The 288,358-nt window shown below is 38.2% G+C and overlaps 2 protein-coding genes and 1 pseudogene across 7 annotated transcripts; 2 read left to right on the top strand and 1 right to left on the bottom strand.

The window, feature by feature from the left end:
• Positions 1-18,210: 18,210 nt before the first annotated feature.
• LOC143379983 (nucleophosmin-like) lies at positions 18,211-60,207 on the bottom strand (annotated as a pseudogene).
• A 15,051-nt stretch (positions 60,208-75,258) lies between these two features.
• Aak1 (AP2 associated kinase 1) lies at positions 75,259-249,569 on the top strand. 3 transcript variants are annotated; one of them, XM_076832529.2, is made up of 22 exons: positions 75,259-75,399; positions 75,714-76,097; positions 153,677-153,795; positions 167,036-167,144; positions 168,662-168,804; positions 181,828-181,949; positions 183,201-183,282; positions 183,792-183,924; positions 187,100-187,203; positions 188,387-188,466; positions 192,095-192,249; positions 193,393-193,718; positions 197,492-197,785; positions 202,269-202,498; positions 204,345-204,502; positions 206,159-206,263; positions 214,302-214,397; positions 228,243-228,344; positions 229,209-229,310; positions 230,663-230,773; positions 232,459-232,569; positions 242,573-249,569. In XM_076832529.2, exons 2-22 carry the CDS (start codon positions 75,935-75,937, stop codon positions 243,700-243,702), a joined length of 3,975 nt encoding a protein of 1,324 aa, XP_076688644.2. In that variant the 5' UTR covers positions 75,259-75,399; positions 75,714-75,934; the 3' UTR covers positions 243,703-249,569. The 3 variants fall into 3 exon arrangements, with proteins under 3 accessions (XP_076688644.2, XP_076688642.2, XP_076688643.1); XM_076832527.2 differs by lacking the exons at positions 228,243-228,344; positions 229,209-229,310; positions 230,663-230,773; positions 232,459-232,569; XM_076832528.2 differs by lacking the exons at positions 214,302-214,397; positions 228,243-228,344; positions 229,209-229,310; positions 230,663-230,773; positions 232,459-232,569.
• Positions 249,570-252,497: 2,928 nt separating this feature from the next.
• Nfu1 (NFU1 iron-sulfur cluster scaffold) lies at positions 252,498-286,884 on the top strand. 4 transcript variants are annotated; one of them, XM_076832669.2, is made up of 8 exons: positions 252,498-252,754; positions 257,114-257,214; positions 261,162-261,297; positions 265,342-265,408; positions 268,598-268,712; positions 272,633-272,693; positions 278,028-278,202; positions 281,624-281,711. In XM_076832669.2, the coding sequence occupies exons 1-8, from the start codon at positions 252,690-252,692 to the stop codon at positions 281,642-281,644; spliced, it is 741 nt and encodes a 246-aa protein (XP_076688784.1). In that variant the 5' UTR covers positions 252,498-252,689; the 3' UTR covers positions 281,645-281,711. The 4 variants fall into 4 exon arrangements, with proteins under 4 accessions (XP_076688784.1, XP_076688783.1, XP_076688786.1 ...); XM_076832668.2 differs by lacking the exon at positions 281,624-281,711 and adding an exon at positions 285,089-286,884 and having other exon boundaries at positions 252,500-252,754; XM_076832670.2 differs by lacking the exon at positions 281,624-281,711 and adding an exon at positions 285,089-286,884 and having other exon boundaries at positions 252,706-252,791.
• The last annotated feature ends 1,474 nt before the right edge of the window (positions 286,885-288,358 follow it).

Raw genomic sequence — 288,358 nt, 5'->3', positions numbered from 1 at the left:
AAATACTTCTTGGAGCAATAGATATCCAGGACACTTCCCATATGAAAATGGGATTTTAAACCAGACTTTTGAATCTTCCTTTCCAATACTCATTGAAATGGCATAAAGCATGTAATGAGAGGGAATTTTTACTGAGGGGCAAGTCTCTCTTCTGACACTCGGCAATTTCAGGATAAGAGCCAGGGTACATCCAGTCTGACCACTGGCCGGGAAGGAGCTGAGGCTTGAGGCCAGATAACCCTTGGCCCCCTGGGACAGTGACTTTGCAAAGCATCAAAAAGAAAGTTTGCACAGGTGACATTCCTTGCCAGCTGGCCCTCTCCACAATCCTTTCAGGCTGCTGGAAGGTAACCAGCCCTGCAGCCTAAGATATGAGAGGAAGATTCCAGCAGCATCCAAAGAGTTAGGCAGGGATCCAAAAAAAATTAGCTCATTCTGTTAGGGGACAAAAGCAAAGCTTTTTAAACTTTCAAGGATGAGTAAGCATCAATAATATATAGAACCATAAAAATATTTTTAGAACTTAGAAAATGTAACACCTAATAGGTAGGAGTGACTTTTTGTTTTGTTTTATAGCATAAAGCAGAAATAAATTTTATTTTTTTAATTTTTTATTTTTTTAAAGAGTGAGAGATTGGGAGAGAGAGAGAGAATTTTAATATTTATTTTTTAGTATTTGGCAGACACAACATCTTTGTTGTTATGTGGTGCTGAGGATCGAACCCGGGCCACACGCATGCCAGGCGAGCGTGCTACCGCTTGAGCCACATCCCCAGCCCCCAGAAATAAATTTTAAACAGCCTCTGTTATGTCTTGCATAAATAAAACTGACCAAAAATATAGAACCAATCTGAATATTATTTATTATATAGAATTAATGGTTATAGACTAGATTCCATTATTTTTACTCAATCACCTACTAAATATTTATAAAAACTGACAAAAATTAAATTCTAAAATTTAGAATGTGGTGGAGTGGTGGTGGAGCACTTTGCCCAACATGTGCAAGATCCTGGGTTTGATACTCAGCAAGGTCAAAGAAACCCCAAAATTCTAAAGTAAGAATACAGTTTGAACCCCAACACTGTCATTTTTTAAGCTGGTAACTCTAAGAAAGTCATTTATCTTTTTCTGTATGTACTTATCTTTAGAATAGGGATGATGACTGTGCATTCCTAATAGGGACTAAATTATGAGGATAAAATGACTTAATATATGTTAAACTTTTGGAAGAGTACTTGGTCTATTCTAAACCATATGTTATAGTTGGCTATTTTTCTGATCACAGTTAAATAAAATCAAAATTTGGTAGTAAAACTTTATATATATATATATATATATATATATATATATATATATATATATATATATATTTGTCAATGGACCTTTATTTTACTTATTTATATGCAAGGAATGCTGAGGATTGAACCCAGGGCCTTGCACATGCTAGGCAAGCGCTCTACCACTGAGTTACAACCCAGCCCTTGGTAATAAAACTTTTAACCAACCATGGCCAACCACTATCAATAGTATTTTCTACTACCTAATTATGGAGATGCCATGTTTGAGAGCTCTAAAGGAAACTAGGCCATCTTTCAAGATTTTGACACCATCCTTTAAGATTCATTATCTACTAGAATTATTGATATCAAAGAAAAATCTAGGGACTCGGGGTGTAGCTTTCATGTAGAAAACTTGCCTAGCATATGTGAATTCCTAGGTTGAATCCTCAGTACAGAGAAAAAGAAGAGAAAAATCTGATATTAAACTGATCCTTCTTCCTTTGTAGATTATCTACAAAAGAATTTTAAGATTTCTTCTTTCCCCTTGAAGAATGTGTTTAGGAGAGGGGCCTCCTGTCCTAGTCCTGGTTGGCACTCTGTCTTAGGTCGGTTCATGCTGAAGAGTTGAATCTTTCCCAAACTCAGAACCTTTCTTCTCTCATAGGATTGATTGTTTTCTGGGTTGGGAGTGTGGTTCAGTAGCAGAGCACATTTGTCTAGCATGTACAAGGCCCTGGGTTAAAACTCCAGCACCAAGGTGGTTGGGGGTGGGGGTGACACAGAGAAAAATATTTTCTATCTTCCATAATCTCTATTGGGTGCTATGGGACTTTATCCTCTGTTGCTTAACATTTCTTTACTTGGTTGTTTTTGCTTTGTTTTGCTTTGAACTTTAGCTATGAGTTTGAGAGAATCGTTTGGCTTGATCTTGTGAGCTCATTAATTCCATTTTCAGTTGCCCATTTTATTTAGTCCATCTACTAAATTTTTTAAATGTAGTTTTTATTCTATCAAACATACATATATGTAAGATATATTTATATCTTTTTAAATGGAGCTTTAATTTTGTTAAACATATGCATTTGTAAGATATGTCTTTCTTTTTTCTTTTTGGTGGTGCTGGGGATCAAACCCAGGAACTCATACAAGATAAGCAAATGCTCTTCTACTGAACCACATCCTCAGCCATAATTGACATATACATTTTTTAAAAAATATTTATTTTTTAGTTGTAGTTGGACTCAATATCTTTATTTATTTTTATGTGGTGCTGAGGATCAAACCCAGGGCCTCACACGTGCTAGGCGACGCTCTGTTGCTGAGCCACAGCCCCAGCCTACCTAACTGACATATATTTTTAAGAGCTGAAAGTCTTGTTGAAAGAAACAGCAGTTGTTTTCCTTCCTAGATACCTGAGGACCACCATCATGAACACACAGTAACTATTCACACCAAGACATTCACGACCAATCAACTACTTCAGGGGAAACAACCAGTCATCGATGTCCTTCATCCTGGGAAGGTGACAGCATCTAAGACAGAAATTCAGGACACCCACCTGTAATCCCCAGGGACTCAAGAGGCTGAGGCAGGAAGATCGAAAGTTCCAAGTCAGTCTCAGCAACTTAGCAAGGTTCTAAGCAACTTAGTGAGATCCTGTCTCAAACACTGGTACCAGGGTGGGGGGGTGGGGAGAAAAAGAAAAGAAAGGAATTCTAGAAAAACTAGCCCAAATGTACAAGACCATTCCAGATGTCATCTTTGTATATTGATAAGAATTCATTTTAGTAGTAACAAGGTAACTGGCTTGGGAATGATTTAAGATGCCTTGGATTAATTAAAGAAAAATGAATCCAAATGTGAACTTACAGGACATGGGCTGAGGAGAAGAAAAAGACCTCAAGGAAACATTGAAAAGAATACAAGAATATAAGGAGGAAAGCCAAGGGGACTTCAAAGGCCAATGTCAGTGCTGGCAAAAAGCAGGAGTAAAGATTCTGCAATGACCTTGTCTGTGATGATTGTGTAAATTTTCATGAGAGGCTTGATAAACTGCAAATACTTGAAAGAGGGAAAGAAAGAAAAAGAGAGAGAGAGGAAGAAAGAAAGAAAGAAAAAGAAAGAAAGAAAGAGAGAAAGAAAGAAAAAGAAAGAAAGAAAGAGAGAAAGAAAGAAAGAGAGAAAGAAAGAGAAAGAAAGAAAGAAAGAAAGAAAGAAAGAAAGAAAGAAAGAAAGAAAGAAAGAGAGCAGGCTTCCCTCTCCTCTCTGCACTGTCTTTCTACTTGGTGCTGCTTTAGGCACCAACTCATCTGGGGACCATAAAGTGCACTGATCTCTGAGTTTATCTATTAGGGCACCCCTATCACATTAGGCTTGCATTAGGCTGGATGAAATGTTTACACAAACTTCATAAAAGAGAGTCTCATGAAAAAAAATCTCCATTTTCAATCTGCTAAATTAAGCATGAAGAAAAGATCCCCCACCCCGCCCCTCAGTAGTAGTGGCAGCTCTAACTTCTGTAACCAGATCCACCTTCTGTGACCCCTCCTTACCTCACACCCACTCGTGAGCCAGATCATTTCCTTGATGGGGAGATAGCGCTTCAGCTTGCTTCACTTCCAGCCTGGGCTCCTAAGCCACACAAGTCACAGATGGTGACCAATGGACTACCCACCTACAGTTAGCACACCTGTTGATGTGGATCCTCTCTCAGCAGCGTGATAGTCTTCAAGAACCTCCATTGCCCAGTTATCTCACTGCCAGATGCTAGATCTCAGAACTCCATGTTTGCCGAAAGGACAGATATAGTGAGCAACACCTCCAGTCTCATTCCCAATGTTAATCCACAAATAACAGAGATGACTGCAGCTGCTAAATCATTGTTCATCAATATATTTGTGTATGTATATTCTACAGTAAATACATCTCTCTTATCTATTTTGTGGGGAATGGGAGTGCTAGGATTGAACCCAAGGCTTGGTGCATGCTAGGCAACGGCTCTATCACTCAGTTACACTCAGGAATATATATCTAAGGAAATATATCTAAGGATAAGCAGCAGCACTTGCTATTTTCAGTTTTTCCTGCCTTTAAAGAGCAATACCTAATACCTCCATCTCCCAAAAAACTGAAAACCTTTTTTGGATATCATGAACAGTACAGATCAACAAAAAGGGAAAACTTTTGTGACCACAGGGAGGCTAATCACTTGCATTTTTCTGTAGTTTAGCATAGTTTGATAATCAAATAACAACAAATTTGTAGCTACCCTCAGGGAAATGCCCACCCCATTTCTCACTCTACTCAGAAGATTGACAGCAGCCAGAAGGGCATTTCCCCCATTGTTATTTGTTCCTTCTTCTTTTTCTTTTCTTTTTCTTTTTCTTTTTCTTTTTTTTTTTTTTTTTTTCGGGCTGCTGGGATTGGACACAGGGCCTCCCACATGCTAGGCTTGCTCTGCCACTGAATTACATGCCCAGTCCCACATTGCTGTTTTAAAAACACTTTCTCTTCTACCTTGTGCTTTTCCTGCTGCCGTACTGCAGCTTACACACAGCCTCATCAAATCAAACCATCACTATGAAAATGAGCTCTGATCATAGGAACAAACATAGTCTCATTTGTTTTCACAAATACTCCAAGTAGATGTGGATTACCCTGAAGAGACTGCAGTTAAATTAGCTACCATAGAACACAGCAGTCACAAATATTCCAGGATGAAAATTATCATGATAATATTCTAAATATTTGTTTTTATTTTATTTTATTTTTTTGGAACCAGGGATTGAACTCAGGGGCACTTAACCACTGAGCCACATCCCCAGCCCTATTTTGTATTTTTTACTTAGAGACAGGGTCTCACTGAGTTGCTTAGTGCTTTGCTATTGCTGAGTCTGGTTTTGAAACTATGATCCTCCTGCCTCAGTCTCCGAAGCTGCTGGGATTTCAGGCGTGCACCACGGTGCCCAGCTTAAATTTTATTTTTGTAGAGCTGAGGTTATGACCACTACTAGGTTCAAGCAAGTCTGGGTAGGTCTGGCACATTGGTGGGAAATGTCCTTCAGAGGTCTGAGGAGACGAGGCAAGATGGGAAGAAGCCAGCCATGTTAAGCTTAACTAAATAACAAAGACCCAGTAATTGCAGGTGACCCTGTGAGGGAAGAAGAGATGTCTCTGAAGAAGGGTCTGAGAGCCCAGGAATAGAACTCAGCCTTTGGGAAATAAGTCTCAAATATAGGGTGGGATTGACCCAAACTGTATATTACTTCCTTCTGCATCCTGTTGGCCCAGGGAGACCTATTGATGGCTATAACTAAGTCATGAATTTTAATATAAAAAATGACACAGTGGCTGTTGATTCTTCTGAATGTCTCAAAACCAGTATCCCATATACATAAACTCATATACCTATATCCCATAATATAAACCCATGTACCTAAGAGGCAGGTTTGGGGAACCTTGATTGAAACACAGTTTTGCCTTACCTAACCACACCTCCCTATCGTCACTACAGTATAGAGAAAACAAATAGATGACTTTGGCAGAGCCTCCTGCCCTTCTTACATTGAGGTAGGTCTTGATGGGCATTGTCAAGCAATCCCTAAGCAGCAGAGATTACTGCAACTGCCAGTTCAGTTTACCTCACTCCACTAGATTCAGCCTGTAAGAAGACACAAGCTCAGATAGATTTCAAGAGTTTGTTAGAGTGAGATAGAAATTTGGGGATAAAGGGAGAAATACTGAGTCTCAAAGTAAGTTCCCATGAACCAGTGAAATGCAGAAAGCACCCATGAAACAAACTGTAATTCCTAAGCACCCCATGCCCTTGACCCATTCACTTATAACATTCGGGCTATTCACAAGCACAAGGAAAACTGGTGTAAAATTGTATAGCTCCACCTGTCGTCCAGCCCCTGCAACTGTCTCTCTATAAATATTAACATCCCACACCTACTGTTGTCTGTCATGATGGGCAAAAAGAGCAACTTATGCAGTCAAGAGGAAGAAATAAAGAATGTCTATGCGCTTCTGCCCTAGTCAATGCTTTATCCACTCAGATCACTCCATACAATTTCACTCTGTAGGCTCTTAGTCAAGAAAACGACAATCCTTAGTGCTAGGCACTGCAATAGACATAATCAATTCCCAGTGAACAATTCTAGATTAATTAATTCACAGCAAACAATTCTAGATTAATTCTAAGCACTGCAAACACACTTAATCATGACAGGCTCATGACAGACACTCCCTCTGCATGCTAAGCTCAAGTGTCAGATCAAGAGTCTCAAGCCTTAGGCTTTAAGTCCAGCAGATGCACACTCACTCAGACCCAGGTGATCAGATCAGGAACCAAGGCAGGCTTCTCCTGGGGTGGAGCTGATGGCTGGTCAAGGAGAGGGTTGGGTCGTAGGGAGAATTCGTGGCTCTCACCAGGGTCAAGATGTGGCTATAGAGTTTGAGAGCAGTGAGGAAAATGCAGAGGATCAGCAAATGACGAGAAGTGTTGGGATGTCAGTCCAGGTCCTCATCAGGCTCTCAGCATGAGGGCATCAGTATTGGCTGGCTGAAAGTCTGTTCATTTGCTCTATATTATTTATATCAAATTTTGGAGATTTTGACCCTCTCCCCGCCTTCAATCCTCATCAGCTGCCACTGGATCTCCCGGTGACATCATTTACCCTGGCCTGGGGTTAAAACATCTGGTCTGGTGGTTCCTACCCTGATTTTCTCGCCTTTCCCTCTTATCAGGGGAGGACAGCCAGAGACTTCAATCTGAGCTTATTAGGGTGGGGAGAAGTGACTTGTTTGTGACAGTATGGCCTGAGAGCCATACTGGAGGGCTTCTTTGGGTATACCTGGTGAGACTGCAGGTTTCAAACTGGAGTTTAAATGTGGAGTTGCTTAGGCTCAGGCCCAAGGCCCTCCTCACACTCCCTCTGTAGATAGCCCACATTCTACCTTGAATGTGTATCAACTTTCCTAAATAAACCTCTATCTATGTCTGTAACTGGCACATGCTGGAATTCTTTTCCATCGTATCTGCCAAGAACCCCATTGGTCTGAGACAAGTTCTCCCTTCTCTCTTGGAACTTGACTAGATCCTTCTTAGGAGACAGGTCTTCTCCTACAACAATGGCATGAGCTTCATGTTCACTCCAAGTCCCATGGGCCACATGCAGCCCGATGGATGCCAGGTGGGTACTGGAATCTGTTACAGCCAAGGAACACAAAACCTAGGAAGCGCCTAGTCTTAAAAGGGTACTGCTAGCAAATTTGTTTATCCCCCCAGGTCTTATTAGCCTGGAATGTAAACAAATTTTCCCAGGAAAGGAAGAGTAAGGTCTAGCTTTAATACCTCAGAATATCTTTAGGGAGGGACATCTCCATATCTCTCTGTAGGAAGTCGCTCTTTTTATCTTCCCAAGGCTGTCTGTTATGCAAGCATCTTTGAACAAAACTCTCAATGCCTTTTGTTCAGAAAATGTCAAGAAAAACAAAATTCATGGAGAATTATCTCAACAATTATGGCATCTTATTATAAACTTCTGAAAATGCCAACTTTGATTCACAGCCCAGTAATAAAGATTAGCTTTCTTAAAGACTAACTTTAATATCATGAAAATGTCACTGTAGATCACTACGTCATGTGTAATACAAAAATCCATGAGTAACGTACAAAAATAATGAATTTCAGTTGACATCTTTCTGAGAGTGTTAACTCTGTACCGAGATGTCTTGAGAAGGACATTGTTGACATTTTGGGTTGGATGATTGTCGTAAGAGACTGCCCTGGTATTGTAGAGTGCCTAGCAGCATCCCTGGCCATCCACTAGATGCCAGTACCACTACCCACATGTGATAAAATATCTCCAGACATCACCAACAGTGTCCTGGGGGATGAGATCACTTCCCAGTGAGAACCACTGCTCTATACTATGCTATTCTTATGTGATTATACTTAAAAGTAAGTTCTCAAATATTAAAAACTCAGGGGAAAATCAATGAAAGTTGTGCAAGACCTTGAGAGAGAAGAAAGATCTAATTCAATGGAGGGTGGTGCTATGTGCAAAATTAGAAGTCTCAATATTTTAAATATAAAAATGTTTCCAAATTGATCTATAAACTCAACACAATCAAAATCATTTCATCAGGGCTGGGGATATAGCTCTCCGTTAGTAGGGCACTTGCCTAGCATGCGCAAGGCTCTGAGTTTAATCCCCAGCACCACAAAGAAAGAAAAAGAAAGAAAGAAAGAATTTCATCAGAAGTTGTGGTATGCATGTGGAAACTGACAAACTAATCCTAAAATTTCGACTAAATTGCAAAGGGCCCCAATTGGCCAAGTCTATCTTAAAGAAAAAGATCAAAGCTAGAGACATAAAATTATCAAGACTTAATACTATGGGATTTAAGTCAGTATGCTGTTCACACAAAAATTGACAAACAAGCGGAACAGAAGTTAGAAGGAGAAACAGACCCTCACCTATAAGGTCAACTGATTTATGGCACAGGTGACAATATAGAGGGGGAAAGAATGGACTTATCCATAAATGGTGCTAGATCTATTGGATATCATATGAAAAAAATGATGAATCTTGATATCTACCTAAGTGAGAATCATTTACAGGCATAGTGGAGATTTAAACATGAAAGAAAAAGTTTTTAGAAGAAGACATCAAGACAAAACAAAAAGCTTCCCTTTGTCTCTGAAGGTTTGTTGGAATGAACTGAAAATAGGTTAAATAGGAGGAAAATGTTTTCAATTTATTAATGTGAACAAGAAAAAATCACAGTGTAGGAGTCTTACACAAAACATGAGTCTCAAAGAAAAGGTCAAATAGAGGAAGCTTAAATATGTTTTTCTTAGGAGAGGTGAAGAGAAGGAGCAGACAAATTTTGAGAGACAGTCATTATGGTTTGGATCTGGAATGTCCCCCCAAATCCCATGTGTTAGGCAACGTAGCAGAGGGGAAAAGATTGAATTTTGAGAACACTGACCTCACCAGTGGATTAATCCATTTGATGGGTTAATAATTGAAATTGACTACTTGATGGTAACTGTAGGCAGATGGGTGGGTCTAAAGGAAGTAGGTCACTGGGTGTGTGGCCATGGGGACTATATCTGGCCCTTTCTAGTCTCTGTCCACCCCCTCTCTCCTTTCTCTTTCTCTCCTCTATCTCCTTTCTGACTGCCGTGAGCGGAGCAGCTTTCCTGCTCTTCTGCCATGACGCTTCTGCCTTAAAGTTGGCCAACCACAGACTGAACCTCTGAAACCATGAGCCAAAATAAACTTTCCCTCCTCTAAGTTGTTCTTGTGGTATTGTGGTGACAACAATGCAAATCTGATTAACCATGGTAGCATATTATTTTTTAGGGCAATTTAACTGGTCTAGAGAAGTATACAATGGCCTGGGACAAAGTATTGTAAATGATTCTCTTTGGAATATCTTGTGGAACTGAATAAAGACAATGGTGTATGACAAAAGCCTGTCTGGACATCAGTTGAGGTCTTTCTTCTTGCCATATCAATTTGGTTAATGACAATTTAGGGAAGGTACCAGAGTTAATTGTTTTCCTCCTTGACAAGTCCCACCTTTAAGCAGACAAGGAAGTGTTTGATTCCTTCAGAATCTGCTGCTTTCTAAGTGACTTTAATATAAAATTAGTAACAATCAGGGTGCCTTCTTTTGGGGTTAAAATCCCTACATTCCTTCAAAGACATAGGTGTGATCTTTGTGATCTTGTTACAGGTAAAAATTGCTTAAATGGGACGCGAACACTGCTAACCATAAAGGAAAAAAATATGCAAATGTAATTATATTAAACTTAAGAGTTCTGTTATCAAAAGACATGAGGAAAATTTGAAAAGTGAGACTTAAGGTGGAATGATTTATTTATAATATGTGTATTTAAAAGGGCTAATAACAAGCATGTTTAAAGAATCCTGTAAATTAAAAAAAAAACACTGTTGGGCTAAGGATATAGCTCAGTGGTGCAGCACTTTCCTTGCATGTGTGAGCCCTGTGTTCCATCCTCAGCATCACCAAAAAACAAGAACAAGCAAGCACACACACACACACACACACACACACACACACAAAAATCCCCAAAATTGTAGAGCAAAAACATGATGAGAAACAGGATATTTACACGTTGTTTCATTATATATTCATTGACTACAAAAAGAAAACAATAGTGCTTCACAGAACCTTAACCAAGTGATCAAAGTTAGTCTTACCACTGATAAGACAGATCCCCATCATCTTGCTCTGATTTTTTGTACTGAGGATACATCGCTCCTTGCAAAGATGCATAATATGAATTTAATTTTGAGGATTTTCTTGAGGCAAATTGAGGGTATGTTACCAATACCTGGCCAGTTCTCTTCTGAAGTATTAAGTCCATAAAAGACAAAGATAGCAAAACTGTCTCAGGCTAGTGCAGATCAAAGACTGTAAATAAGACACATAATCCTGGATTGAAACCTGGTCCAGAAAAAGACATTAGTGAGACAAGTGATGACATTTTAATAAGATCTACTGTGGAGTGCCAATGACAATCTCTTTTGATTTTTTTCAACCTTTTCTTTTCTTTTCTTTTCTTTTTGAGGAGGATACTGTTGATTGAACCTGGGGGGCACTCATGCGTTCCCGTATTCTCTCTCTCTCTCTCTCTCTCTCTCTCTCTCTGTGTGTGTGTGTGTGTGTGTATGTATGTATGTATGTATATATATATATATATATATATATATATATATATATATATATCCTTCCTTATTTTATGACAAGCCCTCACTAAGTTGCTTAAGGCCTCACTAAGTTTGCTGAAGCTGATCTCAAACTCGGAATCCTCCCGTCTCAGCCTCCTGAGTTGCTAGGATTATAGGTGTGTGACACTGCATCTGTCTGATAATGTCTTGATTTTGAAATTAGATAACAATTAAGTAAGATATCAAGATGGATGAAGAAAATATAGGATTATTTTGAATTCTTTTTGCCAATGTTTGAGATTACTTCAAAATGAAAAACTGAAGGAAAAATGAAATCTTCATGAAGTGCCTGTGCAAGTATTTTTGCAGGAAACTGGCAAAAGACTGCTATAGGCACTTTATGAAACTCCTTTTATATACCGTTAACCAAATGGCACATGACAAAATGCCCAGCTTTATTAGTCATCAGGGAAATGCCAATTAAAGACCTTGTGAAAAACCACCACTCACACCAGAATGTCTAAAATGAAAAAGACTAGTTACATCAAATGTCAATGTGGCTCTACTCACACACTGCTGGTGGGAGTACAAACTGATACCACCAACTGGGAAACAGTTTGGTAGCATCAATGTGAGATGAACAAATGTATATTCTATGACTCAGCAATGTATGTAAAGTTCCTCAAAAGATTTTTTGTGGTACTGGGGATTGAACACAGGTGCACTCTACCACTGAGCTACATCCCCAGCCTTTTTTTTTTCTTTTTTCTGTTTTTAAATTTTGAGACAGGTTCTTGCTAAATTGCCAAGACTGGCCTCAAACTTGGCATCTTCCTGCCTCATCTTCCTGAGTTGCTGGGATTACAAGCATGTATTCAAGTAATATTTTCAAAAACTTTGTAGCAGTGTTATTTGTCATAGTCAATAATTATAAACAATTTAAATGTCCATTAAACTAGCTACTCAGGAGATTAAGACAGCAGGATCACTTGAGGCCAGGGGTTGAGACAAGTAAAAAATAAATTCATAGCTGTATTATTTGCTAATAGCCAATAATTGGAAATAATTTGTATGTCCATCAGTAACGAAATGAGTTAATAAGTTCTGGTATAGTCACATAACAGAGAGCTTTACAGCAAAAGAAATATCAAATTATAAATTCACACAACATGGATATTTTTTCCAAACCAAACCTTGGGTAGTGGATGCCAGGCATAAAACAGTACCTATTATATAATTCTACTTGTGGAAAATTCAAAAGCAGGTAAAATTCATCTGTGTTTTTAAAGTCAAGATAATGGTTACCTTGGGAGCAAATGGAGAGTTTCTGGGGCACTGGAAACATTCTATTACTTGATCTAGGCCCTGATTACATGGGTGTGGTACTTCGTGGAAATTCGTTGAGCTGTGTGCACTTTCCTCTATGTTATGTGATGGTTCCTTAAAGAGTGCACATGAAACAACCTGTCTCTTGATAGAAATCAGTGCATTTCTCTAGTGTATAACACACACTGATAGCACAAACTAACAAATAGATCCAGCTCTTAGGCTGAAGGATGTTTTGATTGTCTCTGAAGGAAAAATTATTTTTAAAACAAATAATTGGTCTTACTGAACCGTTCTGATAACTTTCTCAGCTGCAGCCTAACTGCATAGTAAAAAAAAAATGTCACAAAAATAAATAAATCACGATACCGTGACTGCATACACTTTAGAGAACATTGTGCATTTCCAAGATGTGGAAGAAAATTCTATAACTAAAATGTTCAGTAAATTGAGCTGGTTCTTAAAATGTTGTTTTTTTCTTTAAAATAGTCGATTACTTGCCAGGCATGCTTGTTATCCATGATTCAGGAGGCTGAGACAGGAGGATCACAAGTTCAAGGCCAGCCTCAGCAACTTAGGCCCTACACAACTTAGCAAGACTTTTTCAAAATAAAAAAACAGGGCTGGGGGATGTGGCTCAGTGATAGGGTACCCTTAAGTTCAATCCCTACTGCATTAAAAAAGAAAGAAAGAAAGAAAGAAAGAAAGAAAGAAAGATTATAGACCTTTGAGAAGCATAAATTATAGAATAGTATCTGACAACATTATTAAAGAGTAAAATGATATAACTTTAATGTAATTGGTAAACACCCCTGTATTCAATCCAGTACCTGGCCCCCAATTCCTCTGTCTTCATAATAAAATTTAAAACATAAGGCCGTGAGTAATGAATACTTGTATTTAGCTTGTGGTAGTGCACATTATCCTTAAGAATATGTCCAGTATTCCTGCCTCACCCACTGTCTGCTGGCCTCTGGGCCTTGAGCTTTCTTAGGTCAAGGAAATTGACTTTGGAGGTGAAACAGAAAACGAAGAAGAAACACTCTACCTGTAATGGGTGGTGGCGTATACATTTATTAAATCTCACTGACTGTACACTTAAAATTCGTGACTCTGAATGTATATAAATTATGCCCCAGTTTTTTTGTTTTGTTTTGTTTTGTTTTGTTTTGAAAGCTTTTTGTTGCCTAGACCTGGAGTTATCAAAGGGACTCCCTCCCCATTACATCCTCAATAAGTCCTGGTGGCATTTTCCAGAAGGGTGTCCGAAGGGAGCAGGATCCCTGAGGCTCCACGTGTTTCTCCTGGGTTTATAAATCTGCAGACTGAAGGAGTCGGATACCTAAGAAAAGGAGGGAGTTTGATTTAGCTGGATGAGCACCGGTAACTGAGGTTCTATTTAACGAAACCGTGCGGCGGGATGATGGGTATTTTTCAAATTGCGTAACAAAAGCCGGCAAGGACTCAACTCTAGCAACCCCGGAGTCCCAGCCTGGAGTGTTTCCGCGCCCCCGCAACCCACCCCCGGTAACCCCCGCCCTCCCCTCCCAAGTTCACGTTCAGACCTGTGATGTGCTTCCAGTACATGGGCGAGGTTGCCATCTAGTGGTGAACGAGGTTACCACAGGGATGAAAGCTGCATGCAAGAAAGAATTTAAGAACCCAGGTCGCTTGGCCGAAAGTAACTCTCCAACTGTGGATTGCCGCGGGTGGGTTAGTTACCCACTGAAGGGCTTGAAAGACTCTTTTGAAAAGATGCTTTGAAACTGGAGAGAACTGAGGGAATTCCCTCAAAGTCAACTTCCTCATGCATTTGTGCAAATTAGAAAAGTCTTTCATGTGGGTGGAGGAAGCCCCAGGGTGAACAGCTTGGTTAATGGAAAACAGATTGTATTTCAGCTTCCCTCCCCTGCCTCTGTCAGAAAAACGTGTCCAGTGGACAACTTGCACAACCATGGGCTGCTGCATCAGTATCTTCTGCAGGCACCTCAATTGCCTGCAGCAAACATTGTTATTACCCTGGTGTGAGTCCATAGATGGTCCCAGGAACAAGCAGAGACAGTGGTGACTGGCACGAGAGTCTCCAGTACCTGGCAGCATCCACCTCCTGCTGTGCCTTAGAAAACACCCACTCTCCTCTCCCAAATTCACTCTGAATGTTCAGGAAGCTCATCTTTTATGAGGTCTTCTTCCTTGCTCTGCTTCTTTTTCACTTTGAGAGCACCTCTCTTACACTTTATCACATGTTATTATAATTTCTACACTGATTTAATTAGCTTTGTAAGCAAAAATAACCAACATGGTTTTGGCACCGTTAGGAAAACACAAAGAACTGGGACAGAAGCAGACCTCAAATGGATCAGCAAGCTTTCCTTTATTCGGCCGCAGAGTCAATCAGTCAGGCACTGAAGGGCTCATTTTCTGAGTCCGGAAATGGCCATCAGTTGCAGAGAGACTCTTTTGAGTTTTATAGTTGACAGTGAGGGTGGTTTAATTATTGGAGACTGAAGGTTTGGATAGTCAGGAAAGGAGTTGTAAAAAAGCCGGGAACTCATTGTCACTGGGAAAAGCTCAGAACTCAGTGTTCATTGCTTATCTTCCTTCCTCTGGGACCCATTGTTACCCCAGAGCTTCACTATTTGCTTTTCTCCTCCCAGGACTCATAGGCAGTGGGAAAGGGTGAAAGTCCAGGGCCCAGCGGTTTAGTATCTGCCTCCTCCCTTCAGGACCCCTGGTGGCTGGAAGGGGTCAATGTTTGCTTTGGTGGAGATGCTGGGGATGAACCCTGGAGGCCCATTGTTACTGGGAGAGGACATACTGGGAGAGGATGAATGATTGCCTTCCTCCTCCATCTTCCCTGGATCAGAGGGATTTGGGGGGTTGTCATTTTCCATATCCTTCAAGCTTCCCCTCCCCCAACTCAGTTTTTGGTTTGTTGAATTTCTGTGCTGCTTGTTTTCTGTTTCAACAATATTTGCTTTTCTCTTCATTCTTTCCATCATACTTTCTTTGGTTTTACTCCGTTCTTTGTCTTCTAATATCTTTAGCTGAACTGTGATACATTTTAAGTAATTTTTTTCTGTACCAAAGATTGACACAAGGGCACTTTACCACTGAGTTACATCCCCAGATTTCATCCATCTATCTATCTATCTATCTATCTATCTATCTATCTATCTATCTATCTGTCTATCTGTCTATTTCTGTGCCAGAGATTAAACCCAGAGGATTTTAACCACTGAACCACATCCCCAGCCCTTTTTATTTTTAATTTTGGGTCAGGGTCTTGCTAAGTAGCTTAGGGCCTCACTAAGTCACTAAGGCTAGCTTTGAACTTGTGATCCTCCTGCCTCAGCCTGTGGAGTTGCTGGGATTATAGTTGAGCACTACTGTATCCAGCATTAGGCCACTTCTGTGTGCTTTTTTTTTTTTTTTTTCTTTTTTCTTTCTTTTTTTAGTGCTGGGGATTGAAACTAGGGTCTCACACATGCTAAGCATGTGCTCTATGACTCAGTTAAGCCATTTTTTAGTGCAGCAAAATACATATGTAACATAAAATTCAATATTTGAACAATTTTGTTTTTTGTTTTTGTGGTCCTGGGGATTGAACCCTGGGCTTAGTACATGCTATGCCAGTTGCTCTGCCTTGGAGCTACATCCCCAGGTCTATTTTAACCATTTAAAATGTACAATTCAGGACTGGGGATGTGGCTCAAGCAGTAGCGTGCTCGCTTGGCAGGCACGCGGCGCTGGGTTCGTTCCCCAGCACCACATACAAGTAAAGATGTTGTGTCCACTGAAAACTAAAAAATAAATATTAAAAATTAAAAAAATAAAATAAAATAAAATGTACAATTCAGTGATGTTAAATCCACAATGTTGTGTGTGATTATCACTGCTATTTCCCCAAATTTTCCTCACCTCAAACAGAAACTCTATATTCATTAAGCAGTAAATTTTCATTCCTCTTTCCACACTCTGCTACTCTAATCTACTTTCTATTTCTAAAGATTTGCATATTTCATATAAGTAGAATCATATAATATTTATCTTTTTGTGTTTGGCATATATTTCACTTAGCACATTTAAAGGTTCATCCATGTTGTAATGTATTAAAATTTCATTCCTTTTTATGGCTGACTAATATTCCATTGCATGTATATACCACATTTTTTTTTTCTTTTGGGCTATTGTGAATAATGCTCCCACAAACAATGGCATCTAATAATGTATTTGAATCTCTGTATTTAATTTTTGGGGGTACATACCTATAATTTCCTTTTTTTTTTTTTTTGAAACAAGCTCTTTATAAGTTACTGAGATTAGCTATGAACTTGAGATCCTCCTGCCTCAGCCTCCCAAGTTGCTGGGATTGCCGGTCACTGCACTGAGCCTATAAGTACTTCTTTACATCACTGCTATTTCCAGTAGATCATGGGCCCTTGAAACTTATCTTATCCATTTTTGTGTTCACAGGCATAACAGACCAAATACTTAGTAGGACTATGAATTTGGTGAATAAATAAGTGCCGCAGTCTGGCTGGGCACAAAAATCAGAGCCACTCAAACAGGAACCAATTTTATTTTTGAAACTCCCGTCAATGCCCTGTAAGCTCCTGGGAAATCTGCCGACCCACACACGTGGCGGTCTCCCAGACACCAACAGGAAATCCCTCCTCCGGAACTCCTACCGCACTTCCCCAACCAATGGGAACTCTCCAGGAGTCCCTTAGCAGGCCGAGGTGGACAGCAGGGTCTAATATCCATATGAATGCAGATCTTAACATAATCATATCATCTCAATGGCTTGCTGGTGTCACCTTTCAACCAAAAATGCCATGCATCATACTACTTGGCTATGGCTCTTAGCAAATAAGAAATGACACTATTTTACGTTTGTGAATCACTTTGCAGTTTATAAATCATTGATTGTGTACAAGGTCCTCAAGATCTTGAGTTGATCTTCAAGATGACCTGTGAAGTACTTGGGAATGTCTGTATTTCCATTTTATGGAGGAGGCAGGCAAAGGAAAAGAAACCCATGTCAAAGCTGGGACTCGGCTTCAAATCTTTCACTTTCTAGTTCAATTCTATTTTTTTTTTCCTGTCTTGCTATTTTTCCTGTTATTTCTGACAAATCATTGGTGAAAATAGCCATTCTTCCTGAAAATTGACTACAGGAATAACTAAAGGTTTTTCTGTGAAATAGCTGGAGGAGGTTGAGTGGGTGGCTTGATTTGTCATCGTTGCTTAGTTTAAAAAAAAAAAAAATTTGTTTTTGAGATGGAGTTTTGCTATTGCCCAGGATGACCTTGAACTCCTAGGCTTGAGCAATCCTTCTGCCTCAGCCTTCTGTGGAGCCAGGATTATAGATGAGCTCCATGGTGGCACCTTGCCCAGACTGATCTTTTAACAGATCTGATCACATTACTGTTCTGTGTGAAACCTGCCATGATGTTGCAGTACTCCCAGGGTACTGATATTGCAGTACTCCCAAAATCCTTAACAGGTATTCCCACCCGAGTCCAGCTCTTGAGTTCTAAGCTCCAACCTGTATTGGGACTAGGCAATTAATTTCCATGAGCAGGGTAGCTGGGACTAGGTAAGAAATAGTTATTTCCACTTGGCTGCAGTGGTGGGAATGGACACAGCTGCAGGGCTGCAGAGGCGTGGGGAGTGCCAGCCATTTCTAAGGTGGGCAGTCAGTACTTGGTTTGGTACTATGAGAAAAGATGGCCCAGGTGTAGCCAGACCTTTTCGCTTTCTTAGAGAAGCAGGGTTCTGGATAGTTTGCATGCAGTCTGTATTTTTAATGTTGGTGATAATTTCAAATTTAAAAATGAGTTGGACTAACAATGGTGTGAATCAGAGAACATAGAATAGTCTAGATGCTACCCACAGAAGACAGGGACCTCAGCTCCCTCCACCGCATGTTTTTCCTGGCTCCTCCCAGGTTCTGCTGAACTCTGGTCATACCAGTCTAGTGCAGTGGGCTCCACAGACATCACTGGGGAGCTGGAGGCAAAAATGAAAAAGAAAAGAAAAAAGATGTCTAGGCCCCACCTCTCGGAATGTTTTATATCTCTCCCTGGGTGATTTTCATGCGCAGCCAGAGAGTGTAAAATTGCCAACTGGACTTCTTGCCTCCAGCTTTGCCCTCCTCTGGTCAGCTTTCCACACTGCAGTATTAGAAATCTTTTAAAACCATAAATCTGATCGAGTCACTGCCCTGCTCAGAACCCTCCCGTGGCTGCTTCCTAACATCAGGACCCCTGGCTTTGCATACTTCAAAGGTCCTTCATGCTCTGGCCGCTGCTGAGCCCTCCTCCAGCTTCTGGCTAAGTGTTTCCCAAGCAAAGCTGGAATATGGACTGTGTGCTACGGTTTGGATGTGAGGTGTCCCCAGAAGCTCACGTGTGAGACAATGCAAGGAGGTTCAGAGGAGAAGTGATTGGGTTGTGAGAGTCTTAATCCAATCAGCAAATTGATCCCCCTGTTAGGGATTAGCTGAGTGGTAACTGCAGTGGCGGGGTGTGGCTGGAGGAGGTGGGAATTAGGGTGTGGCTTTGGGGTATATATTTGTATCTGGCAAGTGGAGCCTCTCTTTCTGCTTCCTGATCACCGTGAGCTTCTTCCCTCTGCCACCCTCTCTTGCCTCACCTGGAGTCCCGAGGAATGGAGCTGGCCTTCTATGGACTAAGTCCTCTGAAACCATGAGCCCCCAAATAGACTTTTCCTCCTCTATAGTGTTCTGGTTAGATCCTTTAGTCACTGCGGCTAAAAAGCTGACTAAAACAGACTGGGCACTTGCCTAGCATGCGTGAGGCCCAGGATTCTGTGCCTAGTACTGCAAAAAGAAAAAAGAACGCAGAGCTGATAGTATCTAACTGTCGAAATTGAATATAACTTGGTTCCTGGCTGAATCTCCGGAAGAGAAGAAAAGTTGGGAGGGCACACATCCGTGGATGCGGATGACATTTGTATTATGATTTCTCCCCCATTAGCAGTCTTCCTTGAGAACTGACCATCTAGGGGGCCTTTGCAGATGGGGATGGGGATGGTCCTTGCTTGCGAGGTTCTCCTAGGGTCACACAGCATGCACTTGACATTTGAGGAATGTGATTGATGGGTTCTGTCTTCCCACAGAGGAGTCCCATGGAGAGAGAGGACTCTGGAAGCCAAATAGCTGAGGGACTTTCCAAACCAAACATCTGCTATGAGATGCAGAACATGCTGAGTTATGCCTCACCCAACTACAGACACAAGGCCCTGTGCTTCTCTTGAGAGCATCTCTCTAGCCAGATTTTCCACCATTAAAACTAGTACTTTTAATTTCAGCTTTCTTGCCTAGAAGGCCACAGTTAAAACATCCTATTCAGAAGGGATCACAAAGGTGGCTTGAGCTGAGTTTCTTAGATTGCCTGCCACCTGGTAGGAATCCAAGCCTCAAGGGCAAGCACCGTAGGGATCCAGGCTGATTCAGAGTTTGGGCATTGCTTAGGATAAGCAAACAGAATAAGGGACCAGTCTGGGGCATCAGGAAGACTGAGGAACCTGATGTTGAGAGAAGGGTCACAGAGAACGAGATATTCCACAGAAGAGACGCTATGGACCCAGAAGGTACTCACAGGCACTCAGCCTATGGCTCGATTTTCTCCAGGACTCAGGGTGATTATCAAATCTCTTTTCTTTGTCCCTCCCCTAATCTCTTAGGACTCTACAGAAAAAGTATTGCCGTAGATAGTTTATAGTTCTTAATCCCTCAATTCTGCAACACCATTAGTAGTTACAAATGTTGGACCGAAGGCTGGACTCGCTCGCAGTGAGGCACAGTCAAACTCCATGCAGTGACCTTTCAGTCCATGACAGATCATATGTATGGGGGTTGGTCCCATAGGATTATAACAGGTCTAAAAAGTTCCCTTCACCCAGTGACATGGTAGCCACTGTTTAATATCTTAGTGCAACACATTTTTGTGATGATGCTAGTGTAAAGAATCCTATATACATACTGTACTATACCTTTTAATCCTTAATTCTTATTTTCTTTATTTAGTTCTATGGGGGATCAAGTTCAGGACCTAATGCATGCTAGACAAATGCTTTACCATTGAGCTACATGTACCTCCAGCCCCTTTCATTTTTTAGAGTATGTGCTTTTGTGTGTGTGTGTGTGTGTACATTAAATAAAAGATTACCATAAAATAAAAAGCTGTGCTATGCCAGCAGCAGCCCCACACATATCATTTAACCACATCTCTTGATGGCATCATTTCCTCTTGTGCTTGATTTAAATCTCATGTTGTCTGACTTCCCATGGCCCCCAAGCATACAAAATCCACTGCTAATGATGCCAGTGACAGCCCATGTTGAGAATTGACCTGGAAACATAATTGAAAGTAGAAAATGTGATAGTTGTTGTTCACCAGTCAAGTGTGTCCCATGCCACCCAGGCTATGATCTTGAACAAGAACAAGGTGCTGGAAGCTGTTAAAGGATCTGCTTCATTGAGGCAATGAGACTGACAGAAATTCTAGAAGACCCTGTATTGGATGTGGAGAAACGTTAAGTGACCTGGATTGAAGAACAGGTTCAGAAGTGTGTCACTTTCAGGGCCATGATGATCGTGCTCAAAGCAAAAATGTTTGTGATGTTGGAATAAACGGCAGGACCTGCCTGGGATGTTGAATTTCCTGCTAGTTCTGGCCCTGGGTGGTTTAAACAATCCAAGAATCATTATTCATTGCAACCTGGGAAAGTGAGTGGTGGGTCTGAGGGCTGATGTGAGGGCAGGCAAAGAATTTTTGGAAACTCTAGATAAGCTGGTAGTGGGGAAAAATGACTGGCCGGAGCAAATCTTCAGTTGGGACTGAAACCTGCAGGTTCTGGAAATGATGCCTGAAAGGACTTTCACTCAAACAAGGCCAAATTAGCCCCAGGTTTCAAGGCTTTTAAGGACAGGATGAAAGTCTTCCTTGGAGGCCGCGTTGCAGGCTTCAAATTGAAACCCTCTGTGATCTGGCGCAGCAAGAACCCCAGGCCTTCAAGCACATGCTGCCAGTTTCCAACAGGGTAAAAAAAGGTCGTGGAAGGCCCAGTTCCCCTTCCAAGATGCCTTCCCGACTTGCTATGCCTGTGGAAGAGAGAAGCCCTGGAGAAAATCTGTGCGACTAATAAGATTGCTATTTTTGAAAAATAAAAAGTGCATGTTTTATCTTGGGTGCTGGATGTTCTCTCTTTCTCTCTTGAGTCATTAACTGTCGGGGACACTGTGCTGGGTGGCAGCCCTCTGGGGAATGAACTGAGGGAGGTATCCAGCCAGTGGGTATGGGGAACTGACCACAGGTTGCAGTTTGGAAGCAGGTTCTTCTCCTTGTCCAGTCTTCACATCGGACTGGCCAACAGCTTGACTCCAGCCCTAGGACAGACCTTGAGTCAAAGCCACCCTGTAAGTGACTCCTGGATTCCTGAGGCACAGAGACTGTGAGACAATAATTGTTTCTTGCTTTAAGTTACTGAATTTCAGAATAACCCATTACACAGTTGTTGATAACTAATACAGCCATAGATTCCCACTGTTCAAACCCAAAGGTCTAAGCAACTTTTCAGTAATCAACATTTCTCAGTTGTTTTCTGCCTCTGACCAATTTCTAGAATCCCAATTTTTAATTTTGTCTAGTTTAATGCTTGTATTTTGCTAAGAAGCTTCATCAACCTCTCTACCCATTCATAGCCAGAAATCCCGGTTCTGTTTGCAGTTCTCTGGATCAAACCCAAGACCCAGGGCCTTGCACATGCTAGGCAAGTATTCTACCACTGAGTTACATCCCCAGCACTTTTTATTTTATTTTGAGACAAGATCTTGCTAAGTTTCCCAGGCTGGCCTTGAACTTGCAACCCTCCTGCCTCAGTCACCCAAGTAACTGGGGATAACAGGCCTGCGGTGGCCTGAGTTTTAATCCAGGCATAAACGCAATTCAGAACATGCCCATCTCCTTTCATTCATGTAAGTTTTTTCTAAGAAGACTGGTTTTGTGGGATTTTTTTTTTTTATGGCATTGCTGGGTTTGTTTTTTGTTTTTTTTTAATTTTTATTAATTGATTTTGAAATCCTGGGGATTGAACCCAGGGCCTTATGCGTGCTAGGCAAGCTCACTACCACTGAGCTACATCCCCAGGCCCAAGGCTGTGTTTTTGATTACACTGCCTAGGCTTCCAAGATGATACAGTCACTTCCTTTCTGGTCCCTGCCTTCTGCTCCCCAGATGGCAACCTGAACTTCCCCCGGCGTTTGTCAGGGAAGTTGTTTTATACATAGCTCTGCTTGTATAAAGCCTCTGCCCCGGCAACCTGAAAGTACAAGAAGTCACCTTAACTACTTGGTGAAATTCGTACCATCATATCGGGGCCCCTAAAAAGGAAACAACTTGTAATGTGTAAACTCTGAGGAAACACACTGAGTGGCTTGCACAGCAGGCCTTGGGATAGGTGGACTAAGGCTACATGACTTCAGGGCCCTTGAAGAAAAACAGTTTCCAGATAGAGACGTGGAGTTAAAGAGGAAACAGTGGCAACAGAAAGACGCAGCAGACGGTGATTCCAGAAAAGGACAGGACATCAAGAGTTCCCGGCTGAACTCGGAGTCGGGTGCCTGGACTCCCAGAACAACACCGGCCAGAGCCTCATAAACTGAGGCCTTTGTGGTTCTTATTTATGATGCAGGGATAAGGATCAAACTGCCTGCTTGTGTCCATGAGCCAGGACTTGACAATTAAAGGGTGGATACCAGGAAGGGCTTTGGGAATGTGGGATGAAAGGCACCGGCTGAGAACAAAGGGGCTGATGGGAATTTCCCAAGTACCAACCTCAGTTGAGGACAGACAGGGCAATGAGGGCAAGGAAGCCAGCTGTTCTGAATGGACGGATGCTCTGGCCAAGTGCGGTGGCACATGCCTGGAATCTCAGTTGCTTGGGAGGCTGAGGCAACTTAGGAGACCCTGCCTCAAAATTTAAAACACGAGAAGGGGCAGGGGGCTTAGTGAAAGAAGGGGTCCCTAGATTCAGTCCCCAGTACCACCGCCAAAATAAAAGATGGCTGTTCTTAAATGAGCACATTCGCACATTCATATACAGTGGGTTGAATTTGAGATTGTTTATTTTGTAGCCACCACAGCCAAACACCTAAATAATGGACCCCACCCCCATTCCTCTCTATCTCATGATGCTGCTTCCTTGTCTCCCAGCACTTGTCTTATTTGTTTAGTTGTTGTTTATGTGTTTTTGTCCAGGCCAGAGTGGAATCTCAGGGGAGCACGGGTTTCATAATTTTCTTACCCACACGAAGCTTGGTTTGTAGGAGGCATGTGGTAAGTAGTTAAATGAAGGACTCAAGGGAAAGAATAAAAAATTTTAAGAAATCTCTAACTCAGGCCTCTTTTTTAACATCAACTGGACAATTCCAGGTAAGTGTCTCACATGTACTTGACTCTGTGTAACCAAAATGCAACCCTTTGTTCCTGCCCTCACCTCAAGCCAAAGACCAAGCCTAGAATTGGGAGCCATTTTTCACCTTGATCGCTCACCTGGATTCTGTAGCAGTCTTGAACCTCTGTGGTATTCTCTCAGGTCCGCCGTTCTCCAGAGCACCTTCTGAAAACACAAGTTTGATCATGTCACACCAATGGTGCCACTCCATTGTCCTTAGAAAAAGACAAAAGGTCTTAGCACAGAAAGGAGGGCCTCTCCTGGTGACTTTTACCCATCTCTCCAGCTCCTCTGCACGTCTCATCTGTGGTCACTCTGAGCTGCTTGCTATTCCTCAGCCTCAGGCCTTCTTCTCATCTTTCTTTTTGGATGAAACCCTTCTTTCCTGGTCCAGCTCATCAGTGAAGACCTTTTTGATCAGTGTTGTGTTTCCCAAGTCTTTTAACTTTGACAGAAACCCAATACAAACTAGCTTGTTAGAAGGGGATGGGTACAGGGACACTGCTACATCCATGTTCATAGCAGCACAATTCACAATAGCAAGACTGTGGAACCAACCTAGATGCCCTTCAATAGACGAATGGATAAAAAAAATGTGGCATTTATACACAATGGAGTATTACTCTGAATTAAAAAATGACAAAATCATAGAATTTGCAGGGAAATGGATGGCATTAGAGCAGATTATGCTAAGTGAAACTAGCCAATCCCTTAAAAACAAATGCCAAATGTCTTCTTTGATATAAGGAGAGTAACTAAGAACAGAGTAGGGACGAAGAGCATGAGAAGAAGATTAACATTAAACAGGGATGAGAGGTGGGAGGGAAAGGGAGAGAGAAGGGAAATTGCATGGAAATGGAAGGAGACCCTCAGAGGTATACAAAATTACATACAAGAGGAAGTGAGGGGAAAGAGAAAAAAATATATAAGGGGGAGAAATGAATTACAGTAGAGGGGGTAGAGAGAGAAGAGGGGGGAGGGGGGATAATAGAGGATAGGAAAGGCAGCAGAATACAACAGACACTAGTATGGCAATATGTAAATCAATGGATGTGTAACTGATGTGATTCTGCAATCTGTATACGGGGTAAAAATGGGAGTTCATCTCCCACTTGAATCAAAGTGTGAAATATGATATATCAAGAACTATGTAATGTTTTGAACAACCTACAATAAAAATTAATAAAAAAATAAAATAAAATAAAGAACTGCTAAAAAAAAAAAAAAAAAAGAAGAAGAAGGGTATGGGTAACCTTGCATAAGTAAGGACTAAATGGGGTCAATCTCAGGAATGGGATGGATCCAGACTCTCAAATGATGTGATCAATGCCCTCTCTACACACACACACACACACACACACACACACACACACCAGCTTCTTGTTATGAGGTATTCTCATTCTCTCTTTTCAGGGAAAACTGTGGCCACAGGGAGCTCCAGGCTTACATATAGTTTGGTTGCCCCAAAGGATTATGAGTCTTTTCCCTCCACCCTCAGATTATAAAAATTATGGGAAAAACTACTATTTTGACCTGACTGGAGATGTGTACCTATCATGTGACCCGTGATTGGATGGATAGAGTTGGTTGGCCAGGACTTGGGCCCTCTTTCTTGTCCTAGAAAAAGAGAATGGGTTCTTCACTTGTCAGAGAGCAATTCTTGAATAAAACAGGGGATGCCGTCTTCAGGAAAAGAGGGTAGACCACAGAAGTCTATGACAACCGTCTTCATACACCTCCACCCCATTTCTGTTCACACAGGCATAGGAGGGAACGAAACAGATTTTTGGAGACAGATAGATATAGATTTAGTTTTCCTGGAAAAAAATCAGATAGTAACCACATGACCTTGGGGAAATTTGAAACCTCTCTGTGCCTCTGCTTTCTCATTTGTACAATCCTTTAGGATTATTGTGAGAAGTAAAATCCCAGACAGAGTATCAGACGCACAGTAGGTGCTATTATTAACAGCACTTTAAACACTCAATCAACTTTGCCATCTCTCCACTTGAGGCAGGACCTCGCTTTGGGCACAAGTAAACTTGGTGATGGGGACTGGGCATGTAGCTCAGTGGTACGTTGCTTGCCTAGCATGCGTGAGGCCCTGGGTTTTATCCCTAGCACTGAAAAAATAAAAATAAGTGAACTTCTATAATAGCAGGCTGAAAGTATATCATAGATTGATTTCTGTCCACTAAAACAGAATGATACGCGACATGAGGGTACAGATAAGGCAGGTTTTGAGGATGAGGGAGGTGCTCACTTCTGTTGTCCTCAATCTTGACTTTCTAGCAATTGTCCATTGTATTAGATCGTCCTCTTTTTTAGCTGTCAAAAGTCTCTTCACACCTGTTACTTGATTTCACTGCATCACCCTGGAGGGAGGACTTTGTGTTAGGCTTCATAAACAATTAACTAGGGATCCCTAACCAGGGATCCAGAGGCAAGGTTAACACAAAATGGGCAGCAGGGGGCGCTGTAGACAAGCCCGGGAATTTCCAAGAAAAGAACCCAGCTGTGGTTCTGAACCAAGAGGGAGGGCAGGTCCAGCTTCCTGCCTGTTGGCTCTGGCCCCAGGTGCCTAGCTATTGATTGGCCTCAACCTGAAGCATGGCTACCTTGCAGGGCACCTCACCACAAATTAGGCTTCCATGCAAGCGCTCCCCCATGCACAGAAGCAGGTGAAGAAGTTGAGTGGGATCCTAGCCTGTCTCTCAGCTCTGCCAGGACCCAGGAAATAAAGTGCTGATAGCAGTTAAAACCTGTGTGCGTAGGGGTGGCGATGGGTGTAGCAGTGGGCCCCCATGGCCAGCAGACTGGCTGAACTGGATCCCTCGTCGTCAATTCTGTTCATGAATTATTCAAGCCTGCTCATCATATCCTGATGCTGGCACTGGGGAAAGCTGGAGTGTTATCTGAGGCCTCAGTCGCTTTTCCTCCCTGAAGCCCCTGTTGTTTCTTGTTAGGCCTCCCTCTGCTTTGGTTGTCAGGAATATATGCTTGTGTCCTAAGGACTCTATGCCGAAATCCTGTTGCAGGTACCCAGGGTCCTCATAGAATCCTCCATGCCTTCTGGAAACAGTACACTCCCCTCCTTTGGGAAGGTCCACTCTCCATTCCATGAGATTCTGGTAGGGCTGCCAAGCAAAACGCTCACATTTCCACACTGATGGCAGCCCAGGGCCTAACCCACCACCCTAGGCAGGGAAGAGCCAGGGCCTGTGGGAGGGCAGACCTCAAAGGCGCAGAGCTTCTGAAATTGAAGGATGGGAACGTGTTCAGAATCCAGGCTCAGCAGTCTTCCAAAGGCAGAAGAGATGCCACCCACCAATCACTGCTGTCATTGGGAACTCATTTGGGTCAGAGATGCAGACTGAGGACTGTTGCTGCCCCATTATCAGGTGAAAAGTGCAAAGTAAAATTCCTTCTGAATTAGAATTTCCCTTGCTTCTACTCAAGACAGGTAGGTGGTCAGGGCTTTGGGTTCCTTCATTAGGTGGAATCTATGCGGTGGAGCAGAAAGCAAAAGCTTCGGAAACCCTACCTTCCTTCCTGCCTGCCTGTCTTTCTGTGAAAAGCTAAACTCCCCACAGTCCTAGACTCCTGGGAGGAGATGGGAGAAAGGTAATGACTTTACAGAAGCAGCAGAAGCAGAGCAGAGGTGGAGAAGCAACTCCAAAAGGGGACGGACATCTGGGGTCCGCCAACAGCAGGGAGCTGGGGCCCACGTAACCATGTGGGTGTCGATGTCGTTGGAGCTAGCACAGAACAGATTGCTGGAACAGAATGTTAAATTTTCAGGAATTTTGCAAACTGGTTGACTACTTTGGGCTTCTCGAAAGCTGCTCTGGTGGGAATGTTTACACCATGGAAATTGGCACATGCTACTAGTTAGGGTTCCTTCCCCTGCCCCCAAAGCCAGTATATCACAGAACATGAGTGGACAGGTCACCCAATCTTATCGTTCAGATAATGGCAGCTGCCCTGGGAAGAATGAGTAACAGGGATGGGAGACAAGACCAGAAATTGTGTTGTGCTAAAAGTATTCCCTACTAGAAAGCCAAGAGGAAGTTCTTCATGGAAAGACATGAACATGGAGATAAAGAACCCCCCACCTCCTCCCCTACTTCTGTTTTCTTTCTTTCTTACCTCATAATCATGCTCATACTAGAGATTTTAGAAAAGAATAGAAGGCAGCAGTTGGATGGTTGCAAGGAAGGCTTGGGAATCAGACAGACTGGTTCCCACCCACCCTGCCTCTCAGGCTGTGTGACAGTGAGAAAAACTGCCCTGTGTGTTTGGATCAGGAGTCAGGCCACTCTGATCATCAGCTCCCGTTAAGGTTCTTGATTGACCCCAAAGAGTCCTACCCTTGTCTTCTCAGAGCCCCTTCAATGAACAGTGACAGCGGCCCACAAGCCTGGTCCACAGAACGTGGGAAGGATTTAGGCGGTATCCTGCCAACTCAGAGGATCACAAATCCAGCAGTCCGGGAAGCTGTTGTCTTGTCTTCCAGGCATATCTGCAAACAGAATGCCAGCTCCTGTCCCTATCATCGGTCCCTTAGGTCTTCTGAGAAAATGGATAGATCCATGGCTTTTCTGAGTTTTAGTTTTCTTATCCATTGAATAGAAGACAACACTGAATCATTACCTTTCATGGATACATATTAAAATGCCCAGAACTATTGAAAATTTGTCACTGAAAGTTCTTGGAGTTTCCCAGTTGGTTCCAAATAGGATCATGACTGATGGAACTTCTACCCTTAGACTGAAAAAAACAACAACAACAAAAAACTGCCATTATTAATCTTTTATTTGTTACAAAAACCCAAAGGAAAAGTCCTTGTCCCAGGTCCTAATGGTGCTGTTATACAGCTCTTTTCCTATTCAGCCGTTTGCTCAGGATGAATAACCTGGTAATTCTCTATTGCTTTTTTCCACAGAATGTCAAGGACCAAGAGTACACTCTCCCCATTAATGTGTATGAGGGCAGGTGCCAGCTTGAATATCTCTTGGTTTACTTGAGTCTCACTTGATTGTTTTGTTGGAGTGTGGTGTGTGTGCGTAGGGTGTGTGTGGGCTGTTTAGTGTAAGACTCTAGGAGCGTAGCATAGCCACACTTGGTGTGTGAGATGCCCCAGGGAAAGAAGATACCAAGAAGATAAAGAGAAAAATCGGGCTGAGGTTGTAGCTCAGTGGTGAGCGCTTGCCTACCATGTGTGAGGCCCTGGGTTTGATTCTCAGCACCATATATAAGTAAATAAACAAAAATAAAAGTCCTCAACAACTAAAAAAAAATTGAAAAGAATAAAGAGAAAAAAATGAAAATATACTACACACACATACACAACTTCCTATGTATACGATCAAAGCCATTCCTTTTTCTTAATTTTCTGTCTTACTGTAGGGTTTATCCCCCACTCTATCTCATTTCTATATGTCTCTTTTCGCTCTTTGTGACCTCATTAACTCAACCTCATTAACACTTCCAAAACCAGAAGTCATTTCCTGGCACCATCCCCCGCACCCCTCAAGTCCTATTTCTCTTTCTGAATTTCCCAATCTGTTCTCAAGTTCTACTTCAGGTCAGTTGCCCAAGCCAAAAATAAAAAATTAAAAAAAAAAAAAATCTCAGGATCATTCCTTATTTTTAAAATCAGCTCTATTGAGATTTAATGTACATACGAAAAATGTGCTCATTTTAAGTGTGCAGTTTCATTTTGACAAATGCGTATAGTTACATGACTATATACCACTGCAATCAAGATAAAGAGCATTTCTTCCATTCTAAAGTTTCCTCATGCACTTTTGTGATCAAGTTCTTGCCTCTACTCACAACTTAGAAATCACTGATCTACTTTCTATCCCTATAATTTTGCCTTTTCCAGAATGTCATATAAATAGAATCAGATGATAGGAAGTCTTTTAGGTCTGACGTCTTTTCTTAGCTTATTGCTTTTGAGATTTATCTTTGTCATGGCACATATCAGTAGTTCATTAATTTTTGCATATATATATTTTTTGGCGGGGGCAGGGTAATGGGGATTGAACTCAAGGGCACCCAACCACTGAGTCATATCCCCAGCCCTATTTTGTATTTTATTAGAGACAGGGTCTCACTGAGTTGCTTGGCACCTCACTAAATTGCTGAGGCTGGTTTTGAACTCACAATCCTCCTGCTTCAGCCTCCCAAGCAGCTGGGATTACAGGCATGCACCACTGCGCCTGGCTCATTCATTTTTATTGCTGAGAAATATTGCATTATATGGACACATCATAATTGTTTATCCATTCAACAGTTGATGAACACGTTGACAGGTCATTTTTAGTTTGTGACTACTGTGAATTAAATACTGTGAATATCCACATGCAGGTCTTTATATGGATATATTTTCACTTCTCTTGGGAGTAGAATTTAATTTCATTTCTAGGAGGAGAATTACTATGTTGCAGAGCCGGGTTCATTTACTGTGTTCCAAAGGGGCCCTTTCATTTTCATATCCACCGGCAACGTATTGTTACTGGAGTCACATGCCTGGGTCCAGAACAGTCGTTAAGGAGACTGGACCTGGAGGAATTTAAACACAGGCAAGGCTTTATCAGGGCTTCTGCTCAAGCAAGAAGGGAGACCCAGCTCCAGTAGAGAGTGCATCAGGCGGCTCTTCAAACAAAGTAAGGGGCCAGTTTTTATTCATGTGTAGGGGTTGAAGGGACATATTTGAGTCTAGAAATTGTCTTTGGTTTGGGGCACATTTTTAAAAGGTTCTTTTCCCCCTTGTGCAAACACTTGGGCCTTGAAGGATGGTCAGCTTGGAGCCCAGGAACTGTACTTATCTCCTCTTGGTGCTACCTCTTGTATAGACAATCTTCCTGTTGAAGAGAATGAGTCACTGAAAATCAAGAGAAGGTAAGATAACAAGCTGAGGGCCCTGGGGCTTCGCCTTCAGCCCTCTGTGGTGATTCCCCAGAAGTTTTATTCTCTTATCTAGTTTGTCCTTGGAGACATTCTGGTGAAGGCATACTGGATTTAATGATGCACCTGGGTTTTGAAGGCAGTAGGACTGTTTGAGAGTGAGGGGTAGGGGAGAACACATACCATCCTTTTAATGGTCAACAGGCTGTGGGTTGTTAAGGTCCTGAGATTGCATTAGTCCTTCTTCAGGGCAGGGTGTGGGCGTGCTGACTGTCCCAATAAGAGAATTCCAGCTGCTCCATATCATCACCAACACTTTGTATTGTTCATTTTAAAAATGTGAGCCTTTCTGGTGGATGTGTTGTGTTATAGTTTAGATGTGAGATGTTTCCCAAAAAACTCATGTGTGAGACCATGCAAGAAAGTTTAGAGGTGAAATGATTGGGTTATGAGAGCCTTAACCTAATCAGTGCATTGATCCACTTGAATGGTTTAACTGGATGGTAACTGTGGAGAGGTAGGGTGTGGCTGGAGGAGGTGGGTCACTGGGGGCCATGCTTTGGGGGTTGATATTTTATCACTGGTAAGTGGAGGAGTCTCTTCCTCCTCCTCCTCCTCCTCCTCTCCTTCCCCTTCTTCTTCTTCCTCCTCCTCCTCTTCTCCCCCACGTCCCCCTCCTTCTTCTCCTCTTCCTCCCCCTTCTCTCTTTCTCTGTGCTTCCTTGGGCAGCTTTCCTCCTCCACTCCTTTCCTCCATGATGTTCTGCCTCATCTCGGGCCTAGAGCAACGAAGTCATCCATCTATGAGCTGATAATACTGAAAATGTAATCCCAGTGACTTTTCCAAATAAACATTTCCTTCTCTAATTGTTCTTGTCAGGACTTTTGGTCACACCAGCAAAAAAGCTAAGACATGTCTTATTACCTAATTGCCTTTTAAATTTGTATTTCCCAGGTGACTAATGTGGCACATATTTTCCTGTGCTTACCTTAGCTATGGAGATCTTAACTAAATTGTTCACCCCATTTCTTGCCCATTTAAAATTGGATGGTTTCTCTTTGCATTATTGATTTGTAGGAGTTCTTTATACATTCTGCACATGAGTACCTTATCAGATGCATATTTTATCTATGGAAATAACCTGAAATACAGAGTCAGGCACAAGGAGTTTTACATAAATATTTACAACAATGAAACTGAAGACAAGTTACAGTCTAATAAAGGGAATAAAGACTGGGCTAGGGTTGTGGCTCAGTGGTAGTGCGTTTGCCTAGCATTCGTGGGGCTCTAGGTTTGATTCTCAGCACCACATACAAATAAATTAAATGAAGGTCCATTAACAACTAAAAAATATTTAAAAAAAAAATACATAAAGACATGAAAACCTGCTCTTGATAGAAAATAAAAATACCTAAAATATTAACAAAGCATTTAAAAGGCCTCAAAGGATATGCCAAATTATAAGAGTGATACCATCTAAGTGGTGAGATTATGGCTGGTGTTTACATTATCTACATTTCCAAGATTTATACAGGAAGTGTATTTTAGTTTAGAAGCAGGTGAGGAGTGGTGGTGGAGGTCATTAAGAAATAAATGGATGTAAAGTAGAGTTTGGTTCTTCCCTTACAAGCTCACCTGGACTGTGGCATGATTTCTAATGCCACTAATAACAGAGTGAGCTGGTTAATTACATAACAGACCACCCCAAAGCTCTGAGCTATAATTCCAGCTCTGGCCTTGAACTCCAGGCAGGTTTTTTGAAATGGGATTCAGAACTGTGAAGTACATTGCAAGCTTGCCATGTAGCTTTCTGGAGAACTGCTTCCCAGGTATGTACTCTAAAATATGCAAAAGTTCTTGATCCCACGGTCAATGACTTGGGAAGATCATCTTAAGAAGTCAGGCATGCTGTTAGTACCCAGAAGAGAGACACTTTGTCTTTCTGCTGGTAGAAAACAATGAGAACAAAGAAAACAAACTCAGAAGCCTGTTGGGGAAGCAGTGTGGGCAGTTATGGAGAAAGGCATCAGTTTGGAAGAGAGAAAGGAATTTAAGAAATGAAAGATGCCCCTATAGAGACTACTTGCATAAGAAAGCAATTTTCTAAAGCAAAGTTTAGGGTTAGTGATTCAGCTCATATCAGAGGTGTTTTTGAACCTGATCATCTACTTTACCCAAGGGAGGCACATTATATATATATTTGCTGATGAGGACCTATGAAACCAAGAAATAATATTCAAATTATTATTAAATATCTAGGTTTTTTTTTTTTTCAAGTTTGGCTGTCGGTCAAAATCTAACCAAGATTTGTTCTTTGAAACTTGATATGATGGAAAGCAGAAGGCCAAGAATAACCAACACAATCTTGAAGAAGAACAAAGAGGGAGAACTTTCTCTACTGATATATTTAGATGTATTATAGATAATGTTGGCACATGGTAGATAAACTGACCCATGGAATAAAACAGAAATTCCAGAGATACATGTGTATAAAGATATTTTATTTATCATGAAGGAGGCCGTAAAATATGTTCTTTTCAATAAATGGTTCTGGAACAATTGGATAACTAGGGGGAGGGACAAACTTGACCCCTTCCTCACACCATACATAAAAATTCATTTTAGGTGTATCATAGACTTAAATGTGGAAAACAAAACAATAAAGCTTCTAGAAGACAACATCAGAGAAGAGCTTCATGTCCTCAAGTTAGGGAAAGACTGCTTAATAAGTATTGATCATAAAAGAAAAGATCAATGCATTTGAGTGCATTGAAACTTAAAACTTCCTTAAAGATAAGGAAAGACTTCTTAAATATGACACAAAACACTAATTATAAAAAAATTGACTGACCTAAATTTTTAATTTGGCATTTAAACTTAACATTAAATTTAAAAGTTTTATCATTGAAAAATACAGACTATGGAGATGATATTTGCAGTATCGACAGCCTACAGAGAGCTCTAAGGAATACGTAGGTAAATACTACAAACCAGGGCTGGAGATGTGGCTCAAGCGGTAGCGCGCTCGCCTGGCATGCGTGCGGCCTGGGCTCGATCCTCAGCACCACATACAAACAAAGATGTTGTGTCCGCCAAAAACTAAAAAATAAATATTAAAAATTCTGTCTGTCTCTCTCTCTCACCTCTCTCTTTAAAAAAAAAAAAAAATACTACAAACCAATAAGAAAAGATAGTTAACCGAAAAGAAAATGGGCAAAAGATTAGAACTGATCTTTCTGGGGAAAAAAGGATATCCTATGGGCAGTAAGTGTATGAGTAGGGGCCAGGGTTGTGGCTCAGTGGTAGAGTGCTTGCCTCGCATGTGTGAGGCACTGGGTTTGATCCCTGGCACCACCTAAAAATAAACAAATAAAATAAAGGTATTGTGTCCATCTATAACTGAGAAAATACATATTAAAAAAATAAGTGTATGAATAATATTTCATACTTAAGATCAGGATACTAATAATAGAAAAATAACTATAAAAACCAAAGCCAGATACCATTAGATATCCAACAGAGTAACCAAAATGAAAAGACCAATGCTGCCAAGTGCCGGTAAGGATGTGGACAACAGATATTCTTACATGCTAGTGGAGGAGTGTGGATTGAAACAACACTCCTGAAATTTTTTTTTTTTTTTTTTTTTGAGGCAGGGTCTTACAAAATTGCTTAGGTGTTTGTTTGCTAAGTAGCTGAGGCTGACATTGAACTTGCAATCTTCCTGCCTCACTCTCCAGAGTTGCTGGGTTTACAGGTATTTTCCACCATGTCCAGCTGGAAAATCTGTATAGTATTTTTATAGTTGAAGTTACAGATAGTTTATGATCCAACATATTGTTCATAGGACATACACCCAACAGAAATGTGTGCACATGTTTTCTAAAAGACATAAACAACAAGAATGTTAATAGATAGAATCTCAGGGGCTGTGGCTGTGGCTGTGGCTCAGCAGTAGCACAGTTGCCTGGCACGTATGAGGCACTGGGTTCAATTCTCAGCACTGCATATAGATAAATGAAATAAATGTCTATCAACAACTAAAGGAAAATTTTAAAAAACAGTAGCTCTATCTGGAGTTATCTCAATCTTGAAACTGGACTAAAGTATAAACAGAAGAATGAATAAACAGAGAGTGTTATATTCATAAAATAAAATACTATTCAGCAAAGTAAAATAATAACAACAGCTATACATGATAACTTGGGTGAATTTTAACGTACTGTTGAGTGGAAGAGGCAAGATCCTTAAGCATAAATATTGTCTAATTCCATTTACAAAATTTAAATATAAGCAAAAAAACTCATAGTGTTTAGGCTTCCATGATTAAGAGGTGTTATGGTTTAGATATGAGGTTTCCCCCCAAAGCACCTGTGTTACTGCAGGAGGTGAAAGGATTAGATTATGAGGGCTATAACCTAGTTAGTCCACCCTAGTTTGAATGGACTAACTGGGGTTTAACTGTAGGCAGGCAGGGCATGGCTGGAGGAAGAAGTCGCTGGGGGTGTGCCTTGGAAGGGTTCATTTTCCCTGTAGTTCCTTCCCCTCTCTCTGTCTCTCTGGACTTCCCTGTTCCCATTAGCCAAGTGTTGCTTCTCTGTGAAGCCCTTCCACCATGATGCTCTGCCTCACCTTGGGCCAGAGCAGCAGAGGCTGCCAACCATGGACTGAACCTCTGAAACTGTGTCCCAAAATAAACTTTTCCTTCACTAAGTTTTTCTTGTCATGTCTTTTGGTCACAGAGATGAAAAGCTAACACAAGAGGCAGAACTGTAAAGAAAATCAAGGAAATAATAATCACACACGTTAAAGTAATAATTGCTTTTGGAAAGAACAGGAGTAGTAATTGAAAGAATCACTTTTGAGATTTCTGAATTGGTAATTTTGTAATTCTTTTTTTTTTTTTTTCCTAGTACCAGGGATTGAAGCCAGCCACACCCCAGCACTTTTTTATTTTGAGACAGGGGTCTTGCAAAATTGCTTAGGGCCTTGCTAATTTGCTGAAGCTGGCTTTGATTTTGCAAAACTCCTGTCTCAGCCTTCTGTGCTGCTGAGGTTATAGGCATGCTCCACTGCACCCAAAGTAATTTTGTATTTCTTGACTTAGATGTTACTTTGTATAATGCCAAGAAGCTATTTTGTACTTTTACTATTTTTGTGTTAGATTAGCCCAAGAAGATTAGATAAGCCAATAACCAGAGAAGTATCTGAAATGGTAGCCAAAAATCTTGTCCCAAAAGGGAAAAGTTTTGTGACTCTGTGGTTAGGTATCATCAAATTTTCAAAAAGAACAATTATTTCTTCCTTTATGCAACTGTTCCTGTGTTAGTATAACCCTTAGACTAGAACTAAATGATGAAAGCAAAAGAAATTTAAAATATGTGCTAAGCTCATATATAAAAAGACACCAGCATTTTTAATAAAATAGAAAATCAAACCTAGAAAGGTTTCATTAATGGAATAATATTATGACCAAGTCAGATTTATCTCAGGAACAAAAGAATGTTTTCACACCACAATATCTAGAATGCAATCCACTAGGCAAGCAAAATGAAGAAGAATGATATGAACAACAAATTGGTAGTTGCCACAAAAACATTTTATATGTGGTCTATCCAAACAATGGAATATTATCGAGTCATAAAAAAGGAATGATGTAGCTGGGTGTGGTGACACAGTTCATTATTGGGACTTTTATCATTATGCCACTATGTGAAATAGATCAAAAGAGAAAAATAATGTGATCATCTTAGTAGATGCTAAAATGTGTTTTAGTGAAACCAAAGCATCCATTCCTGACTTATCACACAAATCAAAGTCAAAACAAATTCAGAAAGTCTTTGTATTTTAAGAAAAGCAAGATTATCTTTTCTGCCATTATAAAAAACCTAGAACATACTTTAATTTCTATTAAAGTTAGGAAGAAGATATACTTTAATGATGTCCTGGAAATCCTAACCAGTACAATTAAGTAAGAAAATAATTTAATAGGTAAAATTATCTTTCAAGGTAAAGAAGATTTATTAATTACACATTATTGCAAAGAAAAACTAGAAACCTAAAGAGAATACACCAAGAAAAAAGTGTCAGGAAGCTGGAGGAAATAGCAAAAATAGATATGATATTTTGTAGGTCTTCTCAGAAATTGAGTATATTTCTTCTCTCTCTCTCTCATCTACTACTACTACTACTACTAATAATAATAATAATTTTTTTTAGGTGAGGGCTCACCATGTTGCCAAGGTGAGCTTTATACTCATGATCCTCCTGCCTCAGCCTCTTGAGTAGCTGGGATTACAGGTGTGTGTTGTGATGCCCTGCTGGAGTCAATTTCTTTATACTTTAAATCTGCATTCAACCATGTGACTTTCTTTAGAACACTGGGGCATTAGCAAACATGTCACAAGCAGAAGCTTGAAAAGTGTGTGCACATTGTGACTTGCCTTCTTTCACCATTTCTAAGACCTTTGAGACCCCTACCTTAAGAATGAGCCTAGGTGAGCTTGCCGCCTCGTGAGAAAGCTGTGGCCAGGTCATCCCTGTTGTCCCAGCTGACACAGAACCAAATGCCAGAGATATGAGTGAGCTTGTCCTCATCTGCTGGGGCCAGCTGAAGTATTGTTTTTCCACTGAAGGAAACTGAGTCAGTCCAGAAGCATTGCCAGTTGACCCACAGACTAGAGAATGAACACAATGCCACTATGTGAAATAGATCAAAAGAGAAAAATAATGTGATCATCTTAGTAAATGTAAGAATGTAAAAACAGGTTAAAACAATAGGGGTAGTTTGTTACAAAACAAAAGTAGGCAGAAATTATAAGAGAATTTAGTAAAATGGTTAGTTACTTTTTATACAATTAGTACACAAAATTGACAGTTACAAAATATAATGAAAGTAAAGGTCTTACTTAAATAGCAATACTACCACCAATTTATCTGAAAATAAACTTAACCAGAAAGAGGCAGGGAAGTATACAATATAAAGTCTCTTAATGAGTATTAATTCTTGCCAAATTTAATCTATAAACTCAATGTGATCCCAATAAAATCACTTACAAATTTTCTTTTAACATTTTATAAGGTAATTTTGGATTCATCTGTAGAAACAAACAAGACAGATAGCCAAGAAGAAAATATGAACAGAAAGATACTGGAGAACGGGAGACAGATTACTTATCTAAATGCATTTTTGAAGTTAAAAGAATTTAAAGTAACTTTTTTAGCTTGGTGCAGTGGTACGCAGGTGTAGTCCCAGCTCTGGAGGCTGAGATGGGGAATCACTTGAGTCCAGGAGTTTGAGACCAGCTTGGGTAACAAGTGAGACTCTGTCTCTCAAAAAAGAGAAAAAATTAGATAAATCAATGAAATAAAATAGAGAATTCAGGAGACTTAAATACACAAGAGGAGTTAGTAGATTATAATGGTGACATTTACAATTCACATAAAGAAAAATGGATGATTCAAAAATAGTGGCAAGACAATAGCCAGACTATTTTGGGAAAAAAATCTAGCTGTATCACTTTATTATTTTCATCAAGGTAAATACCAGAAGGAATGTGATATAAAATGTTAAAGTGAATCTATAAAAGTACTAGCAATAAGAAAGTCAAACACAGCTGGGCTTGGTTTCACACGCTTGTAATTGCAGTGGCTCCGGAGGCTAAGGCAGGAGGATCAGCCAGCCTCAACAATTTACTGAGGCCTTAAGCAACTCAGCCAGACCCTGTCTCTAAATAAAAATACAAAAAAAAAAAAAAAAAAAAAATGTCTGAGAATGTGGCTTAGTGGTTGAGTGCCCCTGAGTTCAATCCCTGGTGTGTGTGTGTATATATATGTCAAAAGGCCACATCTTATATGATTCCATTAATATGAAATGTCCTGGGAATCCACAAAATTTAAAAATACATTGATGATTTCCAGAGACAGCAGAAGACAGGGAAATGAGGAATGATTACTTAAAGGGGATGCGATTTCTTTTCAGGGTGATGAAAAGGCTAAGAAATTAGTGATAGTTACATAACTGTAAATATACTAAAAATCACTGAAATATATATTTCACAAGGGTAATTTTTATGACATGAATTCTATTTCAAAAACACTCTTTATTTATTTTTTTTAAAAAAAAGGAAAGTCAGAAGCTAGAGAATCCAAAGGAGGCTTGGACCTGAATTGTGAGGATGGGTCTAGAAGGGTTTTTCTTCTGGAAGTAGATGTTTTATAGGAGAGAAAGGGCATGAGGAGGTAAGCACTCTTGGCCTTAATTATACAGTCACTCTGTCTCTCCCCAGGATTTATGGACTGTTATTTTCTGGACAATAATTTTAAACTTAATGAATGGGTTTTGAGTTAAAAAAATACTGGAATGTAATCACAGTCACTTGGGAGGCTGAGGCAGGATGACTGCAAGTTTGAGGTCAGCTTTGACAACTTAGTAAGACCCTGTCTCAAAAAAATGTATAAAAAAAGGACTGGAGATGTATTCAGTGGTAGAATGTCCCTGGGTTCAATCCCCAATACTGCCAAAAGAAAAAAAGAAAAAAATATACTAGAAGAAAAAAAAAGGATGAATTAATTTATAATCTAGAGGAAGGGGATCTGAGGGAGGAAAAAGGGGTGGAAAGGGGAGGTCCTAGGGAATTAAATTGACCAGATTATGTTATGTGCATGTATAAATATGTCACAATGAATCCCACATTGTGCATAATTATAATGCACCAATGAAGTTAATTAAGGGCTGGGGTCGTAGCTCAGTGGTAGGGCGCTTGCCTAGCATGTGTGAAGCACAGGGTTCAATTCTCAGCACTACATATAAATAAATAAATATCCATTGACAACTGAAAAAAAATTGTTTAAAAAGTTAATTAAAAAGACATTGCTAAGCATGATCTCAAACCCAGAAGCAATAAAAAATCTTTGATTAATTTGCATGATTGTTAGCAGTTTTTAGTATTAAAAATAGTACATACATATGATAATAGTATTATAGTTATGTTTTCTTTTTAAAAATGTTATTAGAAATACACACTAAAATACTTGTAGATGATATATCTGGGAATCTGATTCAGATAATTTGTGGTGGGGTGGAAATGGAGTTTGCTAATGGGTATATGGGATACTCTTCTCTCTATTTTTTATATATTTTATTATATATTTAAATATATTTTATATGTTTGATTTTCCCATAATAAAAAGTGAAAAATAAATAGCAAGAAGAAAAGTCTATGTACAAAGTAAAAAGATAAATAAATTGGGAACAAACATATAACAGTACAGTAAAGATGGTAATCAAGGGTGTAATTCCAGGGCTGGGATGTAGCTCAGTGGTGGAGCACTTACCTAGCATGCACAAAGCCCTGGGTTTGATTCCAAAATTGTTAAAAAAAAAAAAAAAAAAAAAGGTGGTGGTGGGAGTGCTAATTTTTCAATTTATTAAAATGTTCATACAAATCACTAAGAAAAAGACAACCTAAAAGGAAATGGTGGGTGAATATATCTATAGTTGGAATAATAAAAAAGAAATGAAGTAGCCAATAAACTTGGAAAAGGTGACCAGCCTTATTCACACATGCATAGGAAAGCCAATTATGAGATGCCATTTCTCACAGAGTATTGGGAAACATGAAGAGGTTCCATAGCAGTGTGGGTGGGGGTGGGAATACAGTTGGACCTATATACTGTGTAGGAGTGCAGGTTGGTGCCACCATGAAAGGACAATGTCAGAATATCTGTCAACATATTAAAATACATATCAATAGCTGAGCATGGTGGTGCAAGCCTGTAATCCTGGAGGATCTGAGTTCAAAGCCAGCCTCAGCAAAAAGCGAAGCGCTAAGCAACTCAATGAGACCCTGTCTCTAAATAAAATACAAAATAGGGCTGGGATGTGGCTCAGTGGTCTAGTGCCCCTGGTACCCCCCCCCCAGAATACCCCCCCCAGTGCTATATATTTAACAGAATATTATTCTGCCTTACAAGGAAGAATTTTCTAACATATGCTGCAATGTGGATAACCCTCGTGGACACTATGCTAAATAAAACAAGCAAATCAGAAAAAGGCAAACACTGATTCCACTTATACGAGGCATTTGAGTAGTCAAAATCATAGAAATAGAAAGGAGGACGGTGGTTGCTAGGGAGGGGGACAGAGATAGAATAAACAGTTAATGTCTCATGGGTAAAGAATTCCATTTGGGAGGGTGAACAGAATGCGGGAGATGACTGGTGGTGCTGACTACACAACAATATGCACTTAATACTACCGAACTGGGCACTAAAAACAGTTCATTGGACTGGGCATGGTGGTACATTACTGCATGCCTGTAATCCCAGCTGCCCAGGAGGCTGAGGCAAGAGGCCTCAGCAACTTAGTGAGACCCTGTCTCAAATAAAAAATAAAAAGGACTGGGGATGTAGCTCAGTGGTAGAACTCCTGGGTTCAATTCCCAGTATGGGGGCGGGAAAAAGCTTAAATGGTCAATTGTATGTACGGTTTATCACAATAAAATTAAATTAAAAAAAAAAAAAAAATATATATATATATATATATATATATATATGTATAACCCTTGACCCAACAACTCCATTACCGAGCATTTACTTTAAGTTAGATAAGAAAAAAAAAAATATGCCATGTATGTTCATTCCAATTGTCTGAAACAAAAAACTTCAAGCAATTAAAATGCCCAATGATAGTGGGTTAGTTGGGCATGGTGGCACATGCCTATAATCCCAGCAGTTTGGGAGGCTGTGGCAGAAGGATCACAGTTTAAAGCCAGCCTCAGCAATTTAGCAAGGGCCTAAGCAACTTAGCAAGATCCTGTCTCAAAATAAAAAATAAGAAGTGGGGTGGGGATGTGGCTCAGTAGCTAAGCACCCCTAGTTTCAGTCCCTATTACAAAAAAAAAAAAAAAAGATCGTGAATTAGTTAAATAAATTACGGGAAAACCATACAACATACACTCTGTAGATATTTTGAAAACGGGATTGAGCTGAGACATATTACTATGTAATTGAGGCAACAAACTGCCACAGAGTGTTTATTGCACAACCCACGTATATAATTTTAAAAAGCACGTGTTGCGTGATAGATTATTACTATTTTATGCAATCATTACATACTTCTCTGGGGTCATCCATAAGTTGTCACTAGTGGGAAGAGAAGTAGAGATGGTGGTGATCATAGTGGGATTTCATTTTATATAGTTTTGTAGTGCGTGGACATTTTGTTTTCTTCATTTGAATGTATTCGTCCTTAATTTTTTAAAGTTTAACAGAAATGTGACATTTTGTACTCAGAGGCTGTGAGCCTTGGCAGATGGCTCACAAGATGTATTTCCGTTTGGATGTTACATCTTACCACCCTTTGGATAGGTCAAATTTCACAATAATAACATTACACATTATTTTGCCTAGAACTTTCTATCCCTTTCTTCCCTTGGCTTCTCTCCTTCCACTCCCTGCAGGAGCTCACTTCCCTGTCTAAACTCGGCTCCTGTGGCTGTTAAACACTGCATTGTGACGTCTTGGAAACAGCTGCCTTCCTTCTGGGGTTACTAAATTCGTGAAGGTCACTGTCCTCGACCTTTTTGTACTGCTCCTTGTACCAGGTAAGCGTTCAGCGTGCAGGGACAGCTCAATGCATATTTGAAAAATAAAATTTTCTTGGCTATGGTGGATTCTCTTGCTTTGAAAGACTCAAAGCTTCAGTTTGGGGTCCTTCATTCCCAGTATCTTGAACTCCATTTCTTCTTGCTCAGAGCCCCTCGGTTCTGGGGAAAGTAGCTAACAGCAAATCTTACTAGGTGGGTGTCCCCTAATTTTTCACATATGTTTTCCGTTAGTTCTCTAGTTCTCTTTAGTTTCTTGGAGTGGGCAAACTAGAGAAAAGAGCCCCAGACCCTAGAATCAGGAGACTGACTAGGCCCAGCTTTGCCACCAACTTACTGAGTGACTGCAGCCCCAGGGTCGCCCTTGAAGATATGAAAATAAACTCTAGACCCCACCTCCCCATCCTGCTGCTGGTGCTGACCCTTGGCAACACCACCACACCCTCCTCTCTACTCATCTTCACCTCCTCAGTGGCTCTCTGCTATAGTTTGGATCTGAAATATCCCCCGAAAATCCCTGGCTTTTCCCCAGGAGGCACAAAGTCTCCCCGGGATAATTTCTTCTTTACTTAGTTGTTTCCATCTGATCAAGAGGATGTAGGAGTTGTTTCATCTCCATACTCATGATCTGCTCTTCTATGTTGTTTATTTATTTTTATTTAATTTTTTTTTTTTAAGGATCCCAGGTTCCAAGCCAGCCTGAGACCTGGGACATGGCAGGGCAGATGCCTTTTTTTTTTTTTATATATACCTTTATTTTATTTATTTATTTTTATGTGGTGCTAAGGATGGAACCCAGTGCCTCACACATGCTAGGCGAGTGCTCTACCACTGAGCCACAAACCCAGCCCTCTGTGGTTTTTTTCTTTTTTTTTTTTTTTTAATTTTGATTGGTTATATATGACAACGGGAATGCATTACAATTCATATTATACATATAGAGCACAATTTTTCATATCTCTGGTTGTACACTCTGTGTTGTTTATGACAACACTTTCCACCACTTTTCTTTTCCTCCCTCATCTCCAAAAATAGCAAATAACATTGATTGCCCAGATTTTCCACCTGAGTTTGTTTTTTATTTTTGAGAGAAATCAGCACGGGTGCTGAGTGCTGCCTCAGCAGCAAATAAATGCTGGTATTTAACCCCAGGACAGAGTCAAAGGTTCTACTTTCCTGCACCGCAGCTGCAAATCTGTCTTTATTCTCAGCATGGGAAGAACAGATGTAGTTTGTGGTGTGAGAACTATACATGGGAATAGCTTGGATGTGCCTGGATTTTTGCATTGAATATGCTACTGAAATTGAAGGCGAACTTAGATTTATCTTATAACAAAGTCGGGCTTACCCAGAATGATTGTGGCTGCTGCAACAAAGATACCAAAGATGGCATAATTTATAAATGATAGAAATTTATTTATCGAGGCACTTGCAAATTCAATGTCTGGTGGGCAAGCTCTCTGATTCATAGGGTACTTCCCTGCCATGTTCTCAAACAGGCACCCTGGGTCTCTTTTATAAGGGCACTAATCCCGTTCACCCCAATCACTTTAGGACCTAATCACTTCCTAAAGGCCCCACCTCTTAATACTACACTGGGGCAAGGTTTCAATATATGAGTGCTGTGGGCTGGGGGAATACAGACATTCAGATCATGGTAATTAGTGAACAAGAGTTTCCATGATAATTGGATGTCTTTTAGGTAATACGTGTGTAACCCAGTTTCTCCAGGTCGTATTAGTTAGGGGATTCAAATAGGATTATAGGATGAGCAGTAACTTCTGGAAGGGCCGGCTCCCTTAGGAGGTTGGTGCTCAGTTTAATGCTCCTCTATTGCAATCATGAGATTCTTAAGTTTAAAACAGTGAACTCACGTTTCCATTTTACACTGGGCTCTGCAAAATTTTAAAAAATTGTTTCTTTTGTTTATTTTTATTTGTTCTTTTTAGTTGTACATGACAGTAGAGTATAATTTGACAAATCTTATTCTAATTAGGATCTCATTTTTGCGGCTGTACATGATGAAGAGATTCACTGTGCTGTGTTCATATATGTAACATAGGAAAGTCATGACAGATTAATTCCACTGTCTTTCCTATGTCCATCCTCCCTCTCTTCCCTTTATTCCCCTTTGTCCTATCTACTGAATTTCTATTCTTTCCTTCCCCTCCTTGTTGTGTGTTGGCATCCACATATCAGAGAGAACATTCAACCTTTATTTTGGGGGGATTGGCTTATTTCACTTAGCATAATAGTCTCCAGGTCCATCCATTTTTCTGGCAAATGTCACAAGTCATTCTTTTTTATGGCTGAATAATACTCCATTGTGTATATGTACCATATTTTCTGTATCCATTCATCTGTTGAAGGGCACCTAGGTTGGTTCCATAGCTTAGCTATTGTGAATTGAACCGTCATAAACATTGATGTGGCTGCATCACTATAGTATGCCGATTTTAAATCCTTTGGGTATATACTGAAGAGTGGGATAACTGGGTCAAATGATAGTTCTATTCCAAGTTTTCTGAGGACTCTCCATACTGCTTTCCAGAGTGATTGCACCAATTGCAGTCCTACCAGCAATGTAGGAGTGAATCCTTTTTCCCCACATCCTGGCCAACATTTATTGTTATATGTACTCTTGATTGTTGCCATTCTGACTGGAGTGAGATGAAATCTCAGTGTAGTTCAAGGCCAACATCATTCTAAATGGAGAAAAAATGAAAGCATTCCCTCCAAAAACTGGAACGAGGCAGGGAGGCCCTCTTTCACCACTTCTATTCCACACATGACTTGAGACTAGATTTAATTGCCAGAGCAATCAAACAGATGAAAGAACTTATAGGGATATAAATAGGAAAAGAAGAGCTAGCTATCCCTATTTGCCCATGACATGATCCTGTACTTAAAAGGGCCCTGCAAATTTTGTTTCCCATTTCTACTGCCCTTGTTAATCCAGTCCCATTGTGTCCTGGAGCCTTCTCTCCGAGCCCCAGGGGGAGGTTTCCCAGAAGTGGATGAACCACTCAGTCACCTTTCTTTGTACTTGCTTCATTTCCTTTCTTGCCCCAACTCCAACGCTGAGATCAGGATGTGAACACTGAGATCAGGAATGTCTGGCAGCTGAGGGAGGGTGCTGTGCTCCCTGGAGCCCTCCCCCCCCACCAGGGCAGATGCCATGCTGCCTGTTGTTATGGAAGTATTTTCTTGTTCTCTGTGATACATTCTATCTCCTACCTCCAGGCCTCTCTGCCTGTACCCTAGGGGTCTCATGATGCTTGGCATAAAAGCTGTCTCAAACATCTGCATGTGGCCCTCTCTCCTCTCTGGGACCCTGGACAGTAAACCTGCCCTCTTGGTCTCCCCCTCCTCTGCTACACTTTCTCCAGAGCTTCTGTTCTCCACTCTAGACACCTTCTCCTCCACAGAGCATAGTGTTTGTTTCCCTCTGAACCCTTTACTGCCCTGGCAAATAAGAATTACATTAGCCAACTCTGTTTTCCAGATCTTTATCCCCCGAGTATACTAATTGAGGCAACAAAGGTGGGGATTTCTCTAGGCAAAATAAGTTGGGAAACTGCATTAAAGCAAATGAAAGAATACAAAAAGAAAAAGAAAGGGAGACAGACCTCATCGGATCAGTGATGCTTTATTAAGCAGCAGAGAGGCACATTTTCAAGGGGAAAATGGCAATGGGCTACAAGGGGGTCTGAGTTTTGCAGGATTTAGCAGGGCCACATCCTGGGAGAAGTTGGTCAGTTACTCCTGGAGGGCCTACTTTCAGTGGACAGGGGAATTTTGGCAGATAAGAGAGACTGTGCAAAACCAGACAAAGACACATCAAAGAAAGAAAACCTCAGACCAATATCTCTAATCAACATAGATACAAAAATTCTCAATAAAATTCTGGTAAATCGATTACAAAAACATATCAAAAAGATTGTGCACCATGATCAAGCAGGATTCATCTCAGGGATGCAAGGTTGGTTCAACATATGGAAATCAATAAATGTAATCCATCACACCTCATAGGCTTAAAGATAAGAACCATATGATCATCTCAATGGACACAGAAAAAGCATTTGACAAAATACAGAACCCCTTTATGTTCAAAACACTTGAAAAACTAGGGATAACAGGAACATATCTCAACATCATAAAGGCTATCTATGCTAAGCCTCAGGCCAACATCATTCTAAATGGAGAAATAATGAAGGCACTACCTCTAAAAACTGGAACAAGACAGGGATGCTCTCTTTCACCATTTCTATTCAACATAGTTCTTGAAACACTGGCCAAAGCAATTAGACAAATGAAAGAAATCAAAGGGATATGTATAGGAAAAGAAGAACTTAAATTAGCTCTATTTGTTGACGATATGATTCTATACCTAGAAGACCCCCCCCCCAAAAAAAAAAAGAAAAAAAAAAACAACTCCACCAGAAAACTAGAACTAGTAAATGAATTCAGCAAAGTAGCAGGATATAAAATCAACACCCATCAATCAAAGGCATTTCTGTATATCAGTGACAAATCCTCTGAGAAGGAAATAAGGAAAACTACCCCATTCACAATATCTAAAAAAAAAAAAAAAAAAAGATACTTGGGAATCAACGAAAGAGGTGAAAGATCTATACAATGAAAACTACAGAACCTTAAAGAGAGAAATCAAAGAAGACCTTAGAAGATGGAAAGATCTACCTTGCTCTTGGATAGGCAGAATTAATATTATCAAAATGACCATACTCCTAAAAGCACTATACAAATTTAATGCAATTCCGATGAAAATCCCAGTGGAATTCCTCATAGAAATAGAAAAAGCAATCATGACATTCATCTGGAAAAATAAGAGACCCAGAATAGCTAAAGCAATCCTTAGCAGGAAGAATGAAGCAGGTAGCATTGCTATACCAGACCTTAAACTATACTACAGAGCAATAGTAACAAAAACAGCATGATATTGGCACCAAAACAGGCTGGTAGACCAATGGTATAGAAATCACAAAATTACAATTATCTTGTATTAGACAAAGGAGCCAAAAACATGCACTGGAGAAAAGATAGCAAGATTCAACAAATGGTGCTGGGAAAACTGGAAATCCATATGCAAAAAAATGAAATTAAATCCTATCTCTCACCATGCACAAAACTTAATTCAAAATGGATCAAGGACCTAGGAATTAAACCAGAGACTCTGTATCTAATAGAAGAAAAAAGTAAGCCCTAATCTTCGTCATGTGGGATTAGGACCCAACTTCCTTAATAAGACTCCTACAGCACAAGAATTAAAACCAAGAATCAATAAATGGGATGAAATCAAACTAAAATGTTTCTTGTCAGCAAAAGAAACAATCTGTGAGGTGAACAGAGAGCCTACATCCTGAGAGCAAATTTTTATCCCTCACACATCCGATAGAGCACTAATCTCTAGGGTATATAAAGAACTCAAAAAGCTAAACACCGAAAAAACAAATAACCCAATCAACAAATAGACCAAGGACCTGAATAGACACTTCTCAGAAAAGGATATACAATCAATCAACAAATATATGAAAAAATGCTCATCCACTCTAGCAATCAGAGAAATGCAAATCAAAACTACTCTAAGATATCATCTCACTCTAGTCAGAATGGCAGCTATTATGAAGACAAACAACAATAAGTGTTGGCGAAGTTGGGGTCGGGGAGGTACACTCATACATTGCTGGTGGGCCTGCAAATTGGTGCAGCCAATATGGAAAGCAGTATGGATACTCCTTGGAAATCTGGGAAGGGAACCACCATTTGACCCAGCTATTCCTCTCCTCGGACTATACCCAAAGGACTTAAAAACAGCATACTACAGGGACACAGCCACATCAAAGTTTATAGCAGCACAATTCACAATAGCTAAACTATGGAGCCAATTTAGATGCCCTTCAGTGGATGAATGGATTTAAAAAATATGGCATAAGATTATACTAAGTGAAGCTAGCCAATCCCTAAAAAACAAATGCCTAATGTCTTCTTTGATATAAGGAGAGCAACTAAAAACAGAGCAGGGAGGAAGAGCGTGAGAAAAAGATTAACATTAAACAGGGACGAGAGGTGGGAGGGAAAGGGAGAGAGAAGGGAAATTGCATGGAAGTGGAAGGTGACCCTAATTGTTATACAAAATTACATATAAGAGGTTGTGAGGGGAAAGGGAAAAAAAATCAAGGGAGAGAAATGAATTACAGTAGATGGGGTAGAGAGAGAAGATGGGAGGGGAGGGGAGGGGGGATAGTAGAGGATAGGAAAGATAGCAGAATACAACAGTCACTAGTATGGCAGTATGTAAAAACGTGGATGTGTAACTGATGCGATTCTGCAATCTGTATACGGGGTAAAAATGGGAGTTCATAACCCACTTGAATCAAATGTATGAAATATGATATGTCAAGAGCTTTGTAATGTTTTGAACAACCAATAAAAATAAATAAATAAATACCTAAAAACTAAAAAAAAAAAAAAATGTGGCATATATACACAATGGAATTTTACTCAGCATTAAAAAAGAACAAAATCATGGCATTTGCAGGTAAATGGATGGCGTTGGAGAAGATAATGCTAAGTTAGCCAATCCCCCCCAAAACAAATGCCAAATGTTTTCTCTGATATAAGGAGGCTGACTCATAATGGGGTAGGGAGGGGGGAGCATGGGAGGAATAGATTAATTCTAGATAGGGAAGAGGGGTGGGAGGGGAAGGGAGGGGGCAGGGGATTAGCAAGGATGGTGGAATTTGATGGACATCATTATATAAAGTACATGTATGAAGACTTGAATTGGGTGTCAACATACTTTATATACAAAGAGAGATATGAAAAATTATGGTATATATGTGTATTAAGAATTGTAATGCATTCCACTGCTGTTGTATATTTTAAAAAAATAAAATCAATAAAAGATTAAGAGAGAGAGAGAGAGAGAGAGAGAGAGAAAGAGAGAGAAAGAGAGATTGTGAAAGGTCAGATTCCTGAGCTCCCTTTTCCCAGAAGGGTTTCCTAAGTCTCCATTTCCTTTACTTATTGTGATATGCTCTTGGAGATTTAACTAATTATTACTAGGTGGTTGAAAGTATGGGAGGAGCTATTTAACTTAACGTAACCCAGTGTTTCCTAAGTTAAACTGGGCATTCCATACTCTCACCATCCCTGTGCCCCCATCTGACACACATACTAGTGCACACAGGTGTACGTGTGCATCAACATTATTCAGATGGCATTCTTGGGTGATGCTCTCTTAGAATATAACAAAGAAAGTTGATTAAACAAATTCTGAACATAGTTGAATATTTCTTTGAGGATTTTTAGGGTGATAGTAGTTCTCTTTTGACCTCTGAACAAATGGAAACTAATCATAGTCTGAATCATGTTTAAAATATTGTAAAGACATTAATGGAGCGTCATATAGAACTGGGCATATAGTAAATCCTCTAGACTGATTGAATTACCGAATTTATAGAAACTCTTGGGGCCTCAGTTTTGTATACTTAGAGAGATTAGATTAGGTGATCTCTGATCTCACTTAATGAATATCTATCGTCTTTTTTTTTGCCAGGCACTGAGACAGGAGGAGTGGGCCCCTCCCCCAACAATTCGATATTCAGTAGGAAACAGGCAATTAACAAATAAGTCTGATATTATGTGATATTGTTACAAGAGGTACATACTAAGTATTATGGAAGTAAAGAGAAGGGTTGGGTCTTAAAAACTGGGTAAGAGTTCATTGGGATAAGAAGATACAGAGAAAAGTCCATAGAATCCTAAAGCACTGAAATTTTCAGACCCTCCTAGGACTAAGTTCTTTGACTGTACAATGTTGTGGCAACTGGCATAATGCAAATTTATACTTCACAACTCAGAGTTCCATATGTTAGATCTCCTTTACTGTGGTTTCTATGTGAGGCAATATTCTGAAAATTAAGAAAATTAAGAGTTACTTGATAGTAGTAATGAATCCCACTTCCCTTCAAGACAGATGCCAGGAAGTCCAGCCAGTGGCTGAGCAGTTCTTGTCCTGCCTGTGGTTCCTAGGCTGCTCATTTCTGTCCTTTGAGTACAAGGTCTGGTCAGCTCAGGAGGGTCTCTCCAGATCCTATTGTCTCAGGCGCGCGTGTTTGTGTGTGCATGTGTGTGCGTATGTGCGTGTGTGTTTGCGTGTGCGTGTGTGTGTGTGTGTGTGTGTGTGTGTGTGTGAGATACAGGGGATTGAACCCAGATCATTGCACACAGTAAGCACATGCTTTACCAGTGAGTTCGCCCCTCCCCTACCCTATTCTCTCAGACCATTTTGAATTGGGTTGTACAGCTCCCCAGGTCTTATCGCAGCTTCTAGGGTTCTGTGGCAAGTTCTAATAATGTAGCCTACTGGAGTGTGTGGTGGGTGGGGGGAGAGAAACATAGTGACAGATTACTAAGATTCTCCTACTTCAACTTGGAATCTATGTTTTTGAATCCAGTTGCTTTCCTTCCCTGTCTCCAGGGCAAACTCCATGTTTATCCCGTGGTGGCGCATCTGTTTCACAGTGCAAAGACTGTATCAGGAAGATGAAGGTACAGGGTGGTTCTCCTGGGCAAAGTGTAAACTTTGTACTTCTATTACTCATGAAAAGAATATTAAAAGACAAGAAAAGCTGCTGCCACAGCCTCCATCCCCAGAACTCATATGTCTACTCATAGGTCTACCTCCATTGTTATTTATTGGTTCAGAATGTTTCTTTCCAATGCGATCTCAGGATAAATTCTGATTATTGCTTTGTTTTATACATGGTACTAAAGCACTAAAATATGGTACTTAATACTAAACTCAAACATGATGAATAATAACCAACTGGTGATACCCTAATATATGTACAATTTGAGGTCAAAGCCTCATGTTCTCCAAAAGAAGTGACTCATTAGGTAGCTTTGGCAAGAATTATTTTAAAATAAACTCTTCTGCATGAACTGTCACCTAAAAAAGAATAGGGGTTTAAAGATATGGACCAAAAATAGGCTGATTTTAGATTCTTGAGAAATTTTTTTGAAAAGTAAGGGACAGTTACTCAGGATTGAGAGGGTACCCTGAGGTAAGGGTGCAGGAACAAGACAAGCAGAGCAAAGCCACTAAATAGATGGGAGAGAAAAATCGAGGACACATTTTGAAATTTGCTTGGATTTTTATCTCAGCTGATCATGCTAAAAGTTAATTTCTTTTTTAAAAATCTTTATTTATTTATTTTTATGTGGTGCTGAGGATTGAACCCAGTGCCTCACCCATGGGAGGCAAGCACTCTACCACTGAACCCCAACCCCAGCCCCTAAAATTTAATTTCTTAATTTTTATTTGGTTAAAAGTGTCCAACATCCAAGTAACACTATGTACAGTCCACACAATGGAGTACTATATAGATATAAAAAAGAATGAGAGGGGCTGGTGTTGTAGCTCAGTGGTGGAGTGCTTGCCTAGCATGTGTGAAGCACTGGGTTCTCAGCACCGTGTATAAATAAAATACAATAAAGGTCCATTAACAATTAAAATATATATATATAAAAATGAGAAATGTATGGAGTGATTCTTAGACTATATGATTAATGAAAACAAAGCCAGATAGGAAAAAAAATACAGAGTCTAGCGATTGCTACTATTTTATCTAAGAAGGAAACATTAAATGAAAATGCTTGCTACTAATGTTTTTAAAATGAAAGAATAAGTTACTTTCTTTCTTTTTCTCTTTTCCCCCTGCAGTACTGGGGTTAAACCCAGGGGGCTTGATGCATGCTAGGCAAAGCACTCTGCCACTAAACTACATCTCCAATGCCACAAATCTTTGGTTTTGTTTGTTTGTTTTGTTTTAATGTTTTGTAGCTATAGATGGACAGAATGCCTTTATTTTATTTATTTATTTTTTTATGTGGTGCTAAGGATAGAGCCCAGTGCTTCAATATGCCAGACAAGTGCTCTGCCACTGAGCTACAGCCCCAGCCCCAAATCTTTTTTTTTAATATTTATTTTTTAATTGTAGTTGAACACAATACCTTTATTTCACTTATTTATTTTTATGTGGTGCTGAGGATCAAACCCAGGGTCTCGCATGTGGGAGGTGAGCGCTCTACCGCTGAGCCAAATCTCAGCCCCAAATCTTTGTTTTTTAAGTCACATTTTATGGTCAGATGTGGTGATGCACACCTGTAACCCCTTCTGCTTGGAGACCGAGGCAGGAGGACTACAAATTTGAGGCCAGTATGGGCAACTTAGTGATATCTTGTCTCAAAATAAAAATATAAAAAGGAATGGGGTGTTGTTCAGTAGCAGACTTGGGGGAGATCTTTAAGATTATCCACCCTACTCTCTCTTCTAATGCTTGAACCACCTCTCAGCTGTCCCTTAACTTTGTTGCCATGTTCTGCAAGATTACTTTCAGCCCATTCCATTTTTGATAGCATTGCCTGTAAGCAATCTCTTTCTTACACTGAGTAGAAATCTGTTTCCCTGGATCTTTTTCTCCCCATAGATTAGAGCCCTAACTATACCTTCCTACAACAACAGCCCCTCAAATATTTGAAAACAAGCATTCACCTGTCCTTCTCACCCTCATCCCAGCTGAAACAGCCCAGCACCTGTCCAATTTTCCAGCACTTGTGCCTGGTTCCCAGTCATCTGGCTGCTCTGCTCCAATCTCAGAACAGTTTCACTTTAAGTTACTGTTCTGCAGTCAAAAGATCTGGGTGGGGCCTGACAGTTGCAGAGAACAGCAGGGCTACCACTTCCCTTGTATCAGTTACCGCATTTCTGGTTATGCGGGCAGGATGGTGGGTGGGAGCTTATGCATACATACTTGCAAGAGCCAATGTTAAATTTTCAAGAATTTCCTGCCTGGGCTGGTAGTGTAGATTAGAGTTAGAGTGCTTGCTTTTCATGTGTAAGGCTGTAGGTTGGAGCTCCAGTGCCAACAAAACAAAACAAAAACTTTGGAGCCAGTTATTAAATGCAGCCTTAATTGAAAGTTAAGTTTCAAAAACATACAATTAGATATATTAAAAATGAAGGTAATAAATACTTAAAGCTCATCCTTTTCTAATTTACTGCATTTTATTATCTCTTGAAGTTATCCACACCTATCGTGTCTGTGGGGTGAAAAGACCACATGTTATGCTATTGCACAGCTCTTCCAAACTCTGCATTCAGTGGCATGGAGTTGATAGCTTGAAACTGGCTGTGATGGGAGTATTTACACTACAGAAATTAACAAGTGCTATAAATCAAGCCCCAACTCCCACCCCAGAGCCAGTTATTGAACTCTCACCCCCATGCCACAGCATACAGCCTAATTTTTTTTTTTTTTTTTTTTTTTACAACCACATTGTACATCTGGCACAAATAGTCTAAGACTCTTAGGTACTGCTTAAACTTCATACCAGCCTAAACAGTAATCTTTTCTTACTTGTGTATTTAGCTCCTTAAACCTCATATTAATCATTTTTAAATTTTATCTTTTTAAATTCAACTCACTGATTTTCATTCTGTTTTCCAGGTGTTCCTCACACCTCCAGCTTGAGGTTACCTATAAATTTGATGAGCACACCTGTGTATTTGTTCTTACAGCATTTACAAGGGGCAGATGAAAGACAACACCCTGTGATTCACTATTATATATCGCTTGCAGTTTGTCATCAACTCATTAGACAGCACCTGTGCACTGGTTACTAATTCATCCAGGGTGCCAGAATTTAGTTCCTATTTCTCCATCTTGTCCAAGAGAGTATCAAGAAAAGTTTTGGTAAAAAAAATATTTAAACCGATGACAAAATTATCTAGATATATGTCCATTCCCTGAGCTCCTGGGCTGGTTGTCATGTCAAAAAGAAGAGAGGGCTGGGTTATGGCTCAGGGGTAGAGTGCTCACCTAGCACTTGTGAGGCACTGGGTTTGATCCTCAGCACCACATAAATAAATAAATAAAATAAAGGCATTGTGTCCACCTACAACTAAAATATGTTTTAAAAAGAAAGAAAAGAAAAAGAGGGAAAAAATTATCCCTGGCTGGTTCTTAGTGAACTCACCTGGATCTTACTCATTACTTCACCTTGTGCCTGAAACTAATCCCTAAGTCACCATTCTACAATGTTGCCCCTGAGGTTATAGATAATTATCTACAAAATTTCAGACTTTGCACTCCTTCTTTTTCTGAAAATCCAAGTATTTCATGCCACCAGCCTTCTGGTATCCCTTCTATTCTCAATGATGTCCCAAACATCAATGGTGATTGTTTGGTGACCCCCAAACAACGTTTCCCAGGACTGTAAGACATTATTCCTCAAAGCTAGGGGCTTGATCTCACTTGAAACAGCTCTGGATTCTCACATTCTATTACTGCATTTTGGGTTTCTTTTATTTCTTTCTTTCCCTTTTTCTTTTCAAACAAATTTCATTCCCTTTCTCTATTTCTCTTCAACCTACTCATTTTACATGGAGGAGAAATGTTTTTGTCCTGAAAGTCAGAAGCCAAAGAGAATTGAAGAGCTGTTTTCTCTATGTCCACCATCTTTAGTGGCCCCCAACTGCAGCTAATCTCCTTTATTTGATGTTATTCCTCACACTAGAATGGAACACCAAATGACACCCACAACACAATTGTGCAGCCTCAGAATTACTTGAACTTATTCAGTGCTTTAGCTTTCTGATACAACTACGTCCCAGGGAGATTCTGCACAAGTATTGGCAACTTGATGGTGGGACAGATATTTAATAAGAAATTCCTGATTTCCCAAGAGCTGTGAGGCCACATACCTGTTTGAATTTGTGACAAGTTCTTTACCTCCTGAAGTGTAGCATGGTATAGAATAGTCTTTAAAATTTCAATCAATTTAAAGAAATTTTAATTAATTTTGAGAAATTTTCATCTGAAACTTTTGACAAAACTGTACAATACTTCAGAGATCACACAATCACAACCAAGGAGATCCACAAAAAAATTGAAGGACTCAATATATTTAGGAGGTTTTCTCTTTTACTTAGCTGACCTTTAACACGACAACTTCTCCTTATATGGCATTCGTTTACCTGGAACTCTGTAAGTTGCCTTTATGCACAGTTTCAGAAAAATGCTAACGATGCTTATCAGTTTCAACCCCAAGGCCCTGAGTGAGGAAATATGAAAACTACATTTTGCACTTTGTTCTGCCATAAGCAGCTGTGAAGTTTTGGACAAATCCCCTTGCTTCTTTTGTTCACATTCAAATATTTTTCCTTCCAAGTTCAAGAGAATAGAGCAGTATAATACCCAGCTATCCTGTCTACAGGTTCTTGGCTGTATCCATCTACTGTCTGTAGTAGGTGCGTGAATGTGCAGGTCTGGTTGGAGGCATGGGGAAGAAGGGGGTGTTGGTAAGGCAAAGAGGAGAAGGAGGGTCTTGGTAAGGAAAGGCAGAGAGGAACAAGAGGGTAGCCCATACCATTCCTCCTAGGTTTCTCATGGGAGGTAGTTTTAAAACAAAGCAAAGTCAACCTATGAAAACAAGATAATAATAAAGGAGAAAGTAAAGGTTGTTAGCCAAATCCATCTCATAATCATTCTTCCTGTCCCTACAAAGCTATCTGAGCTGAGATCTTATTAGTAGACCTCCATTTCCAGTAAACATCACTCAGAACAAAAACGGGAAGCTCCCACATGTAGCCACTGGAAAGAGTCCCAGATGCAGGAAGAGGGCTGAATGACACCATGCAGAAAACCATGCAGAGGGAAGGTTTGCAGATCAGAACAGCTCACCTAAGAATTTTTCTCACTTGGAGTTAGTATCTAGTATTTAGCAGGCCCTTGTTTCTTAGAAAATATATTTCTTGATAAATGCATGCATGTTTAACCCAAAAGTAGAAGCGTATATATCTCTTGGACATTGTTCAAATGCTAAGGAAAATGTTATTTATGGCCTTCTCTGTGTGTAAATGTTTAATCAAAACACAAGAAAATGTATAGACAAATATTATTGTCCCTGTGTATGTGTAAAACCTTTGCTTTAAAAAATAACTTTGTTGTTTTAGTAAAAAAAAATGATATGATTATTGCAAATTATCAAAACAAATCAGAAAAGGACAAAGAAGATCATAATGATAACCTGAAGTTTCCTGACCCAGAAATAAATACTGACAGAATTTTGGTAAGAACTCTGGACACTTTCTTATATGTGTATGCTTAATTTTACACAAGTGCCTTGTTCTTTATTTGCTGTATTGTATTTCTCCTTCTTCCTCAATAATGCCATTAATCACTTCAAATGTTACCAAGTATATAGTGTGCCTTTTAAGGACTCTGTAATTTTTCATTTTATTTTGTTGTTCCATATACTAAGTTAATCCCATATGGATGGAAATATAGGTTGTTGAGAAAGAAATTTTAAGCTTCGAAAGAAATGTTATGTAAAGAATATCAAGTTATGTAAAGTAACTGATTTGCACAAGCATCTGGTTTAGTTGTTCAGATGAGAAAGCTTGAAATAGTGTATGCAAAGAGAGAGGTTTTATACATGTGTAAGATGTATCTTCATGATTATACCAAGCCATTAAATAAAATTAACTGTTTTAAAAATCAAGAATGAATCACAAAGTAAAACTCAATAGATTTGACAATAGAAAAGTATAAAATGTGATGTAGAAATTTAAAAACAATAAACAACTTATAAAATAGCTGTAGCTGATGTGACAAAGGTTTAACATATGAATATATAAAGAGATCATAGAAACAGAAAAGGATAGTAACTCACAATTTAAAAATAGCCAACTGATGGTTTATAAATAATTCAAATGGTTAAAAAATATAATATAGCTTAACATCATTATTAACTAAAAAATGAAATTCAAAAATAGCTTTTTGAATAGTATGGAAGATTTTTTTAAATTTATTTTTTAGTTGTAGTTGGACACAATATCTTTATTTTAATTTTTTATGTGGTGCTGAGGATTGAACCTAGGGCCTCACATGTGCTAGGTGAGTGCTCTACCACTGAGCCACAGTCCCAGCCCCAGTATGGAAGATTTTAATGTTGAGCTAATACATATCAAATACTAATCCATATTTAAATTACCTCAGTACTTAGTAAAAACTAAGTACCTAATGAATATTACATCTTATTTTTATTCAGTGATGGTAACATATTTCTGTTGAAAGTATAAATTTGTAATGCCTTAACATAATCTAAGAGTCTAAAAATATTTATATATTTTTCTTTTCTTCCTTTCTTCCTTCCTTCCTTCCTTTCTTTCTTTTCTTTTCGTTCTTTCTTTCTTTTTTTTTTTTTGAGATAGGGTCTCTCTATTCTGCCCAGGGTGGACTCAAACTCCTGAGCTCAAGTGATCTTCCTGCCTCAGCCTCCTGAGTATCTGAGGCTATGGGCACATGCCACAGTGCCAGGCAAAATATTTCTCATTTGACCTAGTAATTCTGTTTCCAGAACTCTATAATTCTATCCCAAAATAATAATTTCAAAAGCGGACAAAGCCTTTATACCTAAAGAAGAAAATCACCACATTATTTATAACAAAATTTATTTATAACAAAAATTGTAAATGGCCTAAATGTTATTGGCTAAAAAGATGTCATGCTTTTTCTTCGCTCAAGGCCCATGGCAGATATTCCTAGAAGAAAAGGCAGGTTAACAAGAGAAAAGTAGGGGTTGGAGTTGTGGCTCAGTGGTAGAGCACTTGCCTAGCACATGCAAGACACAGGGTTCCTTCTCAGCACTACATAAAAGTAAATAAATAAAATAAAGGTATCGTATCCAGCTACAACTAAAAAAAATTTAAAAAAAAAACACAAAAAACCAAGAAAACTATTTATTAAATCAAAGTTTTACATGACATAGAGTCTTCAGAAATGAAGACCTAAAGACCTAGGGAGAATTGTATTTTTATGCTTTGGTTCAATGAAGAATGGACAGTTATGTAGAGACTTGATTGGACAAAAGGGTATGATCTAATGGTAATAGACTGGGAAGGAACATGCAAGGCCAGTCTGCCAGTATTTTTCTTAACCTCTCTATGTCATGCTCCTTCCTTGACGCGTAGGACGTGACACCTGTCACATGGATGTCCTCAAGGGAGAAGGGGGAAAAAATCACAGTGACATTTCTAGGTTTATGGCTTTCTTTGGAAGGAGAAGAAGTCTAGTTTCTAACTGCTTTGGAGAAGAAGAATTCTAGTTTCTATGACATCCTTTGGGCGAATACCGGGGGAAGGAGAGAGGAGGACACAAAATTAGTGAAAATTTCTTGCTTCTAAGGCCTTTCTACTCTCCTTTTAAGTACTTGGCTTGCCAGCTGGGTATGGTGTCCTGCCAGTAGTCAAAGCTACTCTGGGGACTGAGTTGGGAGGATTTCTTGAGCCCAGGAGTTTGAGCCTAGCCTGGGTAATAAAGCAAGACTCTGCCTCAAAAAACAGCAATCAACAAAACAAAACTTAGCATGTCAATGTGCCATATTTTGAGGCATCATGCTCTGAGCCCTGACAATGTTCAACAGTAAAGGATTGATTAAGCAAATTTTGGTGTAATCATAAGATAGAATACTCTGGAGGCATTTAAATTTTTATTTATGAAGAATTTTTAATAATATAGTTTAAAACATAAGATAAATACTGGAAATACAGCTCAGTGGTAGGCCACTTGCCTAGCATGCACAAGGTACCAGCACTGGGGGATGGATATATATTTTTTTTCTTAAAAAATTATATATATATTTATATTATATATTATATTAATATATATATATTAATATAATTAATATTTATGTTATATTAATATATATATTCTTCATTTTCCACAAATTGTTAAACTGCTTCTGTTAAGTTTAATTTTTTTATTCATTCAAATATTTATTGAGCACCACCATCTATCCCTAGTAGTAAGGAAGCTAAGAGGTGATTAAAACATTGTTAAAGTCAAAAGTAATGGAAGGCAGTATGTAAGGTTCACTGTGTTACAGCAGTCCAAATAAAGTGCCTTAGGAAATCAGGGGGGATTGTTCCCAGCCTGGAATGGGGTATGGTTGGCAAATTAGGATTAAATTAAACAGATTAAATTAGATTAAAACAGCCTGTTGATGGTACTCAGTATGGATAGTACTTGTCTCTCCTTTTCCTTTCTCCCCATCTTTGGGCTTTACTTACCAGTAGCATCCAGGGTTACTTGTTTACCTTTTTGCTTTAATGTATTCTACAGAACTGGATCTTTTTGGTATTTTAGGATTCTTAACCTTTTGGCCTTGGTATTGATGATTTTAATTTTTTTCCATCCTGGTTTGATTTTTGTGCTTTTTTTTTTACCTGGAGTAGCTTGTATAAATTTATTTAAGGGAGATTTTTCTTCAGTTTTTTCATCAGAATACCCATCCTCCTCTTCCTCCTTCTTTTCATCATCTTCAGCAGCAGCAAGCTTTCCTTTCTTCCATGGATACTAGCTACCACTTCCAGGGAAAATGGTTCTGCAGATATACTTAAGTTTTAGATCCTCCTCCTCTTCATCTTCTGATTCTGCATTTTCCTCCACAGCTAAGTGCTGACCAATAGCATGCACAGGCTAAGAATTACACTTCAACCTTAAGACCATGTCATGTCAGAGCCCCTAAGGGAAACCAGTTGGCTATACAGATGTTTTAAAGGTTGCCAGTATTACTTTGGTTGGACTGCCTTCATAATTCATGGCCTCTCTTTCAACAATGTATAATTCATTTTTTTGTGTGTGTAAACCAAACTGACCATTCTTAATGATAACTGGTACTCATTTTTATTGCTATCCACCTTAAGGTGATAATATTTGTCAGTCTTTTGCTCACATCTGAAAAAATATTTTGGGAGCCTCAGAGGGTTCATGTCTAGTCCATTGAATCTTCCATAGGGTAGTGACATGTACTTAGGTGAGAGAAAAGATGGATGGACATAAGGACTTCTACCCCAGAGAACAGATGCCCGGGACAGAATCATGCCAGGGCAAGTTTAATTTTTAATTTACTTTGGAGAAATTCTTTTATTCACTTGTTTCTGAGCCCACTACTTTAGACAATGCATCTTAACATTAATACATTCTATTACTTACATTTGTCACATTTCAAAACAACTTTGAGGCAGCAAATATCATTATTATTTAGTAATTAACTTTTCAAAACTTTTTATTACAGTTAAAATATATATAACATAAAAGTTACCATTTTAACCCTGTTTAAGTGTCTAGTTCAGTAGCATTGAGTTCATTCACAGTGTGAATCACCACCATCTCCCTAGGACTTTTTCATCTTCCCCAACTTCTGTTAAACCATAACTCTGTATTCCCCCTACCCCTCAGGCTCTGGTACCCACCATTCTACTTCCTGCTCTGTGTTAGATTTTGTTCAGTTTAACATTTTAAATTAATTTTTATTTAGTTGGTTCCTTGTCTGGTTTGAAAGAACCAAAATAAAAAAAGCTAAAATTTTTAAAAATGAAGGTGACATTCATGCACAATAAAATGCGGAGCAATCCATTTAAAATATAGAAATTTTCATTTATCTTTATATGACTATATGTATGATAGAGCATTGTCAGCACTACTGTATAGTCATGAGACTCATGTACCTCTTTATTTTGAAGTCACATTATATGCCTAAGTGAAATGGAGAATACAAAACTAAACGTAGTGAGCTGATTACATAAAAAATACTAGCTGGACATGGTGGCACACGCCTGTAATCTCAGAAACTTAGGAGCCTGAGGCTGGAGGATCACAAGTTTAAGATGAGACTCAGCAGTTTGGTAAGACCTTCAACAACTTAGAGCCTCAGCAACTTAGATCCTGCATCTCAAAAAAAAAAAAAAAAAAAAAAATTAGGGCTGGAGTTGTGGCTCAGCGGTACAGTGCTTGCCTAGCAAATGTGAGGCCCTGGGTTTGATCCTCAGCACCACATAAAAATAATAAAATAAATATATTGTGTCCAACTACAACTAAAAAATATTTTTAAAAAATTAAAAGGACTAGGAGTAGCTCAGTTGTAAAGTGTCCCTGGATTCAATCCTTGGTGCCAAAAACAAAACAACAACAAAAAGGTTTGTGTAGAATTAGACTGTCAAGGAGAAAACAGAAAGTAAAAATGCCTTCCTAGATGTAGAATGGTGCAATTTTTGAAATGAGATTTTAAAAAATAATGCTATCACATGTTGGAGAACAGATGATAATGATGATGATTTTGATTTTGAGTCAGAGGTTTGCTCTGTTGTCCAGGCTGACTTTGAACTCTTGGGCTCAATTGATCTTCTTGCCTCAGCTTCTCAAGTAACTGGGAGCAACAGACTACTTTTTGTTGTAAGGGAAATGTAGAGAATAGGTATCAAAATGGGTTAACAAATCACAGAGAAAGGGCTGATAGTATCTTATCTTTCAATATTTCTAGAAAATCTTCCATTATAAAACCTTTTCCACAGCCTAACCAATTTGAATCTTGAAAGCACATTTTTTCTTTCCTGTAAACAAACACAGAAATCACTGAGTACTTCTGCAGAAAGACTGACCTATAAAATGACCACTGTATTTCTATATATTAGGTACATGTTCCTTTGTTAGTTTGCTCAGGAAAAAAAGCAAATGTTCATAGTTTGCTTTTATCAATTCATAATTCTCCACTTAGTCACAGTATGTTCCCATTGATTACACACAGGATAAAAATAGAAACTCCTGAGATGGTACCTTTGCCAGTAGCTCAGAGGACTTTCTGAATAAGAAAGTTTTATATGGGGGAGGGGGTGGATGTAAGAATTTAGTTTGAAATGTTTAGATGGCAGGAAACAACAGCAGAATCCACTTCTCAGGAGAGTGAAATTATTTGAAATTAAGCTTAAGTCCTAAAAATTCTGAATACCTGCTATCAGCCCCTTGCAAATGAGCCACATTTCCCAGGGCCTGGCAGCTAGAATGCTGGCAGAGTTGGGGACCTGACAGATGCTGGCAAACACCTCTTCCCTGTGCAGCTATTTTATGTCCTCCCAGTAGCCCACTCAAGTGCTGATAATGGCTTGGATCAAGTCAACAAAGGCATCTTGGACACCTCCTTTGTGCCAGGCACAGTGTACACTAAGGTCACACAGAAGTGGCAGAGGGATAAGAAACACAGTAGGAAGCCAACTAGGAGTATGCATTCCCCTAAATCCTTCATCCTAAAGCCCCACTGGCTATACCAGGGGACTGTGCAGGGAAAGGAACAAGGTGGGACAGATTCAGTGCAGTCTCATGTCTCACCCAATGTCTCAGAGAGGCAGAATCCCAGAGGGACTCTTCAAGCCTAGAGTCCTGTTTGGCACTAGGCCTAGAGACCAAATAAGGAAGGTAGTGCAGAAGTCAGTTCCTATTGAGGAAGGCAGTAGGTCAGTAATATACATATATATTCTTTGAAAAAAAAGTTGTTATGCATATCAACTGACTATATAGAAAGAAAAAAATACATCGAGTCCCATATACCCATATCAGTTTCATCAAATCTTAATAAACTGTTTGATTTTGAAAAAGGAATAAAGTGATATCACTGAGACCATATACTATTCTCTTCCCAAACCTGTTTGTTTCCTTCCTTCTCTTCCTGTGATTAACCGTAATTCTTTTTTCTTTCTTTCTTTTCTTTTTTTTTTTTTGGGGGGGGGTACTAGGGATTGAACCCAGGGGCATTTTACCACTGAGTTACATCCCCATTCCTTTTATTTTTTATTTTGAGATAGGGGCTCACTAAAGTTGCTGAGAGCCTTTAGAAATTGCTTAGGTTGGCCTTGAACTTGCAATCCTCCTGCCTCAGACTTCGGAGATGCTGGGATCACAAGTGTGCATCGCCATACTCAGAGAATAACTGTAACTTTGAATGTGGTGTTTATTATTATTCACAAGTATGTTATTATGCTATTGTTACACATGTAAGTATCTACAAAAATAGTTTGGTTTTTCTGTTTATGAGATGTATATGTCAATGTCATAAAAACTTACACTGTATATTTCTTTCTTTCTTTCTTTTTTCCCACTCACTAGGTCTGGTTTTGTTTTGTTTTCCCTGAAGCAACAGACATTTGTTTTCTCACAATTCTGGAGGCTAGATGTCCAAGATTAAGATGTCAGCAGAGCAAGTTTCTTCTGGGCTCTCTCTGCCTGGATTGCAGGTGGCCCCATTTTTTTTCCTCCTCACATGGTCATTCATTCCTGTGTGTGTTAGCAGTATGTTCAATATTTAATAATTACGGATCCAGGTAACTATAGTTCATGAATATTCAGATAGTTTATCTTCAATTTATAAACAATAGGTTTCTTCTAATTGTTTCTGTTTGTTTGCTATTAAAGCAATGCTTTAAAAAATTTTCCCCACATATATCATAATACAAATGCACAGAGTCTCTAGGATGTATGCATCTAACAATTGCATCACTGAGTTACAGGGTTTGTGCCCCTTTAACAGAAAATATCCAACTTAAAGCAGTTATGATTTACACTTTTGGCCACAAGGAATTGGGAGTTCTAGATGCTTCATATCTTTGTCAGCACTTAATACTTTTGGACACTTTAGCTGTGATAGAATGCCTTGTGTGGTTCAGTGTTGCATTTTGCTGATGATGAATAAAATCAATCATATTTTTTGGGTACTTAGACAATCTATGTATTTGTTTATTCCTATGAAACATTTTATCTTTTTTCTTTTTTTTTGTACTTTTCTACTGTGCATTTTCTTATTGCTTTGTAGGAGTTCTTTACATATTCTAGATGGTAAACTTTCCTGTTACTTGAGTTACAAGTATTTTAGTTGAGATAGTAGCTTGGCTTTTGACTTACTTTATGGTGTGTTTTTTTTTGTTTTTTTTGTTTTTTTTTTTTTTTGATGCTGGGAATTGAGCCCAGGGTTTCATGTGTGCTAGGCAGGTGCTCTACCACTGCACTATACCTTTAGCCCAATCATGTCTTTCTATGAACAAAAATTATTAATTTTAATATAATCACAAGTTCATCAGATTTTTTTTAAGCTTTGTGCTTTTCTGTGTCTCATTTAAAGAATCTTTCCTCATCCAAAAGTCATTAACACTATGTACTCTATGTATTCGTTTTTTTCTAAAATATTTGCCTTTCACATTTAGGTTCATTCTGCATTGATTTTTATAATTGGCATAAGGCATAAGGTCCACCTTCATTTTTTTTTTCCATTTAGATAGCCAAATGTCCCAGTACCATTTACTCTTTTCACCATAGACCTATCACACATCAAATTTCCAATTATCCATAGTTTCTCTTTTCTGTTTGGGGTCTATCTATCTACCCCAGGTTAAAACCACATTACTCTTGATAACTATAACTTTATTGTTAGGATGACAATGTCTCAGGTTTACTATGGTCTAGTTACCATCCATCTTAGCATATAACTCCTTAGTGATTTTTATAGTTACCTATTATCATTAACAATTGCATTACAATATTCTTTCACTTTGTCCTTTAGCTTCTACTCTGGCCTTAGTGTGGGAGACACAGTGTAGCAAAAAGTTCTCACAGTGACCTGTAGATAAGTCTAGAATATAAAAAGCAGTAACCTGAATCGTTTCCCCTAACCTTTTCCAGAGGTAAGGCAGCTATTAATTCCTTTTCAAGGAAAGCACACCAGATGCTTTCTGATAAAACAAGGCAAGGGTTGTCGGTTTTTTAATGATCTTGATTGGTGGTGGAAAAGTTATTAGATTTCGCTGCTTTGATAGCTATTTAGCATTCAAGATAGTAAGGCCAGGCCCACCAGCCAACAAGGTCAGTGGGGAACATGGGAAAGCCTAGGTTAGATTATAAGCACTATGTGTAGGAAATAAAGGGTGAACAGTCCTGCAATAGGGTATACAGAAAGCAGACTGAATATTTGTTGTTATAAAACACCTATTATAAAGTGAAAATATATAATTATTTATTCATGATATTATTTGGTTATACTTTTATATTGTATAATAAACTCTTTGACAAAAATGACCACAAAGGAAAAAAAAGAAAATATGTATTCAATTAAAAAATAAATATCAAGGCAGATGCATGCCTGAATCACAGCTGTACTCGGGAGGCTGAGACAGGAGGATCTCAAATTTGAGACCAGTCCTGGCAACTTAGTGAGACCCCTGTCTCAAAATAAGAAGGGGGAGGGTTGGGGATATAGATGCATCTCTGTGGTAGAGCATCCCTGGATTCAATCCTCAGCACTGCAAATAAATAAATACTTACTTTTAATTTCTTAAGAAAATTTATAATAAATATGAAACTGTGTCCAAATATACCATTCCACAGGACATGTGGTAAAATCACTGGTCATGTAAAAAGCAGAAGACCAGCCTGCTGCACAAGCACAAGTATCTCATTTAATAGGTAGAGGTTATATACAGTGTAAGAAGAGGGCCCCTGGAGACATTCACCATGAGCAGAAGGTGAGTTTTAATTGAGATGTGAGTTTTAATTGAGATCAAATTACTGCTTTAAATTAATTTTTCTCATTCAAATTAAATGTTTAGTATTTTATATTTCCTGTTAGAAGCAAAAAATAAAATATATTCTAGCTGCTAGGTCAATTAGCTTTTAGCAGTTTATATATTTCTCTTTTATCAAATACACAAGGGAAGTTTGAACACGATATCTAAAAAAATTAATGGGGCTGTTTCTAATTTTCACATGATTCTTATTTAACTATTCTGGAAAACCAAATAATAATACTGGATGCATGCCTCATATATTTAACAAAAGCCTCCAATGCCTTTTATCATACTCCTCAATAAATGACTTACTTGTAACTTTGGTGACACGGTGCATTATTTTGAAATAAGTAATAAACAGTAGCATATCTTTTCATCTTGTTTTATAACATAAATGGAAAAGCCAATTACATTAAAGCTATATTGTTTTAATCTTGCTTTTACTAATGTTAGCAGATGCTCTCTATAATTTATGCTTCTCAATTGTTTAACCCCCGCCCCCTTTTAAAAATATGGTATTAGGGATTGAACCTAGGAATACTCTACCGCTGACCTACAGCCAGCCCCAGCCCTTTTTAATTTTTTTAATTTGAGACACAGTCTCCCAAGTTTGGCTTCAAACTTGCAATCCTCCTACCTTAGCTTCCCAAGCAGCTGGGATTATAGGTATGTCCTTGATGCCTGGCTCTATAATTTTCTTGAAACAAGTATGAACACGTTTACATTGAATATGAAATCTAACTTTTTTTCAAAAAGTAAGTCTGATTTTCTGGTTGGTTTGACAAAAAGAACTGACTTTACCAACTTTTATAACTAGATTATATGACAGACATTTTCATAAATTAAACAAGTAAAATCAGCATCTCTGCAGCTTTGACAAATACATATAAATCATATTATAACAATACCATTTGACCAAGAAATATTGTGTTAGCAAAGGTGCTTTGAAGCTAATATTATTTCTATTTTCTTAATCCCTTCTGAGAATATTGGATTAAAAGAGGTGTCTAGAGATTGTAAAGGGAAATAATAGCAGTCATTTGCTAAATCTTGGTAATACCTTTTGGATATATTTCCCAGAAACTAAGGAATTGAATGGCTCTAGTGACTGGGTAATAAATTTCTGCAAGCAGTGGTTTTCTTTTCCTTTTGATAGGACTGTAAAAACATCAATCAAGTGAAACTTGATGTATTATTAAAAATAATTCTTGAGACTAGAACCTTTGAATTTATTTTCGCTTATATCTTAAGGGTACAAAGAAATAAGTAATTTTGTTAAAGAAAACTTCTTTAAATTCCATCCCCCTACCTATTAAACAACTTACATCTATAAAAAAATTTAAAAAGATGCACAGAATTGATGGAATGAACTAAATTCTTAAAGCCTCATACATCTCATGAAGAAATGCATTTCCAAAATATTTTTGCTTTTCGTCTTTTTTTCAAACTTGTATTACATCATGTTTTTCTAATAAGCTGTATAAAACTAATAATTATCATGATGAGTCATTCTAAAAGAAAAAATTTTAAGAGACTTCTACTCACAGAAAATGAAAATCTAAATTTACATGTATATTCATATTTTATTACAGAGAATTATGATATAATTAATGATAGAATTTGAGTATAAATTTATATTTCCTTAGAATAAAATCTTGGAGGAAGTAAAATTACATGTTCCAGAAGAAAAAGGAACAATGTCGAATGTCGAGCTGTTGAAGAAAAATTAAAATATTTTTAGTGGATGATGCTGAATATCTATATTGCATCAAATATGTGGTATTTAGTTTCCACTGCATGATAATAATAAATAATAACATTTAATAATAAATGATAATATTCATAAGATGCAGGAATTGATTAAATTAATGCACTAAGTTACAAATTTTGAAATTACTTAGACTTCTGATAAATATTTTTATATGTCATCTTTAAATGTATGAGAGAATACAGGGATTACAAAATTAATTTAGTGAAGCCAGCAAAAAACTTTTGAAGATCACTGTAATAATTCACAAGTAATGTGTGGTATTTCACGGTTGCTTTCAGCAGAGGCCCAGCTGAAAGACTAGATCTCTACTATTGTCTAATTTTTGCCCTCTTGTTATAGAAGTCCACTAGCAAAAAAAAAAAAAAAAACTATTTAAAATATTTGCAGAGAGACAGTAGATGCTGAAGTTTGTGATGAACTGGGTTTAAAGCTGCATTCAGCAGTTGAATAGTTATAATAATGCATGGTATTTTAAGACTCCATGGAGCCATGGCTGAGGATAGGTACCTGGCCTTCCAAAATGAGTGGAGAGAGAATCACTGGAAGAAACTTCAACTTGGGCAAGAGGGCAAGACATGGTATTCAATTAGTAGTCAATTTCCAAGGATGATTTGGAAAATGGTGGGCATGAAGGGTCCAGGTGAAATTGCTGGGCCATCCTAAGAAGTGTGTAAGGCCTGGGACTTGGGCATTAGGGTAAATAGTACATTCAGAAAAAAGAAAGGTGCAGGAGGTCATTTGATAAGGCTTGTCTACAGGCCTCCACCCACTAGTGAAGTGTAAGAATGAGGTGACCAGGTTCCAGTTTTCTTTGTTAGGCTAGTTAATGTTTGTTGTCATTTGCAGTACTGGGGATTGAACCCAGAGGTACTTTACTATTGAGTTATATACCTAAATTCCCCACCCTTTAAAAAAAAAATTCTGAGACAAGGTCTCATAAAGTTGCCAAGGATGGCCTGGAACTTACAAACCTCCTGTCCTCAGCCTCCAAAGTTTCTGGGATTGCAGGTGTGCACCACTGCACTTGGCTGTCATGGAATAATTATCAACAGTCCCCCTTTTCACTCCTAAAATGTCTCAATTGGACTGTAAATTACATGTAATCTACATACTGTAAAAGTTTATTCTCAGTTTTTGTACTTACTAAGTTGTACCTCAGTAGTGAACAGTTCAAGGACTGGCACTAGTCTGCACACCAATATTTTGAAAAAGCACAGCTTTAAGAGTCAGAATAAGATTTTAGCAGGACATCTTTACTCTGGTTTAACAATCATTTGCTCAGGCAAACAGTCTTAAAATACTGAGGCCAGAGTCCTGGATTTGGTTCCTGTGTGAATTGGGTGTAGCTTCTTAGTGTTCCCTAGACACATGCAACCTTATGGTCAAAATGTGTTCTGTGACCACAGGGGCATCCAACTAAGAGGTACAGACTAATGGGGAAAAGATTTCAAGAGTACATGCCTCACTAAGGATGGGACAAGAACATTTATACTGTTCTCCCTGACCATTTCAGTAACTCCAATTTGTATTTTATGTCAATTATAACCAGTATATCTTAGATCAAATTTTTATGTACCCAATCTAGTCAATACAGAAAATTTTCAATATGAAAAGGCTGAATCCCAACTTAAGGCAACTGACGGGATGTCCCTTAGCTTCTCCCAACAACCCACTTAAACTCCTTAAGTGACTCAGAAAAAGGTTAAGACTCATAATAACGATGCTCACTAAGGATGAGTAATAGTGACAGGAAAAAATATGACTGCTTCTTAAATTTCAGAAAGCTATCCTTTTAAATAAGTTTTACTGAAGGCAACTTCTGAAAAAAAGTATCAAATTTATGAATGCAATAAAAATTAAAGAAAAGTTAGGGGGCTGGGGTGTAGGTCAATGGTAGAGAACTTTCCTAGTATGCACAAAGTTCTGGGTTTGATCCCCAGCACTACAAAAACCAACCAACCAACAAGGAAAAAACAAGTGGACATTGAAACAGAGTTAATTGAAGAAACCAATTGGGATGAAAAGGGGGAGATGGCCATAAGGTAAGTAGAACAGGGAAACTAAGGTAAGAAGAACAAGGTAAGGAACTAGGTAAGGAACATCTGTAAGGAAACACAACATATAATTTAAAATTTTATTAAAAGCAGTGAAAAGCTCAATGGTTCAGAGAGCAGACTTTCAAGGCTTTCTCAGAAAGTTGAGAAGGGGTTGTTGGTGGTATAGCTTAAGGTAGTGTGCTTAGCATGTGCGAAGCCTTGGGTTCAGGACACAGTTTTGACTTAAAAGAGGTGCTTAATAAATCAACTGATGAACAACAGGAAAGTGCTCAATCTCACTCAATTAACCCATTTGGTCTCATTGTCCCAGATGTAAAACACCTGTAAGGACTAAATTGAGCAACAAATATACCACCTATGGTAACTTAGAAGTAATATTTGAATATTTATTGTGTTCATAGAATTGAAAACTTGGAACTTAATGGGTTAAACCAAAGTAAGCACAAGCTTTACCTAACAAAATGGAATGAATTTCTTTTCTTTTCTTTTTTTTTTTTTTTAATTTTATTGATTTGAATTTCTTTTTAAGTCACATAGATTCAGTGTTGGTCAGGGTATGGGAATGCTTAGCATTTAATGCCTTCTTTTAAGATGGAAGACTCTTTGAGGGCAAGGAGCTATCTATTTTGTTAATTTAATACGCTTCTTAGTGTCTAATACATGGTAGGTGTGTAATAAATATTTGCTATTTAAATCAGTGAGTAGAGAACAAGTCAGTATAACTTTTCTAGAGGGTACTTTGGCCCTCTTGCTATAAAAATATTCGTACCTTTTGAACTAGTTATTCCATTTATAAAAACATAGATTTTTAAAAAAATCACCAAGGCACACCAAAGGATATTCATTCTAATCACATGTAAAACAGCAAAATTTTAGAATAAATAAAATATTGGGCATTTAAGGACTGAGTACTAAGCAGCCATTAATGTTTTTTAGAGAATATACAATAATATGGGAAACGGTTAGTTGAAAAATATAGTAGGATATTCCAAATGCACAATTTAATCTAATATTGTTTACATATGAAAAAATGCCAAAAGGAAATTGATCAGCATGTCAACTGCAACTGCAGTTGTCTCTGGTGGATTACAGCTGATTTTCTCCTTTATATTCTTTTGATGAAGATAAAATTTGTTTAATGATTTTTTTGCTTATATTTTAATTTTTCTTACATTTTTTATTGGTGCTTTGTAGTTATTTTATAGTTAGTTTTATTGGTGCCTTATATAATGGTGGGGTTTGTTTTTACATATTTAAAATTCCTTTTCTAATCAGAAAATAAAAACCAAAACCAAGTTATGATCTTTTTAAAGATGGAAATGGTTGTTACAAGTTTCCTTCAGCCAAATAGTGGTTCTCAAACTTAAATGTCTATTAAAATTACTTGGATAGTTTGTGGAAAGATATTGTTGCCTCTATTCTCACTCTTATTTAGTTTTGGTTGAGTTCAATAATTTGCATCTTTAACAAGTTACTGGGCTAAAAGATAGCAACAGAAAATGGCTACAAGGTGTAGTGAAAATGATGTGGGTTTTGAGGTTAGTTTAGTTCTGATTCTGGCTCTGCCCTTGAAGGCTGTGTGGAGCAAAATTTGACACACTTCAACCTTGCTCAGACTGTTTACACATTGATAAAATAAAAGTAACACACATCTCATGGTGTATTGCTAAAGTTAAATGATATGGTTAAATATCCAACACAGTGCCTGACTTAGTTAAGGTCCTTAAATCTTTGATTTCCTCTAAAGATGGTAGTACATCTTTTCCACAAATGAGTTTATGGTCACGTGTTTAGCCACACTACAGATCAAATCATTTCCTCTAAACCTAACAAGACATACACATCCATCTTCTATGAATAAAATCTTCATTGTTTATCTATAAAAACTGGGGATAGGGGCTGGGGCTGCAGCTCAGTGGCAGAGTGCTTGCCTAGCATGTGTGAGGCACTGGGTTCGATCTTCAGCACTATATAAAAACAAAACAAAGAAGACATGCTGTTCATCTACAACTACCATTTTTTTTTTTTTAAAGACAAAACCAAACCAAACCAAAACAAAACAAAAAATAAACTGGGGATAGCTGGGCACCATAGTGCCCGTCTGTAATCCCAGTGATTTGGAAGGTTGAGGTAGGAGGATTACAAGTTCAAGGCTTGTCTCAGCAATTTAGCCAGACTCTAAGCAACTTAGTGAGACCTTGTCTTAAAATAAAAAATAAAAAGGGCTGGGATGTGGCTCAGTGATACAGAGACTCTTTTCAATAACCAACCCTCCCCTTTCAAAAAAAAAAAAAAAAACAAAAACAAAAACAAAAAAACAAAGTTGGGGATAACGGACCTGGCCTGGTGGCACACGCCTATAATCCCAGCTACTTGAGAGGCAGAGGCAGGATCACAAATTTGGGGCCAGCCTCGGCAACTTGGCAAGACCCTTTTTCAAAATAAATAAAAACAATTGGGGATGTAGCATAGTGTTGTAAGCACCCCTGGGTTCAATCCCTAGTACTGAAAAATAAAACAAAAGTGGGGATAACAGTATAAGAGTATCAAAGTAGATTTTTTATATACTTTTATTTTATTTATTAATTTTCTTGTGGTACTGATTGAACCTAGTGTTTCACATGTGCATAGCAAGTGCTCTATCACTGAGCCACAATCACAGCCTCAAAGTAGATTCTTAAGTAGTATAACAGTACTTCAATACTGCTTTACTATGGGTAGATAACAGTACCCACTTTGCTAGGATACAGCCATGAGGATTAAACAAGATAATATGTCAAGTGCTTTAGTGAAAGCAGTCACTGAGGTATGGAAGATACATAGTAAATGTCAGTTTCCTTTTCTATTCCCTTTAATTGGTAATTTAACTACAATATTTCCTAGACCTATTTCAAAAGCTCACCTGATGTAGAGCACTTCAAATGAGTTTTTCTACCTGAGATTGCTCTTTTGTGTCACAGACAATTTGAAATCAATTAGTTTATATCAGTATTGGGAAGAGCACATTTAAACAATTGTAATAATAGACGTTCAAGGGCGTAACTATAGAAGACTGTTTGGGCGTAACTATAGAAGACTGTTCCCTAACTTTGAGATACCTGATTGAGGTGATTACATGAAAAGTTGAATAAGAATGCAAAGCAGAGTCGGACAAATTATACAGAAAGAAGTGTTGTAGAAGTCTTGAGATTATGGTGGCTGATGTGTGATTAGTTTATATTCAGGAAATAGACAATTACTCAAGAGTTGTAAGAGAACTCTAGTTTTAGGGCTGAGAAAATAGATGGTGAGGTCTAAGTGATCACAGATATGGAGTGACAGAGGTTTCCTGTCTTCTGGTTCTATGCTACTTGTAGATAGGTTTTTAACTATATTAATGTCTTTTAATCAGTTTTTATGTTTGCTCTTTCTAGGTAGAGAATTCAGTGTAGAGCTGAGCTCATGAAACCAAAACATGCGGGTTTGAATCCTGGCTTTTTCAGTTGCTATCAAGGTGACTTTGAGCAAGTTCATATCTCTGCGGTTCAGTTCCCTGTCTCTAAATTGAGTTTGAAAATAATACCCTATTTCATAGGTTTGTTGTGAGGATTAAATAACCTAATATATATGAAGCAAGGAAATCTGTGGATTTGTCATTTTAATTGTTACTAGAATTTGGAAAGAATGAAAGGCAAGGAATCTAGTGTTTTTGCTTTTTTAAAACCACCTACCTCACTCAGATTCTGATGAAAGCATCCAAAGCTACCTTAATCCTATTGGAAGTTTTTGTAGCTCTGAAGTGAGATTTGAGATCTATATAAACCTGACCTTGGTCTGATACTAGGAAAGTTGAGGAAAGTAAAAAATTGACATAGCAACAGGACCTAACAGATTTTCTTTTAAGTTAGTTAAGACTAATAGATGAAAAAAGATGGGGGTCAACAAGCTTTCCCATCTATTTTAAGATTTGTTGCAAACTTACTTTGACAAAAATTTAGCCTTTTAAGGAAGGTGCAGAGAACATGCCTCCGTGGGCTTGCTCTGAGGGAATGTTTTAGCAGGTGCTGCATTTCACCCTGGAGGTGGCTGCATGAATTTGTGAACTGAGGTGGCAACACTGACTCTCTCCGGAAGAGAAGATGTTATCTCTACTCTGGGAGTTTAATTACAGTGGCACTACCTGAAACCAGAAGCCGCAGCAGCAGCGGCGGCCGCCACCACTAGCCCAGCCCAGCCCAGCCCAGCTCAATATTCAGATCAAGGAAAGCAAGAACCATTCCCCCCCCCCCCCCCCCGCTTGTGGGGCACCCTTCTCTATTCTCCTCAAATACCAGCTGAAGAAATTCTGGGACGAATAACAAGCCCAGAGGGCTGTCGCAGCATTAGAGTGAACAGGTGGAGGTGAGAAATAACCTATATTCACAGATCAGAAAAATTATGGATTTTTTTTGGGGGGGGGGCGCGGAGGGGGGCAGGGATTCGGTATCATCAGGAAATCTAGGGACAGAAGGGCACCAAGCGCCTTTCAAATCTTCTGCGTTCGAACGAGGCAAATCACACAGTCCACCCCCGCCTTCGGCAACCAGGCGATTTCAGGGCAAAATGAGCAACAGTGGAAGAAATTTTGAAGGTCTGGCTAGGGATGGGGTTAGTGAGGATCAGGTAAACCCATAGCCTCAGCAAAGGTGGAAGATTTGAGGGTCACTGGGGGCTGATAAGCCCCGCAAACTTTGAGGTCGAAGCCACGGGCGCTCTTCCCCAGGATGTGCCCTGAACCCAGCCTTGAGCAGTCGGTCGTTTGGAATCTCGCCTGCAGATTTCCGGAGGAGGAGCTGACCAGGCAGGCGTTCTTTCAGCGCCTACCTCGGAGCTGACTGCTGAGCCGGCTCTATCACCTGGGAGCAATAGTACCTTTCGAACTCGGGGCGAGGTGCGGGGGGGCGAGCACCGGCTTTCTCTTAGGGCTGGAGTTCCGATGTGGCATGAACCCACTGCTAGCACCGTGTTCCCATCGCCCTCTCTCCACCACCTTCAGCTCAGGTGACGTCTGGAAGCCCCGCAGGGCCAGCTTGGGGCTAAGCGGTTAAGCCGCGTCCTTCAGGTGTCAGCCTCCATCTGTTTGGAAACCACAACCCCCAGAGTCCCTTTTGCCAAGAGGCCAGGCCGCAAGTAAGATGGCTCCAGAAGAGTGGAACATGCAGTCGCGGGGAAACCTAGCCCCAGGCCGTTTCTTTACCGGATGTGTTTAAATAACCGAATCCCTACTTCTGCACCACCCCACTAACCATCTTCGAGGCCGCGGAGGCCACGGTCGGCGCCACGCCCGCTCCTCCCAGGCGCATCCTGGGAGTTGTAGTCCAGCTGCCGGGCTGCGCTGAGCTATCTTTCCCAGGGTGCCCTGCGGCAGGGAGATAGCAACGTTCTTTTTCAAGACTCTTTTTGCACTGAGACCCCCTTCTCCGGTTCTCTTCTCGTCATCGACTCCTTCTTGTCTGTCGCGACCGAGGGGCGGCCGTAGACGCGGGCCGGCCGGGCCGCGCCGCCACGAGAGGCACTTCCGGCGGCGGTTCACTTCCTGGTTGGGTGGATGGAGCCGGGCGGGAGCGCGCGCGGGGGAGGGGCGGCGGGTCAGTCTCAGCCAGGCGCTCCGGGAATCAGCTGGCGGGCGGGCAGGCGCCGAACGCGGCCGGGGCTCTGGCTGCAGCGCCGCCTCCTCTCAGCGTCGCAGGCCGGCACGGCGGCCGTGACAATGTTGCGGGGCTGGTAGCTGGGCGCCGGCCGCCGAACCATCTCAAGTGGGTGCCGCGGGGATGCTGCCTCTCGGGGCGGCTGCCTCTCAGGGCGGCGGGGGGTTCGGGGAGGAGGGGGAGGCAGTGCCGGGCAGGGTCGGCGCTGCCCAGGGCGGCCCGAAATCCCTTCTTTCTCGGAGCCCCGGGCCACAGGGATCTGGGGTTCTGGGACTGGGGATGCGTTTTCAGCTCTAGGGTTTTTCTCGCTAGGAAAATGCATGAAGCCTAGATGATGGCTTTTGCTACCCCTAGGACTCAGCAGTTGAATTTTTAAGTGTGTTACTGATTCATCTTTTCTCTCTCTTCCTCTGTCATCACAGGTTTAAACTTACGCGAATCGCTCTCTGGAGGAGGAGGAGGAGACCCGCCGCGCGATTGACACGCATATTCCTATAGGCATCCTCCTCCAGCCCCCACCCCCACGGCCGGATTCGGGTGGCTCCTCTCGGAGCTGAAATCCGAGAAGAAATCCTTAGATCTCTTAAAAAAAAATAAATCTAGAAACCATCGGTATTTTGCTTTCCTGCTTCCTATTTGCAAGATGAAGAAGTTTTTCGACTCCCGGCGAGAGCAGGGCGGCTCTGGCCTGGGCTCTGGCTCTAGTGGAGGAGGGGGCAGCACCTCGGGCCTGGGCAGTGGCTACATCGGGAGGGTCTTTGGCATCGGTCGACAGCAGGTCACAGTGGACGAGGTGTTGGCCGAAGGTAAGGTGGAACTCAGTGCTCCGTAAATTAAAAATCTCGTGCTGATGTGGCAAGACTCTGGTTTCTAGTTGTTGAATGTATGAATGGGTTTTGACCAGTTGACTCTCCCCTTCCCCCTTCACTTTCCCTGTGAGTCATTGTCCTTGAGAGATTTAAAACTGAGATTGGAAAGTGACAGAGCTTAAAGGGGTAGGGGTTGCCGAAATTGTTTACCTCACTGGCTTTTTATTTAAGAAAAAAAGCGTTGAAAAACCACCATGGTTCTCTTACCAAATTATGCAGATCATATGTGCAAAAGTGTAAAGCTTCATATTTAATGTGGGGTGGTGGGCTTGTGATCTTCTGAAACTTGAAATATTGATGTCAATGCTGAAGGGTGGAGGTGGAGGGAATCTATAAGAAGAGAGAGGGGTTTCTTCAACCCAACTTTCCCACTTCCGTAAGCAGATATTTGAAAGGAAGACAGTATTTTGGGGGAATAGAAATGTATTTTTCCAAGGGCCAAGGCTCTTGGTGAATTTTACTAGGTTTGTTTCCTGACCCAATCAGATCCCTAGGATATAACTAAGGTAACAAATTTTGTGAAATGAATGTGACTATTTTGAATTCAGTCTTGGAGGCCCCTGTTCCTCCTGTTTTTATTAAGAAAAACTTGTGAGTGGCCCTGATTTTGTTTTCCCTCTATTGACCAGGATGTTTTTTTGGATCTGCGGAAATGCCTTGTGTGTGTGTTCATTTGTATATCTATATCTATGTATATGTGTGAATATATATCTTTATCTCCCAGGCTTTCGGGAAATCTTTGCCTGTCTCTTTTGATAACCTTAACCTCGACCTTCATAATTATGCCAGACTCATAGTTTTCACAGCTCATTGCCTGCTTAGTGTGCTTTTATTTTTAATAAAAGCAGCAATTTCCCTTGGCATGAAGGAATTCAAACTAATTGGACGGGGCCAACCTGCTGTAGGTTATGTTATAGACTGTGAGGTGTTGGGGAAGGGGGAGGTCTCTATTACTGCAACATGGTGGTAGGGAACAGCTTATTAGCTAGGGAAGAGAGAAAGCTAAGAGGTCTCTTTAAAAAGGAGCCTTTTACAAGCTAAGGGTAAAACAGGGATCCCTACCTGGACCTAGGAAATGCCTGTCATGATATCACATAGGCTGGTGGGTAGGTTGGGAAGAGGGAGAATCTGTGTTTGTCTTGCAGCTTGTATAACCACTGGATTCAACAGGGCCCAGTTTCTGGGGATAGGTTTGAAACCAGCACTTGAAAAACACTGTTTAAAAAAAAAAGGTACCTGACACCTAATGTCCTTGTGAAATTATTGCTCTTTTTTATTCTCAGTATTGCTTTAGCTGAACTTAATTTGGGGCCTGAGTCACTGTCCCTCTGGATCCTTCCTTGTGGGCTTTGGTGCAGGATGGGAGATGCTTCTGTGCCCGCTGCCAGATCTGTACCCTTGAGTCTGATATGTCTATTTCATCCCTGTGCCAAAGCCCTTGACTGCAGAGGGGTGAAGAAATAGAGAAGTGTGTGTGAGGGAGAGATCAGGAGGAATGAGAGAGTTCGTTCCTCCCTGCTAACCTTATAGCCCAGGAACATATTGTTTAGCTTAGATGTTGTCTCATGGATGGTGTTGCCCTAAGTGATGCCCATTCTTCAAGTCTGAGAAGAGGGATGGGGAAGAAAAAAAAGGCAGAATTGGTGTTCGTTATCTAGGCTGCCGTCCTCTGCCCTGGAATTCATCCCTGAGAATGGTGCATCATACCTTATGTTGTTTTTAAGCAGAACTTAAGGCTTGCAGCTCTGCATTCATTTGTTTGTTTATTCATTCAACAAACAATTATAGAATGCCCATAATGTGCCTGGCATCATGCTAGGCTCTGGAGACATGATATTAAACCAGATATAAGAGTTTACAAACTGCTGTAAGAGATGGAAAATAGCCAGATATAATAGAGTGATTAGTGCTATCATGGAGGTATGCTTAGGGTGCAGTGACTGCCAATTTGTTTTTTTGGGGAACCCAATTTTTAGGAAGCCAAGAACTGTTGCCTGGAGAAAGTGACCAACGAATGAGTAGGCATTAACCAATGTGGTGGCAGTATGGGCAAAGACTCAGTAGCAGAGAGTGTCATGTAAAATTGGGTCTGGCAGTGTTGTTCTTAGTGTTCTTTGACTGTAATTGAGTTTGAATTTGTGGCTTTAGAAATATGTAGATATGTGGGAGTTAGTATACAAAGTGTTTATGTAGTGCCTACCAAGACCAAAGGCACTTCTGAGTTCTGAATGGGATGAGAGATGTCTAACATGTGAAATCTGCCTTTATGGAGCTGCCAGTGAATTTGGGAAGGTAAGATATACACTCATCTGTACAGTAGTATGGTTTTTAGCACTGTCTGTAGAGTCGGACAGGTCTAGGTTCAAGTTCTGGATCAGTTCTTTACCAGCTGTGGAACTTGGACAAAACATTCTAAACCTGTCTTGAATCTGTTTCCCTATGGCAGTGTTCTTAAAGCTTGGAGTCCTTATCAGGAATAGTGTCATCACCTGGGAGCTTGTTAGAATTACAGATTTGTAGGCCTCACTCCAGAGACTGTGGGTGTGGGGCTTTAATAAGTTCTTAGGGAGATTTTTGGGAACCACTGCTCTGTGAATGGTCTTGAGGATTAAATAAGGATGTATGTATATATACATATAGTATTTAATATTTTTCAGGTGGTCAATAAATGATAGCCACTGTTTGCCGTCAATATATATATTTAGTTAAAGGGAATGTATGTCAGTGTGAGGGCTGTTTTGGCTGTTGCAATCCAAAGCTTTTTCCCCATTGTGGGTGGGCTGATCCAGATGTTCTTTGCAGAGGTCTCATTAGCTCATTAAAGAATCAACAAATAAATGTTGGGTAGTCACAGTCCTTCCTTGGTCCCTCTTCTCTGAGTCTGTAGGTACTCACCTATTTACCAGTCCCAGCCAGAGTTGTTTAAGGACAATGAGAGTTGTATACTATATGCCCAGGGCAGTGATCAGGCAGTTTAGGGAGTTTGGTGTGGGGAAGGCTTCAAAGAGATTTGATTAGCACCACATCCCATTGAGTATTTCTTTTTCCCTAATGTGGGTATTGGTCTGTGCTTCATAATGAGGAATTGAAAGAACCCTCAGAAACAGATGCTAGGTAAGACAGGAGAATTCTGGGTTGCTAGGGTTGCTATGTCTCGGTCAGTTGCATTAACCTTGCTCTTCTGATTCACTAAGTATTCCAGAGGGCACACGGCTGTGGGTAGGGGGAAGTGAAGGCTTTAAGTCTTGAGTTAGCTATGGGTATCTCCAGGAAGGGTGCTGGGGTGGATATTTTCTAACTTTCTTAGTGAAGATGCTATTATGAGATGCTAAGACATGTCTGAGTTAATGGGCATGTGATATCAAGGGAAGATTTGGTTTAAGCTTCCAGAATGGCTTAATGGGAGAATTAGAGCAGTGCTTAAAGAAGGACTAAGAATCGGTGCTTTTGTCGTATTTCCTTAGCTGTATGAGTCCTTATTTCTAAGCTTTAACAACAAGGAAGTGTTGAATGCCTGCTGTGTCCGATACAACATCCCTGAGCTGTATCAGTTCTGAATAAGGTGGACAGCTGGCTTCTTAGAAGGGGTTTTCTGCCTAGACCAAAAGAAACTAGGTCCAGTGCTAATGATAACTAAGATGCCCTATCAGAGAACTAGTAATTTCTCCTATCTATAGAATAATGTAGTGGGGCTTAAAAATGTGTGAAACACCAAGAAAAAAAAAATTCACATATGGCATATAATTCAAACACATTGGTAGTATTGATATGAGGCATGTATATACTCATCTTGTAAACATTTATTTGTGCTTCTTTGTGGCAGGCACTGTGTTAGATTTCAGAGACAATAAATAGGTTGGATGGGGCATGGACGAGTAGACCAATAAGTAGCAAATAACCCTGAGATAAGCATCCAATACTTAGCATGGGCCTTGGCATGTGGTAGATATTAAGAGATGTTAAGATGATAAAGAGAAGGGGTCTGGGGATGAGGGCCCCTAGATGATGGAAGTTTTGAACAAGAATGGAAATTACCCAGCAGATGTTCCAGCTCTGGGTTACCCAAGGACTTCTAGCCAGAGGCAGTGCATATGCAGAGGTGTAGAGTGGTGAAACAAAATCAGCTTTGGGAATACTGACTTAGTTTAATGTTAACATTTGGTGTAAGTTTCCCTCCATAATCAAGGAAAGGACATAAAGTGGTAGAATGAAATTCCTTTAATATTTGCTCTCGAAGGTACATTTGAATGTGTTTGCTGCTTACTTTCTTCAGTGGCCCTGGGCCTTTTGAAGAACTATCAAATCTCTACAAATATGTGCTGTTCCTCTACTGTGCCTCAGTCCTGTGCTAATTGTGGGGAAAGGGAGCAGCTTTCTGGGGAAGAGGTGTTCTAGAAGTGTCCTAAGAGGCAAGAAGCTTGAAGCAGAAGCAGGCAGGTGTGGGGAGATGGTGTAGGTAGGGAGTGATAAAATGACCACTGTTATGAAAAGGACTGAGCAGGTGACTGAGGATGTTTGACTAGACAGAAGGTCTGTTGGCGAGACAAGAAAGAAATTAGTTTGTGGAGAACCTTGAGAGCCAGGCAGAGATTAGTTATAAGCACCTGAGGCCTTCTCTTGACGCAAGTATCAGTTTGATTCCTCCCACTTCAGATGTCTTTGCCTGCTGGGAAGTCTGGTTTTTTAGAGGCAACTGCAGATTTTCAGGGGGTGGTTTGAGAATGGTGTCTTCTTCCTGGCTTCGTGTATGATGACGTTTATAGCTTTGCTAAATATAGCCAAATCCAAAATTCAGAAATGAAGTCCAGAATAAGCATTTGCCATGGTCAAAGCCTTTTTGTTGGTCATTCTAACGAAGTCAAGCTCATTTAATGAGAGATAATGAAGAGAAAACACATGGGTTTTGAGTGGGACAGTGTGGGGGAACGCATATAGTTGTACGTCATTAGATAAAATGGCATGAAGAGTACTTGATAAAGGCTTAATAAATATTAACAAAATATCTCCTCAAATACTACTGCATTCGAGCCATCATTTTAACTTGCAATATTTGAAAGTTAACCTTTCAGAAAGGGGGCTAATACCACCATCCACTTTCATCTTGCACTCTTGGAGGGATGCCTTCAGAACCTACTTAAGAGGTAACTGTGACATCCGTGTCTGACAGAGACAAAGAAATAGAAATAGAAATGGTATTATATATTGAAGTAGCATCTAGGCTGTGAGGTAGCAAAGACTCACCTGCAGTCTATGTTTTTGGACCCATATTTTGGTGTATTGGAAGAGCAGTGCATTATGAACTGGGAGATCAAGGTTTGTCATTTTATTCACTGCATTATCCAGTAAATATTGCCGAAAAGCACTGACTCTGTGCTGGCATCATGCGGAGATGAATAAGACAGTTCTACTTTGAGGAACTCACAATCATGGAGTTCCTCAAAGTAGATATGTGAGATATGTAAGAAAAGAGTTGTAAATGCTACAATGGAGGATGTAAAAGGCCCAGGGCAACCAACCAAGGGGAGCAGTTAATTTTTTGGGGTGCATGTAGTCAGGGAAAGGTAAACAAAGGTGGCATTGAGGACATCTTCAAATGTGAAAACATTCTAGGCAGAGAGGACAACATGGCCAAAGACACAAAAGCAGGAAGGTGCACTGTTTGCTGGCAGCTGTATGCCTTGAGATAGAGGTAATAATCTATTAGCAACCCAGGGCTGTGATGTTCAATAAAGTAGCCACAAGCTACATTGGTTATTTAAAGTTCAATAATCTAAAATTAAATAAAATAACAATTTAATTCTTCAGACACACTGGCCATGTTTTAGTTACTTAATGGCCACATGTAGTAGTGCTTACAATTTTAGCCAGGACAGATAAGACTATTTTGTCATCAAAAAAGTTCTGTTGGGCCATTTGGGTTTAGGGCAGATGTCTAAATTTCTAGAGTAGCACTGTTAAAAAGCTTACTATCCTTTCATATATGTAGCTTGTTTATAAGTTATATTTATGTCCTACTATCTTTAGCCAATATCTGAAGGCACACTGTATCCTTAGGATGAAGTTCATCATGAATGATAGTGGATGCAAATCCATATTTTAAGTGATCTTATTAACAAGGTTTTGGTGAACTTGTTACGTCTTTTTAGACAGTAATTGTTTTTACATTGTAATGATGAATATACCAGAAAGAGAAATGACAACTTTGCCATTCTCTTGTTCATTTATACTTGTATTATCTTTAATCCAAGATTTCGTTACAGGAATCTTTTTAAGCCTCTTGTTTGTTTTATGAGGGTTAATTCATTTAAAACAATGTTACTAGAAAATCCACTTAACCAAGCCCATGTGAACTTCAATATCTGACAGTGAGCTAAAAGGCTGTCAGAATCAACCTCTGATATGAGATACTATAGACTCAAAGGGAGTACTTGTGTTGGGCCATATGTTACATGTTTTTTTTTTTTTTTTTTTTTTTTTTTTTTTTAAGAGAGAGGGGAGGGGAGCGAGAGAGAGAGAATTTTTTTTTTAACATTTATTTTTTAATTTTCGGCGGACACAACATTTTTGTTTGTATGTGGTGCTGAGGATCGAACCTGGGCCGCACACATGCTAGGTGAGCGCGCTACCGCTTGAGCCACATCCCCAGCCCCATATGTTACATATTAAAGATAAAATCTTATTTTTCCCAATTTTTTTGTTGTGGTAAAATATATTTAAGAAAATCTACCATTATAACCACTTTCAAGTGCATAGTTTAGGGATAGTAAATACATTCACAGTGGTCAACCATCATCATCATACATCTTCATAGCTATTTTCATCTTGTAAAATGGAAATTCTGTACCCATTAAACAATAACTCCCTTTACCCACTTCCTCTGTTCTCTGGCAACCACTGTCCACTTTCTGATTCTTTGATTTTAACTACTTTATTTTATTTTTATTTCTATTTATTACACCATATGTTAGTGGAATCATAAATGTATTTTTGTGACTGGCTTATTTCACTTAGCATAATGTCCAATTTTAAATGTCCACTAACATGCACAAGGGTTCCTGTTTGTCTATGTTATAGCACATCTAAGAATTTTTGTCCTTTTTTTTTTTTTTTTTTTTTTATATTGGGGATTGAACTCAAGGGCACTCGGCCACTGAGCCCGAGCCCCAGCCCCAGTCCTATTTTGTATTTTATTTAGAGACAGGGTCTCACTGAGTTGCTTAGTGCCTCTCAGTTGCTGAGGCTGGCTTTAAACTTGCAATCCTCCTGCCTCAGCCTCTCAAGCCACTGGGATTACAGGTGTGCACCACTGTGCCCGGCATTTTTTCCTTTTTAAGCTTCAATAATCCATTGTGTGTGTGTGTGTGTGTGTGTGTGTACACACACACCCCCTACATTTTGCTTATCCATTCATTTGTTGATAGACACGGTTGCTTGCACCTTTGTGAATGATGCTGTGAACATTGGTATGCAAATATTTCTTCAAGACTCTATATTCAATATTTTTTGAAGTAGACTTGCTGGAACATTAATTTTTTGAGGAACTGCCATATAGTTTTACACAGTTTTATCAATTTTAAATGTCCACCGCCATGCACAAGGGTTCCAGGTACTCCCCGTTCTCACCAACACTTGTTATTTTCTGTTTGTGATAGTAGCAGTCCTAAAGGGTCTGAGGTAGTATCTAATTGTAGTTTTGGTTTGTATTTTTGTAATGACTTGTGATGTTGAACATCTTTTTACATGTTTACTAGCCATTTGTATATCTTCTTTGGAATAATGGTTTATGTCCTTTATCTGTTTTTTAATCAGGTTTATTTTTTGTTGAGTTTTAGGAATTCTGCATATTAGTCCCTTTTCAGATATATGCTTGGCAAATATCTTCTTTCATTCTGAGGGTTGTCTTTTTACTCTGAAAATCTTTTTCATAAGATGAAGATAAAAATAAATAGAACCTTTACATTTACTTTCTGTACTACAGTGGTTTGTTTTGGATACCTTGTTTGGAGAGCACTCAACTAGAGCAGTGGTTTGTTGTTCCTCAAAACAAGACAAAACAAAACAAACAACTGAAAGTGCTTCTTCTCGCTTTAGTAGAGAAGACTAGAATATATGCAAATAGACTGAGCAAGGTTTAAAGCAAGATTCTTAGAAGGAGGGCACAGAAAATACCCAAACAAATCATGTTCACAAATCTTTTATAATATTTCAGTCCTTATTGGTTTCCTTCCACTCAACCCCTCCAGAATTTAGAGATTATACCATACACCCAGCATTATAATAGACCTTATTATGTGGAGTTCACTTGTTTTGTGCATGTTGGTCATATCATTCAACGTGGAAGGCAGGAGCCAAGTCTTACTTCCATTACTCCTCTCTTTGCCATAGCATCTCAGACATAATTGAGAACATACATAATATTCAGTAAGCCTTGCTGGCTCTTTTTTTTTTTTTTTTTTTAATATTTATTTTCTAGTTTTTGCCGGACACAACATCTTTGTTTGTATGTGGTGCTGAGGATCGAACCCGGGCTGCACGCATGCCAGGCAAGCGCGCTACCGCTTGAGCCACATTCCCAGCCCCCCTTGCTGGCTCTTATACATAATAACATTATACCTACATCCTCTTATTTTATGATCACAACATCACTGAAGAGATAAGAAGGATAGTTATTATTGTACACGTGAGGAAGCAGTGGCTGAGAGAGGTTAAAAGACTTCCCCAAAGCCATATTGAGAACAGTAAGTGGAAGAACTTGAACCCAGGGCCCCTAGCTGCAAGAGCAGATTCTTCCTAAAAACCTTTCCTTGTACAAACATCTTTTCTCATGACACTTTTTTTGGTGGGGAGTACTGGGGCTTGAACCCAGGGCCTTATGTGTTTTAGGCAAGGACTCTACCACTGAACTACACCCTTGACCTCTCTCATAACACTCTTGTCCTTTAATAACGCTTTTCACCTAGGTGTGGCACACACCTGTAATCCCAGCTACACAGGAAGTTGAGGCTGGAGGGAGGCTGACACTGGAGGATCTCAAGTTTAAGGCCATCCTGAACAACTTGGTGAGACCTTGTTTGAAAATATATTCCACTGCCTAATTATTACAGATTTTATTCCATTTTTTTCTTAAAAGGTTGGTTGTGATCATTATGTGAAGTTTTTTTTTTTTTTATTTTTTTTTTTTAAAGAAAACTTGGACTAGAACCACCATTTGACCCAGCTATCCCACTCCTCGGTTTATACCCAAAGGACTTAAAAACAGCATACTACAGGGACATAGCCACATCAATGTTTATAGCAGCACAATTCACAATAGCTATCCAATTTAGATGCCCTTCAATAGATGAATAGATAAAAAATGTGGCATATATACACAATGAAATATTACTCAGCATTAAGAGAGAATAAAAACATGGCATTTGCAGATAAATGGATAGAATTGGAGAATATAATGCTAAGTGAAGTAAGCCAATCCCCAAAAACCAAATGCTGAATGTCTTCTCTGATATAAAGATGTTGATCATAATGGGGATGGGGGGAGCATGGGAGGAATAGACAAACTTTAGATAGGGCAAAGGGGATGGAGGGGACTGAGGGAGGATGGGGTTAGGAAAGATGGTAGAACGAGGCAGACATCATTACCCTAAGTACATGTATAAAGACACGAGTGGCATGCCACTATTTGTGTTCAACCAAAGACATGAAAAATTGTTCTATTTGTGTAATATGAATTGAATTGCATTCTGCTGTAATATATAATTAGAATAAATAAAATAAAAAAAATTAAAAAAGAATTATGTGGTATTACTTAAAAATTATTTATTGCTAAACTGTCTTTAGTGCAAGATTAAGATGCACAGAATACTTGTGAATATACATTGAAATTGAGTAGTCCAAATCAATGTACATCATTTTTTTGTGACAGTCTAGCAAACATTTTTTAGTTAGAAGAAAAAGTTAACACATTAGTTGTTATCGATTTGTGCATTATAGTTGAAATATTATACTTGAGAAAAGTATGGGCTTAAGAAATTTAATCTTCTGTGTCTAAAGATTCTGCACTGCTATCATTGGTTTCCTTATATGACACGAGGTCTTTAGCACTACTCATATAAGTTGTGTTGACCATTAGTAAGGCAGTGCTTTAAACTATGCAGGTCATTTTTAAAAAATGTATTGACTTTGAGCATGGGTTGAGAATTCTATGCCTGCATCCTTCTCAACTGAATCTCCCTATGAGCCTTTAAAGGCATGAAATGCTTCCAGGCCATTTTCTAGGTTGTATGTAGATTGCCCCACTTCTCAATGTGTCCTCACTAGGAGGAAAGGGCAAGACAACTTTCTGGGGCCTCTTTTCTAAGGATATTAATCTCTTTTAGGAAGCCTTTTTCCTCAAGACCTAATTACCTCCCAGAGGCTTCACTTTCTAATATCATCACCCCGTGGTGATTAGAATTCAACATATGAATTCTGGGGGAATACACACATTTCAAACCATAGTGTTCTTGGGCTGGGGCTGGGGCTCAGTTGTAGAGCCTGGCATGTGTGAGGCACTGGGTTCGATACTCAGCAACACATAAATAAATGAACAAAATAAAGGTCCATCAGTGTCTAATAAAGAAATAAATAAACCTTAAAAGAAAACAAAAAACAACAACATAGTATTCTGATGTAGGAATATGGGGCCGGAGATGTATGTAGAGTCCTTGCCTAGCATGCACAGGGCCCTAGCTTCAATCTCCAATTCCACAGAACAACAACAAAAACAACTGATGTATGAATATGGGGAGAATTTTTTAAAGTTAAAAATCCACGTTTAGTCAGTGGTAGAGTATTATTACAACTGTCCTCAACCAGGGAAAACTAAGACCTGCCATGCTACCTATTTTGGTTTACTGGTTTATTTCTATGAATCGGTATTTTATGCAGAAAATCATAAGAGGATTATTAGTTATGATGGATTAAGAAAGATTTTTTATTTATCGATTCTGCAAATATGAATTTAAAAAGAAAGTCAGTTGCCTCGAGTCACACAGCCTATTAGGTCCTTCTGAGTCACCTCAACTCTCTTTTCTCCCTACATTGGTCAACACGTTGTGTTGTTACACCTGGCACTATTGACATTTTGGACTGATTAATTCTTTGTTGTAGGGGGGTGTCATGTGCACTATAGAATGTTTATAGTATTGTTCACCTCTATTCACTAGATGATAAGTTATACACACCTACCCTGTTATGATGATGAAAAAATGTCTTCGGATATTGCTCAATGTCACCTGAGGGGCAAAATCTCCTATTTTTAGGAACATATATGTTCAGATGTTTAGTCTTCTTTTAGTGAAGTTGAAGTAAGTACTGCAATATTTTTGGGCTTTTTTGAGGAATAAAATTGCCTACATGAACAAATCAGATGCTCTGTATTTATGTCCAAACCAAAAGAGCCTTTCATCCTATGTAAATTTGAATCATTCAGGAGTAATGAATATTAATGGGTAAGATAATACTGACTACAGTATTTTGTGTTCCTCTTTTTGTTATTAGTGTATTATCTGTATTATGATTACTTAATCTATTTTGAATACTTTGTAAACAATCTCAGTTTTTCTGTTACATTACAGATAATTGTTACAAAAGGAGAGTCCTTTGGAGTAAAATTTCCATCTTGGTAGAAGGCAAGTTCCAGAAATTGAAACAAAGTTGAAAAGTAAAAACTTAGTTTCATTTAATATCTCTCTGGTTGAATCAGCTTAAGCTGATCACTTTTCTTCTCCAGCTCTGAGTTAACCTTGGCAGACAGTGGATGGCAGAGCCAATTACAGCTTTGTTATTTATGATTTCTGAAAAGCTTAGAAATTTTTGGACCAAAGAATTGATGGCATCCTATATTATTATAATAGAAGGCTAAGCATAGCCTCAATGCCAAATTATCATTTGAAATTGTAATGATCTTAAATAACAATGCCTTTCATCTGGGACTTGAATCCTGGAGAAAGCAGTCTAAAGCCATATAATTTGTTTGGTGCTTGTCTTGAAGGACATTTACAGCTATTGTACTGGGACCTTTAGGGTGAAGGATAGATTATTTTCCTTTTGGTATTGAGCATGAATTTGAGAAAAAAATAGCAACTTATTATGGAGACAGGAAGAAGGAATGGGACTCAGGTATTGTTGGTTGGGCCCTCCCTGGAGGACTGGGTCCTGAGCAGCATCTACAGAGGTGTTAGGACTCCTGTTTATACCTTGACTCATCATTTTCCCAAGTCAGTGAATCTGCTCAGTTCAGGAAATACTGTTTCTTCTGGATTTGTTAGACTTGTTTAGGTTTCCCTGGGAAGTAGCCTGATCCTGTTCCTCAGGCCTCTGTCTTCTTCTCTTTTAGAATTCTGGAAATTGTGTGTGTGTGTGTATACATGTGTGTTTGGTGTGTATATACATGTGTGTTTGTGTGTATGTAGAGCGGGCTTTGCAGGAGCTTGCATTGGAAGAAATAAATTCCATTGGGCCTTTTGACTGAAGAAATCCTGGTTTGACCAGAAAATGTAACATAGTAATGATCTGGGAAAAACTTGATATCTAGTACACTTTCCTCTCCTCCACCTGAACTAGAAGAATTGCTGACATTCTCCTTAGAAGACTTTCAAGGTTAGCTCTGTATGTAGTGGTTTAAAAGCATGGGCCATGGGGGTAGGCAGCCCTTGACTTGAATCCTGGACCTGTCCCTGTGATGTTGGGCAACTTAGTAAGATCTACTCTTCTTACTTATAAAATGCAAAAACATGGGTTGTAGTAAGAATTAGATGAAATGATATATGCAAAAAACTTAGCATAGTGTTAGAGATATAGATGGTTAGTAATCTGTGAATGGTAATTCTTCATATTCGTGTGTGTGAATTTTGTTTTTGTTGAGAAGTATTTGTTTTGCTCTGTGTATAGCCTAGTGGAGCTGGAGTTAGGAAGAAGCTGTGTATATGATAGGAAATTTGATGATATATTATATGGCCTGTGTCCTCCTCATCTCTATTGAATGGTGTTTGTTTTTTTCCAGTGCTTTACTCATGTTGTTCTCAGTGCCTGGGGCTATCCTCACCTTCCCCAACCACCTATCTTACATGCTTACAGTATTCACCACAACTGCTTTTGGATCCAGTTTTTCTTGCCAACAGAGTTGATTATTTTAAGCCCATAATCTCAAAGTTTTTTTTTTTTTTTTTTTTTGATATTTATCTATTTCATTTGCATCTACTTTCTAGTGTTAGATAATCCATTCTTTGGGTGCAGAGTGTAGACCTTAGATGTTTTGTATCCAATTCAGGATTCTTAAAATGGGTACTATAGAGAATAAATTAGCTGAATAAGTATTACAATAAATCAATACTAGTTCAAATTCACTGGGCCAGCAGAAGAGATCAGATAGATTCTAGATATATAGACCTCCCTCATCCCTATTTCAATAATATAACAGTTCTATTTTTGAGAAAGTCACATAGCTTATTATAGTGACAAGAACTATTGAATCTAGAGTTTTAGTAAAGTCAAGAAATAACAAATTCATGAAGCTGGGGTTGTGGCTCAGTAGAAGAGTGCTTGCCTAGTATGTGTGAGGCACTGGGTTCGATTCTTAGCACCACATATAAACAAATAAATGATAAAGGTTCATCAGTAACTAATAATTTTTTTTTAAAAAGAAATAACAAATTCAAAGTAAAGTAGAACATCTTCTAGAAAGTCATATAAATCTCTTTATTGATTGAATTAAATTCTGGGATCTAGTACTATCTCAAGAGTAAAGGTATAAGAGATAAGTATCAATGAACTCTAGAACTATTTAAATGCTATACTGTAAAGATAGAGAGTACATCAAGTATCAAAAACTCAAGCTGGGTGCAGTGGCACTCACCTATAATCCCAGCAGCTCGGGAGGCTGAGGCAGTAGGATTTTGAGTTTGAGGCCAGCCTCAGCAATTTAGCAAGACCCTAAGCAACTCAGTGAGACCCTGTCTCTAAATAAAATACAAAAAGAGCTGGGAGTGTTGATCAGTGGTTAAGTGCCTCTGGGTTTCATCTCTGGAACCAAAACAAAGCCAATAACAACAACAAAAACCCATATATTGCTAAAATTTATCTTTAAGCCAGCTAACTGTACATTTACTTTCTAGTTTATAATGGGTCTTGGCCTGCAGCAATTTAGGACAGTGATTCTCAGTCCATGTTTGAGGTATGAGATGAGTCAAACAGGAAGGGAATAGTAATTCGAAAATGTATACATCGGTCCCAGGTTCAGCAGGGAAAGGAGGAAACATCAAAGAGGATGGGGATTGATATTGTCCTTTCTTTAAAGGCACATCATAGATTCAAGGGGTTGGATTGTAGAGAGGGCATAACAATTTCATATTTATCAAAGAGCAACTCAAGAAATGAGAGACATGGTGGCTAAAATTGATTACTGTAGGTAGCAGTTAGAACATAGGGAGGCATTTGTTTCTCCCTATTCTTAATAGTCTCAGAGAGGAGTGGAAAAAGGGATCAGCAACAAATCCTGCTGGTGGTTTATCCTGTGAGCTTTGTGACTTTGTTGAAAGGTCAGCTCTAGATGGTTGTCTGACCAGAGATGAGAATTCACTTGAAAAAGGTTTAATTTTTGGTAATATAGACTGTTTTAGAAAATAAAGTTTTTCCTTCTTTTAAAATCATAGTTCAGAAAAAATACTACAAAATGGTTATTTAAATGGCTCTCTACTCAATTATAGGTCTCACTCTAGCAATTATAGGGTGATTTTTTAAGATGATGGGACAGAGCGGTGTCCAAGTCTGTGCTGAAGTCCTTCTTCTGGGTTAGCTCACATAATATAGACCAATGACTGTATGAGGTCTGGGAAGCAGATTGTCTGGTCTCATTCTCAGTGCCTGGCAGGTGTCTTCTCCTTTTTGAGCTTTCTTTCCTTATATAAATAAGGAGACCACTGGATGATCCAAGTATTTCTTGTAACTCAGACTCACTCTTAAGTTCTACAGTTTCTGTTCAGATTGTTTAGGAGGGAAAGTGGGTGGGGTTGATTAGATTGAAGTGTTAGGCCTGTGTAGCTGGGACTAAGACAACATTCCTGAGATGGATTGTTATCCTTGACCTGGCTAAATTTTATGTATGAGTCATACTGGCAGGGGTCATTATTAGTGGAGGTAAAAGGTTCCATTATTTTCCACTCACCTTTCCATATTTTCCCCTTAAACTTAGAAAAATTGTTAATCATTGAATGTTGGAGCTGAGAGAAAGCTAGGATGCATTTGGGCTTTTGGCTTATGAGGCTGGGTAGATAATAGTATCAATAAAAAGAAGAAAAACAGTGTTTGAGGGAGAGAATGACTTGGTTGAGACTTTTTTTTTGGGTGTAGGGTAGGACCACCAGGGATTAAACTCAGAGACAACCACTGAGCCATATCCCCAGCCCTATTTTGTATTTTATTTAGAGACAGGGTCTTACTGAGTTGCTTAACATCTAGGTTTTGCTGAGGGTGGCTTTGAACTTGTGATCCTCCTGTCTTAGCCTCTCGAACCACTAGCATGACAGGCATGTGTCACTGTGCCCAGCCTTAGTTGGGACTTTTTTGCATGAAATGCCAATAAAATTCCAAGTATGAGTATAATTCAGGACTGGCTTGTATTTTAGAGAAAAACTTGGACAGACATTGTTATACTGTTTACTGTTTTGTATAGAACTTTTTCTGAAGTATGTAATTTATTTCCTGTCTTCTAGAACATATGTCACACAGGATGCATCCTGATCTGAACCTGTCTAGTGACTACCATGCCCTATACCCCGGGAAAATTGCATTCCTTGTTCACCAGATTCCTTGTGTGTGACAAGACCTAGATACTAGTAAAGTTAGTTTCCAATGCTAACATTTTATGGTTCTTTCATTTCTCAAATGCATGGGTTGCAATCCTTTTTGAATTTCATGATTATGCTTTCTAAATTTTTCTTATGAGTCTGTCAACTCTCAACTTCTAACCTCTCTCCATATCCTTCCTGAATTAGTGTCTCTCTTTTAACTTGCTGCCTTTGATTTGCTGTGGACTTGAACACTAGATGACTAAGCTTGTTAAATGTGTGTAATACACTCCTTGGTTTATACCAAAAGGACTTAAAATCAGCATACTATAGTGACACAGCCACATCAATGTTTATAGCAGCTCAATTCACAATAGCTAGACTATAAAACCACCTAGGTGTCCCTCAGTAGATGAATGGATAAAGAAAATGTGGTATATATACTCAATGGAATATTACTCAGCTTTAAAGAAGAGTGAAATTATGGCATTTGCCATAAATGTTTGGAGTTGGAGAATATCATGCTAAGCGAAATAAGTCAATCCCACAAAACCAAAGGCTGAATATTTTCTCTAATATATGGATGCTAACTCATAATAAGGTGGAGGGCACTAGGGAGAGATAGTGTTACCTTAGATTTGGTAGAGGGAAGTATGGGAGGGCAGGGAAGGGGATGTGGGGATAGGAAAGATAGTAGAATGAAACAGACATTGTTACTGTATGTATATATGTGACTACATGACCAATTTGATTCTGCAACATGTACACTTAGAAAAATGAGAAATTATGTCCTGTCTATGTATGTTATACCAAGTGCATAAATGCATTCTACTCTCATATATAACTAATTAAAACAAAAAAATTTTAAAAACCACACACAAAAAATAAAGACTAAATAAATTATTCAATAAGTTCCCATCTTATGATGGTTTTCACTAGGAAACAAAAAAAAAAAAAAAAAAAAGAAAAAGAAATGTGGGTAATAAGAAAGAAACATCTTGAGAGTCTGAGAGCATGAGGATCCTGTTTGTTGTTAAAGTACACAGGCTGAAGTGTATGGGCTTTGTATCTCTTGTTGGCACACAAACCAGATTTTTATGTCTCATGTTCTAAGAAGGTTGAATTCAAGAGATAATGGGCTATCATTTGATATTTATTACTAATAAAATATATTTATAAGCATTTGTCTGAAAAGCTCATTATCAGTGCTTGGGGACTTCTATCTACTTTCATTTCCCTCTGCTCATTATCCCTTGCCTTTCAGCCCACCCTCCTCAGTCTCTTCCCCATACATGGGATATGTGGCAGTGCTGTAGGCACTGTGAAAATATTGTTCCAGTTATTCAGTTTCGATTTGTTGAAACAACAGAGTGGCTTCCAGGGTTATAATTTACTGTTCAGTGTTGGGTATGTTTATATATCTAGAGGGGTCCAGCTGGAGAGTCTTGAATAGTGCTTGGTGTTTGAAACTGTGAGGTGAATACTAGTTCTATACATAATCTTTGGTTGATGTAGAAGAAAGCAATCAAGAAGTCTTAATATTTTCTTATTTTTGGAATACAAATTAATCCAAAGTAATATTAGAATGATTAAAAGATTAAATGATTAAAAGCCAGACAAAAAATAATATGACTCATAATCCCTCAAATTAGCAACGTTAACATATTGGTATGTACCTTTGAAGACTTGTACATTTTCATAAAAATAAGAATGTGCCCTATATCTTTGGTAATCTGCTCTGTCATTTAGCAGTGTATCCTGACTCTCTGGATTAAAGGTTTGCATCCTCAGTTTGGCTGGTTGTTGGAGGTGTTGCAATTTACTTACCCAACCTTCTTTTACTAGATGTTCAGATTATTGTATAGCTATTACAAATTGAGAATTCTATTGCTTTTTTGAAATAAATTTCTGAATGTGAAATGGCTGGGTCAAAATAGATGTATATTTTAGCTTTTGTATAAACTAACTTCCTGAAAAATTAAAAGTATATATACTTCTATCTTGTTTATGAGGCAGGGCATGTTCTCTCCTTTTCTTTCTCCCTATTTCTTCTTCCCTCACAGTCACTTACGTTTCTTTGCTAAAGTTTTGCTTATGTTTATTTGTTCATATTCCTGTTAGAGCATTCATCTCTTAATGATTTATAGGAGTTCTTTTCATATTTAAGATATTAACCCTTTGTTGTATGCATTGCAATTTATTTAAATTTTTGTGCAATCAAATATGTCAGTCTTTTCTTATCTTTGTCAGCAGTCACAGTTGAAAGGCCTGAGGAGAAAGGCAGGGCCTAGGTCACAGAGCTGTGAATCTGGAGTTTATCTTCCAGCAATCTGGGAACCATTCAGTTTTTCAGAGGGAGTGGCATGGTCAGAGACAATTTAGGTAGGTTTGTGGAAGGTGACCTGAGGTAGCCAAGGCTAGAGGCAGAGCATATAGAAGGCTGTTGCCATGGTCCTGGTAATGGTGAGGGCCTGAGAGGCAGAGTGGTAGTAGGAACAGAGAGGACTGTACATGAGGAATATTTCAGAGGTTTAAGCACAGGACTTTGTGCTTGACTATTGGAGGGAAGGAAAGCTGCAGAATTAGAGCAATTTCAGGTTTCTAGTTTGAGTGCCTAGCTAAATGACATAGAAGTGACCCTGACTGAGCTGTGTCATGTAGGAAGAGAAGGAAGGTGAAAAGAGGCTTAATAAGGGAAAGTGATGAGTTCATTGTTGGCCATGATCAGTACATAGTGTTTGGTTATTCATTGTTATGTAACAAACAACGCTAGAACCTGATAGCCTAAGCCAACTCCAGTTTATTGTTTCTCAGGATTCTCTGGTTTGACTGAAGGTTCAGCTAGACTTGACTTAGGACTTTTGCTCATCTTATTTGAGGTCTGTCAACATTGTGTTTACTCTGGCCTCTCCTCTCTACTATTATCTGAGTTCTGAGCCTGGACCAAAATGTTTCTAACACCCATGCTTCACCCTTAACAGAAACATATGTCAGGGAAATACAGGAAACACTGGGTTTATTCACAGTTCGCTGTGCACATCCTAGGAGATGCATCACTGTGAGAGTTGGGTGAAGGGTATGCCTTTTTAAAATTTTATTTTATTAAATAGGGCTAAAAACTTTGGGGAGCTTGAATAAATTATTTTTAGGAAAGAATACCTGGGGAAGTTGAATGTCATGGAATTGATTTGTTTGAAGCTGTCCATACAAGGATCATTTGAAAATCACTTGTCAAGAGTCAGAAGACGAATGAGCTGAGTATGGAGTTGATGTTGAGCAGCAACATGTAAAGGATAGCTTAGTAAGAAAATCCCCAAATGAGACAGAGGAGCAGTATCTAGAGAGGTGGGAGGAGAAGGAGGAGATTGTAGTGTCTCACAGCCATGGAACCCTGTAGTTAAAAAGCTGGAGTAAAGACGAGGGCCAGGTATCCCAAATAGGCTAAGTAGGATAAAATCTAGGAAATGTTCTCTGGATTGGGCAATGGTATGGCCTTGGCCTCCACAAAAGCAGTTTTAGAAAAATGATAGAAATAGGATAAGAAATACTGAGGTTGATGAGTGGGAGCACTAAGTTTAGACTTTTTCTTAAAGAAGTTTGAATAAGGAAAGAAAGGGAAGTATCATGGTAGCTGAGATTGAGAGATGCGTGAGCATATCAGTGGGTGATGGGAAGGCATCTGGAAAGGGGAAAGAGGAGAAGGAAAGGAAATTGGTGAGTCAAACAAGAATGAGGGCAGTTCCTGATGGAGCAGGGCTGCAGAGGAGACAGGAAGACATGGAGTCTTCTTCATCTTTAAAATTACAATTTTAATTTTTTTAATATATTTAGGCCAAAAACATCCCTCTTGATCTCAACTTGCCTCCTTCTCTACTCAGGACAAAAGCCTTTTACTTCACCAGGTGTAACAGAAAATCCTGTTTGCTTTACATTCACAATACATCTCCCAATACAAACACCATGCTGCTGTCTTCCTGGGCTTTGGATTATGGTCCTTGTCTCTTCATTTCTGCTGGAGCCTCCTAGGTCTACTCTCAACACAGTAGCCAGAGCTCTCCTTTAAAATGCAGATCATTTTGGGCTGGAGATGTAGCTCAGTTGGCAGAGCTGCTTGCTTAGCATAACCCAAGCTCTGGATTATGTTATCTCCAGTATCACAAAAACAAACTCAAATAAAAAAACAAAACCATAAAATATAGGTCATCAAGTTACTACTCTGCTCAGAACCAGTGACTCCCTATCTCACTCAAAATAAAGCTACAGATTCTGATGTGGCTTGGAGGTGCTGTGCTTGGCCCATGGTTACCTCTCTGTGCTCTTTATTATTTTCCACTTTGGTTATTGTATTCTATGCACACAGGATTCCTGGAGGTTCCTTAAGACAAGCCAGGTTTTTGTCTCCCCCTCAGGACTTTTGTATTTGCTCTTCTCTCTGCCTGGGGAATGTGGTTTCTCTGGTTAGCCCCAATACTTGTTCTCCCTTACCTGTTTCATTTATAGGCACCTTCTCAGGGAGTCCTTTCTTGCCCATTCTGTTAGACACTGTAGCCCCTGCCTTCCTCTAATGCTCTGTATCCTTCTTCCCTGCTTCTGCTATACCATATAATTTATTTTTTTGTTTGTTATTTTCCCTCTTTGGAATGAAAATTTCGTGAGCTTGCCTGTTTTGTTTATAGGCCTAGAACCATGTCTGTCATAGTGTTGGCATGTAGTAAATATTTGGGGATTAAATGGACAAATGAGTGAATGGGATCAAGGCTGAATCCTGGAAAAGAAAAGGAAATTTTACCCTCTGAAACAGGAAGAGATAAATTAATCCTGATAGATGTAGATTATAATGGGAAGGCTGGTGGAGGATTGGGGGAGATGCTCTCAGTTTTGTGAAATAAGGGCACCAAGGTTGGGTGCTGGGGGGATGGTGAATGTGGAGCTGATGAGACTCCTGAGGGCTTGGGTTAGTCATTGAGGGGAATGAAGAGAAGGAACTATCCAAGATCAAGGAAGGGATCCAGGCAAGGATAAAAGCCATGAATTGATGAACATAGTTCTACAAGGCTGTATGATTTTTCTCTGGTAGAACTCAGGAACCTGGTGTTAGGAGCACAGGAAGGTTTGGTGATTGACCCAGGTTGTTGGGTAGGTGAAACCAGGGATGCAGAGTAGCAAGAACAGCACAGAGCTGTTCATGTCTGGATAGTCAACCCTCTGGCAAGAGTGGGGAGACAAGAATATCCAAGGAGCAGGTTGATTGGGAGAAAATGATAAGAGTCAGAGCATGGAAGACTGGATATGTCTGAAGAACAAATCAGGTCAAAATGAAGTCAGAAGACTGGAAGACCTGAGGGTATGTATGTCAGAAGGTGAAAACTGGTAAGTAAGGTTTATGTTGACAAGGTTTAACATGTGGCCATGAATATCAGTGGTGGAGAGGACCAAAGATCATTTTAGTGAAGGAATTTAGAGGCTACAGCATAGGAATGAGTCCTCCTGTGGATCTGGAACCACCCAGGGTGGTGGTAGGAGTTGTGGTGGAGAAGAAGCCAGGGTGCTAGAGGCTTCAGTGACTGTTGGGGAGTGAGTAGAAGGGTGGAGGCACACAGGCAGGATGGAAGCCAGAGTAGCGGATGGCAGGAGCTCAAAGTAGCAGCAATTGTTACATGAGGGTGGAGGAGTATTGGTTTGGAATCAGCTCAGGAGAGCAAAGAAAATTCTGACCTCCTGCCCTGAGGTTGAGATGTAGGAAAATATGACGTCAGAGGGCCAGTGGTGCAAGCAGTGTTGGCTGTGCAGGGAGCAGTCCAGAGCAATTCTGAAGGTTTATCTTTTGCCCAGATTATAGAGCAGTGTTGTTTTTATTGTTATTGATGTATTATTTATGACATTTATTTGATAGCTTTTGTTTCTTATTAAAATGACATTTTCTTTTATTATGTTAATCATGTTTATTTACCTTTATATATATGTGTGTGTGTATATATATATGTATATATTGTGTGTGTGTATACACACACTATAAATACACACACAATTTTTTTTTTTCTCTTTTGGGTATGGGATTTGAGAAGATTTTTACATGGTCGCTGTAGAGGTATCCTTAGTACTTGATTTTGAATTTGCTTTTTGGGTTTTATTGCTGGAAGTTTCTGCTCATCTTTAACTTCTAAGCTGTCCCAGTTAGGTTGGGGACTTAACCCCTACTTACTTTCATTTTCCTCTGCTCACTGTCTCTTGGTAGCTTTTTGGTTCTGGTTTGTCACACTGAGCTAATATCAACTCCTTTGGAAGCCTTTACCCAGGTGTGACAGAGTGATGAAGAATCACTTGCCTGAATTTTTGCTCTGAATTTTCTAGATAAAGAAGATTTGACTATGTCAGTCAAAAAAGCCCAGTCCTTGAATTAGAAATGGTATCCTTCCAGTTGTTCATGAACAAATTGTTAGCACAGAATTCTTCATTAAATGCTGCCTCCTGCATGTCCCTTGTGTCCACACTCCTTGTGTAGCTGTCACTTGGTATCTGTGGGGTAGTGGTTCCAGGATGCCCACAATACATAGATGCTCAAGTCCCTGATATAAAATGGCATAATACCGGGGCTGGGTTTGTGGCTCTGTGGTAGAACACTGGCCTAGCATGTGCAAGGTGCTGGATTCAGTCCTCAGCACCACATAAAAATAAATAAATAAAATAAAGGTATTGTCCAACTACAACTAAAAAATAAAAATTTATTAAAAAATAAATAAAATGGCATAGTATTTGCATGTAACTTCCAAGTACTTTAAATCATCTCTAGACTGTAATACTAATACAGATGCAGGTTTTGTTTTGTTTGGAGTATTTTCTATCTGTGGTGGTAGAATCTGAGGATGTGGAATTCTTGGATAAGGGAGGGCCACCTGTATTTGAGAACTCTTTGTATTACCCTGCACAGGTAGAGGGGTACTCTGGAGATCTCTGTTGATTTCTTTTATGTGTGATTAGTTGTTCCTGATGTTTGTACTCTCATACACTCAAAAGTACTTGGCACATACCTCTTTAGTATTTATTGTATCTTCTTGTAACAATTTATTTATCTCTTTGTCTACTAAGCTGTACCCCACCAATTCTGATCCAACTTGGACTTCTTTTGGGTATGGTTAAATTCTGACTCATTTTTTTAATATGTTCTAAGAAAATAGATACTTAGGAAGTAGGTATTGAATCAGTGTATTAAACTTCAGACAGCCCAACTCATGCATATTGCAAAGGAGAAAACTATGTCCAAGGCCACACTGCTAGGTCATATGGGATTGGAATCCATTTCTCTTCTCAAGTCTTTTGAGTCTTTCTAAAAGATTAATGTCAAAAACAACTAGTCCTGAACTTATTGTGTCCCCCAGAATTAGAAATAGTTGAATTCTTTGAAAATTTAGTTATGTCTTTTTGATTTCACCTGTTACCCTGTTTAGGGTGCGGTGATGGTTTAGACTTTTGTTTTCTTTAACTGTTGGGGAATGAGGACCTAGGTACAGGGAGGATGTGTTCTACTTGTAAAACTGGTAAGTTTGCTTTTTCCTTACTCTGTACCTTAAAGGCATCCTCCTCTCTTGTGAGGGCTAATGGAGCATGGTGCCCTGCTCTGGGAACAGAATGAAGGGTTCTGGATAATCTGTGGCCACCAGGCAGAGTAAGCAGAAAGCAGAATGTGCAGGGCACTTGTGGGTAGTTTGGGGGAGCTTGGGATCAGAAGAAAAACATTATAACCAGGTGCCAGAAGTTCACACAGATAGGTCATTTGTGATTGTTAGGGTTGGCTGGGAACAGTGAGTCACATTGGCAGGTTGACAGGGGATTGAAAAAGAACAAATTCTTAGTAATCGCTGGGAGAGCTCTTTTTTTCATTGAAAACAGTGGATCTCAATAGGGGGCTATTTTACCCAGAGAGGACGTTGGCAATATCTGGAGACATTTATGATTGTCACAACTGGGGGAGGAGTGCTAATGGCATGAAATGGGATTGAGTCCAGAGATGCTGCTGAGCATCCTGTGATGCGCAGGTCAGCCCTCACAATAGGCAGTTATTTGGCTCAAAGCCAGCAGCACCCAGCTGGAGAAAGCCTGTTTTAGACCTTGAGTCTCCTGCAAAGTACCTTGGTGATTAGTTAAGTCATTGAAGAAATTGTTTTATATGTATACTTTACTTTGAATTCTATGGGAAAAGACAAAATTGGGTTTATTTCACCTTTTTCTTTTTAAAAAATGGAAGTAAAATACACATAACCAACCATTTTAAACTGAACAGGAACTGGGTGAGGTGTTGCATGCCTATAATTTTAGCGACTTAGAAGGCTGAGGAAGGAGGATGGCAAGTTTGAAGCCAGCCTTGGCAACTTAGTGAGACCCTCAGGAACTTAGCCAGACCCTATATCAAAATAAAAAGAAAAAAGGGCTGGAGATGTAGCTCAGTGGTAGAGCGCTTCTGGGTTCAATCCCTTGTACCAAAACCAAAACAAAGCAGAACTAATGACAACCACAACAAAAAAGTGAATAGTAGCTGGACACAGCAGCTATTCAGGAGAAAATCCTAACATTTTCTTCCTTTCTGTTTTTTTCTTCTTTCTTTTCTTCCTTCCTCACTCCCCCCCCTCTCTTTTCTTTTCTTTTTAAGTTTTCATACTTCATGTTTATTGGGAAGCAATTAAGATGTTATATAAACAATGTAACAAAGAATAATTTGTCTTTCAGATCATATATTTTTATTTAAAAATCTCTGCATGTTCTTATCTTCTGAAAGTAGATCTTGACTTTACTTATTAGTACATCCTAGTGGAGAAACTCTAAAGGATCTAGATTCAAGTTTAGCAGCAGCTGGAGAGAAAAGAAAAGAATTATATTCTCTATGTCAGAATTCCTAGTTGACTAAGCCCAAATCGGTAAAACAAAGTTGAGAACTTCGATCAATTTTTGTATGAATGAAAAATACATATGCATGGTTATTGTTCAAAATTACAACTAAATATAATTTGCCCATAGTTGTACACTGAATTAATTAGTTATCATTATGGGTATCAGAGCTTCTGGTTTTTCCATTTATCATTCATTTATTTAACAACCAGGTGCCAAGGTATTTTTTAAAATTTTTTATTGATTTTAATTCTAGATTGGGAAGAGGGGTGAGAGGGAAAAGGAGGGGCAGAGGATTAGCAAGGATGGTGGAATGTGATGGACATCATCATACAAAGTACATGTATGAAGACTTGAATTGGGTGTCAACATACTTTATATACAAACAGATATGAAAAATTGTGGTATGTATGTGTATTAAGAATTGTAATGTAAAAAAAAAACAAAGTACATGTATAAAGGCATGAATTGGTGTGAACATACTTTATATAGAGAAATACGAAAATTTGTGCTCTCTATGTGTAATAATAATTGTAATGCATTCTCTTCTTTTCTTTCCCTCCCTTCCTCCCTCCTTTGACTGACTGCCTGCCTGCCTGCCTCCCTTCCTTCCTTCCTTCCCTCCCTCCCTCCCTCCTTCCCAGGGACTTGCTAGCAGCATGCTGTACACTCAACTGCATCTCCAACCCTTTTTATTTTTTTAAAATTTGGGACAGTGTCTTGCTAAGTTGCCTATGCTGGCCTCAAACTTGTGATCCTTCTGCCTCAGCTTTCTGATCAATTGGGATTATAGGTGTATGCCACATGCCTATTTTTTCAAAGATAATATATTCCTTTGTGTCCTTTAAAAATTTTGTTTTTATTTTGGTTAAAATGTGTATATGTGTGTTATAACATGAAACTTGCCATTTTAGTATTTTACCTTTGATATAAACTGGTAAATCAACTTTGTTGATTTTGAGCCTCTACTAATGAGGGCACTGTTGAAAGCACTGTGAAAATTATAAGGAGCAAAACAGGTATGGGTCCTGCTGTCCTGGGGCTTATAGTCTAGTGGAGAAAGCAGGCATTTTTGAAATCCCACTAATTTGTTTGAGTCCTGGAAGTAAATTTAGCTGAAAGCATAGAAGATGTAGTCTGTGTAGTAGGGGTTGACTCTTACAATTTCTTGTTTTTCATTTTCTTTGTTTTGAGTGTAGTTCCCTTCATATAAGTTCATAGTTTAGGGAAAAAATGAAAAGAAAGACAAGACCTAGAAATGAGGAGGAGGAAGGACTAGTGTAATGGCATTTGTCCCTGTCCTAGTCATAGTCCACTGGGGAAATCTCTGATTCATGTTTTTCTAGAAACTCCTTAGGTTGATTGTTTTGTTTTGTTTTGTTTTTTGTTTTTGTTACTAAGGATTTAACCCAGTGACACTTTACCACTGAGCTACATCCCCAGTGGCCCCCGCCCCGCTCTCTCCCTTTTTTGAGACAGGGTCTCAGTACATTGCTTAGGGCCTCGCTCATTTGCTGAGGTTGGCCTCGAACTTGTGATCCTCCATCCTCAGCCTCCTGAGTCACTGGGATTACTGGCATGTGCCACCATGCCCACCCCCAGGTAGATTCTTAAAGCATCCATTGTGATCTCTTTTTATCTTTTTGAACCATATGGATGGGACAGTGGTATTTCCTTCCAGTTTATTTAAAAGGCAAATCAACATACCCTACTTCCCTTCCCTTATCTCCTGTAAGGCTCCTAGCCCACAAGAAAAAAGATGGTGGGTGCCCAGCAACTCTGAAGTGCTCTGGCCCTGGAAGCTTCTCTGTGAAGTTCCTGAGGTGTGGGCTAGGCTGAGGTTGTACCCCACAGAGAAATGACAGTACCAATGAGCATGAAATTTCCTTGGGGGAGTGTAGGTGAAGATTTCCTGGAAGGGAGAAGGTTTGTGATGGTGCCTGTGAGGAAGGAGTGCAGCTGTGTTTTGATTTTCCTTGTGGTTGGGGCCATTCTAGTTTCCTAGGGCCGCAGTAACAAATGACCACAAACTGGGTTGCTTACGACAACAGAAATTTCTCCATAGTTCTGGAAGCTGGAGGCCTGAAAGTATTGACAGGGCTGGGTTACCTCGGAAGGCTCTAGGGAATTGTGTCTCTTCCACATTCTGGTTACTTCAGGAGTTCCTTGGCTTGTGGCTGTATCCCACGGATTTCTGCCTCGGCCTTTGCTTTCATGTGCCTTCTCCTTTTTTCTTTGCCTCTCCTCTTAGTGTCTATTTTCAGGATACTTGTCCTTGGGTTTAGGGCCTGCAGGGTAATATAGGATGATCTCATCTTGATATCCTTAATTATGTTTGCAAAGACCCTTTCTCCTAATAAGGTCACATTTACATGTTTCCGAGATTAGGACATGGACATGTCTTTTTGGGGTCCACCACTCAACCTTCTATAGTGGTGAAGGAGACAAGGTGCTGTAGAGAGTGACATGACTGAATCCCTCATCTGGGCCCCCTACACTGTTGCTAGTACCTTCCAGGAATCTCTTAGCTTGAAATGTTCCTCACACCTACTAATCCTGTCCCCATGTCATTCCACTGTGTCTGCCTTCTATGAACCCTTCTTCTTCCTTCTCTCCATCCATGCCATAAGTTTCAGTCTATGTTCTTTCCAATACTTTGCTTTTCTTTGGTATTTTTCTCTCCCCATTATGGATAGCACTTGAAACAGAAGTATGTATTTTAGTGATTTTCATGCTTATTCAATCAACTCTTGTTCCTTATCTTCTAAGCTGATTCAGCTGATGATATAGCTTAAAAGAAAAACTGTTTCCTCTACTCAGCATTTCTGATTCCAAATGTGTGGGGTTCTTTCCACACCAAAAACCAATTCTTCAGCTCTCTAGATACAACTGGGTTCCTACAGTTAAGTCTAATTCTGACACTATCTGTAGTTAGCTACAGAGCCCACAGGTTAATGGCTCAGTCCCCAAGAGTGCACCCACATCAGATGCCGTTTGCAAATACTGGACTTCTGGCCAACTTAACTGTAAATCAGGGTTTTCTATGACCCCTCTGGAGTGGCTTGTAGTGCTCAGGAAAACATCTTATTTTCATTTTCTGGTTTATTATAAAGGTTGCAAATGAATAGCTAAATGAAGAAGTATGTGGGGCAAGGTAGGATGAAGGGCTTGGTGCTTCCTTGCCTCCATGTGCATACTACCCTCTCAGCACCTTCGTGTATTAAACAACCTGGTAGCCCTCAGAGCTCAGCCTTTAGGGCTTAGAACTCAGAACTTTAGGGTTTTAATGGAGGTTTTATTGCATAGGCACGATTGGTTAGTGATTAGTTCAATTCCAACCCCTCCTTTCTTGGAAATTGAGGGTAGGGATAAGCATTTCAACCCTCTAATCATACCATTGATGCTCCCACCCTGAAGCTATTTGGAGATCCCTGCCACCAGCCATTTCATTAACTCACAAAAAGGACACTCTGGATATTTGAAGAGTTTTAAAAACTCTTTGTGCCTGGAACCAGTGAGTAACACAGATACTATGACAAATATGCTCCTATCTCTTCAATCACTCAGGAAATTACAAAGCATTTGAGAAGTTCTGTGTCAGGAACTGAGGACAGAAACCAAATGTGTATTTTTTTATTATGTCACAGTGCTGTAGCCTTCCTAACTCTTAGGTCCTTCATCATCACTCACATCATTTGGTCTATAATTTTAGGAAGTATTGGAATTGCACAAAACATGTACCTTCAAATGCTCTGTATCGTCTGCCTTGACAAGAGTACCTATCTTAGAGTAGGGCAGTGGGCTGGGGATAGGGGTGACAGGCTACTTTTGCCGCTGGGTTTTCCAGTTCTCTCACAAATCTAAAAGCTCAAGCCATCATAAATGGTTAAATTACTTTGTCAAAATGCTGATCTCCTCTAAAGGACAGTATTACTTCTGAAGGTCTAGAAGCCTGATGAACATGTTCCCAAATATCACTTTAACATTGATCGAAACATTGCCAATATGGAAAGTTAACATGGTGGTAGAGTGGCGAACACAGAGCCTTTGAAGTCCTTGACTGGCTTGGAGATCATCATTGAGTTCCTTTTTATAAATTAGATCTTATTTTCCACCTTGGTGTAAATGTGCTAGCTCTTCATGTTTCCAAGGAAAAATTAGCTACTTAGACAACATTGAGACTGGGTAAAAACTGTACAGCACATAATTCAGGGTTGAATGGTGAAAGGTCCAGGGCCATTAAAGGAAACCATAGAAAGGACCTTTATCAAAAATACCAAATAAAATGAAAACACCCTTCTCTAGATAATGATTCAAAAATACATTTGTGGTCTTTCTGGTGAAGCTCCCAGAATTAGCTAGCTGTGCCATCTTCATAAGAATAAGAGCTAACTTTTCATGTTTAATTGCTAAGGGCATTTACCAGAATCATCTCATTGATTCTGGCAGCCATATGAGATGGATATTATTATTACCTCATTTTACTTTGAAGAGGTTAAGCAACTTGCCTAAGGCCACAGAGTTATCTTCCAGTAGGTGGAAGGACTGTTGACCCTAAAAGTCCAAGTCTTTTTTTTTTTAAATATTATTTATTTTTCAATGGATCTTTATTTTATTTATTTATATGCAGTGCTGAGAATCGAACCCAGTGCCTCACACATGCTAGGCAAGCGCTCTACCACTGAGCCACAACCCCAGCCCAGTCAAGCCTTTTAAAAAAAATTGTGGTAAAAAAAATTCATGATGCAGAATTTCCCATTTTGACCAGTTTAAATTATGTAGTTCTATAGAATTTAATAGATTCACATTCTTGTGCAGCCACCATCACCATTGATCTTCAGAACTTTTTCATTTTCTATAAATGAAACTCTGTATTCATTAAGCAGTAATTCTCCACATTCCTTTCCTCCGAACCTCTGGCAACCACCCTCCTACTTTTTGTCTTTATGAGTTTGACTGCTCATGTGAGTGGGATCATATAGTATTTCCTTTTTCGCTTAGCATATAGTCTTCAAGGTTCATTCACATTGTACCTGTGTCAAAATGTTCATCCTTTTTAATGCTGAATAATATTCTGTTGTATATACAACATTTTGCTTATCTAGTCATCTCTTAATGGTTGCTCAGTTTGCTTTTACCTTTGGCTCTTGTGGATAATACTGCTGTGAAAATGGACGGACAAATAATCTGTTGAAGTCCTGCTTTCACTTCTTTGGAGTATATAACCAGAAGTGCAATTGCTGGATTGTATGGTAATTCTATGTTCAATATTTTGAGGGATTGCTATACCATTTCCATAGCATCTGCATCATTTTATATTCATATCAACTGCGCACTAGAGTTCCACTTACTCCACATTCTTACCAATATTTGTTATATTCTTCTTATAATAGCTATCTTTTGTGTGTAAAGTGTTATCTTAATTGTTGTTTAGATTTGCATTTCTTTAATGATGAGTGATGTTGAACATTTTTTCCTATAATATCTTTTCTTTGGAGAAATATCTTTTCAAGTCCTTTTGCCATTTTTCAAATAAGGTTCTTGGTTTTTTTTTTTTTTTTTTTTTTTTTTTTTTGGTTGTTATTGAGTTCTAGAAGTTCTTTTTATGTTCTGGATATAAATACTTTGTCAGATGTATGATTTACAAAATTTTCTCAATCAGTGGATTGATTGCCTTTTCACTCTTCTGAACGTGTCCTTTGATGCCCAAAAGTTTCAAATTTTGCTGTGGTTTGCATTTATCAATTTTTCTGTGCCTTTGATATCAAATCCAAAAAATCATTCCAAAGTCAATGCTATGAAGCTTTCTTATATGTTTTTTCCTGAGGGTTTTATAGTTCTAGCTTTTATGGGATTATAGGCATGTGCTACCATTCCTGGCCAAACTTAATTCCCACCTAATTTTTGTCTTCTGGTATTCTTTGAGTTCTTGAGCAATTTAAGTTAACTTTACTAATGTGTGTGTGTGTGTGTGTGTGTGTGTGTGTGTGTGTTTAAATTTACCATTTAAAAATTTTTTTTGTAGTTGTGTATGGACAGCATACCTTTATTTTATTTGTATGTGGTGCTGAGGATTGAACCCAGTGCCTCACACATGCTAGGCAAGAGCTCTGCCACTGAGCTACAGCCCCAGCCCACTAATGTGGTTTTATAGTCCTCCATTTGCTATTCTTTTTTTCCATTACTATTTAAATCAGCATTTTAAGTTTTAATTTCTTTCCAACTGAGAAACCCCTTTTTAAATAACTGTTTACTTAAATATTATAGTTATATTGACTTCTTGAATCATATTCTGCACATTATTTTGTGGAGTTTTGTAATCATCACCATAATCTCTTGGGAGATGAATTACAGAGATAATTGTGAATCTCTGACTTCTTCACATTCAAGTCAAGGAACAAGGGGGAGTTTTATATTAACTGAGTTTGCATTGAGGCTGCCCTATCCCTCTCTTGTAACTCTGTTGGTGCGGCCTGCGTTCACTGCCAAAACACATTACTTCTCCATGGAAAACCTGCTGGGCTTTTTTTGGTCCTGTGCCATCTTGGGTATATGTAGTAGAAATTCCTCAAAATTCTAGGAAGGTGGGATAGCATCCTTTCTGATTTCCAGCTCAAATGCAGATTTTTAAAAAATTTTTATGTTCCTTTAATTTATTTTAAAAAGAACTGTGGGTAGGAGGCACCTGTCTTTGCTGTGGTTGCCCAAATGTCGTCTAAGATAGTTTTCTTAATTAACTGCCTGGTGAGATTATCATCCTTTTCCTCATTCCTACTGTAAAGCACACAACCTCTCACAGCAAGCTGAGTGGTTGTGGTTTATCTCTAATATGTCCATGCCCTTGAGGGTTCTAACCACTGGCCTGATTAATTGGGCTGGAGGCCATAGAATTTCTCCCATATTACTTGATTCAGAGAGTAAATCAATAATAATAATAATAATAATAATAATAATAACAACAATAACAACAACAGCAATGACAATAATTACAAATGTATTGGTTTAGTTTAAGTGTATCTGGAAGGCTTTGAAGATATATTCCCATCTTTTGATGGCCATATCTAATAGATTTTGTATCTTGATACTAGCTGTAGTCATTATCTGCATTTGATAAATTATTTTATTCATAAGTGCCATTTTGGGGGCTTGTGAGAGTGAGAGCTATCAGATAATCATAGGAAAGAAAGAAAAGGATAAAAGGTGTCATCAATAATCAGAGTGGAACCCTTCCTCCCCTGCCCCATACAGCCTTCCATCTTTCTGATGAATTTCCTGATATCTATCTGCTCCAGGCTGTTTGTTAGTCCTTGGATATGCCAGGTGTGCTTCTGCCTGCTCTGTTTTTGGGACAGTCTTCCTCCAAATAACCCAATGGTATGCTTCCTCTCCTCCTCCTCCAGGATTTTGTTCAGATGTTACCTTCCCAGGGAGTCCTTTTCTAACCATTGATTTAAAATGATTAATCCTCTGCGCCCACATACATATTCCCTATTGCCCTTCTTGTTTTATTTTTCTATATAGCACTTATCATAATCTAACCTATATTTAAATTTATGTGTATACTTTATGGGCTGTCTTCCCAGCTTGCTGCAAGCTCCACCAGGGCAGGGACTTTTGTCAGTTTTTTTTACTGCCATATCCCTAGCACCTAGAAAAGCACTTGGCATGTAGTAGTTACTCAGTAAGCATTTGTTTAATGTTCAGTGATCAGGGGTTTCTGGTGTCATTGAGTAACATCAGGAACACAAATAATGTATGTCTATTCTAGGTCACTGAGTCTTAAAGTATTTTAAGTGACCTGTATAATTTTAGGATTCATGCATTAATTCGATAATTTTCCACTATGTATCCTCAGTGAGCCAGGTACTGAGGTACTAGGCTGTAAGTCCTTCCAGAGCATAGTTATCTTTGTGTCTTCATAACTAACAAAGTTCTGTCTTAAGAAGACAAAAGTGGATAATATACATTCCTATTTTCATATAGAGCATAGTAAAATAGTGAAGACATGAATCCATAAGAATTTTGTGATTGGGTGCTATAAAAGGATTATATAGAAGGGTAAAACCATTTGCTTTAGGAAGGTGTACGTCAGGAAATAATTTTTTAAAAATATGGCATTTGAGGGCTGGGAATATAACTCAGTTGGTAGAGTGCTTGCCTCGCATGCATAAGGCCATGGGTTCAATCTCCAGCACCACCAAAAAAAGTGTGTGTGTGTGTATAAATATAAATATATATATGTGTGTGTGTGTGTGTGTGTGTGTGTGTGTGAATATATGTATACGTTATATATATATATATATATATATATATATATATATATATATATATCCTTTGAGCTAAAGCTTAAAAAGATTTTTTTTTTTTTTTTTTTGAGTGGACAAGCAGCAGAGAATGCAATAGGCATAGGAACAACACAAGACACACTAGCTGGAAGTGCAATGAGTTGTCTTGTGAGGCTGGAGTCCTGAGTTCATGGGATGGGGATGAGGGGTGGGCTGGAACATGTCTGTGTTCACAAAGAATTCAGTACAGTGGATGTGGGGGAAAGGTATGAAAGGAGGAGGGGTGTATTTGTGGTGCTAGACAGTTCTGTATCTTTTTTTTTTTTTTTTTTCATTCTGGGGATTGAACTCTGAGCTCCAACCCCAGTCCAGTTCTGTATCTTGATTGTGGTACTGGTTGCAGGAATCTATACACACATACTTTTGCATGGACCTCTACCTACACATATATACTATAAAACTAGTGATTGTGCCAGTGCTAGTTCTCTAGTTTGGTACTGTACTGTAGCTGTATTAGAGGTTACAGTTGAGGCAAACTGGAGGTACGTGTGCTCTCTCTACTGCTTTTACAAATTCCTCGTAAATCAATAGTGAATTAAAAATAGTAAGTTAGGGGGAGAAAAGCACAAAAAGGAAAACTTCATGAAGGAGAAGCTGGAGCAGAGAGAATGGTTAGTTTTCACTTACTTAAAATATCTCATTATTGGGCTGGGGTTGTAGCTCAGTGGTAGAGCGCTTGCCTTGCATGCGTGAGGCCCTGGGTTCGGTCCCCAGCACCACATAAAAATAAACAAATAGAGATATTGTATTTAAAAAATAAAATAAATATATACTGTGAAATATTATATTCTGATAAGCATACTTGGGAAGTTACAAAACATGGTGTCTACCTTTGAGGAATTTGTTATAGAGGAGATAGACATTTTAATATTGATCATTCTATGTGCTATTTTTTTTAAACTAGTAAAATAGGTACAAAGCAGTCCAAGAGCAAGGAAAACAGGGGGACTACCTGGTGGGGTTGGGGAGACTTCTTAAGGACACCATAACAGAGCTGACTCTTAGGGAAGAGTGGGTGTTTGTATGCTATACAAACTGGGTTCTATAAAAGTCCAGGTAAAAGATAAAGCTTGAAATTAGTGGCAGTGGGAATTAAGAGTAGGGAATGGATTCAAGACCATTTTGGGTTAGGATTATTATAAATTGTTGAAGTACTATGTGTTTAGACTGAATGACTAAGCTTTTGAACTTGACTGAATGTGTGGTGGCTCTATTAGCTAAAATTTAGAAAAAATGGAGAGAAAGGTTTAGCCAGAATATGTTCAGCTTGAGGTATCTGAAGGAGCCCATGTGGAGAGTTTGGTAAGCAGTTAAGAGTGTGGAGTTGGAGCTTAGGAGAAGCAGAGCTTAGCTGACATATTGACTTAAGCTGCCTTCACCTTGGAGCCTCCTCACTTCTGTAGTCATCCATAGTATGTTTTTTAAGTCTTTTTTCTCAACATGGAGTGAAATCCTACTCCTGGTTCAGTTCCCATGCCCTCATTGTCTGTTTCCCAGTATGGATGGTGGTCCAAACCTTGCTAGTGTGTGAATTTTGTCCACTATTACTGTTATGGGACAAGAAGAGGAGAGGGTGAGTCAGCAACCTGCATTTGAGGTGAGGAACCCTGGAGAAGGGGAGGAGCATTTGGAGAGAAGGACTGCAAAAGCAATGAGGCTAGAAGAAGCTCCCTTGTGCAGCCACAGCAGAGCTGACACACCAGAATGAGCCAAGACTAAGAGAAGAAATAGGCCACGCTCTTAACTGTAGAGGTTCGTGACAACTCAAAAGATTCACTCTGAGGGCACCCAGCGCTCCATCTCATATGTAGTGCTGACAGTGGTTGGTGCCTTGCCAGACTATTAATTTTTAATATTTGATTCTTTGCTGAGGTCACTGGGCATTTAAATGCAGCAAAGGCAGCTTTTGTTTTGATGAAGTTGGTCAAAATAATACTGGAGAGTCAAGTTACTGTAACCTTGAGCTCTGGTTGTTCTGAAGGGATGAGATCAGACTCTCTTAACTTTCCCCGTTTCAGAAGTATCGTTGCCTTTGCAGGGTGTGTTATTTGGAACTAGAAATGAATATTCTTCCTGTTGGATTCTGTGCCCTTTATTATTGGAAAATTCCATGTTTTCTGGCTCCAAATAGAAAACAGTCTTATTGAATGAGGTTCCTGATTCTGTCCATGATTTGTCTAATGTTGTCTATTGTCTGAAAACCTATAGACACTCCTGAAAGGTCAGAGAATTCATACATAGCATATACTAAATCAGGTGCTTTTGACCCTGTGTGGAGTCCCCAAAGGAATTGATGATAGTGATGATTTTGGTTTGGGTTCTCCCTAATTCTTTGATTTCCTCATTTTTAAATTTTTATACCTAAATGTTCTCTCTTTTCTAATCATTTTTTTAATCCTTCTATTTTCTACACAAAGCTAGATAGCTGAAGATGGACAGTGTGTTTGTGTTGCGAGAATCTAATGGACTTTTGTCTCTTTCTTCTCTATTTTGCTTGCTAGCTCACTATTTACATATATTTTAAATTTATTTTTGTTTTGTTTTGGTGCTTGGAATTGAACCCAGAGCCTTGTGCATGGTAAGCATGGCTCTACTGAGTTACACACCCCAGCCTATCTACCTATAAATATACTTCTGCAAATTATAAAGATTTCATATTGTCATAAGCTGTTTAAGGAAAGCTTTTTGTTCTACCCACTTTGGCCTTATTTGAAAAATTTTACAATAATCATTATTAGTTTTACAATCAGAAAAACTACAAATGTTTCCACTGGAAAAACAAATATTTAAAAATCAAGAAAACTTTCATACATGTAAAATGCCTCTTTATAGATTTGTAAGCTTTTTTTGATATCCATAACTGGTGATTGATTGATTGATTGATTTTGTAACAGGTGTTCTTAACCACTAAGCCACATTTCCAGCCCATTTTTATATTTTATTAAGAGACAGGGTCTCACTGAGTTTCTGAGGCCCTCACTAATTGCTGAGGCTGGCTTTGAACTTACTTTGAGCCTGACTCAGGCTCTCAAGCTGCTGGATAACAGGCGTGCACCATCTTGCAGGGTTGGTGACTTATTTTAATGGATTTCTTGATATTCACCCATCCATACATCATTCATCTTTACTTTTCTGAATGAACTTGATTTTGCCATGGATGGTCTATTATGGTTTTTATATAGTGCTAGATTCAGTTTGCTGAATTTTATTGAGTATTTTACTGAGTATCTCTGCATCTTTATTTATTAATTTTAATAATCTGCAGTTTTCTTTTTTCCTTTATTTAATGCTGGGGTTTTGGTATTAAGATTGTTTTTATTTGCTTGCTAAAATACATGAGAAAGCCCTTCATGTTTTTCTGTTTTTTAAAAATTTTAAATAATAAATATCACTTTGTTTTGGAGCTTAGTTTGTACAAGGCACTGTGTTTAGAAGTCAGCTCTGCACAGCTGCAGCATCTTGGCTTATACTTTTCCTCGACACAGCCCACCTCAAGGAGGAAGGCCAGCCTTGGGACCCTGAGTCTCCTTGGACAGAAAGGTCTCGAGGTTGGTCTTCAACTCATCTTGTCTTTTTTTTTTTTTTTAATTTCTCTTTTTATTTTGAAATAATTTCAGAACAGTTAAAAAATATTATTTAAAAATTGAATATTATAAATATATAGGGTTTTATATGCCAAGTAAAATTTTTTGAAAAAGAAATACAAAAAATTTCCATATACTCTTTACCCCAATTTACAATGTCTAATTATTTTGCTACATTTGCTTGATCACTGATATATAGTCACATTTTTTCAAAACCATTTGAAAATAAGTTATATAGTATTCATTTATTCCTGAATACTTCTGTGTGTGTTTCCTAAAAACACATTAATAAAAGAGTACAGTTATTAAAATAAGGAAAATACCTTTGATATAAAATTGTTTTCTAGTCTAATTATTTTAAATTTACCACTTGTCTCATTAATGCCCTTTATATCAAAAGAAAAACATTTTCTCCCAGTACAGGATCTAATCCAGGATCAAACATTGTATTTAGTTGTCATGTCTCTTAAATCTCCTTTAATCTGGTACAGCTCCTAATCTTGCTTTGTCTTTCGTGACCTTGACATTTTTATAGAGTACAGACCCATTTTTTTTTTTTTTAAATATATACATGTCCCTGAATTTGAGTGAGTCTTTGGCTGGAATACCATTTTATGAAGAGGCACAAGATGTCTTTTTGTCCCATTCCTTATGACTAACTGTAATCACTTGGTTAAGTGGCTTCTGCCCAGCTTCTCCACAATAAAGTTACTATTTTTTACTTTGTAATAAATGACTGTTTTTTTGGGTGATATTTGAGACTGTATAAATATTGTGTTCCTCAACAAGCTTTCACTCACTAATGTTAGCATTTGTCATGTCTTTTGAAGGCCATAAACTAGGATCCTCAAAGTAAATATACACTATACCCCTTGGAGCTTAAAATGAAGTCAAGAGAAAGTGAGCCATTCTGTCTACTAGATTTTATACATATATACATATATGGGGCTGGGGATGTGGTTCAAGCGGTAGTGTGCTCACCTGGTATGCACGGGGCGCTGGGTTTGATCCTCAGCACCACATAAAAATAAAAAAATAAACATCTGTCCACCGAAAACTAAAAAATAAATATTAAAAAAATTCTCTCTCTCAAAAGAAAAAAAAAAGAGTGTGTCACATTAGATTGGATAGAGAGAAAGGATGGGAGAGGAGGGGAGGATTAGGGAGGATAGGAAGGGCAGCAGAATAGAATAGACAATATGATTGAAGTATGTACATTCCATGTATGTATTATATATCAAAATGCATTCTACTGTCATGTATGACTAAAAATAAATAAATAAAAAATTTTAAAAATTCTCTCAAAAAAATAATGTGTGTGTGTGTGTGTGTGTGTGTGTGTGTGTATTTTTGTTTGGTAACCCAATCACTGCCTATGTGATTTGGGTTTTGTTTTTGCATATGTTAATTTAACTTTAGCCACAATTTTGACTCTTAATGATTGGTTGTAAACTATAATATTTAGGCTCCTGATTTGGTCACCCAGAGCCCAAGATGGATTTAACCAGTTTATCTGGGTCACAAGAACCCATTGGGTTCTGCTCTGTTCTGTCTCTGCCTCTTTTATGTCTTTGCCTCTTAGATGCTGTCATAGGAGTCAGGAGTAAGCTGTCTCTGTGTTGAATCACTTGCGAGCATGCATTGCTTCTGGCCATCAGGCCCATCTCACCAGACAGCTTTCTACTGAGCCTAGTTGCGTATCTTGTGCTGTGCCAAGGCTGCTGCTGTGTGAGTCACAGAAGCTAGCTTTTAATATGTTGAGAATCCACAGCTATGGAATAGGGAATAATATGAAGAAATCTAAAAAATACCAAATGGTATATAATTAGTTGCCAGTTTTTATAATTAGATGCTATAGAAGTTAAAGAAGGGAGAGATGAGTGAAGAATAATCAAGGAAAATTTTGAAAGTAAATGAGGCTTGAATGATAGGTTGGTAGGGATGTCATGAGAATTCAGGTGACTGTGCAGGTTCCATATGAGGAGAGGAGTCTGTTTTTCTAGTATGAGGCTCAGGAAATGAGGTTGAATGGTAGAACTACCATTTGGACCACTTCTATCATCAGGAAAATAGGTAAGCCATGTGCTGGCTGTCTCTGTACTAATTTTTAGGTATTCATAGCAGATATGTCTCTGCTTCTAGTCCCTGGTCACAGGGTCTTCCAGCTTTGTAGTTGAACTAGAGGTTGGATGGCTTATTGAAACAAAGGAAGTTGATCTCTTTAGGTCAATACTGGTAAAGGGAAGCTGTTTGCTTTCACCCACTCTTCTACCTCCTTATTTAACAGGTTACCCAGACCGTCTTTAGAGCACAGTTTCTCAGTATTTTTCAGTTGCTAGCCTAATGAGGGTTTTTTGGGAAAAACTGGTGACTTCAGTTCAGGAGACATTAGTGAGGTGAGGTGCTGTCGTAAGTAAACATGGTAATGCCCCCACATCTTCAGTTGTCATACTGCTGTTAGTGGATATGCTGAAATGTGGCTTTTCCACTGTGGTTGCACTGTTGTTAAGTATAAAGTACTGAACTCGGAATAATTTATTTTGAAATATATTCATATAAATAAACACATGAACAAATTCAAGGATATGTCTCACCCTGAAAGTTTGAATAAAGTTTCTTGATTGCCAGAAAATGGTTCGGCGGTACAGCTCTTATGCTTAGGAATTACACACAGCCTGCAGGTTCCTCCTGCTTGAATAAGAGCCCTTCCTGGAGCTCCCTGAGTGTCCATAGGTATGGACATATGTGTGATGAGGTGGGGACAGTCGAATGGCTGGGCTAACATGTAGTTTTGAACTTAGAAATGTACCTTTCCCTCCTCTTCTTCCAAAGAAAAATCTCTCACAAGAGTGCATTTTAACCTGTACCTTAGGAGAGACCTGGGCTCTTTCTCAGTCTTTTATTCTTTTTTTTTTTTTTTTTTGTAAATGAGTTCTTATACTTTGGGTTTACTACTAAATAAAAGCAATACGTTTAAATGAAGGAAGACACCATCCTAATAGTAGTGAAAAATGACAATAGCTACTGAGGTAAAAGACATGTAGGAGCCAGCAGAGGAGTTAAAAGCCTTATAGTCTGGACCTACTTAATGGGTGAGGGAAGTAAATTACGCACTCTAGTAACTTTCTGAGAGTAACTCAGAATTAATATTTGTAATGATTTCTCCAGTTAGCAATAAAGGGTAGAATATTAAGATGTAAATAATAGGTTTATCTTGAAAAGTACTGTAACTAGTTTACATTAATTGTAAATATTTAGAAACACAGAAGGAAAAAGTATAAAAACCAGCCCATATCCTGTCACCTAAAGATTTAACTTCTTTTACCATATTAGACGTTAGCCCTCCAGCCTTTTTTATGTATGCATATACATATGTAACATTTACATATCACATAAAATACATATTATATGTTATATTTATTTTATGTTTTTATTAGTGCATTATAATTATACATTTTAATTGTATAATGTATAATTGGGACATATGAACATAACGTAATTTGCTCCAGTTTTTTTCCTCAGTTCTTCCCCTTTTTCTCCCCTCTCTTTTCCCTGTTCCCTTTTCTACTTTTCTGGTCTTCCTTCTATTTATTTAAATATATATATATATATATATATATATATATATATATATATATATATATTTATTTATTTATTTTCATTGGTATATATAATACCTAGTTATACTAAATTTTGTGTTTGAGAACTTGAAGCCTGCTTTTTAAAAAAAATTTGTTTTTTAGTTGTAGTTGGACACAATACCTTTATTTTATTTATTTAATTTTATGTGGTGCTGAGTATCAAACCCAGGGCCTTGTTCATACTAGGCAAGCACTGTACTGCTAAGCTACAACCCCAGCCCCAAGCCTGGTTTTTCATTATAAAAATTTTGTTTTGGAAAAATTTTGTGATAAAAATGCATAATAAAAAATACCCTCTTAACCATTTTAAAGTATATCATACTAACTATTTTCACATTGTGAGGCTTGCTTTTTTAACTCAGTAATATATTGCGAACATTTTCCTAAATCATTGAGTACAGATTAGATGTTCATTTTTAGTCAATTTCCTGTTGTTAGATATTTAGGTTCCCAAATTTGATTATTAACACTACATAAAGCATCTTTAAATGTACATACTTCTACTTTCACCAGGATAGAGACCCAGAAGAATTGTTGGATCCATGGACATATGTTGTCAAATTGCACTTTTGCCACCGTATTTAGGTGCCCATTTCTTTGCATTCCAGGCAGTTTTCATTGTTATAACTCTTTTAATTTAGTGTTTATGTAATTTATTGTTTAATGAAAACATACAGAGTAAGAAAAACTAAAGCCAGTGATAAAATACACTTTAGGGAATTTTTATAGAGTATTCTGTATTCCCTGTGGTAGAAGAGGTGGGTTTTCCCCAGTACAGTGTTTTTTCTTTTTTTCTTTTTTTTATTAGTTGTTCAAGACAATACAATGATCTTGACATATCATACATTTGATTCAAATAGGGTATTAATTCTCATTTTTCCACGTGTACAGATTGCAGGATCACATTGGTTATACATCCATGTGTATACATACAGCAATCCTAGTGTCAGTTGTATTCTGCTGTCTTCCCTATACCCCCCTCCCCTCCCCTCCCCTTCCCTCCCATCACTATTCTCTACCCATTCTAGGTGACACTTATCTCTCTCTCTCTCTCTTTTTTTCTTCCCTTCCCCCTCACACCATCGTATATGTATTTTGTGAACCCATGAGGGTCTCCTTCCGTCTTCCGTGCAGTTCCCCTTCTCCTTCCCTTTCCCGCCCTCCTCTCTTCCTTGTTTCGTGGTAATCTTCTTTTCATGCTCTTCCTTCCTACTCTGTTTTGAGTCACCTCCCTTATATCAAAGAAGACATTTGGCATTTGTTTTTTAGGGATTGGCTAACTTCGCTTGGCATAATTTGCTCTAGTGCCGTCTATTTCCCTGCAAATGCCATGATTTTGTTATTTTTTAATGCTGAGTAATATTCCATTGTGTATAAATGCCACATTTTTAAAAATCCATTCATCTGTTGAAGGGCATCTGGTTTGGTTCCACAGTCTAGCTATTGTGAATTGTGCTGCTATGAACATTGATGTAGCTGTGTCCCTGTAGTATGCTCTTTTTAGGTCTTTTGGGTATAGTCCGAGAAGGGGAATAGCTGAGTCAAATGGTGGTTCCATTCCCAGCTTTCCAAGGAATCTCCATACTGCCCTCCAATTTGGCTGCACCAGTTTGCACTCCCACCAGCAATGTACAAGTATACCTTTTTCCCCACATCCTCGCCAGCACTTGTTATTGTTTGACTGCATAATGGCTGCCTTTCTTGCTGGAGTGAGATGGTATCTTAGAGTGGTTTTAATTTGCATTTCTCTGATAGCTAAAGATGGTGAGCATTTTTTTGTGTACTAGTTCTTTGATTGTATATCCTCCTCTGTGAAGTGTCTGTTTAGGTCGTTGGCCCATTTGTTGATTGGGTTATTTGTTTTTTTGTTGTTTAACTTTTTGAGTTCTTTGTATACTCTTGAGATTAGCCCTCTATCTGAAGGGTGAGGGGTAAAAATTTGTTCCCAGAATGTAGGCTCCCTATTTACCTCACTTATTATTTCTCTTGCTGAGAAAAAACTTTTTAGTTTAAATATGTCCCATTTGTTGATTCTTGATTTTAACTCTTGGGCTGTAGGTGTCCTATTAAGGAATTTGGAGCCCAATCCCACGAGATGGAGATTAGGGCCAACTTTTTCTTCTATTAGATGCAGAGTCTCTGGTTTGATTCCTAGCTCCTTGATCCATTTTGAGTTAACTTTTGTGCATGGTGAGAGAAAGGGATTCAGTTTCATTTTGTTGCATATGGATTTCCAATTTTCCCAGCACCATTGGTTGAAGATGCTATCCTTTCTCCATTGCATGCTTTTAGCACCTTTGTCTAATATAAGGTAGTTGTAAGTGTGTGTGTGTGTGTGTGTGTGTGTGTGTGTGTGTGTGGTGCTAGGGATCAAACCCAGAGCCTTGCACATGCCAGGCAAGTACTTTACCACTGAGCTACATTCCCAACCCCTTCCAGAATAGTATTTTTAAAATTTGAAATTTAAATGCCTTTTTAGAAAAGACATGTATCCTCTAACATGCCTTAATCTCCACAACTCCCGGTTGTTTTATATCTCATATATTCAGATTTAAATATTTTATTTTGCCTACATGATTCTGATGGACATTAGAGTTTGTAACTCCTAACTTACAGTGTATCTGGAGTTTGTTTTGCTATTTGGGTGATACAAGGAATTGACACGAAGTTTTCTCCTAAATGATTATTTAATAGTCTTGACAGTTTTTGTTAGATAATTCCTACATATTTTAACTTCATACGTGTTCTTGAGATCTTTGCATTTTTCTCTGTTCTTATAACAGTAACATTTTTCATTTTGTATTTAAACAATATATTTAAAAATTTTAATGTCTGATGGGTCCAGCTTTCCCTGTATACCCTTATTCTCCCCCTACCCTGGCCCATCTTGACTATTTCTATATTCTAGTGCATCTTTGTTTTTCTTAGATGACATTTATAAAAATTTCATCCCATTGAAATTTTAGCAGCTCATTATTTTTCTTTTTCATTTATTTCAAAATACTTTCTAATCACACACCAGCTTTTTTTTTTTCCCCTCCATAAAGGCAGGTCTTACTGTGTTACCCAGGATGGTCTTGAACTCCTGGCTCAAATGATCCTTCTGTTTCAGTCTTCTAAGTATTTAGGACTACAGCTACGTACCACCAGGCCTGGCTCTAATTGCTCTTTTTATTTTATTCTTGACACTGGTTATTTAGAAGTATTTTATTTAGTTTTCAAATATTTGAGCATTTCCCCTGAGTTTTTTCTATTATTCATTTCTAATTTCATTCCATTAAGATCATTATATTTATATAATATGCTCTGTAGGAGTTAAATCTTTTAAAATTCATTGAGGATTGTTTTATGGCCTAGAATGTGGTATATCTTGATCTTCTGTGGGCATTTGAAAAGAATGTATATTTTTCGGGGCTGGGATTGTGGCTCAGTGGTAGAGTGCTTGCCTAGCACGGGCGGGACCCGGGTTCAATCATCAGCACCACATAAAAATAAAGGCATTGTGTTGTGTCCATCTACACCTAAAAAATAAATTTTAAAAAAAGAATATATATTTTTCTTTTAAGTGGAGTGTCTGCAAATGTCAGTTGTATCAAGTTGGTTTATAATATTTGTTGAGGTCTTCTATTATTGATTTTCTGTTTATTCTATCAGTATTAGAGACAGGCATTGAAATCTCCAACAACTATTGGAGATTTGCCTACTTCTTCTTTTAGTTCTTTTGGTTTTGCTTTGTTTATTTGGAAGCTTTGTTACTATGTTCATAGGATTATTATGTCCTCTTGATGCAGTGACTCCTTTATTATTATAAAATGACCTTAATAGTCTTTGCAGCATATAGTTGGTCTTTGTTTTTCTTTCAGTCAGATAATCTCCACATTGGAGTTGGGATGTTTAATATGTACTCATTTTTTCTCTCTGGTTGTTTTTTTGCAACATTACATTTCTGAGATTCATCCATGTTGGTTGTGTCAGAGCGAAGGCAGTTTAATTCTTTCTTATTGCTGAGTAGTATCCCATTGTATAGATACTCCAAAATTTTTTATCCATTCATTCTTTGAAGGGCATTGAATTTTTCCCATTTTGGCTATTAATATTCTTTTGCAGGTATTTGTGTGGGCTTTATTTTCATTTCTTTAGGAGTGAAATTGCTGGCTCAAATGTTAAGAGTGTGTTTAGCTTTGGAAAAATAGTTTCTTATAAAATCGTACCATTTTATATTCCTGCCGTTGGTGTGTGAAAAGTTTTTGTTGTTCTGTATTCTTGACAAACTGTTGAACTGTTAGCCTTTTTAATTTTAGAAAGGTATAGATTTTTGTGTGTTGATTTTATAGCTACCTTTCTTCACTCTTGTTAGTTATTTTTAGCAGATTGTCTTGGGTTTTCTAAGCAGACAGTTATATCATTTGTAAGTAATAAAAATATGGCCTGAACATTTTCAGTATTTTTCTTATTTTAAATGTTTTCTGACTGAATTTCATTAACTTAAACTTCTCAAATAGGTTTAATATATTTGGAAAAAAAATTAACCAAAATAATTAAAATAAAAAAATGTTGGGGCTGGGGTTGTGGCTCAGTGGAAGTATGCTTGCCTAGCATGCATGAGGTACTGGGTTCGATCCTCAGCACCACATAAAAATAAATAAATAAAATAAAGGTATTGTGACCATCTACAACTAAAAAACGTTTTTCAAAAATGTTGACCTTCTTTGAAAGGGTCAACTGAAAAACAAAACAAACAAAAGGCACAAAACAAAACCATTTTCAGTGATGTACTGTGAATGATATTACTATTAGTAAGTGGCTAAATGTTCATTATGAATCAAATGGTGCTAGAGTTTATTTATTCACAGTTTTCATTGTATACACCACTTCATGAATCCAGTGATTCAACTATCAAGACAGGATACATAGAATAGGATGTCCATGATTAAATGTAAACTTCTTTAGAAGTTTTTTTTTTTTAATTCTTTTTAGATATACATAGTAGTAGAGTGTATTTTGACATATTATACAAACATGGAATGGTCATGTATTCATGAATGAACATAGGAAAGTTATGTCTGATTTATTCTACTGTCTTTCCCATTCCCATCCTCCCTCCCTTCCCTTCATTCCCCTTTGTTTAATCCATTGAACTTTTATTCTTTACTTCTACCCTTATTGTATGTTAGCATCCACATAAATATAAACTTCTGAGGCTAAGAAAATTCCTCCTAGTCTGTCTCCACAAAGTGCCTACAGTCCTTAAAAACACTTTAATACACGTCTTTATTGTAAAAATTCTATGATGGATTCTTTTAAAAGGCATATGTTCAGTTTTTGTAAATAGTTAATCTGTGCTTGTCACAGCCTTTGTCAACATTTCTGATTTTTGTTAGCCTGGGATGTATGCATGATCAGTGCCTGGAGCATGGTTTTCCACCCCTGACACTACTGATATGTCAGGCTAGAAAATTCTTTGTTGTGGAGGGCTGTCCTGTACATTATAGGATGTTAGCATCCTTGGCCTGTACTCCCTTGATGCTCCTTGTCTCCCCAGTTGTGACAACCAGAAACGTCTTCAGATATTGCAGATGTCTTTCAGGGGCAAAACTGGAGAAGCAGTGATATGCTAGATCTTGAGGTGGGGTTTAGGCACTGCCTAGTAAGACCACTGGCAAGTCAGGAGACTAGTTCGTCAGCTGAGTGCAATACTGTTGTAGACTATTTTTTGAAAATTGTATTCTAGATAGGAGAAACTGGGATTTTGGAGTGATAGTCTTTCTTTTGTTGCAGTTTGTGGATTTCTTAGGTCTCTTAGTTCCTCTCCCTTTCTTCCCTGTCTTCTTTCATTGACTACTCTGTGGAGCAGAAGAACCAGGAGAGGGTAACTGGCAGTTATTAATAAAAATGTTAGGAAAATTGTCAGCAGGTCCCTTGGTGACATTTTTGCCCCAACTTTCCAATTTGAGTTTCATTAGATGGTCTGTGGTCTTTGTGGTTTAAAATATAAAATCAACTGTGACTCCCTTGGGTCCAAAATGAAGTGATTTATAAGTCATTATAGAGACTTCCTTCTGAAACATAGTCTTATTTCTCCTGCCTTGGGTCATCTGGTTGTAGGAATAATACTTACATACCTTGGGGACCACAGTAAATCTCTAAGGTGAAATCAAAGTGGTGTTGTGAATGACCAGCAGATCTTCCTGGTTTTGACTGATTTCCACTTGTTTCAGTTGGTAATGTAGGGTACTAACAGGCCTTCTTCTTCTTCTTTTTTTTTTTTTTTTTTTCTGCTTTTGAATTGAGGCCTTTATCCATTTTAGGCCTTAAATCTGTGTATTTTCCAAGTTACTCAAATTAATAATGTTAACTCCTTAAATATATATGTTATAGCTATAGTTTAAGTACATGTGCCTTAAAATCTAGACATACAAAATGGTTTTGCCTTTTAAAGTCTTACCAATCCTTCGGAAGCCATCTGAAATCTGTTCCCCCAAAATTGCTTTCCCTACCAATTTCCACTGATATTCATCTTTTCATAGCGGCATTAAATGTAGAATTGTAGTTTTCTCTTTGTTTATGTCCTAGCTCTCTAAAACATGATGTTTGAGGGAGGTGGGAGTAGAGATTGGAGGGAACACCATATTTTTAAGCTACCTTAAATTCCTTTATGTTTTATCTCATTTCATCTGTCAACTTCCAAATCATCAGGATAGATATCATGATTTCCGTCTTACAACTGTGAAAATGGAACTTTAGAGAAGTTGGGACTTTTCCAGTTAGTAAGTGGTTAAGCCAAGGATAGGACCCATTAGGTAGTGGGATTCCTAACTAGAGAAATTATGCAAACCTAAAAACGGTTCTTGAGTTGCCCCAGAATCTGCGATGTGCAGAATCTTAGAGTTGCCAGTTGAGTATTGAGACATCTAAGCCAGCTATATTAAGTAGGCTGTGTACAAGGTTAGTGGGGATGGTGTGTGCTGAATCACTCCTGCCCTGGCACTGTCCTCCAAAAAGGACGGGCGCTGCAGAGTGGCTGTCTGGGGGTTGGGGAGCAGGCTGATCATATACTTGCAATGTGTGCTGTCTCCTGTTCTCAAACGCTGTTGTTGCCCAAAGTCCCTAGTGTCCTCTGCTTTAATCCTTAGCAGCTCTGCTGCTGCTGATAGAGCTGTGTGATAATACCAGCTAAAACTGGGTGTTTCCGGAGCAGGTCCCAGTCCACCTCTTTACCTCTGTGACACGTGCTGAAGTGACCAGGAAATTAATGTGCCTTCTCCAGCATGGAGACTGCAGAGAATGATGTGGTGTACTTGGCTGGTGTGAGAGGAGGGAGCCATGTTTGTAGCTCAGGTCATCAAAAAGGAGGTGAAGCTCCCAGTTTGTCCTCATGTCTGCTTCCTATTGTCCCTTGTTCACACATTGAACAGAGCCACACAGAATTCTTTTGACCTGTTCACTGGCCTTGCAGAGCTAGCTTCTGTAGGTTATTTTAGAAGAACCAGTTGGACCGTGTTTTCTTTTTATCATTTTGCTTGGCTAAAGAGATTTTTATCTCTTTATGGAAATTTCCTTGAAAAAAAAACTAACTGCTGCGACTTCCCTGTGCTTGAACTATTTAGTCCAAGTTCTCTTTTCTGTACCTGAATGCTTATGGCAAGTCTGCCTCAGGATCACTCTTTACTTCTGGGGCACTTACCTCAACCTCTCAAAACTCCTTTCTAGTGTTGCATTGATTCTGTTCACAGATCTGGGGTCTCCTTTCCTGCTGATTAAAAAAATATATATATGGTTGTAGTTGGACATAATACCTTTATTTTATGTATTTGTTTTTATGTGGTGCTGAGGATCGAACCCAGTGCCTCATACATGCTAGGCAAGTGCTCTACTGCTGAGCCACAACCCCAGCCCCTTTTCCTAGGTCTTGTCAGTGTTTGACCACTACCCAGTTTCAGAGTCCAAAATTGTATTCTTTGTCCATTATACACTCTGCTGCTCATCTGGACTTCCTTGGTTTATTTCATGACTTTGACCCGACTCCACTGGTGTTAATGTATTGTCTGGTCTGAGGAATATTTAACTTCTGTCCAATCACACAAATCTCTGCTCTGAATCTGTTCACAAAGGATTTAGTGAACACCCTGCTTTCTCATTTGTACTGTGCCCTTTAACCTCAGCTGATACTAATAATGGTTTTGTGATCAGGCTATGAAAGAAGACTGACTTCTAGCAAAGCTTATGACTGTATTGTTTATATGTCTCTCTGAACCGAGTCCACTTTTTCTACAGGTATTATTTTGTGTGTGTTCAGCGCTAGAGATTGAACCCAGGTCCTCGCATGTCTGGGGAAGTGTCGTACCACTGAACTACACCCCTAGCCTTCTACCTTTCCTAAAAGGCATCTAAAACACAGCAGAAGGTTTTTTTTTTGTTTGTTTGTTTGGTTTTTTAAGTCAGAGGCTGCCTTTTTGATTCCTTTATTCGTTCTATTGGAGGATCCAAATTGAGCTCTTATAAAACATTCTCCCACATAATATACGGAGATAGTCTTAACCATAGTAAAAACCTTGATCCTCAGATCAAATGTGTCATTTGATAAAAATAAATAAAGCAGGTGTACTCAATAAGCTCAGCCCATTAAATACAAACATCATAAAAATCTGCATTATAAAAAGTATGTGGCTGTGGTAGATCATATAAAACAAATGTATGAACTAAGGAGTAACAAAGTCATACAGTTATCTCAGCCCCAAGGGTGGTTTTAGATATGCACAGATGTCACAGGCACTCAGGGTGAGGCCTGCTTTGACCAGTCAATGACTAGGATTTCTGGATGTTTGTACCACCTGAAGCCATCAATTGTTGGTTTCTTTTTTGTTTATTTTTGTTTTACAGTATAACATATAGAATACCGTTAGTTAAGAAGAAAATGGGTTTAGTCTTTCTTCTTAAAATAAGGTATAGGGAACCAGATGCCCAGGACAACTGCTGGAAATGGAATATATCATGTATCAGTAATTCTGTAACCAGAGTTTTTCTGGAGGTGCAGGTGATGTCAGAGACCCATCTGATGGTTGTTACGTTGGAATAAGGGGTGGTGGGAGATGGGGATACCCATTTGATGAGTGTTTCTGTGTTTGGACATGGGCAAGGTGCTTTATATTTCTCACATACTCTTCATCACACCTTGTGAAGTAGGTTAGTGGTTGCTCATGTTATAAGGGAGCCCAGGTCACATTACTACTGATTATTTGAGCCAGTATTTGAATCCTTTTCTAACACCAAGGCTTCACTCCTTAGAAATGAGGCAGATTTGGTTTCAGAAATGAAGGCTGCTGATTTTAGCAGAAAGAAGATATGGAAGAAGGACTCAGCCCCACTGTTCTGTTACATAAAGTTGACTGTGTTTGGAAGCCTGGTGCATTGACTTTCACTGCCAGCTACCTATTAGGATCACCTGTGGAGTCCCTTTCCCCGCCCCCCAAACCAAACCTACCACTCTAAGGATTCTGAATCCCAGTGGGTTCTAGATGGGGGACTAAAACACCTACCTTTTCTAAAACTTGCAGGGTGATTTTGATATGCTGTTAGAGTAAAAAACTGTGTACATGTAAAGAACAATGGAATGAATATGAGTTCTAGAGTGGCCCTAGAGATAAGATTTCCAAACATTTTGTGATATAAGAGAGAAAACTGAGGGCCAGAGAGCTCAGGAGCCAGGTGCTCCTTCATTTCAGTACTTACTCAGGATTGGCTATTTATTATTTTAGGTGATTCAGAAAATACAAAGAAAAAAATACTTTCTAACTGCCTTTGAAGAGTTTTTAGCCTAAGGTCACATAGTTGGTTACAGCCACAATTGGTACCTAGGTTTCCCAACTTCTTTTGTGTTTTTAAGCCTTTTGAATATTATCATTGCCAGGCCCTCTTTGAGATCCCCCAAGCTGTGTAAGCGGTTCCTGTTAACACTGCGGTAAGTCTCCTCCAAAGCCCATGGCCTCCCGGAGCCAGAACTCTCCTGCCTGCCTTTCTGCCTCATTACCAGCCTGGTATTCAACCACCCACTTTGCCTTAGGTTCACAAGCTCACAGCTTTGCAGTTGACTGCTTTGTTCTCAGTTCATTTTTAAGCATCTCACCTGGAAAAGGCCTAAAAAGCTGCACAATGATTATTTTAGAAATACAGTGCTTGGACAGAACCTGCCCCACTGCTGATCACCCTGGGCTCTTTGCTATGCTTTCTAATGAGTTCAGAATCCTCTAGTCCATCCCACAGTGTTTTTGCAGACTGCACTGCATATTTTTCTGAGTTTTCTCCAGACTCCTCAGGGCAGTGATGTACAAGGGTAGGAGTACATTTTGCCAATCAGGCAGACTATGGTGCTAGTAGGGAAGTGTTGTTTTTTTCCCAGCAGCTCAGCACTATGCTAGGCCCTTTTTCATATATATATATGAAATATATATTCATATATTTCATATATATATATATGAAAATTTATATTTATATGTATGAAATTTTTCGTATATATATATATATATATATATATATATATATATATATGAAAATGGGCCTAGCGTGTGTGTGTGTGGTGTGTGTATAAAATTTATATATATATATATATATATATATATATACACACACACACACACACACACACACACATATATAAATAAAACTTTTTCCTATAGTGCTTCTTAATAGCCTTGGCAGAGAGTTTCCACATCTGCAAAATATGGATAATAACTGAGTGACTTTTTCAAGATTACATAAACAAGTAAGTTTCTTGGCTAGATTAAACCTTGGAACCTTCTGACCTAAAAGTCTTCCTCTTTTCTTTGTACCACATGCCACATCATATATAAAGCTCCTCCAAGCATACTTTTTTGATAAGCGACTCTTAAATTTGGTTTCTCTTACTTTCAGTGGGTTTTAGAGCCTAACATCCAATTGGCCTTACTAATTCAGGTCTTCTGAAGAAGGTATCATTGGGTATTGCTGTCTAAGAATTTGAGTGAGCGCAGGCACAAGCCCCTAGGCCAGCCCACTGAAACCAGGGGCTAACACAGCCACTGTCCCAGGCCAGCATAAGAACTTGGGAAACTCAGGGTGAACAAAGTATAAATGTTAAGCCCAGTTCCTTGGAGGGTAAAGAGTAGCATAGAGACATGGATCTCTAGTTCAGTATTGCCATTGTGTAATATGCCAGCTGATGATCACGAATCTCTCTCTTTAATAGAATAGTCTCTTCTTTTAATCCTAAATTATTGCTTCAATTTTATGTGAACTTTTGGGTAACATTTATGGGGGGGGGCTCAGTTTTTGAATCTACAGAATGATAATTCCAGTTTATTATAATAAGGAAATGAGATCATATATGAGTTCGCCTTTTGTAAGCTGCAGACTGTCCATATAAAACCTAGGGATGATGCCCAGGATTCTGTAAAAACTAAAAGATTGGTAAGAATGGTGGTTTTGGTGTTGGGTGATTTTTAGAGTATGATTAGCTCCAGGAAAAATAATTAGCTCCAGCATGGGGAACCTGCACTGGAAGTGGAGTGGAAAACATTAGAGTTCTCTGAGGCAAATGAGGTCTCCGAGTATCTGAGGTTGGAGGTCACTGAGAGTAGTAGCTTCCATGTTTGTGTGGCACCTGTGTTCAGTCCTAGCTCAGTGATGAGTGGCTGAGAGTCTCACATGATACTTAAATGATATGGTATCCCTTAGAAGTCCAATTATGTGATGTAACAATTACACATGAAGCATGTAATGGACCACTGCACCAGGGGATTGGCTTGAGTCTCTTACAGGTTGGGATACTAAGGTCCCAAAAGAAGTTACCAGTACAAGTCTGGACTACTCAAAACTGAAGGTAAAAACAACCTTCCAACTTTTATTTCTCCTATACTCTCTCACCTGGTTTCTTTCCTTTTATCAAAACATGGTATTACCGTGTTCCCAAGAGCGAATTATAATTAAAGTAACCACAGTGTAAGGCTCATCAACCCAGAGTCTTGGAATGAAGTGTGGGGAAGCTGGTTAGAGAAAAGTTATTATGTAATGACCTAATTATGAGGCCTGCCATCTGCTTAGGAGTCACGCCTGCCTGGTTAGGATCCCCTGATTGTGCTTTTCCAGGAGGAGGCTAGATCATTAAGGGAGCAGGTGTGTGTGTGTGTGTGTGTGTGTGTGTTTGTATATGTGTGTTAGGTAAACTGCACTAGAAACATGGTGCTTTTCTTGAAGATTGGTGGGTTGAGGGCAGGGAGGAAAATGAACCAGCTTTTGAGGGCTCCAGAGCAAATGTTCCCCATTAGCATGGACAACAGTAGTGGAAGGTTAATTATTTTGTAGAAGACACTCTGGTGTTGGGAAGGTGTGGTCAGGTGAAGATGGCTGTCAGAAAAAGATTTAGATTCCACATCTGCCTAGAGAACCAACTGAGACATTCTTCTACTCAAGAGAAAGAGAAAAAAATATTTAAAACGTGGTTGTTTTCAGTGGCTTGGGAGGCTGAGGCAGGAGTGTTGCAAGTTCAAGGCCAGCCTCAGCAACTTTGGAAGGTCTAAGCAGTTTAGTAAGACATTATCTTAAAATTAAAAAAAAAAAAAAAGGGATGGGAATGTAGTATAGCTCAGTGGTAAAGCTCCTCTGGGTTCAATCCTCAGCATTCCTTCCCACCCCACCCCTGCCTCCAAAAAGTGGATGTTTTGTACTACATATCTTGGGGGTAGAAAGGAACTAAATTAACTTGGAATTGAAATACAAACCTCTGTGCTCAGAGCACGTGTTGAATTACCTCAGGGCCAAGAATCAGATGAGAAACCTTCCTATGTGCGGACAGTGGCAGGTGAAGGGAGTGTCTGACCGCTTCTGGGTCTTGCACCCAGGCTGAAGGGGTCTTTGGACTATCAGCCAGATGCCTGAGACCCAAGAGGATACTGCCAGTACTGCTTGGACAATGAACGCAGGAAGTGGCTTTAAGGAAATTCTCCAACTTTCTGAATACTTGTTAAGAGACCCTTTAAAGTGTCTGGGAATATAGTTCAGTGGTAGAGGGCTGCCTTGCATGCATGAGGACCTGGGTTCGACTTCTAGTTTCCCCTCACCCCTCAAAAAAAGACCCTTGAACAGAAAATCTCTTTGCCATTAGATTTTGAAAATGTGCCCATGTCAGAGAAATCAAAGAGTGATTGGAGCGGGAGAGAATGCCCACCCCCATCTCCTTCCCTGAGGAAGGAGTGCTTTGCCAGTTCCTTCCCCTACTGTTCAGCTATCAGAGAACTGCTTGTAATTATTTCCTTCTATTGCTTACTCCTACATTTTAAATGTATGGTCATGAAGAGAAGAAAGGGTGGTGCTAGCCATGAAAGTAGTGTTGTATTTTGAAGAACTGATTATTGAATTCCTGTATGGAATTTAGAAACACATATGTTGCATGTTTCGTATCCCTGAAGAATTACCAAAGTATGGCAACTACCCAGCTCCAAAGGTCAGAGAGTTTCCTCTCTTTAATCCAGTCTCACAACATTTATTTTACCAATAAGGAAACAGAAAAGTGTAGTGCCTTGCTTATGGTCATAGCTTGTCATTTGTGGAATTTGGGCCAGGACTGGGTCTCCCAACTCCAGGACCCTTGTCCTTTCTTTTGCCCCCTGCTATCTCTCATGTGAAGATTTGTTTGAAATGTTGCCAGGAGTGCTGGGCAGCTGCAGTCACACAGGACTGTGGTGGGTGTGTGACCACATGGTCTGATGGAACCCTGGAGGGTGATGTGGGACTCTCTTTGGGGTCTCAGCTTCCAGCAGCAGTATCCTCCTTGCCCCAGGGAAGTTTCAAGATATTAGCATTCTTTTCTGTACATTTGCAAAAACTCTGGAACAGAAAATTGTATTTCCACAGCTGAGTCTGCCTCTCTTCCCTTTGACCCCCAGTTCTTGTGGTGTGAGACAACCTTAGGCTGACCTCCCTCTTTGTCCTGACTCCTGACTTTCAGACTAGCTTGAGCAGACATCTGGCAAAGAGGAATCTTTTCTGTACAATCTTGAATGGCCTTTTAAAATGTGGATATAATACTTTCCCCCAGTACCAAGTCTTTTTAGGAGAATAGGCGTTGGTAGTCATTAGCTTCCTCCCTAGACAAAGAGCCATCATGGCCAGACTTCCTCAGCACTTCTCTTACCCCAGACTATTGATGGAGTTTGTTTAATTTAGTCACACATACACTGTCCATCTGTTCATCCCTTCCTTCCTTTTGCTTTTTCTCTCTCTGAGGTTTTTAATATGAAGAAATATTCTATTTTAAGGATTCTCAGTATACTGTAGTTTTTACTTTTTGTTTGAGAGACCTAAAATATATGCTAACTCTGGCGAGCAGTTTCCCAAACTGACAGGTGATGTGTGTGTCTGGGAGGCTTTATAAAAAAAAATTGGGTCCCAAGACCCCACTCAGCCCACTGAATCAGACCCTTTATCAGCATTTAGCTGTTTACTTTATCAGCAATGTAATATGTACTTTGTATGTTGGACATTAATAAGTGGCTTATGAATTTATCTTGAAACTATTGAGAGGACGAAAGATTAATCAGCTTTTTAATTGCTGTGACCAGAAAACCTGACAAGAAAAATTAGAAGAGGAAAAGTTTATTTGGCTCATAGTTTCAAAGGTCCATAGATGGCCAACTTTATACCTCTGGGCCTGAGGTGAAGCAGAACACCATAGTGGAAGGGTGTGGAGAAGGAAAGCAGCTTGGGAACATGGCAATCAGAAAGCAGAGAGAGAGAGCCCGCCTGCCCAGTGCACGAGCAAGCAAGGCAGAGTGCAAGTGCACAGGAACACCAGTTCTGCTCACTAGGGCCAAAATATAAACACCAAAGGCACATCCCCAGTGCCTTCTTCCTTCAGCCACACCCTTCCTGCTTACAGTTACTGCCCAGTTAATCCATATCAGTGGATTAATCCACTGATTTAAGTTGAGGCTCTCAACCCAATCATTTCACCTCTGAAAATTTGTGCATTTTCTAACACATGAATTTTTGGGTATCCCTCACACCCAAACCATAATAATTGTGATTTTTTTTTGCAATAATATAGGGATGAAAAATGAAAATTATTTTCTAACTATGTTAAAAAACATAAAAACATGTTGATAATGCACTGGCCCACCTTCAGAGTACCAAATGAGATCTGCTAAATTGCAGAGAAATGTTTTAATTCAGAGATTTAAAAAATAAATAAATAAATACATAAAATGTACAGTTTTGGTAAATGGGTTGAAAATTAATAAGAATAAAACACTTTATTTGTGTTAAAATAGGTTATTTTTACTTGCTTTTAAGCTCAGCATCTTTTAAAAACTTGATTATTAAAAACACAGCATTTGGCTGTCGTTACGTAAGAGGTAACCATGTATTTTTCATATTTTCTAAATATAGGGGGAAAAACACATTCTCTGCCTGAAAAATGTAATGTGTGACTGCCTAAAGCCTTCAGAGTCCATCTAATTCAGTCTCATATTTTATAGATGGGGACTGAGATTCCATGAGGAGAACTGAGTGGCATTAGCCAAGACTCTTGGTGGACACATGGCCGCTAACTACCTAATTAGCTGAAATAAGAAGGGAAATGTGAAAAAGATAAGAGGGGAGTATCTCCCATGAAGTCGAGGCTGAGAGTACTGCTGGCCCTTAGGACACGTCTGACATTATGAAGAAAGAGGCTATCAGGAATTGTCACTTTCTCTGGCACTTCTATGTTTTGTGTGCTCCTGCTTGGGTCTTCTGTTTTGCTGAAGATGTACTTTCTCTGTTCACCAGCTCATGAGGTCACAGATTTACACCACATTTAACTTTCCTGGGAGAAAAATCTGTGTGTCCCAGCTTTGGTCAGATGGTATTATTTTGGTCTCTGATGGTATTATTTAGTACAAACATGACTGATTAGTAAGAGGGCATGTCCAGAGAAAGGTGAATCGCTGAGTTAAGCAGTCCCCTTCAAAGGTTTCTGTTCTAAGAGTACACCAAGAAATTGTAGTATTCTGTAGTATTATTTTTTTTGGTGGTGCTAGGGATTAGGACCCAAGGCCTTGGGCATGTAAGGCAAGCACTCTACCAACTGAGCTATACCCCCAGCTCAAAATTGTAGTATTCTATGAGAGAAGTGAGGAGGGTCTGAAACAAGGTAGAGGTAGTGAATATGGCCAAAGTAAGTGAACTTGAAAGAGATGAAGAAAAATCATCAAGATTAATTACACATTGGGAAAGGGAGATTTTGAAAATAGAATATAGGGGTGATGGTAGTCAGATTCACAGTCATAAGAAACACAGGAGATGAAGCAGGGGAGGTCTTTTTTTTTTTTTTTTTTTTTTTTTTTTAAAGAGAGAGTGAGAGAGGGAAAGAGAGAGAGAGAATTTTAATATTTATTTTTTAGTTATTGGCGGACACAACATCCCCGTTTGCATGTGGTGCTGAGAATCGAACCCAGGCCGCACGCATGCCAGGTGCGCGCGTCACCGCTTGAGCCACATCCCCAGCCCCGCAGGGGAGGTCTTATGAAGAGATATCTGTGGCTAGGTTTGGGGTCCCTGTGAAAATTACAAATAGAGCCAGGTATGAATAGAGCACATGCCTGTAATCCTACTGACTCAGGAGTTTGAGACAGGAGGATCACAAGTTCAAGGCCAGCGTCTGCAACTTAGTGAGACCTGTGTCACGAAAAATAAAAATAAGGGGCTGGGATTGTAGCTCAGTGGTAGAGCACTTGCCTAGCATGTGTGAGGCACTGGGTTCAATCCTCAGCATCACATAAAAATAAAATAAAGGTAATCTGTCCATCTACAACTAAAAAAAAAATTTTTTTTAAATAAAAAGAACTGAAGATGCAGCTCAGTGGTATGCCCTCAGTACCAAAAACAAACCAAAAAACAAACAAACAAACAAAAAAACAAGTGGAAATGTCCATCAGGCCCATTGAGACCTAGGGGCAACAGTGCTCAGGTCATTATGGGTCTGGACCTCTGGAGAGAGTTGTCAGTGTTTTGAATATAGTGAAGGGATGCTTAAGTGCTTAAGGGTTGAGATCACCCAGGACCCACAGAGCAGTTACAGAGGGAACAAAGATGACTGGTGACACACTGGCCTTTAAGGAACAGAAGAAATGAGGAGCTCTGAAGGAGATGAAGAAGTGGACAGAGCTGTAGGAGAAAATCTGAGCATGTACTGCCCTTTGGAGTCCAGAGGAAAGAGTGTTTGAAGAATGTCACCAGTGAAAAGTGTTACACAGCTGCCATGTGAGAGGCACCTGGAAAGTGTTTCCTGGATTGAGCTACAAAGAGATATTATACTTGGGAGAGGGCAGAAGCCCCATTTTAAAAAGTTCCTTAATGATGGGGGGTAGAACATGGAAAAGGAAAGGGAGAAAGAAAATAGGCATTTAAAATGCATGGTCATGAAGAGAAAAGGGTGGTACTGGCCAGTTGGATCAAGAAAGGGTCAACAAGATTTTCTTTCTTTATTTCTAAGATCAGAGAGACTTGTAGCATGTTTAAATACTGGTGGAATAGAGGAGCAATTGAAAATCCAAGGTGGGGGGCAATTACTAGAGTGAAGTCCTGAAATAGGGAGTAATAGTCTCTAGAGACAGGGAAAGGGAAGGAAGCAAGGACAGATTCAGGGAACTCAGAAGAGGGAGGAGTTTGACATTTGAGGGATGATGAGTGCATTCAGACTTTTTTAGGACTTGACAACTCTTGCTAGTTTGGGGTAGTAGTAGGAGAGGTGTGAAAACCCCTTTCATGTTGGGACTTTGTAACATTATACTTTTGACCTTGAAAATAATTTTATTTACAAAATGGGTGGCTGTGCTGTGTAGATCAGTGGGGTGGGGAGAAGGTGATGTACTTAGGTACAGGATCTGTTTGCATTTGAACTCTAATCTGAGCCAATTGGCGATGTCCTCAGTGTTGGACTCTCAGGTTTCCTTAGGATTGAATCATTAATTGCAGGCTTCCACTATAGTCAGCATCTCTTAATACTCAGCATCAGAGAAAAGCCTCAAGGCATCTTTCTGTTCAACATTTCACAGGAAATACTTTCCACACCCCCCACCACACGTTCTTACTAATGTAACCCTATTGGGATATGTTCATGATATGATTTTGTCTAATGCTACCGTTTTCCACTTCATTGAAAACCCTTGACTTTGAGCAATTAATTACTGCTTGAAAGCTGAGAGGTTACTTGCCTGTGTTCCCTTTTACTGCCCTGAGGGAGGAGGGTATGGAACATAGTAAGTTCTACATCCTTGTCCTCTCCAACTGTAGCCTTCCCTGCCAACTCAGATCAGGCTGTCAGGAGCCTCAGTTTTTTAAGATGCCTTAGTGAAAGTGAAAGTGAAAGGAATACAGATGGTGAATTTAAGAACCTCATCCTCAATCCCTCCCTGACTTACAATGCTGGCCCTCATTGGAATGTGCTGCCTCTTGGTCCAGATCCCTCCTACCTCCTGTGGAAGCAACCATGGTGGTGATAAGGAGCAGTCTTGACAGTACCTGGGCTCCTTTTTGGCACATTATAGACTGCACTCTGCCCCCTGTTGTTAGAGTAAACACAAAGGTCAAGAGAAGAAGGGTCAGGGCTAGGAAGGAAGAAATGTAACTCAAGCTTTGTTGGTGAAATCCCTTCCACAATCTGGTCTGGGAAATGATCTCCACTGTGCTGGAAAGTAAGGATGATGTGCTAAAGGCCATTGTACCAGTAGGTTCTTGGCAGTCTCTTGTATTGTCATTCCTCTCCCCACCCTGGGGGTTGGGGGCTTAACCTAATAGGAACACAATAGGAGGAGTGTTAGAACACCTCTTCTCCCTCAGTGGGGGAGTGAATTGTGCAAGGAGACCTTAGATCTCAGGACTGCACATTGGCCCACTCTATAACTACATGGGGCTAGGCAAGCACTCTACCAACTGAGCTATATCCCCAGCCCCTGTAGCTCATTTTCTTTACTGATAAAATGGAACTTGAATCTCTAGTGGAAGTTTGGTAACATGATGAGAAAATCACAGTAGAATGTGCTGGAGGATTGAAGCATGTTTTATGGGTGGGCTTTAGGAAATGAGCCTGGTGGGCACAGGCCAAGAGCATTCGGCACACACCCAGGTTTTGGGCAAAAGGCTGGAATTCTGCTTGTAGAACCTGTGGTTGGTCCCCTTTGACAAGATGGGTATAATAATACCAGCCTCACAGGGCTGTCATGAGGATACAATTAGATAATACATGTGAAAGTGCTTGGCACAGAGCTGAATCTCCACACTGCTATTTTTGGATGTGTCCTAAACAGATGTGCTGTAAAGTAGCTGAACGATGTAGAGGTCTGATGGGGAATAGGCCATGCAGCATTATGTTGTATGTTTCTTCCCCCTGATATTTGGATTATATTTTTGTTATTACCAGAGCAATTTTTCAGACTGCTGTCTAGGGTAGTGATGTTTTGTGGTCTGTGATTTTTTTTTTTTTTTTGTAAAAATGAGGCTGTAGAGGCCTTTTTTTTCCTTTTCTTTTTCAGGTATGTGCAACTATGTAACCAGGTGGGCCTAGGCCCTGATAAACTTCCCCTAAGTATGGCTAATTGAGCTAATTATTATAGTTCACTTTCATTCACTTGCTTTTTGAATGTTTATGTGTATATCATATGTTTATATCTCCATTAAAGCTCGAGTATAGTTGTTAATATATAAATATTTTAGAATGGTATTCTGTTAAAAGATTAGTGCTCTCCTTAGAGTTGGTGACGGAGTGCCATTCAATGTATGTCTTCTGAATGGAAAGGATTTTTTTCTCTTTTAATCCAAGAAAGTCACTGGGCAGAGAAGTTGGGCTAGTCAGGGTAAGGAGGGCTTTGTGGGAGTTGTGGTCTGGCAGAACCCGGGAGAGTGCAATTTAAAATAAACACAGGGTCAGTAACAGGACTGTGCCTAGCCATATTGGAACCTTAGACAAAAGAAAAAAAAATCGATACCAATACTGTCTTTATTTGAAAATTTGAAATTTGTTTATCATGGATTTCTTTTTGCCCTAATTTGGATTTGAGAAAATATTGCAGTATTGTTTATCTTGACTGCTGTGCGTTTTGGCGATTCTCTGAGGGAACTTGAGGTTCATTTAGGCAAGTGCCTCACTCCCCTTACCCTAATCCTGGCCTTACTTAGTTTTACACAAAAGGCAAAGGAAGTTTCCCCTAGGTAGGTGCCAGTGTGCTCCTGGTCCTTTTTTGAGGTTTATAACATTCTTCCTCAGGATTGGAAGATAGGGTTTTCTTTAAAAATAACACCCATTTTTTCTTCCAGTTAAAAAAAAATCATACCATCATTATAGGAAATTTTAAAAATAGAGAAAAGGATAAGGAAGAAAATAAATACCCATAATCCCATTATCTACATACAGGTAAATCAGTCTTAGAATTTTTTTTGTGTGTGTGTTTTAGTCATGACATTTTACTGTATTCTTTCTTTCTTTCTTTCTTTCTTTCTTTCTTTCTTTCTTTCTTTCTTTCTTTTTCTTTCTTTCTTGTTGTAGTTGGATGCAATTTCTTTATTTATTTTTATGTGGTACTGAGGATCGAACCCAGTGCCTCACACGTCCCTGGTGAGCGCTCTACCAATGAACTGCAGCCCCAGTCCTACTGTATTTTCTTCTATTCTTTTTGCTATACTTTTTTTGGGGGAGGGGCAGTGGAGGTTGATGGGGACAGTACCGGGGATTGAACTCAGGGCTCTCGACCACTGAACCACATCCCCAGCCTCGATTTTGCTGGGGCTGGCTTTGAACTTGAGATCTTCCTACCTCAGCCTCCCTAGCTGCTGAGATTACAGGTGGGCACTACTACACCTGGCTATACATTTGTATTTTGACATAGCTGTGTTTTTAATAAACTTAGAGGATTGCATTTTGTTTTTATTTAATGTATTTTGAACATGTTAATATATTTAAGATATTAAATATTTCACTGGTGTACAATGTACTTTTGTATAGACAAATTTTAATTTTTTAACCAAATTTCTTCTGATTAGACACATAAGTGGTTTTCATTTTTCATGTTGTGTGTGTTGAATATTTTGTACATATTTTATGAATATTTCAGATTATTTCCTTTCGGCAGATCTCTACACATGGAATTTTGGGGTCTTGCTCACTGCTTCCTAGGCACCGGCCAGCTGACTTTCCTAACAGAAGGCCTGACTGCCTAACTCAGACTGCTCACTGGTGATATATTCCTTTTCTCTCCTCAACTTGATTTGACTTGTAACCTTAACAATGGTACCAGATACTCTAGTATAATTGTATTCTCTTTCTTCCAGGTCCAATGGGATCTTCTGATCTTAGATCTTATTCTCTTCCTTGTTTGGCATAGACTTTTTCAAACCCTGTGGCATCTTGGTTTCTCTTGGTGCCTGTCCTGGTTCCTGATTCCTAATTAAGCTTCAGATATTTTTTTTGTTGTCTTCTGGCTGTTCTGTACTGACCTTGTGGCCTCCTTCTTCAACCCTTTGTTGAGGCCCTCTATGCTCCCTGGCAGGCCCATCTCCCTCTCTAACCCCCATTCTATCTCTATTTTATCTAGTTGATGAGTGTCTGCTCATTTGGTTTCTTGGTTGTTAATGCTATGTTTCTGCTTCAGTGAAGCTTGACTTTGTTAAGTTTTGTTTGGAGCCTGAGTCAAGTCTGATCTCAGCTGTGCCCACGAGGGGTTGGGAGTGGAACATCCCTGCAGCTTTTGTATCACTCGAGCTCCCACTGAGAACCAGAAACCCACTCCACAGTACTGTTTTTCTTTCTGCTCCCAGCCCCCACTTCCTTTGGAAATGTTCACCAAGTTTCTCTTTCCCCCCTGAGGAGTGGCTTGACCTCTCAGTGCTTCTGTGGAGCAGGGTGGAGGAACCACGTGGAGGCTGATGCCTGGGCAGACTTTCCTACTGTGCAGACAGCGGATTCACCACAGGGCCCAAACTAGGGTGAGCCATTTGCCTCAAGTGCAGAATTTAAGGAAACCCCTTAAATCAGTAGTGTCAGGAGAAAGAATATTTTTGTGTTTAAAAAATAAAAATTAATGCAAAAAGATCTGATTAACAAAATATGAGAATTTAAAATAATGACAGGATCACTAACAGTGCTGTGCCCAGCCATTCTGCAGCTCAAAATTAATGGAAAAATCAGTAACGTTGAATTTATCTTTGTGTTCAAGATAAGGATCTCACTCCCCTCATATTATTCCTGGCCCTGGTTTTACACCAAAGGCAGAAATTTTCCTGTGACATAATTTAGTTCATCAAATTGGGACTGGTGTGCCTCTAGTTCTTCTTGGAGTCTTATCCTCTTGACAGGCCTCCATGACTGAGCTTGCATTTCATCTGATATCCTTCCATTGGAAGGCTAAATACTCTTCTCTATAATTGCTTTCTGATAATCCTAGGTAAAAGTCATCTTCCCAACATCCCCAGATGAGTGCTCTGAGTGGTGACTTCTTTTTTTCCCCCAATATACTTATTTTTAACTGAGACGTAATTGGCCGTAATTATGGGATACAGTGTAACATTTCAGTATATGTATGCAATGATGATCACCAGATCAGAGCAATTGGGATATCTGCCACTTGAACATTTGCTATTTCTTTGTGTTGACAACATTCAAAATTGTCTCTAATCATATTTTGAAATATGAGTGGTGGGGATCTCCCTAACCCTGATCCACGAAAGAAAGAAAGAAAGACCAATGCAACTATGTACCCCTTGTGACTGTCCTTTTCCAAATAGATTTTTGACCATTTTATTCCTGATTAATTATTATTATTAATGCAAGTTTATGACATTAATGTGTTTTATTTAGAGACAGGGTCTCACTGAGTTGCTTAGAGCCTCTCTTTTGCTGAGGCTGGCTTTGAACTCGGGACCCTCCTCTCTCAGCCCCCTGAGCTGCTGGGAGTACAGGCATGGGCCACTGCGCTCCGTGTAAATCTAGTCTTTAACTTAGAATTTATAGCTCATCAAGTGCTTTTTTTTTTTTTGTGGTGCTGGGTATTGAACCCAGGGTGTTGTGCTTGCAAGGTAAGCACTCTATCAACTGAGCTATGTTCCCAGCCTTAAGTGCAATTTTTAATGCTCATTTAGGTTCTGGACATTTGTTAAAGGAATCTGTACTTGTTAAAATTATTGAAACTCAGGATTATATCAGAGTTGGCACAAGGTATTTTAGGATGTTGGAGAACAGATATTTAATCCAAGTTAGATTAAGCAAAAAAGGAATTTATTGAATAAATACAGGAAACCTTGAACTGAACAGCTGGAAGCTAAACTAGATCTTAAGGGTTTGGGAAGTTTATCAAGTGGCTCTTTTGTCTGTCTGCCTCTCTTCCTTTGGAGCTTCAGTTTCAGATTGCATCTTCTTCCAAGAGTCTACTTCATTCCCTTGCCTTTTTCGCAGAACACTCTTTTCTGATTATTTGTGACATCTTGTGACCAAAACCATCTCATCTGCATGCTTGTATAGAACTATCTGTTTATAATTCCTGGCTCATTACTTCAGATTCTCAAGGGAGAATGTGAGCTAGCTCTCCCCTCTGGTTCAGTTAGCTATGGCAGGGAAAAGGGGTCACTTGATATAATATATCTAATCATTATCTCAACATGGAGTGAAGAGTATGGTAAACTAGACCAATGTGTTTCCTACAGTGAATTAAAATAAAATGCTCATGTGAGACAGACTGGTGTGCAACAGGTATATATAATTAGGGTAAGAAAATCAGGGTGGGCATGGAAGGGGTAGGTGTTCTTTTGGGTGAAAGTTCCCAGAGAAATCCTGGTTTGACTACACTTGAACTTAGAATTACAAGCTTACTGGTTAAAGAGGGGACAGACATTTCAACTGAGAATACAAGCAGAAACCACTGTGGTATCTAAGGACACTTTCAGGAGTTCAGCATGGGTTCCAGAGTGTGATCCACCTTGTATGTCATGTTAAGGTTGTAATTCAATCTTGTAAGTGGTCAAAAGCTAGAGGAAAATTTAAGTAGGGAAACCACATGCTTTGTTATTAATTTATCAAACATCTGTTAATTATCATGTACTAAGTCTTAAGGATTCCAAAAGAAGTAAAAAGTTCTTCTTGAATTTTTATTCTCTTCGGTGAGTCATTTTTCTAGTGCCCTACCCAGAGAATAATCTAGTATGTTCTTATGGATTTGTTTACAGCATCCAGAGACCTTAAACTGGTATGGAAATAAAAGTGACATTTCAACCAAGGTGACAGAGTGGTTCCCTATTTGCCTTGGATTGGAGAGATGAACATTTTTTTACAATAGCCCCAATGAAATTACCCCAATGACCATATATGTAAGAGAAAGGATGAAAGAGCTTATTCAACAAAATACAGGTACAGGCCAAATTTGTGGTGATAATATGAAAACCAGGGTGACTTCAGATAAGAGAGATTATTTTAACAGTCTTAAGTCTTAAGCAGAAAATAGGGACAGGATGTTCCAGATAGAGGGGAAAGCATGTGAAACCTGCAGGGAGGAAAGTTCTGGTTAGAGTTGTGAAACCTTAGTGGTGTGGGAAGAAGGGGATGCGAGGGAAGGATATTGGGAAATAGGGTTGAGTGAAGAGAGAAATATTCAAATTGTAAAGCCTCTGAAATTGTCATACATTGTTGGTGGGAGTATAAAATGGTATAGCCATTATGGAAAAAGATTGGGAGTTTCTTATAAAATTAAAAAAATGGTATTTATACAAGAATACCATCTCGGGCTGGGGATGTGGCTCAAGCGGTAGCGCGCTCGCCTGGCATGCGTGCGGCCCGGGTTCGGTCCTCAGCACCACATACAAACAAAGTTGTTGTGTCTGCCGAGAACTAAAAATAAATAAATAAATATTAAAAAAAAGAAATAAAAAAAAAAGAATACCATCTCTACTCTCAACTATTTATACAAGAAATATGAAGAAATTAAAATGCAATAGAGAAAGGCTTTATTAAAAATGTGTAGAGCTTTCTTACAATAGCCCCAATGAAATTACCCCAATGACCATATATGTAAGAGAAAGGATGAAAGGGTTTATTCAAATAATGGACTATTAATCTGCAACAAAAAGTAATAAACTGTGGACACATTTAACAATATAATCTATTATGATGAGTAAAATAGCTTACATAAAAAAGCAAATTCTAAATTAGGCAGAACTAATAATAGATGAAAAGAAAAAACAGTATTTGCCTTTGGTAGGATATGAAGATTGTATGGAAAGGGGTCCAAGGGATTACAGTGAGATAGAAAGGGTTTATAACTTGATGGAGGTTTAAGTTACATGTGTGTATGAATTTATCAAAATTTATCCAATAATATACTGAAGATTTGTACCTTTTACTGTAAATAAATTTAATTTACTTCCTACCTTCAATATGAACCATGAACTCTACATAGTCATGGTTCTCTAGATTAACAGAACCAAGAAAATATATATTTATAATAAAGGGATTTATTAGATTGATTCACAGGATCATAGAACCTGGAAAGTTCCACAGTGGCCATCTTCAGCAAGCTGGAGAGCCAGAGAAGTCAAGAATAGCCTCAGTCTAAGAAACTGGAAGCCTCAGAATTAGAGACCAGTGATGCAGCACCTATTCTAAGGCCAAAACCTGAGAGCACCCCAAGGGCCGTTCATTGGTTAAGCCAGAGTCCAAAGGCCAAAGAACATGGAGTTTGATATCCAACAACAATAGCAGCAGAAAACACATCTGCCAGAGCAGGAAGAGTGAGAGCACCAGAATGAATGAGTATACCCCATCTTCTACTATTTCCCTGCCTTTGGTTCCCCAGCCTATTAGATGGTATTTAGGGCAGGCCTTTCCCAATCAGTTACTACTCACTGACCCACACACCAATATTCTTCATTAACACTCCTACAGACACATCCAGGCATTCCTCAAACCAGTAAAGGTGATACCTGAGATCTGAGCTGTAGGTCAGTGGTAGAATGTGTGCTCAGTTTGTGCAAGGCCCTGGATTTACTCCCCAGCATCAAATAGGAAGAAAAAGTTGACATACCAAATTAACAGTCACAAACACTGAACACTAAAATACATATGCTAAAGTATTTAGAGTGAAATGCATTGAGACCCCACTGACTTGGAAATTCAACAAAAATGAGATGAGTTGATGTTTAGATAGATGGATGATAAATAGACCATTAAGCAAGTATAACACAATGCTAAAAGTTGTGGACTATAGATAGTGGGCATATGGATATTTGTAGTACTGTCTTTTTGACTTTACTGTGTATTCAAAAAATCTTATAAGATGGGTAAAAAATATGAAGGTTCTCATATACTGCTGTATTAAGGAATTTTTTGGCTTGGGGGGACTTGTGAACACGTTTTTTTTAAAAAAATTTATATTGTTGTTAATGAATGTTGTTATTCATTTATATGTAGTGCTCAGACTCGAACCCAGTGCCTCACACATGCTAGGCAAGCACTCTACCACTGAGCAACAACCTCAGCCCCCCATTTGTGAACACTTTTAAGAGGAATTATTAGATAGGAGTTTTTGAAGAGAAAGGTGTGAGGCACAGAAACTTAAGACTCAGTTCTTTTGTAAGAAAGAGGAGGGCAGGAATGGAGTAGAAAGAATGGATTCTGGGTTGGGGATAAAATGTTCAACACGTGGTGAAATCCACTTGAGTGATGAGTAAGCTAGGATGGGAGGAGATTGTGAGCTGTTGCCCTCTCCTGGGTAAAGGACCCTATCCTAGGGGCTGATGAATGAGGGTGACAGCATGGTCATGTTGCCTAAACCTCAGAGGAAAGGCTTTAACATGAAATGAAATTGGCATGCTCTGGAATTAACCATTTGGAGCTGAGACAATGTCAGCCTGGTTTTTGAAATGAGAGCTTATTTCCTCCCACAGCTAGGAGAGCTGGGACAGGATAGGATGACCTGAATAAAGTATTTGTATCTGGAGACCAGTTCTAATGAAACTCAAGTAGTTGAAGACTTTTATATCATGTACCTTTGATGCCAGTACGTATCCCATAATGAGATCAGCACACAAAAGCTCCCTTCCTGGAACAGAATGCAGTGCTCCTCTAACCTGATCTTAGAACAGAAGCAATAAGTAGAAAACTAAGTAAGCTTTGAAGCATGAAGTTAGACTGGAATACTATGGAATTAACTGTTGGAAGCTGAGAGAATGTTAGTCAAAATTTTCTCTTTGCTGAACCCCCTTTTCTCCTTTGGAGACTGCACCAGTAACACAATAGAAATCGTGGTGGAAATGATTGGATCCAGAGCTTGGGGGTCTGCAGCATGGGGGCTGATGCATCTGGGCACTGACATAGTTCCCTTGGCAGACCTCAGCTACTCTGTTGGCACAGTACTTACTAGACAATTATAGCAAGTATCTCAGGAGGTGAACACAGTTCCTTCCTGAGAGGCTCCTCACTCCTTCAGGTGACGCAGGTGTGGGATTGAACATGGGGCTGTGAGATTTCTTTTCCTTCTCAATTGAAGTGGGTTTTCATTTCTAGCTCAAGTGTTGTTTTTGAGAGAAGAAATCATGTGTAGGACAAGTGTTTGTTATTGTGACAGCATAGAGAGCTGCACCATGAGCATATTGCCTGAGGATGAAGGTTTCAGGTGAATCCTCATGCTGCTCTTGATGTGCCTGGCTGGTCTGCACAGGGTTTTCGCTGTGGAAGTGTGCAGACTACTTTGTTATCGAGACAGTGTTGTATCAATGTATAGCCCTTTTAAGTCATACTGGATTCTAACTTTCTGCAAGAGTAGAACCATGTGGAGTTTTTAGTTGTTATCATTCTCACTTTGTTGTTTTGTTTTGGCATCCTTTATAGTACTAGGCAAACAAGTTGTGTAACAAAACACGTGGGTCTCTACTGTTGCAGCAGGCTCTGTGGTGGTGGGTGATAGAGATGCCACGGTGGATTAGTCATCGTCCCTGCCCTCGTGTAGTTTAAGTGTACAGGGAAAGGAAGCATTAAACCAGGAATTACCACAGAAGTATTTCATTATACTCAAGCTGTGTCCTGAAGGAAAAGTAAAGAATGTTGTGCGTAACAGGGACTCAATCAGATCAGAAGGGACCTGGGGTCAGGGGCAGTTGGGGAAGGTTTAGCCAAGAAATAGCATTTGACCTGAAACCTAAAGGATGATTTGTAGGATCAGGCCAAGAGTGGGGTGAAAGAGGCAAAGAGAGAAGCGCAGACAGAGATTCCTTAGGCAGGTTGGATACAGCAACTATGAGAAGCAAGAAGGCTTGTGGGTGGAACAGTCAGCGGAGGAAGGCTTGGTGGAGTCGGAAGGAGGCTGGGGAGATTGCATCCCCTCAGGCCTCACAGGCCTTGGACAGCATGGGAGGGGTGAGAAGCCACTGAGGAGTTTCGCCCAGCTGAGTGGTATTCAGTTTCTGTCTTCAGAAGATCTGTATGGCTGCAGTATGGAAAACAGAAAATGGCTCAGTTTGACCTGGGGAAGCTGTTCTGTGGATTTCAGTGAACAATGAACATGGCCCTACCAGTGTCTCACTGCTTCTTTCTACGTTTGCCACATAGCTAACCCCAGGGCAACAGAGCAGTGAAGATGCAGTCAGGGAGCTCAGGGAAAGGCCCTCTTTAGGCTCAGTGTTTTCTGGTTCAGCAATTTACAAGCCTCTGATACATGTGAACTAATTTGATTTCTTAAAATTCTTCCCTTTTGTTCTGGGCAAGCAGGTACCTTTCATGAGGGGGCAAAAAAAATGACAGTTGGGAGAGGAATGCTTGCCAAACCCTTAAAGCGGACTCCCTGAGCTGGAGGAGATGTTCCTCAGTGGCCGCAGTCCTGAAGAAGAAGAACCAGTTGCTCTGTGTCCAGCCTGGGCTGTGGCCTTGACTGGGTTCTGTTGATGATTCTGTACCACTGCCAATATTCACCAAGCTCTGATTTTGTGCCCACAGCCCTACTGGAGAGAGGGAGCTAAGTGCCTCAAGTCACCCCCCATCTGGGTGTTCTTTCTGCCTAGGGAAAGTGCTGCTTTAACATGTTCCCCAGAAGGAGCTGGCACATGGTGATTTTTAATTTGAGGCAAGTGATGTTAAAAAAACAAACTCCAAGACCCCACTAAAAGTCATTGTTGACACATGCTTCAGATTGACCTTTTCTCCTGTAAAAACTTTGCTGTGCTCCTTGCCATCTGTTCTAGAGTTTTGAAAATTGTTTCTTCTGAAACTCTTGCCAAAGTTGCCATCAGTGTGAATAAATCCTGGATAGGTAGATCAGCTTTTGGTCATCAACAAATGCTGCACACAGGGCATCCAAGTTCTCACTATAGAGAAGGCTCTGTTATTAGATGGCAGTGCTAGGGAGGCCACTTAGTCTTTTCTCTGTACTTCAGTCTCCCTGTTATTCTGGTGGTGATGGTAATACAGGCTCTGAAAAGATTGAAGTAGGTCATCTAGTTCAGACCTGGCCTGAAGATAGGTTTTCCTTAACCCAAACAGAGTTTAGAAGATTAAAAAAAAAAAAAAAAAAAAAAAAAAAATCTGTAACTTGGATTTACAGATCAAAAAATGTCACCTAAAAATTCAGCTTCTCTTGGAACCCAAATGACTTGGCATCCCTCAGTTCATGTGCCTCCATGACAACAATCATCTAGCCTTGAGTGGCTGCCCCACGAGTAGGGGCATGCACTTCTTGATTTGCCACGGTCCCCACCTCTCCCTGAGATCACTATGTCAGTGAGTGTGCCATCAGCCTCTCTTTGTACATTTTGTGTACACTTTGGGTTGTTTTCCTTCTATCTTGACTGTTAGAAATCTGGGCTTGTGGCTTGATCTCAAGAAGCTATTCAGATTTAGAACTTTATAAGTGAGGCCATCAGGCAGATACAATTGGGCTTTTGGGTAGGAAGGGTCTCCTAAGTGCTAGTGCTTTGCCTGTCTTTAATTCTCCCACATGCTGTGAGGAATCTCTCAGCTGTTGGTGTCAGATAAGAGCAGCCTCAGGAACATGGTAGTGTGCTAAATCAGGATTTGAGGCTAACCTGTTGGGCTTCAAAGAAATACTACATTGTGCATGTAGTGACAGAAAACCTTCCCTAGAAGCCACCTGGATGCATTTATGCCCACGGTGGGCCATGAATGAGGGCTGTACGTGAATTCTTTGTCTTCATAAAATACTTTCACAGAACCACTGAATATATGAGGGGTTCTTTTTTCTTCTCTAAAACAGTTGTTCCCCTCTTTTCCTAGCATCTTTTCCAGAATTACTATTAAACAGATAAAAGCAGAGCTTCTTTGTTTGAATCTGAGAAGGAAGCTGTGTCTAGAGCCTGACCCTTAAGCAGAGCTGGTTTTTCCTCATGCAGCTGCTGTGGAGCCATCTGTACTCCTGAGCTTGGAGGAATCCTGTTGAAACACTGCTGATTCAGTCTTCAATTCTGCAGATGAGGAAATGGAAGCCAAAGAGACCCAGTAGCTTGTCCAGGATGGCCCTTTATTGTATATCAGCTGAGTAACTTCCACTCTAATTGAGTTTTCCATCTGATCCTTTAGAAAAGCTTCAGAAGACTGTTTTGTGTTCATTTTCTCTTCCTCAGGTAATTAAGAAAAAAGCATTCATTAAGTAAGCAGCTTCCATTGAGCTTAACCTTATTTTCAAAGATAAGCAGTTTGAGGGCCAGGAAAGTAGAAAACAGAGAAGAAAATGGGCCTGGATGGGAGTATCCTCTGGCTCTGTCGGCTTGTGTCTCTGGGTCTCAGACGGGAGGGTGTCATTCTTGAGGTGTAGATAGGACTTATATTAGGAAGTGAGCTTTCCTTTTACCTGCAGGAAATATGTAGGTGGCAGTTTTTAGTGCCTAGAATCTAGGCCTGATTTTAAAATATCCAGCAAAACCTCTTTGGCAGCAAATCCAGAAACCCTGTCTCAGCACCCTGATGGGCTTTTTTGTCTCGGGTTCCTGGTCTAATCATTCTCATTGTCTGCCCAGCTGTTTCCCATCACTACTCAGATAATCATGTTGGTGTCTTTCTTCTCTGCTCACCTTACCTCCCCCATCCGTCACTTTCTTTTGCCAAGTGGAAGTCACTGGTGTCCTTCTTCATTCAGAACCAGGCCTGGGCCTGGTACCATCCAGTGTGATTCAGTACTTGATAAAGAGCCAGGAGAGGTACTGCTTACTTCTTCCAAAGCCCTCTTGCCAATGTTGAATTATTTTTTAAAAATTTATCTTTAAAAAGTTTCAGTTGAAGATTATGATCTCTTATTGATGTCACAAATCAGAGGTTTTAGAGATGACATAATCTCCCACACACGCTGCCCAGGTAGCCAGATGGAGGTTGTAGTACATGCTTACTTCACAGGTCTGTATTACAAAGATTGAAACAGGGCCATGCAGTACAGTCCCCACCTGTGTAGGACTGATAATTGTATTTTAAATTCTCGCTCACCGTTTTCTCCCAGTGGAGGACAAGACAATTCTGTCTTCTTTGCTTATTTGAAAGGTAGAATTATCTCAGTAATTTCACTGGTGACTCCACAGTCCTATGCTTATTAAAGCCTTTTATCAGGAAAGTTGTAGAAAGCAGCTGATCCTGGGAGTTTAGAATCTGTAGAGCTCATGAAGGATCTATAGGGAAAGCAAATTAAAATCACAAATATCAATGCACACTAAGGTGAATGGCTAAAATGAAAAAAAAAAAAAACAACCCATAATACCAAGAGTTGATAAAGATATGGAGCAATCATGTGGCTCTTGGAAGTGTGAAATGGTACTGCCATGGTAGTGCACTATTAGGTAGTTTCTTGTAAAACTGAATGAACGCTTGCTGAATGACCCAACAGTTCTATCCTTGGGAGTTTACTTAAGACAAATGATTACCTATGTCCATAAAAAAAGACTTCTGTACAAATGTTTAATTCATAATAATCAAAAGCTAGAAATAATTCAGATGTCCCTCAATGGATGAATAGGTAAATCAAACATGGAATATCTATACAACACAATAGTAGTTGACATGAGAGAGAGAGAGAGAGAGAGAGAGAGAGAGAGAGAAAGTCCCAAACTGCTGATTACATGTAACAATAATGAGGATGAATTTCAGAAATATGCTGAATGCAAGCAGCCAAATACAAGAGTGTGCATTATATGACTGTATTTATTCTAAGGCAAACAAAACCCTAGAGATGGAAAAAGTAGGGGTGAAGTTATATGTGATGATGTGGGGGAGGATGGGAGATTATCTGCAGAGGGGCATGAAGAACTGTTGGCAGTGATAGATCACTTGTGTGATAATTATGAGAGTATAAAGTTGTGAAAACTCAAACTGTACACTTAAAACAGATATATTGTGTTGTATGTAAAGTTAGCTTGAAAAGAATGAATACTCTAGTACGAATTCTACTACCAACTAGCTCTGTGTATTCCTGTGTAAAGAGCTTAGCTGTTTGCATCTTGTTCTTATTGGAAAAATGGAGACAATAGGTCACTTACCTTCCTTATTCAGTTATTGTGAAAATATAAGTGAAATAATTCATTTTGAAATGCTTTTAAAATAGTCATATGAGTGGAGGCGCTATTCCTTTTGAGTCAAGAAAGGCAAGAACTATAATAACCAGTGATGAACTAATATGTATATTTTGGAGTTTATTTGCAAGTTATCTTTTAACTTTGTGGAATGTGGGCTGTGTCATTTCCTTTCTTTGTCAGTAAAATGAAGGGGTTAGACTAGATCAGAGGTAGAAATCCCAAGAAGCTCAGAATCTTAAAGCTTTTAAGATATGTGGTTTGCTCATTTTTTGTTTGTTTGTTTGTTTGTTTTAGCCTCTGCAGTGTTGGCCTTTCCAGCATTAATTTAAAACATGACTTGTTGCCAGTGTTTAAATCTGGAGGTTTCACATAAAATTTTGGGTTTCCAGCTTTTACTTAGAAATTAATGTTGTTGACAAAACTGAGTCAACATTCTTACATGATAACAATTTGGAGTTGCATAGTAGCTGTCCCTTTGTGTGGGTCATGCTCATTTGTTTCCCATAGTATTCACCATACTCTGTTGCCTTTCCTGTTCTGTGTAGTAACGATTAAGAAAGTTAATTCATAATTGAATACTCGCTATTTGTTAGGTATTATTCTAGGGCATGATGATCCAGAGGGGAACCAAACAGACAAAATGTTTAAATTCATAGTGAATTGTAAATATCCTTCTACATTTCTGTAAAAAATTAAGGAGAGAAAGTTAGACCAAGCCTGCTATATATTTCAGGGAAAATGGTAGAAAGTATATTTCTTTGTGTAAGTAAAAAAAAAAAAAAATTCCTACATATTTATTAGGTAGAGTGTGTCTATGTCAAAATTATCCTCCTTGCTTCACTTAGTAGATCAGATCCTTTCCTTCTGTGATTCATTAAATGCATGGATGAGGTTATCATAGTGTTTCACAGAATGCCAAGGCCAGAGAGACTGGCACAGGCCAGTTAGATTTCCTTACCTCTGCTTAAACCATCCTCTGTGCAGCTTTGGGTTTTTCTATTTAATCAAGATCTTGGGATGCAGCTGGGTCTGAAATAAGCACCTCTATTCAGTCATCTCTGTTGGCAGCCTCTTCTATAGTAGCTTGGATCCTATCCAGGCTGAGAGTAAGTACCCTGATACATGTGGTGAACCTGGACCAAGAAGTAGCTTGTGTGCTGTTGTCTCCCCTCTATCTTCTAAGCAAATAGTTTGCACCACTATTTGGTCAACTACATGGTGTTAAGTGACTGGCATCTTAAGAGTGACAAATACTACTAAGCTTTTGATTTTGATCTCATGGTTTAAATCCTTCTCACTTACAAACAAACTACCCTTTTATAGGCACAAATGCTTAATAATGTGGTTCCATCTATATTAGGATTAGTAATTCTTTGCTTTGCTTTTATATTTATCATGGTCATAGGTTTCAAGACTTTGGACTGTCTTTTCTCAACAAGTTGTGCTTGCTGATTATGTGGTAGGTGACCCATTTCACGCATTCTGGCTGGAAAGGTCATCTTGCTACCTATGCTGTTCCCATCTGCTACAGCACTGCTCCCATCTGGTGGCAACTATCTCAAATTGCAGCAGCATCTACCTTCTAAAAACAGGTCCTTTAGTGGTTCCAGGCATCACACATTGAAATGCCTTTAAAATGTGTCATATATGGATACTGGGTGGGGGAATATCCCATCAGCTCTTCAGACAAGAAAAGCAAGAACTAATATGTACATTTTGGAGTTAATTTGCAAGTTCTCTTTAACTTCATGGAACATGGTCTGTGTCATTTCCATTAGCTATCAGTAAAATGATGTCCAATAAAGAAATACTATTTCTACTTTTTATTCTGCAGCATTGTCAGATATTACATGTTTTTTCTCTACCAAAGGTGAACTATAATGGTTTTTGGACAGTCAGGGGACTGATACTGCTGTAGGTTCTGCCTATAGCTTGCATTGAGACTCCTGAGCTTCACTTGGTTTCTCTACCCATATAGCAAAATTCTTGAACTTAATCTTATCCAAGAGTACTACTAGTAGAGAGTGTGTAGTGTATGATATTTTAAAGTATCCAAAGTATCTGTCAAGTGAATACTCACTTGGACTATGTACAAAACAATTATGAATATAAGTAGAAATTTTATAATTTATACTACTACTTTCCCTAGTTCTAATATGCACCAGGGTCTGGGGACAGTGGGACATACCTGTAACCCTAGATACTTGGCAGGCTGAGGCAGTAGGGTCGTAAGTTTGAGGCCAGCTAGGGCACCTTAGCGAGACCCTGTCTCAAAATTAAAAAAAAGGCTGGGGATGCAGTGATAGAGTACATATGAGGCCCTGGGTCCAATCCCCAATATCACTGGTAGAAAAGAAAAAAAATAAAGTATATACATCCATGGTTTTAATAATTTTGGGGAGAGAAAAAGAAGATAAGTACTGCTGCATTAAAATTACATATTTATTACAAGACAAATTCTGATACCCTAAAAATTAAAATATAAATATTATGCATCTTAGAATTTAGGAATTTGGGGGCTGAGGTTATGGCTCAGTGGTAGAACACTTGCCTAGCATGTGTGAGGCACTGGGTTCTATTGTCAGCACTGCATATAATAAACAAATACTCAAAATTCTAGAATTAAAATTGATAATGAGTAATGTATGATAAGAAGATGGGAAGTGGTATTGAGATATCAAGATTAGAGACATGGTGTTTAAAATTAAAGACTGGATGATAAAATTTCATGTTTATCTGAATGTTATAGAAGGTAGTGGCAGCAAGTATACAAAAGTACAGGTTCTGGTAGATTGCTACCATAATGCACATTTAGAACCTCTAATTTCATTAAAAACCTTCTTTCACAGAATTATGTGTGTGTTTTATGAAAACACAAAACAGTGCTTCTGAGTAAGACTTTTTTGGTTGCAAGGAATAGAATCCTACTCAAGTTAATTTGAAAAAGTGTAATTACTATAAAGATAAAATAGGAAATGCTATAGGCATTAATAGACAGGTACTGAAGGGCCATTGAGCCTCAGAGGAATTAGAATGGCACTTAAGACTTATTTCTGTACAATAGCTATTTATTGATCTACAACAAATTTGCAGGTGATTGCTAGCCCCAACACCCAGCTCTACTGAGCTGCATCCTCAATACATCATAACCTCAGCCAAGTCCCCATATTGATGAGTTTTCTCTGGGTTCACACTACCAAATTAGTGACTGGCTCTGTACAAAGAATAGCCTAGTGATTTTTTTTTTTTTTTTTTTTTTTTTTTTTTTTTTTTTTTGCTGCCAAGAGTAAATGGACAACATATGCAAGCTAAATGATGAAGGTATTCAAGCAGGCCAATGCATGCAGAGTTCAGTATAACTGCTGCTCATCCCAAAGCCTTTGATTTTGATAGTCTTGCCATACCTTGTTTAGATAATTCTCTTAATAAGGGCATAGAACACCTCATGGTGCTTTGGGAGTGAGGTTGAGGTTAGGAGTTCTAAGAATTTGTGGAACTTTACACTCTAAGAAATTTAGAGCATTTGGAAATTCCTGTTAGAGTTATATAAATTTCTGTTAATGAACCGGAAACTGTCTTTTAGAGAAGGGTTAGTGCAGATGTTAAAAAAGTCTTCCCAATAATTGAATCCTAATGTCTGCTATGTAGAATATCACTTTTATACCTGTATCTTGGATCTTCTCAATTACCCATAAATTAGGGAGGGCAGAAGGAATCCTCAAGGTCTACTGTTAGATTTGAATTAGGGATGGAGTGAGGAAAAGTGAGAAGAAATTGAAATTTCTTGAAATAAATCAACAGCTGTGTGTGTGTGTGTGTGTGTGTGTGTGTGTGTGTGTGTGTGTAGTATGGGGGATTGAACCCAGAGGTGCTCTACCACTGAGCTACATCCCCAGCTCTTTTTTAATTTTTAATTTTGAGGCAGGGTCTCACTAAGTTGCAGAGGTTGGCCTCTGACTTGTGATTCTCTTGCTGCAGCCTTGTGAGTTGCTGGGATTACAGGCTTGTGCCACTATGCTCAGCTCACTTGACAACTCTTTTTTTTTTTTAATATCTTTATTAGTTATTGATGGACCTTTGTTTATTTATTTGCTTATATGTAGTGATGAGAATTGAACCCAGTGTCTCATATGCTATGCAAGTGCTCTACCACGAGCCACAATCCCAGCCCAACAACTCTTTTTAATAGCAATTATTGAAATAACTTTCTAGCCTTTCTGAGAGGGAAAGAGTACTGGACTTACATGTAAGAAATAAATCTTGATTTGAATCAAATCTCTTTGAGCCTTTGTTTTCATAGGAAAAAATAACATCTAGCCTCAGGATTGTGGTAAGAATTAAAAGAGTATCAGAAAGCTTAGGATGGAGGTTAAAATGTAGTTAGGTCTTTTTTCTTCCTCTGTGTACTCATCGGTTATTTGTAGGCTCTTTGAAAGATAATTACTTTTCTTCCTTGATCCTTAGATACATATTAGGAACATTTCTTGCTCCTGAGTCCCACAGATAATATTTCTTGAGTTCTAAGCATCTAATACCTCATGGCAAATACCCTTTTAGGCCAGGCCAACCTTAAGAACTGACTGATGGTGGCATTGGTACCATTAATGATAGCAGTACTAACTTCCAGCCAAATAGTCATCTGAATGGCTCTTTGAATATGACTCAAAAGAGCTTACATGTGTATTTCTCTCGCAGGTGGATTTGCTATCGTGTTTCTGGTGAGGACAAGCAATGGGATGAAATGTGCCTTGAAACGCATGTTTGTCAACAATGAGCATGATCTCCAGGTGTGCAAGAGGGAAATCCAGATAATGGTAAGGCTGCCCCTTGGACCTGGGACTGCTGGCTTAAAATGGGGGGTAGAGACTGTGTCCTCTTATAAGAAAGCCACGGGGGTGTGTTCCCTTTTCTGAGATGGCAGAGGCCTCTGGACAAGTGGGAGTGAAGAGCCAGGAGATACAGAACCCTGTTCCTGCCTTGGTCATCTCAGCTGGAATTTGAGGAGAAAGGAGCATATTAGAGAACTGAACAATTTTTAGATCAGAGAAGTAGTTTGGGGCCCTGGGAAAAGCTTATTTAATAAACCTGTTTCCCAGAAATAATTTATGGCATACAAACTGGAAACCCTGACTTTCCAGTGAGCCTCCTCTTCTAGTCTTGTCCTTTTATCAGTTAGCAATCCTCAACCTGGGCTCCTCAACACTCCATGAACGTATCCTTATACAACTTTACATTTTGCACATGTATTTATTTCTACCTGGAATGCTTGTAAGGTAGAAACCTTACAAATATGATTCCATTTGTAAAAGTCCAAGAACAGTCCAAATTAATCTATGGTGCTAGAAAGTGGCATATGAAAATTTTCTAGGTCATGCACATCTGTTGTTTAGGTAGTAGTCACACAGGGGTATATAAATATTAGAACTCAACTGAATATATTAAGATCTGCAATTTATCATTAATAATTCCTCAGTTTTAAAAAAGCATACTAACTTTTCGAGATTCAGATTAATATTCTGTTTAAAGAAAAAGTCTCTATTTCCCTATGTGCTTCTGGATGAAATAATATGATGTCTTGAAAACAATCAGTTGGTTTGGAAGAAAACAAGATTGATTGGTCATGAGTTGATAATCAAAGCAGAGTGATGGCTGCAGGAGTAGGTTAGAGTAGTCTCTTTCTTTTACCTTGGTTTGACATTGTGCTTAATAAAAAAAACCTTTAAATATGTAGTCTGTTTTTCCTTTGTTTTCCACAGTACTTTTGTTAATACTAATTATATTGCTTAGCCTGTTATGTTTTAAGTCATTCTGCTATCAGAAATTACTTAAAATCAGAAACTTTATACTCCCACACACTGCTTGACATAGAATGAATGTCTTAATAAATTTTAGAAGAAGTGAATATATAAATAATGGTAAGAGCAGCTGCATATGTTCACCCAAAGATGATTCCTTTGTATCCTGAATCTTAATACTTTTGTAAAGAGTTTCAAAAACTGCATGGGGCTGTTAGTGTGTAACAGAGGTAACCATAATAGTTGAGTCTTTTGATGTATTTTAGAATAACATGCTACTATTGCTTTTCCCTCCATTTTATCACCTGTGGGAAGTAAAGATTTAGCTCTCTTTCATCCCCAAATAGCCCTCTCCCTAAATACATTATTTTCATGACCCTTTCTTTCAAAATACCAGTAAATTTTGGCAGTATGTTGGTATGTTAGTATTAGTTTTTACATTATTATATAAGAAAACTATTCCTGCTTAATCTTCTAGTAGACTATGATTACCAAACCTTTCCCATTTAACTTTTTTTTTTACCAGAATTAATAATTATCTTATTTTTCCTCTTTTGATCTCAGTTTTCTTTTTACTTTTAACAGTGTAAAAATAAAACTTCCTAAGTTATGTAAATCACTTTTTGAGTATTTAGATATATTTAATATTATATCTGTTTTTAATCATTTGAAGATTTCTCTCCCAGTCTTCTGACTTGATGGAGTCAGGACTGGCTACCTCATCTTGAAATCTCCTAGGCATTCCCTTTGCCTTCTTTTTTTCTTCTTTTGCTTTACTTTCTCATGTTGGTGGAGCTGGTCCTCCAGTAGCTTCTTGATAATGGATTGTACTTTTGGTATCAACTCTAAGAAATCTTTGCCTAGCTCTCAATTCTGATAATTTCTTCTATTTTTTTTTTAATAAAACTATTATAGTTTACATTTTACATTTAAGTCCATGATCTATTTTGAGTTCACTTTTATATAAGTTGTGAAATTTTGATTGAGGATATTTGTAAATTTTTTTATTTTTGCTTATGGATGTCTGGTTGTTCTAGCACCATTTGTTGAAGAGGTCGTATTTCCTCTATTATTTTCATTAAAAATTAGCTCGACTTAGTTGAAAGCATCTATTTTTAGACCCTTCTCTATTCTGTTCCATTTGAGCTGTAGATTATCTCTCTACTAATACCATACAACCTTGATTACTGTTGTGTATAATAAGTCTTGAAATCATACTAAGTTCTCTTATTTCCCCCCAATGTTGTTTTACCTGTTCTAGTTCATTTCACCTTTTGTATAAATTTTAGAACAATCTGATTCAGAATATTTATGTCTATAAAAGGTATTGCTGGAATTTTGATAGGAATTACATTAAACCTGCATTTCAGTTTAGCAAAACCTGACGTCTTTTCTATGTTTAGTCTTCCAATAAATGAACATAGTAAGTCTCTTCATTTATTTATATCTTTGGTTTCTTTCATTATCATTGTGTAGTTTTTCAGTACACAAGTCTTGACTGGAGATATACCTGGGAGTATAGTGGCATTTGGCTTGCCTAGTATTCTTGGGGTCCTGGGTTGAATTCTCAGTACCAAAAAAAAATTAAAAAAAAAAGAAGAGGACAAATCTAACACATGTTTTTAGAATCATATCAAGTTGTTTAGTTTTGGTGATTATAAATTATTGTTATTATGTTTTTATGGTGCAGGCGATTAAACCAGGGCCTCACTCATGCATACTGCATTGCACCTGCCCTAAGCTCCACCCCAGCCCCATGTGTTTAGTGCCAATAGGTAAAAATTAACTTTTGTATATTTATCTTGTATCTTGACACTTTTCTATACTGCTTACTGGTTCTGTCATTTTGTGGATTCCTTAGGATTTTCTACAAGTGATTTTATATCATTCTTTTTGGTTTGTATCTCTCATGTTTCCTTTTCTAGCTTTAGTTGCCCTGACTGGAACTTGCTGTACTGTGTTGAATAAGAATGACGGGTGAACATCCTTTATTTATTCCCAATCTTAGAAGGAACAGTCTTTTATTATTAAGTGTAAGATTAGCTTGAGTATTTTGTACATATAAAAGACTCAATTTGAGGACATTTCCCCTGTATTCCCATTTTTCTAAGAGTTGGGATTATGAGTAGGTATTGAATTTTTTAAGATGTTTTTTCTTCATTGATTGATGTGATCATGTGATTTTTTTTTTTTTTTTATCTTTAGCATGTTAAAGAAAAGCAGATTGACTTTTCAAATATTGAACCAGTGTTGTATCCCTCTAATAATCCATTTGGTCATGGTATATGTTTTTATCTATTTACACTCTCTTTTGCTTGTATTGGATAGGAATGTTTACATCTATATTTATGAGGGAAAATGGTTTGTATTTTTTAAAAAACTTTTCCCCCCTAGTTTTGGTTTTGGGATAATAATGACTACATACTATAAATTGGGGACTGTTTTCTTCTGTGTTCTGGAAGAGATTGCATAGAATTGGTGTTGATTCTTTATTAAAGCATCTGGTAGAATTCTCTAGTGAAACCATTGGGGCTTGCAGATTTTTATATTGGGAGTTTCAAAGTAAAAGTTTAGTTTCCTTAATTGTTATGAGACTCTTTGGATTGTTTGTTTTATACTGAATGAGTTGTTATATTTTCTGCTTAAGGAATTGGTCCATTTGTTTAAGTGATTACATTCATGCTACTATAGCTTTTTTGTTTTGTTGTGTTTCAGTTTTCCAACAATTTTAATTTGAAGCCCTGTGATTTTAACCTCTCTAGGGTCAGACTTCTCCCTGATCAAAGCCACATCTCTAGCCCTGCTTTCTTAGCAATTCTAAGAATTATGAAGGGAATTAAAATGTATAATATGTTTTCTAATATGCTAAGTCTTGTGTTTTAGTAATCAAAGAAGCAGATTCCTCTCTGTACTTACAGTGGAGTAAGGAAGGGCATATGGCACCTAAATGCAAAGAGAACCATCAGTGTTTTCACCAGAGTGGTTTTACGGTTTATTCTGATAAATGCTGTCTACCATTTACTAGAGTCTTGAATGTGTCCTTTGATGCATCTGGATGTATGCTCTGATAGAACCAAAGGGATTCTGACATGATGGACTGTTGGAGGTGTGACTTTTGATCTATTTGCCTGAAGGAAAAGATTGATTATCTTCAAACTTAAAGGGGTAAAAATAGTGATAGGAAAGATCTAAAGCTCAGAATGTGTTAAGCACTGTTCTGTGTTTATATCTCCTGCCCATTGGATTACATCCTCATTGAGTTTCATAATGAGGACTCTGAGCTGACACTGGTGATGTTGAAGACTTGCTTGTAACAGAGAAGCAATCAGATAATTCAGGGCAGGCACATGTTTTCATATTTCCAAAAGGGAGGAGGGTAGATTCTGTGCAGCCAGGAGCTCAGGATTGATATGAAATAAGATCCCTTTAAAAGATGCTTTGATGCTATCTTTAGTGTAAGAAAGTTGTGTTGTGTGTGTTTACTTGATACATATTGTTCAAATTTGCCTGACAAAAAGAAAACATTGGAAGGATGAGGGTAGGGAGAGAATGAAAATGATTCCCTCTCAGGGATGGAGACAGGAGTAGGAAATAGGAGATAATTGTCTAATACTTTGTACTATTTGATTGTTAATATAGCACCCATTGATCAAAATTGAATTTTAATCTGTATTATAGTCACTTGGATGAGTAAACAGGGATCCAGAGAACCTTCAGGTTCAGTAAGTGCAGCCATGTCACATCTATGTTGCCTTCTTTTGGGGGAAGTTTTGGGTTAGGGAGCTTAGGGAGATATAGTCAATCCCATTGCCGTGGCTTTTGGCCAGTTGTTTAAAGGGATATTCACCAGAGTTCTGTGAGCAAGATGGAACATCTATACCGGCCACTAATACAGTTAGGTATAAAAGCTACTGGTCATAGGGATTTCAATTAATGGTTTAATATTGATCTGGAGGAAACTTTCTAAGAAAAAAGCACAGTACCTTTCCATTAATTTTATGTTATTTTACATGTGATGAATAATTTGGTTAAAGAAATAAAAGACATACTTATCAATTTTGTACCTAATATAAGGTTGGAAGATAACACCTACCTTCAGTGATAAAGTGATCCTTACACATTGGAGCAGTGGACTGATTATAATGAGATGAAATAACAAGGTGAGGTCATATACTTAGATTTTTATTTTAATCAACTTTACAAGCATTGTTCAGGGGAGGCAGAGATTAAACACAGCATGAATGGAAAAAGACTTAAGTATTAAGTGGTCACTTAACTCAATTTGAATGTATAGTGTGATGTGGCTCCCAAAAGAAAAGAAGAATGTAATTTTAGCTACATTAATAGACTTATAGGAGGTAGTAGTGCTGGTTTACTCTGCATGACTCAGACCAGGCCTGGAGTATTGCATTTATTGCCTGGAATCATTTTTCTCCCTACCCCCGGTAGTGCAGGGAATTGAACTCAGGGGCCTGTGCATATGAGGCAAGCACTCTACCAACTGAGCTATATCCTCAGTACCTCTTGGAGCTATTCTTATAAAAGAAACTATAGCAAAGCAAAGAACATAAAGGTGGGAGCAGCCAAAATGATCTTAAAAATCATGTTAAAGAAATGAGAATGTTCAACATAGAGATGACAGTCTAAATAATACTATTTCACCTATTTATGAAGTGAAAAATAGACTCAATAATTTTGCTCTAGAGAGTACTGATTTATAAGATCAGGAGGTAGAGGTTCTGCTGGATATGAGGAAGACTTGTCCAGTGGTGAGGACTGTGTGGATGGGAGGCCTAAGGAAATGGCATTATTCCAAGAAAACTACTTATCAAAGTATATATTGGGGATTCACATATGGGCTGCCCCGTTGCTCTAGATCAGTTGTACTCACAGTATTTTTTTTCTTTTGATTATTTCCCCTGTGTGTTTACCTTTTAAAAAATTTATTTATTCTCAGTTTGCCATGCTATTTATTGAGCTAAGCTGAGTGAAGTGGTGTACACCTATAATCCCAGCAACTCCGGAAGCTGAGACAAGAGGATAGCAAGTTTGAGTCCAGCCTCAGCAACTTAAGGAGATCCTTTCTCAAAATAAAGATAACGGTCGGGGGTTGTGGCTCAGTAGTAGAGTGCTTGCCTAGCATGCTTGAGGCACTGAGTTTGATCCTCAGCACCACATAAATGTAAAGTAAAGATATTGTGTCCATTTAAAACTAAAAAGTAAATATTAAAATAAATGAATTAAAAGAACTGGGGTTGTAGCTCAGAACCACAAAATAAGTAAAAAGAGAGATAAAATTCAAATTCTATGAAAATTAACCCCTTTAAAGCATATGGCTCAATGATTATTAGTATATTCATAAGATTATGCAATCTTCAGCTTTAATTGCAGAACACTTTTGTTAATCACTCCAAAAGGAACCCCCTTACTTATTAGTAGTGACTCCCCTTATTCCCTTTTCCTGCCCCTGGTGACTGATAATTTACTCTCAGTTGCATATTGTGGGCATTTCATGTAAATGGACTCGTTCAGTATGTAACCTCATATATCAGACTTCTTTTACTTACCATAATGTTTTTAAAATTCATTCATGTTGTAACATGTGCCAGTACTTCATTCCTTTTTATAGTTATGTGGTATTCCACTGTATAAATGTTTTATTTATCCGGTTATCAGTTGGTGGACATTTGTTTTCACTTTTTGGCTATTTTGCATAATGGTGCTGGGAACATTTGTGTATGAATTTTTGTGTGAACATAATGTTCTCATTTTTATGAGTATATACATAGGAGTGAAATTACTAAGTCATATCATAACTACTTTTTGAGGGACTGCCAGATTGTTTTGGCAGCTGTACCATTTTATATTTCTACCATCAATATCTGAAGGTTATAATCTCCACATCCTTATCAACATTTTTTTAATAGTTATGTTTTTGATTATAGCCTTCCTCCTAATTGGTGTGAAGTGATACCTCACTGTAGTTTCAATTTACGCTTATAATGATTGATGATGTTGAGCATTTTTTCATGTGTTTGACATTTTTGTGTATGTTCTTTGGAAAGTTGTCGATTTGGATCCTTTGCCAATTTTTACGTGGTGTTGTCTTTTTGTGGTTAAGTTGTAACAATTCTTTAAATACTCTGGATGCAAAATCCTTATCAGATGTATGATTTAATCTTTCATCCATTCAAAGTTTTGTCTTTGACTTTCTTAGAATTGTTTGAAACACATAAGTTGTTAATTTTAATGAAGTGCAGTTTTTCTGCCTTCTCCTTATGATTTAGGTGTCATATCTAAAACCCCATTGCCTAACTTTACCACAAGGAATCATCGACATTTTCTGTGAGGAATTTTTTCTCTGTTGATCTATTTTGAGTTGATTTTTATAAGTGGTATGAGTAGGGATCCAGAATCATTCTTTTGCATATGATATGCACCACTTGTTGAAGCACCACTTTTTGAGAAGAACATTCTTTGCCCAGTGAGTTGATTTGGCACATGTGTCAAAAATCAGTTATATATAAATTTATGGTTGCTACTTAGAGGATCTTGTGCCAGCATATAAATCAATGAACTGTTTTCCTCATAGGTAAAAACTCACTAGGGAGAAAAATTATCTTAGTGATTTGATTGATTATGTCCTAGAGCAAGCTATTTTTCTCCTTATAGACTGGTAACCATATAAACAAGCAAATATTTGTCCACTAGTACCACTGACCAGGAACAGCAGTATAAACCTATTATAAACTTAGAACTTCGGGTCTTATCCAGGGCCACTAGATTATTATTATTTTTTTATTGGTTGTTCAAAACATTACAAAGCTCATGACATATCATCTTTCATACATTTGATTCAAGTGAGTTATGAACTCCCATTTTTACCCCAAATACAAATTGCAGAATCACATCAGTTACACATTCACAATTTTTACATAATGCCATATTAGTGACTGTTGTATTCTGCTGCCTTTCCTATCAGGGCCACTAGATTAGAAGCTGCTTTTTATAAGGATCTTCTGGTGATTTATATCTATTTAAACTTTGTGTTATTTTTCTCTTAATGTGAAAAAAATACCTGAGAAATAATGATAAAGGAGGACAAACTTATTTTACTTCATGGTTTCAGAGGTTTTGGTCCGTAGTCACTTGACTCCATTGTTTTGGGGTCTGTAGTGAGGCAGAACATCATGGCAGGCAGGGTATGGTGGAGAAGAGCTGCTCACTTCATGGCCACCAGGAAGCAGAGAAGGAGAGGCACAAGATATACCCTTTCAGGAAAGGCTCCCAGTGACCTGCTTCCTCCAACTAGGCCCCACCCCATAAAGCTTCCACCGTCTCCTAATAGCATCACCAGCTGGGGACCAAGTTTTCAACCCATGAGCCTCTGGGGACAAATCCAAACGTTATAGTCTGAGCTGTAGTGCTTGAGAATCAAACTCTAGATGACTTTATAGATCTTTTCAGTAAGTACAGGATTAATTAATGATTAAGAACAAATTATTTATTTATTTATTTTAGTTGTAAATGGACAGCATGCCTTTATTTTATTTGTTTATTTCTATGTGGTGCTGAGGATGGAACCTAGTGCCTCACCCCAGGCTAGGAAGAATTTTTATCTGGAATTCTTTATGTGGCAGAAGATCAGCTGAGCCTCCAGTAGAATTCCAGAATCAGCTCAGATCTCATTGTTTATTTTACTACTGCATTGGAATTGATAGTTTTTATTTGCCTTTGAATAACTCCTTTCGAAGAGAGTTATAAAGGAAACTTAGGGTTATGGAGGGAAAGAAGAGGGAGAATAGTAAAGCAGAAGATGACTTTTAATAACAACTGTGGGAGAAGTAAACTAATTCCAGGCCTTAGAACTATTCTTCTTCATCTTTAAATCAAGAACCTAAAATTCAATTGATAGGGTCTGTGGAATCATACTGTGATTCCAGAAGTAGCAGCAGTAGTGCCAAGTCGTCTGTTTTAGTCAACAGTTTCATTGCTGTGACCAGAAAACCTGATAAAAACAAAGTAGAGGTGGAAAAGATTATTTTGGCTCATGGTTTTAGAGTTTTAGTCCATAGTCAGTAGAGTCCATAGCTGTGGGCCCGAGGTGAGGAGGACATCATGGTGGAAAGGCATGTAGGAGGAAAGCAGCTCTGGACATAGCAATTAGGAAGGGGTGGAGGGAGCGTGAGCAAGTGCTCTGCTCATCAGGGACAAAATCTAAACCAAAAAGGCATCCCCAGTGACCTACTTCTTCCAGCCACACCCTGCCTATCTACAGTTACTGTACTGCCCAGTTTATTCATATCAGTAAAGTAATCCACATATTAGGCTTTACCTCTCATAATCTCATTATTTCACATTGGATAATTGTTGCATTGTCACACACATGAGCTTTTGGGTTTACCTCTGAATATTTGAATGGAAGGTTTACACTGAATATTTAAATGGAAGGTTTCAAAGCTGGTAAAGACACTTCTTTGTAAACTTTCTATCTGCAAATGCAAGCACTCTTAGCATCAGGATTTTTTGTAGACACAAGGCTGAAACTCCAAGGAAGGGATTTCTTGAGCAAATATATGAGTATATAAATTAGTTATATACAATACTCATTTTTACATTTTATGGAGGGTGGCATGTTATTGATATGCTATTTAGGGTACTATCTTTGTTTAATATCAAGGTTTTCATAGATGTCTACAGTTTTCTTATAAGGATTTCAGATTCTTAACTAGGAATTTGTTGCAGGAATTTTAGAGCTAGGGACAGAATACTGTTTAAGCTACAAGCATCATTATTTAGGACCCCAGATAAATTTAACATTTGTGGTAATCTATAGAATCTGGGTTAAAGGTCTGGTTTTTAAATGGAAGCCTTTACATGTATTTATGAAAAAGATTATTCAGTACTTTAAGAATTAAATATGAAGATTAATAAGAAAACTTTTTAAACCACTTAAAATATTGATTTAGTAAAAGCAAATCTAATAACAGTTTGTCAGTATTTTATTAATGTTATTTAGTGATAGTTAAAGTTTATTATGACAACACAAATTCTTTAAAATTTATCACTGCTTAAATCTATAGTTTAACTGAACCTTCCTCAATCCCCTAAAAATTATGTTTGATTTATATTCATCAGATAGACTTTTATCCCAGTACTCCAAATAATAATAGTAATCAAGGACAGCAAAGCATCTTCCCCACATCCTGCCTTTTCATGAAAAAGCAGGCGGTGGCTGAAGTGCTTCCTATGGTGCCGTCTCATACCTCACATCCATTTTGGTTCTGCAAGCCTGGAGCTGGTCTTTCAACTGAAGCCAGTGGAATGCTCAGGTATCTTCTGACCTTTTGCTCTTAACAAAAGCTTCTGCCAGTGTACCTTAAATGTGAATCAGTCCCAATTTGTGTTAAGAATTTTTATATTTTGTAACCCTTCAAACAAATTTTCTCCATCAGAGTTCTACACTCAGGGCATTTTACTTCAAAATCTGAGATGTTGATGCATCATCAAATTGTTAAAGGTAAATACCATTGTTTCTCTCTAAAGAGAGACTGTTTTCTGCTTGGATGTATCTTAGGATTTCTGAAGAAGGCAAAATGAACAGCAGTTTGGGCTTGAACCATGAGCAAACACCTGGGAAAACTGCAGGGTACCATCTGCAGATGTTAGTTATCCTAATTATCTAATGGTTTTTTAACTTCCTCTTGGCTTATTTGAGGCTATTTGTGCTGCTATAATAAAGTACCTGAAACTAGTCAATTTAAGAAGAACAGAAATTTATTTTCTCACAGTTCTGGAGGCTGAGAAGCCTAAGATAAGTCACCTGCAGGGTTCATGTCTAGTGAGGGCCTCTGTTTCCAAGATGGCACCTTGAATGCTGCTTTTTCTGGAGGGGAGAGATGCTTTGCCCCACATGATTGAAGGAAAAAGGTTTAGGCAGTTCTCTCCATCTTTTTTTATATAAAACTGGTAATCCCATTCATTAGGTGTCTGCTTTTATGACTACTTACCTCCTAAAAACCCCTCCTCTTAATTTTGTTACATTGGGGATTCATGTTTCATTGTCAGTTTTGGAGATTCAGATGATAACATGGCTTTACCAAAATTTTTTTTCCATATTTCCAGATGCTTTATTAATCCTTTTGGGATTAGGTGAACCCAGAGATAGTATTGCCTGTTTTCTTTTAAAAACAGTTAAATGGGAAGATATTGGTCTTTCATTCTTTCTTGTGGACACCTGAAAGATGTGATGGTCTTTATTTTGGTTTAAAAGAGCTTCTCTCCAGTTCTTCCTACTTCTCAGACTGTATAAATGGAAAAAAAAAAAAAAAAGTTCTTGAAGAGTTATTGATGAGGCAGAAAGGCAGAGGGAGGAATAGACCTCTGAAATCACATTCTGTTTTTTTAAAATTTGAATTCTGGAGACTGCTTTTCAGCCTCATTATCTCCCTTATGTATGTTCCAAAACAGATGCTGTAAGCCCTTTGTCTCATCAGACTTCTTTTTCACCCTGCACATTTTGAAGACAGCCTGTCAAAAACAAAACCACAGATCTGAGCTCACTTGAATTCCCTTTTCCTTCATCCCTAACCCAATGTGCATATCCATCCTTGCTGTCTTTTTGCTTGCGAGGGGGAAGAATAAAGATCACTCTGAGATCAGTTTTTTGTTTTTTTTTTAAATAGTACTCTTAGTCCCTACCCTCTTACCTACAGAACTTTTTTTCTATCAATTATCCTCATCAGTTCTCTTCTGGCCCCTTTCACTCTCCAGCACTCACTTTCTTCCCATCCTAAAATCTCCTTCCTTCGTCCTTCCTTCCTTCCTTCTTCCCCTCCCTCCTTTCCCTTCCTCCCTCCTTAATATTTCTAGTTGTAGATGGACATAATACCTTTGTTTTATTTACTTATTTTTATATGGTGCCGAGGATTGAACCTTGTGTCTCATGTGTGCCAGACAAGTGCTCTACCACTGAACTACAACCCCCAGGCCCATCATTGCTACTTTCTTAAGCATAATGTTCTAAAACAATAACCTGTAGTCACAGTGCTACTCGCTCAACTCCAATTCTTTGCAAGTCCAGGTCCATTCTCACCTCTATCCCATCTCTTCTCTGAACCTATTCTCACAGAAGTCTTCAGAGTTTTCCTGTGGTCACTTTCTACCTCTCTCTACCTTTTGGGGAGTCACTGACCATTCATTCTGTCTAGTCAGAGGAAAGTTCTGATGAGTTTTGGAGCTCAGAGTTCGAGCACACTCATTTGGTACTGTCAGGTTTCCTCTTGTTTTTGTATGTAATTTCAGATTATAAGACTTTAAAAAAGCTAAATCTCTGTTAGGGTAGTAGTAATTTCTGTTCTTATGGTCCAAACTACCAAGTTTGTATGGAGGCTTTCATAGAACCACATAGTTTCCATTTCCTTCCCCTAAGTTTTCAAAAACAAAAGTAAAACAATTTATTAAAACTGTTTTTTTACCTTATATTTGCCTAAGAATCATATTACACAACTTGCTCAATTTCTTTCTCCAACAGAGTATCTTAATGACCTTGGATTTCAATTTCAAGGATCTGCCTCTGTGGATGTTAAAATGACTATACCCAGGTGTTAGGCAACTTGTAATACCTAAATGGTTCCTGACACATAGGAAATGCTCAGTAAATATTTGTTGGATGAATGAATTCCCCAAGCAGCCTGAGAGATCACATGCAGTTTTGACTGATTCCCTATCTTATATCCCAGTTGATTAGCTTGAAAGGCTTACTTATGAGCAAAATGCTTAGATCTGGATGCTATTGTAGTCCCTTCAAAACTTTGTAAAGCAATTATTCTTTTCATATATTTTCGAAAGGGAGAACCAATATGAATCATTTAAAAGTCAAGTTGAAATCATTTTTGCCTCCACAACCAGGATAAAGAAACCTCCATTTTTTTCCTGTAATTTATACATGTAAATTTATGCATGTAAATAGTTCATAGTGTGGTGAGCAAGTAGGTGTTCTGTGTGCATTGACTTTAGAATTTAGATTTTGGAGAGTGATTTGATTCATTAGGGACATGAGTTGCCATTGGAATCCAGGCTGTGCTCTCAGGACCCCTGGAAACCTGTTCCTGGCTCAGCTTCTTACTCTTACCTCTCAAAACTGTCAGTTTTGTGTCTGTGTATTGAAGTTATCCCTGCTAATAATGGAAGTTTCTAGTTAATTCTGTCCCTATTGGTGTCTGTAACTGACAATATATTTCTCAACTCTTGTTCACAGAGGGACCTGTCAGGGCACAAGAACATTGTGGGTTACATTGATTCTAGTATCAACAATGTGAGTAGCGGCGATGTATGGGAAGTTCTCATTCTGATGGACTTTTGTAGAGGTATGTATATGAACCATAACCTTAATCTCTCATTTCTCTAGCATTTTGATTGTCAAGGGCATGAGAATTCATAAGGATTCTTTCATTTAATGTGCATTGTACCTACCCTGAAGTATGTCATTTTAATTTTACAAATAGGAAAACTAAGAGGATGTAAAGATATAGAATCTGCTGTCAACCTTGATTATGATTGCAAGAGCAGTGGTACAAATAATTGACAGTGATAAATAATACAGATCCCCATTTTTGTTAGGTTTAGGAAGGTTTGGTCATGTATATAAATGAGAACACATGAGAATGAGAATGAATGTATCCTTTGTGATGCTTTAAAACCAGTCATGAAGGCACATAATAAAGGCCCAACTCCAGATGGAATAAAGAAGCAGCCAGCTTCCCTGCCCCCGCACTTGTGTGTTTTTTCCCCCACTCACACCACCATCCTTGTGTAATGGGGTAAAAGAATCCTTTCTGTCCAAGGGAAATAACTTTCTCCTCACTCGAGAGCTATAATTCCTAGTAAGGCTACATTCACATGATGTTGCTGTTAACTGTGGAGTTTAAATAGTTGGAAGCTTGAAGTTTCCAACATTTATCTTGAGAATCCAGACTGATAAATGAGTATTCAGAGTTGACTGTGTTCCATACAACTATTGTTTAGAGGTTTGGCTTTTTTTAGCTAAGCACCTGGCACCTACAAGCTTGGATTATTGTCTTATTGTACCCTGTTTTGTAATTGCCCTTAGTTCCACTAACATTTTTCTGCCATTAACAATACTGCCTATTAAATATGTTGCTCATATATAATAAATATATAATTTAATATAAATTAAATATGTTGCTCATCTCAAAAATGAGATAACCAGTAATTTCAGCCTTCATTATATGAGCTATTAACACGATTTTGTAAAATACTACCAAATTGACAATTTATTTCCTCCAAATTACAGACCAGGCAATATAGGAACATTCAGGGATCTGGATAATTCTGTGAGAGAGGTCATCAGTCTTTTGATCTTAGAGATGAAGTTTGGCATAGCATTTGCACAGGCCAGGCAGTTAAGTAGTGAAACCAAAGAGACCAAGCTTTTCCTAAAGTGCAAACTAACACTGTATTCCTCCTGCTGCCTGAGTCTGTTGTGCCATCTGATTCTTACTAAAAGAGGGCAAGTTGAGGCTGTGGCCTTATCTCATACCCAACGGGCATAGTAAAACCAGGGAACTATAGCAAGGCAATATTGTCAGTTCTTTTACAAATCTTGAAGACATAATAAGGGCAGCTCACATCTGAGGTACTTTGTGAAATAAAGAAAGTGATTTTGATGTATTAGAAGAGGCACTGGATTGTAAGAAAACAAATTCCAAACCAAGAGTCTAGACACCTGGGATTTAGTCTGACTTGACTGGTGATTAGTTCATAACTTTAGTTCAGGTTGCTCCTCTTTGGACAGCCATTCATTCTTCTGCTCTACATGACCAGTTTGACTAAGATTATAACCTCTTCTTTGTACCCCTATCAGGAGGCCAAGTGGTAAACCTGATGAACCAGCGCCTGCAAACAGGCTTTACAGAGAATGAAGTGCTGCAGATATTCTGTGATACCTGTGAAGCTGTTGCCCGCCTGCATCAATGCAAAACACCTATTATCCATCGTGACCTAAAGGTAAGAGACCACACTGTTCATTGTGTTCTTGATAAATATTTTTTATCTGGAATAGATATTTAGGGGATGTAAAAGAAGTTTAAGGCATGGTCCCTAATTCTAAGCTTATGTTCTACTTAGAAAGAGAAAATACAACGGAAAAACTACAGTACAAGTATCAATTTTTTTTTTAAAGAGAGAGAGAGAATTTTTTTTAATATTTATTTTTTAGTTTTCAGTGGACACAACATCTTTATTTTGTTTTTATGTGGTGTTGAGGATCGAACCTAGCGCCCTGTGCATGCTAGGCGAGCGCGCTACCGCTTGAGCCACATCCCCAGCCCCACAAGTATCAATTTTATGAGTAACCTTCAGAAATTCTTTATAATTATCAAATGCCTGACCTTTGGTGTTTTTTATTGTTGTTGTTGTTTATTTGTTTGTTTTTTCCAGGGTCATGAAAAGTAATATATTAATTAAAATAGTTTGTTAACAATGATACTTGGTTTCAAAAGTCTATTTCAGAGCAGGGATTGTGGCTCAGTGGTACAGTGCTTGTCTACTATGTGTGAGGCACTGGGTTCAATCCTCAGCACCACATACAAAAGAAAATAAATAAAATAAAGTTATAAAAAGAAGTCTATTTCATGTTTTACAAAATCCATTATTTTAAAATTTGGTCCTACTCATTACCATCAGCTTGCATTGTGCCTTTCATATTATAGTCACTTGATAATGTTTGTTGAATGGAATTGGCACCCAATTAGGTTTCAACTTAGCATTTATTGAATGCTAACTGTGTGCCATGTATTCTATTACAGTTTATATGTACTGTCTCTGTAGAGGGAGCCATTTTTTATTACATTTTAGAGTTGAAGAAACCAAATAGCAGAAATGTTATGTGATTTGCTTAGAATTGTATGATTAGGAAGAAGTAATACCAGAATTCGAACCCAGCTCTTCTGATTCTAAATTACAGTTTCTTTTCATTATACTTGTGTTTCAAGAAACATGCTTCATAGCTAATAAATTGCATCAGTGTCCCATCCTGTGTTAAATATAGACAGCTAGGTTTCACCATGAATTAGGTTAGAACTTTGGTGGTGATGCCAGGGAGTCCCAGGAATTCATAACTTAATAGGCAACCCAGGTGGTTTTTGTATATTTGAAAACTTGAGGATCATTGTAGCATACTTGCCTGTCTGTCTGTCTTTTTTTTCTTTCTTTTTCTTTTTAACAGTTAGAGATGTGATTGTAATTGTAGTAGGCTCGTAGTAAATATTCACATGCCATAAAATTCACCTTTTAAAATACACAAATTATCATTTTTTACTATAAGACTGTACAGACTTATCATTATGTAATTCTAGAATATTGCATCATCCCCCAAAGAAATTCTGTATCCAATAATAATCATTCCTCATTCCCCTCATTAGCCCCTGCCCACCACTAAATCTACTTTCTGTGTCTCTATATTTTTATCTTCTGGGCATTTCATCTACATAGAATCATATAATATGTCACTACTTATATCTGATTTCTTTCACTTAGCATGTTTTGAAGGTTCCCCTGTTGTACTATGTATTAGTAGTTTATTTCTAGCCATATAACATTCATTGTAAGCATCTAATACATTTTGTTTATCCATTCATTCATTGGTGGACATTATAAATAATGCTGCCATGAACATTGCCTGCCAATTTTTGTGTGACCTATTTTGAATTCTTTTAGGTATTTATCTTGAGGTGTTTATCATATGGTGACTCTGTGTTTTACCTTTTTTTTTCTTAGTTTCTTTTTATTTTATTTTATTTTATTTTTTTATTGGTTGTTCAAAACATTACAAAGCTCTTGACATATCATATTTCATACATTAGATTCAAGTGTGTGTTTTACCTTTTTGAGGAACCTTCAAATTGTTTTCCAAAGTGGCCACTCTATTTCACATTCATCAGCAATGTGTAATATTTCCAATTTGTCCCCACTCTTACCTACACTTGTTACTATCCTTTTTTATTTTAGCCATCCTGGTAATTGTGAAGTAGTATATATAGGCATTCCTGTATTAAAGCAGGTACTGTACAGGAAGATAGGTAAAAACTCCAAAAGCCTTAGATTTCTCCAGTGTACCTCTTCCCACAGTCAGCCTCCTCAGCCTAAGGAAAAAAAGGAGACTGCATCTTGGTGAATATTTATTACAAGCCTACTACAAGTATGTAATATTGTGGGGATGATATAGTTTTAGCTATACTACATTCCTACCCACAAGATGTTTCAAGTACTGTTGGTGAGAAGATATAAATGAAATATTTAGGCTTGAAATAGGAAGAGGTAAAATGCAAAAATCTATAGAAGAAAATGATAGAGGAGCATATGTGATCAGATAGCAGGAACAGGAATAGTGATTGTAATTTTCTGGAAAAGTCAGATTTCGAAGGATTGGTGGGATTTGAGTGGTCAGAAACAATAGGTCAGAAACATTCTAGGTAGAGAGTAGAGTCAGAGGACTACATATAGAAGGCAGTAACCAAGGTGTGTGGAGTTGTGGAGTTAGGCAAGATCTGGTACATGGCTAGTTGCATACCAGGTTAGTCTCACTGCAGGTCATGTGTTGACTCCTGAAAGCCCCACCAGAAGACTTATAGAGCTAATTAAATTAACAAACTCAGCAAAGTAACAAGTTTCAAAATCAACATAGAAAAATCAGTGGCTTTCCCATACACCAACGATGAACCTGCTGAAAAGCAAAACAGGAAAACAATCCCATATAATAGAGTAGCCTCCAAAAAATAAAATACCTAGGAATCTAACCAAGGAGGTGAAAGACCTCTACTATGAAAACTACTGAACAGTGAAGAAAGAAATTGAAGAAGACACTAGAAGATGGGAAAACCTCCCATGTTCATTAGGAGGCAGAATTAATATTGTTACAATGGCATACTACCAAAAGCAATATATAGATTCAGCAGAATCCTCAGCAGAATACCACCGAACTATAAAAACCAGTCCTAAAATTCATTTGGAAGAATTAAAGACCCAGAATAGCCAAAGCAATTCTAGGCCAAAAAATACAAATCAAAACTCTACTTAAGATTTTATCTCATACCAATCAGAATGGCAGTCATCAAGAATATAAACAATAATAAATGCTGGAGAGGATATGGAGAAAAAGAAACACTTTTACACTATTGGCGGGCAAATTAGTATAATCACTGTGCAAATCAGTATGGAGGTTCCTCAAAAGAGTAGACATGAAATCATCATATGATCCAGCTATACCACTCCTTTATATTTATCCTAAAGAATTAAAGTCATCATATTATAGTGATGCATGCCTACTCATGTGTATGGCAGCACAATTCACAATAGCCAAACTGTGAAACCAGCGTAGGTGTGTGTCAGTGGATGAATGGATAAAGAAAATCTTACACACACACACACACACACACACACACACACACACAATGAAGTTTATTCAGTCATAAAGAAGAATGAAATTATGTCATTTGTAGGAAAGTGGCTGGAACTTGAGAATACTGTGTTAAGAGAAATAAGCCAGGGCTGGGGTTGTGGCTCAGTGGTAGAGCGGTTGCCTACCACGTGTGAGGCACTGGGTTTGACTCTCAGCACTGCATATAAATAATAAATAATTAAAACTATGTCCATCTACAACTTAAAAAATAAAAATTAAAAAAAAAGAGAGAAATAAGCCAAACTCAGAAGTCAAGGATCCTATGTTTTCTCTCATATTAAAAGCTAGAGAGGAAAAAAGAAAATAAAGTAGTGGGCAGGGAGATGTCTCATGAAAATGAAAGGGAGACCAATAGAGTAGAGGAAAGGGCCCAGCAGGAGGGAAGGGAAAGGGGAAATACTGGGGGATGAGATTGACCAAATTAAATTATTATATGAAGATGTGACATAGAATCTCACCACAATGTATAATTATAATGCACAAATAAACATATGGAAAAAATACATAGATAAATGTATGTTTTTTCCTAGTTGCCTTTACCAGTCAGTGAAATTCTTGGTTAAATCCTGTTAGCATGTGTGTTAGTCAGCCTTATGTTACTATAACAATATGTGATATAATCAATTTATAGATAGAAAAGTTTTATTTTGGCTCACAGTTTTAGAGGTTCCAGTCCATGATTGATTGCCCTATTGCTTTGGGGCACATGGTAAGGCAGCACATTATAGCAAAAGGGTTGAAAATTTAGCTCATTGGCAGAGCACTTGTCTTCCACATGTAAGTCCCTAGGTTTGATCCTTGACCCTAGAAGGAAAAAAGAAATATGTGTTGCAGAGAAAAATCTTTCATTTTATGACCAGGGAGCAAAAACCAGAAAGTGGAAGGGACTGGGTCCCATAATCCCTTTCATGAAGACACACCACTGAAGACTTAGAGACCTCTACTAGGTCTCACCTCTTAAAATTTCCATCACTTCCCAGGAACACTAGCCTAGGGGCCAGTCGTTTAACACAAGGCCTTTGAGGGCCTATTCCAAATCCAAACACATGTATTTCTAAATAAGAAGTGATACCAAAATTTAAGGACCTCACCCCTCTCTCTGCCACTCACTTTGGAGAAGAGTTTGTGAGGGACATGAAAATAGGGGAGAAGCGTGGCTGGCAGGCTCTGTTTCTATGGCCCTTGTGATTTTGGGCTTCTTTTTGGCCCCATACCCCTGTCAAATGGGGTTGGATTTCATATGTTTAAAAATATTTTTTAGTTGTTGATGGACCTTTATTTTATTTATTAGTATGTGGTGCTGAGAATCGAACCCAGTGCCTCACACACGCTAGACAAGCACACTTCCACTAAGCTATAACCCCAGCCCTAGATTTCATATTTAAATTTTTTTTAAATTTTTAATTGTCATAATAATTGAACATATTTATGGATATACAGTAAAATATTTCAGTACACGATACAATGTCAGATTTCCTATTTGTCAGATTCTTTAACACTTGTGACTGATACCAACAGATTTATAGATGCTCTGAGAGATGAACATAGGCAGCTTCCTCCATGTTACTAAATGCAACATTTTCAGCCCTATCTAATTTACTGTGTTCTGACAGGTGAGAACAAGGGAGGAGGCAGAGAGGGCAATAGGGGAACCACTTAGAGTATATTGCTTTTTTTTTTTTTTTTTTAAACCAAAGTTTACCTTTATTTTAACTTGTTTTGGGGGGTGGGTAACCAGGAATTGAATTCAGGGGCACTCAACCACTGAGATATAGCCCCAGCCCTGTTTTGTATTTTATTTAGAGACAGGGTCTTTTTAGGTGTTTAGTGTCTCACTTTTGCTGAGTCTGGCATTGAACTCACAATCCTCCTGTCTCAGCCTCCTGAGCCACTGGGATTACAGGCATGAGTGGCTGGGATTACAGGCATGCGCCACTGTGCCTACTATTTTAGATTAAATTCTAAATGATAATCATTTCATCCCAGGAGATGATAATATACATTGGGTTATGTATTTGCGGAGAATAATGCCCTAGAGCATGCTGTACTACTTTTAGGTGGTGGTCAGTACCACCCAGTGATGGGACCTTTGGGAGTTTGGTGTCTTGCCTGGGGATACAGAATAAGTCAGTGGAAGGGCTAAGATAGCAGGGTGCCAGACTCTTCTTTTACTGAGTGAGCAGCTCACAAAACATTTCACTGGAATTAGAGGGCAAGGCAGTAGCAGGAGTGAGAAGTTGCCACACTGTTTCCCAGACTTTACCCTGGAATCTCAGAGGAGAAGCATAGAAACGTGGTATTAGGCTTTGTGATGGTTGTTTGTTTTTGTTTGTTTGTTTGTTTGTTTTAGTACTGGGGATATAATCCAGGGGCTCTTAACCACTGAGCCACATCCCCAGCCTGTCTTTTATTTTTTATTTAGAGACAGGGTCTTGCTAAGTTGCTTAAGGTTGGCTTTGAAAACTTGCGATCCTCCTGCCTCAGCCTCCCGAGCCTCGGGGGCTTTGGTTGTATTTTAATCAATATTTGCAGGGAAATGGATGGCATTAGAGCAGATTATGCTAAGTGAAGCTAGCCAATCCCTAAAAAACAAATGCCAAATGTCTTCTTTGATATAAGGAGAGCAACTAAGAACAGAGTAGGGAGGAAGAGCATGAGAAGAAAATTAACATTAAACAGGGACGAGAGGTGGGAGGGAAAGGGAGAGAGAAGGGTAATTGCATGAAAATGGAAGGAGACCCTCATTATTATACAAAATTACATAAAAGAGGAAGTGAGGGGAAAGGGGAAAAAAACAAGGGGGAGAAATGAATTACAGTAGATGGGGGAGAGAGAGAAGATGGGAGGGGACGGGAGGGGAGGGAGAATAGTAGAGGATAGGAAAGGCAGCAGAATACAACAGACACTAGTATGGCAATATGTAAAACAGTGGATGTAAAAAGGGAGAGAATTGAACAACAGCAGAGGAGGTAGAGAGGGAAGATGGGAGGGGAGGGGAGGGGGGATAGTAGGGGATAGGAAAGGTAGCAGAATACAACAGTCACTAATATGCCATTATGTAAAAATGTGAGTGTGTAACCGATGTGATTCTGCAATTTGTATTTGGGGTAAAAATGGGAGTTCATAACCCAATTGAGTCAAATGTATGAAAGATGATATATCATGAACTTTGTAATGTTTTGAACAACCAATAAAAAAAAAAAAAGAAAGAAAAACAGTGGATGTGTAACCGATGTGATTCTGCAATCTGTTTACGGGGTAAAAATGGGAGTTCATAACCCACTTGAATCAAATGTGTGAAATATGATATGTCAAGAACTATGTAATGTTTTGAACAACCAACAGTAAAAATTAAAAAAAATAAATAAATGGAAAAAAATAAATAAGACATGATTTAAAATACAAAAATAAATAAATAAGCCTCTAATATATAGAATAAAGGTATATATAAAATAAAAAAAAATATTGAAGACTGTCAGGAGTGCTAATGGTTTGCCTGCCATGGTTCAGAAGACTAACTGTTCTCTGTTCTCCCTGCCGTGGATACAGGGAGCAAAAGCAAGGACTGAGAGGAGCCCTTGACTGGATCTATTGCAGAGAAATCCTGGTTGTTCTTACGTTTAGCTATTGACAGTTGGTACCATCTAGATACTCTGTTGATTTCTATTAGTATGTGCCTGGTGGGCAGTCATATTTGCCTTCTGCATCCCCAGCTTCCAAAGTTCTGAGTGAAATGTTTCCATGTACCTCTTGTTTCCCTGGCTCGTGTTGTATCATAGAGCCTTGGTCACTCTGAGTTCCGTGACACTGCTAGAAACAGCTACTGCAGTCCTGGTGGTAGCCAGTGCTAAGTTCTTTTTTTTTTTTTTTTTTTTTTTTTTTAATATTTTTTAGTTATACATGGACACAATATCTTTGTTTATTCATTTTTATGTGGTGCTGAGGATCGAACCCATTGCCTCACATGTGCGAGGCAGACGCTCTGCCACTGAGCCACAACCCCAGCCCTAAGTTCTTTATTCTGTTGGCCAGAGAAAGAATTGGTTCCTGCTCTGTGAGCAGGACTTCTATCTGGGGAGCAGGTACCACTCTAAGTACAAGCTAATGGGACACCAGGAAAGGCACAGGTTAGGCCTTATGTGGACCTTGGTGAGCCAGGGCCACCCCAAATGTGGGTCTGCTCATTCATATGCAGAACAGAGGCAAGACCACAGGTACACTCCTCCTTTCCTGTTACATATAGGACATAAACTGAAAGCGGTTCCTATCCTTAAGCAGCTTATGTTCTAAAAATAACCTTAACGGAAGTACTGTTTTGTAGAAGAGCTCTCCTCAAACAAGTAATTGTAATCCTTTCATTATTTCCCCCATTTCTCTGAGGAAATATAAAGATCAATATTGTAGGTCATGGGTCATAGATGTGGGGAGGTCACTTAAATTAGTTCTCTCCTTTTCCCAATGAAGAAACTTTGCTACAGAGTTTATGGTTGCCCAGTTCAGCTATTTAAGGGATCATACCAGAACAAAATCCAGGGTTCTTCATTCCCATTTCTGGCTTTTTATTTGTTTTGTTGTCTTCTACTGTGCTGATTGCCCATGCACATACAAAAGGGGAAAAAGGTTAAAGCTTTAATGAGTGTATTCAGGTTGAAGTCACAGATGTCTCCCTTTTTTTGTCAGAAGACTCATCAAGTAAAATAGGATGAAGATACTTGTTCCATTTTTGGAAGTACAGGTTTGAAGGCCTGTGTTCATCCAAGTTTCCTAGTTGTAATAAATTCTCTACAGTGCCTCAGTGCTGTACCCATTTGGGAGAACATGATGAAGTCACTAGAGGTGACTTTCTAGATGTTTTAGCTAAAACTATGTGCAGAGTTTGAGAGTGACAGCTTTAATAGCTCATAGGTTGGGAAGTAAGATTTAACAAAATTGATCTCTCAAAGAACTGAAATATTTGAAGATTATAAGCAGTGGTAACAAATCTTTGGCTTACATCTAAAATGGTTTTGCCAAAATGACCTACTATGCATGTTTTCTGATGTGTTTGGCAGATAGTGTATGAACATCGCTTGGTGGTTTACCTCACCATCTACCCCTTTCCATAGCTACACTATATAGCTTACCCTGTATCCGGCTTTACTCACTTCACACCTGGACCATTTGCACCTGTTCTCATTTGAACCCAGGAGTGCTCTACCACTTTACCCCTGAGCTATATCCCCAGTCCCCTGTCACTTTTTAAGTTTTTTTTTTTTTTTTTTGGTTTTGAAACAGGGTGTCACTAAGTTGGTTAGGGCCTTGCTAAATTGCTGAAGCTGGCCTTGAACTTGGGATCCTCCTCACTAAGATTCAGGCGTGCATGCATGCCCAACTTTCTTTCTCTTATTTTCCCTCAACTTTGATTAAACTGACTTTCCTAAAATGGCTATGTGTTTGTGCTCTTGACCTCTTAAAAATACTTTATCCTCCTAAGTGACCCTTCTCACTTCCCTTTGTGTACTTCTCTGGTCCTCTCTTCTTTTCTCTTTTCTCTTTCACCAGTCTGAACTTCCCATGCACTGGCTGATAATAGACCTATCCCATGTTTTCAACGCCCCCCACCCACCACCAAGGCTAAATACAATGCTAGTCCACTGTCACTGGCCTGTCTCCATGCCTCCAACACCTCAAGTACACGTCCATATCAGATTCTTGGTGCTAACTGGTTTTTGCTTAGAATGTTCTTCAGTCAGATGGTTCATGGTTGCTCCTTCTTTATTCATGTCTCTGCTTCCCTCATCAGAGAGACCGTCCCTAACTGCTATTTAAAGTAACATCCCTCTTCACCTTATATAGATTTAGCCTGCTAGAATTTTTAAATAACATTTGCCACTACCAGACAATTATAATTAATTTCTTATTATCCCCAGCTGGACAGTAAACCCCATGAGAGGTTGGCCTTTGTTTTGTTCATCATGTTTTTCCTGAAACTTAGAAAACTACTTGGCATTGCAGTAGGAATTCAAACACATTTCTTTCATAAATGAATGGAAGCAATGTCTTATATTTATATGAGGAGATTTATGGTTTACTTTCACATTCGTTTTCTAAGTTGCTTTGTAACAACAAATATTATCAGCTTAATGTTGCAGATGAGAAACACACTCAAAAAAGGGTTAAACATTTGATCAAGGTCAACCTCAAAAATAATCCTTGAGGTGTTTTTTCTGCCCAATCCCAGTGTTGCTACCATATACCATGCTCTCTGTGGAGTGTTTTAGTGTGATGGTGGTTGACCTTGGAGGTTTTCATAGAAGCACAAGTTAAAGGACACATTGAGAATGGGTGTAAATTGCACCAATTGCTAAGGTGGCCACTGCCAAGAGACTTCACCTTTATAATCTCATTTGATCCTCTCATAAATGCGCAAAGCACCAGAGCAGTAATTGCTGTCCTTATCAGGACAAGTCTGCCTCCTTTTTATTTTTTGTCTACTTAGTCCTCCTAACTCCCACAACAGCAGTTTTATAGTCCCTCCAACTGCCTTCTTAGTGCTTTACTGTGAATTAATTTTCCAGTTTTCTAGATGTACATCCCAGCATTAGAAGTATAGAAGTTGACTAAGAAAGGGAGTACACTCATAGAATGGGAGAGGCTTGGTTTCACATGAGCAGTAAGGCCCAGGGAGGAGACTGTTGCTGAATGACGCTGAGTAAGTGATGTTATCAGCACCATTTAAGGGTCTGTGGTGTGAGAAAAGTACTGGATTAGACACTGTGGAGCATTCATGGGTATAGTTCAATGTCCTGGATTCAAAGGTTTTGTGCTCTATTTGGGAAAGTCAGCAAAATTTGTAAGAAATTAAATACCAGTTCACAAAAGAATTCTAAATGACGATTGAGTGTTCATTATAGACCAAAGTTGGCAAACTTCTTCAGAGGGCTGGACAGTAAATATCTCAAGCTTGTCAGCCATACAGTCTCAGTTTTAAGTGTTAAACTCTGCTGTCAGACAAAAGCAGCCATAGACTACAGAATAAGTAACCAATGGGCATGGCTTGCTTTGGCCCAAAGACCTTTATGACTCCTCCTGTTGACACTAAATTCTGTAGATTTTGTAGGGAAGTTATGGAAGGTTTTTCTGAGAAGTTATGACTTGAGCAAGGTCTTGAGAAATATCTGGGATTTGACTGAAGAGAGAGCAATTAAATAAAAGAAAAAATAGGTAATATAAGGAATCCTTGGGAGACCTTGAGCAAACCTGGCTAGCGTTTAGACACTTGGCTCCTCATTGACTAGATTCTATGGTTGGAGCATTTTCTGGACTCTTAAGCCCAGATCAAAGTACTGGGCAAGTGTAAAGTCATCACAACCCTTACCATAGTTGGAGGGTCAGTGTGGGGCCTTGAGTAATCACTCTTATTTTGACCTGCTTCTTGCACTAGTAGAAATCTAATTGTCCACATCCACAGTTAGTTTGCTTTGAGCAATTCCCAGCTATACCATATATTTGTTGCATGGCATTTAGAAGTGACTTAAGTGTCTTACTTTCTCCATCTACAATATGGTGATAATAATAACATTGTTATTATGAGGATTTAGTGGAATAATCCATGTGCCAAATACAGTAGTACTGGCAATAGTAAAAACTCATTAAATTGTGACTATTACTTTATAACTTCTAAATTAAATTGAAAACATTATTATTGCTTTGTTGGAACTATTTTAGATTCCTAAAATAAGTACATGCTCAGCATAGCCTGTTTCTTTTTGTGTAAATACAATAAACAAATGAGCTTTATAAAAAGCTATAGGCAGCAGAAATATTTGTCTGCCTCCATCTTAGTTCAAGGGAGCAAATATGTCCAAGTTATTCTTAATTCAGTTATTCTTAATTCAGTTATGTGATTATGAATTCTTTATCATAAGAGTGTATCTGTAGAGGTTTGTGGGCTTTGTTCACTGCTTCTGTGGCTAATGCCAAGATCAAAATTTTAGAATCAAGCAAATGTAGGTTAGTAGTGTCCCCAGGTACACCAGCACTATCCTTTTTGTCCTCTCTAGCAGAATAGTACACCTTAAACCCAGGGGTCTCAAAGACTTCCTACAGATGACATTCTAAGGAATGTAAGTTAACAACAAAAAACTGCTCACAACAGTGATACCATGAGTGAAGTTCAGTAGGAATAAGAAATAATAATTTGCAGAATCAGTTTGCAGCACAGACTTAAAATAATTGAAATTAACAGATATAGACTAAAAAATGTACTTACTTAATGTTGACAAGAATTAAAAGAAAATTGAGAAACAAGTGTAAGATTACCATAATTGCCCAGATATTTTAAAAGAACTAGTAGGATCTGGGTTTTTGGTGACTCCTACTTCTTCTAACAGACCAGTGTGTACACAGCACTAGTGCACACATGTGTGCATGTGCACATGCATAGAAACAGTGTTATGTGTAATTCTGGTTTTTGGCTTACTCCATTCAACAAACATTTTCTATACCAAGCATATACTATACCTATGTTTAGGTACTGGGTAGAGAAGATGACAAATATGATTAAGAGGTGATGCTTGTCTTTAAGGAGCTTATAGTCTACTCTTGCCTTTGTTTTCCAAAGGTGATCAGTCTTTGGAAGGCTGAAGACAAAAGACAATGGAGACTACGGTCTTATTGGCCTACCAAGATTTTTTGGCTGCCATTTTACTGCCCACGCATAGCCAGGTCTGTCCTCCAGCACACCAGTCAGCTCAGTTTTCTTACACCAGGAATTCATCTTGAGAACACAGTGCCCTCTATTTTGGAGTTGTTTTCATAGAAAGAGGCCTTTGATACCGGGGATTTCTCTAGGTTTTGGTTCTTATAAATTCCCTGCTAACTTAGAACTCCTCACTGCCCAAATATTTGATTTATAGAAAAACAAAAATACAGGATGGTAATATTTTAACAGGGAAACTCCTACTTACCATTAGGCATTTTATTACATTGAGAAGTAATTAAAATATAAAAAATACCAATTCTGAAAATCCTAACCTAGTAAAGACATTGATTCATTGATTGATTTTTAAAAACATTAATAAATGTCCAGGTGAAGTAATTGACATCGTGGGAGAATGAGGTACTGAAGGAAGATAAGGAAGGAGTGACATTTGTCTGAATGGGGGGGAAATTCAAAAAGGAAGTTATCTTTGAACTTGGGTTTGAAAGACAACTGATAATTTAGTAATTGGATAGGAAGGTGGGGAATCATGGAGAGCATTCCAGAATGAAAGAAGAGTAAGAACTCAAACGTATGAGATCTCTACAGAGGTGAGAAACATGACTGGAAATGGAAAAATGGAACTCTGGCTTCCCCCACTGTGGAGTTCCCTCTTTGCCCTTTCTGTCCTCATTTCACCCTATTCCTGTGCCTCTCATTTTGTTCCACTTGGGATGGCCCCTGTTGAGATGCTCGATGGGGAATAACTTACCTGTACACACTAACAAGGTTGCCAGAAATAAAATATTTTATTTATGTGACTGTAAAAACACATTTTCAAATGCAGTACTAAACAATATCTTGAAATGGGTATTTGGGGAATGTTTTTCAGGTTGAAAATATCCTCTTGCATGACCGAGGCCACTATGTCCTGTGTGACTTTGGCAGTGCCACCAACAAATTCCAGAATCCACAAACTGAAGGAGTTAATGCAGTAGAAGATGAGATTAAGAAGTAAGCTTTTCCTCCTTTCTTGGAAGTTTGTCCATTATCAGATAAGTAACTTTACTTGTAGCTTGTGAATGAGATGGTCAGAATGGGAAGAAAATGGTACCAGTCAGATATCCTTCATCTCAGCGTATTCTGTTCACCATTTGGTTGGTTTGATTTTAAGAGAAGGATGAGGAGGGATTCACAGGCGTGGATCAGTAGAGTAAAATGAAGGAATCTTGTAACACTTTTCAGTGGTCCTATGATATATATATTTTGATTTATGACATCACATGCCCATAAAAAGTTAAGTGATACACACACACCATGAAAGGACTATGATATTTCCGAGTGTTATCACAACTAATGTGACACTGTCAGACAGATGTGCTTTTTAACTAAACCCTTTTTACTGATCTCTGCTTCCTTCCTGCTCATGAGGAGCTTACCCACAGCCCAGTGGAATTAATGATGAGTGGGGCTATTGAAGTCTCTACAGACACTGAATCACTGACTTCCATGAGAAATAGCTTTAAATTTGTGGGTCCAGTTAGAGGCTGACCTATCTAGCATGCATGCCTAAATCAGATCCTCACTCCCCTTTCATGCATCACCCCAGGTAACCAGGCCTAGTGTAAGGCCCTGGTGGACACTTAAACCAGTCCCATCTGGAATCTAGAAATTTAAACAGCACAGATCCCAAATATGGTAACACCAAATGCTCACTGTGAGGGTGTGCTTATGTTACTCTTAAGCCAGAGATAAGAACACTATTACTTCAGTCTTGTTCCAGGAGCAGAGATCAAGGGTTCTTGACCCCATCCACCCCACCCCAGCTGGGGCCCACTGTCTGTTGGTCTCCAAAATATCCCAGTCAGTGCTGCATCTCTGTTGAGTCACATTTAAAGGGTTTTCTATTTTTTAAAAAACAAATAAGCTCAATACAGTATCAGACAACAAGGATTCATGGGAGAAGATTTTGTCATTTCAGGATGCAAGAAAAGTTGATGTTAGGGCTTACCTAGTGCATTTGTTCTGCCCCCCCGCCCAAATGTTCTTAGATTAGGAGGTCTGCTGCTTAGGGCCACAGTGTGATGATATCATTGTACTGAGGACAGCCTTTCATTTTATCTGCACTGATATTTCATAGTCTCTTCTGCAAATTGCTCCCAGGGAATTAGGTTCTATTAATGTAAAAAAAAAAAAATTCTGCTCCTCCTGGTTTATAATTTTAGCATTGATATATTTAACAAAAAATGAATCTTTTGATTGTAGATACACAACCCTGTCCTATCGAGCACCAGAAATGGTCAACTTGTACAGTGGCAAAATCATCACTACGAAGGCAGACATTTGGGTAGGTGTCAACTAACCTATCCACACCCCAGATATCATTAGTCATTGGCTATAAACTCCCAAGTTTAATGCATACAGTGGTATAGCACGGTAGCACCTGTACCATACCATTGTCTCCTTCTCCCCTGGAGCGGTTCATGATGTGAGGGGACCAGCCACTGCTTCTTGAAACATGAAAAGAAAATTACTTTAGACCTACTTCTTTGATAATTATTCACATGGTTTTCACTTATATTTTTCTGGTTCTTAAGAGCAAAGTAGGAAATATATCTGTTCTTTACTAGAGCAGAATTTGGTAATATTGGTAGAAATAATGTAATTTGGCTACTAATTAGCCACATTGAGTTCTAAATTCAGTTTTCTAATAGAATAATAATATATAGTTTTTGTATGTGCTAGTAAATATGGATGGTGCCAGTATCTTTGATTAGATCCACTTGCAATAAATAAATCCACTTGTAAATAAACCACTAATAGCAATCTGCTTTCTTTTTTTTTTTTTTTTTTTAGGCCCTGGGATGTTTGTTGTATAAATTATGCTACTTCACTTTGCCATTTGGGGAGAGTCAGGTGGCAATTTGTGATGGAAACTTCACAATTCCTGATAACTCTCGATATTCTCAAGACATGCACTGCCTTATTAGTAAGTATTTCAAGTTTCTAGTTTCACATTTTTATTTCTAACCACTAGGAATAAATTGGAAGATAAAGAGATTGGATTCTAGGAGAAGATGGGTTGGATGCGAAGATTTTTTTTTTTTTTTAACCAGTTAATAGTAGCTGGGAACACATAGAAAGTTTAATAGTGTCTAGTTAGAGTGGTGGGTCTTTTTGCTGGAAATCTAAGCTCTATTTCACACCTGAGCCAGCCATAAGCAGAAATCCTAATTGTGCTTTGAACAGCACACTACTCCTGGGTCCTGTTGCAGTCTGTATGAAAGCTTTGGTTCCAAAGGAGTCCAGCTGACTCATATCAAATGATAAGAAATTCATCTTTGCAAAACTGGAAGCAACTTAAATGAAAATGATTGCAGTGCATTGGCTGGAATGAATACATAATTAAGACTGTATAACTTCATGGAACTAGGTTTTTCCTTTCATTTTAGGTTAATCACTGGATTTTTGTAACAAGCATCTAAACTCAATGCTTTGTTTAAAATAGTCCTAAGATTCCCTACTTTTCTGTATCATCATAGCAAGCATATGTACTAACATTCATTAACCAGATGGTAGAATAAGTAATCTTTGCATAAGGCCCTGTGCTAAAATGCTAAAGAATTAGAGATTTTTATCATCTTTCCGCATTGGTCCAGGCATTTAGCATCTGAGTTTTAACCATTAAGGATCATAAATCCTGAGCAACTCAAACTGGGTCCTGGATAGGGTACATTGGAAAAAACAAAATTAGCAACAGAGGTGGAATATCTGAAATGTGTTGAGGACCTACTTGTACGTCTTCTAATTCTTAAAACCCCGAATATTTTAAGTATAATTATCCCTAATATGCACATGAGGAAACCAAAGCCACAAAAGTAGAGATCTTATTCAAGTTAAAATAATTATAGAGTTTAAGTGACTCCATATTGCATTGTGTCAGTTTTATCCATCAGCCTCTTCCATTTATTAATGACAGTGGGAGGTGTTTAATTTAATGATGGTTAGCTTGTTTTTAGATGTAAAGCATCATATCTAAACTAGAATTGCAGCTATGTAAAAAGGATCAGAAGGAAATATGAGAAAATAGCCAAATTTGAAACTTAAGTAGCATTTTTTTTCTTTTTAATATTTTTCATTAAATTCATTTTTTTAAAAATTTTATTCTACTTGATAGACAGTAGAATGTATTAAATTCATTATGGAAGCAACAATTCTTTAGAAAAATTTATAGCTCTGACATCTTTCCCAAACTCTTATTTCAGTTTGCAAACTATTTGAAGATTCCATTATCACCTTGCAATCACAGGATTAAAATTCAATTTGTTCAAAGGGAGATCAGTAGACTAGAGAAAAGGGACCAGGGAGAGGATAGAAGGGAAGGAAAAGGGAGATGATAGGGAATGACATTGACTAAATTATATTGTTAAATTATGTGCAGGTATGAATATACAACAGTAAATTCCACCATTATGTATAATTTGAATGTACCTTCAAAATGGAAAAAAAAATAAAAATTCTTATGTGGGGGAAAAAAATTTGATTTTTTTTTTGCCCCTTCCTTTTTTCTCTTCTTTCTTTTTTTGGTCTCCAGGCATTGAACCGGGGGTGCTTAACCATTGAACCACATTCACAACCCTTTTTATATTTTATTTAGAGATAGGATCTTGCTGAGTTGCTTAGGGCCTCACTAAATTGCTGAGGCTGGCTTTGAACTCATGATCCTCCTACCTCAGCCTCTGAGCCCCTGGGATTACAGGCATAGGCCACCAAGCCCAGCTCTTCCCTTTCTTTTTACCTCCAATATGAGAGTCCCCTTCTTTTCAGTTTCTCTTGTTGGTATTGCCAACAAGACTGGATGGGTGAAGTTTAAGATAGTCTTTGGATCTGGCTAGCAACAGAGAGAGAATTGGTTGTTTTCTATGGTGCATTAATTCTTCTTCTCATTATCTATCTTTCTTTCTATCTATCTATCTGTCTATCTATCTATCTATAGATAATCTATTTGGAGTTGCTATTCTTTTCAATGATTCTCTTCTTTTCATCCATGTCACCACAGTGTGTATACAGACCTGTCAGCTCCTGTTCTAGCAGAATGGCCACCAGCTTCTCTCCTCTCTATGCTATCGTGTGCACCCTGTCACAAGATTATTATAAAATGTCACCCTCTCATGCCTTTTTCAGTAAATTTGAGTTGCTTGCCAGTGGTCCCATAGTGGGGCCCATGTTCTTAGCATGACATTTAAGATTTTCATGTTCTGGTTCTGTCCCACCCTCTAAGCCATCTCTCTACCCTGTCCTTTTGGCTCCTATTTCCATGCAGCAGGAGAATCTTTCTCTTGCCTTTCTCCAAGTTTGCCTTTGTTCACACTGTTCTCTCTTCTGGACTGTCTTTTGCTTTCTCCCTGACTGTGTTCTGTTCTGCTTCTTCTGCTAGGCCTTCCAGAGCTGTAACCTCACTGATTTTTTTTCTGAACTTAGTGTTCAAACCATTCATTATTTACTCAGGCAGGAAGTGCCCTGCACTAGTGTTGGGATATATACTCGCGTGTCTGTGTCTTCTCAAAGACTTTTCCTGAGGGCTTTTCCAGCTTCCAAGAAGGCAGAAGCTTAAAGGTCCTGGAAATAGAAAAGTGATCTATGGATCACAATTAAAGTAGATCGATCAATCGATCTATGTTTATATGTATGTATATGTTATTCTGTAATTTCTCTTAAATTGGAAAGTACTTAATATCACCAACAAAAGAATAGGTAGTGAATTCATGATCTTTGGGTTTTGGTTATAATTATAATTATGAATAATCATTTGCTTAACAAGAAACTGTGAACTAAGCAAGCCAGCCACTAGACCATATAACTACCTAGACATCAGAACATGAAGGTGGTAACTTTCAGATTCAGAGCTGGCACCCCTCTTGTGCATGGCATAGAATGTGAACTTCAGGTAGCTTGTTAAAATTCCGAGAGTTTATTTTCTTGTAGATATTAAATATTTTAGGAAAATTAGTTTCCCTTTCTAGGAAAAGGGCTAGTTGTACTGTTTGACTTTTATGAGACATAAAAATTAAAAATATCAAAATTTTGGTAGTAGAAAAGTTATGTTCTCTAGCTAATGTAACAACTATTAGGGTATTAAATAAGTTCACATATGTTTGTCCTAGGGTATATGTTGGAACCAGACCCTGACAAAAGGCCGGATATTTACCAAGTTTCCTACTTCTCATTCAAACTTCTCAAGAAAGAATGCCCAGTTCCAAATGTACAGGTATGTGAAGGTGCTTGTTAACCAAAGTAAACCTTATCACATTGTCATTTGAGTTCTGAGCTGTTAATCAGTCTCTTAAGTGATGTAGATGTCCCTTGATTTATCTACTAGGGGGCATTCAAGCAAAGCTAACCATGAAGTAGAATAAAGGGATTCTTCCAGAAAGAAAGGAAGATGAGGGTAAACCAGATGAGCTCGCTTCTTTCTGCCAGTATTATCAGCTAAATATGCTGCTTCTCTTCCATGGGAGAGGAATGCTTGAAGGACAGAGGAGAAGCTAGAAGAAGCTTTCTAGGGGAAATTCCTCCCTCATGGAAACATGAGGAAATGAGAGGACCCACCTAAAAGGCCAGTGTTAGAGCTCATGTTCTGTTTGTCAGTTTTCCAAGATGGAAACAAGGGATATGGTACAGTAACTTTACATGACCATGTTTTCTTTTACAGTTGCACTTTCCCATTTATCAAATAAATAATGTGAAATATAATTGGAAACATTAAGATTGGTATCTAGTTTATAAAAAGTAAACTTCATCAGTCTCATTTCTTTTGACACTCTCTCAGGAGTAGCAAGCACTTGCTTTGTGGTTCAGTACAGCTAGCTGGTGCTCCCTCAAGATGCAGTGTTGAATGGTGCAGAAGTCAAGCTAGAAGAACAGTGTTTGGCTTGTGGAGTGAGTAGTGCTTCCCATGTTGGGAAGGGGCACTCGCTCAGCCACCAAACATACAGGATGGCTATGGTTTTCTCCCAGCATTCTGACTGGAAGATGGAATGCACCCTGCTTGGCACCTGAGTCAGCTCTGATGTCTCTCAGATTATAGCTAGAGCTTGAACAATACAACTTCTTTCCCATTCCTTTTATATCATCACGTCTGAACTACACCAAGGAGAAGGGAACCCAGATTAAGCCCCAGTGAGCTTTGTCTGGTGCAGAAGGGGAAAGTGGTCCAGGAGAGTGTGTGCTTATGCTCACCTCTTCACAGTCATCTGCTTCCCACTGGTGTCTGGTCTGGTATGTATTTGGTTAACTTCCTTCTAACAGGGAGAAAAGTGCCTGAAAGTCACACCCAAAGACCCTCAAATGTAATTTCTTTTCCATCAGGTTGGTTATTCTTTTACAGAGAAATTTGTGATGTCCTTTATATATATATATATTTATTTATTTTTCTCTTTTCAATTCCTTAGAATTCTCCTATTCCTGCAAAACTTCCCGAACCAGTGAAAGCCAGTGAGGCAGCTGCAAAAAAGACCCAGCCAAAAGCCAGGTAAGAAGTGCCTTCATGAGCATCCTGTTGGGGCACCACAGTGGAGAATGCCTGTGTTTCTTAATTCTCATTTTGCCATAACCAGCGACTGCACAGATCAGGAAACCAAGCCCTGTCTCCCCTAGGCAGAAACTATTCTTCAGGAGTGCCAGGAGGAATATAATAAAATAGTGTGATCTACGTTTGAAAGAGAATCAAAGACACTAAAGCTGTTTCTTTTGCATGGGAACAATAGCAGGGGTATTCAGTGATGAGGCAAGGGCAGACTTTATATGTTGCTGGCACAGGAGTGTCCTAACATGTATCCTGGTATGTGGTTAGACATGTTCACCACGCTGGTCATCTGCCTTCCTTTTCTTTTTACTACTGTGGCTCCAGCAACATTAGTACAAGCTAATCACATTCTATGCCACCTTCAGTCTTCTGGGAAGCAAATGCCAAGAGACCATTATACATACAAAGATGCTGAGACATGGTTAGGGAAAAACCCCAGGGAGAAACAGGGAAGGAGCCAAGAAAAGGCTGGGAGACGGTTAGAAATTGCAGGTCCGACCTGGAGAAAGTGTCTCTGATTGCCACACAATTTAAGGAAAGCTTACCAAAGATATTGGGGATCCCTTATACCAGAATCAGCTATCAGAAAGGTCCCCTAATAGGAATCAATGGATGGAATGTTAGGACTGAACTCAATCTATGGGAAGCGTGGTCTCAGGGTAAACCCAGAGCACAGCAGCTGGGCATTGGTCTTTCACATCCCTATAGCCGAAAATCTGCCAGGCACTGCCCTGTGGCTGTCATATTTTCCAAATGACAAATTCTGGGGGTGGCCAGGAACATGTTTATACTGCTCCTTTTTCTGCCCCTCCTCCTGGGGTAAGGAAATATTTAGCAGCAAACAGTGTCAATAAAGGACCCGAAATGGTAATATGTGGATTTTAATAGAACAGGAAACTAATTTACTTTAAAGTAAACTGTGTTTTTAAAATGTCTTGAATATTTACAGAATGCCTACTGTGTGGGTAGAATTATTTCAGGTGTGGCTCTAAAGTAATGACTTTTTTTTTTTTTTAATAAAATTAGCAGACTTGCTTAACAAACAAGCAAACCTTGTTACTTTTATTTGTAAATTTCTGACATTAATTATTGCCCTGCTCACCTCTTTGGGGATTGTTTTGGGGGCTGATTTAATTATCTCAATCTTCTTGGTTTATACTAATCATGTACAAAACCCAAACGTAGTATGTACAAAGGCTGAATGAGGATCCTTTCTTTATCCCTTCAAAGCACACAAGTGATGGCCCTGCAGCTGACATTTTGGGCACTCTACAGTTTACAAAGCAATTTTATATTTATTGATACATATGCATGTTTCCTTGTTTTACACATAAATGACCTAAGACTGAAAGAGCTAAAATGACATGTCCATCATCACACAAGTTAGTAGGGAGCTAGAGCTCAAATGTTTTTTTGTTGACTCTAAATCCCATGTGTTTCTAAGATGTTCCCCTCAGAAAACCAATATGAAGAGTTTTGAGTTTGGATTTCCACTGAAGTTTGTTTACCTCCCTGACCCTGGGCTTTTTCTCTTACACTTGTCCTGTCCTCCAAAATCTGTCACACTTTTCCCTCCCACTTACTTTATGCAGGTTACAGCCACTCCAGATGAGATAATTTACATATTATCAATTCTCTGCCCAGCATAAGAGGATGTCATTGAGAGGTTTCTGGGCCAAGGAGAGCCATACTTTAGAAATACATCATGGGAAGGGCATAGAGCCAGTTCTTTTGCTTCCTGTTTTGTATTCATGGAGGCTGTGCCAGACATGTTTTGAAAATACTCATGAAGCTTGTTTATTTTGGCCTTAGCCTCGTTTATACTCCTTAAGTGCAATTTTCAAAGGGCAGGGAATCCTGATCTGAGTTAGGTCGTAGTTAGCTGCCCAAACTACTATAAATGAATGATGGACTTCGAAACCATCACAAGGAATTAAGTGGGCCACATGGCACATCCCTCTGTTAGTTTGGATTGGATCTAGTGGTTACAAAAAGTCTGAAATAATGGTGTCTTATTGGAGATAGGTGTTAATTTTTTTCTCACAAGTAAACAAAGTTTGGGGGTGAGTAGGCCAGGTCTTATATGGCAGTTCTGTTTCGTGAACCCAGATTTCTTCATGCTCATCACTCTACCATCCCTACAGGTGTGGTCAGTGACCTCATAGATCAGTGTAGCAGCCTCTTCCCATCCAAAGCAGCAGGATCAAGGAATGGCCAAAGAAGATAGGAAAAGGGAATACATCAGTTATTTCTTAAGGTTTTTAGAAGCTGCCAAATAGCAACCCCTTTACATTCCATGTAAGCCTAGAGCTTAGACAAATGGCCACATTTGGTTGCAAAAGAGGCTAGAATAGGTGATTCTTTTACTCTGGATAACACTGTAGTAAGCTAAAATTTTTATTTCTCTGGTAAAGGAGTACATGGTGAGCAAGGTTGCACATGCCTATAGCCCCAGAAATTTGGGAGGCTAAAGCAGGAGAAACCCAAGTTCAAGGCTAGCCTGGGCAATTTAGGGAGATCCTATCTCAAAATAAAAAAAATAAAAATGGCTAGAGATGTAGCTCAGTGGTAGAGCAACTCTGGATTCAATTCCTAGTACTGAAAAAGGGGTGCGGGGGTGCAGGGTGGTGGTGGCAGTGTTTCTATTATACTTCTGAATTTTATTTTTTTTTACCTCAGATTATTTACTTATTCCTTCTTGTTGGATTCACTCATTTGCTTTTCATTGTAGAGACCTTTTTTTTTTTTTCCCCCTTTTCTTTCAGTGCTGGGGATTAAACCTAGGGCCTCACGCATGCTAGGCAAGTGCTATACCACTGAACTACATCTCCAGAACCCCCAGCCCTTTTATTTTGAGCCAGGGTCTCAATGAATTGCCCAGGCTGGCTATGAACTCAAGATTTTTCTGCCTCAATCTCCTGAATTGCCTGGATTATAGGTGTACATCACCATACCCAGCTAGAGAGACCATTTTGACAGCTGTCTTCAACCAAGTTTGAGTTCCCTGTATCTCTGAAAGAACACCCTCCTCAAACCTCTTTTAGCATCATTACCCATAGTGTATCCTGGGAAATCCTAGGAGGTATTAGAGAAAAAGGTTTCAAGAGTGTATAAGCTTGGGCTGGGATTGTGACTCAGCCAGCGGTAGAGTGCTCATCTAGCACGTGCGAGGCCCAGGGTTCAATCCTCAGCACCACATAAAAATAAATAGATAGAATGAAGGTATTGTGTCCAACTACTTCTAAAAAATAAATGTTTTTTAAAAAAAGTGTATAAGCTTGAGAAACATTGCATTCCATATAGATTCACCATGCATATTCACACATGAAAAGATCTGCTGGAAAGAAATCTGCTCAATATCATTCCATCTTTGTGTTAAAATCATTTTTTCCCAGTAAGCACTTTTTCAAGACATTAATAACATCCTGTGGGCCACCTTTTGAGAATTATTGACTAAGCAGATCTGGAAGGTTTGGGTAAGGGTTGAGGGGAAAGGGTTATGTACTCTGCCCACTCATCTCCCATTTTCCCACTCTTGACATGAATATTTTTCCCCCCACTTTTCCTTTTCTAGACTGACAGATCCCATTCCTACTACAGAAACTTCAATTGCACCCCGTCAGAGGCCTAAAGCTGGGCAGACTCAGCCAAATCCAGGAATCCTTCCCATCCAGCCAGCTCTGACACCTCGGAAGAGGGCCACAGTTCAGCCCCCGCCTCAAGCTGCAGGTCAGTTACTAGACTGGGTTGAAAGTGAGTGTACCTCTTTATTACAGAAGTGTTGGAGAGCCTGGTTTCATGTTAGGAATGGAATCCAGAGGCACATAAAGAATAATGAAGTGAATTGCCTTTGAAATTGTACGGCCAATGGCTGCAAAAGTGGAGACCTCTTATTGTATTCTAAGATGGATCTTTAAGACTACTGAAGGCTGTCATCTCTATATTTTCTCATCTTGACCCTAACTTTGTGGTTTGATCTGTTCTTCCCATACCTACCTCTTTATTCCATACACTTTGCCTTGCCTTTAAAAAAACAAGACTTACCTCCTTTTGAACCTCACAGGAAATATTGTTTCCTTAATGTTTTTTTCTTGAAATATCTATCACCCTTTTGTATTTTGGTATTCTGTTTCTAGTGAGATGAGTAAACTTTGTTTTATAAAGACAATTGATCTACCAGACCCAGTGGTGCATGCCTGTAATCCCAGCAACTTGGAAGGCTAGGCAGGAGGATCTAAGTTCAAAGCCAGTCTTGCAACTTAGTGAGACCCTGTCTCAAAAAATAAAAAGGGTTGGGATGTGGCCCAGTGGTTAAGCACCTCTGGGTTCAATCCCCAGTACCAAAAAACCCCAACTGATTCAAAATATCAAGTAATGGAATACAACTATATTGCTTCCCCTAGGAGGAAGCTGCTTTTGATAAATTCTGCCAGACATTTAGGCATCCAAATGGGGGTTATGTAAACTATAGGTAAAACATTTGAAGAATTCTTTTGACATGCAGCAAGCCAACTGATACAAAGATTGTGTTTACCTACAGTAGCAGCAAAGGCCAGTTGGCTGTAGATACTCAGGCTGCTAACTAAAGGAGAATTGGCTAATTGGATGATGGATAAAGGACTGCTTTCTAAAGGAATCAAATATTGCATCTTGTTATTGAGCCCTGTTTTGAAAACTTTAAAGCACAGTTTGGCAAAAAGATGGAAAGGCATTCTAGGGAAAACAGAGCATGTGGACAGACAGTGTGGAGCACATGGATCTTAGAATAATCTGCCTAATTATCACCCCCTTTCTACTGCTTTGACAAGTCAGAAAGCTGTTTTTCATCTAGAAGAGTTTTGAGGTCTAATATGGAGTTTATTCTTATTGTAGGACCCAGCAATCAACCTGGGCTTTTGACCAGTGTTCCTCAACCAAAAGCCCAAGCCTCACCCAGCCAGCCTCTGCCTCAGTCTCAGCCCAAGCAGCCACAGGCTCCATCCACCCCACAGCAGCCACCTTCCACCCCAGCCCAGGGTCTGACAACATCTCAGGCCCAGGCCACACCCCAGCACCAGCAGCAGCTCTTCCTCAAGCAGCAGCCCCAGCAGCCGCAGCCCCAGCCCCAGCCACAGCAGCAGCCACAGCAGCAGCCACAGCAGCAGCCACAGCAGCCATCAGGCACATTTTACCAGCAGCAGCAGGCCCAGGCTCAGCAGGTAAGGTGATCCAGGCTGAATCATGACTGTGAAAAGGCCCAGTAAGTGTAGATGTATTCCTCAGAAGTGCTAGGATGCCGGAGAGCCATTCCTTTATTACATCATTGTTTCTCATAGATAACTAAGGCATTTAGAAGTAGATTGATAATTCACAGCCCATTCACTGTTCTCTTCAGGCCATGGAGAATTTATCACATGCTTGAGGAACTCAGTGAAGGTGCTGTTTTTCAGGGTTTCAAGGACATACTGAAGGAAAAAAAAAAAAAAACTATGATTTTTTTCTTATCATCAAATATTCCAGTAGTACTGAATGTGGTCATGCATACCTGTAATCCTAGCAACTCAGGAGGCTGAGACAGGAGGATCACAAATTTGAGGCCAGTCTCAGCTAGCATGCATGAGGCCCTCAGTTCAATCCCCAGAACTGACAAAAAAAAAAAAAAAAAAAAAAAAAAGCCCAGTCATGTTCAACTGTTTCTGATGTCTCATAATTTAAGTTGGCTTTTTAAAATCAGCATCCAAGCAAGGTCCACATATTTTGTTTACTTGGTATATTTTTTCCATTATCTTTACTTATAATTTTTCACATTTTATACTATAAACACATTTTATAGTAATTGATATATCTCTTAAGTTCCCTTTTCCCTTTTCTAAATGTTCCTTCTCCCCTTTTCCATTTTTTTAAGAAACTAGGTTAGTTGCTCTGTGGAATGTTCTACATTCTGGATTTGGCTTGATTGCCCCATGGTGTCATTTGGTATGTTCCTCTGTCTCTTGAAAACTGGTAGTTTCTCAAGGCCTGCTCAATATTCCATTTGGTCTGGCAATTCTTGCTTCTTCCTTTTCTGTCACATCAGGATGCCTCTAATATCTGGTTGTCTTCTCCTTTAATGATGTTGAGACCATTCAGTGTGTTAAGGTGTTGTCTGTCTCATCCATTTTATTAATGTTTCTCATTAGCTTACCAGCCATTGCTGATTATTTCCTAAGTCCATTAATTCACTAGCAATAGCAAAATGATATACTAGCATTCCCACTTCACTTAGGGCCTGGAATTTTTCTATGAAGAACTTTTTTTCATCAACTATTTAGTTACCCTGAGGCACTATTTATTCAGAAAGGCAAGAGAAATGCTTGATTCTTTCTCTTTGCTTGCCAGTTTTTGGAATAATGAATTTGTTCACTCCATCATCCAAAAGTGACTTTGAAGTTTTTGTTTCATATCATTATGAATTTGTGAATTTTAACATGTTTGATATCTTTCAATACATTGCATTTTTAAAAAATTTATTTTGATGCTCAAATTGTCTGTTAGTTATTTTGGCCAGTGGAAGTACTTTCAAACTGGTTTCTGGGTTCTTTGGATGTGAGTGACTCTGGTAGTCTTTAATGATTGCCTTGCCGTTGAGGATAACACACTGTTCTAGGGTCATTCTGTCCTTGACCCGGAATTATCTGTTTTTCTAAGGAGCTGTTTATTTTTTTAGTGGAAATGATATTTAGAACCTACCATTTGGTGCTAGAGATACTCACTTACTAATGGATTTGTGGTTATTTCTTGGCCTTTTCAGTGTACAGTTAGAAAATGTGTTTTGTTTTATTAGAAATTATACATTATGAGAGCTGAGATTGTAGCTTAGTGGAAGAGTGTGTGAGGCATTGGGTTCAATTCTCAGCACCACATATAAATAAATAAAATAAAGGTCCATCAACAATGAAAAAAATATACATTATCAATTCAGATTTATATTACTAATTCAAATTTGTAGTTACAGGATTTTTGTTTAACTTTTTGGATTCTGTTGTTTTACTTATCTGGAAATCTTGATTCCTAACAGCATTAACATAGTTAATTAATTGGTTTATAGTTTCAGGATAATAATACCAATATGATTACTAAAAATCAGCATAAGATTTCTTTGCCCATTTTATTCTTAAAATGTCTCACACATTATTACCTAGGGAATGGTTTTATTCAGCTTTATCATCATGTGAACAAAAGACCTGACAAGAACAACATAGAGGAGGAAGAGTTATTTGGAGCTTACAGTTTCTATTGGTCTCAATCCATTAGATGGCTAACTCCATGACTCTGGGCCCAAGGTGAGGCAGAACACCACAGTAGAAGGGTGTGGAGAAGGAAAGTAGCTTAGAACATGGCCACCAGGAAGCAGAGAGTTCTGCTTACCAGGGATAAAATATAAACCCCAAAGGCACACTCCAGTGACCTACTTTTCCAGCCACACCCTACACACATTCCTGGCTATAGTTAGTTACCTCTGTATACAGGTTTCTTTGTATCATTTTGCTTTTCATTTTTAGTTATTGCTTTTTTTTCTTTTTCCTTTAGTACTAGAGATGGAACCCAGGGGCACTGTTCCACTAAGTTACAACCCAAGCCTTTATGTTTTATTTTGAGACAAGATCTTGGTAAATTGCCAAGGATGACCTTGAGCTTGGAATCCTCCTTCCTCAGCCTCCTGAGTTTCTGGGATTACAGGAATGTACCACTGTGCCTGGCTCATTATTGTTTTTCAATTTTGGTTTAATTCTGATGAATTATAACCATTTACATTGTTTCAGAGTTAAATCTACAAAATTCTATCCCCTCTAACCCATCTGTAGAGGTATCTTTCATTCCTCTATACAACTTGAGAGTATCCATTTGGTATTCTTCAGGATATGTCATAGTTTGTTTATTCAGTTTACTGTTGATAGACATTTAGGTTGTTTCCATCATTTTTCTGTTTTAAATAGGCAGCTATATTTTGACATCTGCTTTGTTGCTAACCCTTTAACTTTGTCCCCAGTAGACAAATGGTATCCTCCAAATTAACTCTGTAGCTAGGTAACTGTATTTAGGGTGTCCCAAAGAAGATCTTGTTCATCAGTAGGGCCTTATTTTGAGCTCTGTTTATGTGCCTAGGACATAGTTCCTAGCAGTGGAGATTGGAGAGACATGTAAGAAGTGTCATAAAAGCTGGGCATGCTGGCAAGTCTATAGTCCCAGCTACCTGGGAGGCTGAGGCAGCAGGATCACTTGAGCCCAGGTGTTTGAGACCAGCCTAGGCAAGGTAGGATGACCCCACTATAAAATTATAACGAGGGCTGGGGTTGTGGCTCAGTAGTAGAGCACTTGCCTAGCATGCATGAGGCACAGGGTTCGATCCTCAGCACCACATAAAAATAAATAAATAAATAAAGGTATCGTGTCCACCTACAACTAAAAAAAAAAAAATTTAAAAAAATTATAACAAAATATCATAATGTTTTGAATAAAGATGGTAGAGTTTTCATAAAGTAGAGCAATTGGGAAATAATTTTCAGAAAGCCTTGATATGAGTTTCAGTAGCTGGGTTAACATTTATGTTATTCTTTTCAGTGTCAACATTGTATTATCCTATGCATGCAAGGAAGCATTTTAATCTTGACTACTTCAAAATCCCTTATAAGAAGGATTACTTCTGTCATCGGGAGAGCATTTATTTTTTTCTGTTATACATCAGCTTGTGGAGCCACCTGATGTTTATTAAGTCAGGTAGCTTCCTTCAGCCTAGGCATAGAAACCCACTTGGAAACCAGTCTAAAGCAGTGGGTATGGTTCAGCAATGTAAGGTACTGCTGTGTTTGTTTCAATGACCTGAGATTTCTGTGAACCAGGTAATAAGACTTCTACCTGCTCTTGCTTTTGGCTTCACCACTGATCTTTGTGAATGTGTTTCTGCCACAGGACCTTTTTCACCTCCTCGTTTCTTGCCATTCTCTCCTCTCAGTTTCAGACAGTACATTCAGGAACCCAGCAACCAGCCATTGCCCAGTTCCCTGTGGTGTCCCAGGGAGGCACTCAACAGCAGCTGATGCAGAACTTCTACCAGCAGCAGCAGCAACAGCAACAGCAGCAGCAGCAACAACAACAACAGCAACAACAGTTGGCCACAGCTTTGCATCAGCAACAGCTGATGACTCAGCAGGCAGCTCTGCAGCAAAAGAGCCTGGCAGCAGCAGGACCACAACCCCAGGCCCAACCTGCCTCTGTCCCCCAGCCAACATCTGCTCAGGAGCCCGCAGTAAGAACCAGGGCTCAGGGTGAAAGGCAGAAGAGGAGTGAGCATTGAAGGCCAGGGAGAGGGCAGTAAGAGATGGCAGCAGTTATGAGGGGGGACCAGGTTGCTTTCTCATCCCTGCAATTAAAATATTTCATCTTTGCTTGATACATCCAAGGACAACATGAAGTATTCTGTAGAAGACAGAGTTCTAAAAAAATTATTCTAGGTTACTGATGAAGGTATACATTTTAATTTATCACCCTGGCATTAGGCTGTTCATTGTCTCTGTTAGTGCTATGATCAAATAGTCAAGGACTCAGGATTTGAGCTAATCCTTTTCCCTTCTTCAAGAGGCAGATTGATCCATTGTGCACTTCCCCGTCTCTGGGGGTTTATGTGGGCTTCCACCTGTACCCTGAGTCTTGACAGTGTTGAGTTTATGAATGACACAACTAGCCACAGCGTTTGAGTTTACCAAGTATCACTTTTGAAGGCCCACCTTGCCTGTGACCATGTACCATGGCACAATATCCTGGATACCAGATTATCTCAGTATCTATTTGTTAGAACCATCCTATTAATTTAGAATTTGAGTTGAATATAGCATCAGAACCCTCTCCTGAATGACATCTACAGTTTCAGTACATTCGAGCATTCTTGCTTTGCCCTTTAGTAAGGAACCTTTATTCTATACTCAGAGTTTCCTTAGTGATAGCAACAGAAAAGATTATAGTGATAGAAAAAGGTATTTTTTGATACATAGTTGATAGAATATTATAGCTACTCTCTTATTCCCAAGGAAATTCAACTACTAGATGATAAGGATCCATTTTTCTAAGAATTGATTTCTAATATAGTTTTGTCACTATCTTAAAAAAGAAAACTTCTATCCCTTCAAAAAGCAGTGCCAAAAATAGATTGTCTTCTCTAAGTCTCAGCCAAGTGTCTATTCAGTGCTTATACGTTTGTTTCTGAAATGAAACAACTTTCTTCCTGCAATATGTGGTAGATGGCTATCCTCTGTATTTTTAACAAAAGATAAAGTTCTTCTTGTTAATGGAAACAGTTTTTTAAAAAAATATTACATGACTTAATAAAAAGGGATCTTAATTATCCATCTTAGTCCCCTGATTTTATGGAATTGAAATCTGAGGCCTAGACTAGAAAGCAACTGCCCTAGAGACATGAAGAATTACAATAACAGACCTGGGGCAATAATCAAAGAATCATAATCTGTGTTTTAGGATAATAGCAATAAATGCTCATTCAAGATAATGAATACTCAACTACTACTAGAATCACTTTTCATGAGGTTCCCTTCAGCTTTTCCTGGACAGCATCTGCTGTATTGGGAATTAATTATAAACCTTCTCCATACTCCCCACATGGAAAAACACGGGAGCACTGTGCTCAGAAATAGTTGTTTAGGGAATACTGGGTTGACTGAACTTAACCAGGAACCATAGAGCTGCCCAGGTTTGACCCATCCCTGCGTCTCTGACTCATGGCAGGGCTTATTTGGAGAAGCATGTGAGTGAATATAAGAACACCCTGCAGCCATCTGAAAGCAGTAATCAGCAAAGGGAAAATGACCATATGCTCTAAAGGTTCATTGCAGTCTTATTAATAGTAGCCCAAAGAATGGAAGCAACCTAAACCATTCAGGAACCCAACCATGCAGCCATTAAAAATCATAAAGCAGTATGAGAGTCTGTACAGCAATGTGAGAACAATGCTCATGAGGTAATGTTGAAAAAGTTGTAAAATTGGAAAAAGTGTATACTTGAAAAAAAGACTTAGGCCATACACCATGGTACATGCCTTTAAATACCATCTACTTGGGAGGCTGAAGCAGGATGAGCACAGTTGGAAACCAGCCTCTGCAGCTTAGTGAGACTCTGTCTTAAAATAAAAAGTGCTCCAGATGTAGGTCAGTGGTACAGCACCCCTGGATTCAATCCCCAGTACTGGGGAAAGAAAGAGGGAAGAGTGGGGGAGGGACAGGGACAGGGAAAGGGGAAAGGAGAGGAGACAAACTGACTTACATTTAAGGCACAACAAAGATAAGGATTGTATTGGAGTGTGGGAATAGACACTCTTCTCTATATTCTTACATTTCTTGGCATGCTTACACTTCTATAATTACATATTTTGTTTTTAAAATGTCTTCAACAAGTTAGATATCAGAGTCTGCCTTGTCCTCCTTTTGCAGTCTGTTTCTCCTTCCCCCTCCCTAGTTTTGTCTTTGGATGAGAGGCATTGTGGTGCAGAAAAGAGTCCTGAGTGGTGGTCGGGAGGTATATATTCTTCTTCCAGTCCACCTTGTGCCCTTGAGTGAGAACTTAGCCTCAGTGGGCCATGGTCTCTTCTCCTCTGAAGTGAAAGTGTTGGAATCTGTTTTCTAAGACTCTTTTTAACTCACTTTTGTTGGTTCAAAGTGGACATATAACTGCCTGGCTGACAGGATTGTTGTGAAGAGCCCCTAAATAGGTTAGGCTGAGTATCCATTATCTGAAATTCTCAGGACAAAAGTGCTTCAGATTTTGGAATATTTGCATATATAATGAGATATCTTGGGGATGGGTCCCAAGACTGAACATGAATTTCATTTATGTTTCATATGCACTCATAAACATAGCCTGAGGTATCATATTTTTAGTACCCCTGTGTTTTGACTGAGACATGAAGTCAGGTGTGGAATTTTTCGTGTGTGGCATCATGTCGTGCACAAAAAGTTTCAGATTTTAGACCATTTGGGGCTTTAGATCTTCAGATTAGAGATGTTTTACCCCAATAGGGGCATCCATTCTAAAGTGTGCTGCACATGGAGAACAGGAAAGAGGAGTGGAAGATGTTCTCCAAGTAGTGTGGAGTGTTCATCAAAAAAGGGACTGAACAGACAAGTACCCTTTTCAGAGTAATGAATGTCTTATAAAATAGGCCAATCAGGTCTCTCCTCAAAACCTTCTAGCCTCCATCAGTGCTGGCATTCAACTGGCTGGTATAGAAGCAACTCTGGACCCCCAGAGGAAGTGGTGGGGCTGGAGCTCTGGTCTTCAATAGCACTCTACTTTCCCTCAGTAGAAACTGTGCTACTCTTGTCTCAGTTCAGTTGATACTGGAACACTATGATTGTATCATTCTGCCCATTGGTGAGGTAGTTGGTACACTGGCACTTGTACATAGTCTGCCTCACTAAATGTTCCAAGTCCTAAGGATGACATAAGGACAGTCAGTATCCCATGCTATAAGTATTCTGAACCAAATAGCTGAATACTCTGGTTTCCCTGAGCTTTCAAGGTCTACCTCTGGAGGGACCGAACATGGGAACCTGGCTGCAGCATGGAGCATGGAGAGGCAGCTTTATGAGAGGAGGGACTTGAGGGAAGGGATACTTAAATTCATGGGGCATTAAATGTCCTAAGTCATTTATCTTCAGATTGACAGAATTAAGGAAATGGGTTATGTGAGGTTCTTAACATTGTTTTGTTCATTTTCCTAGATATGCTGAAGGACCACTAGGATGTTCTCCTTGTTTATTGTTCTTTAATAGCAGTTTGGCCCTCCTAAAAATGGTCCACATCTCTAGAGTCCTTATGTTGTCAGCTGAGTCATCATCAAGAAAGGTGTTTTTGTTTCTTATTATGTTTTCTGCTGATTCTTCTATGTCATTTCTAAACTAAAGATTGGAGCAAGTAACTCCCACTAAATCAATGCTGTGCATTTTCTCAGAGGTTACCACAGAAACAGGATCTTGTAGACTCATCCCATCAATGAAATGAAGAGCTTTAATAACAGCACAGTAAAAGCACTACCAGTTTCAGTCACAGTAGAATTCCATCTGACTCACTCTTGTCACAGCTATGGCAGAGTCTCAGGGACCGCTTAGCAGAAATCATTTAGCATAAATGTATTTTAGCTGGAGATGTGTCTTCTTTGACTTCTAACTGTGGTAGAAGGTAGGATCTATTGCCTGCCCTTTGGAAGCATTCTGAACAAGCTGCTGTGTGACCTCAAAAGCAGAAAGAGATCATTAAAGATACATTCTAGACCTTTAGAGCTAGGAATAGCTTCTGTTATCTTCCTCTGTGGGCAGAATTACATTTGGTTACCTTGTATATTATTGATGGGTAATAGGTTGGATTTATGTATAAATTCAAATATTATCAGGGCTGGGGATAAAGATCAGTTGGTAGAGTGCTTGCCTTGCTTGCACAAGACCCTGGGTTTGATCCCCAGCTATAAACAAACAAACAAACAAAAACCAATCAAATATTATACTGGAATCAGTCTTAAAAGTTGCAGCCCAGATTGTAGAAGCTTTTACTTTTTGTTCTTTCTTTCTGAGTATTACTGGTAAACTTAACCATTTGAGTCCTATGTTAGCTCACTTGTGGCATTTTGTTGTTGTTTTGCTTATCTATTTGTGTTTTTCCTTTTCCTTTTCCTTTTCCTCCTCCTTAAAAAAAAAAAATAATAAAACACTTCTCTCTCTCTCTAACAGCTTCAAGCCCCAGTAAGACAACAGCCAAAGGTTCAAACAACCCCACCTCCTACCATCCAGGGACAGAAACTTGGATCTCTGACTCCTCCATCATCCCCCAAAACCCAACGAGCTGGGCACAGGCGGATTCTCAGTGATGTCACCCACAGTGCTGTGTTTGGGGTCCCTGCCAGCAAATCCACTCAGCTGCTCCAGGCAGCTGCAGCTGAGGCCAGTCTCAATAAATCCAAGTATGTGGTGCTTCCCCTTTGTTCTTCTCACTTTGTGGGCAAGGTCTATCATGGGTGTTTTGTGTAATGCTTTCCAATAAGTATATGGGTGTGTGTAGATGTATATATAGGAGTGTGTGTCTGTGTTTAGGAAGAAAGTGTAGGTATTCTGACCATAGAAATAGACAGAGAAATGTTCCCCCGGTGAGCAGACTCCCTGGGGGGAACTGGCACCCTCATTGGAATGCCCAGCTAGTCCCTGCTGAGGCTATTAAGATAACTATGTGGATGCACTACCTGGTTTACATAGTGACATACTTTGAAGGAGAGAGGCTCTGTGTTTGCATTAACCTGGACCTTATCTCAGTTAGCTAGCACTCAGGGTTAAAGGAATACTGGTCAAAGTATAGTCACTGGTGGTGGGTAATATGTAACTTTTTGGGTTATTAAAGAAGATGGCAGAAAGGGGTAGGCATTCCTTTTGTCTGCCATCCTTCTTTCTGTTTGCATCTCCCCCTTGTGTTTGTCTGTTCTTTGTGCATCTCCTCCACAATTCTCCCTGCACAGGTGTTCCTTTATAAGAAAGGGAATTGTTTGTAGTATATGTACTGTTCTGTTCAGAAGAAACAATTTCCTGGGGCTGGGATTGTGGCTTAGTGGTAGAGCACTTGCCTAGCAGGTGAGAAGCACTGGGTTCAATCCTCAGCACCACATAAAAATAAATAAAATAAAGGTATAGTATCCATCTACAACTAAAAAAATTTTTTTTAAATTTCTATATGGCCCACTGTTTCCATTCTCTTATTTGTTACATGCTATACAGTGTGTTATTTAAACTCCCAATCTGACCAAGTGTCTCCATGCTGAAAATATTTCATTGGTCCTCATTGTCCATGGGATGCTATCTGAACTCACTGGTTACCCCAGGAATGCCTGCTGTGTACATGGGTGGACTTGTCAATGTCTACCTTCATGAGCTCTTGGCTCATCCCAAGCCCTCTCCTGGGACTGCTGCTGTTCTCCTCCCTTAGGAAATGCTCACTTTTTTCATCAAGATCAGTGTCAGGGGTTGCCTTTTCTTTGACCTTTCCTCTGATATGTCATTGCGTCTGGGCCTTTATTGAGCATGTATCATATTGTTTTATCATTAATTATTCATGTGTCTGGCTGATGTGCCTGCCAGTTCTCCAAGATGAGGATCATACCTCAGTCAATTTTTGTAAACTAGTGACTGGCTCTGTGCCTGACATAAAGTAGACTTTGATGAGTGTTGAGTAAATGTAGTTTCAAACTCTCATCTTTCTTGGAACTGTGAACTCTGAAGTTAAAAATCTTTAAATGAATTCAAGACAGACTTTAAAAGAAAACTAGGTAATGATACCTAGACACACAAAATGATAGTAGACATTTTCATTTATCTTTAATTGTGATGGTGTCTCTTAATGCCATGGCTGCTAGATCCTGGAAGATGGAGGCAGCCTACAAAGGCCTCAGTCTCAGAGCCTCCAAGATTTGGTTGTGGGCGCTCTTATATTAGTCTCCATAGGATGCACAAGCCTAACAACAGGTTCCTTTGGGATCCTGAACTGAAAGGCCTTGCAGACAAGACTGAAAAACCAAGCAAAAGATTAAAAAACAAAAATAGTGGGACAGAAAGAGTGATGAAGGAGAGGATACCTTCATGTCGTTGAGCGGAAAGGGTGTCCATGGAAACTTTGTAGAAAGCCCCTTTAGAAAAACACTGGGAAATGATTAATTGCCTCTAAAAAGAATTTTATCCCAAAACAAAGAAAAAGTAGTTTGACTCTTTTTGTTTGGTTCAACTTTTATATGTCTTTTTGTCTCGTGGGGGTGGGAACCTACCTAGGTCTGCAACCACCACTCCATCAGGATCTCCTCGCACCTCCCAACAAAATGTCTATAATCCTTCAGAAGGTTCTACATGGAATCCCTTTGATGATGACAATTTCTCCAAACTTACAGCTGAGGAACTGCTGAACAAGGACTTTGCCAAGCTGGGGGAAGGTGAGGAAGCCATGCCTTTTTTGTGATTCTTGCCTGTAAATTCTCTATGCCGAGAAATAAGCAAGAGTTGGAATGTTAGCTCTAAAGGGATGTGCTTGTGAAAATGTTGGCTTGGGCCTGTCCCCAAAGGCTTGATTTCTAGGTATGCAAATAAGTCGACTTTTATTTTTACCAGAACATTGAGGTATTTTCGGGAAATCCTGACCTGTGGTGGGTAGCAGCAAGGACAATGTGAGCATTAAAGAAGAAAATTGAAAACGATTCAGTGGCATCCATCTGTCAATCAGGTTCACTCCTTGGGGACTGTGATGGTGCCCTTCTTGTAGGTGGGTTTATTGTTCCAGAAAGTAATGGTTGCTTGTCCATGAATCTCTGCCTTCCCATGGACATTGATTCTCTCACTGTTTTCAGTGTTCTATATTATTGTTGACTGACCACCAAAAGGAGATTTTATTTTTTAAAAAGATACAATTCTGTCCAGAAAACTCATGGTTCTAATTTGGAAGGCAGGATGGACATACACACACACACACACAGGCACATGCGCACACTTTGGGACAATAGGTATATCTGTGGAAGTTTTCTAATATGCAGTTGGAAAAGAGGTCCCTCGGTGTATACAAGAGCACAGGTAAAGGTATAATCAGAACCAAGAGGACCAAACATTTTAGCTTTAACTATTATTTTGTAGCAATCTTTTTTATTATTCATATTATTTTCCTGAGTTTTTAAATAGAATATAGGATATAAGGTTTAACCTTTTTTTTGTCAACTCACTTTCATTGTTATCTGTGCCAATTATTGTTCTGAACTGCAAACATAAGTACCTTAATGGACTGTCGAAACTGCAGTTTTTGTGCATAACCAACCTCAAATTTTTTTCTTTTTAAAATTCTCCTATTTTTAGTGATTTTTCTGTCTCCTTTCTGTTCACATAACACTACTGCCATCTTTACCACTTCTCACTTCTAAAATGCTTCCAACGTAGAAAACAGATCCTTAACAAAAATCCTTAAAACCAAGTTGTAAGTAGATTCCCAGTGAAGGCTGGAGGTATTCTGCTTTGAGGAATGAGATTGTGCTTTAAGGCTTGAGCTCTGTGTTCACTCACATTCTCTCTCATGTGCCTGCTCTCCCCGCTCCCACTCTTTTTATTCTTTTTTTAAATTTACTTAAAAAATGTAATTGTGGCCAGGCATGGTAGTGCTATAATCCTAGCAACTCAAGAGGCTGAGTCAAGAGGATAACAAATTCCAGCCTAGACAACTTAAAGAAACCCTATTGCAAAATTTTTTAAAAATCGAAAAATAAAAACATTTAATTGTGGTAAAATACACAAAACATAATATTTACCATCATAGCCATTTTAAATATATAGTTCAGTAATTTTAAGTTCATTCATACTGTTGCACAATCAGTCTCCAGAATTCTTTTCATCTTTCAAAACCCATGTGTTGTCTCTTTTGATTCTTAATAGTTTCCTTACTTTTCTCAGTTATTGCAATGACTAGACAGGACCTGTGAATAGCCAAGATGTTGCAGTAATACAGTAAGAGGAGTCTGAAAGGCAGTCAGAGGGTGCCTTTCCCCTCCACCATTTGTAGATGCATCACAGGATTCTGCTAGAATGAACCTAATGGTATTTTGTATCTCCAGGCAAACATCCTGAAAAGCTTGGCGGCTCAGCTGAGAGTTTGATCCCAGGTTTCCAATCAACCCAAGGTGATGCTTTTGCTGCTTCCTCATTCTCTGCTGGAACTGGTAAGTATGGCACTTGCCTGAGACAAGAGGCTCACTATTGTCACCTTGACCTTGTTCTCTTCACAGATAGCTATCACATGCCCCTGAACCCCACCTCCTAGCAATAACTCATATGTTTTTCTTCATTCAAAAATGGTCCAATTGAAAAGGGATAGAGAAAGATTTAGAATCACTTTGAATTAAAGTGGTGCAATGACCTGGCAGTGATATTGCCAGATTTGCTCTCTCTAGTTCAGGTCATTTCTTAAACAATATTTCTAAATTTGAGGAGCAGCACTCTGGTAATCTCCTGTCATTGCTTAGGTTCTTTGGGGTAAATTCAAGAATCTAAGAATTAGATGATCTGTCTGAACCTGAGACTCTACTAAGCTTTGTATATTTGTGCTTTGGGGGAGAAGGAGGAATTTTCTAATAAGATTTTTTAAAAACAATGGAAGCAAAATAATAAGAGATCTATTTTCTTCTTTATTAATAAAAATTATGCATATTTATTATATAATATAGCAATTTATAGAGAAAAATTTAAAAATCTCCCATGATCTAACCACTGAGAGGTAGCACAGAGATACCATTTTTGATGTCTGTTAGGAATTTAACTTGTTTAGGGTCACAGATATCTTTGTGAATCTAACGAAAAATAGCTCTCACCAAAATACATGTGACCACATCTTGTACTGTTTTAGGCCCAGAGATAAGACTCTGTTGAACATCTTTACAATCATATTTTAAAACCTGATTTTTTTTTTCACTTAATCAGTCTGGCAAATTTTCCTCTCTTCGTTAAAGAAACTCCTAAAATGTCATTTTAAAAAATGTATGCATTGAATTCCTTTATTTGACTAGATTCTGATGTTATATAACTATGTACCTCTTTTTTTAAACATTATTTTGATTTCACTGTTTTACTATTTTAAATGCTTTAGTAATGGACATGAGCTTGTGATTGATTATATTCTTTGTAGGATATAGAATTTGATATGCTTAGTGTTTTTAACCTCATAAATTTATTTCTGGTTAGAACATCTGCATCCATTCCATAGTTTTTGGTGTGTGATGCACTTATTCTCATGATTTTCTGGACTTGCCTTAAGTTGAAGTTTTAGTTTCTTCTTAACTAGGAGTCCCTTAGGGTATGTTTTAACTGCACTATAATCAGTATGGTCTATGCAGTCTGCTGTAGGTTATTACTGGTTGACTGTGGCCCATTTTTATCATTTTGTAAATGACCTATGGGAATTTGTAGTTTTCCATGTCAATAAATATTAATATATAATTTTTTAATGGAAGAATAGTAACATTTATGAAATATCTCTTCTCTAAATATTAATATTAATTCCAATTTTTTTTATCATGTAAGCATTCTTAAAACTAAGTTTTTTTTCTATCTTGTATAATTTCTTAAATAATTTCTAAGAGATTATATGTTAATTAAAAGATACTGTATTTGAGGGCTTTTGATACATATTTTCAAATTGCCCTCCAAGAAAGCTATACATATTTTCTTTTCATCAACATTGAATGAAAGTAACTTTACCCACTCTTGCCTTGCCCTGCCCAGCCCAGCCCAGCCCAGAGACAGAGGACAGTGTTTTCTGGACATTTTTATTTGTTTGGGGATTGATTTTGTTTGTGTCCTTTGCTTTTTTGATATTCTGGGCTCATTCTTTTTTTTATTAATTTATAGGAGTTCTTATGTGGTGTAATGTAAACATTTTCCTGGTTTGTCGTGTGTACTCTGTATGATCTTGTCCGACCCTCTTGACAACACTTTGAAGTATTTTTTCTGTACATCAATTTTTAATTGTATGGATTGTGTTTTTCTTGGTAACTAACTAAAGGTTTGCTATTTTATTATCTTTTTAAAGACAACTTTTAGATTTATAGAAACTACCATTTCTGTCTTTTTTGTTTGTTTTTCGTGGCACTGGGGATTTAACTGCAGGGCTTCCTGCATGCTAGGGGCAAATGCTTTACCACTGAGCTACATCCCCAGCCTTTTCTACTTCATTTTGAGACAGGATTTCCCTAAGCTTCCCATGCTATCCTTGAACTTTAAATAAAACTTAAGGAATAAAAAAGGTGTGTATGGTGACACCCACCTATCATCTCAGCCACTTGGGAGACTGAGTCTACAAATTCAAGACCCGCCTAGGCAAATTAGTGAAACCCAGTCTGAAAACATTAACAAAAAGAGGGCTGGGGATGTAGCACAGTGGTACAGCACAGCTGGGTTCAATCCCCAGTACCAACAATAACACAAAAATTCAAGACCAGTTATTCATGGTGGTTGACCAAATGTTTAAAGCATCAACCATTGTGCTTGAAATAGAACATCATTATTACAACCCACCATAGTTCTTAGTGGGATAGAGTTTTCCTGGAAGATGGATTGTGTTTAAGCTCTCAGAGAATGAGAGCTATAGCATCTTAGCATTTAGTACAATATTTGGCTTAGTACAAATTAGCTAAATGATTGAGAGCCAGGTAAATGGTGGGTTTTTTGCCAAAGCACAGGAGCTTAGATTCACCAGTGTTAACCTCAGAGTTCCTTTAATTATTTTCCATCTACCACTAGCTTACCACCCCAAATTTTTTTAAAATTTTTTAATTTAATTTTTTTTTTTGTAGTCGTAGATGAACAGATGCCTTTGTTTTATTTGTTTATTTTTATATGGTGCTGAGGATCAAACCCAGTGCCTCACACATGCTAGGCAAGTGCTCTGCCACTGAGCTATAGCCTCAGCCCAACACTCCCAATTTATATACCTAATTCCCAGTTTGCACACATGGCTATGCTTCATCATTTGCGTGAACTATTTTCTTAGAGAAACTATTTTGTCTTTGTTTTTGTCCCTTATCCTATCTATCTTTACATTTACTTTGAAAGCCTTAAATGGCAGTGTTTCTTTAAGGAACTTGAAGGTCTAGTCACAAGCACATATTAGAGTACAGTTATATCAGTAATAACAGCAAATATTTATTGAGCATGTGGTATTCGTCAAGTGACTGGGTAAATGCTTTTTTGTGCATTATCTTGGGTGATCCTCACAGTGGTCCACTTCTACAAAGTCACAGCTAGAGAATGATAGAGATGTTTACCTGGGCAACCACATCTCAAAAGAAATAGTGGTATCAAGCTTTTCCTCATTTTATACATATTTTTCTGTAAACATTGGCACTGTCCCTTCTTTCTTGTTTGTTAGTATGAACTTTTTTCTATAATACCTTCATTTTTTAAAAATGAAATAAAACTCATGTGCCCAGAAATTCATCTTTCCTCCTTTGCATGAAACATAGAATGGCGCTATTTTCTTTTCTTTTCTTTTTTTGATAATATTCATTTTTTACTTGTGGGTGGACACAATATCTTTATTTTTTTTTTATCTTTATGTGGTGCTGAGGATCAAACCCAGTGCCTCACATGTACTAGGCATACACTGTATCACTTGAGCCACAATCCCAGCCCCTTTCTTTCTTTTTTTTTAAAATATGTTTTTAGTTGTTGATAGATCTTTACTTTATTTATTAATATGTGGCACTGAAAAGAATAGCACCATTTTCTATAAATGTTCTAACTGAGCTATAGCTGTTATTGATTTTAAAACCTTCTGATAAGTCAGAAGAGAAACTGTGCCTGAAATTTGATAATGGGTTAGGTTCTGTGGCACAGGGCTATTTAAACATTTTCATGGTAAAAGCTACAAAAATATTGATAAACTGTGTTAGAGGAGAAACAGGCAAATGTTTAAAACTTCACATTGTGTGTTAGTATATTAAACATTTGCCTATTGATAAATGTGCATTGGTAAAATTTGGAGAAATAGATAAAAGCTCAAAGAAACAAGTAAAAAGAACTCATGAGTGAAAACCAACAACAACAAACTCCTGGAGCTGGGAACCTCATGGAATGCTAAAGCACTTCCCCAGCATGTGTGAGGTCCTAGGTTCAGTTCACAAAACAACAGCAAGACAAACAAATTTAAAAAGCCTTCAAGCCGGACAGTGGGACATACCTCTATTCCCTGTGGTTCAGAGGCTGATGAAGGAGAATTGCAAGACCAAAGCCAGCATCAGCAACTTAGTGAGACTCTGTCTCAAAATAGAAAAGGGCTGGAGTTGAGGTTGTTTCTCAGCGATAGAGTGCTTGCCTAGCACGTGCTGGGCCCTGGGTTCGATCCTCAGCACCACATAAAAATAAACAAACAAAATAAAGGTATTTGTCCATCTACAACTAAAAAATAAATAAATAAAATAGAAAGGGGCTGGGGATGTGACTCAGTGGTTAAGTGCCTCTGGGTTGGTACTAAAAAAAAAAAAACAGCCCTCATAATCCCACTCCAAGAGAATAGTGTTTGCTGACTTTTCACTATATTTATATCTTGAGTTTTATTTTTACTTTTTTTAAAAAAGAACTGTATTTTCAGTTTTGTAATTTGCTTTTTTCTTTGAAATATGTTTCATTGTGCCTCATGTTAAAATATTTCAGAGGCTTAAGAGCTATGATTTTTTTTACCTTCTCTTCCTTCTCCTGCTTTTAAGAAACCCAATTAAAAACCAACTTTAATAATTCAGTTATAGCAATTGAGAATAGATTAGCTATTTGCAGAGGAAAACACTAGGATTCAGAAGTAGGCAGATCTGGAAAGGGATAAGAATGAGGGGATTTACCTGCTTGAGCTACTGTTCTATGGTGGTGCTCTACTAACCCATGCATGGAGCCAGATAGCAAAGGACTGCACATATGGGTTGGAGGAACTGCTCAATGCTGCCAGAGGGAATTAGGGGTCCACGGAGGAGGCAGTTCAGAGACTAGGCAACAGAGTTTGAAGGAAGTTGTAGGCCACAGTGAGGGAAGTTGAAGGTGCAACGGGGAGGTTGAGGGTCCCAGATGAGTTTAGAAGTTACGAGGTTGAGATCCTAGCAAATATTGGAATCCAAGGAAAGGGTAAGGGTTAGAAAGTGGGAATTCGAAATCTGAGGAAAGGAGGTTAAGAGTGGGGTGGGTAGGATGTCTGAAGAGGTCAGAGGTGAGCTTCCCTCCTCTGCCTCCCTCCTGGGTCAGGCTTCAAGTGGGAGTAAACAGGCACTCACAGTCCATAATTGGTGTGTCAGTCACTGAGCTGAGTGTGGTAGCAACTGCTAGCACAGAGGGCTGATTGGTTCTTAGGCAAGACATAGCCATTGAGGTGAGTGGGAGAGTCAACAGTTACCTTCAAAGAGCCTCCCGAGGCCCCTGCATTCTTGCCACCATTTCATTGGCCCGGGCCACTAGGCTGCCCACTGGCAGTACACCACTGCACCTTCCTTTTCTTCTGCCACATCTGGACATCCATATGGTCTTTCTCTATTGCTGGTACCTCCTGCAAATATGGGTGAGCTGGGATGGGGGACGTATGCATACTGAGTGAGGGTCACATGTGCTCTCTCTTCCTCCATGTCTGTGCTTACAACTCTGAGTTTCTGCATTTCAGTGGCCTCTTGTGTAAGGGTAGGCATCATCTGTCTCGAAACCCATGAGGGAGCCAGGTTCCAAGGACTGGGAGAATTTGTGGTTCATCCAGTGATCTCACCTTTGCCTTTCATGCTGTTGTGAATCTCAAACCAATGAGGCAGCATTGGGGTGGCAGAGGTGGCTGCCATGACATCAGTGGAATCTGTCCAGGGAACACAGGGTACTGGGGAGGGGAGAGCAAGAGGCTAGGATACCAGGAATTGATTCTCAGGGGTATGTAGCTGGGGAAAAAAGGCCAAGTTGGCCTGCTGGTTAGAAGCATGGAATTAGCGGGTAGAGAGAGTGAGAGCAAGAAATTCACCTGTTTCTTGATAGGGGACTGTCCTCATACAGTGGAGAAGGAGATCAGAGCCAGATGCCCATAGAGATACCTTCAATAATGCCCACACTTTGAATCCTTGTAAGCCCATTTCACAGATGACACAGTGGGGCTTAGAAAGGTGAAGAGAAGTGCCATACATCTGATGCCCCTGGCCAAAGAGGCTAGTAGAGAGGGAATTGGTCCTCAAGACTTCCAAATTCAACCTAATACCGTACAGGTATGAAGGAGGGATTTAGGGGGCACGGAGAAATATATAGATCTCTCTCCAAAAAGAGATATGAAAGAAGACAGAGATATGAGTGGGGAAGGATGGAGGAAGAACAGAGCAGAGGTATCCAGCTTTAGCAGAGGGCTATGGATATGGACCTCCTACATGCAGGACTGTGATGATGGTGATGGACACAGAGGTGTGGGTCACGCAGGCAACAAGTTAAAAAACAAAGAGAGACTATGCATAGAAATGGGTATGTGTTGCTCAGCTTTCCATTACTGTGACAAAATATCTGAGCTAATAAAATAATACAGAGATAAAGGTGTTTTTTTTTTTTTTGTTGTTGTTTTTGTGGTACTGTGGATTGAACCCAGGGCCTTGTTCATGCAAGGCAAGTGCTCTACCAGCTGAGCTATATCCCTATCCCAGGAAAAGATTTTTATAATATTCTTTTTAGTTGTAGATGGACACAATAACTTTATTTTATTTATTTATTTTTATGTGGTACTGAGGATAGAAACCAGTGCTTCACATGTGCTAGGCAAGTGCTCTACCACTGAACCATAACCCTAGCCCCAGAAAAGTTGTATTTTGGCTTATAATGTTGGAGGTTTCAATTCATGGTCACATGTTCCTTTTGCTTTTGAGCCTGTGGTGAGGCAGCACATTGTGGTGGGGATGATGTGGCAGAGCAGAGCTACTCACCTCATGTCCAAGAGGGAGGAAGAGTAAGAAACTAGGGTCCCGTAGTCCCTCCTGAGGGCACAACACCAATGACCTAAAACTTCCCTATGGGCCCCACCTCTCAAAGTTTCCACCATCTTCCAGTAGTGCCAAACCAGAGGACCAAACCTTTAACACAGGATCCTCTGGGGGAACATTCCAGATCCAAACTAAACTGTCGAAAACAGAGTAGTCTAGGCAACAGTATTTCACAGTATTTCACATAGGTGATGCTGACCTACAGTTGTGTAGGTGTCTCCATTAGGGGAAGCTGGGGGCTCAGTTCACAGGGCTCTACCTACAGCACTTTCCTTTGATTCTTTAATTATTTCACATAAAAAAAACATTTTAAACATATTTTATCAAAAGCAAAATGAAATTATGACTAGTGAACAAGCTGAATACTGAAGTATAATATAAAAAAACCAAGAGACCTGAGTTCTGCTCTGCTAGTGGACCTCTGGCTTGTCTCCTAATTTGGCGTTTCATTTTCTTTTTTGGAAAAAAAGAAAATTGTGCTAGAAAATTCTAAGATCTCTTCTGATATTCTTTAGGGTATATAGATTTTTAGAAATTTGTAATTTGCCAAATATAGAATGAATGCCAGTAGTAGAGTAGGTATGGTCCAGGGGTCAGGGCTTATCTATCCCTTGTAGTAGGCAGGAACTCTATTTCTGCCTCTTCCTTTGTATCTGCCTAGCACTTTATCAAATATTATGATGATACAACAAGACTTAGTTCCCAAAGGGCCTCCAAGAGGTGATAGGTACAGGGGAAGCAGTTATACACATGTGCTAGTATCTGCATACCAAATCTATGATATGGACAATAATCCCATAGGAATTCTGAAAGGGATCCCTATAGGCTACAGTGTTCAAGGAAGACATAGAAGCTTAGGCATAAGAATATCCTGGTTTGAGTACTCACCACATCTCATAAACATAAACAAACACATAGTATATCTCATAGATATTTTGCTGTTAACCCTAGATTATTTAGACTTACTCCCTTGTATACACTTATAATCCCAGCTAATAGGGAGGCTGAGGCAGAAGGATTGCAAGTTCAAGTCTAGCCTCTGCAATTTAGTGAGATCTTGTCTCAAAATAAAAATAAATAAAAGAGATAAGTACTGAGTTCAATCTCTAGTGCCATTTAAAAAAATTTTGTTAGACTTACTCTATAATTTGGTTAATTCATCTCAATTTACTTGCTGTTTTCTGCTTTTCTTTTTTTCTCTCCTAATCTCTTTCCCTCCAACCAATACCAGCGGAGAAAAGGAAGGGTGGGCAAACTGTGGATTCTGCTGTCCCACTTCTAAGCGTTTCTGATCCTTTCATTCCTCTTCAGGTACCTGATGCACCAGGTGGGTGAATAGAGCTGATCTAAGGTTAAGTAGCTTTATTCTTATGTCCTAGGACCTCTGCAGAATTATATTGTAAACGCCCTGTGGAAAGGGTCTGAATTCTAAGCCCTAATAGTATAGTTATTACTGTGTCTCAGCAAGAGGGACAGACTTATCTTGGAGGGTACCTGCCCTTAGCAAACATAATCGAATTAGTTCATGTTATACCAAATTGGATCCCATCTCATATCAGTCTTCTCTTTTTTATCCTCAGTTGTATTTATGGTAATTTGGGAGGCCTGTGTATCAGAAAGAATATGATTAAAAGAATGTGGTGGTGGGACCTGTAAAGCATGTGATAAAGAAACAAAATATAGGGCCTGGGGTTGTAGCTAGTGGTAGAATGCCTGCCTCACACACATGGGGCACTGGGTTCGTTCCTCAGCACCACATAAAAATAAATAAAGGTTGTATCCATCTACAACTTAAAAAATTTTAAAAAGAAAGAAAGAAAGAAAAAGAAACAAAATATATATAGTGGATATAGTATGATGATGGGATTGTGGGTGACTTCTTGTCCAGTTTCTATTTTCTGTAATGTGCTTTTACTTTATATTTTAAAAATACATAATAAGAGTTGACAGGGAACCTGAGTCTGGAGACTTAGGTTCCCTTCCAGACTCCACCACTACCTGAAAACCTTCTGTGTGAAGTAAGTTGAACTGCAGGAATTCAAATATTCCTTTCAATTTTCCACATAACTAATTTTAAAATAAGCAGTCTGAAAAAATAAGAAATGGTTAATGTGTTCTGATTGAAACTACATTTACAATAATAATTGAACATTTTCCATTTGGAGCTTATGAATGCCAGAAATTCTCTCCTGCTACCCTCCCTGCTTCTTTTTTTTTGTTTTTTTTGGTGGAGGAAGGGTAGCTGAAGTGGGGGGTTATGATGAAAAAAAGCCTGCCTTCAAAATCATAGAATTTGGAGGGAAATGGATGGCATTAGAGCAGATTATGCTAAGTGAAGCTAGCCAATCCCTTAAAAACAAATGCCAAATGTCTTCTTTGATATAAGGAGAGTAACTAAGAACAGAGTAGGGAAGAAGAGCATGAAAAGAAGATTAACATTAAACAGGGATGAGAGGTGGGAGGGAAAGGGAAAGAGAAGGGAAATTGCATGGAAATGGAAGGAGACCCTCAGGGGTATACAAAATTACATACAAGAGGAAGTGAGGAAAAAGGAGGAAAAATATAAGGGGGAGAAATGAACTACAGTAGAGGGGGTAGAGAGAGAAGAGGGGAGGGGAGGGGGGAGGGGGGATAGTAGAGGATAGGAAAGGCAGCAGAATACAACAGACACCAGAATGGCAATATGTAAATCAATGGTTCTGCAACTGATGTGATTCTGCAATCTGTATATGGGGTAAAATGGGAGCTCATATCCCACTTGAATCAAAGTGTGAAATATGATATATCAAGAACTATGTAATGTTTTGAACAACCTACAATAAAAATTAATTTAAAAAAAATCATATAAGCTTATCTATCAAAAAAAAAAAGTCTGCCTTTATGAAAAAATAAATAACTTCAACTCCTTAGCACAGCTGGCAGTCATTTTGCTTCATTTTTCCTTTTTTCCTAATTTTACCACTTCTGAGTCTTGACCTTGAACTGATTTAGGAATTGTTTTGGTTTTTCTTCTCTCCCAAAATGTTAAGGATATTCAATTGGTTGCCTCAAGATTTGAAGTGATTGTGATATTCCTACCCTCTACTTAACAAAGACAGGTTGCAGCAAGGGTACAGAGATAGCTCTTGTTTCATTAGGCAATTTGTTGACCCTTCTAAGAGAAACAAATGCAGCTTTGATCAGTAGTTTTTTGTAACTTTATTGCTTGCTGCACCTGGATATAGTTAAAAAATATCTAAAATCAACAAGGAATGATTTAGTAGATGTTGGTTAAGGAAAAAGGAAGAAAAGAATCAAATATAGGCCCTTTTTTCTCTTAAACATTTCACTTATATCTGGCAATACTTGGACAATTTTGTGCAGAAGATTGGAAATGAAACCCTGGGCCTCTCTTCTCCCTGTTCTGCCAGTCCTGGGATCAACAAGGGAAAGATGTTATAGAGGTGTTGTCTCTTTGACACACTTTCAGCTTCTTGATTTGCTGTTGCCCAGATGGCTCATGGGCTACAGGAGCTAGAAAGATGATCTCTTTGCCCAGGATAGACAATAAGGGCCCTGGGGCAAATAGCTGTTGTCTGCAACTGTCACAGGAGTCCTTTGGGTCAAGATTGGGGAACCAGAAGCACATGTCTAGAGCTCAGAAGATTTCCTCCATGTTGTAGAGATAAGTCTGGGGACAACATAGCCAGCTGACTGCCATTCTGCCCTCCTTATTGTTTTTGTTCCTGTTTCCTGATCCTCTGTACTTTTTTCATTCTGGAGGATTCCTGCAAAAGTACTAGTGGTTGGGCTAGGATGTAGCTCAGTGGCAAAACACCTGCCTCGCATTCACAAAGCCCTGTTTTCTATCCCTAGTTCCAAAGAAGACCCTCTCCCCCAAAAAAAGAACCCCACCAAAATAAATAAAATAATAAGGTTAAAAAGAAAGTATTAGTGGTACACATTTTAATACAAAATGACTTTTATATACTCTTGAACTCCTCTTGGATTTTAGTGGAAAATCTATGAAAAGTGGGGCATGGCTGGGTGCAGTGCCCCATAATCCCAGCAACTCTAGAGGCTGAGGCAGGAGGCTCACAAGTTGGAGACCAGCCTTGACAATTTAGCAAGACTCTGTCTCAAAATTGAAATAAATAAAAAGGGCTGGGGTATAGAGTGCACTGGATTCAATCCCAGTCCCCCCACCCAAAAAAAAAAAAAAAAAAATGCTGGGCACTGTGGCATAGGCCTGTAATCCCAGCTGCTTGATGGGCTGAGCCAGAAAAATTGCAAGTTCAAAACCTTCCTGGGCAATTTAGTAAGACCTCATCTCAAAAAAAGAAGAAAAAAACTATTAAAATAGGAAATTTTATTAGAATTTCAAGTGTCCTTTTTGTTTTTCAGTCTGTCAGATGAGACTTGTCTATTGAAAACTTCAGTCAAACATGTAGCTTCTTTGTTCTTCAGTGAATTCTCATGTCACTGAGTATAAAATCCAGACTTCTTACTGTGACCTACAAGGCCCCAACTGACGTGGCCCTTGGCTCCCCCTCTAACCTCAGCTCAGAGCACTCTTCCCTTCAATCTTGTTTTTCTTCAACAAGATAAGCCTGTTCCCACCTCAGGGCCATTGTGCTTGCTGGTATTCTGCCTGGAAAGTTCTTTTTTTTTTTTTTTAATTGGTTATTCAAAACATTACAAAGATTTCAGAATCACATCGGTTACACATCCACATTTTTACATAATACCATAATAGTAACTGTTGTATTCTGCTACCTTTTCTGCCTGGAAAGTTCTATCTCTGAGTGTTATTTGACCTTTTATGGTCCAAAGAGAACTCTCAGTCATGCCTCTTGGCTTTTTTCTTCATAGCACATAACAGGACATGTCTGGTTTTTGTTTATCATCTGTCCTTCCTCATCAGAATGTCAGTGTCCTCAGGCAGGTGGAACTTCTGAGTTTTATTCACCACTGCACCACCAGTACCAAAAACTCTGCCTGGCAGGGTCAGCACTCTGCCAGTATTTGCAGATCAGATGCATGAATGAAATTGAACCTGAGGCTGGAAGCCTTTTGGCAGCCCTTTACCCTCCGTATTTGTCCCCATCACCCAGACAGCCAGACTGCTGGCTTCACAGCCTTCCATCAGTGTCTGTGCCAACCCCCAGCTAGACCTCCCACCCACTTTTTGAAATGAACAAAGGAAGACAGGCCTCCAGTGTCAGGAAGCAGTGAAACCTTGGGCTGATGAAGGAAGTGTCTAGGCTTAGCAGATCCTTCAGCCCCATCCTTCCTTGGTGCCCTCCAGAATTAGGCTAAGTATACCACTATGCCTTTGATTATGTATTTAACTTAATATTCAGCCTCTAGCACACTCAGTTATAGCTCCTTCATTAAGGCTCTTATCTCTTCCTTTAGCATCTTGAACTCAGAGATCAGTGTCTCTTTGGGACCTGGGCAAAATGCAAATTTGCTTTCCCACCAAAAAATTTTAAAAAATAAATAAACAAATAAAATCAGTTTGTCATATCTCCAACCCACTTTGGACACCAGTCATGTTTGGTTTTTTGTTTTTTCGTTTTTGCATACACACTCATATTCCACATTCAACTATCTTCATGACCATAGAATCTTAGTATCCTGGAAATCATGCCTTTCAAGTGACTTTGCTTTTTAAATATTTTTGAATTTAATTTCCCTTGATTTTCATAGATACTCCTGAGTGGTAGGTGGTAGACATGTCAAGCATCATACTTTGAAGTTGAGGCAGTGCGCTATGCGCCCTGTACCTGCCTTTCTGCTGCCCTTGATCCCCAAGCTGTGGGCATTTCTTCATCCTTGGGACACCTCACAGATCAATAAACCTTCGACTAGAGAGCTAAATTTAAGGTTTAGGGAAATTTAAAAATGGATTTGGACTTGGGCTCTGGCCTCTTAGTAGTGAGCTGGTTTTGGTCAAATCACTTAAATTGTATTCTTATTCTTAAAATTGCTATATTAAAACCTATCTTTAATGGGATACACATGAGGGTCAGATGAAATCTTGTATTTGAAATTACTATGTACATTTTAAATTACCATAAAGATGGGAAATGATGTTATAACTCTACTTCTGGGTCCTTATTCCCAATCGGAGATCCTAATTATAAAGTAATTTTTCTCTTATTAAAATTAAACTTGCTCTTATGACCTTTTACACAGCTGAGAGCCATTAAAATAGATTTCCTGGATTGTCACACTGTGGGTAAAAATGTCACTGGGTAATTGTGGTTGGTTGGTTTTGAAGACAATTTTTATTTTCAAATCACAATAAAATGAGTTTTTTTGAATGCCTGGAATATTAAAATCATAGCCATGAGAATTTATGTATTCCCAGAACTGCCAAGGTATGACTAGTTAAACTCATAAAGTTTTTCATTGATGCTTATATGCTGCCTATTCATTTATTTTCTTCTATTTATGTTAAAGAACAGGTAAGTCATAGATAATATAAAGTTTTAAAGTATGATAGAAAAGATTTTTCTCTGAAAATTGGGCAAAAAATTTTTAATCAACTATTTTTAAATTTTTACTTGGAAAATAAATATTTTCTAATCTTTAAAATTTACCTAAAAATTTATCATTTTAACCATTTTTAAGTATACAGTTAATTTGCATTAAGTACATTGTTTTGAATCTGTCATTATCACACATTCACATAAATTTTTTCAACTTGCAAAACTGAAGCTCTGCACCCAGTAAACAATAACTTTTTTATTTCTCCCTCCTCCCAGCCCCTTACAACCACCATTCTACTTTGGTCTTTATGACTTTGACCACTCTAGGTACCTCATATAAGGAGAATCATATAGGATTTATCCTTTGGTGGCTGCCTTATTTCTCTTAGCCTAATGAAGATTAATCCATGTTATTTGTCAGGATTTCTTTCTGAGTAATAAGTCTGAGTAATATTCTGTTGTGTAAAAATACCACTTTTTTTTTTTTCATTTTCTTGTTGGACACTCAGGTTGCTTCCATCTTTTGACTATTGTGAATAATACTGCTGTGAACATGGGTGTGCAAATATCACTTTCTGACTCTGTTTTCAATTCTTTTGGATATATACCCAGAAATTAAATTGCTGGATCATATGGTAATTCTATTTTTAAATTTTTTTGCATTCCCACCAGCAATACACAAAGGTTTGAAAAAAAATTATAAAAACTTTTTAATACTGATCTCTTTAGTTGCGACATAAGTGCTGCTTCCTAGAATTAGACTTTAAAAAAAAAAAAAAAGGAGCCTCTTGGTTTCGTGGCACTCCATCATCTCTTGAAAAATTAAGCAAGAGAAGCTGTTTTCTCAGTGGTCAAAATAGGCATTCCTTTCATAACTATTTGCCTGGTATCTTCCTTATTTCTTTTCTTTCTTTCTTTCTTTTTTTTTTTTTTAAGAGAGAGAGAGAGAATTTTTTATTTTTTAGTTTTCGGTGGACACATCATCTTAATTTTATTTTTATGTGGTACTGAGGATCAAACCCAGCGCCCTGCGCATGCCAGGCAAGTGCGATACCGCTTGAGCCACATCTCCAGTCCTACCTTCCTTATTTCTAACTGCTGTATTGTAATATTGAAAAATCCAAGGTCAATAAAGTATGGAAACCATTTTTAAGTATACAGTTAACGTGCTTTTACTCTGGAAAATTTGTATTCCCAAAGATTTAATTCTGTAATATGAACTTGAAATGGGGCATGGTGTTTGATTTTTGCTTCTAACATGAAGACGTCATAGATAGTTTTGTGTCTGACTGGAACTATATAGAGCAACTATATTCAATTAAGATAATTGGCATATCAGTCACCTCATAGAGTGGCTAAATTTTAAAAACAGTGTCTCTCATCAAAAGACTTCAGGGTTTATATACCCCATGTTGAATGACATAAATTTCCAAAGCAAGAGCTATAGCAGCCACATCATCAATTTTGATGGGCATACATTGAACTCTTTCATGTTTGTTAGTTAACACTTGTTCTGCTCCTCATTCCTAATTAGAGTCAGAATGGTTCACTGCAAGCCGTGGGTTTTATTAGCATGTATAAATAGGTAGGATCATCCGTTTTTGTATTTATTTATTTATTTATTTTAAAAATTTTTTAGTTGTAGATGGACATAATACCTTTATTTTTTATTTTTACGTGGTCCGGGGATCGAACCCAATGCCTCACGCATGCTAGGCAAACGCCGTACCACTGAGCCACCACCCCGGCCCCCGTTTTTGTATTTAAAAGAATGTCACAAGTTATTTTAATTATCAATCAGACTGATTTGTAAAAGGTTTATTATTTTCTTTCTTGCAGTTGATATTTTTGACTATCTTGAGAGGGGAGGGATAAGAGGAGAATCTGAAATGGATTCATGCCTAAATTTCAACTTTAGCAACTACCTCCTCCTTTCTTCTCTCCCCGTCCCCATTGCCACTTGAGTTATGTTTAGGAAGCAAGGGGGAGGTGTCTAGAAGAGGAGACCCACTTTCTCTCACCTTTCCCCTTAGCGGAAAATACTTGCAATTCTTTTCCTTTAAAAGCATCCTCACCTAGGGAGTAGTTCAGTGGTAGAAAGCTTACTAGCATGAACAAGCCCATGGGTTTGATCTCTAGCATAGCAAAAAGAAAAAGAAGAAAGGACCTTTATTTCCATTATCCATCCTATCTATATACCACTGTGTCCTTTATCAGGGCAGGTCCTTTAGCCATTAAGCACTTCTCAAATCTCTTACCCTGACTAGACTCATTGTTATCTGGGAAACCTAGAGACTTGGTAAAGAACCAGGTATACTAATAGGAGTGTGATAGGAATCACTGTAGTTTGTGAGCAGACAGTTCATTGAAGAAGAAATGTAAATTGCTGGTAAATTTTTTTAAAGTTTATCATCGTGATGAATCTAGAAAGTACCAACTATAAAAGTAAGATGCTATGAATTCTGAAGATGTAGAAAAATAGACGCTTCAGATCCTGCTAGTAGGAGCATCAGCTCTTACAACTTCTTGTGAGGATAGTTTGGCTGTTTATAATGAAAGTCTTCAAGGTTTTATTTTCTCATTTACAATTCTGTTTCTGAAAACTTAGTCTGAGAAATATGGGTATGCTTAAATATTTGTTGAACAAACAAATTCATAGGAAAGGACTGGGAAGATATTCATTAAGTTAATAGTTGATATCTCTGAAAGTGGAATTACAGGCACATTTACATTTATCCTTTGGCTTATCTCTTTTTCCCAAATTTTCTACAATTAATATGTACTACTTTTATAATAAGGAAGAAAATAGAAATTTGTTCTTTTTCGTGATGAGCCATGAGCTTAGATCTTTCCCTGACTTCCCTGTTCTCCTCATGGCTGTGCCTTCTGGGCAGTGTGTGTGTTGAAAAATATGTTGACTCAGCTCTGCTTTTTCCACTGACCTGCTACCCTGGGTCCAGTCACTTACTTCCTGCTTGGGTCTTCCTGCCAAATTACTTCTCAGAATTTTGCAGCCCTCCTGCTTGTGTCTTCCTCCAAGCACCCTCCCTTGGAGTCCTTACCCTCCACTTTCATATTGAGAGTCCATCTCTTGAGCAACTAGCTCCTGTTCCCATTTTTCCCTTCATACATAATTGGCTTTTATTGGAGGTAGAGTTCTTAAGTTTACTTTCATTTTTATCAATAAGGAAATTCAGAGAGAGTAAGAGACTTGCCCACAGTACAGCACAAACCTAGAGCAGAACCTCGTCTCCTGCTTTTCCTTCTCTCAGCCCAGGCTGCCTATTCCCCATGTCTCACTTTATAGAAGTTCTGCATGTTCTGTTCTCCTACAAGGCATTTGAGGAAGATCTGGAATGTTACCCATGTCCTCTGCTATACTCAAACATCTGTGATGTGGTGACCGCTCATCCACTTATTACTCCCACTTAAAGAAGTTAATACCCTTTTATATGTCACTTTACTTACATACATACATACAAATTAATTCTGATAAATACAACTATTTTATCCTAATAAACCTTTAAATTAGTTCTTATCCTCTGTTTATAGGTGAAGAACTGAAGCTTAGAACTGTTAGATAACTTAAGTTTTGTGTTACTTATTTACTTCTCAGAATTTTGCAGACCTCAGCTTAAGTCCCCAAAATGTACAGCATCACAAAAAAAAAAAAAAAAAAAATTAAAATTAAATCTTCCCCAGATCCGGGGTATCCTCTCATTTCTACAAGCATAGCTCCCCCTATAAACACACACACACACACACACACACACACACACACACACACACGCACATTTAGAGTCTGGAATCGGTTCTAAAATATCAGAGTCAGATGAGGAACTGTTGGAAAACTGTACCATTTTCTTCTATCCAGAATTATCTACTGCTTTTCCCATGCAGTGGAATATATTGGGGTCACAGGATTATAATTCTAACACAAAGATAGAATAACTCTTTTTTTTAAATTTGTTTTTGTAGTTATAGATGGACAGAATACCTTTATTTTATTTATTTTTATGCAGTACTAAGGATCAAACCCAGTGTCTCATACATCCTAGGGAAGCGCTCTGGTACAGCCCCAGCCCGCAAGATAGAACAATTCTTGTAAAACAATTCTTAGGAGGATTAAATCATTTCTAAAATGCAGTTTATGAATAATTTCTGCTTCATTGATCTGTCACTTTGAATAATCGAGAATAGGAGTGTGAGTCTTTAAGCATTTCTGGTATGAACTTCCCCAGAAGATGGCTTATGCTTTTGTATCCAGAGAAGACATTTCCCATGATTCATATAAAATTTAAGAAGTTTTTGTTTACTAGATAACAATAAGTCATGATGCTGACGTGGGACTTGATTGAGGTTTTGGATCTTGAACACTTCTAGCAGTTTCCTAAGTTTACTATCCTCTTCTCTTTGTTGTTCTTTCCCATGCCTCACCTTAATACTTGGCCTTGAATGTAAGAGAAAGGACAATTCATAATACAAGGACTTAGGGGCTAGCTGTTGATGCAGATGGACAGCCACCAGGCTCCATGACTGATAGGCTGTCAGCATCCTACAGCCTTTTTTGGGCCTCCCATTACATGTGTTTCAGGAGTTTCATGTACAGTGAGCACAAATGACCAGTAATAGCTTTAGATGTGACCTCATACAAGAGTCTTTACATTTTAAAGAATCAAAGTCCCTTAGGTAAACCAAAAGAATGAATCTCTAATAGAGTAGAATATCCCAGTCTTTGTATCTGTTGCTTTCTTGCTATAAGAGCTTAGCCAAATTGCTTCACTTTTCTGGAGTTAGTTTCTTAATTAATGAGAAGGCTAAATTGGGTAAAATCTGAGGTTTCTTCCAACACTAACCTAATAAATGTACCATTGTGCCTGGATGTGGAGACCCATCCTCCTATGCTGAGACAGCCAGCCAGATCCTCCAGGCAGTGTGTAGAGGGATCTTTGAAAACATATCTGGGCTCCTTAGTGCCTTGCCTGAGACTTAGAGCAAGTCACACACTCTGAGTCTTTGATGTCCCCCAATCTGTCTCATCACATAACACTTATGTGCACATGCACCCGTACTTTTTTTTTACCTTCTAATATGCTTTTTGCTAATGGCTAATAAAATAATTAGATTCTTGTTAAAGACCACCGCGCGACCAGCTCGCTGGTTTCATACAAGAGGTTCGTAGCATAGAAGTTAACTAGTGAGATCGAAATAAACACACAAGACTCAATTACCTTTTTCTTTGACCAGGTCCGAGCCGGTCCTCCTCTAGTTCTCACCTCAAACCACCCAGTGGGGCAGTAAGGCTTACTCAGGACTAGCAGGAGAGAGAGAGAGAGAGCGCAGGCCAGGGAGTGGCCTTTTATTGGGGAACAAGAAATTCAGGGGAAAATTCCATCCAATGAAGGTCGAGGGGGGCAGCATTCCAAGGTCAGGGTCAGTGATTGGTCTCAGGGTCAATGGTCAGTCACACCCCCATGCGGACAGGCTTTCCCACCTGGAGAGGGTGGGGATAGCTCCGACACAGTTTGGCCAGATCGCCTCACACCCAATCAGGCAGGTGCCCAATCATGTGCGAGAATGGCTTCCCTATTAAAGTACCTGACTTTTTCCAACTGATCTTCTACTCTCCCCACCTCTCCAATGAATCTAAGGCACAGACGTGGCAGGGAATATGAACTAAGTCTTAATAAGACCTTCCCTGCCTTCAGTCACCTTGTAAGGGCTGCAAGAGCAGTGAGTGCAGACTGCTCCAGGAGGTTCCTAATGTGGAAGGAAGTTTAGAAGAGATGGTGTTTGACCAACACAGAAAGATATGATGGTGCTCTCTCTGTTTTATAGACGAGGAGATAGCGTGAGGTTTAAGGAACTGCACCAGGGTCACAGCTCATCACCAGGGAGGCTAGAATTCAAACTCTGAAAGAATTCCTGCCCAAGGTTTGCATCAAGTAATTTTGGCCTTTACCTTTTTATCCATGACCTCACAGGATTTCAAATACTTGAATGCCAAGTGAAGGAAGCAAATTACATTTTTTAAAATGACAATTTTTTTGCAGAAAAATAAGATACAGACTAGTGTTCAGAATAATGAAGAGATAGAGTTTTTTAGGAAAACCATCTTATTTTATCTGTAAGTAACAATAACCATTTTTATTTTTATTTCTATCTTAAAAATTCAAATGTACACATTTATAAAATTACCACTGAAATAATGATATAGAATATTTCCCAACATTTAAAAAATTCATTGTTCCCCTTCATAGTAAATATGTTTCTCTCACCCTAGACCCTGGCAACAATGAATCTGTCCCTATGGTTTTGTCTCCTGCAGAATTTCCTATTTTTTTTTTTTTTTTCCTTTTCAGTACTGGAAATTGAATATGCTAGGCAATAATTCTACTACAGACCTACATCCCCCACTGGCTTTGAGACACGGTCTTGCTAAATTGCTGATATAGTGTTACACTGTATAGTTGAATAGACCCCCAGTGTTTTATTCCTCCTGCTTTTGAGAAGTTTCCTTTCCTCTCCATCATTGTTGTTGTTGTTGTTGTTAGAGTTGTAAATGGACAGCATGCCTTTATTTTTGTGCAGTGCTGAGGATCAAACTCAGTGCCTCATACATGCTAGGCAAGCGCTTTGCCACTGAGCTACAACCTACCCCCTTTTTCTCCCTTCTTTTCTTCAGTGTAAATCAGGTATAAATGAGAAATGTGCAGCATATTGTCATGTAATTCAAAGACATTTATATTCCATGTGCTCCAAAGATGATAAATTAGCTTCACATAAATAAAAATAACAATCTCTTTTTTTGTTTCAGTGTGTTAATTATACCAAAACAACTTATCTTGCCAAGACTGTAGAATCTGTTCTTTCATTTGGTCTGTGTAGTTGAAGACATGTCTGGGCTCCTTATGACCCCCTTAAATTATGACCCCCTTAAAATATGATTCCTGTCTTTTAATGAATATCAGTTTATTTATCGCTTAGCTCATTTTCCAACATCCTAGAAGACTACAAATTCATTAAAATGTTATATACACATGCTTGAACTTTAAACCACTTATTTTTTCAAACACACTTTAATTTTGGTTAAACTGGGCAAGAGTTAGAATTTGTGACTTGAAGCTCCTTGTAACAGAGGCATGAGCTCTTAATTCCCTTCTTCCTGTGGGATTCTGTGATTCCTTTTTTTTTTTTTTTTTTTTTAAGTTAATGCTCAACCTTTAGTCACTTAAAGGTAAGTAGAGTGTTGTTGATGGATCAGGGCTAAAGGAATTATTTTGGAAAGAACCTTAAATTACCAGGTATGACAAATCTGCTGGCTTCTTGTTTATTTACATTAAATTACCAGGTATGACAAATCTGCTGGCTTCTTGTTTATTTGTTTGTTTTTGGCTTCTAATGTCTTTTTATTTGTTAGCTAACAGACATCAACAGTAATTCATCTGCAGGCCTAAGTCAACTGTTTTGAGATTTGACCATAGAATAATTAAGAATAGGAACACGTTACATATACATCATTGACAGTCAGTAAATGATTTTTTAAGTTACCTTATGTGAGACTGAATTGATTATAAACTGTTTCTAAATGCAAATTTTTAAAAAATAGGTTGAAAACTATGCCCCCAAAAAGGAAACAAATGCACAAAGTTTTGTATGCAAATGTTTATGGTAACCTTATTTTTCATAGCTGACAACTGGAAACAACCAGAAACCTATTAACTGGTTAGATGGATCAACAAAATGTGGTACAGCCACACAATAAAACAATACTCCTCAATAAAAGAGAACAAACTTCTGATTTAGGCTACATGGATGATTCTCAAAAATACTTTGCTAAATGAAGGAAATCAGACACAATAGACTACACATTGTGTGGCTCCATTTAAAATGGAAATTCTGGCCTAGGCTTGGTGACAAACATCTGTAATCCCAGTGACTTAGAACCTGAGGCAAAAGGGTCGGAAGTTTGAAGCCAGCCTCAGCAATTTAGCAAGACCGTGTCTCAAAGCCAGTGGGGGATATAACTCTGTAGTAGAATTTTTGCCTAGCATATTCAATTTCCAGTACTGAAAAGGAAAAAAAAAAAAAGGAAATTCTGCAGGAGACAAAACCATAGGGACAGATTCATTGTTGCCAGGGTCTAGGGTGAGAGAAACATTACTATGAAGGGGCACAATGAATTTTTTTAAATGTTGGGAAATATTCTATATCATTATTTCGGTGGTAATTTTATGAATGTCTACATTTGTCTAAATTCACCAAATTGTACACTTGAAATTGGTGATGTCTATTAAATGTCAATTATACCTCAAAACAAGCAGAGAAACAAACCTAGAGCACATCTTACCACTTGTCTTGGGGAAATAGCCTTTTGTAAACTGAATTTGGAAAACATGTTTTTAATAAGATACCAATAGTATTAATTTCTATAGTGAATTTTTACCAAATATTGACCCCTAAAATGTGTTTGCATAGAAAACAGTGAGTGAATACTGGGCAGGGTGGCACACCTCTGTAATCCTAGTAACTTGGGAGGCTAAGGCAGGAAGATTGCAAGTTTGAGGCCAGCCTCAGCAATTAACAAGACCCTTACTTAAAATAAAAAATGAAAAAGAAAGAAAACAGTGAGTGAGTCACTTGCTTTAATATCTCATTGCTTTTTTGCTTTCTCTTTACCTCTCTGCCCAACCTAGAAAAGCTAATTGAGGGACTCAAATCTCCTGACACGTCTCTTCTGCTCCCTGAACTCTTGCCTATGGCAGATCCTTTTGGTAGCACTTCTGATGCTGTAATTGGTAAAGTCACCATCTGTTTCTTCAATCATGCATGAAATGTATGTGTATTTTGAATTAAGTGTCTGATTAACAGATCCTAGAATGAATTTCATATGAATGAACAGGAATGTGAAGAATTCAGTTGCAAAAGCATCATGAAAAAATTGGTTTCTAACTGGACTTGACTTTACTGAACTTGATGGAATATAGCAGATTCTTCCTTAGAAGGCCAATGCATGTGCCAGAAAATGCTTTGTCCAGTGGTTAAGCTCCCTGAATAGAATCTAGGGCAAAACTCAGTCTACTTATTTGCTTATATTTTCTTGTGTTCCAATAGCAAGGCAGGCAAAACCTACAAAGTATCCAAGGCCTCTGTACTTTAGGAGGAGCAGTCATTAGAGACCAGGTAATGCCTCTGGGGAAAAGTGTCCTAGAATTCACAAATGCCATGGCCCTACAGAAAAAATGGACCTTCAGTTGAGAAACATGACATGGTGCAGAATGCCTCCCAGCTACACCATGGGATGGAGATGAGATGGATTTGAGGCTTTTGCATTAGATTAGAGGATGTTTACTCTAAATTTGTTACTTAAAAAAAGCAAAATTACCAGAAGAATTTAAGGTGCCTTTTAGCTAATCTCCTCTAACATGGTAGAAATCTCATGCTTGAAAGAGGCTTGTGTTCCATGCTCTAACAGTGAAATCTAGACACTGAAAGCAGCAAAAATAGTCACTTTTTGTACTTTCCATCTTGCTGAGGCTGGTATTTTAGCAACCTGTGTTCAGAAATTTTGCAAAAGCAAGCCTTCACGAAATTTCCTGAAGAAACTTCTGTCTTCCTTCCCTTACCCTTTCCTCTCCTTTCTTAATGCTCTGTTACAAAAGAAAAAGCTGATGTTGCCGTTGAGAGTCTCATACCAGGACTGGAACCCCCAGTTGCCCAGCGCCTCCCATCTCAGACGGAGTCTGTGACCTCAAATCGCACAGGTCAGTCAGGGATCTCAATAGCTGAAGGGTCTGATCAATGTGGCTTTCTACTTCTGACAGATGATCATCAGCTTATTTTTTAGCCTGGCTAGTTTCTCCTAGAGTGGATACTTGTTCTTATAGCCCTGGTGTCTAGATGTTGGATGTATTTTTCCTTGCTGAAGAACTGAGTACTTTCTGGATTTGTGCTCTTTTTAGAGTAGGCCCTATGCTTACCCTGGTTATAGAATTTCTTTATTCAAGATTCTTTTTACTGGTGGCAGATCTCTCCACCTCCTTAATTAAAGAACTCTGCAAAGTGGTCATACTGTAAACCCCCTCTAGACTGCCCAGCCGTCTTTCCCACCTGAGAACATCAGTGGGTATCTGCAGAGCACATCTCCTATGGGTTGACATTTTTTACCCAGAACAGTGCTTTAATCTTCTAGGGGTGGTTTGCTGTTAAATTGTAGGCAAAACCAGATTATTCCTTGGATTCAACATTACTTTCACCTTAATTTCAACATTCAGTCTTAGTAGAATTTCTTAGCTGCTTATAAAAACAAATTTGATAACATTCATTTTTATTGAGTCTATAATTACCTTGATAAAAGTGTCTGATTATCTGACTCAGAAAATCAGCAGTTAGAGGTCTTGGAAATGTGAACATAAACTTACTCAGGTGAAAAAATTTACCCCAGAAGATAAAGTGGTTCGTTTTCTTGTCCTCACTTGGATATTTTCTCCTAGAAAACTCTCCCAAAAAACAATCCTTGTTTAAATGCTTGAACTCTGAATTTTTGTCTTCCTTCCATTCTTTAACTGAAAACAAATTACGTGTTCAAAGGAGTAATTTAAATTTAAGAATACTAACAAGACACATTTAGAATGGTAATCTGATTGAGTTCTAGAAAGTATTGTTTAATCTCATCACATTCTACTAATAAAGAGCTAGATCAACTCTCCTGGTTAATTTCAATACCAATTTCAGTTTCAGTGTGGTAAATCTTTTCCTGTGAGTGTTAGGGAAATGAAACAAATTGCAAAGTTCTTTTTCTGAAATGGTACTTGCTGAGAACTAAGTTGTTAAAATTGTACTGGCATCCAAATCAGACTTGCTTAACCAGCAACCTCTGAGCTAAAATGTCTCCTATACTTCCAAGTTAATGTTAAGAGGAGTCTAGAAATACATGTTGATGTGGATAGAAATCCAGAGGACTTAACACGTTTCTTTTGGTTTTCTTTCTCCCGCCTTGGCTTGAATGTATAACTTGTAAATGCAATAATTTAAAGGCTTAGATCTAATCTCATGATATTGTTATATGTGCCATTTAATGCTGTCACTGACCTGGAATGCTGTTAACTGGACTCAGATTCTCTCACTGGGGAAGATTCCCTGCTTGACTGCTCTCTGCTTTCTAACCCTACTGCTGACCTTCTGGAAGAGTTTGCTCCCATAGCAATCTCTGCTCCAGCCCATAAAGGTAAATTCTTCTTCTGAGGCCCACAGGTATCCCTGGAGGAGAAGAGCTGAACAGCTCCTAAGTTTCCCTTTTCATAATTCTTTAAACTTCCTTTTATAGAAAACTTGAGTTTGTATTCTTAGTCACTGTTATGATACCTCTCAGAATATCTAATAAGCCTTAGAGAACAGATTGGTGAGGGTGTTACTTTCTGGCAAGAACTGGATGCAGGTGATATTTTATGTTGCCTTTGAGCACCATATACCTTAACAGTCAGCCAAGAAAAATGTTTGAGGTGACTGTCCACTCACTGTAATTATTAATGTGATACTTGTTGACCTTGGAAAGTAGAGTTGTTCATCAAATGTGATTCAGGGTTTTGAACAATTATGACTACAGTAAAGAAACAGGTGTTCCTCAAAAGTCACTCTTCAGAGATTGAATTTTAAAAAGTTTCAAATTTTGTTCATTTTAAAATCATGATTGATTACTTGATTTTTCTTTCTCATCTGGCATTTTTACTTCTTAGTTTTGGATTAATATTGATTTGAAATTCTGCTGGACAGAGGTAGCTTGAATTGAGTTTTGTTCAGCTAGAAGTTTGTGACAATGGTAGGTACACTGTCTGACTTCCTCTATGTAGGCATTTACTAAACTTATTTCTCTGCTTGAGTAATGAAAGTGGTTTTCTAGAAGGAGAAAATACATAGAAAAGGAACAGCTGAAGCCCTTTCTGAGGGAAATTCAAGGAGGAAGCTGCCCAGAGATGACTAAAAGTAATTAGCTCATGGTTTGCAGTGGTAATAGCTGAGCTTTTGTTTTTATCTCTGATAGCATTAAAATGATTTTTTTTTATAGCATATGTAAAGGGAAGTTACCTGATTAGACAGTGGTGTGTGGCAGGAGTATGCCAGCAGCAGTATCTACAGAGAAACATCCCTTGCAAAATAGGTGCTCAGCTAGCACTTGTTGGTACTGTTGCTTTAATTAGATTGGAGAAAATATTTTTAAAAACTTCTGCTAGAAGTCTCAGTGCAGGAGATTTTATGCCCTACTGCTTCCTGAGGCAACTAAGTCATTTGAAAGTCTTTTCCCATTCACAGAACAATGAGTCCTTCTATAAGTATTTTTACTTGCCTTGTGTATACTTACCTATTGTTGGTTTGGGGTCTCTTGGGGATAGGGATTGAACCTAGGGCTTCACACATGCTAATCATGTGCTGTTCCACTAGGCTGTACCCCCTGCCCCTTCCGTCATCACTTCTTAAAGAACTGCTATTTCTCTCTCCCTGACACTCCTAGTTTTGAGTTTTTTGAACATGTTAGCCAGGCCTCTTTTCCCTCAATAAAGAAAACAGCTGACTCATTCTTGTGCCTTTCTGAATTAGTAACATTGAAGAGATACTTCACAATAATTATAGTTAATTGTCCTACAAATAGTAAAGAAAATTCTTCCAGTAACCCTTCTCCCTAATCATTTATGAAAGACTTAACATGGCCAATTCTAAAGCATTTTCCATATCTTTATGTTTTCTGTTTCCCTACTTTTATTTCAACTCAGAAAAATAAGTACTTTCAACTTTAAGAACTCCAGTAATTATATATATAAATATATTGTTGGGAACTTTGTGCCTCTTTCCCTTTCTCTCTGTTTGCTAATCTCTACCTCTGTTGTTTCTACTTGTGTGCTTGCCTTCTGTATTAAGCTGCAGAAGATAGTAATCTCATCTCAGGTTTTGATGTCCCTGAGGGCTCGGAAAAGGTGGCAGAAGATGAGTTTGACCCTATTCCTGTATTGATAACCAAAAACCCACAAGGTAAGAAAGAGGTGGGGGAACAAGGAAGAGCTTGACATCTGCTCTCATCAAAATAATAATGTACCTAATCTGCAAGTGGGGGAAAGAGTCAACATTTAGTGAAGGACATTGGGTGCAATGACAATCATTCATTGTAGGCTGGACCAGTATAGATAGGTAGAGATGGAGATACTGATAGAGGTACCTAAAGTTTGACCATGATGTTTATGTAGAAGTAGTTTGACTAACAACTAGTTTACAAAGTATCAAGCCCAAAATAAAGTGATCTTCAATCAGTGGAAATTTAAAGGTATATATCAAAAGTTCTTAACTTTTTTTATGATTAGAACAATCTGTAATAAATATTCTTTCCAAAGAGATTAACAGTGGTGCTTTTGTATTAGTCACATCTTTTGGACATTCTCAGAGCATGCTTTTTCCTCTTTGATGATTTGAAATCACTTGAACATGCCATAAAACACTGAATTGCCATCAGACCATGTATTTATTTTTTTTAAAGCATGTTCTTATTACAGTGTTTTAATAACTAATTTCTCCCCAAGTCAAAAATTGATCAAGGGGATGGCTTGATGTTAACAGAAAGCTAGTGTAAAGCCAGCAATTCTCAGGCAACGTACTGTTTCGAGAAGAGCTTCATCTTTATAAGGTGTCTGCCTATGCTATGGTGTACACAGAGTGCCTAAACTTTTGGTGGGAGGTGGTAGATAGCTAAATTTTATGTTTAAAAATCATTACATATGAGAGTTTGCAAATGTAAAATGTTGCCTCTCTAGGTTTCTGTGTTGTTTTTTTCTCCTTTGCTTTCTCTGCACATCTAAACCTTAACCCTCTGTGTTTTGTACTGAATTCCTATCTCTCCACTTCCAGGTGGGCACTCTAGAAACAGCAGTGGGAGCTCTGAGTCCAGTCTTCCCAACCTAGCCAGGTCTTTGCTGCTGGTGGATCAGCTCATAGACCTGTAGCGGTGACCCAGTAGCAGATGCAGTTCTGTAACCTTCATGCCGTAATATACATTTTCATTACGGAGTTATGAGAAAAATGATTTTTTAAAAAAAATCTGCAAATAAAGGGCCCTCCAGCCCTTTTCTCCTACCCCTTGCCTTCTCCTATAGAAATGATAAGGAAAGAAAATCACTTTGGCCCTCCAGATATATTCCTTGGCCAGTTCCTCCCTGTTAGTTTGCTGTGTTTTCTCATTAACCTTCTTCAATAGCATTATCTTAAATCAAGCGCTAGATGCCATGAGCTTCACCTCTGCTGGAATTGACTCCACCAAAAGCTTAACTGTAACTGAACATAGTGAACTGACACCTTTGTCTCATTCTTGCTAGGAATGGCCTCCCAAATCAATCCTCCCAGCCCCTGTCTCCTTGGCCAGATGCTGATGAATATGTTTTCCTGTTTTTGCTTTTTATTCTGATGCATTATCATGAGGACCCGGCTTCTTCAGCTGGTTTTAACTCTAGGCAGTAGCCTGGAGATGGGTGTGTGGTTTAAGAGAGGGTAAAACTCACTGATAGTATATGTTTGAGAAGAGAAATTGAGCCCAGCTCTGGCCTACCAACTTTGCCCTTGTTTAATCATAGACTTAGCCAAGAGATTTACACCCCATGCAACCCACCCAGCATTCGTCCAGCTTTCTGGCTTCCACTGAGTCGTGATTTCTCAGATCTGGAGACGTGACTGCAAGTACTTGAGATCCTTGGATAAAATGTGTACGTTATATAAACCCCAAGTATTGCCATTCCTTTTCATGTTACCTGGCTCAAGCCAGAACCTCAGAATTAGACCAAAACAAGACAGTGGTGGTAATATGATACCTTTTATTAGAAGACTTTTCACTGGGGGGTGGATAGGGGAGGGGAAGGAATTGTAGCAGAAACAGATGTATTTTTCTTGTGATTTTTATTTTGAATCAAATATTGTAAATTGTGTATAAATGAAGACACTGAATAGTTCTGTTTCCACTTGGCGTTTCAAGTCCGATATCAGGTGTCTGTACAGGGTTTTGATCACTTTCCCTTGTATAACCACACAGCGATTCTACAGTGTAACATATGGAATTATTTTGAGTAGATTGTGTGTCTTGCTGTAAGCTTCCAGCAGGTCCTGTCTCTATAGAATAAGCATGTTGTTTATTTTCAGATAATCAGAAATAAGTGTGCTGACAAGCTGGGCACAGTTTGGCTACTTACTTTTCTCTCTGATGTTTAAATTGAAGGCTGCAGCCAATGGAATATGTTCAGATGGTTTTCCTTGGCTTCCTAGATTTAAAAACCAAACAAGGCATAATTCTTCACTAACCTTAGACTATTGTTAATAAAATAAATAAAGGCCCCTGCACTGACATGACAACATGCCTCATGGTCACCCTCTGTGTATGTACTTACTCACTAAAGTGTATTTTATTTCCTTACATGGAAAGCACTTTTATAAAATCACCCTTTTGAAAAGAAGGGGCACAGAGAACCACTTTGTTCTCTTTCTCGAGTGCCATTGTCCATGATCAAAAGGGACAAACTTAGTTGATCAGATTTGTATAAATAAAGTTCCAAGTCCATTTGCTTGTTCTCTAGCTAGTACTTTTGTTTCTTCTTCCTCACATTTGCACTTTAAGGGTGGGGGGGTGGGGAGGAGTTTAACAGCAACAAGAGCCTGCAGACACTGCACTCTGGAGGGCCAGCTTTGACCCCAGCAGTGGAAGAGTAGCCTGGAAAGGCTTCAGAGGACAAGTCTGAACCTTTCATTCTTCCTTCTGACTCCAAATACTTCCCTTGCCAGCTGAAATTAGATGAGCTAAATAAAGGCTTCTGCTAGGAGAACAGATCATTTCCAAAGTTGAGAGAGGCACAGCTTCCTGCTGAGGTCAGAAAAAAAAAAGGCCGTGAAGAGCTCTCTGTGATTGGGTAGCAGTGGAAATAGGACATGGTTTACCCCTTTATGGACAGGAAACTTGCTGCAGATCAGAATTGTATCCTCTTTCCTGGACACAGAAAGAATGTATAAATTAACAAAGGAAATGTTTATTTTTAAAGAAGGATAATGTTTAGTTTTATGTTTTCATATTTGATTTTTTCATATATATGTGTTAGAAATATAATGAACTATAGTTTCTCAATTTAGTTGAAACCATGAAGTGTACAGTTTAGAATAGGTGTCTCTAAATTGTTCCTTTCATGCATTACCCATAATTACATTGAAATATATTAGCTAGTCATTTGGTTCAATAAAGCTTAATGGAGACAGTTGATGAAAATAGACTAGAAGCCAGAGATGATGGTAGATGCTTGAAGAAGATAATGACAAAGAACTATCTTGGGCTTATTCTTTAAGAGTACAGCCTCTTTCTGCTTTTCTTTTGAGGAATGCACGTAAGTGATTTGGTAAACAGGGACTTCCTTAGTTTATAGCATCATCTCTGAGCTAAAAGAGTTTATTTGAAATGAGCATAATATTGTAGTAATTGCTGGACTTCTAGAGCAACAGAGTGAGTTATAAGAGAGACCTTAGAGACCATCTGCTAGTCCATTCACTTCATTTTACAGGTGTGGGATCTGAACTGAATTAAGGCAGGGGGTGGAGAGAAGAGGCTGGCACTGGCTGAGTAATTTTTGGCAGGTACTTCACCTCTCAGAGCTGCTGTCACTTAACTTATACAGTGATGGTGTGGCTGGATAGATGATCTTAAGGTTTTAGAAGCATAAGGTCCTAAGTATGTATTGTTAGGCTTTGAAGGACTATGAAGGATTTATATAATCTTGATGTTCTTCAGTTATTGTCTGTATTCCTGGTATTATTATAGCAGCATTATATGTTAGAGAATTATAATGGGCTTTATTAACCTGTTTACTCTTTCTTGGTTATCTGAATAGAATCCTAAAACATCACAGAGTTTTGGATGTAGATTTTTTTTTAATGTTACACTCTTGCTCATGCACCCACATGTACACCCCTACATATTCCAATAAAATAATATTTTAAAATGTATGATCAGGGATCTGCTATTAAAATTGAGCAAATACTATGTGCATATGTTTATATGCATTTGCTTTTATTCCAACTGTTAAAGAGTAATAACTATCCTAGCAAACATCACAAATTGGGTTTTTTTTCCCCCTTTACAGCATTCAAATAATGAAATCACCAAATTCAATTCCCAATGTTTAAAAAAATACAGTTCTCAGAGGAGATAAAATTTAAATGGACACTTCTAAATATGATTATAATCATTACAATTAATGATTTTTTAGCAGATGCATTTGAAATCTAATTGAATGATGTTTTCTTCAAAGGTATCCTAGTTCACTTGAGAAGTTAATACTTATCTTAGTGATGCTGTCATCATTCACATTCTTTTTAAAACTCGTCTTCTAAAAATAACATTAAGGAACGCATAAGCAAATCATTTGTATTATCAAATTATACACTTTCAGCATCTGAAAGTATATTCTATTCACTTTTTCCACTACTCCTGCTTCTGGGTAACATTTAGCTATTTCCAAAAAGCAAAATCACCCCAGTAAGATGAAGAGTAGTTATTACTGAAGAGAGTAAAAAGAAGAATCCACAGAAAATTCCCAGAGAGACCTTACAAGAGAAAATGAACATGATCAGTCTTACTTTCCTTAATACTCTGAATAAGGGAACTTCTATTGTAACTCCCATCTTTAGTATGGTTTAGAAAATTGAAAGATATGAGTTTTTAAAATACCTCTGAAAGAATCTGTCACTTTGTTCAGTGTCATTTGATATTGGAGTTGGCTCTTCTTTATTAGAATTAATTCATTAGAATTATAACTTAGGTTGCTAATAATTGGTGCAAAACAAACCCAGGAAAGTACCTGTTTTTCTCAAGATGCATTGTCTTACTTTTAATACCCATTTTCTACTCTCCCAATAGAAAATTGGTGATTTTGATTCAAAACAACATAACCTTCCCCCAGGTCAGCAGTGATTCTGGCTTCAGTTGCGGGAGTGAGAGGACCTTTGGGCCGAGAGCCCAGAGGTATGGAAAGATCTGCATTCAGCTAAACAAATGAATGCTATAGACACATAAGGCCAAAATAATCTCCCATGATGAGGTTTTTCTGTGACCTCCAGGAGTCCTTGACTTTCTTAGTCTATTATCAGGGTCCTGTAGCAACTAACTTTAAGTTCAGGGATAAAAATTATGCACTTCTCAAATATACTGAATTAAGCAAATCATAGACTTCCTGGCAGAACAGAAAACTGTCAGATGTTTAGAATGGAATCCTTGGTGAAACACTCAAGATTTTGCAAAGCTGTTTTATGTTCCTCTCTAGAGACTAACTTTACCAATTCAAAATTAATCTTTTCATTTCCACACTGGTGATGTTCCTGAAGTTGGATGTGCTTAGGTTTCTTCAAGTGGAATGAATCTCAGATGGCTCCCATTTCAAAAAATCTGTACCAAGATCCTATTTCGCTTTTCCTGGGTTTCCTTTCACTAGGATGGGGGAGGGAGGCTCCTTGGGTAATGCTATCCTATGCAAACAAAGTTACCAAATGGTGGTAGTTGCTATAATGGAAGACACTTTCTCAGTTCCCATTTTGACGCAGTGTCCTGAATTTACTCTTTTCCTGTGAATATTCTACTCTGCCCTATTGCACACCCCTTTGTCACGTGGATGTATGTTTACCATAGGTCTTTAACCTGTCCTCCCCAAGAAGATAAAGCAAACAGATGTACATGAAGCTATCTTATGCAGTAAAAATGTGAAATTTGAACATTGCTTCGCAAGTATTGTATAAATAACAAGTCTGTAAACAAATTTCTTATGTAAACTTACAGGGAAATAAAGACTTTTATCTGTTCAAATGAGAGCATGATGTTTAGAGATGTAAATAATTTAAAATAGTTGTTGTTTTCCTGAGTTGTAAACCCACTTTTGCTGAATGGATTTAAACACACTATTGAGTGACCAGAAAAGAAAAGGCGGACACATGTGAGAGACATACCGAGGACATTTTTATGAGTCATGCCACCTTGGAAAATAAAACCCCTTGTGGTCAAGTAGAACAAAGCCCCTATGGTATGACCAGACCTGGGGTTGTAAAATAGAGCCCAGATTTGCAGCTGCCCTCCTTAAATTTAATCTATAACATACCAAGGCCAAAGTAATTAAACATTCTAGGTTACTGAGGACAATTGTATGCCCAGTGAGAAACTGCTCTCATTTAATTGCCTCATAGGCTTGAGACATGCGGCATCACTGGCTAGTGTTGGCCCCCATCCAGTTGTGTGTTCTGCAGCTACCCAACATATGGCAGAACCAGATGCTTCTGTTTATTATCAAAGCCCAAAGGTCATGGAAATTCTTAGTGTGGTGCTCATCCCTTAATTCCTTAATTTGGGTCCCAAACTGAATATCAACTGATGCCACATTTCTGAGGTCTTATGAAGGGAATTTTGCTTTCTATTCACTAACTCCATGAGAAGGCTTTTCAGTACTCTTTATTTTCCATTTCTGGCAAGAATTATGTCTTTGATATTCCCAAAAGTGTTATTTATGTTTATGACATGGAGAAAAGTAAAATTCTAATTCATTGGACGAAGGAATATCCAACCCAAAATTTAACTTCAGACTTTGATTCTTGTGTGTGAGTGTGTGTGTGTGTGTGTGTGTGTGTGTGTGTGCGCGCGCGCGCTCTCGCATGCTTGGGATTTAACCCAGGGGCACTTAACCACTTCCCTGGCCCTTTTGATTTTTTGAGACAGGGTTTCACTAAGTTGCTTCGGTCCTCGTTGCTGAGACTGGCTTTGAACTTGTGATCCTCCTGCCTCAGGCCCCTGAGTTGCTGGGATTACAAAAGTATGCCACCATGCCGGGCTCAGATTTTCCTTCTTTAGAAAGTACTCTGATGACCCTCATTAGTCAGACAGATAAATGTCCAGAGTCAACACATCTCAAATCATCAGGCACTTTTGGGGACTCCTTGCTACTCCCTGAAGCATAAGAGGTTTTACTGAAATCTACATAACTTGGAGCCTCAAAATTGACTAATATGGTGTCACCTCTAGAGTCTCCCTTCTGGTTACAGTCATTAGAATCTCTGCTTCTCTTGATCACTCTGTTTCTTATTCTACCATCAAAAGAATTCCTTAAGAAAATGTAAATGTCTGGGCTTCCCTTTATTCTCTGGCATTCTTTAGCCTTCAGAGTGCCAGGCCTACAGAGTTGCAAAGGGAGGTTATTCTATGCCCCAGTCACACTGAAACCTGCTCTAAAAAAAATGAAAAGATTGAGGGACTAAGTTTTCTCAGGAAAAATCATTAAATGTACTTTTCCAGTTTTACAAAAAAAGATGGATGCTCAAAGACAGATAGGAAATAGCTTCTGTCCTTGTTTTGAAGGAGACTAATTTCCCCTTCACACTTGATATTATAGTGTTTTTGTGACTGAACTTTTAAAAATTGTTGGCATTTTAAGTATGGTTTATCCCCTTATTCACCACTGAAGAATATGTTTAGAGTTGGAAGTTTTGTTTTATTTGTTTGTTTTTGTACCCAGGATTGAACCCAGAGGCACTTTCAGCCACATTCCCAGTTCTTTTTATTTTTTTGAGATGGGGTCTCACTAAGTTGCTTAGGGCCTCACTAAGTGCTGTGGCTGGCTTTGAACTTCTGATCCTCCTGTCTCATCCTCCTGAACCTCTGGGATTACAGGTGTGTACCACCGCACCCAGCCCCAAACTCACTTTTTAACAAATAGTTTTGCTTCATTTTAAATTTCCTAAAACCACCAACTTTGTCAAAGTAGTGTACTCCACCCCCCCCCCCCATTCTTTTGCAGTACAGGGGATTGAATTCATGGGCACTCTACCATTGAGCTACATCCCTGGTCCTTATTTATTTATTTAGATGGGATCTTGTTAAGTTGCTAAGGCTAGCCTTGAACTTGTGATCCTACTGCCTCAGCCTCCCAAGTAGCTGGAATTAATAGTCTTCATTTTGATTCTTGATTTAGATGATGCCCGAATTAGTCATTGGCTTGACTAAATTCTGCCCATTCTTTCTTTAATCCCTAAAAGATATTTTGCTTTCCTGCAGAATCAATATGACAGTGTCAGCTTTCAGAATAGTTTTGGAAGATGAAAAATTATACCTTAATTTTGGCAAATGAAAGTTTTTCCAGCTGTTGCTGTGCAAGGAAGTGATTTAAGGTTTTTAGGGGTCTCTTGTGCCTCTTTAAGGCTTGGTGATTTTCATTTTGGAAAAATTATTTTTCCCTTCAGAAATTGTTGCTTGGGTGTTGCTGAGACAATATATCAATATACTTGCCGGAGAATTAGGACTGTGTCTTTCCCACATATCTTGGAAGGGAAAAGTTATCCTAATTATCTCCTAACAGCTAACTGATGCCTTCATACCACCATGTAACTGCACATCTTGGAGTTCTAATACAAGGAAAATTTTATTCTCTTCAAAAATCATAATCTTCAAAGACTGTTCTGAAAGTTACTTAGCACCAGCACTTAAATTTCAAATTTGTAATTGACTAAATACATTCATACAGATAGAAAGGAAAATAAAAGTGAGTGGAAAAAATACTTTTTGTTCCTGGAAAAAATAATACTTAAGGTCAGAACTGTTTAAAAAGAAAGCACTGCTAAAAAGTTATAGGATTCGGAGAAACATAGTATTTTTGTATAGTATCTTATAAAATGTTCAGACCTCTCTCTACATTCTCTTTACAATGTAATGTCTAAGTGACTGGTTTCCCAATAAACTAATTTTGATGCCTCTTCTGCTGTGTTCCGTGTGCTTAATTCAAGCAGAAACTTGAGAAGGGGATAATTTTTAGCAGAAATTTCTGCAAGCTAATGGTTTTCATAGAAGGGAAGAGGGCCTGTGTGGGAGGGGATAATTGAATTCCATCTGTATAGAAGTCCTGAGTCATCTATGACTCCAAATCATTGTACCTAACATTCTTATCCTGGTGGGTTGGGAAACTCCAATGGTGTCTCTTTATTGAGCCCACGATGATGATACCTTTACCCTGCCCCAACCGTCCTTTCTCTGGATTCTTCTTGCTTAGTTACATATGCCTTTTTCCTGCCCTCTTGCTAACATGTGCCCAATGACATACTTCTAACCTGCTAATATTTCTTGGAAGGTAAGCTCTCTTGCATTCTGATAATTGTCTATTTGATTTCAAAAGCCAGAGCACCCTGAGGCACCTCTACCTAGATAGGCATAGACTAGCCTTTAGCAGTTTGCTAAGATTCCATAATTACCCATGCATTTTACTCCTTCTGCTTAAAGAACTTAATGATGGATTCATTTAAGCAGAGGAGGTCTTTGCTAACTCAGAAGACTGAAAACAAAATTCCAGAGCAACTCCAGCTGAAGGTGATTTTATTTAGTATGATTTTAATTCTGTATCCTCTGTTTAGAAAGTACCTTCAGTTGTTTTGATCTGGGCAACCCAGTGCTCTTTTAGTAGTGCTGGTGATGTGAATCACCAAGTAAACTTGCACTTACTGAGCAGCCATGCTGGGCTGCTTTTCTGAGGGTCTGTCCCTCTGCATGTGGAGCAGATGACCACATGCCAGATACTAACTTGAGTTCATCCCCAGACAGTGTTTCTACATAATCCAAAACTTTCATGGCATATGTGGAGATGAGTGACTGGGTTTGTTTTCATTCCATGATGAGCCAGTGCCAGGTAGAGCAGGTGTCTGTGCCTGGCCCCGCGAGTAGGAGCATTGCGTAGTTATGCTGAATGTCTGTGTGCCTAACATCTTCATCTCCTTTCCTGCACATTGTGCCTATCATGTTCCAAAATGTGAGATAGTGATTGGTTGTGTTCCAGTCTGTGTGCAGTTTCCTTGCCTGACTTTTATTTTTCTGTTTTTTCCTTTTCCATTTTCAACACCTTTTATTTGTTCCCACAATGTTTCTGCCGCGGGTTGACTATTAAATGTTCCAAAAACAGTTGAACTGACCTACATGTTAATTCTGCATTTTATGCTTTTCTAGGTCTCCAGAGAGAGCCCAATCCCTGTCCTGTAATTACTGTAGAGCACTTTAAAGAATCAGCGGGCATTGAAGGCCTTCCCCTGTATCCAGACCCCTCCAGAGTACCTGGCACAAAGACTCAGAACAACTTAGAATCTGACTATTTAGCCAGAGATGGCCCTTCAAGCAACAGCTCTTTCCACAGCAGTGAAGAGGAGGGGACTGACCTGGAGGGAGACATGCTAGACTGCAGTGGGTCTCGACCTCTCCTTATGGAGTCTGAAGAGGAGGATGAAAGCTGCAAGCCGTCCCAGGGGAAGCCAGGAGGAGCCATTGCATTTGCTTCACCTGAAATCTCTGCTGAGCAAGCAAAAGCAATGCAAAGTGGAAGAAAGAACCAGTTCCAAACCCTTACGCAGCCAGCCACCGATGGTTTTAGTGAGCCAGATGTCTTCGCCACAGCCCCCTTCAGGAGCTCAAGAGTTCTAGCTGATGACATGGACATTTTCTCCAAAGCGCCATTTGTCTCCAAAGGCAGTGTGGCTCCTTCCCAGCCAGAGGAGGTGGATGTGTTCTTGAGAGCTCCTTTTACCAAGAAGAAAAGCATGGAGGAGTTACCAGTTATCCAGAGCTCCTCTCAGGAAACACCTGCACAGACCAGTCTCCTCAGCCAGACAGGTGATGTCCCTCTGCTCTCAGGCCTTGAAAGAGCAGTGTACAGCTCTGTCCAAACTCAGTATTCCGTAGCTGGTTTTGTGCAACAGTCTAACCACCCCTCCCATTCTGTCCAAGCAGTAGACCATCTTGACAGCATCTCTCCCAGGGGAACCTCCCTGGAATCTGGGGGCCAGCCCAATGACAGAAGCAAAGGACCTCTGCCCCAGAAAGAAGCTGTCTCAGGCCCTATGGCTGGCAAACCATTCCGCCCCCAGTCTTTATCCAAATATTCCCGTCACTATAGCCCAGAAGATGAGCCAAGCCCAGAAGCCCAGCCAATTGCTGCGTACAAAATTGTTTCCCAAACCAACAAGCAGTCAATAGCAGGCTCTGTTTCCATCACAACCCTTTCCTCCAGGACTACGGAACTACCAGCTGCTGATCCTTTTGCTTTAGCACCCTTTCCTTCAAAAGCAGGCAAGCAAAAACCTTAGGAGCAGTACCTGAGCCTAGGCCTCCGCCTCCGCCCCACTCCACAAATATCACCACACCACTCCCAGCTGAACCTTTTTAAGAAGAAATAGTATCAGTTATTTCCATCCCCTGCATCAGAGCAGAGTCTCTTAAACTCAACAAACTCAGTTGTAGTGACACTTGGTTGAAGCCCTTCTAAGTTATGCTTTATTTTGTTTTTATTGATTTCTAGACTTTCACACACTTCAATTTCCTTCCTAGAGGCCTTCCACTTCCACCCAGAACTCTGCTTCTCCCTCCATCCCTGCAAAACTGTTTTAATCCAGGAATATTTTACCCCAACCCCAGGGGCCATATTATTACTAGTATTAATTCCTGTAACTCCTCTTCTGAGTCATGTCCATTGAAGAGTCAAGATTAATCCCTCCAGGACTTAATACTCTTGGAAAAGGGAGATTTCTAGAAAAGAGCAATATAAAAATCCTGCATGTCAAGAGGAAGTATAATCTTGCAGCTACTAATCATTCCTGTAGAACCAGCAGCTCTTGAAGGATTCTGTGGATCTGTTTCTGAGTCTGTGTTCAAGCCAGGATGGCCCTCACGTGTGTCTGTGGGTGTGTGATGTGCATCAGATCTTCTCCTATGTAGAAATGCACGCAGATGGGAAAACTGTGCTCATTCTAATCATGTGAGCAGGGCCTTCCCACACTTTTTAAATTGGTATGGATGCACAGGCACGTGTGTGTGACACTCACGCACAAACACATGCACAAGCACCAGAAACAATTTTCCTCTAGGTTAATCCTATCCCACCATGCCTACCTCCACAATCAGATCACCCTTACTCCCATTTGCCTGCTGACCTAACCAACTTGAACCCTGTTTTTATTTAGTTTTTTTTTTTTGTTTTGTTTTGTTTTGTTTTGTTTTTTTATCATGGCAAAATTGTATTCATTGGAAGATGTTGGGAAATCTTGCTGGAACTGAGGTTCAGAGTGGATTGTTTTTTTCTCCAGAATTTTCTCTGTGCTTTTAACAAATTTCCTTTACCTGGTTGTGAAAATTTAATGTTTTAAGTATATGTTTTCCCCTCACAACAATAGAAAGGAGTGCCTTGTTAGAATTCCAGCCACTGGGTAGATTGGACTCAGTGTTGTCATTATGGAATTCATTAATCTCTAGACTAGGATACAAAATTAGTTTGCTTGTTTCCCCTTCCCCCACAAATCCTTATCTCTCTCCACTACCTCTTGAGGAAATATGAACCTGGGACATGTAAATAAATTTGGGAAAATGAAAAAGCTGAATTAGCTAGCCATGAAAACTAAATTCTCTATTCTCTTTAGATGTTAAAGTAGGGCAGACAGGTGACTGGATTGTGTTTTTGGAAGTATCTTTTATTTCTGGAAAGATCTGACTCATTCTTAGCTTTTTTCATACCATTTATTTTTAGTGCCTTAAAACCTTTGTCTCAATGGGAAGATTTCTGCTGAGGAAGCCCAATTTAATGGAAAGAGTCTCTGCATCAGTTTCAACCTGAGAGCTTCCTAAAACTTCTAGTAAATGTTAGTGATTTCTCCACTACTGGAGAAACTTGGAGAGTTGTGTACCAACCTAGATTAGTGATTTACAAATTATTGGAAGTTCATTCAAGAATCAAACCTAAATGCCAAGTTCTACTGCGGTTGATTAGGTGTGCTATTCTTTCGAGGAGGTGGAGTTGTATACCTCGGTGGTAGAACATGTACTTAGTATGCCAAAACCCCAAGTTTGATCCACATCATGAAAAAATTAAAATTCAAAATCTTGATAATAAAATAAGAACAACTCCTTTAAAATGCTTTTTGTTTTCTTAGTCTCCACCTATTTCAAATATCCACATTAAAAGAGAAATAATTGGCACTGTGTTAGGGCTACTAGAGATGATTTTTCAACTGAGGTCTTAACTGTGGCCAGAAACCTGTCTTTCACTTTAATGGATGCTAAGTGTTTAGTTTTAAGAATTTGCCTTCTCACAATTATTATTTCTGTCCCTCCCCCAATGTAACAATGTGTGCAAAATTGTATTTCCATTGAATAGCTTTGGTTACTGCACATGGAACTTTGCACCACAAACTTTTCCTATGGTAGTTAACAAGTGAAGCCCTCAAAGGCATGAGCTAGGAGGATAGGAATATTCAGAGAGTTCTCATCTGAAAAAACCTACTTGCCTATCATAGTGGTGTGCACCTCAAGTCTCAGCTACTCGAGAGTTTGAGGCAGGAAGATTGCTTGAGCCCAGGAGTTCAAAGCCAGCTTGGGCAACATAGAGAGACCTGTCTTTGTTTTTAAAAAGAAAGAAAAAAAAAAAAAAGAAAAGAAGAGGGGGAAAAAAGACAACAACTCTTTAAAGTTAGAGGTCATTCTAACTCATTCTTCCAAATATTCAGGATTACCTCAGACCTGCAAATGTTATTCCTTTGTTTATTTGATCACTTCCTCCTAATCAAGTGGCCATTTTAATTCTCAAGGTACAAATCAGAATAAAATCATGGTAATTTTATTATGTAGTTGAATTGTTTTTTGAAGGATAGATTTGCTCTTTTTCATGTTTGCTGTAGACCCACATGGGTGGAAACTACATGCCTTCTTCAAATAGGAAAATGAATGTAACCACATGCAAATAACTTTTTTCTTATTCACTGATGCATGAAGAAATTTTGACTTGTGGATTACATTAATTAAAGTTAATAATTGGTGGATTCTGAATACTATGGTAGGGTTTTATTCACTTTTCACTAGTTACTTTTGGATGGTGAAGAGTAAATGCATCAAAGATTAAGTGGCCTTGCCAGAGGCCATCCTATATCTAGAAATCTGGAAAATACCCTTTTTAAGGGAAATCAGGAGTGTTCAGTGTGTTATGAATTAGTAGCAAATGCATGTTTCCAATAACTAGACTGCAGCAATTTAATATTAAAGAGGAAAAAGAAAATATATAGTCAACAAAGTACTGCACTTTCTTGTTTTAGTTTGTGTTGTATGTTGTTTGCATTACACATTTGATATAGGAATTGTTGACCTTTCATTGCAGTGAAAAACAATGAACCAGGACATTTTTAGACAGTGCATTAAGTCACAACATGTATTGCTTAAAGAACACCTGTTAACTGACTAGCAGGCACTATTGAATTACTGAAGTTTTACTTCACCAGTTTCTTGGGCTTGACAGCCTTTAGCTCCAAACCTCATGGTTAGATTGTAAAATGAAGTGAACAGAATTTTATGCTGAAGCAGATGCTCAGCAAGACCTAAGGAAATGTAGGTCATAAACCCTGTTTTGGTTTGGACTCATTATCAAGTTGAAAACCTCATGTGCAGACTAGTATGTATGTGTTTACTGGCTGGTGTTGTATCCGAGTTCTGGCAACCAAGATCTCTTTTTCTCAACTTTCAAGAAGCATACTAATGCTTTTCTGGCCCATTATTTATTTAGTACATTTTAGAATATATGCATGTCTGTGTTTTCAACTGCTTGGTGGACATTTTGCTGATACATAAAGAAAGCACATTTAAGTATAATCACCAGAGTAATGTGATGATAGGAATTCTGTATTTTTTCCTTAAGCAATAAAAACATATCAAATTACATAATATGTATGCATTATATCAAATAGGAAATTTTATTATAGGAAATTAGAGAAGGGTGAGACCCAAAGTTCTCCTAAGCAGGAAAGAAACAACTTAAAATGGAGTAATTTGGGTCTCTTCTATGTTCATTGGAATGGAAATTGGAGAACACATCCCAGTCAACTCAGAAATGGTTGCTGGTCTCATAGCAGTTTTATTGAAAAACCTGGAAGCCAAATTATTTTGATGAGAAAGTTACCTAAGAGAGTTGCAGGAGGCAGGATCCCCTTGTTAATGTCCACAACCACCTTGAGTTCTGGTCTTCAGTCCTTACCTGAAGGAGTGAACATCGAAGATTTTAAATGGCATTGTACAATTTGAATCCTTAGTTTTTCCATGTCCCTGTCAACTAATACTTGTTTTGTTGTTTTTTAAACCACCAGAACACTTAAAAACTTGTTAATGAAAACTTCACTAAAGGAAGAATTTCATAATACTTAAAATATAATAAAAAAGTATCTGGTTGGAAATTGTTTTTGTTCTGTCCCTGGAAATCTTCCTGGCTCACCTATCTTGTTCTTATTCCCACTTCATTTCTTCAATTGACATTCCCCTGTTTTGACCATGTGAATAAGCGGATGATGAGAGATGTGGTTGAATGACCATGTTAACATTTAGTTGCTTCCCTTGTAACTACTATAAATAGTTTTGTAAGTTTCAGCCCAGCCTGTGAGATTGTCACCAATAACAATGAAATGACTGACCTTTCCCATTTTTCTCAGACTATAAGAAGAGTTGGCAGGACTCCAGCCTTATTCTGTAGAGATATGACCTTGATCTCCACCTTGATCTTTTGTGGCCCACAATGCTTCAGAATGCAGGGACCAGTTTATGTGTGAAAGGATTTCAGAACAGCTGGCAGAAGTGGTTAAATGTTAATTATATGTGGCTTAGTCCAATATTCTCATAACCCAGCAATCTCTATGTCTGACACAGTTTTGAGTATATAGTAACAATGTTCTTGAAATCATGTCAGGGTTACCTCATTGCATTGTACTAGTACCAGCTATACATGTTTAAGAATCTGTTTGAAGCCAAACATGGTGGCACACACTTATAATCCCATCTGTTTGGGAGGCTGAGGCAGGAAGATCACAAGTTCCAGGGCCAGCCTGGGCAGCTTAGTGAAATCCTGTCTCAAAATAAAAACTAAAAAGGGCTGGAGATGTAATTTACTGCTAGAGCACTTGCCTAGTATGCATAAAGCCCTGGCTTCAATGTTCAGTACTGGGGGGAAAAGAAATCTGATTCCTTTTGGCAAGGAATTGCAGAAATAGGCTTTACCAACATCAGTTAAAGTAAGATGTGGGAGGAATGGAGGTGTAGCTCAGTGGTAGCAAGGGCCTGGGTTCAATACCCAGCATGGACCAAAAATAAGTAAAGTGGAATGGGTTAGACTTTGGAAGGGAAGGGACACAATGCAACCTTTTCATTCAGAAAGGGCGAGTTAGTTGTATTCTCTGAGTCTACCAAAGAGTTCTGGTAGAGGAGTGTGAATGGAGTGTGGGTCTGTGTGTGTACAAATATGTACATTCTATGCTTTCTTCCATGGTGTTAATTATGGCCCTTAAAGGCATCCAAAGAATACTGAGAAGTGATCATCGATATCTGGCACAAGTAAATTCAGCTCCCTTTGCCCCAAACTCTCAAAGTTAGAACTGAAGTTGTTCTCAGTAGAATTGAAGAAAATTGGCATTCATTGCCTTAGCCTCCTTCCCAAATAAGCATCATCTCATCTCCAAAGTAAGATTCAGTAGGGCTTATCCTAAGGACTTGTGAGTAGTGACAGTAGTGACCAGACACTGCAAGACCTGCAAGACATTACTTTGAATGAGGGAACATTAAATATCAGTTTCTAGGGAATAGAAAACAAATTTAATAAAGGCCAAGGACCATGTTCGTTCCGTGGAGAAAAGCTGAACTCCCTCCACTGACAGTATTTGGAGTTGACAGAATAAGAACGTCTACCCCTCTCTAAGGAGTATTGAGGTCATCAAGCATCAGAAAACAACAATATGCAAACAGTCTCAAAGACTGTGAACAAGGGAAAGGAAGGGGAAAGACCACAATGTCAATCTTAACAGTTCTCGCAATACCTCTTATTTGCAGACTATTGGATTTATGTTGTTGCATTCTTGGTGTGATCTATCTCATGTATCTGATAGTTTTTATAAATAATTGAGTTGGAAACTTTATTAAAATGAACCTAATGAAATGACTTATACTTTGTGTTTTTTCTTAAGTGAAATATTCGTGTGATTGGAGGGATCCATAGCCATCTTTCACTACTAAAAAGCCTAGTGATATTTTTCCCCCGCTTTGTCCTGGGTCTTATGCATACTAAACAATCACTCTACTGCTGAGCTACATCCCCAAACCTACTAATAAATTTTTAGTATTCCTAAAGGAGGAACATAACATAGAGAAACATAGCATTAACATAGAGAAAAGTCTTAGAGAAATAAAGCTAGGAATTTTAAAAATCTACACTGTGATGGAGAACCTGCTTGCCTATTTCCTCCTCAAATTAAAAAAAAAAAAAATAACAGTGCTATCTAACTGAACTTGAGCTTAACATGATTCAGAGAGAGCTAGTTATAAGTTGTGTTCACAGGGATGGTGTTCAAAGATCCAGGAATCCAATCTATTTTGGTTCAATAAGACCATAGTTGCCAACTTTTTTTGAAAATGCAACTATACTAGAGACTGAATAAAAACAGAAAGAGAATACTAAGAAGACTGTCAGTGGGGCACATGGACCAAGAAGGGTTGATGAGCGAAACCCTTTGAGCACGGTTGAATGCTCAAGTAGCTGGGCTTAGGGGAGAAGGAGAAAGTCTAGAGAGTGAGCAGATGAAGGTGAAGGAATAAGATGATGAAAAGTACATGGATTCCACACATACCTACCACCCAATTTGTGGTTTCTAAACGCCCAGGTTCAAATAAAAGGAGCCAGATCTCCCAGGAGAAATGACTGATTTGAGGGCTAGAACAGGAAATGAATGAGATGAACCAGGAATATGGTGTAATTATAGTGCCAGAAAGTAAAAGAAGTACTTTAAAAAGTAAAATAAAATGAAAGACATAGGGACATAAGAACCAATCTGAAAGAACTCCCGAGGTCAAAGAACAAGTTGAGCAATAAAATAAATGCCATGGTATGAAATTATAAGGTATAAAGTCAACAGCTATAAGCCTCCACTAATATTAAAATGATTATTGAATAAATGAAAAAAGACAAACCTAACTAAAATTTCAACTAATTTAGGTACATTCCCCACTACACAACTGGAATTTAATTCTAAATACTTTGCATGTGGGACATGCTTCCCAAAAGGAACATACGGACAGGAATTGGGGAGTAACTTCACAGTGGAAAACCCTGACATACACCACCTCTGCCAGATGATCAAGAGTAACACTGCCAGTGGAAAATTATGCCAAAATGTGTACCTGTGATGAGAAGGGCTCTCGGCTTTGTAGACATCCTCCCCAAATGCCTTTACCCCATTCTAACCAAGAGGAGAACATTAAACAAACCCCAATTAAGGGATATTCTACAAAGTATAGTACCTGACTAGCATCCCTCAAGACTGTTAATCATCAAAACTAAGGAAAGTCTTGCCCATGGCAGTGTGCACATGCACCTATAATCCCCAGACTTGGGAGGCTGGGGTAATAGGATCACAAGTTCGAGGCTAGGCCTCCACAATTTAACCAGACCTAGTCTCAAAAGAAAAGGCAGGGGACCCAGTACAAAAAAAAAAAAAAAAAAAAAAAAAAAACCCGAAGAAAAGTTGGAAACTCCAGCAGGCCAGAAGAGACTAGAAGAAAAAAAGTATCCCAAGTGGATTCCAGAGAAGAAAAAGAATACAATGAAATCTGAATAAACAGAAGTTTAGTTAATGTTGGTTCCTTGCCCATAATAAAATTAATGCTGGTTCAAAATAGGAAGCTACACAGCTTGCAGAGCAATTATTTTCAGAGGAGTAATACTGAAGCAGGAATTTTGCTTTTAAAATATGTATTCTAGATTATTTGAAAATGAGGAACATCCTGGGTCTGTAGTCAGTGGTAGAGTGCATAAATGCTCAAGGCCCTGGGTTCAATTCCCAGTTCCTTTAAAAAAAGAAAAAGAAAAATGCAAGAGGAATGGGATTTTATGGTTGCTTTTTCCCTCTTTCTGTCTCTTAACCAACAAAACAAAGGCAGTGTAGAAAGGGCTATAGTGATCATCACAGTATATTTGTTGTCTTTTGTCTAATCTGCCTCTTGAGACCTTCATACACCTCTGGGTGAAACAATAATGTTGCCATACAAGGTTTCTCTGGCCCAACCTCCCCACCTTCCCCGTGGAAGCTCCACAGACTGACATCTCCCCACCCACTCCTCAGATCAATCATACTTTGGGACAGATTCTGCTGTTACCTGTTCAACCACAGGCCTGCTGATTCCATTCTAGAAAACAGCACTCTAACAACCTTCCAGAACAGTTCTCAAATCTCAGCCTGCATCAGAAATCACCTGGGGCTCTTGTTAAAAATAAATGACTGGGTCCCACCTATAGAAATTTTGACTCTGAGGTCTAAAGTGGGGCCCGGAATTTAATAAGGCAGTTCCCATGCCCCACCATCCCCCATCCACACTTTAGAAAACCGAATATCCCAGGAAGGCCTGGAAGAGTACTTAATAGGTTTTTGTAGTTTGCTTTCGAAATTAGTCAACACTCATTTATCCAGCGAAGGATAGCACTACACTAGCTGGGTCCTGTGTATGTACTGATTCAAGATGACCAAGTGTTGGGTCCACAAGCCCCACCTAACTAGAGGGTTAAAACAGGTCACCAGCCCTACCACAGAAGGGCAGCAGAAAGGCGAGACACCAATCAGAAAGGATGCTCTGGAGTCTTTGGGGACGGTCACTGTGCTAGGCCCAGAGGGCTAGCAGGGTGCTAAAAAAAAAAGGAATGGGGCAGGTTTGTGGGGTGGTGAGGAGTAGCATTTTAACTGCTGGGCCAGGGCCAGAAAAGCTACCAGAAAGAACAGGAAAGTACGTTTCTGCGCATGCGTGCGAAGTACGTGCCTTAGAAGGCGCCCGCGCATGCTTAGCAAAACTTTCCACCGGACCCCGCCTGGTTCGGGCTTATGCAGTAGGTAGGCAACAGGTGCAAAGGACCAAGTGAAAGCCCGCAGCTCTCACTCGCACAAGCGCCGCCCACGGCCTGTAGGGTGCGCTCTTCTAGGTTCCAGCCCAGCTCCCGGTCAGTTTGCGCCTGCGCAGAGCTTTGGGGGCGCGGCGAGGGAGCAAGGCCTCTGCGACTGCGCATTGAAGGACTAAGATGATGGCGACGGCCGTGCGGCGGGGCTGGAGTTTTGCGGCTGCTGCCGCCGGGCGGCGCAGGCGGTAGGTGACGGCCCCGAAGCTCCGAATTGGAGTGCTGGTGGGTTTAGCTGGCGGACCGGTCACTGCCTCGCCAACCCTCTCTCAAGGAGAGGCGGGTAGCGCATCCGATGGAGCCCCTGGATCCGCCCAGGTCGCCGCGGTCGGTCGGGGGCTCAGTCGGAAGACCCGCGGCTGTCGGTGAGACAGCTCCGCACCTGTGGTTCGGGCAGCCTGCGGAACCCCTGCCAGGTGTCTGGGGGAGACTCGAAGAGACCGGCTGTAGACATAGTACGGAGGAGCTGCCTTTAAGTCGTATTCCACCATGTGCATTCATTCCCTTTTCTTTCTTAAACACAAAATCGGAATGTCACAGGAAGGGAAGAAACTATTGTGTTTCATTTCCTCACTTTCCCAGTGAGGCCTAGAAAGGTCGCACAGCTTGTAAGGGAAGGAACTCCGAGTAGAATGCAGACCCCTGATTCTGCTACCACCACCACTACTTCAGCCCACTCTGTTGCCTTGTTTCTCCCTCTTCCCTGAACCCTGCCTTTGAGTTTCACTTCCCAGACACATCTGTCAACATCGATGAGATTTATGTAGATGTCGGACCTCACTTTACTTCTGGGGGAAAAGGCCTAACAGAATTTGACCTTCTGAGTGTTAGACGTTTTAGTATTAATGGTGCTCATAAAGCTTAAACGCATTTATTAAAAATAATGTTTTCCAGAACACTTTTTTTTTTATTAGTTACCCCTTTTCTATACCCCATATGTTTTTGATATCTTTCTTGAATAACTTAGTTCACCCCTGCTTTATTTTTTTTTGGATTTTAAACCTGTCTCAGTCAAAACATGCTTCTGATTTATCCACTCCACTGCCTCTTCTCAGAGTTGAAGGAAGAGAAATACTGATCTCCAGTCCATTTTCGAATTCCCGCATATTCATAGGGAGATTCAGACTCATAATAATTCATTTGATGAATTATACCAATAATAATTATGTAATTACAAACAATTGACATGATAACAGTAGTACCGCTTATTGAGCATTTATTGTGTGGCTTGGCACTGGCTTAAACACTTTACTTGCATGATATGGATGGTACCCAGTCTTTATAAGGTAGCTGTGAATATTTCGTTTTTGAAATGAGGAACAGGGGCCATAGTGCTTGCAGCTGAGGACATAAAATGAAAACAGTCTCTTTTCTTAATAAGTATGCAGTTTAGTAAGAAGGACATACTAGCAAATAATGAGAAAGTCATGAGTGCTGTATTGGTCATATAGTTCAGTATGGTGACAAACCTTGTTGTTAAAGCCTTCGGAGTTACCATGGGGTGTGACAGCAGTTTCCTTGGTTCCCCATTTACTGTTGTTTCCATGATGTCACTAATGCTTATTTTGTTCTCCTGAACCCTCAGTTTCAGTCCTTTAACCTCTTGAGTGGTACCTAAAGAAACTCTCCATGGGTAATAGGTCCACAACCTTCCAGTAAAGCTTTTTTTTTTTTTTTTTTTTTTTTTTTTGCTTTTATATGGCACTTAAAGATCACTGAAGGTAGGAAGAAATTTAGGTTATTTGTATTTGACTTACTTGGTGCTCACTCTTTATGACAAGCAAATTCTGGTTTTATAAGGGAAAAATGAAGTGCAGTCCTTGTTTGTTACTTCTTCCTATTTGTGTGAAAAATACCCAGAGAAACCTGTTTTTGAAAAGGTGATCCTGTGTATGTTCATGAAAGTGACCCCTGTGGTTAAAATTTTTCAGTAGAACCTATGAAAGGACAGTCCCAATGCATAGCCATAATATTTTAAAGTAAAACTTGCAACATGTTCTAAAATTTTTTTAATAATAATTTTTTTAAGTTATACATGGACACAGTATCTTTATTTTGATGTGGTGTTAAGGATCAAACCCAGTGCCTCACACATACAAGACGAGTGCTCTACCATTGAGCTACAACCCCAACCCTAAATTTTTTACTACTAAAGTGTCCTTTTTTTTTCCATTAGTATCTGCCTTCTTTCATCTCCTTGTTTTTAATTTGTCAAAGCCATGAAAATAGCCAATTTATGCTTCTTTATTAGAGTGAAATAAGCTTCTCTATCAGCGTGAAGTATAGTTACAACATTGAATTAATGTTGCCCATCAAAAAGTATATAGAGATTGTTGACTGCTTCAGCAATTTGGAGAATGATAGTACACTTTTTATTAGAGCATTCATACATAGTGCCTGGGTTCCTTTTGACATAATTATACACACATGGAATGTAATTTCAGTCCCCATGACCTTTCCCCTTTTCTCCTCTTCCCTTCCCCCATTTTCTCTCCTCTCTTCTACTGATCTTCCTTTCACATCTTTATTTATTTATTTTAACTGGTTGATAGTACACTTTCTATTAAGACTTTTTGAAGTATTGAAATATAAGTTAAGTACCTCATATTTAAAATGCTTGGGACCACAGGAAGAAAGAGAGAAGGGAATTGAGGGGGAGGGAAGAGGGATGGGAAAACGGAGGAATGGTGGAAATGAAACTGACCAAACTATCCTCTGTACATATATGAATATACCACAGGGAATTTCACCTTCAGAATATCCATAATTCACTGACTTAAAAAAAACTGTAAATAAATAGAAGAAAGTAGAGGAAAGGGAAGAGGGTGAGGAAGGAAGGGAGGAAATGGGAAGAATTGGGACCAGAAGTGTTTCAAGTTTGGGGTTTTGTAACAGCTACATATACATGATGAAATATCGTGGTGATATTTCAAGTCTAAATTCAAAATTCATTTTATGTTTCATATATACCTTATACACATAACCTGAAGGTAATTTTGTATGTTTTTAGCATGACTGCATTTTGACTGTCACCCACCAGATGAGGTAAAATTTCATGTTGATGCACAGAAAGTTTCAGGTTTTGGCTGAGCATGGTGGGGCTTGCTCCCCTGTAGTCACAGTGACTTGGGAGGAGGATGGTAAATTTGAGGCCAGCCTCAGCAATTTAGTGAGACCATGTGTCAGAATGAAAAGGGCTAGGGATATATCTCCATGATAGAGCACCCTGGATTCAATCCCCTGTACCAAAAAAGAAGAAGAAGAAGTTCAGATTGTGGAGCATTTCAGATTTTCCAATACAGGATACTTACCCTATACTGTGAGTGTGTGTGTGTGTGTGTGTGTGTGTGTGTGTGTGTGTGGTGTGTGTGTGGTGTGTTTTGCTGGGGATTAAACCCAGGGCCTTACCTAGGCTAGGCAGGTACTCTCCCACTGAGCTATACCCTCAGCCTGTATTCTTAACAGGTGAAAGAATCAGATAACAAGTGATAGGGGACAAAAAGGGAAATTTTTCATAGTGTATACTTTTTTCCTTTATCAGTTTTGAGCCATGTGATTCTATTACCTAGTTTAATTTTTTTTCCAAGAAAAAGTTGAAAGCTATAGTTTTTTCTTGTCCCCACCCCCTGCCTTGTTTTTTGTTCCCAGGAATTGAACCCAGGGGCATTAACCACGGAGCCACATTCCCCAGACCTTTGAATTTTTTATTTTGAGGCAGGGTCTCACTAAATTAAATAGGGTCTCTCTAAATTGCTGAGGCTGGCCTTGAACTTGTGATCCTCCCACCTCAGCCTTTAGGAGTTGCTGGGATTATAGGCATTTGCCACTGTATCTTACTAAAAACCTGTATAGTTTTTTGACTTCATCTTGAGCCTGGGCCACAGATTTTTTGGGGGAGGGGGTACTAGGGATTGAACTCAGGGGCACTTAACCACTGTGCAACATCCCCAGCCATATTTTGTATTTTATTTGGAGACAAGGTCTTACTGAGTTGCTTAGTGCCTCACTTTTGCTGAGTCTGGCTATGGGTGATCCTCCTGTCTCAGCCTCCCAAGCTGCTGGGATTATAGGCGTAGGCCACCACACCCAGCTACAGATTTAAATCACTAATATAGATATATTTCTGGGTTTTTTTAATATTTATTTTTTAGTTTTAGGTGAACACAGTGTCTTTATTTTTTATTTTTATGTGGTGTTGAGGATCGAACCCAGAGCCCCACGCATGCCAGGCAAGCAAGCACACTACTGCTTGAGCCACATCCCCATCCCTGACATTTCTGGTTTTTATACCTGGATGTTAACATTATCCTATGCATCTCCAGTGATTGAAGCTATGAATTTCCGTTTGATTTTCATCTGTTTTTGAATTGTTTGTATTACTTGCCGAAGTAGGTGAAATAAGTTATAGATGAAAAATGATAAGTTCACTCTCTAATCATTTTTATTGCTACTTATATTTAAATTTTACATGTCTTTTATATAAGTAGAAACTGACCTTGAGATTAGATCTCATAAAATGTCATTTATAATTTGTTTTTTAAATGTAGATTCTGTCACATGATGAAGGCATATACCATTAAGAAACAACCTCTGCATCAATTTGTACGAAGACCACTCTTCCCATTACCTGCAGCCTTATGTAACACAGGTAAAATTTCAGTCTTTTAGAATAAATCGTATTTCAGAAGCTAATGGAACTGTACTAGGATTTGTGGGTCATAAAAGACAAGAATTTATAAATTTTCTATCCAGAGGCTTATAAAAAGAGTGTTTTATTTTTCCTATCATAACACACCACTGAGCTGTACCCTCTGCTTTATTACTGTGGTTGACAGTCTTACTGATATTATATACTTTAATTTTTTTAGTATGGGAAATAGGTGTGAAGATAGGATTTTAAAATAATTTGAAATATGTTAGGAAAGCTTGGGGGAGAGAAAGAAATTGTGTGTTTGTTTTTTGTTTTTGTTTTGTGTGTGTGTGTGTGTGTGTGTGTGTGTGGTGTATAAATGTGGATCTGTGTGATTATGAAGCTGTAGTATATGACTTCAGCCTATTCCCCTTTCCATCACTATCTTGAACACCCTCATATGATTATATTCTAGAGTGTGACTGACTCTGATTCAAGGATATTACTTGAATCAGGGTAGGAGCTTACCCCTCTATAGACTGGAGCAAGAAGAGGAGTGCTTTCCTGTCTCCTTGAATTATCACATAGTTTAGATGTAAATAATGAGCAACTCAACAGATCAAATCACCTTAACCAACTGAGTCCCAAATTTTCAATTTTGCAGATATTTCAATGAAGTTGACACAGGTACATTAAAAGAGATTGAAAATAATACTCTAGAACTTATATAGTTTTATTAATAATATATAGTAATTATATTCTTATAGTTGTAATTATTTTAAAGTTTTTAAGGGTATTCCACATCTGAGATGATGGAACAAATGGTTTAATTGGACTTAAGTTTTGTAGGACTGAATTACTTGGTCATGTAGACTTCTCTGAAATAGGAAACCCACTGATTTTAGTCATTGATGTTGATTTCAAGTAACACTCTATTTGGCAGGAGATTATGCCTACTTAGGTACCTATTTAGTACCAAGCATAAGAGGAAAAATATTTTATATCAGTCTCTATCCTGTTGTAACTTGCATGTGAGTAATTTTTTAAATATCTAATTAAACCAAATTTAGACTATAATTGGAATGATTTTATTAAATAGCTACTCAAATTAGTCTTTTGGAATAACTTGTCCATTGTCAAAAGGTAAAAGTTCTGTGGTGATATCATAATTTTTATAATTTTTACTTGAGATTATGTGTGTGTGTGTGTGTGTGTGTGTGTGTGTGTATATATATATACACACACGCAGTATGCTCTTAAATGACTTTTTCTCTACATTTATAATTTTTACCTTCAAGTATTTCTAAAATTTTCCTTTCTGTTGGTATAGTTTTATTCAAGTGGATTGAGTAGGATAAATCCAGATTTAATTCTTCAAATATTGGTAGAGTGCCTAATATATGCAGAGATTTGGGTGACCAATAAATTATTAAGACTGCAAGAAATGGTTGGTTCAGAACCAGGGTTAAAAGAACCTTGCTGTCCTTTATTTAACAGAAAGTGGTGACAACCATTCTTTAATGTTGCATTTGAAAAATCATCCTTTGATAACAGGTTTTTAAGAGGAATGTCTTGGTTGCTGGTATAAATATTTCAAATTAAGTATTTAAACATTGAAGTTCAATTTTTTTATTTTTCTTTTTTTGGGATTTGCCTGGTTGCCATGTCAGCAGTTGATGTCTAATTAGTACAATGACTTAAGAAAAATGTGTGAGAATTTAGTTTGAAAATCTATTCCACATAGAAAGTGGTTCAACATCAGTTAGCTGGAACTGTATAGTGAGGTACAAAAATAACTCTTGGCTATCAAACTAGAATCTTCTCCCTAATAGTTAAAAAAGCACTTCTGGGCTTGGGATGTAGCTCAGTGGTATAGCACTTTCCTAGCATGTGATACCAACCATATGTTTTGCCAAATTTAATCTCTCTCCTATTTAAAATAAAACTGTTGCTTTTCAAAATTTTATTATATCTTAAAATATATGGTATGAAGATTATTACAGAATAGGAAGACTGATCTAAAATGTATTTTCCTATCATTCTTGGCACTGGTAGACAAGGATTGACAGTATGCACACTGGTTAAGAGAGTCAGTGCTAGGATATTGTCCAACCTTGAATCCTGACCCTATTACTTATGACCTAAGTGGCCTTGAGCTTAAATTTTCTCATTTATAGAATAAGATAGGCCTGAAGATATAGCTCAGTGGTAGAGGTCTTGACTACCACGTGTGAGGCTGGGTTCAATCCCCAGTGCTACAAAAAGAGAGAGAGAGAGAGAGAGAGAGAGAGAGAGACAGACAGACAGACAGACAGACAATAAGAATAGAGTCGGGGCTAGGGTGGTAGCTGAGTGATAGAGTGCGTGCTTAGCATGTGTGAGGCACTGGGTCTCAGCACCACATATAAATAAATAAAATAAAGGTCCATTGATTACTAAAAAAAATAAAAGAAGAGTGCCTCCTTGAGAAGATGTAAGGATTAAGGGATGTAATAAATGTAAAGTGCTTAGCGCCATGCCCAGCTTATGATTTGTCCTAAATGAATTTTAGTTGTGAGTATATACCATTATCAGCCTGTTTCAATATGCTGCTTTAAGGTGGAAAACTTTTTTTTTTTGCTCAGGTTTATTTCATAAAAAGTCATCAGGATTTGCTAAGTAGTTTTTAAAGTATCAAGATCTCAATGCTATTCTTTTTTCCTACAAGGTAGGAAATTAAAGATAGTGTTCTCTCTCTATTGCTTTAATGAATTTAATCTGAATCTAATCATAGTCCTAGAAAAAGTATATAAGAAATGAACCTATAAAGATATTTTTAAGTGTTTGGGTTGTGGCTTGCCTACCATGTGCAAGGCTCTGGGTTCAATCCTCAGCACCACATAAAAAAAAATAAATAACATAAAGGTATTGTGTCCTACTACAACTAAAAAATAAAATATATAAAAAATAAACAAATAAAATAAATGAATCCTGTCCATCTACAACTACAAAAATTTTAAAAAAGATATTTTTAAATATTTTAGAAAGTAATTCACATATTTTATTATTTATTATTATTTATTTGTTATATATATATTTTTGAATTTTATACTCTGACTAGCTGTACCATCAAGCAAGTTATTTAATTTCTCAAGTCTCATTTTCTTCATTTACAAAATGGCAGTGTCAGTACCTTCTTTATCAAGTTGTAAAAGATATTCACACATTTTTAAGCACTTGAACCTGTATCTGCAATATAATAAGCAAACAAATATTTGTTTTTAAAATAAATTGCTAACTTGATTGTCTTTGAAAAAATGGTGGTACTTCGGAAAGAAGAGAATGTAGCATTTTACTGTATTAATACTATAGTTGGGCTGGGATTGTGGCTCAGCGGTAGAGTGCTCCCCTAGCATGGGTGGGACCCGGGTTTGATCCTCAGCACCACATTAAAAAAAAAAAAAAAAAAAAAGAAAAGAAAGGCATTGTTTTGTGTCCATCTACACCTAAAAAATAAATATTTTTTAAAAATATTATAGTTATTATAACCTGTGATCTGGGGAACTGGGAGTATAGCTCTGAAGTAGAGTGCTTGCCTAGCATGAGGTCCTGGGATCAATCTGCAGCACTGCAAAAATTTTAAAAATAAATAACCTGTGATTAGGACTATGATAGCTATTGATACCAAATCACAAAATAGATTATGACTCCTGAATTATGTTATGGCTTTCTATTTAAGTATAGGTTATTGGAATCTGGAGAATAACATAACTATTTAAATAATCAAAGTATTAAATATAAAGTTCTATGTAATTATTGTACCTTGCATTTCTTGTATTTATAGATTCTTATTTTTTCAACTGGGAAATAAAGCTTTGTAGGTTTTTATTTTTCCAGTTTTTCTTCTGCTTCTCTGAAAATGAGCACTTAACTTGTAACTACTGCTTTTTCTAGAATAATGTTCCTTTCTTCTTTTTCTTTTTCAGTAAGATACATGTTTATTCAAACCCAAGATACCCCAAACCCCAACAGCTTAAAGTTTATACCAGGAAAACCAGTTCTTGAGACAAGGACCATGGATTTTCCCACAGCAGCTACAGCATTTCGTTCTCCTCTGGCTAGGTATGTTACTGTTTTCATTTGCTTTTACCAAGCAACATAAATAGCTGACTTTGGGTTTAGACAGACTTATGTAACATTGCATTTTTATGTGCTCTGCATTTTTCAATGCAGAGAATACTTTGTTTTCTTTTCAGGTAAGAGATGAAGAAAAGTAAGAGTTGATATTAGAAAACTTTCTCCTGAAGCGTGATATATTTGAACGTGATATATTTGATATATTTTATGCTATAGCTCTGTAGCATCAATAATTGAAAATTCATATTTTTATATAAGAAAAAATACCCCCTAATTGATAATTATGGTAAATTTCAATTCCAAATCTTTAAAACTGATTTTTTTCTTTTTCTTTTTTGTTTTTTTGAGACTAAATATTGAAACCAAGGGTGATTCTCCACTGAGCCACATCCTCAGTCCTTTGATAATTTTTTTTAAATTTTGAGGCAGGGTCTTTCTAAGTTGCTTAGAGCCTCGATAAGTTGCTGAAACCGGCTTTGAACCTGTGATACTCCTGCTTCAACCTCCCAAGTCACTGCACCTCTGTGCCAAGCTCTAAAACTCTGATTTTTAAGAATCATGAAAACTTGCTTATTTTATTCATAAAACTTGCGAATTTCTACATGTTACAAGATGAAGTAGTTCTAAAATGATTCACTAGAAATTATAAATGATTGTAGTTACCAGATATGACATGATTTTTTAAAGTAGTCAGTGGGGATTATTTTAAAATTCATAAAAAGAACATGTTTAAATATGTTGTCAGAGTAATAACACAAATGACAAAATTGTTGGAATGATCCTCTTTTGAACTGATAGCTAGATAAATTAGTTATAATAAGAAATATTAGAAAAAAAAAAAGAAAGAAATATTAGGGGCTGGGGATGTGGCTCAAGCGGTAGCGCGCTTGCCTGGCATGGGTGCGGCCCGGGTTCGATCCTCAGCACCACATACAAACAAAGATGTTGTGTCTGCCGAAAACTAAAATGTATATAAAATATTAAAAAAAGAAATATTAGAGTGGGCTGGGGTTGTGGCTGAATGGTACAGCGCTTACCTGGCATGTGTGAGACCCTGGATCAATCCTCAGCACCACATATAAATAAATAAAAGATCCAATGACAGCTAAAAAAAATTAATTTTTTTAAAAAAATAGTAGAGTCAGTTATTAACAGTTGGAAATATTTTCCTTGGTGCTGGATGTTGAACCCAGGGCCTTTGTGCGTACTAAGCACACCTCACTAAGGTACAACCCACCGCAGGTAAAATCTTTGATAACTTAATTCTGACACTGATTGCCAAGAATATTTGGAAAGTAAAGCTTTATAATCATTTTATATGTTTAATTTAGCCAGTTAGAGATAAAGCTCAGAAATAGTTTTTTAAATTTCCAGTTAATAAATATTTACTTTCCTTTGACTCAAGCATACCACTTCTCAGAATATACCATTAGAACATGTAATTTTCACTTTTTCTTTTTTTGATATAAGGCACAGTTAGAAATATTTTACATTGTGAAGCAGTACATACACCTGTATGTGTCTGTTGTGTGTATGTGTGTGTGATGGAATTTTTTATGGGATAATTTTTACTTTTTAAATTTTATAATAGGTAATATATTTTTATATTTCCTTTTAAAATTTTATTTTATCTATTTATTTTGTGGTACTGGGGATTGAATCTAGGAATGCTCTACCACCAACCTACATCCCCAGCCCTTTTTCCTTTTATTTCCCCCTAATTTTTTGAGACAAGGTAGCCTCGGCTATCTTGAAACTTGCATTTTTCCTACCTCAGCATCTTGAGTTGTTGGGGTTCCAAATATATACCTTTGTACCCAGAATATTTGTTTTATTTTATTATATAAAACAACAAAATCCCGATCACTACATAATTGATTTCACGTTCGCTGCTGGGTTTGAAAAACGCTACCTTAGAGAACATTCATACTTGTACACAAGGTATGTGTAGCCTTGTTGGTAATGGTGATAATTTGGAAACAGTCTAAATATTCATCATTAGGAAAAACTAGGTAAACTTTTTCTATAGTCTGTACATATTAAAAAGGATGAAGGGGTGCTGGGGTTGTGGCTCAGAGGTAGAGTGCTTGCCTAACGTGGGTGAGGCACTGCATTCAATCCTCAGCACCATATAAAAATAAAATAAAATAAAGATATTGTGGGCTTGGGTTGTGGCTCAGTGGTAGAGTGCTTGCCTAGCATGCATGAGGCACTGGGTTTGATCCTCAGCACCACATAAATGTAAAAAATAAAGATATTGTGTCCACCTAAAACTTAAGAATAAACAAAAAATAAATAAATAAATAAAGATATTGTGTCCACTTATAATAAAAAATAAATTTAAAAAAGGAGGAGAAAGATCCATATTTATTTTCACAAAAAGACCCCTAAGATATAAATATTATTAAGGGAAGAAAGCATGTTGTAGAACATGAGTATAGTGGAATAATGTACATGTATATAAATGTATATTAAAATTAAAATAAAAAACCCACAAAATAACAAATGCATTGACAGAAAGGTTAGGAAAAATGCATACCCAAAATGATAATGGAATTTGGGAGATGTGGTTGAGGGGCATTTTAACTTTATATGTATTGTTTGAAATGTTTATATCGAGAATGAATTCTGCATATTGCTGAGACACCCGCTCCCAAGTCTTTCTTCTCAAGGTCACCTTGTCTGTACTCCACTCAGCTCTTCCTCTCTGTGATCACAGTCTATCCGTAGACAAGGTCACATGATAACTTAGAAGGTTTTCATTTACCAGGCTGTGATTACCCTTGAGCCTGCCCTCCAAGATCACCTTTTAATTGCATTTTCGATATTTCTAAAATTCTTCACTTACTCATGATTGATTTCTTGATCCTGCTCTATTATTTTGCTAGCTGATTTCTCAAAGGTCAATTTTATTTTCCTTCTCTTCAAATTAGGACCTGTACCCAGTGACTACAACAGCCAACAAGAGAATAAAGAGTACAAAACAGGGTCTTGTGATCACCAGCCCAGGAGTCTTGAATAGTCTTTAAAAAAAAGAAGAAGAAAGAATTCACATATTTTGTATTTAAAAAATGCAAAGATGGGGCTGGGATTGTGGCTCAGTAGTAGAGCGCTCACCTAGTACGGATGGGACCTGAGTTTGATCCTCAGCACCACATAAAAATAAAGGCATTGTGTTGTGTCCATCTACATCTAAAAAAAAATAATATTAAAAAAATGCACAGGTCTAAAGGTATAGGTCAATGGAAGAGCACTTGCCTAGCTTGTGCAAGGGCCACAAAAAAGAAAATAGCCTGTTTCCTGGATTCACAGAAAATAAAATAAAGACGTTGTATGTCCACCAAAAACTGAAAAATAAATATTAAAAAAAAAAACTTTCTCTCTCTCTCTCTCTCTCTCTCTCTCAAAAAAAAAAAAAAAAAAAAACAAACTAATCTTGTGTTCTCTGTTGTTTCGGTAGGAAATGTTTTTGCTGACTGCTAGAATGTAAGCTTTTGAGGACAGGCCAGTTTGTCTTGCTCATCATTATCTCCATAGTGCTGCATACATGTCATTTAGAGGTGTCCAAATATTTGCTGAATGAGTGAGTAGACTGATTCAAACAGTAGTATATCTTACTTCTGGAAGGCTTTTAAAGCCATTCTCATTTTTGTATATATCAGTAGTTCATTCCTCTTTATTGTCAGGTACTACTACATTATATGGATAAACCACAGTCCTTGTTATTCATTCACCAGTTGTTAATGGACATTTTCAGATTTTTTGGAAGAGAGGCTATTATAAATGAAGGTGCTATAGAGATTCACATACAAGTCTTAGTGGAGCATATGTTTTTATTTTTCTTGGATAAAAGGTGTGAAATTGTTGGATTGTAGGATAGAAAATGAAACAAAATTGGACATGAGTTGATAATTATTGAAACTGGTGAAAAGTACATGGAGGTTCTTTTACTTTTCTCTACTTTTGAATATGTTTAACTTTTTTCCTAATTGATTATTATCTCCCTTTCTCTCTTTTCTGTATTTACAGGCAATTATTTAGAATTGAAGGAGTAAAAAGTGTCTTCTTTGGACCAGATTTCATTACTGTCACAAAGGTATATAAAATAAGATTTATGTAGGGTTATTTTAAATACGATTTGAAGTACTTTTAGTCTTTTCTGAGCTGATTCCCCTCTCCATAATTTCCATTCTTAATGTGTTTTACACATCCTATTATTAAAAATCTATTGCTGTATGTATAAATGTGGCTGTATAACCAATGTGATCCTGCAATCTATACTCGTGGAAAAATAAGAATTCATACCGCATTTGAATCAAATTATGATATGTCAAGATCATTGTATTATCTTGAGCAACATTTAAAAAAAAATCTCAAATGAGCTCGGTGCAGTGGCACATGGCTGTAATCTCAGTGCTGGAGAGGCTGAGGGAGGCAGATCACAAATTCAAAGCCAGGCTCAGCAACTTAGCAAGGTTCTGAGGAACTTAATGAGACCCTGTCTCAAAAATAAAAATTAGTTCTGGGATGTAACTCAGTTGTTAGAGTGCTTGCCTTGCATGCACAAGACCCTGGGTTCAATCCCCAGCAACTCTCTCTCTCTCTCTCTCTCTCTCTCTCTCACACACACACACACACACACACACACACACACACACAAATAATAATAATAAATAAATATTTTAAAAGAGCTAGGGATGTGATTTAGTAGTTAAGCACTCCTGGATTCAAGTCCTAGAATTTCCCACCCCCCGCCTCCCCAAAAAATTTCAAATGAAGTTTACATCTTACATTTCTCAATTATTTAAAAGAATTTTCAGATTGAAGTTAAATATAGTCTAGGTCTAATTATAATCCAGATGTCCAATTTTTCAAAAGAAAACTTGAGCCTTGACAGGTTAAATGCAGTGTCCAAGATTATATAGCTGCCTTATAGCAGGACTCAGCCTTGGCAAGATAGAATTTAGGCTTCCAGGTATTATTTTTACTAATTCTTACCTTAAATTAGTAGAGTCATAAGAGAAGCAAATAAATGGATTTTAAAAAATAAAAAATTTGCTCATACAAATTACACAAGTACATATTTTGTAAAAAACAAATAAATTGTACATGCATATGTTAGATGCCAGGATATAAATGTCACTTTGAAAGGTGATATATATTCATTCGTTCTGTTGATATATGAAACAAGTTACATATATGTGTGCATATGTACAATTCCACCATCCTTCAATAATACTTCAGAGTTTCATAGAACAATAGACTGTATAATTGTAGCACTTAATTAACCTCTAGATATCACAAAATTAAGCCAAATTTGCTACCCATTTCTAACTCATGCTAGAAAGGGCTATTCCATTAGTATGTCTACTAGGTTAATAGGAAATTAAATATTGAAATTTGAGCAATATGTCCTTTTAAATCTGATAATTGATATTTGTATACTGCACTGAATCACTTAACCTGATAGTATGTCAAAATTAAAAATATTTGCTAAATTCTCCTTAAGCAATTTGAAAAGATTACTCTGGGGTTTTTGTTTGTTTTCTTTGTACTCAGTATTGAATACAAATATTTTACCACTGAGCCACATCCCCAGTCTATTTTTATTTTTTATTTTGAGACAGGTCTCACTAAGTTGTTGAGAATCTCACTAAGTTGCTAAAGCTTGTCTTGAACTCCTCCTTTCTCAGCCTTCCGAGTCTCTGGGATTACAGAGTTGCACCACCAAGGACCTGGCTCTACTCTTGAGTTCTTGATGTGCCTTGAATGTGAACATACTGAGTCCACTATTCTCTTGTAGCTATTTGTGTATTAGGAGAAATATGATTTTCCTCCTTGGGAGCAATCCTAGTGGTTATGTGTATTCTTGCAAATATCCAATTGTAAAATGTTTTCATCTATAGTTTAAAATATTCTAAATTCCCAGAAAGCCCTTTCATGACCATCTTCAAGTGACATTCCAGGGGGTTTCATGCACATTAGGCAAGCATTCTGCCACTGAGCTACATTCCCAGGCCCTGATCACTTTTCTTCCGATATTCTCGTCACTGACTGCACATTTACCTGGTATCTGCAGTAATCACCTGTTTTCCTTTCTGATTTGTAATTGATAATTCATAAGTTTCTTTACATATTATTTGCTATTTTTTCTGAATGTATATGTGTATTTGCAGCTTATATGCTACTTTTTTCTTATTCAGATAATTTCAGAATGTTTTTCTTTTTATTACTAATATTTCTCTACTCAGTACAGCCTATTATTTACTGAAGATCTGTGAGAACATTCTCTTCTATTTTCCAAATAATTCATTAAAATATAACCAAGAACTAGTTTATTTTCTCAACCACTGGACATCTCACTGTTTTTTTTTATTTTTTGGTACTGGGTATTGAACTCAGGGGCACTCTGCCACTGAGCCACATCCCTATCCCTATTTTGTATTTTATTTAGAGACAGGGTCTCACTGAGTTGCTGAGCACCTCGATTTTGCTGAGGCTGGCTTTGAAATCGTGATCCTCCTGTCTTAGTCTCCTGAACCGCTGGGATTATAGGTGTAAGCTACCGCACCTGGCCAATTTTATTTTTACCATAGCGGCCAGTGTATTTTACCTTTTGTTTATTGTCTCTAAATTGATTCTTAATCCACAATAAATATAGCCCTTTTATCCTTTTTATCCCATATTGACTTAATTTTTAATAATATTCAAGCATAGATTGTAGCTAACAGCATCCTAAGAGTTTAGACTACATTTAATAGGTTCTCCTTAAGAGCTTTCCTTTAAAAAACTATAACAGACCAGGTGTGGTCCACAAGTCCTCTAATAAATAGCCATGGTTCTACAGTTACATCATTGCATTTCTATAATACTCTTTAAGAACTACATTTAAATTGAAATGTTTGAGTAGTCATAAGATGTTCTGTGTATTTGATGAGCAGATATATCATATTTTCCTTTTAAAGATAGAGAATTCAATCAGTGTTTTAATTCTTTTTGTATCATGAAAAAATACTTTTTAATCATTTTAATCATTATCCCCTATGTAGTACAAGAACACTTAAAATTTTGATATGAATGATCATGGAATATCTTAAAATTGTTTCTTCCGAAAGTCACTTAAGTGAGACTTTAAAGAGGTAGAACTGATATGTATTTTGCAGAAATCAGTGTTGCATATTTTAGGATGTAAATTGGAAAAGATTCTTGAGAGATACAGGGTAGTGTACTGTATTTGTCGTTGCCCTTGGCTGAAAATGTAGCATTTTCCTTTACATGTTTCTAGGAAAATGAAGAATTAGACTGGAATTTACTAAAACCAGATATTTATGCAACAATTATGGACTTCTTTGCATCTGGCTTACCCCTAGTTACTGAGGAAACATCTTCAGGAGAAGCAGGTAACATTACTTATATTGAGTAATTAATATTTATCTGTTTTTAGACTTTCATAATTAGTTCACATTTGCCTTGATTCCGAAGTGATAAGAATACAGATTTTTAAAAAATTTTTAAAGATGTTGATGGATCTTTATTTTATTTATTTATATGTGGTGCTGAGAATTGAACCCAGTACTTCGCACATGCTAGGTAAGCGTTCTACCACTGAGCCACAATCCCAGTCCCAGGAATACAGATTTTTATCATTTAATTTGTTTAGCTCTGCAATCAGTACTACAGGGGACCAAACATTATATGTTTTATTCATCATTTTTAAAAATTTGTGTTTAACTGAATCTATTATACAAAACTATAATTTTCAATTATAAAAATTTTGTACTCGTAGAAAATAGTATAATGGTCACTAATTTATCCTCCATTCAGATTTAACAAATGTTAACTTTTTGTGTGTGTGTAATGCCAAGGAGCAAACAAATATTAACTTTTTGCCATTGTTGCTTGAGATCCATTTTAAAATAAGATATTTATAAAAATACAGTTAATGCCCTTAGACTCCCATCTCTTTTTCCTTCCAGATATGTGTGTATGGTTTGTTTTTATATTTTTACAACACACATAAGTCTGAAGGAAATATATAGTATTGTTGTTAGGTGGTTTTTAATATTTATTTTTTAGTTGTAGTTGGACACAGACCTTTATTTAATATGTAGTGCAGAGGATCAAATTCAAAGCCTTGAACATGCTAGGCAAGCCTCTACTGCTGAGCCACAACCCCAACCCCTATAATATTGGTTTTTGATCTTAAACTATAAGTAACTTATGATTTACTACAACTTGCCTATTTCATAGAATATAATATTTTTTAAATCCATTTCAAAAAGTATCATTCTAGTTTATTCATTTTAAGTGCTGGATAGTATTCCATTATGTGAATAAACCAAAGTTTGTTTGTTCCTTATGTTCAGATGCATTGTTTGTACTAATTTCTGTTACAAATATTTCTGTAGTAGCATCCTTATACAAGTCTTGGAGAGTTTTTTTTAGAGTATGTTCCTAGAAGTGGAATTGCTATTATCATAAATGCTAATTGACATGCACATGTCTTCTTTTTCTTTTCTTTTTTTTTTTTTTTTTGGTGGTGGTGGTGCTGGGGATCAAACCCAGGGCTTCTTACATGCTAGGCAAGTGGTCTACCACTGAACTATGCCCCTGCTCTACATTTGTTTAAAATCAATATGTTAAATATAAAGTATTATTTTTTTTTAAATTATATTTCTTGGGGCTGGGTTTGTGGCTCAGAAGAAGAATGCTCACCTAGCATGTATGAGGCATTGGGTTCGATCCTCAGCACCACATAAAAATATAAAAATAAAGGTCTTGTGTTCACCTACAACTAGAAAATAAATGTTTAAAAACAAATAAATAAATAAAATTATATTTCTTTTATTAATACTGAGTGTGAAGGTTTTCATATGTTTATTAGGCACTAAGTTTCCTTGTCAGTAAGTTTCTTGTACTTTGTCAAGTTTTAAAAATTTGAGTCATGTCTTTTTTTTTTTCCCCTGGTACTCAGGATTGAATCCAGGTGTGCTTTATTACTTAGCTACATCCCCACGCTTTTTATTTTATTTTTTTATTTTGAGGCAATGTCTCACTAAGTTGGTTAGGACCTCATTAGGTTGCTGAGGCTGGCTTCAAGCTTGTGATCCTCCTGCCTCTGCCTCCTGAGCCACTGGGATTACAGGCATGCACCACCATGCCCAGCTAAGTCATGTCTTTTTGATACTGATTAAGCCGAATTTTTAAGGAATTTTGGAGTATTAATTCTTTGTTATGTATATTCATGACATATAACTTCTTCCTAACCGTAGCTGGGATGTAGCTCAATGGTAGAGCTCATACTTACATTTCATCCCCAGCACTGAAAAAAAGAAGACATCATGAACAAAGTGAAGAAGACCTGCCACGTTTTTGGTTTTGTTTTAATTTGCTTGGGGTTGAACCCAGGGCCTCATGCATCCGTGTACTTTACTACTGAGCTGCATTTTGAGCTCCTGGCTGTGTTATTGATGAATACATATACAAAGTGTATATCAACTTGAGAGTGATTTGACTACATATACCAAAATTAAAGTACAAACCTAGGTCTGGGAATTTAGCTCAATGATAGAGGGAGTATAGAGCAATGCATGTCGTATGATCTCATCTGTGTCAATTTACATATGTAAATGTAAATGTGTCCTAGAAGAATTTACACCAAACTAGACAGTGACTGTGAAATGGATGATGATGAATGAAACTTAGGTTTGCTGATGAAAGAGACTTTTAACTTTATTTATATATATATAGTATTTATATTTTGTATTTATTTTAAATAAAGTATTTATATTTTGGGGTATTTAAATATATATATTTAAATACCCAAAGTTAATGTTATTTAGTATTAATTATTATTTATGGAGTTGCCAGGAATCTAATGTTTGTTATAGTATAATATGAATTATCTTCATTTTTGGTTTTTCCACAGGTAACTAAATTTCTCTCACAAAGGTGAAAAACTCATAGAAAGGCACGAATGAAGATTAGTATAACTCTACAAAATAAAGCAAAAACAAAATTGAAACAAAATGAAAAACCAACTTTTTACTCAGATTTATACAATGTCAGAAATTTCTAGGGCTGTGGTTGTGGTAGAGTGGTAGAGTACTTGCCTGGCATTTATGAAGTATTGGGTTTGATCCTCAGCACCATATAAAAATAAAAATAAAGATATTGTGTCCACCTAAAACTGAAAAATAAATTTTAAAAAAAGAAATTTCTAAAAGGCTTTTATATTAAGTGTGACTATATTTTTGAAAATCACTAAATTGAGAAGCTGAAGATGTAACTTATAAAATAGATATGCTTTTTTTGTCTCAAAATTCAGATAATCTATATTCTCTGCTACTTCCAAGAATGATAAAAGTTTTCAAATTTACTGGCACAGAAATCAAGCCCTAACATAATTATTTTTTTTTAAATTTTTTTATTGGTTGTTCAAAACATTACAAAGCTCTTGACATATCATATTTCATACATTTGATTCAAGCGGGTTATGAACTCCCATTTTTGCCCTGTATACAGATTGCAGAATCACATCGGCTACACATCCACGTTTTTACATATTGCCATACTAGTGACTGTTGTATTCTGCTACCTTTCCTATCCTCTACTATCCCCCCTCCCCTCCCCTCCCATCTTCTCTCTCTAACCCATCTACTGTAATTCATTTCTCTCCCTTGTTTTTTATTTTTATTTTTCCCTTTCCCCTCACATCCTCTTATATGTAATTTTGTATAACAATGAGGGTCTCCTTCCATTTCCATGAAATTTCCCTTCTCTCTCCCTTTCCCTTTCACCTCTCATCCCTGTTTAATGTTAATCTTTTTCTCATGCTCTTCCTCCCTGCTCTGTTCTTAGTTGCTTTCCTTATATTAAAGAAGACATTTGGCATTTGTTTTTTAGGGATTGGCTAGCTTCACTTAGCATAATCTGCTCTAATGCCATCCATTTCCCTGCAAATGCCATGATTTTATCATTTTTTTAGTGCTGAGCAATACACCATTGTGTATAAATGCCACATTTTTTTTATCCATTCATTCATCTATTGAAGGGCAAGCCCTAACATAATTAGCAGATCAAGGTATTTCAGTGTACTTGACACTAAACGTTGAGTTGATCAGTATACTTAATTTTTCTTTAGAGAACCAAATGAATGATTCTCTTTTTGTTCAAAATCAACTATGTCACATTACCAAGTTACATGTTTTATGTTTTTAATAATCCATGAATTTAAAATCATGCTGTTTTAATACTTGTATCTGCATGGATACTAAATTTCTACTATTGATTTTTTAAAACTCAATCAATTTGTTTCTAGGTTCTGAAGAAGATGATGAAGTTGTGGCAATGATTAAGGAATTGTTAGACACTAGAATACGGTATGTACTCTTCTCCCACCTGAATTCAAATGCTGCAGAGGCCATTTTTTATTTTAGAAATGTACTTTTAATTGTCCATGAGATTACAGTAGAATTCAAAATTAAGTATAAGTGCCAGGTACTATGGTGCACATCTACAAGCTCAGTGACTTGGAGTGCTGATGCAGGAGGATTGCAAGTTTGAGGTGAACCTCAACAATTTGGTAAGGCCCTAAGCAGCTTAGTGAGACCCTGTCTCATAGTAAAAATTAAAAAGGGCTGGGGATATGGTTCAGTTGTTGAACACTCCTGGGTTAAATCTCCATACCAAAAAGAAAAGTACAGATTAATGTAAACCACCATAGGCAACCATAACAATTGAACTTAAACCCCATACTAAGTTAAGATTCTTTATATTCACTCAAAAATTTAAAACACTCAATTAAACATTGTGGATGAAGAAATTTCATTCACACCTTTTAGGTTTGATGTTGCTATAATCCTCAGATTTCTTAAAAGTTAAAGGACTTAATGTTATTTGGGAGTATTGTGAAGAGAGAAGGAGTACCTGTATTTTAGGCCATAAAGAATTGCCCATAAAGAATAAATTTAAACAAGTAGAGAACAGCAAGTGGCCTGCTACTTTTGCTCATAAAAGGCTAATAGTTCAAAAAAAAATTTTTTTTAATTTATTTGAAGTATTAGAAAGCTGCCAGAGCAACCAAGATTTGAAAAGCTGCGATCTTGTTGAGAAAGGAAGCTCACTGCAGCTTTCCTTGGGGCATTTGCTGGTTCTTGGAATAAAGCCAGGTATAAGAAGCCGGGCAGAGACAGTTGCTAAGAAACAGAGAAGCTATTGAGTTTCTAGAAAATTTGTTTAGATGAGAAGACAAAAATTAAAATTTTAGGTTATCAGGGAAGTCTTGATTTGAAGGGCCAAGATCCCAGAGAACAGGAACACTAAGGAAGTAAGCTCTATGTAGTTAATAACAATGTATTGTATTTTTGAAAATCCCTAAGAGTAGATTTTTAAAATTTTTTTAAATATTTTTTTGGGGGTTGTAGATGGACACAATGCCTTTATTTAATTAATTAATTTTTTTTTAATGTGATGCTGACTGAGGATTGAACCCAGTGCCTCACACATGCTAGGCAAGTGCTCTACCACTGAGCCACAACTTTAGCCCCCAAGAGTAGATTTTAAGTATTCCCACCACAAGTATGATGTGAGGCATGTGTTAATTATCTTGAGTTAGCCATTCTGCATTGTATACATATTTCAAAACATCATGTTGTAAACTATAAACATGTACACTTCATCAACTAAAAATAACTTACTTAAAATAGTGGAAGTAAACCTAACACTCAGGTTCTTCCTGGACGGCACCTGCTCATTCTTAGCTGTGTAAGGTAGAGGCTAAGAAGTCAAATAAAAGGCAGTTGGGAAGCAGAGTTAGGGCAGTTTTATAGTGCTGGAGTAGGAACAAAGACTATGGTTTAGGATGTGAGCTTCAAGAAATATTTAGACTCTTGATTGGGCTCTGTATGTGTGTATGTGTGTGTGTGGTGCTGGGAATTGAACCCAGGGCATCAGGCATGCTGGGCCAGTACCTTACCACTGAGCTACATCCCCAGTCCTTGTTGGACTTCTGGGAAAACTAGAGCCTTGAAATGGGGCAAACAATGCTTACAGAACTGTAGTCCAGTATTGAATTAGTTTAATTCCATTAGACTGAGATGTTGCTAGAAAATATGATGAGTCCTTTCTGATATAATATAATCCTGAGTTGCTAGTATCCATCATTCAGTCAAAAATTACTAGATATACCTTGAAACCAGACCAAGAAGAAATAGGACAAAAAATAAAATTAAAAAAAAAAAAAACAGTAGATAACTCTAATATCTAGATAACCTAGATATTAGAGTTATCGACTGGTTTGAACCGAGGACTTTACTCAGGCTAGGCAAATGCTTTACCACTGAGCTACACTCCCATATCTTATAAATTAAATTTTATTTTGGTGCTAGGTATTGAACTCAGAGGCACTTTATCATTGAGCCACATACCCAACCCTTTCTGAGACAGGGTCTCGCTAAGTTGCTGAGGCTGCCCTTAAACTTTCGATCCTTTTGCCTCAGCCTTCTGAGTTACTGGGATTACAGGTGTGTACCAGCATGTCTGGGCTCAGACCTTTTTAAAATTTTTTGGTTTGAGATAGAGTCTCCTAAATTTCCCAAGCTAGCCTCACACTTATATCCTCCTGCCTCAACCTCCCAAGTGGCTGGGATTATAGGTGTGCATCACCATATCCAGCTGAATTTGTTCATTACATTAATGAGCAAAGACAGTTTAAAATGTTTTTATTAAGAATCTTTTCAATGTCATGTACAACCAGAAGAATGAGAAGTTTTACTCCATTTTATGTATGATGTATCAAAATAATTTCTACTGTCATGTATAACTAATTAGAACAAATAAAAAAAAGAATAAAAGGACCTTTTCAAACTTACACAAAAAGTACAGGAAAGTGGAGAAAATAGCATACCATTAATGATTTCTTTGGGGGCTTTAAGAATTACCCATGGAATGACCATCCCTTGTTGCATTACAAATATTTTAAGACACACCTTACATTGTTAATATGTTAATCTTATCAACTGAATAACTTCATTTTTAAAGGATGTAGAAATTAAGTTTTGCAAGATGAAAATAATTTTAGAGACTGGCTGCACAATAATGTGAACTAAACTTAAAAATGGTTAAACATAAAAAATGAATTTCATGTGTATTTAGACACTTTTTTAAAATTTTCAATGCTAGGGATCAAATGCAGGGCTTTATATATGTTCAGCAAGTGTTCTACCACTGACCTACATTCTCCAGCTCCATAACCACAATTTTTATTTTTTTGGTGTATTATAATTATACATAATAGATTCATTGTACATATTTATACATGCACACAATGTAACAAATATAATTTGATCAGTTTTATTCACTAGTACTTACCTTTTTCCCTTTCTTCCTGATTCCCTTCCTTTTACTAGTCTCCCTTCATTTTCATGAGACCCTACCCACCCACCTGTTTTTTCCTTTTTTTAAACCCTAGCTTCTGCATATGAGAGGAAACACAGGACACTTAACTTTCTGAGTTTGGCTTATTTCCCTTAACATAATGCTCTCAAGTTACTTCTGTTTTCTTGGAAATGGCATAATTTCATTCTTCTTTATAGCTGAATTAACTTCATTAAACTCCATTAAGAGAGAGAAAGTAAAAAGATGTAAAAATCTATAGCATTCAAAAAATGAATAAGAGAAAGCCAAACAGATATCAGACAAAATGTGCCTTGTAACTTAAAACATTACTATACATAAAGAGAGATCTTTAATTTCTATCAGGAATATAAACTGACCTAAAACCCTAATAACATGTTCTCAAAATAAATGAAGAATATTTGACAAAACAAAAGGAGACATACCTCACAATCATGATGGAAGACTAACACTGTTCTCTGGGTAGCAAACAGAACAACACAAAAAATAATCAGTTAAGATATGAGAGTTTCAAACACAAGATTAGCAAAAACTTTGCCCAAATTGTTGACATATATAGAATGCTGCACTCAATAGAAATATTTATTCTTTTCAAGTGTACAGGGGACATGTACTAAAACAGACTACATGCGGGATCATGAAGCAACCCTTAACAGATATCAAGGATTGAAATCATTGAAAATATTGGGGAGTTTGTGGGTCTTTTTTTTTTTCCCCCTGGGGATTGAACCCAATGCCTTATGCATGCTGTACCACTGAGCTACACTCCAGCCTGAGAATATTGTTTATTGACTGCATTAGGATTAAATTAGACATCAGTTACTAAAACACAATGGCAAAACTCCATGTATTTGGAAACTAAACAGTGCTTTTCAAAAAGACATGTGGATTGGGCTGGGGCTGCTCCTCAGTGGTAGAACAAAAGAAAATAGGTACAGAAAATTGAGAAAAAAAACCTTATCAGACTGCAGTAAAATTATGACTTTTTCTTCATCAGAAATGTAATTTACAGTGAAAAGACATACAGAATAGAAGATCATTATATAATATATATAATATATAATTATATATAATAGAAGATAATTATAATTTATGACAGGATATATAAAGATCTACAAATTGGCAAGAAAAAGATAATCAGAAATTGGAGTAGGCACCTTACAGAAGACAATAACCAAATGGTTACTAAACATGAAAAAAGTGTTTTAAACTTAAACCACAATGAAATAGCACTGAAATCCACTAGAATGGTTAAAATGATGAATACTAGCTGGTGGGAAAGTAAGTTTAAAATAGTGTCTTTCAGTGTCTACTAAATACTTACACTCTTGACCCAGCAATTTTGCCTTTGGATATGTTCCAAAAGACATTTAAAAGAATCTTCATAGGTACACTATTTATAAAAGTCAAAAATTGGTATTAACTCAAATGTCCATCAACATTAGAATGGATAATAAATTCTAGCATATTAACTTAATGGAAAACCATGCAGCAATGAGATTGAATAAACTGCTACTATACTAAACATGAATGAATCTCACAAAGAGAAAAAAGAAGCCAGATACAAAAGAATAAAATCTCTGTGATTTAAAATAGAATTTATAGGACTGGGGATATGGCCCAGTGGCAGAGCACTTGCCTAGCATGTGTGAGGCCCTGGGTTCAATGTCTACCTCTGCAAAAAAAAAAAAAAAAAAAAAAAGCTTATAAATTATAAAGCTGAATAACAGGTAAAACTAATCAGTGGCAACAGCAATTAGCATAGTGGTTAAATTTGGTTAGGAGAGCAATTAGAAGTAAAGGGAAACTTCTAGGACACCAGTGTTCTGATTCTTGGTCTGGGTGGTAGTTACAAATTATGTGTTTATTTTGTGAAAATTTGTTGAATTATACATACATGATTTATGTATTTTCTGTATTAATGTTATATTGCAATGAAAAGTTTGCCTGAAGAAAAACCAGAAGCCTCCTCCTTTGTCAAAGACGTGATCGGGTCTATCTTAGGTCATCACAATACTTACTAAGAAATTTCACATTTTAAATGCTCAAAATTTATTAATAAGCAGCAAAATTAGATGTAATGAGTAAATATTTGTATGAATGAATTTTGGCATTTTATTTGCAAGTTTAAAAAATTAAAACTACAAATAAGACTTAACCACAATTATTGTTAACTATTGTAAAAGGTACTCTAACTTTGTGAAGTTTACCAATATAAAATCTAAGTCTAAGCTGTATTAAATTTTTCGAGTAAAAACTTCTGTTCTTTAAGTGTATCACCAATACATCTGTGATCACAGGCCAACTGTGCAGGAAGATGGAGGAGATGTGATCTATAAAGGCTTTGAAGATGGCATTGTACAGCTGAAACTCCAAGGTTCTTGTACTAGCTGTCCCAGTTCAATCATTACTCTGAAAAATGGGATTCAGAACATGCTGCAGTTTTATATTCCGGAAGTAGAAGGTGTAGAACAGGTATTTTGAGAGTTTGGATTTAATTTTAAGATACATGGGAAAAGAAATCTATGACCTGACTCTTTCTTCAAGGGCAAGATCTTTGCAATTTCTATGACTTAAAAATTTTTTATTTTATTATTCATTTGTTTAATCATTTTATTAGATAAGTAAATAAAATTATTTTTATTTTATTAGAGCATTATAGTATTTGGGTTCATTTTGACAAAATCATACATGCGTGGCATTTGATTTCAATCCCCTATTCTTCTTCCTCTACTGATCTTCCTTTCACTTATTTATTTATTTATTTTTATTGGTACTTTCTACATATACATAAAGATGAAATTCCCCAAGGTATATTTATACATGCATATAATGTAATTTTGTTAAAATCATTCCTTATTTCCTTCCCTTTCCTGTCCCTCCTCCCTCCTCTTCATCTCCTTCTATTCCACTGATCTTCCCTATATCTTTATGATATTCAATCCCAGCCCCCATCTTCTTTCCCTTATTTTGTTCTAGCTTCCACATAGGAGAAAAAGCATTCAACCCTTGGTTTTCTGTTCTGGCTTATTTTACTTAGCATGATTTTCTCCATTTTCATGCATTTACTTGCAGATTATTTTATCCTTCCTTATAGCTGAGTAAAACTCCTTTGTGTGTGTGTGTGTGTGTGTGTGTGTGTGTGTGTATGTATTAATTACATTTTCTTGATCTGTTCATCCATTGATGGACATCTGAGTTGATTCCATAATTTGGCAATTGTGAATTGTGCTACTGTAGACATTGAAGTGGATGTATTGCTTTAGTATGCTGATTTTTAGTTCTGTTGAATAAATACTAAGGAGAGGAAGAGCTGGGTCATATGTGGTTCCATTCCTAGTTTTTTGAGGAATCTCTACAGTGCTTTCCATAGTGGTTGTACTAATTTGCAAGTCCTACCAACAATGTATGACTGTACCTTTTCCGCCACATCCTCACCAGCATTTATATATTTTTTGTGTTCTTGGTAATTGCCATTCTGACCAGAGTGATGAAATCTTAGGGTGGTTTTGATGTGCATTTCTCTGATTGCTAGAGATGTTGAATATTTTTTGATATATTTTTTACCATTTTTGTTTCTTTTTTTGAGAAATGTGTTTTGTTCTTTTGCCCATTTATTGATTGGGCTATTTGTTTATTGGTGTTAAGTTTTTTGAGTTCTTTATATTCTGGATAGTGTCCCCTGTCAGAGGAGTAGCTGGACAAGATTTTCTCCCATTCTGTATATTCTCCCTTTATGTTCTTAATCACTTCCTTTACTGTGCAAAAGCTTTTAATTTAATGGCATCCCACTTATTGATTCTTGGTTTTATTTCTTGAGCTTTAGGAGTCTTGCTGAGGAAGTCAGTGCCTGCACACCTATATGATGGAGTATTGACCCAATATTTTCTTCTAGCAGTTGCAAGGTTTCTGGTCTAATTTCTGAAGATTTGATCCATTTCAATTTGACTTTTGTACAAAGTGTGAGAGAGGAATCTAATTTCATTCTTCTACAGTTGGATATCTAGTTTTCCCAGTATCATTTGTTAAAAAGACTATCTTTTCTCCAGCATATATTTTTGGCACCTTTGTCAAGTATGTCAGATGGCTGTAAGTATGTGGGTTTTTTTCTGTATCTTCTATTCTGTTTTGCTGGTCTTCATGTCTATTTTGTTTTTGATGCCATGCTGTTTTTGTTACTATACCTCTGTGTTATAATTTGAGATCAGGTATTGTCCTACATCATTTTTCTTGTTCAGAATTGTTTTGGCTAATCTAGGTTTTTTCTTCTTCCAAATAAATTTAAGGACTGTTTTTTCTAGTTCTGTGAAGAATGCCATTGGTATTTTAATGGAGATTGCATTGAATCTGTATATTGCTTTTGGTATTATGGCCATTTTGATGGTATTAATTCTACCTATCCAAGAAAATGGCAGGTCTTTCCATCTTCTAAGATCTTCTTCAGTTTCTTTCATTGGTGTTCTGTAATTTTTATTGTAGAGATCTTTCACCCCCTTGATTAGATTAATTCCCAAGGGTTTTTTGTTTTGTTTTTTCAGGTTTTCCTGATTTCTTTCTCTACAGAATTGTTGGAACATAGGAAAGCTGTTGATGTATAAGTGTTGATTTTTGTACCCTGCTACTTTTCTGAATTAATTTATCAGTTCCTGAAGTCTTTTGGTAAAGTTTTTTGGGTCTTCTTAAATAATAGGACCCTGTCATCAGCAAACAGAGATAGATTGACTTCTTTTCCTATTTGTATCCTTTTAACTTCTTCTGGTTAGAATTTTAAGAACTATATTGAAGAGAAGTAGTGAGAATGGACATTGTTGTCTTGTTCCTGGGTTTGCTAATATTTAATTTTATATTGGTCTGTAGTTTTCTTTCCTTGTTATGTCTTTCTCTTGTTTTGGTGTCAGGGCTTTATTAGCTTTTTAGAATGTATATGAAGTGTTCTCTCCCTTTAAGTTTCATGGAGTAATTTGAGAAATACTGGTGTTAGTTCTTTATTTTTTTTTTTAGAGAATTTTAATATTTACTTTTTAGTTTTCGGTGGACACAGCACCTTTATTTGTACGTGGTGCTGAGGATCGAACCTGGGCCGCACGCGTGCCAGGCGAGCGTGCTACCGCTTAAGCCACATCACCAGCCCATGGTGTTAGTTCTTTAAAGGCTGGTAGAACTCAGCTGGGTATCCATCTGGTTCTGGATTTTTCTTTGTTGGAAGGCTTTTAATTGCTGTTTCAATTTCATTACATGATTGGTCAGTTTAGGTTTTCTGTATCTTCCTGGTTCAATTAGAGCAGGTCATATATATCTAGAAATTTGTCATTATCATCTAGATTTTCCAGTTTATTAGAATATACATTTTCAAAATAGTTTCTAATGATCCTCTGGATTTCAGAAGCATCTATGGTGATACCTCCTTTTTCAACTCTAATTTTTTTTTTTTATTTGGATCTTCTATCTCTATCTCTTTTTGGAGGCAGGGGGATTGACTAAGGGTTTATCAGTGTTATTTATCTTTTTGAGAACCAGATCTGTTGCACTGATCCTGTGTTTGTTTTTATTCTCAATTTCATTAATGTCAATTCTGATCTTAATTATTTCCTGTCTTCTCCTGAGTTTGGAACTAGTTTATTCTTCCTTTTCTAGGGTCTTGAGCTAGAATATAAATTATTTATTTGGGATTTCTCTATTTTTTTTTTAATGCAGGTACTCAATGCTATAAATTTTCCTCTTAGAACTGTTTTAATATTGTCCAAAGATTTTATTTTGTATCTCTGTTCTAATTTGTTTCTAAGAATTTCTTGATTTCTTCACTTATTTCTTCTGTGTTCCATTTTTCATTTAAAAGAGTATTGTTCAATCTCCCTGTGTTTATGTTGTTTCTATTATTTTTCTTGTTGATTTCTAGTTTCCTTCCATTGTGATCTGATGGGATGCCTGGGATTATATCAACCTTTTTGTATTTGCTAAGACTTATACTGTGACCTAGAATATGGTCTGTTTTGGAAAAGATTCCATGAGCTGCTGAAAATAAGGTAAATTCAGCTGTTTAGGGGTGGAATGTTTTGTAGGTGTCTGTTAGGACTATTTGATTTATAGTATTACTAAAGATGGTAATTTATTGATTGATTTTATGTTTGGATGACCTATCAATTGGTGATAGGGTATGTTGAAATCACCCAATATTATTGTAATGGAGTTTATCTGGGATTTAATGTCAACAAGTATCTCCTTGTTGAACTGTTCCCTCTACCAGGTATAGTGGCCTTCTTTGTCTCTTCTGATGAATTTTTTCTTGAAATCTGCTTTGTTAGATATAAGACTAGCTACTCTTGTTTGTTTTGGGACTCATTTTGGTGAAATATGTTATTTTTCATCTTTTTACCTTCAGCCTGTGGGTATCTTTGCCTATGAGGTGAGTTTCTTGCAAACAGCATTTTGTTGGATCCTGTTTGTTTATTGATTCTGCAAATCTTGGTCTTTTAATTGGGGAGTTGAGACCATTTACATTCAATGTTATTATGGATATTTGTAGTTTTCTGCCATTTTAATTTATTTGCTATAATTAATTCAGTCTTGATTTTTGGTTACTCTTTTAGTGCTCTTCATCTTAAAATTCATTATTTTAGAAGTTAACTTCAGTGTCTACCATGTGACAGGCACTTTCACAAATATTAACTCATTTAATCCTCTAAAGTACATTAAATCATTCCCATATTGTATATAAGGAAACAGTCAGAGATCATACTGCTGCTCTGACTAGGAAAATTCTGAACCATCATGCCATTGTATAGATAACTTTTTGAAATCTTTAGTTGAAGGAGCTCTACTGCATCATTTATCTACTTCGTGTTCATATTCTCTCTCTCTCTCTCTCTCTCTCTCTCTCTCTCTCTCTCTCTCTCTCAATTTTATTTTATTTTTATTTTTTTGGTACTAGAGATTGAACCCAGGGTCTAGCGTATACCAGGCAAGAGCTCTACTATTGAACTACATCCCTAGCCCTAATTCTTGTTCTTAATAATGCAAGCAAGAAAATCATCAAGGAATCACACTTTATTGTATGGTAAAAGAGAGTACTAAGTAGGTTTATAGAGCTTTATCTATAACACAATGTCAGCATAATTTTTCTGCCCTAACATGTCTAAAAAATATAGAACAGCATCTTCTCAGCAGTCATGGTGATTTTTACTGCACTGATTCTCAGCCAGGAAGTATGGGCTTTATGGAAAGAAGTTATAAAGGAGAAAATAACATTTTGAAATTTGAGAAAACTTCTCAAATAATTCTGTACTCTTGGGGAGAGGGTGTTTCCTCCCAGCTTCTTTGAGTAGTAATAAGAGATCTGAGTAGTAATAAAATCTATCCTTTTGGTTCAGTATATGCCATCTTCTCTTTGAAGTTCTTACCACACCTCTGCTTGAAATTTAAAACTCCTTTGGTCCAAAGCTGCTTTCTGTGTGTCTGTTTATGTGTAAGTTACCTGAGAGACTAGAAGTTAGCTCTAGGTCTTCATATTTCTCTGCAACAATTAACCTATGTCTAAAAACACCCTTTACATGGTTTGTATTAGATAAGTACTTGGGAATAGTATTCCAAACTTAGGGATAATTCTGCCTAAAATAGAATTGATTTACAAAATCTTTGGAGTGAGTGTTGTTCTGATTGGATTTAAATTATTAAATTCCTTGCAAGTAAAATATCCATTTCTATTCAACCCAAAGGACAAACAATCAAATAATTCTTTTGCCATTGTTTGTCACTTATCTCAGATCAGAACCAAGTTCATCAAGACTTTATAGCCCTTTACTCTTTTTTTTTTTTTTTTTTTTTTTCCTTTTGAGATTGGAGTCTCACAATGTTGCCTATGCTGGTCTTGAATTCCTGGGCTCAAGCAATCCTGCCTCAGCCTCCCAAGTAGCTGAGACTACAGATGTGTGCCACTACACCTAGCTCTTCTAGTTTTTTGTTTCTTTTTTTAACTTATTTTTATTCTTTTTTCCCCTGTATGCCTTTGTTTTTTAAATTGCTTTTGTTGACAGTTCAGTGGCTTGACAAAAAAAAAAGGAACAGGGGCTTGGATTGTGGCTCAGTGGTGGAGCATTTGCCTAACATGTGTGAGGCACTGGATTCAATTCTCAGCACTGCATTTACAAAAATAAAATAAGAGTCCATTGTCATATATATATATATATATATATATATATATATATATATATATATATATAAAGAAAAGGAACATTTTTATTCATTTGTCTAGGGTGGAGTGATGAATTGACTGTTGGATTGTAAACTTGAATTGTTAGTAGGTGTGGTGGTGATAAAAAAACACTCATGGATTTATATAGTTCTTTTCCTCACCAAAGGAGTTGGTCTTTCTTACCTGAGTAATATATTAGTTCATCTAAAGATATTCACCTTTTCATTTATTTTTCTGTAAGTATTTATTAGTATTTTTTTCACTAAAAATCTTCATTTTTAAAAAAGTTGAAAATGAGGGGCTGGGGATATGGCTCAAGTGATAGTGCGCTTGCCTAGCATGCATGAGGCACTGGGTTTGATTCTCAGCACCATATAAAAACAAAATAAAGATATTGTGTCCAACTACAACTAAAAAATAAATATTAAAAAAAGTTGAAAATTATTTTTTATTTGAATCAGACCAAAATAATTAATTAATAATATGGCTTTTTTTTTCTTACTTTTTTTAGGGATTCATTTTTCTTTTTCATTTTGGAGATACTAGGGCTTCATCCTAGGGGTCCTCTACCATTGAGCTACACCCATAGCCCTTTTTATATTTTAAGACAGGGTCTTGCAAGTTGTCCAAGCTGTCCTGAAACTTGTGATCTTCCTGCCTCAGCCTCCTGAGTAGCTGGGATTAAAGACCTGTGCCATTGCACCTGGCTTCTAATAATAGTTTGATTTACCTCCTCAGGAAATGTTTAAGTAAATAAGATACTTTTGGAAAAAGAAACAATTATTTATTTTAGTCTTTTTTTTTTTTAAGGACTAAGGATGGAATTCAGGGCTATGCATATTGGCAAGCACTCTGCCACTGAGCTAAATCCCCGACCCCATTTATCTTGGTCTTATGAGATATGCCAGTTAATCATTTGTAGTCTTAGCACAGTTGACTCTGTTACTGGAAACCTTTTTTGAAGCATGGAAAAGAGACCAGTGCTTTAATTAATCTGTATACATTTTACTATGTCAGGTTATGATTTAAACTTTGTTTTGGGGGGGATGTTGATATTGGATTGCCATGTGTTGTTATAGCCTATGTCAGAAAGGAAAGTAATACTAAAATTTGGAAAACAGCAATTTCTAAACCTTTTCTTTATTCTTAAGTTCTTTCTCTTTTTGGTTTTAGGTAATGGATGACGAATCAGATGAAAAAGAAGCAAACTCACCATAATATAATCTGGCATTTCTTTGAGTACAACAATTGGACTTATTGATAATATATACCAAGCTGTTGTTATTAATATGCTAAGGAACTTGAGGAGTAATAAAAAAAATGCCCATTCCTCAGAGAATGATATATAAATGTTGCATGTTTGCTTTACCTCACATGAATTATTTTTAACATCCTGAGTCATCTTCTGTACACATGGATTTTGTCCAGGGATATTTTTATTTTTGTTCCTCATTTCTCATGGTGCCTTCTTTGCTCGGTATATGAAGCAGTGTTTAAAATACATTTTTCCCCAACTGATTTACTTACAGTTTTTATACAGAAGTAAATAAGGAGAATGTTTTTAAAATATTCTAAAATGGATTAACTTTTTTGTGAGATGTCTAAAACTGTTTAATGGTTCTGGTTTTAAAATGTTATCTGGCTAGTAGCCACCAGTGTAACAGCATATAACTTCTTGATGAAAGACCAAAAAATGTTTTTATATTACAACTTTTAAAAAATCACGTTGGAAGCTAGGGATATAGTTCAGTGGTAAGGCAGTTGCCTCGCATATTTTTTTTTTAAGAGAGAGAGAATTTTAATATTTATTTTTTAGTTTTCGGTAGACACAACATTTGTTTGTATGTGGTGCTGAGGATCGAACCCGGGCCGCACGCATGCCAGGCGAGCGTGCTACCGCTTGAGCCACATCCCCAGTCCATTGCCTGGCATATTTGAAGCACTGGATCTGATGCACAGCACTACAAGATAAATAAACAAACTGAAAATTCAAGGACTAGACACACTTTCAATTGGTTATAAGACAGAGCTGAATTGAGAGAAACTGCAGAATCTCAGAAAAAAGGGAGAGAGAGAGAGAGAGAATGCTTTGGTCTTTCTTCCATTATCTTCTGATTCAGAGAGCCATACATTATTTTTAAAATGTAAAAGCTGTATTAGTTAATACTAGTTTCTGTGTCATGTCAGAAATTTGAAGTTATTTCTTCACCACAGGGGTTACTACTTTTTGGATAGCCAAAATAACATATTAGCCTTCCCTTCTTTTTCTATAGTAATTCAGAGGTAGAAGTTCACCAAAAATACCAGGGAGGTGGTGGGGATGCAAATAGCAATGATACATTGCATTTACAGGGATTAAGATAGATTTGGAGTATAACCATCATTTGACCCAACTATCCCCACTCCTCAGTTTATACCCAAAGGACTTAAAAACAGCATACTGTTCATAATACCTAAATTGTAGAACCAACCCAGATGCCCTCCAGTGGATGAATGGATGGGGAAACTTTGGTGTATATACACAATGGAACATCACTCAGCATTAAAAGAGAATAAAATCATGGAATTTGCAGGTAAATGGATGGAGTTGGAGAATATAATGCTAAGTGAATTAAGCCAGTCCCCAAAAACCAAAGGCTGAATGTTTTCTTTGATGTGAGGATGATAACTCATAATGGCAATGGTGGGGGAGCATGGGAGGAATGGAGGAACTTTAGATAGGGCAAAGAGGAGGGAGGGTAAAGGAGAGAGCAAGATGGTAGGAATGACAGTGGAATGAGTTAGACATCATTACCATAAGTACATGTATGAAGACACAAATGGTGTGAAAATACTTTGTGTACAACCAGTGACTTGAAAAATTGTGCTCTGTATGTGTAATCTGAAATGAATTGCATTCTGCCATCATGTATAATAAATTAGAATAAATAAATAATTTAATAAAGAAAAAAACAGGAAGAACTCTTTAACAGTTGTGAATGTTGGGAATTAAAGTTTTTATTTTTGTGTTTTGGTTCATAGGACCAGATGCTAAAGTTGGAGAATTTACTTCCTGGGCTATTACAGATGAATTCAGGCAGGACACTGGATATTACTTTGTAAGCTACCTTAACAAGACTTTTATTTGAGGCTACAAGAAATTGATATTTTGAGAGAAAAGTAATTAAGAAATCTTAGATATGGCCTAGAATAAGGGACTAAGTGGGTGGAGGATTTGATTATTAGAAGACAGGAAATCATGAGATGGAGAGGGCAGTGTATTAGAAAATTAGCAGCCATGAAAAATGAAGAAATGTGAAGAAAGAACATTGTAGGCATAAGGAGCAATGCATTCAGAATCAGAGTTATGAAATGTGTTTGGGAACTGGAAAATGCTAAGAATGGCTTAAATGTAGATGTGCTTAGCTAGAAATGGTGCAGAAGTAGCAGTGGGCAGTGTGGAGAGTGCTGCACAAACTCCTGGTTGCCAACCCAACATACATCCCCAGTACTTGCTAAGAAGGCCCTCTTAGTTACCCTCTCAGTTCATGGTAACATGCCTAGGGAAGGTAGGTCCTGCCTTAATTCCAGGACATAGGTTACAGTTAGTCTAACACAATCATTTAACACTATTTCTCATTGTCAGTCATTACTGTAGGGGTGAACGTATGACCCAACCTTGGCCGGTGAGCTATAAGAAAATCTGTTGTAGAATTCTAGAAAGATTTCCTAATTTCCTTCCCTGATTAAGGAAATTAGAAATTTCTTAATCTCTAGAAAGAAAACTTCTTTCTTCCATTCCCAAAGCAGTGACAATCAACTTGTAATCATAACAAAATAAACAAAAATACCAGTCCACTGAGAATGTCACAGACAGAAAAAGGTGGGGGGGATCCTTAAGGCTATTGTTGATCTTTGAGCCAGGCAAGCAACCAACCACTTTCAAAGTTTTATCGTGAGAGATAATATGTATTTCTTGTAACCACTGTTAATGGGGTATTCTGTAACTTGAAACTGATTACATTTTAACAGAGGATTCATTCAGTTAGCAACTAATTTATCAGGTATAGTTTAACTAGGTAATAGTTTTTATTTTTAAACATTTAAATTATACTTGTTCCCCCATATGATCCCAAAGAAAGAATAATAATTATTAGTTGTATTTAACTAAAACAAAGATAGAAATTAAAACCTCCCAATATATATAGTATTTTTACATAAAATATTCTTGAAAATACTATAAATCTAGGACTTTTCAATAGATATTTAAAACTAAGATGATTGGTCAAGAGTAATTGAGAGCCAGGCATGATGGTACATGCCTATAATCCCAGCAGCTCAGGAGGCTGCATTGGAGGATGGCAAGTTCAAAGCCAGACTCGGCAACTCAGTGAGACCCTGTCTCTAAATGTTAAAAAAAAGGGGGGGGGGGGCTAGGAATATGACTCAGTGGTTAAGCACCCC

This window comes from Callospermophilus lateralis, chromosome 14, assembly GCF_048772815.1.
Source record: "Callospermophilus lateralis isolate mCalLat2 chromosome 14, mCalLat2.hap1, whole genome shotgun sequence".
In the NCBI taxonomy this organism is placed as follows: Eukaryota; Metazoa; Chordata; class Mammalia; order Rodentia; family Sciuridae; genus Callospermophilus; species Callospermophilus lateralis.
This window is presented reverse-complemented; position numbering and strand designations above follow the sequence as displayed.

Excerpts from the sequence above, each read along its gene's own strand:
- Aak1 (XM_076832529.2), top strand. The coding sequence starts at position 75,935 with ATGAAGAAGTTTTTCGACTCCCGGCGAGAGCAGGGCGGCTCTGGCCTG. Across the intron at positions 188,467-192,094 it reads AAGACCCAGCCAAAAGCCAG|ACTGACAGATCCCATTCCTA; the intron begins GTAAGAAGTGCC and ends TTCCTTTTCTAG. Across the intron at positions 232,570-242,572 it reads GATAACCAAAAACCCACAAG|GTCTCCAGAGAGAGCCCAAT; the intron begins GTAAGAAAGAGG and ends ATGCTTTTCTAG.
- Nfu1 (XM_076832668.2), top strand. The coding sequence starts at position 252,690 with ATGATGGCGACGGCCGTGCGGCGGGGCTGGAGTTTTGCGGCTGCTGCC. Across the intron at positions 265,409-268,597 it reads ATTTCATTACTGTCACAAAG|GAAAATGAAGAATTAGACTG; the intron begins GTATATAAAATA and ends ACATGTTTCTAG. Across the intron at positions 268,713-272,632 it reads AACATCTTCAGGAGAAGCAG|GTTCTGAAGAAGATGATGAA; the intron begins GTAACATTACTT and ends ATTTGTTTCTAG.